This window comes from Carcharodon carcharias, chromosome 14 (assembly GCF_017639515.1).
Source record: "Carcharodon carcharias isolate sCarCar2 chromosome 14, sCarCar2.pri, whole genome shotgun sequence".
In the NCBI taxonomy this organism is placed as follows: domain Eukaryota; kingdom Metazoa; phylum Chordata; class Chondrichthyes; order Lamniformes; family Lamnidae; genus Carcharodon; species Carcharodon carcharias.
Genome location: NC_054480.1, coordinates 15834638 through 16122995, shown reverse-complemented (window position 1 = coordinate 16122995; position 288358 = coordinate 15834638). Strand labels below are relative to the sequence as shown.

Below are 288358 nucleotides of genomic sequence, written 5' to 3'. Positions count from 1 at the left end.
CACCTGCCATGTTTTTGACCACTCACTAAGTCTGTCCAAATCCTCTTGAAGCTGCTTTGTATCTTCCTCACAACTCACATTCCCGCCTAGCTTTGTATCATCCGCGAACTTGGAAATATTACATTTGGTCCCCATATCCAAATCAATGATATAAATTGTAAACAGCTGGGGCCCAAGTACTGATCCTTGCCGTGCCCCACTAGTTACAGCCTTCCAATGCGAGAATGACCTGTTTATTCCTACTTTCTGTTTCCTGTCTGTTGGCTAATCCTTAATCTATGCCAGTATATTACCTCCTGTCCCATGTGCTTTAATTTTGTTAACCAACCTCCTGTGGTGGACTTTATCAAAAGTCTTTCTAGAAGTATAAAAGTATATTGTGTCCACCCAACTCCCTTTTACCAATTCTGTTCGTAACATCCCCAAAAAACTCCAAGTTTGTCAAGCATGATTTCCCATTCATAAATCCATGTTGATAAATCAGTCAGATCATTATTATCCAAATGTCCATTTATCACATCCTTTATAATAGATTTTAGCATTTTCTCTACGACTGGTGTAAGGCCTGTAGTTCCCTGTTTTCTCTTTCTCTCCTTTCTTAAATAGTGGGGTGACATATACTACCTTCCAATTTGCAGGAACCATTCTGGAATCTATAGAATTTTGGAAGATGATCACCAATATGTCCAAAACCTCCATAGCTCTTTCAACACTCTGGGATGGCAACAGGAGGCCCTCCCATTTGACCAAGGAGGCTTGGGGGTAGGTCACAGCAGAGGTTAGCGCCCGTGGGGGTCTACTTCAGGACTAGCCTGTGCTACTGAAAAAGGATGAACGATCTGCTGAGCTTCGCCAGGGTAAGTGGCACCATCTACTGACTGCAAACAGACACTCAAAAGAGCATGAGGCAGCCTAAGTGTGCAAGTGCACAGGGATGTCAGACAGGTGTTTGGGTTGCGGGGTTCAGCAGCCGATGGGACATGTGCACTGAATGTGTGGCAGCCACTGCATATTCTCAATGTTCGATCAGTTGCAGGACATCCTATATGTTAATCACTTACTGGGGAGGGTGCTGAGGCCGGCCTAGGCAAGCCTGGTCCTAAATTGTCTATGCATCCATCGGGACGACATTCAATCTTTCTGGCTGTCTGCAAGATAAGAACGTGCACAACAGGAGAGAGCAGGCTCAGACAGACAGCAGTCTACCAGACATCAGAGGCCTCACCATTTTCGAGGAGGAGACTGCCTAACTAGCTGGGAAGAACCGGGACTGTGGCCTGTGTCGAAGAGGAGTCTGGACTCTCCCAGAAAACCAGTGAGGATGTCTCCAGTCTGCAGTTGTCAGATGCGCTGTTAGAGTGAGACATTGTTTTAATAAGAGAGTCTGCTTGGGCATCCATTGAATCCTTCTCTTCTCCATTCCAGCTAGAAAAGGGGGAAGAAAAGAAACTGGCAAACCCACAGTTTCAGCTGTCCCTCCACCACCATCTCTGAGGAGGATGCCTCAGAAGCTTCAGAAGATGCATAGCCATAGTGTTCACCCGCACCTCCACCAGCGCAGGTACACTCACTTCGGTGGCTGCACGTTCTAGCGTAGGCTTGGGGTTCACAGTCTGGTGAGTACATCACAGACATAGGTCCACAGCAGGCAGGGGAAGTGACAGCCGAAGTCTCTGACACTCATAGAACAGCTGGAGACCAGTCCCCTGCTCAGCCCCATGCAGATGATGAGCCTCTGGATTCGGCCCTAAGAAACATATTGGAGATGCAGAGTCAGGCAAGGGAACATCAGGCAGAGTTGCCAGGGGCCATGTGCAGACTGGATGAGTGTGTCCATGTTCAGTCTGCTGTTGTGGGTCTGGCGTGTGAGCACTTGGCTGCCTACAATAGAAAGGGTGGCAGTTGCCTTGGAGACCCAGGTCCAGCAAAACATGCAGTGACTGCACTCGGACCTGCACTCCATTGCTCTAGCCACACACACAGTGCAGCAGCGGCTAGGCGAGAAGGGGACAGGGCATCTCAGCTGCCCTCCAGGTGCCCCTTCTCCTCAAGGAATCACGGGGGTGCCATCACGCACTGGCAGGGAGGAGGAATGCCAACAAGGCATTTGGGGGAGAGGGGGGTCTCCCAGGGCACTCCTCTGCCAGTGACCCCATTGCCTCCAGCAGGTCAGGCCGAGGAGGGTGCACCTGTACCTGCACAAGAGACGCTTAGTAAGCCTGGGCCCTCTAGGCCTCAGGCCACCAGCGGAGGCCCACCAAAGTCATCACAGTCAACAGAGCATTGTAGTCAGTGGGCTGCCTCCACCTCAGCTGTGGCTGTTGGGGCTGCACCTAGATGTAGTAAAAGGGAAAGAAATGTAATGACATTTTGAAGGTACGTAGATGGCAAAGGCACACAACCATTGTATAGACTTCTGGCACTCGCACATATATGTTCACTTGCACAGTTTTGAAGTTTCCTGGATTCTCATGTTACTCCTAGTTGCTTCAATGGTTGTGGATATTTCAGGGTGTGGAACTTGGGCCCCATCAGAGTTCAATAATGAGTAACTTCTGTCACATTATCAGCGTTGTGATCACTGTATGTTCCAATATGGGGATGCTCAAGCACTGACCATTAATTGTGTGTGCAGCCTGGGCACCCATCATGCAATCCATTACTTGCAGCTCACCAGGTTCTGACCTCTGAGAATGATGTTTGCACAGAGTGTGCACCGAAGTCATTGTATCTCCTGCTGCAGTTGCCCTGCTGTGAAATGTGAGGTGGATGCAAAGAGTCCTCATGGGGAGTTAAACATGCTATTTGAATGGCAAGGAATACCATAGATGCAGTATGAGAGTTAAAAGAGAGAAGCTCTGCACTGTGGTCTGAGCAATAGAAAACCCAATGTTTCCCTAGATGTTAAGAAAATGACGAGGTGTGCACATCCAATCGTTTCTGGCTGTCCTTGTTCAAAAGGAACATTGAGCTAACATGCAGGTGAAGGTTTTATAGGCAACAGGCAAGTTGGCCTTGAATGCCAGAGGGACTGAGTGTAGGATTAAAGAGGTGTGTGTGCAGTTAACTGCCGCATTCGAGAGACCTGACATGGAGAATTTTTTGTTCTGTTTATCTCCTTATCAAGACCTCACATATAGGAATTGCAACCAAAGTGCACCGGACTTCATTAAAGGACAAATGTATTATCCCATGAGGTGAGAGCAATTGGAGTAGGCCTGTGTGCTGGATCATGAGGAGGACTGTGAGGCCATACCTGTGAAGCATGAAGGGGCTCTGTAGGGTCTATGCAGGAAAGATGTTTAACTTGCGTGGGGTATCCAGAATGACAGAAAACAGTTTCACAGTTATACTAAGGCCATCTAGGACTGAGATCTGTCGGACTGTCTGCGATAGGGGGGTGGTGAGCAGTTGGACTGCCACTGTCTCAGAGTGGACTCCAAAGTTACTTCAATACTTTTCGAGATGATAAAGACGCCAAGGGATAGGGAGTTACTGAGGCAATTGGAATTTTGGGACCAGCTACCAGAACTTCCCTGATCAAGGTGCATGGATAAGCCATCTGGAGGGGCCAAATGGTCAATTCACGTTGTTCTTCCCAGTGCACTCATGTTTCTGGTTCTGCCTGAAAGAGCTCTCTTCACGGTCTAGGCCCCATTTGGAGGAGCAAGGGTGAGATGAGTGTATCCCCGCCGAGATAAGAAACTGTGTTGCTTTCAATGTGTCATATGTTATGGACTTTATGAGAGCATGGGAAAAAATTTCAATTTTACTTACAGGTGTCCAAGTTTGTGGGAGAATGAAGTAAGGTGCAGGTTCTGATGCATGCATTTGGTACAAGGGGCCTGTATATCAGCACAGTTTGGCGCACGCAAAGGATCGAACCACCAGCAGGGCGGACGTTAAGCAGTGCAATTTGATGCAGCTGTCATAAATCAAGATACAGAAGAGAAAACTATAACGTGTGTTTCAAATAAGGAGCTTATCAGCCAGCAGAGGATAGAAAACCAAATAGTAAATGATAAGTATCAGCAGCTTACTCTGCCTGGAATCTGTTAGCTATCAGATTGTCACAGGCCTGTCTGCTGTGTCACACCCTTGCAATGGCCTCTGCATGTGTGTCCACGACAATAATAACACATGGGCCCCTGGAAATGGTTCAGAATGTAAGCATTGTGAGAGATCCCTGGGAACCGAACACAAACACGCAGGATTTGTCTTCTGTGATTAATTACCAGCTATTCCAGCACAGCTTTCCTATTGATGAATGCGACTGGCTGATGCCAAGGAGCTCTCAAGGCCACGTGTGTACAGTCAATAGCCCCTTGCACTTATGGGGAGCCTGAGATTGCTACAAAACCCGATGATCTTGTAGCCTGGCTTTTGGGGTCCAGGTGGAATTAGGCATACTTGTGCCCTCTCCTGAAGAGGTCATTTGTCATCTCCTGGATGCACTTGTGTGTCGCTGATTGGAAGATGCCGGAAAAGTCCCCAGTGGAGCCCGGGAAGAGCCATTGGCAAAGAGGTTTAGGGCCTTGTTGACCTCTAATGCCACCAGCATAGGGTTGCCTCCAAGTCCTTGCAAACGCAGGTCTTCATGGAGCAGCCGACATCTGTGATCAATCACATTCCAGGACATTCTAAGATACCTCTGGCATTGCCTTTTGCTTATCTGCAAGTGGTTGCACTGTCTGTGATATACTCACTTTGGCCAATGCCCACCATCGCACTGCCTGCTGGTTGCCAGCATCCTGACCTTCTTTAGATTCCGCTGTCTCTTGCTGCTCAGGCTGTTGCTCCTACTGGCCCTGGCTAAACTGTGCCAGTTCTTCCTCATCTGGACCAGAGTCAGTAGAGAGGCAGTGTTGCCTGCAGCCTGCATCACCTATGCCTGGGTGGATCTGTGAACAAAATCGCAGTGATCCGTCTAATCAGCATATTCTTTGCAGATTTGCCTCTATCTTTGAGCCTTTAAGCCAATGCTAAGCCCTGTGCCTGGCATGCATCTAGGCATGGCCTCCTCACCCCACCCCTTCATGGTGAAGGATATCCTGGAGGACCAGAAATTAGGGTTCCTCCCATTCATACATGACTGTGCAGGGAGACATTGCTCTTTGACTGGGGTGATGGCGGCCATGTGCAAGAACATGCCCTCAGACACTTTTCAGCTTACCTCCATTGCCCTCGAGACTCCACAGAGAGACTATTGCCTTGGCAGCATAGAAAGGCTTACCACATAAGCCCTTGTCAGCCATGACCATTTACCAAGGAGGATGGAGGTTTGGAGTTGGGAGTTTGCCGCTATCCACCACCCATGCTCCTGGGAAGCATCCACCTCCCTCCCTCCCTCCTTTCATACCTGTCTCTGGCAGCAGCAGATGCCAAATGGCACAGAATGAACGGCAGCTCCAGACCTTGATGGGTTTTTGCCGGAATGTGACCCATTAGTCATGGCCCAATGCTGGTTTACTGGGCGTTGGGCCCCTGAGAGCTGAACTCGGCTGAGCTTGGTTCTCCATGGGCTGGGCTTATAATTAACAGGGTGCCATTTCACTCCGCCCAAAAGACAGGGTATTAGCTCATCCCACCCAAAAAGAGACTCCTCCCGTATCAAATGCTTGAGAGGTTTTACAACCTGCACAACTACCTTGCTAAAACCATAAAACCATAGAAAAGTTATGGTGCAGAATGAGGCCATTCAGCCCATCGTGTCTGAGCCGGCTAAAAAGAGAAAAAAGAAACTAGCCGCTCATTTTAACCCCACTTTCCAGCACCTGGTCCATAGTCTTGCAGGTTACAGCACTTCAGATGCAGATCCAAGTAAATGAATTGAGCGTTTCAGCCTCAACCACCAACTTAGGCAGTGAATTCCAGACATCCACCACCCTCTGGGTGAAAAAGGTTTTCCTCATGTCCCCTCTAATCCTTCTGCCAATCACCTTAAATCTATGCCCTCTGGTAATTGACCTCTCTGCTAGGGGAAACAAGTCTTTCCTGGCTACCCTATCTAGGCCCCTCATAATTTCATACACCTCAATTAGGTCACCCCTTAGCCTCCTCTGTTCTAAGCAAAACAACCCTGGCCTATTCAATCTCTCCTTATAGCTGCAATTTTCAAATCCTGGCAACGTTCTTGTCAATCTCCTCTGCATTCTCTCCAGAGCAATTATGTCCTTCCTGTAATGTGGTGGCCAGAACTGTGCACAAAATTCCAGCTGTGGCTTAACCAGCATTTTATACAGTTCCATCATTACATCCCTGCTTTTGTATTCAATACCTCGCCCAATAAAGGAAAGCATTCCATATGCTTTGTTGACCACCTTATCCACCTGTCCTGCCACCTTCAAGAGCCTGTGGACATTCACTCCAAGGTCTCTCTCTTCTTCAGCCCTCTCAATAATTTCCCATTTATTGAGTATTCCCTTGCTGTGTTTGCCTTCCCCAAATTCATTACCTCACACTTTTCTGGATTGAATTCCATTTGCCATTTCTCTGCCCACTCAACCAAACCATTGATACCATCCCAAAGTTGACAGCTATCCTCTTCACTATCAACTACACGGCCAATTGTGTCACCTGCAAATTTCCCAATCATGCCTCCCACATTTAAGTCTAAACCATTAACATATGCAACAAACAGCAAGGGCCCCAACGCTGAGCCCTGTGGAACGCTACCAGAAACTGTTTTCCACTTACAAAAGTGTCCAATGATCACTACCCTTTGTTCCCTGTCACTGAGCCAACTTTCAATCCAACTCGCCACCTTCCCCTGTATCCTATGAGATCTCACTTTCCTGACCAATCTGCCACGTGAGACCTTGTCAAAAGCCTTACTGAAATCCATGTAGACAACATCCACTGCACTACCCTCATCAATCCTCCTTGTTACTTACTCAAAAAATTCTATTAAGTTAGTAAGACATGATCTTCCCCTAACAAACCATGCTGACTGTCCCTGATCAATCTGTACCTTTCTAAGTGGCAGCTTATCCTGTCTCTCAGAATTGTTTCCATCAATTTGCCCACCACCAAAGTCAGACTGACTAGCCTATAATTTTCTGGCCTATCCCTCGCACCCTTTTTAAATAATGGTACAACGTTCACAGACTTCCAATCCTCTGGGACTTCGCCTGTATCTAGTGAGGATTGGAAAATGATCCTCAGAGCATCTGATATTTCCTCTCTGGCTTCCTTCAACAGCCTGGGATACAATCCATTTGGCCCTGGTGATTTATCCATTTTCAAGGATGTCATTCCCTCCAGTGCTTCCTCTCTCACTATGCTTATAGTATCTAATATTTCACAGTCCTCCTCTTTAACTAGAATGTCTGCATCATCCCTCTCCTTAGTGAAGACAGAGACAGAGTACTCATTGGCCTGAATCTTCAGCTTGGTGAGGGGGGTGGCGGGGCCCAAGGTGTAAAGGGGGGGCAGGGCTCACTCACAGGTGTAAAGCGGGGGGGGGCTCACTCACTGAGGTGTAAAGGGGGGGCGAGGCTCACTCACTGAGGTGTAAAGTGGGGGGCGGGGCTCACTCACTGAGGTGTAAAGCGGGGGGGGGCAGGGCTCACTTGCTGAGGTGTAAAGGGGGGCGGGGCTCACTCACTGAGGTGTAAAGTGGGGGGCGGGGCTCACTCACTGAGGTGTAAAGTGGGGGGCGGGGCTCACTCACTGAGGTGTAAAGGGGGGGCGGGGCTCACTCACTGAGGTGTAAAGTGGGGGGCGGGGCTCACTCACTGAGGTGTAAAGCTGGGGGGGGGGCAGGGCTCACTCGCTGAGGTGTAAAATGACACGGGGGGTGACGTTTGGTGTGTGTCCCGACTTCACTGCACTTCATTTAGATTTTCAGTTCGGCTGAACTGTCAAAGGCCTATTAAGGCCATTTAAAAAGGCAATTAAGCAATTACCTGAGCTGCCCGTCCAACCTTAAGGTTGTCGGGCAGGTGAAGAGCCCAGGCGGCCTTCGCATTTTTCAGGGAACCTCATCCATGAGCGGGATGAGGTTTCATGAATGATTTTAAATTTTCACACAAATTTTTATTAAAATTAATGCACGTGTCCCAGCTCATGTGACAGTTTCACATGAGGGGACATGTCATAAAAATTATTTCTCCACTTTATTAACCTTTTAAAACTTAAAACGTATCTCCCTAAGGCACCTCTGTGAGGTTGCCTGAGTCACGAGTGACTCAGGCAACCACCTCCCCCCCCCACCCCCACCCCACAACTCTCCACCCGCATAGGGAGCGCACAGCACTTCTGGGTGCACGTCACGCTGGGCGGGCCTTAATTGGCTCACTCACATAAAATGGTGGCACGAACCCGGTCAGGGGCGCCAATCGGGTCTGCACCCACCCACACCTGCCCCCCCACACAACTCCCCGATGGGGGGGAAATTCCACCCACTGAGAACCCTGGCCACATCTTCTTCTGCATCAACCCACAAGTTATCATAAACATCTCTGATAGGCCCTATTTTTCCCTTAAGTTATTCTCTTGCTCATAACGTGCTGATAAAACATCTTAGGATTTTCTTTCATTTTACCTGCCAATATTTTTTCATATCCTTTATTTGCTTTTCCTATACTTCTCCAGGCTTTCTACAGTATTAAGTCTTCTGGGACTGTCTTAAGCTTTCTTTTTCTACCTTATCTTGGCCTGTATGTTTCTGGATAACCAGGGGGTTCTAGGTTTGGCAGTACCAGCCTTCTTCTCTGTGGGGACGTGTCTACACTGTGCCCGTAGAATCTCGCCTTTGAATGACTCCCACTGATTTGACACAGTTTCCCTTCTAACTGCTTTATCCAGTCCACCCTCACCAGCTCCCCTCTCAGCTTTGTAAAATTTGTCTTCCCCCAATTTAGAACTTTTACTCCTGTTCCATCTTTATCTTTTGTGGGTTGATGCAGAAGATGTGGGCAGGGTTCTCGATGAATACTTTGTCTCTGTCTTCACTAAGGAGAGGGATGATGCAGACATTCTAGTTAAAGAGGAGGAGTGTGAAATATTAGATACAGTAAGCATAGTGAGAGAGGAAGGGCTGAAGGAACTGGCATCCTTGAAGGTGGATAAATCACCAGGGCTAGATGGATTGTATCCCAGGCTGTTGAAGGAAGCCAAGGAGGAAATAGTGGATGCTCTGAGGATCATTTTCCAATCCTCACGAGATAATGATGCTAAATCTAACTATATTATAGTCGCTGTCTCCAAAACGGTCCCTCACTGCTACTTCGTACTCTTGCCCAGCTTCATTTCCTAAGACTAAATCTAGAATTGCGGCCCCTCTCATTGAGCTTGTTACATGCAGGCTAAAAAGGTTTTTTTGAATGTCGTTCAATAATTTTGCACCCTCTGTACCCTTCACACTATTTGTATCCTAATTGATTTTAGGACAGTTGAAGTCCCCAACGATTACTGCCCTATAGTTTTTGCACTCAGAAATCTGTCTACATATTTGGTCTTCTAACTCCCTTCCACTATTTGGGGATCTATAGTACACTCCTAGCAGTGTGGCTGTCTCTTGTTTATTTCTGAGCTCAACCCATATGGCCTCATTTGATGATTCATTTAGTGTATCATCCCTTGTCACAGCTGTATTTGATTCTTAAACCAATAATGCTACACCCCCACCTTTTTTATCCCTCTCCCTATCCTGCTTGAAAACTCCATATCCAGGGATGTTCAGCTATCATTTTTGCCCCTCCTTGATTCAGGTTTCTGTTACAGCTATGATATCATGCTACCATGTGTCCATCTGTGCCCTCAGCTCATCAGCTTTACTTACTATGCTCCTTGCATTTACATATATACCTTTTAACACTGCCAAATTCCAGTGCTGTACACATTTTAACCTCTGCTGCTTCTGTCTTTCAGGGTCACACATGAATTCTCCAGCTCCTGTTCCCTGCTCTGAATTTGCCCTCAGGTTCTCATGCCCCTGCCAGTCTAGTTTAGACACCCACCAACAGCAGTAGCAAATCTCCCCGGGAGGATATTCATCCTAGTCCTGTTCAGGTGTAGACCGTCCGGCATGTACAGATCTCACCTTCCCCAGCACCGGTCCCAATGCCTCAGAAACCTAAAGTCCTCCCTCCTACACCAGCCACGTGTTTATTCACTCAGTTCTCTTACTGTCATGTGAGACTGGGAGTAATCTGAGATTACTGCTTTAGGTATCCTGCTTTTCAATCTCCTTCCTAGCTCCCTAAAGTCTGCTTTCAGGACCTCAACCCCTTTCCTACCTAAGTCATTGGTACCAGCTGTTCCACTGCAGCTACAACACTGACATCTACCCGGCTATGTGGAACATTGCCCAGGTATGTCCTGTACACAAAAAGCAGGACAAATCCAATCCCGCCAATTGCCGCCCCATCAGTCCACTCTCCATCATCAATAAAGTAATAGAAGGGGTCATCAACAGTGCTATCAAGCGGCACATGCCTAGCAATAACTTGCTTACTGTCTCCCAGTTTGGGTTCCACCAGGGTCACTCAGCTCCTGACCTCATTACAGCCTTGGTTCAAATATGGACAAAAGAGCTAACCTCCTGGGTGAGATGAGAGCAATTGCCCTTGACATCAAGGCCCCATTGACTGAGTGTGACATTAAGAAGCCCTAGCAAAACTGGAGTCAATCAGAATCAGGGGGAAAACTCTCCAGTGGGTTGGATTCATACCTAGCACAAAGGAAAATGGTTGTGATTGTTGGAGGTCAGTCATCTCAGTTCCAGGACATCACTGCAGGTGTTCCTCAGGGTATTGCCCTCAGCCAAACCATCTTCAGCTGCTTCATCAATGACCTTCCTTCCATCATACGGTCAGATGTGGGGATGTTCGCTGATGATTGTACAATGTTCAACACCATTCGTGACTCCTCAAATACTGAAGCAGTCCATGTTCAAATGCAGCAAAACCTGGACAATATCCAGGCTTGCGTTGACTAGTAGCAAGTACCATTTATGCCACACGTGCCAAGGAAGAGAGAATCTAACCATCATCCCTTGACATTCGGTGGCATTACCATTACTGAATCCCCCACTATCAACATCTTGGGAGTTACCATTGACCAGAATCTGAACTGGACTAGCCATATACATACTGTGGCTACAAAAGCAGGTCAGAGGCTAGGAATCGTGCAACAAGTAACTCACTTCCTGACTCCCCAAAATCTGTCCACCAGCTACAAGGAACAAGTCAGGAGTGTGATGGAATACTCCCCACTTGCCTGGCTGAGTGCAGCTCCCACAACACTCAAGAAGCTTGACACCATCCAGGACAAAGCAGCCCACTTGATTGGCACCACATCCACAAACATTCACTCCCTCCACCACTGACAAACAGGAGCAGCAGTGTGTACCATCTACAAGATGCACTGCAGCAACTCACCAAGGCTCCTTGCAAACCCACGACCACTACCATCTAGAAGGACAAGGGCAGCAGATAGATGGGAACACCATCACCTGGAAGTTCCCCTCCAAGTCACTCACCATCCTGACTTGGAAATATATCGCTGTTCCTTCACTGTCACTGGGTCAAAATCCTTCCTAACAGCACTGTGGGTGTACCTACACCACATGGACTGCAGCAGTTCAAGAAGGCAGCTCACCACCACCTTCTCAAGGGCAACTAGGGATGGGCAATAAATGCTGGCCCAGCCGGTGAAGCCCATATCTCGTGAATGAATAAAAAAAAATGTGGACCATGACCTCTGGCTGATCACCCTCCCCCAGGAGAATGTACTGCAGCAACTCCATGACATCTTTGACCCTGGCACCAGGGAGGAAACATACCATCCTGGACCCACACCTACAGCTGCAAAAACACCTGTCTGTTCCCCTAACTATTGAATCCCCTATTACTACTGCTCTTCCCCTCTTCTTTCTCCCCTCCTGTACAGCAGAGCTGCCTGTGGTGCCATAAACTTGGCTCTGACTGCAGACCTCGGAGGAATCAATGCCCTTACCAGTATCCAAAACAGAAAACCAATTGGTGAGTGGAACCCCAAGGGACACCTGCACTACCTGCCTAATTTTCTTGGACTGCCTGGCGGTCACCCATTCCCTTTCTGCCTCCAGGCTCCTAAGCTATGGTGTGACAATCTCTCTCAACATGCTATCTACATAGCTCTCAGCCTCGCGGATGCACCACAGTGACTCCAGCCGCCGCCCGAGTTCCGAAACCTGGAGCTCAATGTTCTGCAGGTGGTGACGCTTCCTGCATATATGGTTGTCTAGGACACTGGTAATGTCCCCAACTTCCCACATATTACAAGACACGCATTCCACATGACTGAACTGTTCTGCTATGGCTTCAATTTACTTCTCTTGTGTTAACTTTGTATTACATTGGTTTACTTATGCAACTTTATTTTGCCGGCCTTCACTTAACTGTATTTCCCTATTGCTTGTGTTTTTTATTAAATGTAAGTAGCCCCTTCTTCTAAAAGAGTGTGCTTTTCTAATTCTCAACTACTTGATGACACTTCCTAACAGCAGTTTCTCACCAACCAATGAATTTATGTTTCTCCTGTGATGTTAGGTACTAGGTGCTGCTGACTGCCTGTCCCAGGGTCTTCCTCTCGCACTCTCCTCTAGATGCCACTGACTGTCTGGCTTGGGATCCTCCTTTCACGCTTTCCTCTAGCATAGTGCGTGTGAGAATTACCAGTGTGTCAAGCACCATCGACCCTCCCCTGTTACCCACCAAGATCTCCCCATCCTCCTACACAATCACGGCCTTGTCATTCCTCTCCCTTCTGTAACAATTCAACCTCCTGCTATTACCCTGGACCTTATCATTATCTATGTGGACATTCCTGCCCTCCCCCCTGAGCCCATAACAGTCGACGTACCCATGCTTCTCCTGACCTTGACGTCTCCCGTTCTCAAGGCCAGCTGTACCCTGGCTTTCTGTGACCACCTCCATGAGACTATCCCCTATCCATCCATGAGCCCAGCACTTCCACCCTACCTGACCCAACTGCCACCTCACTGTGACTGTGTACCCTCTGCCTCCCTTTACCCTCATTTAAACACTTGAGAGCAAACTCTTGACATCACCGACCTCGCTCTTTAGACACATATCTCTACGACACTCACTGCCCAGAAAGCCCATACACCACACAACAGCAGGACTAAGGCATGCATGACATGCTTACCCTCTTAAACAGGCAGAACAGCCTGGCTTTCTTCTCCAGACATCCTCCCACCCGACTCCGCTGGTCCTGCCTCCCTTGACCAGACTCCATGCAGCTTGAACCACAGGTACCTGATCTCAATCAATAGGCTGACATTTATGAGTGGTCCCCAAGGACAAAGCAGTGACTACTCAGTCTAACGTCCAGGAAGTAGGCTATATCTGCAAGTGCAGGCCACTTATGCAAGAATTTCTCTGTCGCCAAGAACTTAATTTGGAAGGGGTACTTAATCTTGGTGGGCTGGCCTTTTAATGAGCATGCAAGACATGCAAATGCATGCAAAAGGGCTTCCTGATACTGTTCATCAGGAAGCTCAATTTGACCTCAAAGTTCCAAGAACTTAATCCCAAAAGTTCATCCGGCCATCAGGAAATTGATCATTTTTTGTTTTTTTTGGAAAAATATATTTTATTCATAAAATATCTGAGCGAACATTACAAAACATTTCTAAATCACCATCACAAAAAGTACAATCAGATTCAACTTTTACACATGGATCATGAGATGCTTCAATACAATCATTGAATATTACAGTCATTTCAATATGGCCATTACAGACAGTCAGACAGTGCAATGGTATTGGAGTTATCAACATACATCATGTTGCACTCTGAGGTGCTTCAACACAATTATAGTACAATTAGTGTCCAATGCATACATTCATTGTGAGCTGTACAGCCCGAGGGGTCTATACAGTTCCCAGCCCCTCGTGCCCTATGGCAGAGAGGTCTTAGACAGCGACCTTTCCCCATTGTGCCTTTGCGGCGGCTGCCCCAAGCTTTAGTGCGTCCCTCAGCACGTAGTCCTGGACCTAGGAATGTGCCAATCTGCAACACTCAGTCGGGGACAACTCTTTGCCCTGGAAGACCAACAAGTTTCGGGCAGACTGAAGAGCGTCTTTCACCGAGTTGATGATCCTCCAGCTGCAGTTGATGTTTGTCTCGGTGTGTGTACCTGGGAAGACCGTAGAGCACAGAGTCCTGTGTCACAGATCTGCTCGGGATGAACCTCGACAGAAACCACTGCATCTCTCTCCAGGCTGTCTTTGCAAAGGCACAACCCACAAGGAGATGAACAACGGTCTCGTCCCCACCACAGCCACCTCGAGGGCAACGTGCAGAGGGGGTGAGAATCCTGGCGTGTTGGAAGGATCTGACGGGAAGGGCTTTTCTCATCAACAGCCAAGCTACATCTTGGTGCTTGTTGGAAAGTTCTGGTGATGACGCATTCTGCCAAATGACTGTGACAGTCTGCTCGGGGAACCATTACTAAATTAAGCTCCCCTGCTCACCAAGTTTCCAACTCTAGGCGGGTACAGAAGATTCTGCTCAATGTTATACTTCACATCAATATCATCCTTACATCCAGCCATTGTCTCAGGCTGAACAAGACTATTTACAAACTCCCGCCCAATGGCCAGAATTTCCTGGCCCTGCCAATGGCAGGTGTCCCCAGGGTGGATGTGGTGGGCCATTCCAATCCCTGTTGACTTTGGCGGGACCAGAAGACCCCGCTGGTGGGAGGGGCAGGAAAATCCCGTCCAATGCCTATTCAACCCCTACGGAACTTCAGAACTCATATTCTCGCCATCTCTCAGGTTGTCTAGTTCTGCCATCTAGGGCTTCCCGCTCTTCTTTAAAGTGTCTTTAGACCTTTTTTTTTACATTCACAAAGTGGTTAAACATCTTATCTAAAAGGTGAAGGGGAGATTCAATAGAGCTATTCAAAGTTACAAAGGACTTTGATAGAGTAAATAGGGAGAAACTGTATCCTCTGACACCTGGATCAGTAACCAGTGGTCACAGGTTTAAAATAATTTGCAAAGGAACTGGGGGGAAATGAGAACTTATTTCACAAAGCAGGTTACCAAGATCTGAATCCTAAAAGGTTAGTGGAACCAGTATCCGTAGGATTTCAAAGACAATTGGACATGTGCTTAAAAGAGAACTGATTTGCAGGGATATGGGGAAAATGCTGCGGCGTGGGACTAAATTAGACGGCTCTTTTAAAGAGCAGGCAGAAGCATGATAGGCCAAATGGTTTGTTTCTGTGCTGTAAGATTCTATGAAAAGACAGCAGTCCCAACAATGCAGGTCTTTTTCTTTCCTGATTTATTATTTCTATTGGTTTTCTTGAATATTTCTGGTTTAATTATATCAACTGCCTCTCTTGTAAACCAATTTTTGATTTAATCTTATTGCTCCATGGAACCCGGATATTTTCCACAGCTCATTCCCTCCTGGTTGGAATCCATATCACCCTTAAATATTTCCTGCTGGCGACCTGTTACATCTGCCAACTTTTCTGGCTTATTTACTGTTTAAATGATAACAACATCCGACGGTTATTGTGAATGACTGGAACCAAGGAATCTGAATGTGAATATTAGGCTCATGAACCTGTGATACATCTTCAAGCGCTTGGGTGGAAACTCCAGCTGGAGAGGGAAATGTCAGGGCTTTGCCCAAAAGATCATTAGTTTCCAACATGCTGAGTGCTGAAATGGTAAAAATCCACAGCAGGATTCATATCACCATTTCAGAATTGGAATGTGCAAGAATCCTAAGTATGAACTAGGCAGACAAAATGAAAGTTAGACTTGTAGAGCAATACCACTTTCACCTCTGATGGAAGTGATGGCCGTATAGCCAGGTACACCATATGATTGTTAACATGGAGTTGGACACTGCTTTAAGCATCTGGATATGTCTTTACCGTAGGAGGAAGGGCACAAGCTATTCTCAAGGCTGTGTGGGTTCAGTTAATGTTCATAGGCAATAGTTGCTGAAAGACAGGTTTTAATGCTTCACATTGCATGAGCATCTAAATGGATTTCTCAATGTGAGGAAGTTCCATCCACCTGTGCCTCAACCACAATACCTAAGACACAGATAGCACAACCTCCCCATCAAACAGAAAATGAAGTATTTTGAAATATGTCCCTTTAGAAGTTGCAGCTGAAAGTTACCCACTTAACGAGTCATTGCACTTGAAGAGTAATTCATATAGCTTTGGGGATGGGTTATGGTACTAAATAAATGCAAGCTTTTTCTCTAACCAAGGTGAAGTAATTGTGACATTTTTAAAGTTAAGTTCTAATTGTAATTTTAATTGAGTTCAAGACACAGGTCCAGTCAAACTATGGGTTCCTAGGCAATCCAAGGATTTTATCTCTAAGTACCTCTAGTCAGGGCTATCAGATGCTGAGACCTACTAAATTACCCCCAATTTTTAATTTGCTTCCATGAGCAATAGCACATTGTAGATAAATCTGTGCTTTCATTTTTTGCAAAGCATAGCTTATTGGCAGAGAAAAAGATTCACCCTCAGTGTGGTCCTGACTAGAATCCAGACCAGACATACCATAATGACAGTATTTGGGATGTAATCCAGAGTTGAGTAATCCTTAGTGATTACCAGTGTGATGCATGCAGCTATTGCCTGAGGTATTGGTGTATGGCTTGGTGGGGGATTTGCAGGTGGTAGTGTTCCCATGCTTACTTACTTTACTCACTTTACCAAAACCCCTCATCATTTTTAATTATCCCTTTACACTCTATGGATTAGTTAATGGTTGAAATGGTCCCTGATTTTTGAATCACCTTTTAATTGATGTGACATTAGAGCTTGTTTCTTCATCACAGGCAACTTTTGACTCATGGGTATGGAGATTCCCTGGAATTCATGATTTCATTATTCCCCAGTATTAAATTTCATCTTGGACTTAGACTCAGCACTTTCACTGTCAGTCTTAATATGTTCAGAGAAAAGTCCAGCAACTTCTTTATTCTCTCTCCCCTCCTTTACTGAAGGTGCTGATTCCATCTGGGGACAGGTCAACCAGTCACACCCAGAAACTTCACCCAAGCTATCAAAGAGAACAAATTGTCCAGGAGTCCTTCTAATTGCTAGCCAGTCATGTCTACTGGAAACACACACTTGTGGAATGTTTGGTAAGGACAGAACCTGGCAACAGTCGAGTCATTGAATGGCTGGTGCTCACTGCCAAGTCTTATAACACTGTGATTGAGCAAAGGGAGGAGTGTGAGTGGGCAAGTGTGACCTTGGCTCATGCGTGCAAGTGTGTGCTTCATAATCTCCCCTGAGGCACAGAGAGAAGAGATAGGAAAACAATTTTAAAAATAAAAAATGTAATGAAACCTGTCCCCTCATGTGACTCTGTCACATGAGCAGGGACGTGTTATTAATGAAAAATCAAAGTTTTATTTGCTTTTGGAAACCTCATCCTACCCGTGGATGAGGTTTCCAAAAAAGTGCAAAGGCCACTTGGCCTTTTCGCCTGCCCCGCCAACTGTAAGGCCGGACAGGGAGCAAAAGGTTTCTTTTAGTTAACTTCTTAACAGGGCTATTTAATTGTCAGCAGTGCGCCTGCAGACCGAAATATCACGTGAGTGCGCGATGATGTCGGGACGCTCACGAGACATCATCACGCGTCATTTTACGCTCGGTCGGGTCAGGCTCGAGCGTGCCTGCCCGCCGAACAAAAAATGTTATCCTTAATGTTCCTAACAAGCCGGCCACTGAGTCCGACGTTAGCGTGCCATGCCACTCTCTCCAATTCCCGATACTTACCTCCTGCCTTGCCCCTTGTGGATGGCATGTCACAGTAGTGTGCAATGTGTTAGTACGACATAGGGCAAAAGGGCCATCTGCTGCCTCTAATAATGCTGCACAGACAAGGGGCTCAGGTCTTAAGCCAGCTCATTATCGCACTTGCCAATCTGCTCACCAGCTGAGCCCGAGGCGAAGCTTTAAGATTTGATTTTTAAGAAAATAAACTAAAAGGTTAGAAATACTCGAGGCTACTCACAAAATCCACTATGGTTTCAATTAATTTGAGCAAAATATATTTTCTGTCAAGGGGATCTTGTCTGCCTGCCAGCTCCATCCCTGTCCCCTCTCCGAGCAGCTGTTCCTGATATGTCTGTGTTCCTCATTGTCTACTTAGCACACATAAAGTATTTATATGTAGTAGTTGCAGGTGTCAGACAGCTGGGCAGAATGCTGAGAGGTGAGCTACAAACTGAACTTTTACAACACACAGAACAGGCAAGGTGCAACTAAAGTCAGCATTAACTTTTCTCTTCTGGTTCTTTGGCAGGCTAGTCAAGGCTGGGAGATTGTCAATGATTTATAACAGCTCTATGAATTCTGCTGTACGGCTGGGTGCAGCCACTCAGCTATGGATACTGCTCTATTTGACGCTCGACAGCTGACTTGCGATCCTGTAGAGCACCAGAGAGTCTTCACAGTTCTCAGCCGTGAGAAATCTCCTCCAGTGGTATCATACAGAGAGCAAACTGCCACTGAAATTGTGCTACAAAACTGTGAAACACTCCTCAACAGCGAGAGTGAAAATCGAGAAAGTGTTATAGCCTTTTGAACACGTTCCCAGGCAATTTGTAAGGCATAATTTTTCATCCTTTTGGGAACTTTCCTGGTAGTTTTCTGGTGTGCTTTCTGCTCCTGATACTAACCTTCATTTATATAGTGTTCAGGCATTGCGTGTGACTCTATAACAAGTTATTTTGACACAGAGGTATATTGGTGCCAGCTGACTAGTAGAGAGAAATAACGCCGTAACTTAGAAGTGATCTTATGCAATATTATCTTACAAAAACTTCTGCGTTTATGTCAGATTCTCTCTCTGTTGAAACATTAGAGGCACAAACATGAAGCTTGTGTACACTGTTATCATGCAGTGCGCTTCCATTACATGCATTATTAAAAAGAGGCAGCCAGAACCTCAAACAAACTTTTTGATGAACACAGGCATTTTTGTCCAATCCTGGCCTCTCGTACATTCCTGATCTTCATCGCTCCACCACTGGCAGTCGTGCTTTCAGCTGCTTAGGCTCTATAAGCTCTGGAAATCCCTTCCTAAACCTCATCCTCTCTCTGCCTCACTTCCCTTCTTTAAGATGTTCCTTAAAACCTACTTTTTTGACCAAATTTATGGTCATTTGCCCTAAGGGGGTTGGGGGGGGGGGAGGATGGAGTTTGGTGGTGCTGAGGGGGGTAGGGAAATGCTGGCGCAGTGGTAATGTCACAGAACTAGTCATCCAGAGGCTCAGGCTAATGGTCTGAGGACATAGGTTCAAAACCCACCACAGCAACTGGTGGAATTTAAATTCAATTAATAAATCAGAAATATAAAGCCAGTCTCAGTGATGGTGACTGTGAAACCATCATTGATTGATATAAAGATCCATTTAGTTCACTAAAGCCCTTTGGGGGAGGTAGACTACCATCCTTACCCCAGTTTGGCCTACTCCAGACCCACAGCAACATAGTTGAATCTTAACTATCCTCTGAAATGTTAAGTTAAAGGGCAATTAGGGATGGGCAACAACTGCTGCCTTTGCCAGTGATGCCCACCTCACATGAAAGAATAAAGAGAAAAAAGCTCCTTATGTGACACAATCAATTTTTGTTTGATAATGTTCATGTGAAGCATCTTGGGACAATTTATTATGTTAAAGGCCCTGTATAAATAACCACCAGTTTGTAAAAAGTGTTGTTAGTATATTACCAATCACTCCACTTCTGTATATTTTTATACCTGTCAATAAATCAGGATAGGTAGCTTTAACCTTTATGCAATGATGTGTGGTACTTTTCTGCCTCAAAGGTGATGGAAAGTTGGACTGCCATCCTATGTATTCTCCAGTAAATTACAGTATTTTGTGATTAATTTTTAGACAAAAACTATGGTTTTTAGAGATGCAATATGCATGTGGAAGCTAGACTAGCTAGGGTCAGCTTGACTCATTGTAGCGGGCCTTCCTCGGGATCAAGGACCCTGGCAGTGGAAGCCCCACCCGCTGAGAGCTACCAGTCAATCAGAGGCCAGCAGCTCTACTGAACAGCAGCGCTGCTGGGGTGGAGGTGTCTGCTGCTGGTAGAACATTCATGCAAGGCTAAAGATCACCGCTGGATCCCAGGCCACAGGTGAGTGATGGCTGATGGGGTCATGGGGCAGGGTGGGGTGTCAGCAACAAGGGAAAGGGGCAACTCTCAACAGATGTGCCTCCAACCCCCCACCCCCACCCCGCCCCCACCACCCCCCCTCCCTCTCCTGAGCCCCTGGTCCCTGAACAAGGCACTGCGTGCTTTTGAACGAGGGATCACGCTCAGAGCCTGCAAGCAGCCCCACGGGTTTGCTTGTCATACTCCCCGCATGGCGAGACCACCCCCCTGCCCTCCACTGGGTTAATACCAGCGGTCACAAGATAAGGACCTAAAGTGGGTGTTCCTGCCATGGATTTAACTGAGGAAGGATGAGGCGGAAAGTTGGTGGAATCTCCACCCACCACCCTCCACTCTGATTACATGTCTCCCCTGACACCAAACTTGCCATAGGGGAGGGCATAAGGTTCTGCCCATAATAGACCACGTGAGCATAGTAAGATCCCACAATCAGCAATGTCATAAGAAGCAGATAGGGGAGAATTTTCTCCCCGTCAGTGGGAGTGGGGGGGGGGTGCTGAGCAGAAGTGGGCACAAGTGGGCTCACAGCCGATCGCCGCCTGTGATTGGCTGCGCGCCACCATTTTGCATGGGCGGGCCAATTAAGACCCACCCAGCGTGACGCGCACCCGGAAGCGCTCAGTGCTACCTGTGCAGATGGGGGTGGGGGGGGGTGGTGTGTGTGTGTGGGAGGAGGGAGAGTCAGGGGCCTGTGCTCTTTCGTGCATATATGCATAAGAGTGCAGAAATCTCCCTGAGGCACTGAACTGCCTTAGGGAGATCACTTTGCCAATGAAAAAGTGAATAAAAGGTTTTTACAAATTATTTGGACATGTCCCCTCACATGACACTGTCACATGAGCTGGGACATGTCTATGAATTTTATTAAAAATTTTTATTACAGTTTAAAAGCCTCCATGAACCCTCATCCCGCCTGTGAATAAGGTTCCATGAAAAATGCGAATTGCTATTTAAATGGCCTTAATAGGCTTTTGACAGTTTGGCGGGCGCGCAGCCGACTGTGGTGCGCGCCCATTGAACTGAAGATCTGAATGACACGCGGTGATGTCGGGACACACGCCCAACATCACCATGCATCATTTTACATGTCGGCGAGCGGGCCCCACTCCCACGCGCCGGCCAGGAGTTTCAGGCCATAATCTTCTTTAGCGATGTTGATTTTTATTGGCTAGGACACCAGAAATAACTCAACTGCTCTTCCTCGACATAGTGGGATCGTTGGTATCCGCCTGAGAGGGCAGACAGGGCCTTGGTTTAATATCTCATCCAAAAGACAGCACTTCTGACAGTGCAGCACTCCTGGGGTGGCAACCTAGATACTGCCCTCAAGTTTCGAGACCTGTGCCTGAACTCACAACCCTATGATTCACAGGCACAAGTGTGGTCTGGTGTTCTTTAACTTTGTCCATCTCTTTATTTCAGAAACTTATTTAGTTGAAAACTTGTCCTATTAACCAAATAATTATTCAGGTTTTTTTTATACACACACACACACATATATATATATATAAGAGAATTGTAGTGAAATTTCTTAACAATAAAAAGCTTTGGGGAAATGTGTGATTCTACGAGCAGTATGTCATTGTAGTCTTTGTTCGATAAAGGCAGTTTCTATAACTTCCATCACTACCTTATAAGGCTGGAGTTGGGCACGGTCACTGCTTACTCTGATTCTCCGCCCTGCTCTCCAGCTGGCTGGAGTTTCGGTTCTTGCTGTTTTAACGCGGGCTGCCGCTGGTGATGCAGGAAGCGTTGGGGGTTTTCCAGTAGAAGTGAAATCCGGCCGGATCAACCCGCCTTTTAAAACTGGCCCCAGACTTGGAGGGATCACTGGCAGACACGCGGCGAGCCAGACAGAGACAGAGACACACGGAGAGAGAGAGAGAGAGAGACGCCGTCTATACGGAAGGAGGGGGCCGCCGGTGAACAATGTATTTCAAGGTAACTGGAGTGACAGTGAACTGAGGGGAAGAGTGTGCTAGGCTGTATCGGAACTTGTCTCTCTCCAACCCCCCCTCTCTCTCTCTCTAATGTTTGTGTTTTGCTTCTTTGACAAAGACCCATCTTCATTTTAACCACAACTGCTTCAACATCTGCGTCGCTTCCTTTTTTCTTTACGTCCTTTCTTCCTGTGTCGCTTTCACCAGTTAAAATAGGAAAATAAGGCGTTAGGCACTCCCGAGTTGTGGCAGGCTCTTTCAGTGCGGCTGTAAGCGTGAGGAATACCCGATTGTAGTTTTCCCAACCGGTTCCCCGTTCCCATGACTGCCGTTTCTCAAACAAAATTAGCAGTGTTTTTTTTTGCCTAGGTAAGCGGCTTTCTGTCTCTACCGCCAGGTCGTTGCGGGCACTTATTTACACTTTGGCAGAGATTGGTTGCGGGTCAGGGTTGGTGGAACTCGAAAGGGAGCCTAATGGACAGAGGGCTCCGTAGAGATTTAGTAAGATTCATCAAGCCTTTCTCTCCCTACCCCCTCCCCCCTTCCCAATATTAAATATAATCAGTTAATGAGGGGTATTCCGGATTGGAATCCTATCGTGCCATGTTGTGAGATCTAATTCCGTTGAAACCTGGGGCTGCAAAAAAGTAAAATGGAAATCCGTCATAAAACCCAACGGATATAAAAACAAAAAAACTGCGGAGGCTGGAAATCCAGAACAAAACAGAATTACCTGGAAAAACTCAGCAGGTCTGGCAGCATCGACGGAGAAGAAAAGAGTTGACGCTTCGAGTCCTCATGACCCTTCAACAGAACTAGGTGACCCCTTCCTTGGATTCACCTAATTCTGTTGAAGGGTCATGAGGACTCGAAACGTCAACTCTTTTCTTCTCCGCCGATGCTGCCAGACCTGCTGAGTTTTTCCAGGTAATTCTGTTTTGTTATAAAACCCAACTGGTTCGTAATGCCTTCGAGAGAAGGGAACCTGGCATCCCCTACCTAATGTATTCGACCCCAATATCACAACACTGAATGCCCTGTGAAGCACCTGGCACCAACTTGTTGAGGCAATGGGGGGTGGGTAGTGAAGTGTCATCCACATTCCTGAAAACGAATAAAGCAAACCACCTCATCTGTTGGAGAAAACGTTTATTTTCCTGTAATTCTCTATCGCTTTCTCTCTCTCTCGCTCCTGCATCTCGTCCACTCTCTCACTCCAATCGTGTCTATTTCCAACCCATTTTCTCACTGTTCTCCCTCCTTTCTGCCAGCTGTCCTTTTCCCTCTGTAGATTTTTGTTTGCAAAAATATACTTTATTCATAAAATATTTAAAAGCACATTACAACGCATTTCAAAATGGTCATTACAGAAAGTGCAATGATATTCAAATTCTCCATCTACATAGATCGCATTGCACTCTGAGGCGCTTCAATATGGTTGTGACACACGTAGATAGTCATTAATTTAACTGAGTTTGTGGGATCTTAATATGTGCAACATCTCAGTTTGCCTACAAAATGCCAATCGCTACACTCAAAGTAATTCATTGTATGAGCTTTGAAATCTTCTTTTCTCCAGATGTTATTAAAATGTAAATTATCCTTTTTTGTACATATTTCTGGAAAAAGGAGAGACTTGCACCTGTAAAGTGCTTTTCATGACCATTGGATGTCTCAAAGTGTGTTACAACCAACAAAATACTTTTGAAGTGTAGTCTCTGTTGTAATGTTGAAGACACAGCAGTTAATTTGCACACAGCAGACTTCCACAAACAGAAATTAAAAACAGAAAATGCTGGAAAAAACTCAGCATGCCTGGTGGCATCTGTGGACAGAGAAACAGAGTTAACATTCTGAGTCCGATTCACTCTTCTTCAGAGCTAAAAGCTTTAGCCTCTGGTTGTCCCAAATCACTTTGCAGTCAATTTTGTCATGCAATCACAGTTGTAACACAGATCCTACAAAATTGAAAACTGTTTTAGTAATATTGTTCATGGCTAAATTTTGACCAGGACACCAGGGGATCTCTTCCTTCAAATAGCACAATTGGATTTACACCCACCTGAGAGATTGTTGGCAACTCACTTTATCATCCTCAGAGGTAGCAGCAATTAGTATCGTTATACCTGGGGTCTAAGGTAGATTCAAAATCTGTAATAGTCCTGAAGGAGGAGAGGAAGGGGGATGGACATGAGAATTTGGAACAAGAATTCCAGAGAATGGGATATGAGTGATTGAAAGCATGACTGCCAAGGGTGGGATATACCAGAGTGTAGAGTGTTATAATTGAAAGGAGCTTCACACTGCAAAATTAAAATGGGTGCACTGGCAGTTGGAAAGGCAAAGCATTCAGCAACATGTGACAGAGGACGATACGATGGACGACCAGTTAATTTGGGTTTTCATTGGCATAATTGGTTAAAGGAGGAGTGTTAGTCAGTTCAGGGGACAACTCTCTCCTCTTTGAATAGTGTTGCGTTGGAGGCAACTTGATCAGCGGAAGAGCTGTAGCAGTTACAAGGACAAAGGAGTGGTGAGGACAAAAATGTCGATAGATAAAGGGCTGCTATGAACTGAGCCGCCAAAGGTGCGAAGTATTGGTCACAGTAACCTGAGATACCCAGGAGGAGAATTCAATTAAAGGTAGATTTTCATTGCCCCATTTAAATAGAGGGAGAAGTTTGAGGCCTAATTGATTTGACCATTCCACTGTGAGAGACCTGGAGGCTGTGGTCAATGAAAGCATGTGATCTGCAGAAAGAATCGTCAGCTAAAGAGTGGAGAAGGTTGAATGATGAAGGAGGAACGGATGAGAATGCAGCCTGGGAGGGCACCTGAGGTAGGGGAGAAAGAGCCTGTGGGTTGAGGGATTGAACAGTGTTCTCACCCACACTTCTTCCTAGAATCAAATATTTTACAGAACATAACAATTTGAAATATCACCTGTGACATTGGCCAGGATAGATCTTCAATGTTAAATTTATAGCCCAGATCACAGAACATTAGGAAAGGATCTCACCTAGGTTCAGCATTTTACATGTTTATTCATCATCTTTGTTGGGTCCTGTCTATGACCAGCCAAGCTGTGCAGGATCTGAAGAAGGAATGGGTTTGATGCCACGTTTTTTTTGTATGCTTTCTGTGCATTTCATTTCATGTGTTCATGTTGGTTCTGTGCTCCTTTCAAATCTTAGTGAGGTATTGGTAATACTGCAGGTCATAAATGGGAGTTTTCTTTTTCCATTTCCTCCCCCCCCCCCACCCCCACAACCAGGTGGAATGGGTTGTATGTCTCGTGTTGCTCTTGAAGGTCGATCTATCCAATGGAGCCAGGAAACAATGTGCTGAGCCCTCTGACAAGGAGCTGTCCAGGAAGTTGAACCATTGGGTGCCTGCCTCTGCAGTGACCAGTGCAAGAAATCTAAGGCCTGGGAGAGAATTCAATGAATCTCACATGCACACGTCACAGATCGGGGAAAGGAGCACTTCCCCTTGGTCTTACAGGTAATTATAAATCTCACCTCAGCCATGTATTTGATGCAAACTATTTCTGGCTTCTTCCCTAACAGAGAAACTGTTGGAATTTGTAGTTTTTAAAATTATTCATTCATATGATATGGGCATCACTAACAAGGGTGGCCTTTAATGACCATCTTCAACTGCCCTTAAGAAGATGTTGGTGAGTTGCCTTCTTGAGACCCTAGTGGCTTGCCCATGTCAGAGGACAGTTAAGAGTCAACCACATTGCAGTGGATCTGGAGTCCAAATAGGCCAGACAGGGTAAAAATGATAGATTTCTTCCCATTAAGAATATTGCTGAACCTGATTGTTTTGTTATTGGAAATCTGTCATTACCAATGGTCACCTTTACTGATACTAGCATTTTAGTTAACAATTTAAATCCATCAGGTGCCATGGTGAGATTTGAACTCATGTATCCCAGACCTCTGGATTACTAGTCTAGTAATATAACCACAATGTTACCATTTCTCGATATGATAGTGTGGAGTCATAAAGAGTAGAAAGCTCCTAGTCTAATCTTTGCCCTGTGCTGAATCAGCTGATATCAGTGGTTGGCCATTTGGGAGAGGGGAGGGAGTACAGGCGGCTTCAGTACCCTTTTAATCACTGTCCAGAGATCCCTTCTGCAAAAATACTCAAGTGTGAGTGTAGAGTGAGGAGAGGCCAGCGTACAGAGCAGGGTTATTGAGTTGATGACTTTAGCACAAACATAATCTAGAATAGCTTTTAAAAAGAAAATTGATATAAAGTTTTTTCTTCCAATATATTTTATGTCTGAAGAAAGGGCAGTGGCATTGAACTAAGTAGATAGCTCTTTCAGAGGGCTGGCACAAGCAAAAAGGAATGGACTTCCTTTGTGTTGTAACATTCTACGATTGGACTTCACTCCTCCATTTTTTTAGGGGAAGATAAGTGCCTCACAACAGCTAGGGGGAGATGGAGTTCTCTTTTTTAATTCAATGAGTTGTTTATGATCTGGAACGTTGTGGCTAAAAGGATAGTGGAAACAGATTGAATTGTAACATTCCTCGTTGATGAAGGGAATTTTCAGGGCTGTCAATAAAGAGCAGGGGGAGTGGAACTAATTTTTAAAGAGCTAGCACAGGCATGCTGGGCTGAATAGCCTCCTACGCGGTAAGGTTCTGTGATTCTTGCAGTAACCTGCTAATAAGAGCTGTCTAGTCTCTCACCACTTTCGATGCAATAGCAGACAGGTATTGGCATTCCTGAACCTGTACCCTAGGAAAAGTCCATACTTTCCAGAAGAGGAGGAGAAGCTTCCTACATAATGCACTGTTTACAGCTACACATTCTGATATAATATAGCTTGCTCCCAGCTCCCTTTTATAATGGAGAAGCTGTCTCAAAAAGGGGAAGGCATATCTCAGTGGGGGAGATTCTCTCTTGGGCTACTTCATGAAACCAGTCTTGCCGCTGCTTATGTTCTTCCTCATTACTGACCTTTCAGCCCATGCTCCCTGGGTTCCAATGATTCAGGGACAGGATGAAAATTTGGATAGAGTTTGGGATAGTGATGACTAGATGCGGGTGTAGGGAGCATCCATTGCAACAGCTAGGTCAAAGATATACAAGTTCTGAGGGGAGGAGATAAGAATCCCCTTTTGAATAGATTCCAGTTTTATGTGCTCAATAGCAGTCACCCCACCGAAGGAAGCTATTTGGCCCATCATGTCAATGCTAGCTCTTTACTAGACTAATCCCACTGTTCTCTCCTCACAACTTATCATTATCTGCTTCAATATCTATCTACTTTTCCTTCTTAAGATATGCAATGAGCTCTGTTTCAACTATTCCCTAGTATATTTCACTTTACAATGACCCTCATTGGAAAGAAATTTCTCCTAACTCCTCTCCTGATTCTCTTTATGACAATTTAAAATCTCATCATCTGACATGGCACCTTTGGTAAGCATGCTGGAGTGTTTCATTTTCTCTTTTGGTAAAATCCTTCCTGCCCAGCTTTGCCCATTATGAGACCAGCAAAACTTTTGCAGTGGAAAGGTAGATTCTGGAGTGCGTAGTCAAAACATTCCTCACCATTGTCTCTCTATTGCCTGAATTCTTGGCAAATTACACTGCTGGCATCAGGTACAATGCAGAAGATGTAAATTGTTTCATGGAGAGCTAGTATGGACTCGATGGGCCAAATGGCCTCATTCTGTGCCATCAATTACTTTGAGAAGGTAAGCTGAGATTTAAGAGTAGTTCAAAATAATGAAGGATATTGATAGGGTAAAGGAGAATAAACTGTTTCCATTGGGAGGAGGGTTGGTAACCAGAGGACACAGATTTAACATAATTGGCAAAAGAACCAGAGGGAAGATGAGAATATTAGCACAGTGATTTGCTGTGGTCTGGAGTGCACTGCCTGAAAGGATGGTGGAAGCAGGTTCAATAACTTTCAAAAGGAGAATTGGATAAATGGGGGCAACAATAGCAGGGCTATGGGGAATAAATAGGGCATGTGGGACTAGCTGAATAGAGCTGACACATGCCGATGGGCTGAATGGCCTCCTTCTGCCCTTCATAGAATCAGAGCATAGCCAAAGGTGCAGGACTGTTTTATGAAAGTGGCTAATTATTAACTATACATTTGGGGTATGTGTTGGGTCACATTTTAGTGGTAGAGTTGTACAGTCAGGTTTATCAAGAATTTCTGCTGTTACAACACTGATTCTTAAGGAAGATGAAACAAAATGACAATTATCACGAGTTGTGTCATGCTGCAGGTAGAGTGTGGAGTGTACACCTCCAGTGTTGGGCAATAACTCTTAAAGGGACTCTGTTTTCATCAAAAGCTGTGTGCGTGCATAGAACAGGGGTAGGCCATTCAGTCCATCCAGCATAGCTATGGTTATATAAATGCAAGTTGTTTAAATTTTTAAATTCTGGTATCATGCTGGTGAGCTATGTTTCCTACGTGACATGCAGTATCCAGATCTGAATGCAATAGCCCAGAGAGGGTCTAACCTGAATTCTAACATAACTTCCATTCCTGAGATAAAGGGCAACTTTCCATTAGCCTTTTAATTTTTTTTTAAATCTGTTTTAACTTCTTCTCTTCATGCTGTGTTCATCCATTGTAGGATATATGCCTATCTCTTTCCACCAATGAGAGATTTCTGCTGTATGCTGATGTACTGATGGCCAGGTGTGTTTCAGTAATGGTCGACCAGGAATCTCTCCCACTCTTACTGCCTGCCAGGGGTGAATTGGAAGGATCATTTACCTACTTGCTTGTCCATGTCATGAGCACTCCTTCTACTATGACTAATGAGTGCTGGAATGGGGCTTGAACTCAGAGGGAGGAACACTACCCACTGTGCCACAAGACTTCCCTTCACTAGCTTGGAGTGATTTCTATCTTTGGACCCTGAAATTTCTCTGCTCATCCAGAATTCCCAGCTTTTCTCTATTTTAGAAAATGAGATAATAGGAGAACAGTGAAACCTCTGCTAAATCTCAAAGCAACATTGCAGATTGCTTCAAAGTTGTTCATTGTGTAAGTTGTCCTTAAAGTTGTGAAAGTAGTAACACAAGTAGCTCACCAAAAGATTTAGCGAGTAAAGACACTTCTCATCCACAGAAATCTGAAGGTCTGCAGTTTGATTTGTGTTCCTAGGTGTGGTCTGTGAGACAGTGTTAGAGCTGTTATAATTGGCCACAATGCTTCTGGGCTAGGAAAGGACAAGAAAAGCCATCCAGTTGTTGCATAGAAACATGAAGAGGCCATTCAGCCCCTCAAGCCCATTCTGCAATTCATTTCAATCCTAAAAAGCTTCAATTGACCCAGAACCACAGTCTTTTGGGAAAAGAGATTGTGGTATCCATGATACTTTGGGTGATAATGTTCCTGATTTCACTCCTAAATAACCTAGCTCTAATTTTAAGGCTGTGCCCTCTTGAACTGGATGTTCCCCATCTAAGAAAACAGCTAGTTGCTCTGTGTCTACCTTATTGTGGGCACAGACACAATGGACTGAATGGCCTCCTTCAGTGCTGCATCATTCTAGTCCATGATTTCAAGTACCTCACTTAGATTACCCCTCAGCACCCTAAAGATGTTAAATTCTCAATTTTTTCAAGTTGGGTGGGCATCACTGGAGGTACAAGCTGGTCTTTACCTAATTCTTTGTCCCTTTTCAATCTACAGAATAAATGAAGATGAGGCGCGATATCCAAGGAAGCTAATGGAAGCCTACTGCCTACACAAGGGTTGCCTCGGGCCTGATGGGCGCATTGATGACACTGTAATGAGTGTGCCATATCACACAAAAGTTTTGGTGCTGAGGAGGACCTCGAAGTGCAAACACAAGACCTATATCTACAAATGGGCCGAGGAAGAAATCCCAGTGTTCTGTGTCTGTGTTATGCCATAGTAGTTAAGGCTCAAAAGAAACAGCTGAGATCCCAGTAACAAGAATGTAGCTGTCATTGTAAGATTCACAGAAAAGTATTTCTGTCGGCCAGTAATAAAAATGCAGAATATTTTGATTAGCTCCTGAAATCCAACAGTGTGTCTTGCTCTCTCGCTAGGAGGTTAACCAACTCTTAAGGTAACACATGGTTTTCTAGGGGTGGGGGTGGGGGGGAGGGGATGCGTCACCAGGTTTTTGGGTCCAATATTGGATAACAGCTGAGGTTTTGCCTCGCTGTTTTCTGTCAGTGCAACACGGAGATGTAACATCAATTTAAACGTATAAAAAGACACGCACTGCTCATCTAGTTAATTATTGTGTGGTCCCTGGGTGGCGTGGGGGAAGGGATCCGTTTCCACGCCGCTATCTGATGTATCACTCAACATCAGCAACAACAACTTACATTTATATAATGTCTTTTAACATGGAGGAGTGTTTTACAGGTGGGGGTGGGTGATGGGCTGCTTGCCCCCCCCCCCCCCCCCCCCCCCCCCATCCCCCAGGAGTAAAGTTGAGGTGGAGCTGACCCACTCCACACCAGATTGATTGGCAGCTCAATCAGTCCCGGCAGCGCCAAGAGTGTAGTAATGGCTGCTGCTGGGACTGCAAGGAGAGTTGTAAGAAGTCCCAGCGTTCCACGGAACCGGGTGGGATTAGGAAAAAGTAGGGGTTCAATCTTGGGGAGGTTGGGGGGGGGGGGGGTGTAAATTGCCCCCTACCACCTTCCTTCCTGCCCCTTTGAAAAAGGTCGATAAAAATCGGGCTGACCAGTCACCCACACCAAACATTTTATGGCACAGGCAGCGTATTCACAGGGTCAGTTGGCTGGATAACGAGTCTAATTGACCCCAGATTACTTAGTTGAATATGGTGGGCAGACTGCCAATTTCGGCACCCGCCCACACCCTGTATTATGGGGGTGGGCTTGAGTGGTGGCAGGTCACGTGCCCTCCTTTACATGCCCCACACCCGCCCTCTTGCTGGAAACACGCCTGCTGGGGGCGCACACAATGCAGCCCGTGGTTAGACATCCCATGGTGCTTCACAGGGGGTATTATCAGACAAAATTTGACACCAAGCCACACACAACTTGGTCAAAGAGAAGGTTTTAAGGATCTTCTTAAAGGAGAAGAAAGAGGTTTTGGGGAGGAAATACCAGAGCTTGAGGCAAGGCAGCAGAAGATACAGACATTAGTGAAGAGAGTAAAATCAGGGTACTGCAAAAGGCCAATATTGGAGGGGCACCGATATCCTGGTGGAACATGTTACTGAAATCTTTTGGCTTGCGCTCATCAGGGACACCACAAGAATGCCAAATTTCAAACGACTGTTGTGATTGTTTGAAATTTGACATTCTTGCGTTTTTCCTGACGAGTGCAAGACGAAAACATGCAACATGTCTCTTTCTTGTCGCTAATATTCAAGTCCTGTACTACCAAGTGACTGACTGTATTTCAGAGGACTGTAGGGTACAGGTTGTTTAAATTACAATGAGGGAGCCTTGACTGTTACAGACCATTCCTTCGATGGGGATAATTATTAAAACCTGGACAAATGCACCAACACCAGCTTTACCAATTGTTCAAGGTGGGGGAGAGGGTGAGCAAGGGGACTGGAAGGACAAAAGAAGATTTTTAAAGAACAAGCCCCCCCCCCCCCCACCCATAGGAGAAGCACAGGAGGGCAATGCTTTCTTGTGTTCCTTCAAAACTGATCTGTGCCCTAAATTCTTTAATCAAAGTTCAGAAAAAAATGTAGATGCTGGAAATCCAACATGCACTAAACTGCTACAGTTTGGCACACAGCCAGGCAGGTCTTGTTTACAAAGCGAACTACTGCGGACACTGGAAATCTGGAATAAGTACAGAAAATGCTGGAAATACCCAGCGGGTTGGCAGCATCTGGGGAGAGAGAGAGAGAAACTGGGTTAACGTTTCGGGTCTGAGACGTTTCAACAGAACTGGGAAGAAGTTTGAGGCGTAACAGGTTTTGAGCAAGTATGGAGACAGGGAAAGGATGGAGGAAGGGACGAATAATAGGGAAAGTCTGTAATAGGCTGGAAGGCAGGAGAGATTAAATAACCAAAGGGCTGATGTTGAAAGGCAAAAGGATCTTGTTTACATTGCTTGGTTCCCATCTGACTGGAATTTTAATTGCGTGGGTTAGGAAAGAACTTGGGAAATGCTTAAAACTCCATACACAGATCATACTGGAATGTTTCCGTTTATTGCAAGGGGAATGGAATATAACAGTAGGGATGTTTTGCCACAGTTGTATAGGGTATTGGTGAGACCGCATCTGGAGCACTGTGTACAGTTTTGGTCCCTATTTAAGTAAGAATATGAATGCGTTAGCAGCAGTTCAGAGCAGGTTCACTCCACTGATACCTAGGATTGAAGGAGATGGGATTGGAGGAGTTACCTCATGCGGAAAGGTTGGACAGGCTGGGCTGGTATCCACTGGAACTTAGAAGAATGCGAAGTGATCTTATTGAAACATACAAGATCCAGAGGGGACTGGACAGGGCGGATGCTGGAAGGATGTTTCCCCTTGTGGGACAGACCAGGACGAGGGGACACGGTTTAAAAATAAGGGGTCACCCGTTTAAAATGGAGAAGAGGAGAAATTTTTGTTGAAAGGGTGGAGAGTCTTTGGAACTCTCTTCTCCAGAAAGTGGAGGAGGCAGGGTCATTAAATGTTTTTAAGGCAGAGGTCGATCGATTCTTGACTAACAAGGGAGTCGAAGGGTGTCGGGGGAGTAGGTGGAAATGTGGAGTTGAGGCCACAATCAGATCAGCCATGATCCTATTAAATGGCAGAGCAGGCTTCAATGGGCTGAATGGCCTCCGCCTGCTCCTAGTTTGTATGTCTGTACAAGGCAAATGAAGAGGTGCTTGCAATTACAAGGACAAAGAAGTGACACCCAGGAAAGGAAATTTCAGCCATTTGATCAAAGCCGAAAAGCTACAGGGATCTCTTCTAGAGGGCAAAGTGGGAGGCAGCAGAAAGAGGGATAGATGGATGATGGGCGTCGCCAAGTGGTTGCAGACAAGCTATGGTGGATGTGTGAGGGTGGCGCAAGACAGACAAGTGTTACAGACCATGACAGCAGATGATCTGGTAGGAGTAGCTACAAGCTGCAGCAGGAAAGTATCGTGTCCCTACCTGGATACAAGCTAGGCTATTACTGCTGGAATTTTAACTGTTTAGAGGGGGCGGGGTGGAAGGAGAGGGTTTTTGCTCCCTAAATGTTTAACTTGACATCAAGTACACTTGACATCTTTCCAGTCATGCTGTCAGATCAAAGATTTTGCTCCCCTTTCAGGTCAGGCCTGTCTCTTTAAAGTGACACCAGTTCTACAGCGTCACATAGAAACGGAATGTGCTAGAAAAAAAAAACCTAGCTTCTGACATTAGGTTGTCTTAAGTTGAACTGGCTGGAGAGCAGTCCTGAGTACAAGCTATCCACCTGGAATTTTTGCCCAGGGTTCCTTCCCCTCATTCTCCATTGCCATAACTTTGTCAGAAACATCTCCTGCCATAACCTCGCCGGGATCCTGGGCGGAACTTGGTGATCATTTTAACCAAATCCGCCCGTCGGGGAAGCTGATGGGCATTGGGAGCCACGCTGTTTTCACACCCCACCCCCCACTCCCCCCTCTGCCTGATTTTACATGCTACTGAAGTTAGTGGAGAGAAATAGGCTGCGTATGAAGCTTAAAGTGATCTCCTCCATGACAAACTCCTCACTTCTTACCCAGGTGAGGAGAATCCACGCGGAAAAATGCATCCCCAGCCAACAAAACTTCTGTGAATTTCTGGTGTCTTCAATTTTTTTACCTGAATGATAACATGTCCCAAAATATCCGCTGTTACCGATGTTGGTTGTACAGAGTGATCTGTCACAGCAGATTAATCTCCAGATATCTCAGCACTTTGCTAAAATGTTATTTTTTGACTCAAATGGGCTGTGGAGAAACTTTGGCTCTTCAGTTGATTGATCCAAGTGGGTCACTGAGCAATAGCGTGCCTGAGAATCTCCATGTATCTTCCATTTGAGGTGCCTCTCATACCATGGGATTAACCCATCATTTGTCGAGTTTAAAGTTGCACAGAGATTTGTCTGGTACTCTGCACTCACTGAATTGACTGTTCTTTTTCTTGTAATGCTTTCATCTTGTGTTGTGATGAAGAATCTGCCAATATTGCAGTAATGACACATTGTAGAGATGTTTGTACATAATTCCAAAATTTTAAAAGATACTGAAAAAATCAAAACATTATTTACCTGTTGCTTTCCAATATGTTTTCTTGAAATTTTCTCTTTATTCATTCACGGGATGTGGGCTTCGCTGGCTGGGCCAGCATTTATTGCCCATCCCTAATTGCCTGTGAGAAGGTGGTGGTGAGTTACCTTCTTGAACCGCTGCAGTCCATGTGGCTGGTAGGTACACCCACAGTGCTATTAGGGAGGGAGTTCCAGGATTTTGACCCAGTGACAGTGAAGGAATGGTGATATATTTCCAAGTCAGGAAGGTGAATGGCTTGGAGGGGGACTTCCAGGTGGTGGTGTTCCCATCTATCTGCTGCCCTTGTCCTTCTAGGTGGTAGTGGCTGTGGGTTTGGAAGGTGCTGTCTAAGGAGCCTTGGTGAGTTTCTGCAGATGGTACACACTGCTGCTACTGTGCGTCAGTCGGGGAGTGAGTGAATGTGGATGGGGTGCCAATCAAGTGGGCTGCTTTGTCCTGGATGATGGCAAGCTTCTTCAGTGTTGTTGAAGCTGCACTCATCCAGGCAAGTATTCCATCACACTGACTTGTGCCTTGTAGATTGAGGACAGGCTTCGGGGAGTCAGGAGGTGAATTACTTGCCACAGGATTCCTAGCCTCTGACCTGCTCTTGTAGCCACGGTATTTATATGGCTGGTCCGGTTCAGTTTCTGGTCAATGATAACCCCCAGGTTGTTGACAGTGGGGGATTCAGCAATGGTAATGCCATTGAATGTCATGGGGCAATGATTAGATTCTCTCTTGTTGGAGATAGTCATTGCCTGGCACTTGTGTGGCGTGAATCTTACTTGCTACTTGTCAGCCCAAGTTTGGATGTTGACCAGGTCTTGCTGCATTTGGACAAGGACTGCTTCAGTATCTGAGGAGTCATGAATGATGCTGAACATTGTGCAATCATCAACGAACATCCCCACTTCTGACATTATGATGGAAGGAAGGTCATTGATGAAGCAGCAGAAGATGGTTGGGCTGAGGACACTACCCTGAGGAACTCCTGCAGTGATGTTCTGGAGCTGAGATGATTGATCTCCAACAACCACAATCATCTTCCTTTGTGCTAGGTATGACTCCAACCAGCGAGGAGTTATCCCCCTGATTCTGATTGACTCCAATTTTTCTAGGGCTCCTTGATACCACACTCTGTCAAATGCGGCCTTGATGTCAAGGGCAGTCAGTCTCGCCTTACCTTTAGGAGTTCAGCTCTTTTGTTCATGTTTGAACCAAGGCTGTAATGAGGTCAGGAGCTGAGTGACACTGGCGGAACCCAAACTGAGCTTCAGTGAGCAGTTTATTGCTAAGTAAGTGCTGCTTGACAGCACTGTTGATGACCCCTTCCATCAATTTACTGATGACTGAGAGTAGACTGATGGGACAGTAATTGGCCGGGTTGGATTTGTCCTGCTTTTTGTGTACAGGATATACCTGGGCAATTTTCCACATTGCCAGGTAAATGCCAGTGTTGTAGCCATACTGGAACAGCTTAGCTATGGGCATGGCAAGTTCTGGAGCACAAGTCTTCAGTACAATTGCCACGAATGGTGCTGAACATAATGTAACCATCAGCGAACATCCCCTCTTCTGTCCTTATGATGGAGGGTAGGTCACTGATGAAGCAGCTGAAGATGGTTGGGTCGAGGACACTGTGTGGGTTATATTTATATTTTATATTTATGTTTACTGCCTAATCCAAATCACCTAGAGAGCAACGAGTGTCATTTAATTAGTGTGGCTCTCTCAACCCGCAAATTATCACATATTTTGAATTCAGTTGCACGTTTTGACATTCTAGGATTATGAATTTATGACATGAGTCATCATTCCAGTACCATAAGCGCTAGGTTATTATGCCAGCCCAGAACCTTCACTGGACCAGCCATATAAGCACTGTGGTTACAAGAGCAGGTCAGAGGCTAGGAATTCTGTAGCAAGCAGCTCACCTCCTGACTCCCCAAAGCCTGTCCACCATCTTTAAGATACAAGTCAGGAGTGTGATGAAAAGCTGTCTATTTGCCTGGATGTGTGCAGCTCCAACAACACTCGAAGCTTGATACCATCCAGGACAAAGCAGCCCACTTGATCAACAGCCCTTGCACCACTTTAAACATGCATCCCTTCCATCACTGATGCACACTGGCAGTGGTGTGTATCATCTGTAAGATGCACTATAGAAACTCTCTAAGGCTTCTTCAACAGCACCTACCTAACTTGTGACTTCAACCACCCAAATGGACGAGGGCAGCAGATAGATGGGAACACCACCACCTGGAAATTCCCCTCCAAGACACTTACCATCCTGACTTGGAAATATGTCGTCGTTCCTTCACTGTCGCTGGGTCAAAATCCTGGAACTCCCTCCCTGATATGACTTTAGGTGTTCCTACACCACATGGACTGCAGTAGTTCAAGAAGGTGGCCTTCTCAAGGGCAATTAGAGATGGGCAATAATTGCTGCTCGCATCCTACAAATGAATGAAAGTAACCCACATAAAGCAGCTTCCGATATTTTAGAGTCAATCTTGACTTTGTGCGATGGTGCAGCACCAGAGTGGGAAGCCTGTTTCACATCTCTCCTCAGTTTTCATTAGAAATAAAAATGAAAAATGGAGAGGAATGTAAACTGGGCTGCTGACATACTGTCACTGTTGCCCAAAGAAAAAAATTTAATGTTTATCTGGGAGCTAGGACCTCTCTAGTGGTGACTGTTGTGTACTGAGTAAGACTAATACATGCTTGACTGCAGGCAGCCATTATTGAACTAACTTTATCTATAGCTCCCCAATAGAGAGGCCAGCAGAGAGACCAGTGAAACAAATTGGCTCAGATCTTGCAATATTTTACAGCGATGAATCTAAATCTAATTGGTTACTGACATGCTGCACAAATGACCTTTGGAGCCAATCAGGAGTCTGATCAAGTGAACTTGATTTGAGTGGCATCGTTAGAGGGGCCGAATCAAATTTTTAATTCGCTTTCCATGTCAACTTAAAAAGCCAAAAGTGCTAAACAGATGGGTTATTGCGATCACCAAGGATTAAATAGAGTTAATAATTTGTTGATAGTGGATGACTGCCTAATATGAAGGGGAAACTCGGGATAGACAGGTCATGCAGAACGATTTACTTGCTTTTAGTCTGAACTCTTGCTGCACTCACATATCGCTCTACAGGAGTTTCACTTACACAAGCCAAAAATTATTTCGGATGTGAGTGATATTCTGTCCACCAATGAAATGTATTTTCTACTAGCACAAGCTGTTCTTTAACACAATGCCATGGTAACACAGACTGCAGCGGAACAAGGCGATGGCTCACTACTGCCTTTTCAAGAGAAACTAGGGAGGGACAATAAATTCTGACTTTTTCAGCAACGCCCTGATCCAGAGAATTGACCTTTTAATAAAGCAACCTGCAATACATTGAATTGTTTATTCTAGTGTTTCTTGCTTCAATGAAATTTCCCATAAGGCACCCAAAAGCTGAAACACCAGCCTTTCAGATCAATTATCCCTTGTTTTAGTTCCTACATTATCCTGATCATCATTGTTTTAACACTACTGCCAACCTGCCCATGGATTGGCACAAGATATGATGGAATACTCCCCACTTGCCTGGATGAGTGCAGTTCCAACAACACTCAAGAAGATTCACACCGTCCAGGACACAGCAGCCCGCTTGATTGGGACCACATCCATAAACATTCACTCCCTCCACCACCAATGCATAGTGACAGCAGTGTGTACCATCTACAAGATGCACTGCAGGAATTCACCAAGCCTCCTTAGACAGCACCTTCCAAACTCACGACCTCTACCATCTAGAAGGACAAGGGCAGCAGACACATGGGAACACCACCATCTGGAAGGTCCCCCCAAAGCCACACACCATCCTGATTTGGAAATATATCGCTGTTCCTTCACAGTCGCTGGATCAAAATCCTGGAACACCCTTCCTAACAGCACACCACATGGACTGCAGCAGTTCAAGAAGGCAGCTCACCACCACCTTCTCAAGTGCAATTAGGGATGGGCAATAAATGCTGGCCCAGCCATATCCCATGAATGAATTTTTGAAAATCACGCTTTTCACAACCTCAGGAAGTCCCAAAACTCTTAATATCCATTGGAGTACTTTTGAAATGTAGTCACTGGTGTAATGTAGGAAACGCAGCAGCCAATTTGCACACAGCAGGCTCCCACAAACAGCAATGTGATAATGATCAGATCATCTGTTTCCTGTTGTTTGTTGGCAGGTAAAAATTGGCTCAGGGTTGATGGAAGAGCTCCCCTGCCCTTTGAAAGAGTAACGTAGGTATTATTTGCATTCACTTAAGGGCCTTGATATGATGACTCATCCAACAGACGGCATCTACAACATTATAGCACTTCCTTAGTAACACACTGGGAGTGTCAGCCTAGAATCTATATGTTCAAGCCTCAAGGCTCCTTAGACAGCATCTTCCAAACCCATGACCACTACCATCTAGAAGGACAAGGGCAGCAGACACATGAGAACACCACCACCAGGAAGGTCCCACCCCCAAGCCACTCACCGTCCTGACTTGGAAATATATCACTATTCATTCACTGTCGCTGGGTCAAAATCCTGGAACTCCCTCCCTAACAGCACTGTATACCACATGGACTGCAGCTATTCAAGAGACAGAGGTTGGAACCCGTAACCTTCTGACTCACTGTCCCAATAGTAGAGAAGAAACATTTGTGGAAAAGGGATAACTCCCTATGTAATTTGATAAGGGGACCACTCATCACTGGCGTTTGATATACACCGAGAAGCTTGTTTTCAGAGAGCAAAGAAAGTATATTTATTGTCGTGCCATAAGAGCCATCAGTCATACAAATTAACACACCACAATTTGTTTAGCTGGGCCTAACACAACATCTGCTGCCCAATTGACTTTATTTCAGAGATAAGGAGTCTCAATTGTCAGCCATAAATTCACACAATGGTTGCAAAATATCATTAGAAGCATCAGACATTTGGCTTTTCAAGGAAGTAGCTTGCTCAGCCTGCAGCACCTCACACTGAGTAATATAAAATTATTACCAGAGTGAGACATCGAGGAAGGCCCCACAACCTAATCCTGGTCTGAGGTAGTGGCAGGGAAGCTACAATAAATTTCTGGGCTCCTGGGTAGGGTGGAGTAAATCAGTTAGAGATTTATAGACTGCAAATTGTTTTGACCTTAATTTGCAGATTATCTCTCTGAAGGTGTAGTTATGCAGGTGAACAATGCCACTGGGTTCACTGGGTGGTTACCTTATGCAGCCACTTCCTGCAACAACACATCGAGAAGTTACTCCTGGCAGGAATCCTTTGCACTATTAACCCGTCCCAATCTCCTTCCCTATTATGTACACGATGGTGCCAGATCTGTTGCTCTCTTCAGAAGACAAATGTAGGCATGCCTCCTTTAAACAAGAACCTTAAGGGTGAATGAGCAGCCCTTAAAGAGCTGCTGATCTAACCAATTTTCAAAACTGGCAGCTGGCCAGCGTCTAACCTGACTCCCTGGGTGCAGTCTGCTGAAATAAAGTGGGAAGTGGCTATTCTTACATGGTTGGCGAAGCCTGCCCTGCTAGTTGCCATGGGGCACACACCATGGGCACACAACTTCCACTCGGCTCCTCCACAAATCCCCAACAAATATTGTCAAATTTGGAAAACCAATTTAAAATCCCACACATTGACCGCTTTCCGGTCTTGGAATTAGGAAAGAGCAAGGAGAAGGAGGCAGCACCAGGTGAGGACGTTGCTCAGCTGAGCTGCTGTGCCCTCCTCCGGCACGCTGGTGCTCATTCTCGAGGCTCATGCTTAAAGTGCCTGGGCAAGGTATCTGAGGCTGGTCCATAACCATGTCAGCCGTGGCTCAGTGGGTACCTCTCACACCTCTGACTGCGTTCTAGGGCCATAGTCCAGAGACTTGAGCGCAGAATCTAGCCTGACTCCTCAGTGCAGCACTGAGGGAGTTGCTGCAGTGTCAATCATGTGGCCTTTTGGATGAGATGATAAACTGAGGCAAGGTGGATGTGAAACATTTCACTGTATGGTTTTGAAGAGGAGAAGGGAAGTCCTGGTTAATATTTATCCCTCAACCCAACATTGCAAACAGATTACATGCTCATTGTCACAGTGCCGTGTGTGGGACTTGCTGTGCACAAATTGGGTTGCCATGTTTCCTACATTATAACAGTGATTACACTTCAATGATGTACTTCATTAGTCGTAAAGTGATTCGGGACATCCTGACGTCTTGAAAGGCACACTTTAAGTGCAAGTCTTTCTTTCATTCTGTGCCGCAGAACATGTCACCACATTAAGGAGAAGATGTGGGAAAGGAAGGGATTTTTGAGACACCTTTGCTGTTCCATCAAATGTAGCGAATACTTAGACAGCCACATTGGCAGAGTACTGGATCGGGGTAGCCAGAGGTTTCATAACAAGCACAAAGGACTTCAGGAGAACTTTTAGTTTCTTCATTTATGGGATATGGGCATCGCTGGCAAGGGCAGAATTTCTTACCCATCCCTAACTGAAGGTGGTGGTGAGCCACTTTCTTGAATTGCTGCAGACCATATGGTCTAGGGCGGAAGCTCCAAGATTTTGACCCAACGACAATGAAGGAACAGGGAGATATTGCCACATCATCCTGGTGTGTGACTTGGAGGGGAACTTGCAAATGGTGGTGCTCCCATGGGCCTTCTGCCCTTGTTCTTCTAGACAGTAGATGTGGGTTTGGAAGGGGTCCAAATATTTGGAAGTTAGTAAGGGACAGAAATTATGAACCCAATTACTCCCACTCTGCCCTTTCCACATAGCCCCAAAAATGTTGCCTCTTCAAGTATTTATCCAATTCCCTTTTGAGGGTTACTATTGAATCTGTGTCTATCACCCTTTCAGGCAGCGAATTCCAGATAGTAACAACATGCTGCATTCAAATAATTTCTCCTCACTTTGTCTCTGGCTCTTTTGCCAATTACTTTCAAAAGAAAATGTCAAGGATCAAAATAAATTGCATAAATAAACTTCCTGGAAATTTCTGTTTTTGAGAAAGCAAGTAAGTTAAGGAACGAAAAACATGGGTTTATACAGCGTCATGAATATTCCAAACTTGAAAACTGGTTCTGACATCTAGCCGCTGCAGCAACGTAGGCTGATCAGAACCAACAACTGGGTGACTAATGTCTTCCATCACCTGGAGCTTGTGGGAAACGCTTCAAGAGTCAATTAGAAGGCCTCACTGAAATACTCCCAAGCAAGTCTCCCAAGTCTCTGACTGCAACCTTCCACTCGCCTACCACAGGGGGGCAACACTGTGCCACGTTCTAAAGAAAGCCAGAAAGTTGCAGTCAGCTGCCTTGGATCTACAAACGATAGTCAACTCTGGGGAACTTCGTATGGGCAAATTTCAATGAAATCTCTTCTGCTAATTGGCTTGAATGAGAAAATAATGAACCTCTAAACAATCATGTGAAATGAAGTAAAATGAGCATAATAAATCGTACCACTATATGGATGTAAAGTGCTTAAATTTACACCTGTCTCATTCTTGCCTCGTTTTCTTTAATTTATCCTTGGGATATGAGCGTTGGTGGCAAGGCCAACATTTATTATTCATCCTCTACTTGCCCTCTGGCCTCCAGTCTCCATATATCCCATTCATGAAGCAGTGCAGCCAGGGCTTCAGGTTTCTCCATAACCGCTGTTAACGTGTTGCCATAACAACAACAACAACTTGTATTTGTGTAGTGCCTTTTACATTGTAAAACTTTCAAAGTGCTTCACAAGAACATTATCGGACACAAGGTGATCCTGACACATAGTAGGACAGATGGCCAAAAGCTTGATCTTAAGGTGTGTCTTAAAGAAGAGAACAAAAATGGAGGGCTTTAGGGAGGGAATTCCAGAGTTTAGGGCCTAAATGGCTACTAATGCCTTGTAAATAGAGGAAGCATAAGAGGCCAGAATTGGGGCAACACTGAGACCTGGGGGAATCAGTGGTGTGGTGGTAAAGTCACTGGGCTAGTAATCCAGAGGCCCCTAGGCCAATTCCCTGGGTCCACATCCCACCACGGCAGCTGGTGGAATTTAAATTCAATTAATAAAATCTGGAATTGAAAGCTTGTCTCGATAAATGGTGACCATGACAAATATCATCGAACGTAGTAAAAAACACATCTGGTTCACTGATGTCCTTGAAGGAAGGAGATCTGCCTTACCTGGTCTGGTCTCCAAGTGACTTCAGATCCACAGCAATGATCCTTAACTGTCCTCTGAAGCGGCCTAGCCAGCCACTCAGTTCATGGGTAGATAGGGAGCAGCAGCAAACGCTGGCCCTGCCTAAGATTGCCTAACATCCCATGAAAGAATAAAAACAAATCTTAGAGGCTTGCAACCATCCACATTGTTGGCTGACAGGAGATCACAGGCTAGTTAGAAATCAGGAGACCCATTCAATCATCTTAACTCATTCAACCAGAACAAATTTACAGCTCCCCTCATCGGGGTATTCAACTGTTTCAAGGTTGCTGTATCCATTCAGCCTGCTCTTTGTTGAAGAACTTCCTGACATTAGTCTTAAACTTGTCTTTTGCCAGTTGCAGCCTGACCTCCCCTTGTCTATCACGATTATAACTTGAAGCACCATCTACCAACTTATGCAACTCGATGAGGCTGCCTTTCACTTGTGTCCTTTTCAAACTGCGAGATCCTTTAGCCTTTGCTCACAACTTTGTCCTCTAGGGTTAAGCGGATCTTGCAGTGGGTTTGGATTGCTTATCAGTTTGTCCTTATTTTGCTTGTCCTTCCCCTCTCCACCCACCCGCCCCCCCAACCCCTTTCTCTCCACCTTGAGATGCCACAAAACTCACCTGTGAGAAAGTAGCTAAGTTCAACTGGGTATTTTAAGGCTGAATTTTAAGGTTTCACATGGGGGAACTCCAGTGCCGAGCAGCTGGGAAATCCAGTTACCACATTCTATCCACAAGATTGAAATAACTTACAGGGGAGGATATTGAAGCAAATAGCTTCTGCTTTGGTCATGTCAGCATCACAGACTAACACTCGGACTCCAACAACATTTGCAGCATAAATGATTCTAAGAGTCCAACTCTCTATGGAAACCACAGCAATAAGGAAAGAAAGCACTTGTCTTTATATGGTGCCTTTTGCGACGTCAGGGCAACAAAATGGGGCTTTACAGCCAATTGAAGTGTAACCACTATAGTAATGTGGCAGCCAATTTGCGCACAGCAAGGTCCCGGAAAGAGCAATGACCTGATTAATAATTGACCTGATAAGCTGGTCTAGTGATGTTGACTGAGGGATGAATGGGGATACCCAGGAAGAACTTACTTGCTCTTCTTTGATATAGCAGTAGGGGATCTTTTAAGTCTACTTGGAGGAACAGACCAGGTCTCAGTTTGTCTTATCCGAAACACAGCACCTCTGACAGTGCAGGACACGCTCGGTACTGCGCTGGAATGTCAAGAAGTCCCTGGACTGGGACCTGAACCCATAACGTTCAGGCTCAGAGGTGACAATGCTACCCACTAAGCCCACAGCTGACAATTTCTCTTACTTTTAAATAAAATTCATCCAAAGTGCATCAGGGCCATCATTGGTCCCTTAATTTCCAAATAAGTTAATGACTATTAAAACTAGCTCAAAGTGTTTGAAGCATCTATAAACAAAAGCAGAAAATGAGTTCTGATGAAAAGGTGTGGACCAGAAATGTTGGGATGCATTTGCCAGACCCGGAATATTATTGGCCTTCGGGACATCAGAGGTCAATTTTATGGAAGGTGACCAATTAGCTGGTCACCTCCGGGTTCGCTGCCCAATTAAGGATGGTGGGCGGGCTGGGGAGGAGGGAGGGCCAATCAGCATGACAGCAGCCTCACAGTGGCTGGGAACGTGCTGCTGAGGTGAAAGTCTCAAAGGGGGACGGAGCGAAATGGCTGTGAGAAAAGGCCAAGGGAACTGCCAGGCATCTCTGCCTGTGGGAGCAGTCCCCAGGAGCTGCTCTGGCAATGGTGAGCCTCTGTCACCGGAGACCCTCGGACCTGCCCTTTGCAACATTGAACAGTCAGGTTGCCTATTATTTTCACGCTGCTGTGACCTCCCGCTGTGCAGCCTTCTCTGAGTGTCTGAAGTTTTGACGCGCCCTCACCCCCCCCACACACTCCCTCTGCCCCATCCATGCCAACCCATGCATCCCACCCAATGCCCCCCTTCATAGCTCCCAAATCCCCAACCCAAGTTAGTGCTCCCCACCCACTCCCATGGCCCCCATACCCCCAGGCCAACAGATGCCAGCCAATGCCTCCACCCTTTTCCCTTACCCCATCCATGACAACTCATCTAGTATCCCTGGACAGTTCCTTGACATTTCCTGGACAGCTTTGACACTTCCTGAATAGCTTTAACCCTTTTGACGCTTCCTGGATAGTTTTGACAGGTTTGACAGTTCCTTGACAGCTGGACAGCTGTTTGATAGTTTGACTGTTCCAATGACTTTGTGTGTACAAAGTGCATAATCACATTCGCTTTTAACAATCCAAAAGGGTGTTTTGCCTTACCTCCCCCAGAAGTGTCCTGGGACCCTATCCAAAGGGGTATCCTGGCTATTCAAATGAATCCACCAAGTTTAGACCTCCTCTTAGCTGCGCATTCTGGATTCCACACTCATGTTCTTCCAAAATCCCACTGCAGCGGAGGTAGCCGATTTAAATGGGCAGCTGCCTCCACAAATCGCGTGTGTGCAAACCCTGGCCTGGCTCCAGTTCAACCCCCACGAAGATGGGAAATGCAGGGTTTAGGTGGGAGGGAGCGGCACTTAGAAATTTAACCCATTTCCAGGATTTTTGCCATGACGGACAGCCTCTGGCGAAGATCCGGACCCAAGTGTTTGGCCGCGTGTCCTACTATCTCACGTGGCTTAGTATCAAATTATGTTTGATAACACTCCTGTGAAGCGCCATGGGATGTTTTAGGATGTTAAAAGGCAAGTTCTTAATTTTGCTGTTGATACAATGGACCAAATAGCCTCCCTACTGTGCTCTGCGTCAGCTGAGATTCAAAGGGTATCACTCACAGCTCTGAGTCAGGAGGCTGAGGGTTCAATATTCAATTCCAGCGTATGAGCACAGAAATCAAAGCTGATACTTCAGTGCGGTACTGAGGCAGTGCTGCACTGCCAGAGATGCCACCTTTCAGATGGGGTGCTAAACCAAGGCCCTTGTTGGGTGGATGTAAACGATTTAAGAGAAGAGCACGGGAGTGATCTGCGGTGCTCTGAACAACATCTACGCCTCAACCAATATCACAAAAACAGATTATCAGCTCATTATCACTTTGCTGTTCATGGGAGCTTGCTGTGCGCATATTGGCTGCGATACTTCCTCCATTACAACAGTGACTGCACTTCCAAAGGTACTTCACTGGCTGTTCAAGGCTCCTGGATGCCCTGTGCTTGTGATAGGTGCTATAGAAATGCAAGTCGTTATCTTCAGCTGAGTTCCTGGAACCAAACTCAGCAGCTTCAATCTGCAGTTGAATGCAAACACAGGAGGCCACAGAACACTTCAAATTTTTACAAATATTTATTTACATATACAACAGAGAGAAGGGAAAAAAATACAATACCCGATTCAAAGAAGCATTGCCTCGAAAGTAACAAAGACACAAAGGTCCGTTGCTAATCTTCAATAGTTAGCCACTGCTTTGAAAGAAGCTAGGTACGGAACTGTACTTCCAACATAATGTATTGCCCACTCCCCTTACCCACTTTGCGGCTTGCTTACGCTGGAGTTTTTAATCTCCTCTTTGCCGGCAGGATGAGGCGCTGGTGTTTGAGAATAGCCAGACTCCATGACCGCTCAGTCTTCAGGCACAGCACCCGCCGCAATGGGAGCTTGGGATGGCTCCCTTTTTTCCAGCCCTGTTGATGAGCAGAGCAGGTGACACAGATGATCCCGATGGGCACTGACGTATGAGCCAGACTTTGGCTCCCCTTTATGTTGAAAGTACTTTCCCTACAGGTTATCCACCGTTCCTTCAACTCTGGGAACAGTTCTGATCAAATTAAGTTCTGGTTTCTCAAAAGAGATGAAGGGCAAGAGTAAACTTGCAACTGATATTTCACACGTCTTCCTCGCCAGGAGTCTGAGACTGCAGCTTTTGGATGCTGACAGTCCTGATCCTTACCTTTTATGCAGGCATGCCCTGTACTAACCTGGTATTTATTCCACAATCTGAGATGCAGATCCCATAGGAACTTTCAAAAGGGAATCGGATATAGACTTAAAAGGGGAAAAGTTGCAGGGCGATGGGGAAAGAACAGAGGAGTGGGGCTAATTGGATAGCTCATTCAAAAAGCCAGAACAGGCATGATGGGTGAATGGCCTTCCTCTGCATAGTATTATTCTATGAAGGCCATGTGAAGCTAAGCAGATTTCCTTTCACATCAAAGTATCTCATCTGACCGGTTGCCAGGAATTTAGTTTTATATTTAAGTTGCAGGTCAACATGTTAACAAGGGTGACACGAGGGCATTGGGCACCAACAGGCTGTGCCAGAAAGTGGCAGCACTGAGGTTTTGCAACCCATTTCCTCACAAGCTAAGTCAGATTGAAGACAGGAGTGGGATGAGCTCAAAAGCAGACCAGTGACTTGACCTGTGTACTGGAGCGTGGCACAGGGGGTCTTTAAGAGGCTTGTGGTGGCAATGCATCAAAACCCTGAAGATAGGAGAATTGCCAAAGCGCAACTGTGATATAACTACAGACTGGTTATTATACATCCAGTGGGTTGGATCTTCACTTTGTATGAGTGTATAATGGGCAATGGCAAAAGTTGGCTGCCCATTTTACATCTCTTGCAAATCAATGGAAACGAAAATGGGAAGAGATGTAAAACAGGCTCCTGATTTGTCACTGGATTCCACTACACAGAGTCAAGATCAATGTGAATTAGATGCATGGGTAACAACTTGTTAATATCCATCATCGAACTAATGCCTAATTTTTTTTTAATGTTTCACAATTTGAAAAAAAATGTTTTAGTTTGTGTAATAAATATGTGTATATTGCTCAGCGGTCTAACTCCATTCATCCCAGAGCTGGATAAGGACGGCAACCAGCAGTGAGATTATCAACTTTATCATGTCTCCCACGCGCCCTGGTACAACCCGATCGTTGGGCGCAACTGTCAACTACCAGTTGTGTTAGATCCTTTGATCATATCTCATTAATACCATTTATATTTTGACTCTTTTTAAAGGTGGGAGTTCATCTTTTTAGTCGGCAAGTTGGATATATCCGAAGTATTATAATTAGTATGTGTTCATATAGAGATTCAGGTCAAATGGCAGTTCCAGCACTGATTAAGCTCATGTTAAGATTATTGTATGGGAAGTACAACTTGGCTTGAGAAAAATGGCCAATTGTCCACTCAAATAGAGAGAGGCCATTTTTTTGGATTTTGCCACTGAATTTTTTTTGGTTGTTAACTCTGATAATGTAGATTGTACTGATATTATTTAGGGAGTGGAAAAAGATGCAATCTGAAAAAAAACCTTGAGAAACCAGAAACTAATTTTGTACAACCTGAAATTACATATTGCACAATTTGGGACAGCAAAGTCACCAAACTACAGGCTGATTAATTCTTCACGTTATACCAGCATAAAATTGACACACCTTTGAGGAAAAAGCAGAAACAAAATGCTCTGTAGTTTTCTCTTGGGATAAGATAGCCGTGGTCAGGTTAGAAGGTTCCTGAAACTTCCGTCAGAGTTTTGGGGGAGGGGGAAACACAAAGATTATGGGCTATGTGTCATCATGGAAGAATGGCTCATGGTACAATTGCTCATATTGAACTGGCCTACAAGGGGCGTGGCCATGATTGTTATAATAGCGTTTTCTTTTTACACCCAAGCCCGTGTACTGGAAGCTGGAGAGGTCAACATTTGGGGAACAAAGGAACAGACAGGAACAGAAGCAACGAGAGTAATTTTGGGTGTTGTGTAAAATTACATAGAATATACTGCACAGAAAGAGGCCATTCAGCTCAACTACAATGTGCTGGTGTTTATATCTAACATGAGTGCCCTCTCATTCCATCTGACCCACCTCAGCCCTTCAGCATATTCCGATTTCTCTCATGTACTTGTCTTAGTTTCCTTTTGGAGATAATCTAGTCTATTTGCCTCAACCACTTCCTGTGGAATTCCAAACTCTAAACACACTTTGAGTAAGGAAATCTCTCCTTATTTCCCTGTTGGCTTAAGTAGTGAAAGAGACAATATTGAATTAACCACATTGCTATCCATCTCTAGCACTTCACGTTGATGGAAGTTAGTCAGGGGAGGTGAATAATGAACAGTTGACCCCATGTTGCCTGTTTTACAGAGTTTAGATTAACCTTGATATTTTCACGTCCACCTTATAGCTTTTCTGCCATTGATTAGAACTGAAGACCCATGTAAGGCTGGGAAGAGACAGCCATTACACTGGCTACGAATAACAGCTGACCCACCTCCTCCTTACGATACTTTACCAAGTCTCATTAAAAGCTAGTAGGTGGCCTTCCCTGATAGTAGCACAGAACCTCTGGCATTCATGAACCCTTACCAGTCCAGTTCACTAATCTTCGGGGGAAGAGAAGGGAGAAGCGTAGGAGGGGAAAAGATTAAAGTGGGACTGCCATTTCAAAAATATCAAGCTAGCAGTTCTCGTGGTTTCTTCCAATCATCTCCTCTCCTCTCCTGAAGGCTTTAAAAAGAATTTACAGCAATTGGATTGAGAAATATGGTATGCTAGCATAGTGGTTATATTACTGGACTAATATCCAGAGACATGAGGTCAAATCCCACCACGGCAGCCGTGCAATTTAAATTCAATTGATTTAATTAAAAAATCTCCATAAAATGCTAGTAAGAGTAATCCTGGTGGCCATGAAACTACAGGATTGTTATAAAAATCCATCTGGTTCACTAGGGAAGGAAATCTGCCATCCTTACCTGGTCTGGCCTAAATGCGACTTCTGATTCACAGCAATGTGGTTGACTCTGAAATGGCCTAACAATCACTCGGTTTTATTCAAAATGATGGCCATCACCATATTCTCAAGGGGATTTAGGGATGGGCAATAAAGTTGGCCTTATTAGCAACGCCCACTTCCCATGAATGAATGAAAGGAAATGCACGCCTATGGGTATCAGCAGTGCTGTGGTACCATCAGCAAGCGTGGCCCTTTACCCTATTTATAATGGATAAAAGCATCATCCATCAGAAGCCTAATAATGGACAGGAGGTGACTAGGAGAAATCCAGAGATAATTCAGCACCTCTTTTCCTAAATGGCCACAAGTGAATAATAATAGAATTTCCATTCCCCCCTCCTGGCTCCACCTCAACCTTCTGTGCCTCAGAAAATTCCGGAATAGTAGCTACCTGTACCTCTTTTCTTTGGGGGGGGGGGGGGGGGGGGGGGGGGTGCCAAAGGAAAGAGGAAATAATGAAAGTTTGGGGAAAGATAGACTCCAGTAACCCTGCTCCTTGGAAAAGTTAGGACGTCAAGTTTAAATGGGACAATAGCACGGAGAATATCTTTGGGGAGGGGAGAAAAACTGTTGCAAGAATCTATGGCGACACTTACACGACAAGCCCAGCCCACAGGCCCTGAGTACACAGGAAGACAAGAGTCAATTCAACCTGATTACAATCAGAAAATAGGCAATTAAATCCAACTGCAGCACAAGCCAATGACACAAAACATCAAAAAAAAGTCGCCATTTATCAGTTGCATACACAAATTCTTCTTAAATAAAAATAAAATACTTTAAAAGAACCCAAAAAGTTAAAGAATTCAGTAACCACAACACGACAGCTTCACAGAACAAAAAGGGGCAGACCTCCACAGGGCTGCTTTACACTGACGTCAACACTACAACCCTTCACGTAGACTGTTCACAAGTGAAACACACTGTACTTCTCATTCACTAACAGAGACATACAGCTGAACAGAGGGATTAGATTATTCGGTTTTGTTTTTTTTAAAAATGAATCCTGAACAATGAGGTTTTGGTTGTTGGCCTAGCAAGTTAGGCACCCGCTCCTCGACTTTTGTAAGCCGAAAAGAGAGAGAGAGTTTGGCTTTGACAGTTTGGTTGTAGAGAGTGATAATTTGGTTCAGTTATCATTTTGGTGGACACACACAAGAGCTGTGCAGTGCTAACAGTTCACTTCCAATCCGATCAAAGTTTGGGATACCCAGCTGTGCTTGGTTTCAGCAGAATCTCTGCGGAAGGCAGGCAGCTCGCTTTTAGAAGTCAAAGGATTGCAAAAGGGGTAGGTTGAGCGAAGGCTCCCAAGTGCTGAAAATAAAGCTGTGCCAGGGAAAGGGAAAGAAAACGACTGATCTCACACTCTCTGCTTCACGCAAACAGGAGATTTCACTTCAACCTTAGAGGAAAAGGGTGAATGGAGCTCTGTAGAATAACAGCTGGGAGTAAACAGGAAGGCAGGGGGCAGCAAGAAACTGGGCAGAGGTCATTGGGCACACTTATCTGGAAAAGAGGGGACCCAGCAACATGAAACACAATGGTGGAGCAAATATCTTCACCAGTTCAGCTCAGATATTGGATTAAGGTCTTCAAAGCTGCGATTGCTTTTGATGCAGAGTATGGTGAATTTGATTGTTTTTTATTTTAAATTAATAGATAAATCACAACAGAGTAGTGATCCATGGCACTGTAAAGTCATGGCATCTTCCTTACTTTGCTCACTTGCCAATCAGCCAGGGAAGTGGCAAACAGTTGTCTCTTCATGGATCGAGATAGAGTTGCCCATCATATGACGTGATCTCCAGGGATACATTCAAGCAGAGTGGCAACGCTAGGTTGACGGGAAAGGAAATAGGAGACAGAGCTGTCCCTGGGCTTCTGTTACACTTTTCTGCCCAGCCAGCTCTTGGGGATAACAGACCTGCACGAGTGCCAGGCGAATTTTGACACCGTCGCAATAAGTGGTGCCAGGTCACACTGGACAGCAAAGGGCAACATTTCCCAATACTTGTGAAATACCAGATTAATTTCAACTGTAAGTTGCGGGCAATGTCACTCTCCTCTGCATTACACAGATTCCAGTATGACAATCTTTCTACTGTTCCATGTAAACCTACAACACATGGGTTTGCCAACCCTTCAGAATTCCCCAGGAGTCTCCAGAACCTTCCTGGGAGAAAAATCACAGGGGCATTAATAGAACTGTTTCCTTCCCATTTTCTTTCTAGACTTTATTTGATAGTTATCACGTAAATATTGGAAGATTGGGGGGGGGGGGGGAGAAAAAAATTTGTTTTGTCCGACTGTCAAGGATCATCCAGTCGGCTTGCACATTGGCAGGGGAAGGCAGCAAGCCTTGAGGATGGATGTGCCAGGCTGCCAATAATGGGAGCACGTGAAGGTGGGACTGGGTAGTCGAAGGCAGGTGGTCACGGGGATGAAACCTTCAGGGATACGTGCAACTAAAGTTGGCAACCCTAAGAATGCACCTTGTGGCTCATCTCCATGCTTCAAAAGTGTAATTTCTTCAAAAATGAGATGGTGAAACTTCACCAGTGTGAACCTGTGGAACCACAAGCCCGAGAGATTAACAATAGCCAAACACCCTACACCCTTGCTGGGCTAATCAAAGGGCGACCGCCTGATGCATTGCAGCCAAATTGTGTACCGTGCCACAAACTTTGCAATGGACTGTTCAATTCTGCTGCCTTGTGCTATCTCTGAACTGCAGCATTATATCTTTAAAGGGCATACTTAAGATCGAAGGGGGTGACACCTTGGCCTGAAATAACATTGGAAGAGCTCTATAGCCTCATCCTCGCTGCTTAGGATGTTGCCTGAGCTCTTCAAAGGGTTGTAGCTTTACAATATATGGAGCGGTCTAAAGCCCACACACCCCTACAGGTTATGTTCCTAGAATCAATAATGGGCTCATAAGTACCACAGATTTACAAACATTTCCTATGCATTTTGCAATTGGATAAATAGCAGTCCGTGATTACATGGAGATTTACTTTGTAATAAAGGACTCGGATGTTATCTGAATCTAGTGTCATTCTCTTAAATCATTCCCATTTGCCCATTTTTGAGTGTCATGCACTCCCAGTCATCGCTGGCTTTCCCCCCAACCCCCATGGACCAAGTGTGATAGCTCCAGGGAAGACCCAATGAGCTTTAGTGGGTTGTATTAAATTAAAAAAAAACAATAAAATCCACCAATATTCAGCCTCAACAGTTCCAACAAGTCCTTATCAATGTGGTGCATCTGTCTACAAAGATTAAAAATGTAAAAAAAAAAGTCATCATTTTAGTTGCATTAAGTCAATATCTGATCACCCTTGGAGTTGCTCATATACTGCAGGCCCTAGAGCACATGAGGTGGGCACTGGGTTAGTGACAGTTAGAAACAATGGCAGTGCTTGTAAAGTGTGGAAATAGGAGGGGAAAGGATGGCTGACGGGTTTGCACGGTTCTACTGGGGAGATCAGCGCCTGATGCTGCCACACCAGTCAGCTTATCAGTGAGGTTCCAAGTTTCAGGCAGTGGTGTAGGTACCCGAAACAGTAACTGTCATGGCCGCCATAGGTTTTTGGATTTGCGGTCTGGTGCCGGACTGCTCAGAAAGCAAGTCGGAACTGTGCATCTGTGGAGACACGAAACTTAATTTATAAATAGAAGAGTTCCAGAATTGGACAATTTGAATTATGCAGCATTAACATGGCATTGCAGGAAAAGCAATAGTTTGACCTTAGCGAGCGGGGCTCATGCGTGGCAACAATGGAACCTGGAAAGTCTTCCCAGGACCCCTCAACTCCAAGTGATGGATGAGCTTAGCAACAAAGGGTTGACTCTGGGCAATCTAGAATATTCCATGCGAATGAATTAACAAATCTTGGACCAGCCCTTCTCTCTCCACCCCCCCCCCCCCCCCCCCCGGAAGCAAAAGCAAAAGGCTCCTAGCTTGAGGATGAACATGTAAGTTTATGGTTTCGCATAAACTGAACACTGTCCGTCTCGCTTCATCCCTTCTCCACTGTAAACAGGAACGGGCATCACTATTTTACATGATGTGTGTTTAAATTTGCATTCATCTTTTCATTGCCAGACAGCTACTAGTAGGCCTCAATCTGCGTCACCAAACTCTTTGTTGCAAGAGGTGAGAGTCAGGGATCTGGAGAACTGAAGAGAGTGAAGGGATCCTTTGGCGAACTTGAATAACTGAGGAGTCACCAATTTACGAGCAACAACTGTTTTTAATCTCACGCCTTGTGTTTCCTTCTGATCTTTGGGATCAGCAACTCTCCCTCCACCAATAGCCAGTTGCTCACATGTACCAGAAGGTTGAAGTTATTTTTTTAGTTTAGAAACATTTGCCAAGGGAAACATTCTTTGGCGCAAGACATTAATTTTTGTCAGGTACTTGTCTAACTCCGCCTTCAACCAGAGAGGAGATAACTAGATGCAACGCAGACCTCCAGATATCTGAACCCCAGACAGCGAAGTGTCTAAAAACAACACAGTCTCTCATTTACCACTTCAACTGTTAAGTTTTTTTTTAAAACTGGATTTCGAAGAATAACTGTGTGTCTGGAGCTGGTCATTGTTAGCGCACAACATGAGCCGTTCGCATGCTTTCAGGAGATCACAAGGGAGGTGAAGAATTACTTCTCAAGAAGTCAGTCATTACAAAATGTTGTACAAGGAGCAGTTTTACACACAAAGACCAACCCTTTCCATCCACCTTCGTCCCCTTCAGTACACTGCCAGAGCAGTCACCAGCAATGTCTTGACCCTTCCAGTCGCCCTTGTGAGAGGATTGGAATAGCGTGAGGGAAGAGCAATCAGTGTACAAAACTCTCGTGGGCATCTGGTAGGGGAGAGGAAGACGGGTGATTTCCTTTCATACGCTTGGTACCAACCTGAAGGGGGATGCACAAGTCAAAAAAAAGTTCCTTCACCCCCTTCAAAACCAGCAAGAAACTATGTTCCATCGACATTTTTTTTTTGAAGTAATAAGTTCTAATCTCTTGAAAGAGTTCCGTTTTTATCAAGAGGTAAAGAGTGTTTTGAATATGCAGAACTTGAAGAGATACTCCACATCCATTTTGATTGCACAGGCAAATGTTTACTTTTTTGGGACTGCAGAGCAAGCTAGAGGATCCTTGTGGAACTGTGGGGGGTGGGGAGAGGTGTACAGGAGGCTTTTACTGTCACAGTCTGAAATGTTTCTGGCAGCCAACATCGTTTCTGGTGAATTGATTCAGCAAACGGCTTCCCGCTTTGCCAAGAGTTTGTAGGGTTGTTGTTTTTTTTTGTGTTTTTGCTGGCCTACATTACAATCGAAGGACTCAAGAGGATGCTGTACATCTTAAGTTTTATTTGTCGCCCCCCCCCCCACCGAATTAGATATCGATTTTTTTTTAAAATTAAAAAAATGTATCTTTAAAGGCTGAGGCCTACACCTGATATCAAACTGTGGGCCAGGCCAGGACGGGAATTTTGATTCCAATGTCTCCGTCGATGGTGCAGTCTGGAAGTCATGTTACTGCACACTGGCGTCTGGGGCAGCTGGAGTGACGGATCTGGAAGTGACGGTGGACGGGGGTGCCTTCTCCAGAGCTGGGCTCTTTTCGCCTTTGGCGGCCTTCGGGACCGAGCCCCCCGCGGGCAAGGCCTTGGCCTGGGCCTGCAGGTTCTGCCCGCAGATGCGGTGGTGCTTCTCCCAATCTTTGTGCTGGCAGAAGGAGCCGCAGTAACGGGCTGCATTGCACCCACTGCAGGTCTCGCTGGCTTTGCGTCCACAGTTCCAGCAGCTCTGAGGAAAGAAGAGGGGTCAGGCTTGGGGTTAAAGGTCAGACTTTTCTTTTTCCTAACAAAAATAGGTAAACTTACCTCTAAAACAAATTTTAGTAATATAAATTTATAAGGAGGAACAAAAGTCCTGTTATTCATTTGCTTGCAACAGGCAAGATACAGACTGTACCCAACCAGCCTGTGCTTGCAAAACTCAAAATAGAGTGCCCAACATTAGATGTGATTCCGCGATTGGACAACACTTGCTAAATAATCCTCAGTGCGCTAAGAATTACGCTGACAACCAATTTAAGATTGTCAGTCAGGCTTGCAGTGTGGGGCATTTGCATGTACCGGGAGCTACATATATTAATACACAGGGGTCCTGTTCTTTGCAGACAGAAAGAACGTGAACACACTTTGTACCTGTTTCAGCTAAACAAAATAAGTGACAGCCATTCGCTGATTCATTCTTCAGGGCAATGCCTTGACCAATCAGGGTCAAGCTGCCTGGTTTAAATTTGGAACAATGCTTGGCAGTTAACCGTCAGTCACCATCACTGGTGCATTCTCCATGGCAATGCCTCTACCAATCAATCAGAGTCTGCTTGCCAACCAATCAGCACTCTCTTCACATACACTATAAATTGTTGTTTTTCCCTTATATTGGTATTCTTATGAAGTGTCCTGATGAGTACCAGATGAAAAGCTTTGACATGTCTCTTTTGACAAGAAATACTCATATTATTTATTGGCGGATGCTCACTGGGGATTGGGTGATTCAGTTCCAGCCACAACTCCTCAGATACTGAAGCAGTCTGTGTCCGCATGCAGCAAGACCTGGGCAACATTCAGGCTTGAGCTGATAAGTGGTCAGGCAATGACCACCTCTGACAAGAGGGAATTCAACCATCTACCCTTGACATTCAACAGCATTTCCATTGTTGAATCCTCAACATCCTGGGGGTTACCATTGCCCAGAAACTGAACTGCACCAGCCATATAAATACTGTGCCTACAAGAGCAGGTCAGAAGCTGGGAATTCAGCAGCGAATAACTCACCTCATGACACAGGGCACAAGTCAGGGGTGTGATGGAGTACTCTCCAATTGCCTGGAGCTCCAGCAACTAAGAAGCTCAACACCATCCAGGACACTGCAACTTACTTGATTGGCACCCCACTCATCACTTTAAACAGTCACTCCCTCCACCACCAGCACATAGCCGCAACAGTGCATACCTATACCAGATGCACTGTAGCAACTACCAAGGCTCCTTCGATACACCTGCAAAACCCACAGCCTCCACCACCTAGAACGACAAGGGCAGCAAGCACAAGGAAATACCAGATACCCTCCAACTCACACAGTCCTGACTTGAAAATATATTGCTGTTCCTTCACTGTCACTGGGTCAAAATCCTGGAATTCTCTTCCTAACAGCACTGTGGGTGTGCCTACACCCCATGGACTGCCGCAGTTCAAGAAGATAGCTCACCAGCACCTCCTTAAGGGCAGTCAGGGTTGAACAAAATATGCCACCCTTGCCAGCGATGCTCACATACCATGAATGAATAAAATGAAAAATTTTTAGCCCCCCCCTTACCCAGAAACTGTTTTCTCAGGTTGGCAGCACTGCCCCAAGGCAGCCCTTGGCATTTTACCATGGATGAACCTTTTTTCTAAATCATCCACAGGATGTGGGCTTCGCTGGCTGGGCCAGTATTTATTGCCCATCCCCAGCTGCCCTTGAAAAGGTGGTGGTGAACTGCCTTCTTGAACCGCTGCAGTCCATGTGGTGTAGTTACACCCTCAGTGCTGTTAGGGAGGAGTTCCAGGATTTTGACCCAGTGACAGTGAAGGAACGGTGATATATTTCCAAGTCAGGATGGTGAGCAACTTGGAGGGGAACTTCCAGATAGTGGCGTTCCCATCTATCTGCTGCCCTTGTCCTTCTAGATGGTAGTAGTAGTGGGTTTGGGCTGTGCTGTCTGAGGAGCCTTGGTGAATTCCTGCAGTGCATCTTGTGGATGGTACACACTGCTGCTACTGTGCATCGGTGGTGAAGGGAGTGAATGTTTGTGGATGTGGTGCCAATCAAGTGGGCTGCTTTGCCCTGGGTGGTGTCAAGCTTCTTGAGTGTTGTGGGAGCTGCACTCATCCAGGCAAGTGGGGACTTTTCCATCACACCCCTGACTTGTGCCTTGTAGATGGTGGACAAGCTTTGGGGAGTCAGGAGGTGAGTTACTTGTCGCACTATTCCTACCCTCTAACCTGCTCTTGTAGCCACAGTATTTATATGGCTAGTCCAGTTCAGTTTCTGGTCAATGGTAACCCCCAGGATGTTGATAGTGGGGGATTCAGTGGTGGTAATACCATTGAATGTCAAGGGGCGATGGTTACATTCTCTGTTATTGGAGGTGGTCATTGCCTAATACTTGTGTAGCCATCTGCAGTGAACCTAGTGGATGTTCCTGGGTTAGTCAGCCATGACCATGTCCTCACCCGATGTGTGGCCGTGCACTGGATTGGGATCAGAAGTGGGATCTCTTGCTGCAATTTCCACTTCAGTTGTGGCCTGGAGTTGTAGTGTAATCAAGATCAGGATAGACTGGCCAAGCCAGGGGCACAGAGGTGGGAGTGGTTCAGGTGCTCGCAAGGCTCAGTTCTACATTGGCTAGTGAATGTAGCACCTGAGCCACTGAAGCAGTCAGCATTTGTTAGCAGAGAGGTAATTAATGCTTCAGTGCGCCTGGTCCAAGGATGTGGATGAAAGGAGAGCCTACCTCGCTGGTGTCTTCCTGCTCATTGATGACAGTGAATGCGTCTTCGGCCGCTTGCCGCTTGGCGTCCGCTATCTTCTGCTCCATCTTGGCCCTCTCTGCCGTTATCATCTCATAGGCCTTCTGCTCGGCCTCAGTCACCGCCTTCTGCAACTGCGACACAGCCTGACGCTTGACCTCATTCACTGCCTCCTCTATTCACCGGGAAGAAACAGAAATACAGCTAAGAGATGGCGATAGCAATGCAGGTGCTCAAAATCATGAGGGGTTTTGACAAGAGTAGATGGGGAGAACATAAGAACTAAGAAATAGGAACAGGAGTAGACCATTCGGCCCCTTGAGCCTGCTCTGCCATTCAATAAGATCATGGCTGATCTTCTTGTGTTTCGATTTCCACATTCCCATCTAACCCCGATAACCTTCGATTCCCTTGCCTAACAAGAATCTATCTACCTCTGCCTTAAAAATATTCAATGACCGCGCCCCCACCACCTTCTGAGGCAGAGAGTTCCAAAGTTACACAATCCTCTGAGGGAAAAAAATTCTCCTCATCTCTGTCCTAAAAGGGTGACCCCCAATTTTAAAACAGTGACCCCTAGTTCTGGACTCACCCACAAGAGAAAACATCCTTTCCACATCCACCTTGTCAAGATCATTCAGGATCATGTACACTTCAATCAAATCACCCCTCACTCTTCTAAACTCCAGTGGAAACAAGCCCAGTCCGTCCAACCTTTCCTCATAAGACAACCCACTCATTCCAAGTATCAATCTAGTAAACCTCCTCTGAACCACCTCCAATGCATTTACATCCTTCCTTAAATAAGGGGACCAAAACTGCACACAGTATTCGAGATGTGATCTTATCAATGCCCTGTATAACTGAAGCATAACATCCTTACTTTTATGTTCAATCCCTCTCGTAATAAAGGATAGCATTCCATTAGTCTGTTCCACTGGCAGGAGAGTCAGCAGTCAGAGGATACAGGTGTAAAGTAATTGGCAAAAAAAACGTTCAGGAGGGGGAGATTTAGAGATCTTTACGAACACAGGAGCAGCAATAGACCATTTGGCCCCTCGAGCCATTCATTCAGTTAGACCACGGCTGATCTTCTACTGTAACGCCATTTTCTTGCACTGTCCCCATTCTTTTTTTAAACATAGCAAGTTGTTACAGTCTGGAATCCACTGCTCAAAAGTGGGATGGAAGCAGATTTAATAATAACTTTCAAAAGGGAATTGGATGAATATCTATGGATTAATTCTGTGCATTGCAATGTTCCTCCCACCTTCAAAAGCTTGTGTGAGGTTTTGCCAAGTGTGTTGACACCTTCCACACCAGAGGTTGATAAAATGATTCTCCACTTGACGCAGACAACACCAACAACTTACATTTATATAGCGCCATTAACTTAAACAAAAGCGCCCCAAGATGCTTCAGAGGGGCATCATGAGAGAAGGAATGAGGCAAATTTAAAGGTGACTGACAAAATCTGAATTGTTCTTTGAAAAAGCCAGCACAGATTTGGTGGGCTGAATGGTTCCCTATTCAATGAAAGCAAGCTGTGTTGGGGGGCTGGTGGGGAGCAACCAAAAGTTTGGTCAAAGAGGTGGCACTTGCTCTTGGGTGCAGGGCCATCCTGTGCTTTTAGAGGGAGAGAGGAGCTTCGCTATTCTGAAAGGATGGAATTAAAATGGGCAGCGGTTAACCTTAGGCTAAGTGGACATTTGACCAAACATCCCGAACGTCCCTCAAATGGACACAACTGGCAGGGTACATCCAGAGTATTGAGTTACTCACTTTTATTTAAACTTTAATTCCATTTAAACCTTGCATATATTAGAAACAGACGAGAAATAAATAATTGCTTTTGAGTTGCCACTTGCAGATGACACTGCCACACACAAGCTCGCATAGGCACACGCACACCACACGCAGTGACACGTCACACAAATACACACACACAAACACATGTCACACACACGGACACACACGTCATACAAACACACACATCACACACACGCACATACACATACATACACACACACAGACATATCAAACACACACACACAGACATATCAAACACACACACACAGACATATCAAACACACACACATATATGCACACACAAAATTGAAATGCCTAGAAAGTGCCAGGGCAGAGTCACACTTTAGCGTTAATTCCGCTCTCAGTTGGCAGATGGTGCATCTTCTACGGGTAACATACAGCGTGACAGTTTTCTTCCCTCTATCCTCTACTCATTTTCTCCTCGCCTCTTGCCTCCCCTGCAAAATGGAATGCAGTGCCATGCAGAAAATGCCAAATCCTGCTACCCAAGCTACCAGCTGTCGAGCTTCCCAAACGCAAAAGGAAATATCAAACTGCAAACTTGCTTTAACTTTTGTGGTCTTTTTCCCTCTGCTGCCTTTTACTCCCTTCCTTTGTTTAGTTCCAGGCTCTCGCTTCCTAATACCACATACCTTGCTTGACCTTACACTGCCTCTTTTCCCAGTGGGGGGACTGTATAACAGGCTGCAATTTCCTATCACCCATTCCACATCACCTCCAAACGGTAATTTCACCTCCAATGAACTGAGTGACAGCTATGCATTTGTACCCTGCATGATGATACACTAAAGAAACACAATTCATGTCTCAAACAAACCACTGAAAGCAGTTTATAAAAACAGCACCTTCAGACCAACTCTATATGTTGAAGGTCACAATGCATAGAATTACTTAAAACGTAGGGCAGAATCATCCGTGCCCGCTGGCAGTGGGTGTGCCCACTGGTGCGAGCAGACAACACGGTGAGAAGGCTAAAAATCAGTTTCACAACGGCGTGAAACCAGTTTGCGATTGTACATTCAGCCTGTTGATGTCAGGCCGCATTTCCCACCATTGGACGCCGGGAACCTCATTGTCATTCATCTACATATCGTTATAAGGACCCCCTGCCGGAATCATCCCCCTGCGCTGGATTCTCCGCCGACGTGTTTCACAACAGCATATAGAAGGCTGCACTTTGAGGGGAAGTCGGAGGCAAGTACACAGTAACGTTGCGCATCGCTCGTCGGGGTCACCTGTTGGGACTTCAAGGTGGAGGCACGTTAGAGGCGTGGGGGCCAGAGCTGCCCTGCGGTTGAGGCAACTTGAGGGTGGGGGCAAGGGCTGCCTGGCTGTTGAAGGTAATTCACAAGCACGTGCGGGGTGGGTAGGGGAAGGAAGTGACCATGCTACGCAGAGGCATGGAAGTGCCACAAACCACTCCAGAGCTTTTCACCCCTTGGGCACAGACTGCAAACTAATGAGTGTTTTAACGGGCTGCAGAACAATTGGATGACTGGGCACGTTGTACAATCTCCTTGCTAAAGCTGACCATGGAGCAGTCACTGGTGGAGACGCTCACAGCCCCTTGCAACATTACTATCCCAGTATGGACCAGTCTCCCCCATACTTCAAGCTAACAGTGCAGCCATGCAGATTGGTTAGGAGAATGCCTGTGCCTGAGCTAAGAGCATGGCATGTAGTCCAGTGGGCAAGGCTGCCGCCAATCGGTCAGGTGGAGTGGGGCGGAGTTGAGTGGGGTTTCGGGCAGCATGCAGCACACTAAATTCTGGCCATCCAAGTCGTGGCCAGCACTCTCTGGGATGCGTTAAGGGGCCTTTAGACTTAACCAAGAGAGATTCTTAGTACATCCAAGCTAACCCACGCATCTCTCTCTTTCATCCTGCATGAGGAGTACATCAGGAACATGAAGCCTGGTGAACTGAAGCAGTCTATGTCCAAATGCAGCAAGACCTGGACAATATCCTGGCTTGGGCTGACAAGTGGCAAGTAACATTCATGCCACACAAGTACCAGGCAATGATCATCTCCAACAAAAGAGAATCTAACCATTGCCCCTTGATGAAATCAAAATGCTTGCAGATGCTGAAAATCTTAAACAAAAACAGAAAATGCTAGAAAAACTCAGCAGGTCTGACAGCATCTGTGGAGTGAAAGACAGAGATAACATTTTGAGTCCGAATGACTCTTTCAGAGCTCTTGATGTTCAATGGCATTACCATCAGTTAATCCCCCACTATCAACATCCTGGGGGTTACCATTGACCAGAAACTGAACTGGACTAGCCATATAAATACTGTGGCTACAAGAGCAGGTCAGAGGCTAGGAATCAGACGATGAGTAACTCACCTCCTGACTCCCCAAAGCATGTCCAAGTCGGGGTGTGATGGAAAAGTCCCCACTTGCCTGGATGAGTGCAGCTCCCACAACACTCGAGAAGCTTGACACCATCCAGGACAAAGCAACCTGCTTGTCACCACATGCACAAACATTCACTCACTTCACCACCGATGCACAGTAGCAACAGTGTGTACCATCTACAAGATGCACTGCAGGAACTCACCAAGGCTTCAACAGCACCTTCCAAACCCGCAACCACTACCATCTAGAAGGACAAGGGCAGCAGATAGATGGGAACACCATCACCTGGAAGTTCCCCTCCAAGTCACTCACCATCCTGACTTGGAAATATATCACCGTACCATCACTGTCGCTGGGTCAAAATCCTGGAAATCTCTCCCAAACAGCACTGTGGGTGTAACTACACCACATGGACTGCAGTGGTCCAAGAAGGCAGCTCACCACCACTTTCTCAAGGACAACTAGGGATGAGCAATTAAAATGCTGGCCCAGCCAGCAAAGCCCACATCCTATGAATGAATTAAAAAAGAAACTAGCTCTATGCCTCGTGGCGTACAGAGAGTGGAGATGACAGGAAAGAGAGCAACGGAGGTGTCTGGCTGCACAGAGGGAGGAGCAGCACCCTTAGAAAAAAGGGGTGGCTGGGACTCCCACATACACTGCTGAAGAGCCACAGTGAGCTCTCGTTGGTCGGAGGCTAAGTATACCCACGGTCTATTGATGCTGCCTTTCATTCCTGCAGATGATTGAGAACTAGTGTCGCTGAAGACTGTGCATATCTAGGGAACTGGTCGGTCACATACGCCAGCTACTACAGGATTTGGTGCCACGGGGACATGGAGGGCAGCCACTGCCAGTGGCTGTGAGAGTGACCGTGGTGCTCAATTTTTACACCAGTGGCTCCTTTCAGGGCTCTACATGTGACCTCTGTGGGATATCACCCACAAATGCACCCATGAGGTCACGGGTGTCATCCTCACGAGGTTACACAGCTTCGTGCATCTCGCTTGGGAACAAGACAGCCAGGATGCATGAGCGATTGGATTTGCCCAGATCTCAGGTTTCCCACAGGTGCAGGGTGTGACTGACTGCATTCACATTGCGCTCAGATCTCTATCGAAACAAAGGGTCAACTATGTCAACCGCAAGGGTTTCTATTCGCTGAATGTTCAGCTGGTGTGCGACCACCACAAACGCATCCTGCAGGTCTGCGCACGGTTGCCAGGGAGTGTCCACGGCTCTTTCTCAGTCGGTCACAGATCCCTGAAATCTTCCAGGGTCTACAGAAGCTTCAGGGTTGGTTCCTCGGGGACAAGGGCTACCTGCAGAGGCCGTGGCTGATGACACCCGTGCGGCAGCCTCAGACTGCAGCAGAGCGAAGGTATAATGAGGCTCATGCTGCAACTCGCAGTTTGGGGGAGCAGACCATTGGGATACTGAAAATGAGGTTTGGGTGCCTGCACCGGTCTGGTGGAGCCCTGCAATACAGTCCGCAGTAGGTATCACGCATTGTTGTTGTCTACTGCACCCTTCACAACCTGACACCGATGTAGGGAGAGGTGCTCGCTGAGGAGGAGATGCAGGAGCTGGAGGTCTCCTCTGATGAGGAGGATGTCGATGGGGGATGAGGGTGAGGAGGTCCTCGAAGGCGACGATGACAGGGATGAGTCCCTTGCACTGGCCAGACAAGGCAGGTGCACTCGGGAAACCCTCACAGCTGCTAGATTTGTGGAGGATGATGACGACATGCAGTGAGGACACTCCATAGACATTCACATAGCCTCTGAAAATGTCTGACTCCTGTCTGGCCAAGGGCAGCTCGCTTCTGCTCTGTGATCAGGGTCATTACATAGAGATGCAGCCATGAAACTTTAAAAGAATCTGATACTTTGTCAGCCTTCAGCACCTGACCCCTTCAGGAGCATAGAGTCACTGGCCACAGATGCTGATGAGATGGGGGCCAGCCTCATCTCAAAGGTGCTGGGAACACACAGAGAGAATGACGGAACTCTGTGACACCTGCCCACAACATTCTGGCAGCAATGACAACACCGTCGAGATGCAGGCATCAGTAATGTGTTCAGGGAGTGTGAGGCCGGACCATCACTTTGGTCTGAAGGCTGCACAAAGCACGGGGTAGAGGCCCTGGACTGGGACACCTGCCTTTATCTTGTGCAGAAAGGTTTCATATCTGAGTGACATGAATGCAGCTCATCAGAACAAAGAGCCACAGGCAGGGAAACATTCTTGGGAGTTTATTTACAATAGTGAAAATATGTACAAATGTTTAACACCCATGCCCAGGCTGTGCAACGACATCTTAACTTTCCTAACCCTGCCACCATGTCTTGTGCTCCCTGGACATCCACAGCTGAGGTGGAGGCAGCCTGCTGACTGCTGCCGTGTTGACCTTACCAAATGTCCTCTTGAGGGCTGAGACCTGGAGGTCCCCGGCCTGCTTTCCAGGTTCTGCCCTGTGGCAGTGGCACCCTCCTTAACCTGTGAAGCTGGAGCCGCTGGGGTCACAGGAAAAACGGATTCAGATGGGCCAGACTCTCCCGGAGTCACCTGGATGGGTAGCTCCAAGGTGTGCACCTGCTGATCCTCTTCTCTGTGGGTGCCCGAGGGCCCCTGGCTGACTCCTTGAGGAGAAGGGGTAGCTGGAATGAGCTCGAGCTGTCCTGCACCTCACTCGCATACACACTGTTGGAGGCCAACTATGGCGTTGGCGATAGAGTTCAGCCCTCACAGCAGTGCAGGAATGAAGTCCTGGACCAAGGTCGTCATCTTACCAGTGTTGACTTCAGAGTTTTGGCAAGCCAACACTATCACCTCAGCCTGAAGGTGGACGGACTCCTCCATTGTGCCTTGCAATCTGAGGAGTGCAGCGGACACCCTTTCCTGTCGTTCCCGAGCTTGCCTTTGCAACTCCAGCAACTGCGACATGCCGAGTCCTGAGGTGCCTCATCTGATTCGGACTCAGCAATTTTCTGGCCTCCAGCCAACCTCTCTGAGTGCCAGACAATCTGGGAAGTCTCTGCCTCGGCCTGCTGTGGATCAGAAAGTGCGATGTGCTCACCAGTTTGTGCTCCCGAGGCTACTCTAAAGCTAAGTCCCACCGAGGTGTGTGTCTCTGCGCTGGTGTGGGTGAGTGCTGTGAGGGAACTTCAGGGAGGGTTTCAGCAGATTTCTCTTCGGAGTTTCTCTTGGGGCTTGATTGGAGGCGTTGGGTCATGGACTCTCTTGGCTATTTCCCAGACATGCCTGGCAGTGAATGGCAGTGGCCTGTAAAACAGGACACATCGCTCACAGCCTGGTCGTCTGATGGATGTTGCACTGCTGGGTCTTTACTTGGTAGAGCAACGCCGACCTCACTGTCAGCACAGGAACGGTCCAGATCCTCGCCGGTCAGCTGGATGACTCTGTTTTCAAAGTCTGTGAGGACCTTGATTTCAGGCATTCCTCCACCAGCCTGTGACCTCTCCCTCTTGTTGTGTGCCAGCATGTCCTGCATGAATAGAGATGGAGAGAGTGTAAGCAGGATGCCTGCCAGGCCACATGATAAGTATGCCTGGCACATGTGGATGGTGAGTGGTCCCATAGACGGGATGAGGACAATGAAGGTGTGTGTGAGAGAGTGAATGGTGATGTCCCTTGAACTGGCAGTGAGTGGGGGTTCTGTGGATGTGTGATGGGTTTGTGAGTGTGTGAGTTGAGAGTGATGAATGATGACTTACCCTGGCGGAATGGAGGAGATCATTCATCCTCTTGTGGCACAGGGTGGCTGTCCTCTTCTGACCACCACTGCCACCTGCTCCCAAGCAGGATTAGTGATGTTGCTGCCCCTCCTGTGGCCAGAGCAGGGGTAGAGGACATCACACCACTGCATCCAAAAGGTGCTCGAAGGATGCATCATTGAACCTGGGGGGCTGCAGTCTCTATGCCTTTCAGGGCCATGTCTTCTGCGCAGCAGTCCTGGGCTGGAAGCACTGAGAGGTGTGCATGTGGCTGCACTTTAAATGTGGCGTCCGGTGTGATGAAGCAGTGAGGTGTTGGCGTGGTGGGCTAATGAGAGCCAGGCTTCCATGGAAACGGCGTGTTTCCCAGGAATGCATAATTAACAAAGCGAGATTGGGACGATGCGGCGTGAGAAGCCGCCATTGCGGCAGATGGGTAAAACGTCGGCTACCGCACTTAGTGCGAATCTAGGACGATCCTGCCCGCACAGTGCAGAAACAGGCCGTTTGGCCCAGCTACCGTACGCTGGAGTTTATGCTCTACCTAAGCCTCCTCTCAGCTAACCCTATCAAGTTAACCTATTTCTTCCCCTTGTGTGTTTATCCAGTGTTCCCTTAAATGCATCTATCCTATTTCCCTCAACCACTCCCCATGGTAGTGAGTTCAACATTCAAACCACTCTCTGGATAAAGAAGTTTCTCCTGAATTCCCTGTTGGATTTAATAGTGACTATATGGCATTATTGGCTCTAGTTCTGGTATCCCCTTTAAGAGGAAACATCTTTTCTGTGTCTACCTTACCAAACCTTTTCTGAATTTTAAAAACCTCTTACCAGGCCACTCTTCAGACTTATTTTTTCCTAGAGAAAAGAGCCTTCAATCTTTCCTGGTAAATATAACCTCTCAGTTCTGGTGTCACCTTTATAAATCTTTTCCGCATGTTCTACAGTACTCTATATTCCATTAATAATATAGCATTCAGAATGGCAAAACGTACTCCCACAATGGTCGAAACAACGTTCTAAACAAGCTTAACATAACGTTTTTTGTTTCTCGTTTCTATCTCTTTAGAATAGTGTGATTCTTGCCAAGTTTGGGGCACTTTATAACCATCTTTTGAATTGGAATCACTGTTGTTTTGTAGGCCAACATGGCAGGTAAAGAGCTGTTCAGCAAACCAAGTAATCAGCAACAACAAAAACAAAAATACCTGGAAAAACTCAGCAGGTCTGGCAGCATCTGCGGAGAGGGACACAGTTAACGTTTCGAGTCCGTATGACTCTTCAACAGAACGGCTGACTAGCTTCTTTTCAAGTTGCTGATTAACAGATGATTAACGGCCAGGACACCAGGAAAACTCCCTACACTACTTGTGTCTTTTAATTTTTATTATCCATTCTTGGGATATGTTTATCCCTGGCAAGACCAGCGTTTATTGTCAATCGCTAGGTGCTCTCGAGAAGGCGATGGTGTGCCTTCTGCTTAAAGCTCAGTTGCGCATGTGGTAAAGGTCTTCCTAACAGGACTGGTCTCCAGCCCGGCTCTACTGTGCCAATGGGGTTCTTCTCTGCTGGAGGGTTGGATGGCCTGTCCTTCTGAACTGTAACAACTCTGTAGGTCGCTCATTAGGAAAGAGAATCAGGCACTGTCCCATACATTGTTAAAAGGGAAAAGGAAGTTAAAACAAAGGTCGGGAATAAATAAGTGAATAGTCCATAGATATTAATCTATCATTCCATGACCTTACAGCACGACAAACTGACAATGTGGCGCCAGAGATTCTTTGAGTGCCATTTTATAATATTTTCCTTTAAAATCTCTTTCTTCAAATGGCCATTGCTTCAGTTTGTCCCTCTTCTCCCCCAGGTGGATGGGGTACTTCAGCGTAAACCACAAGCTGCATTAAATTAGCTCCAGTTTGGCTTACCTGCCTTTTTCCAGATCTCATCTGGGACGTAGCCAGCCGATGGCCGATGACTGATCTCTCGCTGAAGCTCTGTGGAGATATAATTAAACTTCAAGTCGATTTGTTATCCTGTTTCTCAGCAACAGACTCAAGCCCTTACAAAAGTGGGATACTCGGTAAAAGGACACTCCCTTTCCAGTGAAGAGGGGTGCTCCAGCAACTTCAGCCCACTCTTCAGGTTCTCACGGCCAACTATTCAGAGCCTAACCTTAGGTGTCAAATAGAGAAAAGGTTGGTGCAGTATTGACCTGTTCCTGGTGAACACATGATGATAGTTTGCCCCATGTACTGCAAAGGTATTAAGGGTTACATGACTAAGGTGGGTACGTGGGATTAAGAGGCAGATGAGCCATGATCTAATTGAATGGTGGAACAGGATCAAAGGCCTCACTGTTCTTATTATCTGAAATTGCACTACACTCCTATTGGAACTCCAGTGGGGAGCCATTCAATAGCAACAGGGGTTTTGTTGCATCAGGAGCCTGATGTTTCCAGGATTTCTGGCCTTTCTGTCTCAACAAGGCCGAAATTGTGGGCAGCCACCCTAACAGCATTGCCAGAATCCTTCCACTGTGAGCTTCTGGTTGCCATGCTGGCCAGGCCCTGCTCTAGGCCTGAAGGTCGGTACATCCAGAGAGGGAGCTCCAGATGGATCACGTGGGCCCCACCAGTAGGGAGGGTGATCCAGGCCAAGGGAGCAGAACCCAGTCTGAAGAGGGCAAAATATCTTATTTAGAAAAAGTGAAACTGCGGATTGATCCCCTCACACACGGGGCCGCAGGGGCCTGGAATTTTCTGGGTGGGGTAGGGCTGTCAGCCCTGGTTGGACATATTCCTGGAGGTATCACATGACTTCCTGCCTCAAACTGCTCCGCCCTTACACTCATGCCATTGGTTGTCCAACATGTCTACTCACCTTCTCTCAGCCAATTGGAAAGCAAGCCTACTCTTCATTATCTGATTGACTAACAACCCAAAGAATTACCAAACAGCCTTTATTTTCCATGTCCAATATTTCTATAACTGGTAAACAAAGTATTCTGAGAAAATGCTCTCTCAGATGGACGTACAAGAACCCGTGGCATAATTTCGAAGCAGAGCAGGGGAGTTCTTTTCAGCATCCTGGTTAACATTTGTCCCTCAACCCAAATCATGAAAAGAACCCTGGATGATCTGGTCATTATCACACTGTTGTTTGTGGCAGCTTGCTGTGCACAAATTGGTTGCCATGTTTCCTACATTACAACAGTGACTACACTTCGAAAAGAACTAACTCTGAAGTGCTCAGGGACATCCTGAGGTCATGAAAAGGCGCTATATAAATGAAAGTTGGTCTTTCTTCCTTTAATTGGAAGCATTGCCATGAGGAGCAGTGTTGAAAGAGACCCGAATTGTACCAAGACCTGGACTATCCCCGGTGACTCAGTTGGTAAAAGCAGTGAATAACTGAGCCAAGCAGACAGCAAGGGTTCCAACTTAGTGCCGAGTTAGCCAATTTCAGCTGGGGTTGGCAATATCAATGCAACAATCGGTCTTAGAGGCTATGGGGTAGCTTGCATGGGCACTGGAAAAATTAGATGGTGAGAAAGCAAGGGCAACGCACCCTGTACCCGACCTTTTTTTACACCTGATCTCGTGCAATCAAAACTACCCGCGTTTGTTTTCAGGTACCTCTCTCTTTTTCTCCCTCACACTAGTATCTTTGCATCAATTTAGTTAAATCCACACTCTCTTTAAATCAGCTACGGAGAACCAACAGAGTGAGCCCTCTGCCCTGCTCACCGGATTGAATGGTGTCTGTATTCCCGGGGCTGAGTTGTCGGAGGTGAGCGCTGCCTCCCTTTCTCACGTCCTCGGTGTCATTGTAACGTCTCATCCAGTAGTTCAGCTCTTCCCGGTCAGCCTCTTGGCAACGGCAGAGGACAGCCAGCGAGCGACGAGTCTTCTCCACCATGTCCATGATGCAGTTCAGGAGCTGAAAGTAAAGCAGACGCTTTTGTTTCCAATGTGACCCAGCTCCACCTGCTTTGCTCTATTTCGGGCAACAAGACACCGGTGAGATTCTGTATAACCCAACTCACGTCAGCTTTCCCCCAGCCTGCTATCAGAAGCCAAAAGCATTGGTGGAGAGAGAAAATCTTGCTGCTGGCAAGTGTGGACTGGGCCGCATTTTTGTCCCGACATCAGCAAGCAGGCCAAAGCCATGCAGGCTGGACTATCCCAGGATTTCACAGCCTCGGGGATTGCTTCCATTAAAACCATGAGCTTTATTGATTTGATACAAGACTTTCACAGTCACAATGGAATCCGAGTTTTAAAAAAGATTGAAGAAAAAGTAAGAATTTTTAAAAACGAAAATGAGTAAGGGTGATCCAAAGTACTCTTCAGACTAGTCACGAGTTGGCTGGTTGGTTGTAGGCAGTATGCAGGGAATGTTCCAGGTGAGAAGATTCTGTTCTTAACCAGCATCTCCATGTCCATTAGGCTGGAATGGAAAACCTACCCATTTATTTTTTTTCTCTCCCTTCCTTTCAAGCCAAGGCCACTAAAGTCAATTGGATCACCTGCACCCGCCAACCATGACTCAGTTGGCAGCGCTCACATCTCTGAGTCCAAAGGTTTAAGTCCCATTCCAGAGGACACTGCACCGCAATCTAAGCTGGCAATACCAGTGCAGTACTGAGGCAGAGCTGCACTGTCAGAGGTACCCGTTTTTTGGATGCGAGGCTAAACCAGTGCTTTGCCTGCCCCCTCCAGCGGACATAAAGTATCCCACGGTGCGACTTTGAAGAGCAGACGGGTTCTCCCTGGTGTTCTGGCCAATGCTCATATCAGCTAACAATGTCCCAAATGTGTGTGTGGGGCAGGGGGGAGGTGACAAGGGGGGTTTGTTCGGTTTCCCAATCTAACTTCAGCTAGTCTCCCATCCCTAGAGATCCCAGGTCACTGTAACACACCTCGGCACAACAACAGAGCAAGTCAGAAGAGGTTTATTTGGTTGTTAAAATCAACCATTTCTAATCTGGTCAACGTATCAAATGGGTATCACAGGATGTGGATGAGTAGAAGAATAAGGAAGAATATTTTGTATTCTTTTCACGGGACTTTCATGTCATTAAATCAAAATGCACCCGCTGCTTTTGCTACCCATTTTGCCATCTCACGAATATCCCCTTGCAGCTTCCTTTGCTCTTGATCTGAACCCCAGGCAGCTTTTTTTTTTCTTTATTCCTTCATAGGGATGGCAAGGCCAGCACTTCTTGCCCATTCTGAATTGCTCCTTGAACTGAGTGACTTGCGAGGCCATTTCAAAGGGCTGTTAAGGGTCAACCACATTGCTGCAGCTCTGGAGCCACACAGGGCAAAGATGGTAGATTTCCTTCCTTAAAAGGCATCAGTGAACCAGTTGGGCTTTTACAACAATCAATGGTAGCTGTCATGGTCACCATTACTGAGATTAACTTTATATTCCACATTTCTTAATTGAATTTACATTCCACCAGCTGCCATGGTGGGATTTGAACCCACATTGTCAAGGCACTAGCCTGGGCCTCTGGATTATTACTGCAGTGACATTACAGCCACCACCTCTCGCCAGTGAGCGGGGGTGCCCATACACAAATCCTTAAAGGTGGCAGGGCAAGTGGTTAAAAAAGCATAGGGGTTTACTTGGGTTCATGAACACAAGGACATAAAGACAAACAGACTGTACTCAACCAACCCATCCTTGCAAAGCTCAGAACGTAATGGTCGGGATTTTCCGGTCCAGCCTGCGGCAGGAATCGTTGCGGGTGGGAAGGAAAATTTGACGGACCAGCAAAAGGTCCGTTGACCTCAGGCGGGAATTTCTGGTCCCGTGGCGTGTGGGACCAGAAAACCCTGGCCAGTGTCTAATGTTAGATGTGATTCTTTGGTTGGGCAACATTTACTGAACAATTCCTAGTGAGCTAAGAATTACACTAACAACCAATTTAAGATCATCAGTCAGGCTTGCAATGTAGCTCACTTATGCTTGCTACAAGCTGCATGTGTTCATATGCAGGGATCTGTCCTATGTAGACAAAAGGAATATGTCCAAACATTGCAACTTTTTTGAATAAACAAAAACAGTGGGGGGGAAGAATAGCTCTCTGGAGCATTTAGCATGGCAACGTCTTGGCCAATCAGACCTGACTTGCCAACCAATCAGCACCCTTTTTCTCATGCGATATAAATTGTTGTCCCCTTTGAAATTTGACACTCATGCTTCTGTCCTGATGAGTGCAAGACAAAAAGCTTCAACAGCATGTCTCTTTTTTTTCAGCAACATTCGAGAACTCTTGGAGTTAAATCAGTGGTTCGGTCTTAGCTGGAGTTTTGGGGGCAATTCTGGGCCCAACACTTCAGGAAGGATGCAAAGGCTTCAGAAAGGGTGCAGAGGTCACTAGACTGTCCAGAAGCCCAGGCTAATGCTCTGGGGACAGGGTTCAAATCCCACCATGGTAGCTGGTGGAATTTGAATTCAATTAATAAATAACTCTGGAGCTGAAAACTAGGCCAGAATTTTTCACTCGTCGGGCGAGTGTGCAACCGACCTGAACAAGTGTAAAATGACCCGTGATGATGTCGGGCGAGCACCCCAACGTCATCACACACTCGCGCAATATTTTGGTCGGCGGGCGAGCGTGGGAGTCGGGCAGGTGAAAAGGCCAAGTCACCCTTTGGATTTTTGGTGAAACCTCATTCACGGGCCGGGTGAGGTTTCAATCAGCCATTAAAAAAAAGGAATAAAAAATTTTTCAAACTAATTTCTAACGTGTTCCTACTCATGTGACAACAGAGTCACACAAGGGGACATGTTATTAACATTTTTATAACACCCCCCACGCCCAGGCAGCGCTGAATGCTGCAGCGCACGTTGGACGCTGGGCAGGCCTTAATAGGCCCAGCAGCGTGAAACCACAGTCGACTGGAAAACCCTGGTCTTAGTCTCAGTGTTAGATTGTTGCAAAGATCCATCTGGTTTTAGGAAATCTGCCATCCTCACTTGGTCTGGCTAATGCCAGACCCTCAACAATGTGGTTGACTCTTTTAACAGCCCTCTGGAATGGCCCAGCAAGCCAGTTAAGGATGGGCAACAAATGCTGGCCTTGCCAGTAATGCCCACATCCCAAAAGAGAATAAAACAGGAGGCTTACCAGGATGTTCCTGGGGATGAGGGACTTCAGTTATTGGCAGAGGTTGGAAAAAAAAACTATTCCGTTCGGAACAGAGAAGGTTAAGTGATGATGTATTAGAAGGTTTCACGATGATGAGAGATTTTTTATAGAGCGCACAGAGAATAATTATTCTATCTGGTGAACGGGTCAACAACCAAAGGGCATAGATTCAAAATCACTGACAAAAGACCTAGGGGTGGGATGAGGAGAATTTTTTTCATTCAGAATTATCAGGATCTGGAACGCTCCTACCTGAAAAGATGGTGGGAGCAGATGTCATGAATAATTTCAAAAGGGAGTTGGAGAGGTATTTGAGGATGAGAGGCTTACAGGGTTATGAACAAAAAGGTGTGTGGGATGAAATATAGCTGCGCTTTCAAAGAGCTAGCAGAGACAATGATGGGCTGAATGGGATCTTTCTATGCTGAGAGTTTCTATGGGCAGGGTTCTTTGGATGGTGGGGTCTCCCACCCTGCCATCCAAGGAGTTAGTGGGGAACACATGGCTGCTGATCACGGTTGCCCCATAAGCCATTAGATTGGCCAGCAGTTCTGTAGTTCCACCAGCAGCAACAGCCAGGACAGGTAGTACCTAGGCTGCAAGTCCCAGAGTCCAGGACTTTTTAAGGCAGGGGTGCTAATGGCGGGGAGTGAAGGTAAAGCCCGGAGGGAGGTGGGGAGAGGGAGGGTGGGAGTCTTGATAGAAAGGCTAGGGGGAGGGTGCGCACCCATGGGGGAGGGGGTGTGGGGGCGGGGTCATGTGGTGTGGGCTGCAGATCTTGGGGGAGGGTGCCTGATATGGAAAGGGGTCCCTTGAGGGAGGTGCCACTCCCCCATTGCTGCCTGAGGCCCAAGCAGGGTGACCTGATGGACATTCCCCCCCCTTGCCCCTGAACTCCTCCTGTCAACCTCAAAATTGAGACCGGGTGGGATGCAGCCCTTATGAATGGCCTTAACTGGGGTGAGGGCAACCCTAGGCCTTGCCAGCCCTATGTAAAATTATGGGGCACCAACAGAACTGCTTGCAAACCCTCCGATGGGGATCCGTAAAATTCTGCCCCATGTTTCAATGAGAAGGACATGGAGTAGGAGGAGTCAGCACCTACATGATCCAAGTGTTTCCATTCTTCAGCCCACTCCCGGTCCGTCAGTCGATGGTCGATCATCTCTTCCTGATACACTCCACGCGATCCTCCTGTGCAAAGAAAGGAAGGAATGTAAATTTAATGGTCTTGAAGTTGCATGTTGTCTTCACTCATGTAAGAAGAGTGTGTCAATCCCTTGAAGACTTGAAAATCTCTTTCCAAAGCTGCAGCCAATCTTTCAAATGTATAATACCAGAAAACTGAGCGGTTAAAAGGTAGCCACCAAAACCCCCAAAAAGTCAACACAAGATGGTACCTATATTCTGTCTGAATTCAGAGTGGACACTTCACCATGCCAGGATAAAGGTTTTAAGTAGGATCCTGCTCTGATGAGAACTCCCTATACTACACTGAAATTTAACCAGTGAAATCCACCTTTGCCCATGGTTACTTACCAAGTCTTGGGTGTCTAAAAAGATGAGCCAACTCTTAACTGGATCCAAAGTCAGATGATGAAGAATGAAACTAGACGTCAATCTTTTTCCTTGATAATAGGCTTATTTACAGAATGCAGCATTGCTACATAGTTCTGCCTTCTACCTACAACCCCTAGTGTCCCAGCAGTATCTATTTATAAGTGCTCTATGTACTTAAACAATACCCTTCATCTGTGCATCCTAACAATATAATTAACATACCATTAACTGCAACAAGATTGTTCTGAGGGGAAAAGCTTGCTCCCCATATGACTCCACTCCTGAGGGTGGTCACTCATGTGCAACTCTCTGGTAGCTTGTCCAGGAGACCATTCTTGGTCACTGATGGTCAACTGATTGATTGTGGGTAGTGGTAGTGGGCATCCCAGCTGGGATGATCCTATTCTTGACCTGTTTACCCATACTCATTTCTCCCCAGGGCCATGGGACAACCTGGCTGATCTATATTTTCTCCCCCTCTTTCAAGCCAAGGGCACTGATGTCAACTGTAGCACCCAAAACTATCAGCCATGACTTCGTTGACAGCATGCTCACCTTGGAGTCAGAAGGTCGAGGATGCTATTTGCAATCCAGAGACTTCAGCACAGATGTCTATCTAAGCCGGCCCTCCTGAGGGACTGCTGCACTATTGGGAGGTATTGTTATTCAGATGAGGCATTGAGCCAAGGCCCTGTCTACAGCCCCCTGCTCCACCCAAATACAATTGCTGTTGCTCAGTGGGTAGCACTCTTGCCTTTGAGTCAGAAGGTTGTGGGTTCAAACTCCCACCCTAGAGATTATCCCACAAGAGTTTAGACTGACATTCCAGGTTGTACTGAGAGAACGCAGTGCTGTCATTCAGATGAAATGATGTGAAAGATCCCATGGCAGAAGAGGAGTTCTCCCCAGCACTGTGGCCAATATTCATCCTTCAACCAACATCACTAAAAAACTGATCATCTCATTGCTGTTTGTGGGGATCTTGCAGTGTGCAAATTAACTGCTGTATTTCTGAAATTTCAACAGTAACTACATTTGAAATGTACTTCATTGGATGTAAAGCACTGATGCAGTGCTGAAGGTCACTATATAAATGCAGGTCTTTCTTTCTAACTGACCCACAAAACCAACCTTGTCTCTCTCTCTCCAAAACCATGCCATTCCTGCCCTCTATGAAGACACAGCTCTTAATAAGAATGGGCATCACCATAGATCAAACTGCGCCCATGCCTGAACTGCTCACCGTGATGCCTATGTCGATCTCTGTATTCAGGAAGTCTCTGGGGGTCTCTGTACAGGTGATTCATGGCCACGTCATCCAGGCTGTAGTGCTGTAGAGGAGGAGGAGTTGGGTGCAGCTGCCCGTTCGGTGGGTGAGGTAAACCAATGTTTGGGCTGTGTCGCTGGGCAGGGCTAATAGTGCACACCCGCTTCGCTGGGGGATCTCGATCAAAGCCATTTTCTTTATTCCTGAGGAGAGGGGGGGATAAGTCCATAGTGAATCAAAGCTTTCAGGAGAAGAATCTCTAGTTCACAGGCTTAAAAATGAAATTTAACATATTGCTGAAAAGAGAGACAGGTTGCCAAAGTTTATTGTCTTGTACTCATCGGGACAAATGCAAGAATGTCAAATTTAAAACAATCACAACGATTTATATTGCAGGAGAAAAGAGTGCTGATTGGTTGGCAACTTGACTCTGATTGGTTGAGCCCTTTCCATGGAGAAAGCACCAGGGATCTATAGGATCCCCAAGTTCCCAGGTAATTTGAAAAGGCGCAAGGTTTGAGCATATTCCTTTTGTTGGAAGAGAACGGGTCCCTGTGTATGTATGAAATTTGAAACATTTGAAATTTGACATTCTTGAGTTTGTCCTGATGAATGCAAGATGAAAATCTTTGGCAGCGCGTCACTCTTTTCAGCAGTGCTCAGGTTCTGTATTACCAAACAACTGTTTAAACTTGTGTAATTTACGTAAGCAAGATAGATATTGGCCGGAACACCGGGGGGGAAAACTCCCTTGATCTTCAAATTCGTGCCATGGGGTCCATCTGAAAGGGCAGTAGAGGCCTAGGTTTAACGTTTTGCCTGAAAGAGTTACCTCAGAGTGCAACACTCAGCATCGCACTGAAGCGACACCCTAGATTCGCTTCTCAATTCTCGAACAGAAACATCGAATGCACGACCTTCTGGCACAAAGGTGAGAGTGCTACCTACCGCTGAGCCATAGTTGATACATAAATATGGTTTTATTTCCATAGTTAGGCACCAGCTTTGGTTCAGTGGGTAGCACCCTCACCTCAGTGCCAGAAGATTGTAGGTTCAAGGGTGGTGAATCGTTGGAATTCTCTACCCCAGAGGGCTGTGGGAGTTCAATCATTGAGCATATTCAAGACAGAAATCGATAGGTTTCTGGAGGCTTAATGACATCAAGCGATAGAGGGATAGTGTGGGAAAGTGGCGTTGAGGTAGATGATCAGCCATGGTCTAATTGAATGGCGGGGCAGGCTTGATGGGCTGAATGGCCTACTAGAATGTTCCAATGTTCAAGCCCCACTCCAGAGATTTCGGCACATATTCTACACTGACACACCAGGTGGAATTTAGTGACAGGGGTCCCGCCCAGGTCGCTTTTGTGGGGTAGGCCCGATGTGATTTAAGTGCATTTGGACATTTGTCCAATGTGAGGCCTGGCACTAGGAGAGGTGGCTGCCACCAGTAATGCTCTAAGGCCCAGCCTAAAGGTCATTGTTGGATCCCTGGGCACAGGTGAGTGGGGCAGGATTGGCATTGTGGGGAAGAGGTTGCAGGGGGTTGGGAGGAGGGGTGGTGCGGGTGCAGGTCGGAGGGGGGGTCAGAGGCAAGGGTGGGGGAGGGACCTTCTCCCAACCCCCATCCTTCCCAATGCCGGGTCCCTCAATCGGGCACTGACTGTTTGACATTGAGGGACTCACCTCAGTGAGGCTGCAGGCAAACCTGACAGAGGCTTGTTGGACGACCTTCAGAAGCCACAAGGCACTCATGTGAGTCCCGTTAAATCCCTGAGCCATGACTAAATTCTAGTGGGCTCAGGGATAATTGGTCTCAAGTGCCTTATTAATGAGCCTAATTGTCATCCCGCCACCTAATTGGATTCCTGAGTTGGGCCCTTTCTGCCACCACCACTTACCACCCCCCCCCCCCCCCCCCCAACCCAAACACCACCACCACCACCACCACCACCACCAATCCCCTCTCTCGATTTAATTAGGGACAGTTTTCCTGACACCATGAATCAGACACGGCTGCTCCCATCTGATTCTCCCAGCCCCCCCACCATCATGCCCACTCTGGTTGGCTCCACTAAGCTCCCCACCCAGTGTATTACTGAGGGAGTGCCGCACTGTTAGAGATGCCATCTTTCAGATGAGGCGTTAAACCAATGTCCCTTTTCTCTCTTAGGTGAGCCCATAAAGATCCCATAGCACTATTTTGACGAGGAATAGGGGAGTTCTCCCTAAGGTCACAAAAGACCCCCCCAGATACAACTTACAGAAATCCAGATATTATGTTCAAGGATTGATAGGGTGGACACCACTGCAGTGTTGATGCGTTTGCAACTTGAGGTCTTTAAATTTTTTTGTAAGTACGATGTGATATTTTACTCCTCAAGCCCAAGATGTACATCAGTATTGCTCCAACAATTATTGTTTTGATAAAGATAGGCTGTCCAATTTCAGCGAGCTTGTATTTCTTTTCGCATTTCTGTTCATACTCTCGTCATTTCTTTGGACTGTCAATCTGTCCCTTATCATCTCCCCTGCCACCAAACCCCATCACAACCGACTCACCCCCCCCCAAACCCCCATCACCCCCTCCCTTGTTGGCGCATGACTAAAGCTGCTTGGATCAGATCCAATTCCACTTAATTCTCTCATCCCTTGAAGCAAAGCAGCAGGAAGTACACTAATAGATCACGCAATGTCTTGCTGCAGTGGTTTCACAAAAAGGATCTTTACAGAACTTGGCAAGTCTGAAAACTAATGAGGCAACAAGTATTAATTTATGCTTTTGTTAAGCACATTCTCGAGCCTTTCCTATTAAGTAATAATCTGCGATAGTGAACGTTTGAGAGAGAGAGAGAGAGAGGTGCCCCCAGCTCATGAAAGGAGCAAGATAAATGCAAAGTCTTCCTTTCTTTTTCATGGCAATGCAACAACAATGATGAGAAACCTCGTCACTTTTACAGAGCCAATCTTACTGTCACGGAATAAAATCACAGAATAGTTACAGCACAGGTGGCTATTCGGCCCATTGAGCCCATGCCGTCTCTCGCATGAACAGTTCAGCTAGCCCCACTTCCCTGTTCTTTCCCCATAGCATCGCTATTTTTCCTTCATGTGCTTACCCAATTCGCTTTTCAAAGTGATAATTGAATCTGCCTCCACCGTGCTCCCAGTCAGTGCATTCCAGACCCTCATCGCTCACTTTTTAATGAAATAAAAGCAAAATGCTGCGGATGCCGGAAATCCGAAACAAAAACAGAAAATGCTGGAAAAACTCAGTGGGTCTGACAGCATCTGTGGAGAGAGAAACAGAGTTGATGTTTTTGGGTCCGTATGATCTTTCTTCAGAGTGGCTTCTTCAACTCTTAGAAAGGGTCATACAGACTTGAAATGTTAACTCAGTTTTTCTCCCTCCACAGACGCTGTCAGACCTGCTGAGTTTTTCTAGCATTTTCTGGCTTTGTTTCACTTCTTAATGAACTTACTTCATGTCGCCTTTGACTCTTTTGCCAATCATCTTAAATCTGTATTCTCTCATTTTGACCCTTCCGCCAATGGGAACAGTTTCTCCCTATTTATTTTGTTTAGGCTCTTCATGATTTTGAACACCTTTATCAAATCTCCCCTCAACTTTCTCTTCCCGAAGGAGAACAACCCCAGCTCCTCTGATCTAACCTCATAATTGAAGCCTCTCAGCCCTTGAACCATTCTTGTAAATCTCTTCCACACCCTCTCTAAAGCCTTCACAACCTTCCTAAAGTGCGGCGCTCAGAATTGGGAATAATACTCCTGTCGGGGTTGAACCATTGTTTTATAAAGTCCGTTGCTGAGGTTTCCTGAACAACTGCACCACAGAGGCAGTTTGGTTACATTGATTGCCCTTTAAAATCTTGCACGTTGTGCCCATTTCCGTCACATTGACTTCCTGTCACATTTTAAACTGTCACGCTTCTGGTGCTGTGCGCAGGAGGATCTGCGGGATGTAATGGTTTTTGTAGATCGGGTTTACCTTTCTGGGCTGCTCCTCTTCCCATTCTCGTTGACCTCCAGCAGGTCTGTTGAGTTGACGGGGGACGTGGCGTTGGCATTCAGCAGCAGGTGCTCATGCTGTGCCAGGTACTGAGCTGGCGTTTGTTTCGCAGAGCGGGCACAGTGCAGTAGCTCCCGCTGCAGCAAGGGCAGGTTGGCCTGGGAAAACAAAAATCAGACAAGGCCTCACCACCATCTCCAAATATTATCCATGGTTTCCACTGTCATCAACTACAGCAGCTTGCATTTATATAACGTCTCCAACATAGCAAAATGTCCCAAGGCGCCTTACAGGAGCATTATCAAACAAAATTTGACACCAAGCCACATAATGAAATATTAGGACAGGTGTTCAAAGGGGTAGGTTTTAACGATCGTCTTAAAGGAGGGAGGACAGAAAGAGAACTGAAGAGGTTTAGGGAAAGAATTCTAGAGCCGAAGACCCTAGGCAACTGAAGGCACAGACATCATTAGCAGCGTTAAGATAAAAGGAAATTCGCAGGTAGTCAGAATTGGAGATCCTAGAAGGTTATTAGGGCTAGAGGAGATTACAGGAATGGAGAGAGATGGGGCCATTGAGGGATTTGAACACAAGGATGAAAATTTTCAAATTTGTCAAACTGGGAGCCAAAGTAGAATCACAATCAGAGGTCATCGTAAATCTAATGAATAAATGGCAAATTTCAATTCAGAGGAAAGCAACATCTTGAGAAAAACAAGGAATGTAACAAAAAAGATGAGTATTTAACATGCTTTCTCCCTACTTTTGTATTTTTCTCATGCTTTATCCCAACCACACAGAATGTGGCCAATATACGTGGTGGGATAGTCTAGTAGTTGTGCTACTGGACAATAAAAGTGGCTTGTACGAATAATTCAAATCCCACTGTGGAAGTCTGCATCATGAAATTGTCAGTAAAAAATCCATCTGATTCACTCATGTCCTTTAGGGAAGGAAACCAGCCATTCTTATCCCAGCTGGGCCCAAAAGTGACTCCAGCTCCACACCAATGTATTTGAATCTTCAATGCCCTTTGACATGGCCTAGAAAGCCACTCAGTCATAGCAAAGTGCCGCCAGAGGTTCAAGAAGGTCCACCACCACATTCTTAAGGGTATCTAGGGACGTGCAATATCTCTGGCTCGGCCACATTCCGAATATTACATCCAGTTCCGGTCACCACGCTTTAGCAAGGACGTGAGGATCCTTGAGAGGCTGCAGAGGAGATTTACCAGAATGGTTCCAAGGCATGGGGAATTTTGGCAACAAGAAATTGGGTTGGAGAAGCTGGGGTTGTTCTCCTTGGAGCAAAGGAGATTGAGGGGAGATTCGATAGAGATGTACAAGATTATGATAGCATTAGGATAGGTAAGTTGGACAAAAGAAAAGTTGCTTCCATTAGCTGGTCATACAAAAACATGGGGACACAGATTTAAAGTTTTGGGTAAGGGGTGCAAGGGAGACATGAGCAAAAACATTTTTATGCAGTGAATGGTAATACTTGCTGCCTACCAGGTTGGTGTAAATGGAGATGATCAATGATTTCAAAAGGAAATGCACTTGAGGGAAATAAACTTGCAGAGCTACAGGGATAAAGCAGAGTAATCTTTCTGAAATTCATTCATGGGATGTGGGCGTCGCTGAATAGGCCAGCATTTGTTCAGAGGGCATTTAAAAGTCAGCCACATTGCTGTGGGTCAGGAGTCATGTGTAGGCCAGGCAAGGACATTAGTGAACCAGATGGGTTTTTATGACAGTCAGCAATGGTTTTGTGGTCACCAGCAGACTTTTAATTCCAGATTTTTATTGAATTCAAATGTTTCACCATCTGCTGTGGTGGGATTTGAACCCAGGTACCCAGAGCATTACCAGTCCAGTAACAATACCATTATGCTACCACCTCCCCTAAAACGGGACTGACTGGACTGATCTACAGAGGGCCGGATATAGACTCAATTGTGTTTTATACGATCCCAGTTTTTGCCTCTAATGCTATATTTGGAAGTTCTTTCCAAGTACTGATCTCTCTCTATATGAAAAATGTCCTGCTTTCACTCCTGAATTTATTCAACTTTGGCTTGATTTTGAAACTAAATGTAATTTATTTTTTGGCAGCTGTAGCTGACTGGGTAGCACTCTTACCTCTTGAGCTGGAAGGTTGTGGGTTCAAGTCCAACTCCAGAGACTTGAACCCCTAATCTAAGCTGACGTTCCAGTGCAGTACTGATGAAATGCAACACTGTCGGAGGTGCTATCTTTCAGATGAAACATTAAACTGAGATCCCAACTGCCCTCTCAGGCGGACTCAAAGGATCCCATAGCACTATTTCGAAGAAGAGCAGGAGAGTGCTCACCAGTGCCCTGGCCAATACTTACTCCTCAACCAACATCAGTAAAACAGATTATCTGCGCATTATCACTTTGCTGTTTGTGGGACCTTGCTGTGTGCAAATTGGCTGCTGCAATTCCTACATTAAAACAGTGGCTACGCTTCAAAGGTACTTCATTGGCTGTGTAGTGTTTTGAGGTCATGAAAGGTGCTACATAATTGCAAGTCTTTCTTTCTTTTAGTGTTCCAAATTAATCTTACCCATAATGTCACCTATCATATATCTCGGTACAATCAGCTCTCTCAGATTGCCTCTTTTGAACAGGCTCACGATAAACACAGCTCACAGACAAAATCTTCCAGCAATGATATTCCCAATCAGTAGAGATAAAATCTCAAAGGTGGGGAGTGGGGGGTGGGAAATGGGTCCTTTAATTACTAACTGCAGCTCTGCCTTGCAAAGTGCTTGATTAGATGAAGCAGAAGTGGATTCTTCACACGTACCTCTTGCAATGTGCTCCGCTTTCCAACAAAACTGAGCTCCAGCTACAAGACAGCCAACACGATAGCGCAACAATGTTTTTTTTGGACAACAGCCTGTGTTGTCAAGGGTAGCCAGAAAAAAATGAAAGATCTGGCTCGGTGTGTCTTGAGATGACAGTGAAATCTGAAACACTAACACACTCCCAGTAACAAACCAGTCGAGTGTGTTAATGTGCAATAAAAATATCTTCATTTCCTAGGCAACGGGGACCTAAGTCCCACTGCTGACTCAATGGGAAGATTTGGACTGGGTTACATAGAATTAAATAGAATGTACAGCACCGAAACAGGCCATTCAGCCCAAATGGTCTATGCCACTGTTATTGGTCACCTGTCCTAATATGTCCTTATGTGGCTTGGCTTTGACCTTTGTTGGTAATGCTCCTATAAAGTGCCTCGGGACATTTTACCACATTTAAAGCGCTATATAAATGCAAGATTTCATAATGGCTCTACCTGAGCCTCCTCCCATCCTTCTTCATCTCACCCTAACAGAATATCCTTCTGTTTCTTTCTCCTTCACGTACTTATCTAGCTTCCCCTTAAATGCATCTATGCTGTTTATCTCAACTACTCCCTAGTGGGAGCAAGTTCCAAATTCTCACCAGTCTCTGGGTAAAGAGGTTTCTCCAGGATTCCCTACTGGATGATTCGGTTTACTCAAGCGACTGCCATTATACCGAGTGACCTTGGACTGCTTGCTCAGTGAGCAACCGCAGCTGTGTCTGAGTTTTGTGCAGCATTGAGCTCCCCGGTGCCTTGTTGGGTAAATGGAGTCATACTGACCAGAAACCTTGACCTCATGGCTGCATTGGGCTCAGCGGGGATGCTGGAACTGATTTCAATGCCCCCAAACCAAAAAAAAAAGGAGGGGGTTAATAACAAACAAACATCTGCCCCAGATGAGAATCCAGTGGCTCTCTGTGCATGTATGGATTCAAGGTGAGGTCAGATTGGACTTGGCTGTGATGGTCTTACTTGGTCAAATTGTCCACTGATGCCCACTGCCCAGAATGGCAATTTGGTAATGCTTAAAGTATGATACCCCACTATAGATCACCAATCATCAAGACAAGGGAGGATTAAAAACAAACTAAAATGAAAGAAAGAGTGTCTATAGTGATATTTATTTTAATTCATCATAAAAGAAATAACACAACAGTAAATGAAGTCAGCAAAGAATCGCATTATAGCAATAATTAAAAATATATAATAATAATTAACCTTGGTGTCAAATTTTCTTTGATAATGCACCTATGAAGTGCCTCAAGACATTTTGCTACATTGAAGGTGCTATATAAATGTAATGGTTTTTCCATATAAACGACAAACATTATCTGGAAGAGGTGCCATTGGAAGGGCAATATTATCCTTTTAAGTTTTTCTTAGTGCTGAAAGTGGATAGTGCGGAGAATGTTGTGGTGGGGCAGGAGAATAAAGGGTATAAAATAATATGCCCTTTATAATAATATTTAAAATACTGTCCATGAAGTTACCAGCAGCACAAAAACTCAGATGTGCCCTGACTGCCTGTAACTTGGTAACCATGGCATTTGACAAACCTCACTAAAAACTTTTTGACAATGTTCATCTCCCAGGGATGAGAGGGGGTGGGGGGGACAGGGAAAGGGGGGGTGGAAAACACACACACACACACACTTGCAAACTTAACTCAAAATCCTATTTCAACAGCTAGACACACAGTTTGATATTATGCAAATAACTGCACTCCAGCGTGTTTTCCTTTCTCTTTGGGTGAGATCAAAGGCAATTAAAGCTGGGCATTGTCGATCAGGATGGGCCGTGAAGTCTTACTGGTGCTAATGTCAGCAGTGGACCCAGTAATTGAAATGGTTTCCATTATCTTTGCAGTGAGCAATTTGCCATACTGCAGATTGGAATGGGAGTCGGAGGGTTACATTAATGTAATGAAAGGCAGGCTGAAGTGAAGGCAGTTACAGCTGCTTCCCCTCATTGAGGATTCAGCTCAAATATCCAAACACATATGGTCCCTGTCATTTGCTTTTCCCTCAGAGGGCGGATGCTATAGAGTTGAGCGAAAAAAAAAATCCTCCCTTTCGAATGATTGCCACTAAGTGATATGGTGCCCATATGGTGTGCGATACTTCCACAAAAAAAAAGGGTTTGCAGCATGGTTTCACACTCATGCTCTGCAACAGACACCACCCCCCTCCTCATCACCACCACCACTACCACCACCCCTCCTCCTCCTCTTCCTCCCACACCCCCCCCTTCTCAAGAGAGCAACTCCCATGATTAATATCACTCAGTCAGGATGGTGTTGAAGAGCTAGACTGCAGGGATAAAAGGACTAACCCCTGCTTTAATAAAAATGAAGGCACTCAAAATTAAGCTTTAAATATAAAAGAATAAAAACTGCAAACTGTGAAATGAGGCAGGAATTGCTGCGAAATATCGGAAAGCTTCTGACGCGAGATTTGCATTTTTCAACTGATGGTGGGTTTTTAAACCAGAGTTTCTTTTCCGACAGATACATATAGAAAATAGCAATGATTGATAATGCATGGCAAAATAAGAAGATAATAGGAACAGGAATGGGCAATATGGCACTCCCCCCCGCCCCCCCCTGCCCCCCCCCCCCCCCCCCGCCCCCCCCCCCTGCCCCCCCCCCCCCCCCCCCAACCCCCCACAACCCCCACCCCAAGCCTGCTCCCCCATTCAATAAGCTCTTGGCTAAACTTCTCCCTCACCTCCATTTTCCGACCCTATCTCCCTATCGCTAGATTCCCTGAGAGTCCAAAAATCTATTGATCTCAGTCTATACGAATATGCTCAATGTCTGAGCAGCTGGACTCGGAGGTAAGGAATTCCAAAGATTCACAAACCCGGGTGACTAATGTTTTTTTCCTCATCTCGGCCCTGGAACGGCTGACCCCCTTATTCCGAGAATGTGATCTTCCCCAGCCACAGGGAGCAGAGTTTCCAAAAATAGAAAACGTTAAAAGGTGGAGGGTTTACCAGCAGTAAGTAAGTGTCATTCAGATGCAAGTAGTTCCAAGCTCGTTTCTGGAAGCAGTGAATTACTGCGAGCTCCCCCTCAGGTTCCAGATCTGTGGTGTATTGCTGAGAGGAGCACACAAGCAGCACAAACGCAATGTCTTAGTGTTTTTTTTTTAAAAAAAAAACGTGCTGCAGAGAATTCCATGCCTGCGTTTACCAGCATTGGAGGGGGTCAACAATTCTGGTTGGACGTGTAGTCCTGGAAGTTTCACTGCCTTCGGCTGCCTCAAGTGGATAACCATGCTGTCTTTATCCACTTCAACACTTTCAATAAACTAAAGTGTTCAAAGAAAAATGAAATAAAAATACACATTGGTGTGGTTTTTCTCCTGGGCGTTGATCGCAGCAGGGTCCCAGGGATTAATCTTCAATTCTTGTAGACTCCAGGCCAAAACCTGAAAGATCGGCAACTCTGAACTCCACAGAGTCAATTAATGTCTCTGAAATAAGGTAAAACTAATTGACACAGTGTGATTTTAAAAAAAGAGGGACTGAGAGGTGGAGGCTTGCGTAGCACAGAAAAGCACAATTAAAGTTTTTTTTTGGGGGGGGGGTGGGGGGGGGTGCGGTGTAATAGCAGAAAATGAAGGTTTTCTTTGCTATTTTTCTATCCACCTTTCCTGCCATGTTTCAGACTGTCGGCTGGGCTACTGATGAAGCGGCCAATTTTTTCCTGTCTGACCCTGGACAACGGGGGCAGTAAAATCAAGGAGGATTCCAATCCTACCCTCAGCCAGCTGGGATAGGTCCTCTCAATCCTAATGTCAATTTGACTGAGATCAGCAAACTTGCGCCTGGTTCAGGTGTCCAGCTTGGGAGCCTCCTGGGAAGAATGGCTCAACGTGGCACTGGCCGGTCCATCTGACCCATTGGACCATGATGACTGTTCAGCCTGTTGCATGGGACAAGGGCATTTAGGCAGCTCTGTGGCATCAGTGCATCATTTTCACCTATCGAGGGACTAATCAGTTATTCTCCAGACAGCTCCATTTATACAGTCATGAGAGTCACTGCCATGTATTCATCTTCCAAGATGAACATATTAGATATGTTAAAGACTTAAGATCACGGAGACCCTATTCCCCCAGTGACTTCATTAAAAAGGAACTCTGACTGCTGCAGTCAAAAGATCTCATACAATTGCCATTCCACATCAACACCTTGCATTAAGCCACTGATTAACAATACGCCTTCCATTATAATAACCTTAATGCGAAATATGAATAACAGCTCTGCAAAGGTGAGGTCATTATTAATTTATATATCTTGCATCCATACATCAGGCATCACACATTCTAGGAGTTGTAACAGGATTTTGCTAAATCAAAAATGAGAAAGAAAGCCAGTGACGAACCTAGAGCAAAACATTTATAGCTGGAATTGTCAGTTGATTAACCTCCACAGTGACCAGGCAGTAAGAATTTCCTGGACTTGCCTACTTAAGACCCGCAGCCTTAAAGGGGTAGTTTGGGTTACCGGTTAAGCATTAAACCCACTGGACAGCTGTGCGATGCTGGATGCTGCAAACCTCTTTGCCCTTCCTTGTTATTCTGCTTTATGCTTTCAAACCGATGGACAGAGACAGCACGGAAAAAGATATTTTGTGTGGAAGCTTCTTTTGCGGGATAGCATGAAGCAGTTGTGAGGCCGGAGACTGTCGACAACACGCAATTCGTGTCCTTGGAGACAGGCTTCGGCACAAGATGCCAGCTCCCACGTTGCTGCTGATCAACAGTTTAAATGCACAAAATACTGAACAACAAAAGAGAGCGGAGTAACAAGGGAGTACTAAGATACCAGTATGTATTAGGTTTCCCGGTATAATTTAGTGAAGCTCAATGTCCCTTTAAAAGAGAGGTCCCCTTCCCAAGGAGATACTAATAATTGGGAAATTACCTTAAGATAGGGTTGTTAACTCTCCAGGATTAATCTAGCATCTCCAGGAATTATACGTCAACTTTGCAGGGGGGGGGGAAAAATCATCGGGCATTTAAAAAATTGAGAGATTTTCTTCCATTTTATTTGGATACCTTCATTCGTTAGTTATAAGAATATTGGCGATGGATTAAGAGGTTTTTTTTTGACAGTCAACAATCATCTGAGCAAGTAGCGGGGATTTGGCAGGCTTTCAAATTGGCACGAGAGTGCAGTGTGTCACTAGGATGGATGTGTGAGGTGCAAGTATGGGGGCAGGGCAGCTAGTGGCAAGAGCTCCCACGACAAGACCTCCCATAGTCACACCCCAAAGATGGCAACCCGACTTCTATCAGCACCACACGCGCTAGCTACCTGTGCATGAGTAGTCCCGTAAAGGGCAGGAAACACAGTAGAAAAGAATCTTTTAATTAACGTGGCCAAAGGGCCAAATCCAGGGTATCCAGTTCAGTGATGACTGTGGAGTTCTTAATGGAGCTTATACTGAGTGATAAACGACAACGGCCATAAAAACAGAAAATTCTGGAAGCACTCAGCAGATTAGGCAGCACCTGTGGAAAGGAACCCAAGGGTCATCAACCTGAAAATGTTGACTCCATTTCTCTTCACAGATGCTGCCTGACCTGCTGAGTATTTCCAGCATTTTCTGTTTTTATTTCAGGTTTCCAGCATCTGCAGTTTTTTTTTTTGCTTAAGTATTAATTACAGCTGCCATGTTGGGTTTCCCCATTTCCTCCCCTCCCCCCACCAAAGAAAAAAAAAATTGGGCCCTCATCAGATAATGGATGTCAAACAGGAGGAGAGTGCATTACCTTTAGGAATGGAATTACAAAGGGACGCAGCGGAAAGTTTGTTGCCTCTTGCAGCTTGGAGTGAAACTCTTCAATGGTCACAGTTGAGTTCTGGAAGGGTAAGTAAAAAAAAAATGACAAAAATGTCAGCCGAGTGTTTGTAAGTGAAGCCATGCCCTCAGCTCAGGGGCTTCATCTTTTGGTAGAATACTCCGATATCACCTCTCCCTCGAAGGACAGTTTTTTTAAGTCCATCAAGAACTGGCGTCCTGGTTGATCTCAACACTTGGGATTCTGAGCTATCAGATAATAGGAGGCATCTGCTATATCCCCACTCTGGGTCTAATCCTACAACCAGCCTCCAAAGCCAACCAGGTTCATATCAATGTCTCTGTAGATTGTTTTTTTTAGGAACTATTGTTAAATCCAAAAAATAAAGAGTTGGGGTATTGTGCCATATCCAGTGACCAAAATACCACAACCCCTAATGCCACTGACTTCACTCATTAGTGTAAAGGCAGATTCACTGGTTTAAGAACAAATTTCCTTGTATAAAGATAATGTGAAACACAATTTTGGCAGGTACACTTACATTTATTTTGAACAATGATGAGCTGGTTAACAATTGGCAAAAAGCATTGGTCATTAAAAAAAACTTGTTTGTATTAACATGGGAGTAGACACTGGCTGGCCAGTTTTCTGGCTGCAACTGTTCCCCAGACATTAGGGAATTCCTGCGTAATTGTTCCTAGATTAGTTAAAAGTTCAAACAACTGAGGAGATCATATCTAAGTCGGTCAACAATAATTCCATCATGTTTAAATCAATTAGATTTGACCTAGTTGTTCAAAAACACTGACGTGGTGTAAATAGGAACAGTGAGAGGATAGTCAATGTGAAGCCTTGCTTGGCAATACATTAGAATCTGTGACAATCATAGCTACAATAATCATTAACGTGTCCAGTGCATTTAGAAGCAACTGGTGAAGCACATGCAGGATTAGCATTGACATACTGTTCCAACATAAAAAACATTTGGATAAATTATACCTTATATAACATTTTATGATTAGTCGTTTTGGCACTACAGAACTTGAGTGTTGCTGAAAAAGAGAGAGATGTCGAAGTTTTCTGTCTTGCACTCATCAGGATTCTTGACAAGATTACTAATATAAGGAGAAAACAATAACTTACACTAAATCAGGTCAAGTTGCCAGGTTTAAATTTCAAACAATGCTTGGCAGTTAACTATCAGTCACCATCACTGGTGCATTCTCCACGGCAATGCCTCTACCAATTAGAGCCCACTTGTCACCCAATCAGCATTCCCAACTCAGAGTATAAATTGTTGTTTTCTCCTTATATTGGCATTCTTGCGAAGTGTCCTGATGAGCGCAAGACGAAAAGCTTCGACCTGTCTTTTATCAGCAATATTTTAGGATTAGATATAAAACGACTCTCTCAAAAACGCAGTAAACAGGACAAAGCCCTATTCTGTTTCCATTGCACTAAAATTTCCCATTTTGAGATGCAAACTGCATTTAAACACAATACAAATCAACACATTTTAAATTTTGTGCTCAACAAAATGGCGTAGCTCGTAATGGAACATTTTCCACAATCTTTGTAGCCAGGGTCACGATCATGCACTCCAAATCTGGTTCAGCAAAGCCTAGAAGCTCCCTCTAACAACGTGCCTCAGTCCCCATCACAGAATGTCTCAGTTTGACCTTTTTTTTTCCCCCCCAATTGCAACATCAATTATCCTTCTTTTTATTCATTCACGGAATGTGGGTGTCACTGGCTGGGCCAACATTTATTTTTCATCCCTAGTTGCCCTTGAGAAGGTGGTGGTGAGCTGCCTTCTTGAACCGCTGCAGTCCCTGTGGTGTAGGTGCACCTGCAGTATTGTTCGGTTGGGAGTTCCAGGATTTTGACCCAGCGACAGTGAAGGAATGGCGATATATTTCCAAGTCAGGGTGGTGGGTGACTTGGAGGGGAATTTGCAGCTGCTGGTGCTCCCATGTGTCTGCTGCCCTTAACCTTTTAGGTAGTAGAGGTCGCGGGTTGGAAGGTGCTGTTGAAGGAGCCGTGGTGATTGCTGCAGTGCATCTTGTAGATGGTTCACCCTGTTGCCACTGCACGTCAGCTGTGGAGGGAGTGAATGTTGAAGGTGGTGGTGGGCTGATTTGAGCTGGATAGTGTCAAGTTTCTGAGTGTCGTTGAAGCTGCACTCATCCAGGCAAGTGGAGCGTATTCCATCATACTCCTAACTTGAACCTTGTAGATGGTGGACAGGCTTTGGGGAGTTAGGAGGTGAGTTACTCTCTGCAGAATTCCTAGCCTCTGATCTGCTCTTGTAGTCACAGTATTTATATGGCTGGTCGAGTTCAGTTTCTGGTCAATGGTAACCCCCAGGATGTCGATATTGGGGGGTTCAATGATGGTAATGCCAAGGGAGGCGATGGCCTAGTGGTTTTGTCATTGGACTAGTAATCCAGAGACCCAGGGTAATGCTCTGGGAACCCAGGTTCGAAAGCCACCATGGCAGATGGTGAAATTTGAATTACAAAAAAAATTCTGGAATTAAAAGTCTAATAATGACCATGAGACCATTGTCGATTGTCATAAAAACCCACCTGGCTCACTAATGTTCTTTGGGGAAGGAAATCTGCTGTCCTCAGCTGGTCTGGCCTACATGTGACTCCAGACCCACGGCAATATGGTTGACTCTTAAATACTCTCTGAAATGGCCGAGCAATAAATACTGGCCTAGCCAGCAAATTGAATGTCAAAGGGAAATGGTCAGATTTTCTCTTGTTGGAGAAGGTCATTGCCTGGCACTTGTGTGGCGTGACCTGCCACTTATCAGCCCAATATTGTCTAGGTCTTGCTGCATATGGAAACGGACTGCCTCAGTCTGAGGAACACAAATGGTGCTGAACATTGTGTAATCATCAGTGAACATTCCCACTTCTGACCTTATGATGAAGCAGCTGAAGATAGTTGGGCTTAGAACACTATCCTGAGGAACTCCTCCAGCAATGTCCTAGGACTGAGATAGTTGACCTCCAATAGTCAACAACCATTCTCCTTTGAGCTAGATATCACTCTAAGCAGTGGAGAGTTCACCCCCTGATTCCCGTTGACTTCAGTTTTGCTGGGGATCCTTGATGCCATACTTGGTTAAATGCTGCCTGGATGTCAAGGGCAGTCACTCTTACCTCACCTCTGGAGTTCAGATCTTTTGTCCATGTTTGAACCAAGGCTGTATGAGTGGTCCTGATGGAATCTGAACTGAACGTCAGTAAGCGGGTTATTGCTGAGTAAGTGCCACTTGTTAGCACTATCAATGACATGTTCCATCACTTTGCTGATGATCAAGATTAGACTGATGGGGCAGTAATTGACTGGATTGGATTTGTCCTGCTTTTTCTGGACAGGACATGGGCAAATTTCCACACAGCTGGCTAAATGCCAGTGTTATGGCTATACTGGAACAGCTTGCCTAGCGGTGCGGCTAATTCTGGAGCACAAGTCTTTAGTACAATTGCCAGAATTTGGCAATAGCCTTTGCAGTATCCAGTGCTTTCAGCCATTGCTTGATATCATGTGGAGTGAATTGAATTTGCTGAAGACTGGCATCTGTGATGCTGGGGACATCCAGAGGAGACTGAGATGGATCATCCACCCAGCACTTCTGGCTAAAGATGGTTGCTTCAGCCTTGTCTTTTGTACTGATGTGCTGGGCTCCCCCATTATTGAGGATGAGGATATTTTTGGAGCCTCCTCCTCGAGTGAGTTGTATAATTGTCCACCACCATTCACAGCTGGATGTTGCAGGACTGTAGAGCTTAGATCTGATCTGTTGGTCGTAGGATCTGTGTTGTAACAATTCTGAGAATCACTTAACTCTGACTGTCACTTGATGCTTCCAGTGTTTGGAACGCAAGTAGTCCTGTGTTGTAGCTTCACCAGGTTGACACCTCATTTTTAGGTATACCTGTTGCTGCTCCAGCATCCTCTCCTGCACTCCTCATTGAACCAGGGTTGATTCGCCGGCTTGGGAGAGTGGGATAGGGTGGGGTAGAGTAAAGCAGAGGAGGGGATATGCCGGGCCATGTGGTTACAGACTGAGGTTGAATACAATTCTGCTGCTGCTGATGGCCCACAGCGCCTCATGGATGCCCAGTTTTGAATTGCTATATCTGTTCAAAATCTATCCCAAAAAGCATGGCGGTAGTGCCAGAACAACATGCAGGTTCGACAGTGCTGGGTGTGCTATTGTTGTTTTCAGTGCCTTGGTTGATGCCGAGAGTTCTGTTCGATTTCATTCCTTTTAGATTTTCCATGGTTTGATACAACTGACTTGCTTGCTAGGCCATTTCAGAGGGCATTTAAGAGTCAACCCACATTTCTGTGGGTCTGGAGTCACATGTAGGCCAGGCCTGGTAAGGATGGCAGATTTCCTTCCCTAAAGGGCTTTAGTGAACCAGATGGGCTTTTACAACAATTGACTCATGGTCACCATTAGACTAATTTTAACTCCAAATTTTAATTAAACTAATTTGAATTTGAATTCCACCGGCTGCTGTGGTGTGCAGGTGGTCATATAGAAATTGAGTCTGGGGAATTGATAATGGGAAATAAGGAGATAGCAGATGAATTGAAGTATTTTGCAATGGTCTTCACTATAGAGGGCACAAGTAACACCCCAGAAATAGCTCCCTTCTTGAGGGAGGAACTCAAGAAAATTACAATTGCCAGGGAATGATACTTAGCAAATTGTTGGAATTGTGGGTTGACAAGTCCCTGGATCCTGATGGATTTCATCCTAGGGTCTTAAAGGAAGTGGCTGTTGAGATAGGAAAATTATAACCAACGCATCAACTAAGTTCCCTAGACTTGGGGAAGGTTCCATTAGATTAAGAAATAGAGAATTAACTCCTTTTTTCAAAAAGGGAGGGAGACAGAAAGCAGGGAGCCTCAGGCCAATTAGCTTAACATCCGTCATAGGGAAAATATTAGAAGCCGTTATTAAAGACATTATAGCAGGGCACTTAGATAAATTCCAGGTAATTCAAGGCGGGGTCAACATAGTTTTGTGAGAGGGAAATCACGGCCTGAATCTTGCGCTTGTCGGTGCATGTGATCGAAGCAGACGCGATGTGTGTTTCCAGCCGAAATCCGCCCCCAGCTGCGATTTCACACCGGCTGGCCAATTAACCGGCAGCCAGTGTAAAAGGCGCGTGGAGAAAGGCTCCAGTGCTGCCCGGGGTGGGTGCCGACATGGAGATAGGCTCAGTGCTGCCCGGGGTGGATGCCGACATGGAGATAGGCTCAGTGCTGCCCGGGGTGGGTGCCGACATGGAGATAGGCTCAGTGCTACCCGGGGTGGGCACTGAGAAAAGCGAGGATGCAGGTGGGCGCTCTCTGAAGGCTGACAGCTGCTGTGGAGCTGCCTCAGGGAGCTGCAAGAACAGTAAAAATGAAATGAGGGCAATAAACTGCTGTGAACTGTGTCAATATTGAAAGTTCAAGCACCTGACAGCAGACTATACAACACCTCGTCCCTCAGAGGTCTTCTTTTATTTTATTTAACACCGGACATTTTATTACCCCCCCCGGATGGAGCTTGTAATGAAAATGTGAAGCCTACGTGGCCGATTGGCCCGTCCACCAATTGTAAATCGCTGACAATTGGCTCCTTAATGGGCTTAATTGTCCGCTTAATCGTTAACAAGCACACCTGCCGACCATAATGTTGCGTGCAAGCATGATGCCATTGGGACGCGCGCCTGAAATCTTCCCGGGCAATTCCGATTCGGGCAGGCACCCGCACATCCAACGTAAATTTCTGGCCCATGTTTGACCAATTTATTGGGCTTCTTTGAGGAGGTAACATATGCTGTGGATAAAGGGGAACCAGTGGATGTGCTGTATTTAAATTTCCAGAAGACATCTGGTAAGGGGTCACATCAAAGGTTATTGTGGAAAATAAAAGTAGGGGTTATCATATTAATATGGATAGAAGATTGGCTAGCTAACAGGAAACAAACATAAATGGGTCATTTTCTGGTTAGCAAGATTCAAAGGGATCAGTGCTGGGGCTTCAACTTTTTACAACATATATAAATGACTTGGATCAAAGGTATGGTTGCTAAATTTGCTGATGACACAAAGATAGGTAGGAATGTAAGTTGTGAAGGGGACATATGGAGGCTACAAAGGGATATAGATAGGTTAAATGAGTGAGCAGAGATCTGGCAAATGGAGTATAATGTGGGAAAATGGGAAGTTGTTCATTTTGGCAGGAAGAATAAAGAAGAAGCATATTGTTTAAATGGTGAGAGATTGCAGAGCTCTGAGATGCAGAAGGATCTGGGTGTCTTAGTGTATGAATCGCAAAAGGTTAGCATGCAGCAACAGTAAGTAGTTAGGAAAACTAATAGAATGCTGTTGTTTATTGCACGGGGAATTGAATACATAACTAGGGAGGTTATGCTTCAGTTATACACAGCATTGGTGAGACCACATATGGAGTATTGTGTATAGTATTGGTCTCCTGATTTAAGGAAGGATGCATTGGATGCAGTTCAGAGAAGGTTTACTAGACTAATACCTGGAATGGGCAGGTTGCCTTATAAGGAAAGGTTGGACAGACTAGGCTTGTATCCGTTGGAAACAAAAACTGAATTACCTGGAAAAACTCAGCAGGTCTGGCAGCATCAGCGGAGAAGAAAAGAGTTGACGTTTCGAGTCTTCATGACCCTTCCACAGAACTGAGTGAATATAAGGAGAGGGGTGAAATATAAGCTAGTTTAAGGTGGGGAGGAGGGGGGGTGTGGGGAAGAGAAGTGGGGGGTGGTGGTGTGGTTTTAGGGACAAGCAAGCAGTGATAGGAGCAGGTAATCAAAAGATGTCACAGACAAAAGAACAAAAGAACACAGAGGTGTTGAAGTTGGTGATATTATCTAAACAAATATGCTAATTAAGAATGGATGGTAGGACACTCAAGGTACAGCTCTAGTGGGGGTGGGGTGGAAAGACTAGCAGGGCATAAAAGATTTAAAAATAATGGAAATAGGTGGGAAAAGAAAAATCTATATAAATTATTGGAAAAAAACAAAAGGAAGGGGGAAGAAACCGAAAGGGGATGGGGATGGAGGAGGGAGTTCAAGATCTAAAGTTGTTGAATTCAATATTCAGTCCGGAAGGCTGTAAAGTGCCTAGTTGGAATATGAGGTGCTGTTCCTCCAGTTTGCATTGGGTTTCACTGGAACAAAGCAGCAAGCCAAGGATAGACATGTGGGCAAGAGAGCAGGGTGGAGTGTTAAAATGGCAAGCGACAGGGAGGTTTGGGTCATTCTTGCGGACAGACCGCAGGTGTTCTGCAAAGCGGTCGCCCAGTTTACGTTTGGTCTCTCCAATGTAGAGGAGACCACATTGGGAGCAACGAATACAGTAGACTAAGTTGGGGGAAATGCAAGTGAAATGCTGCTTCACTTGAAAGGAGTGTTTGGGCCCTTGAACGGTGAGGAGAGGAGAAGAGAAGGGGCAGATGTTGCATCTTTTGCGTGGGCATGGGGTGGTGCCATAGGTGTGGTTTGAGGAGCAGGGTGTGATGGAGGAGTGGACCAGGGTGTCCCGGAGGGAGCGATCCCTACAGAATGCCGGCGGGGTGGGGGGGGGGGGGTGTGGTTTGAAGGGAAGATGTGTTTGGTGGTGGCATCATGCTGGAGTTGGCGGAAATGGCGAAGGATGATCCTTTGAATGCGGAGGCTGGTGGGGTGATAAGTGAGGACAAGGGGGACCCTATCATGTTTCTGGGAGGGAGAAGTTGGTATGAGGGCGGATGCGCAGGAGATGGGCCGGACACGGTTGAGGGCCCTGTCAACCACCGTGGGTGAAAAACCTCAGTTAAGGAAGAAGGAGGACATGTCAGAGGAACTGTTTTTGAAGGTAGCATCGTCAGAACAGATGCGACGGAGGCGAAGGAACTGAGAGAATGGGATGGAGTCCTTACAGGAAGCGGGGTGTGAGGAGCTGTAGTCAAGGTAGCTGTGGGAATCAGCAGGCTTGTAATGGATATTGGTGGACAGTCTATCACCAGAAATTGAGACAGAGAGGTCAAGGAAGGGAAGGGAAGTGTCAGAGATGAACCATGTGAAAATGATGGAGGGGTGGAGATTGAAAGCAAAATTAATAAATTTTTCCAAGTCCAGACGAGAGCATGAAGCAGCACCAAAGTAATCATCGATGTACCGGAAAAAGAGTTGTGGGAGGGCTGGAACAAGGAATGTTCCACATAACCCATAAAGAAACAGGCATAGCTGGGGCCCATGCGGGTACCCATAGCCACACCTTTTATTTGGAGGAAGTGAGAGGAGTTAAAGGAGAAATTGTTCAGTGTGAGAACAAGTTCAGCCAGACGGAGGAGAGTAGTGGTGGATGGGGCTTGTATCCGTTGGACTTTAGAAGTGTAAGAGGTGACTTGATTAAAACATACAAGATCTTGAGGGGTCTTGACAGGGTGGATGTGGAAAGGATGTTTCCTCTTGTGGGAGAATCTAGAACTAGGAATCACTGTTTAAAAATAAGGGGTCATCCATTTAAGACAGAGATGAGGAGAAATTCTCTCTCAAATGATCGCAAGTCTTTGGAATTCTCTTCCTCAAAAGTTTGTGGAGCAGGGTCTTTGAATATTTTTAAGGCAGAGCTAGTTAGATTCTTGATAAGCAAGGGGATGAAAAGTTATCAGGGATCGGCAGGAATGTGGAGTTGAGGTTACAATCAGATCAGCCATGATCTTATTGAATGGCAGAGCAGGCTTGAGGATCTAAGTAGCTTACTCCTGCTCCTAATTCATATGGGATTTGAATCAGTGTGCCCAGGGCCTCTGGATCATGATTCCAGTAACATTAGCACTACACCACCACCTTAACCAGATGGATAAGTTATACTTTATATGCCTCATATCTTAGTGGTCTCTGAGCAGTTTTGTTCATATGTACAAAATTGAGGGTTATGCTTTGTTATCCACAAGGACCACTTGTCTCTTTTCAGATTGGAACTTTGTAGTCAGCACAGAGGGAAGACTTTGGTGTAGTGATTGGTCAGTGTTACACTGGTTTTTCGGACATCAAGACGACAAAAAGCATACCAATTCAGCAGCAGAATCTGCACAGGCATTGGTCTCAAGCCTAAATTTGTGGGGCCCTATTTTTGGCAACTGCAACGGGCATTCTGGGTATCCACCTAAAACAGCTGTTAGGCACCTTGAACATGTTAACGTGGACCTAACACTCGTGGAAGAAAATTGAGCTGCCATTAGCAGAACAAATCCTTTATTACTTGAATGAAGGAGCGCTCCTCCTCCTTTATTATTCGTTCATGGGATGTGGGCACCACTGGCTAGGCCAGCATTGTTCAGAGGGCACTTAAGGGTCAACCACATTGCTGTGGGTCTGGAGTCACATGTAGACCAGGTCAGGTAAGGGACAGCAAGCAGACTTCCTTCCCTAAAGGACATTAGTGAACCAATGGGTTTTTAACAAAAATTGGCAATGGTTTTGTAGTCATCATTAGACTTTTAATTCCAATTTTTGTTTTTACTGAGTTCAAATTCTACCATCTGCCATGAGTACCATCCCCAGAGTATTACCCTGGGTCCTAGGATCTCTGGAATACCAGTTCAGTGACAATACCACAACACCACCTGGTGGATAGCAGGTGTTGCACTGAACATCTGCTAGTTGAGACTTCTTTCCCCTCACCCCAAACCCCACTCTGCTTCTGCTTTAGTTGTGTCAGCTGTCACAGACTAATATTATACGAGTAGCGCTAGCTCCCCTTCCCACTCCCAAGACTCAGCTAAAGGTCACTGAAGTGCAAAGTGCCTGTGGAGGTGCAACAGGTGACAACAGCTCACTAGGAATATTCCTGGACAGCTTTAGGCCTCTCAGTTCCAGCAAATGATGCTTGCACAGCGTTGATTCAGAAAAAAAAAAGGGTCTGGAGTAATTTCTACTCAAGTTTCAAGGTAACTTTTGTGGGGAGCTGGTGGAATAGTGGCAATGTCATGAACTAGTAGTTAGGGGCCCAGGTTAATGTGGGAGTGGGATGTGTTCAAGACCCAGCACAGCAGCTGTAATTGGATTTTGATGGGGAGAAAGTTGTGTGATGTGGAACAACAAAGGGATTTGAGGGGTCACAGTCATAAGCCATTAATAGCAGCACCTGAAATGCGCAAGGCCACAGAATAACTGAGTTTTATGACACAAGGTATAGAGCATAAAAACAGAAAAGATAGTGAGTCTATACTTGGTAAGACCACAGTTTGAGTACAATGTACAGTTTTAGCTACCACACTCAGGACGCAATAGACAGAGTGCAGTGCAGGTTCACTCAGATGCTGTTTGGTATGAGAAAATACAAACACAGAGAATGGCTCGAAAAATGGAGGTTATTCATGTTTGAACAGAGGAGATCAGAGGGTGATTTGATGAGCTGTTTAAAACTATGAAGTGATGGGAGAGGTAGGTAGGAACAGAGGCTTGACTTTCCAACCCCCCACCCCGGGTCGGGAAAATTCCCGGCTCTGCAAACCTGACTCGGGAGGAAGTGCCTCGGATGGTCAGATTTTCATTCTGGGGTGGGGGCAGGTGTTAATGGGATCCATGCCCACAGCCCCTGGAAAGAGTTCGGTGGCATCACAGGGGTTGCTGGGTTGGGCGGAGGCAGGTTGGGTGAAATGCCGGCCCTGGTGATCCGGCACTTTGTCTCAGCTGCAGGAAAGTTAATGAAAACAAAAAAAACAGCACTCTAACACTCACCCCCCACACACTCAATCCATGCCAACCCATGTCACTACATGGCCCCCCACCCGCTCCCATGGCCTCATTCCTTCCATGCCAACCCATGCCCCTCTACCCATGCCCTTTTATATTCCCGTGCCAACCTATCTGCCTCCACCCAGCCCCCATTGTTCTTTATACCCCTACGTCAACTTAGTGCCAAGTCATGCCAACCCATGCTCCTCCATCCGCCACTCTTTGCCCTTACACCCTCCACACCAACTCAACCAGTATCCACCAAGGGTAGACCTCAGGACCCATGCTGAGGGGAAATAAAATAAAGTTCTAAACGTCCATTGGTGAATTCACTATTTAAAAAAAACATGCCCATTGATAAAAACCCATTCACTACCCTTAAATTCCCTCAACCACTTAATCCCTTATGCATTTGTATTCACAATACCACATCAAAAACCTCACAACCACTTGGAGCCATCAATCAAACTGTGAACTGACAGGCACCCCACTGAGATAATGATAGGTTGTGAAATCAGTCAAGCAGCACAAATCCAACAATGATAACCCTCAGGCTTATGTCAAAAGGTAGCGTAAAATAGAAAGCACTGATATTTTTAACCTCCAGAATTTCTTTTTTTAAATTTAAAGGCCAGGAGATTTAAATCTCTTGACAGCTTAACAGTTCCGATGAGCATTCACAATTACCTTGCCAGCTTCTTTGACAGTCCCTTGACAGCTCCAATCAATTTATCCATTTTTTGTGCACACTCACAAGTACTTTTAATAATCCCAAAGGCTACTTGACCTATCCAAAAGGGTAATCTACCTCTCCGAAGAACTCTGCTAACTTTAGACTTTCTCCTGACAGGCCTAAAGTGCCTGTTGTGTTTCTGACATCCCACTAGTAAAAATTGGATCTGACTGAAGGCAAGCTGCACTTTAAACTATGCAGCTACCTCAATGAGCTATGGATGTGCAATCGACAATTTTCCCCCATTCCCCCTGATGAAAATGGCGGGTTCTGTTTTCGGGGGCAGGACTTCCTATAATTGGGCCCCTGGTGTCAATTTGGATAAACCAGGGACCCTCAGGCCAGACTGTTTTCAGTGATTTAAGAGTCTAGAAGATGAAGTCATTGCTATGAGATTATATTTCAAGGATTTAGGAGAGTGAATAAAAGAATCCATTTTATGTGGGAGGGCTGAGAGGCTGTGGAATGCACTGCTGAAATTAGTCATTCAAGCACAGAGCATGCCAACCTGTGAGATCAGGTGAGTGAAGTGATTGAAGGGAAGGGGTGGAGAGCAATATTGAGTTGGAACTGCTGCTTGTATGGAAGGAAAGCTGAATTGAACAGCCTCCTACTGTGTTTCGGTTTCTATTATACCACACCAAGCCGTTTCTCTTTAAAATGAAAGAATTGCAAAAAGCAGGGGAACAAACTTAGATTACAATCATCAGATTCCACCTTTCAAGTAAACCTGTGCCCAACCCAGCTTTTGTCAGGCAAGGGTATTAAGAAGTTGTGGAACCAAGGTGGGAAAACAGAATTAGGACACACCGATCAGTCACACACAACAGGCACAAGAGTGGCCAACTCTCATATTCCCATTGCCCCTCTCCCTCTGCACTTCACCCCACCCATCCCCACACCAGATCTTACTCACCACCAGCGCCAGGACAAGGCTCCGCACGCGCTCCCCAATCTCCGGTGAGATGTCGTTGCCGAACTGCTGCAGGGTGGTCAGGAAGCGCTTCAGCTTGCTGAGCTGGCGGGCACCACAGGTGGCGGGCAGTTGCTGACTGGCGAGTGAGGAGGAGGGGCCATTGCTGAATCGCTGCGGGGGGGATGGCACACCATTCAGGGCAGGTGGAGAGTGGTCAACGCCATTAGGCACTGCAACAAGGGGGGGAAAAGAGAGAAACAAAGGCGTAACCTTGTTAAGATTTGTGCAGAAGAAAGGCATTTAGTGTCTGAACGTTTAACCCTTTAAAAGAATAGCCAAATGGTTTAGCACTTTGGGGGCTCCTCCAATGTCTCAGTCAGTGGAAGAAAGAATTTGCATTTATTTGTCACCTTTCACCATCTCAAGGATTGGAAGCTCCTAGCACAGAATCACACAATGGTTGCAGCATAGAAGGGGGCCATTCAGCTTGTCCTACCTGTATGGGCTAGCTCTCCGAAGGAGCGATTCACCTAGTGCCACTCCCCCCCACCTTCTATTCAACCTGGTTAGCCCCTGTGTTGCCCACCTACCAATCAGGTCGAGAACCATTTGTGGGAGACCTTGGTTTAGGAGGGAGAGAGGTGCCATCTATCTTGAAACTTCACTCCGACTCCAGCTGGGGTGTTGTGTTCCAGTTCTGAGCATCATGCTTTGGGAAAGACCACGAGGCCTTAGAGAGGGAGATTTACTAGAATGGTACCAACGACGAAGGACTTGAGTCATGTGGAAAGACTGGAGAAGCTGGTGTTGTTCTGCTTGAAGGGTTAAGAGGAGATTTGATAGACAGTGTTCAAAATTGTAAACAGAGTAAATAAGGAGAAACTATTTCTAGCGGCAGGAGGGTCGACAACAGAGGACACAGATTTAACGTCAAAAGAACCAGAGGCGACAGCTCGAATATTTTTTTTTAAAAACGCAGCAAGTTGTTGTGATCTAGGAAATATTGCCTTCTAGGATGGTAGAAGCAGATTCAATAGAAACATCTGAGAGGGAATTGGATAGATACGTGAAGGGAAAAGTAACGGAGGCCTATTGGGAAAGAGCAGGGGAGTGGGACTAGTTGATAGCACCTCCAAAGAGCCAGCACAGGCTTGATGGGCCAAATGGCCTTCTTCTGTGCTGTCTCATTCCACGATTACAATTGGTCTCTGTGCTCCTGTGTTAGGTAAGGGGGACAAAATATTTGTCAGGGTTCCCACAATTGACCTTGCAGGAACCTTGTAGATAACATGAGGATACAACCAGGATGCCAGATCTTGCCTGCTCCCACTCAATGGCAAGTCTTCAACGGCCTAACTTCAGGGAAGTTCAGCAATGAGGGAGATAAAATAACAATTTAAAAAGGAGATATTTTGAGGTGAGCCGATTGGAGGTTTTTCAGGATTATTTAAGGGACTAGATAAAATTGATCCAAGCATATTGTTCAGTAACCCAAATACAAAATGGTTAAGTTAAAATTAGGCATAAAAATGCAGTTATTTTCTTTGGGGTTGCCAACCCTCCAGGATTGGCCTGGATACTCCAGGAATTAAAGGTTAATCCCCAAGACACAGCTGTGAACAGCAGAAGCACAGCAAAAGGCCAGTTAGCCCCTCGAGCCGGTTCCTCCACTCAATGAGATCATGGCTGATGTGCGACCTAACTTCATATACCAGCTTTTACCTCGCGTCCCTCAATACCTTTGGTTAAATTTTTTTTTAATCAATTGCAGATTTAAAATTAATAATCGATCCGGTGTTCACAGAAAAGAGTTCCAGATGGAGGGTCACCCTCACTGCTGAACCAAAACATAAGTCAGCAACGGTGAAAAGCAGGGGAGAGAGCCAGAAAGAAAACTGTTCCATAAATCATTTGTGCGTTCTCCTTAAATCAGGAAAACACATAGCTGGAGCGAGTGAAGGGGGATTTTGCCAGATCGTGTTTTAACTGTTGTCTTTTATAGAGACAATTCAGCACAGGGACTACACAATCGCTGCAGGTTATGAAGTTTGCTCTTTCTGCCATTCTGCTCTCACTGCCCTATTGATTTGAACCTGCTCTGTCTCATCCAGTGTTTAAACAAAGCACGCGGGTTGACAATATAACAGTAGACAGATCCCAGGGAAGCTTTCAGGTTGGGTATAACAAATGAAACCTACGTGATGTGGGGGTAAAGGAGGTCGGCCGTGGTCCCCCTTGGTTCCCTGAGGGTGGTGGAGGCATGGTCGGTGGGGTGGCCCTGGATTGCGCCTTCACATCCACTGGTGATCCGGGCATTGCGGAACGCTTCTTTTCTCCGTTGACTGTTTAAAAACACAACACAAGATTGGTTTCCCTTAGCATGCCACTTCAGGCCTCAACATCTTAAATGAGCAAACCACAGAAACACCGGAGATCAGTTTGACTCATCCGGTTATTTTTCTCTCCTGCTCTGGACCTAATTCCATTTCACCTGAAGGCATTCACTTTTGCTGGACTGCAAATCCATGTTATCAGTTGCCTTCGTCCAAGTGGCTATTATTCATGCCGGGGCCTGGTGTGACCGAAGGCCACTTGACTTCAGGAAGCTTCAGAGAGGAGCTGATCCTGTCTTTGGCTAGCAGCCCACACACGCACATCCTGCTCCGCACTGCTGGATAACAATCAGGAGCAGCAGCCCGGGCTGATGTTTCTCTTTCTGGGAGGCTGGGCCCCCATGGGTTACGTCCTTATTGCTTTCTCAACTGAGCTGAGTTAACAGAGTATAGATCACTGGGTGCGCTTGGAACCTTTCCGGAGCTTTGTGGCTCAAGACAGACAAAGCCAGTGGATTGTGTTGAAATCCCACTCCGGGGACTTGAGCACAAAATCTAGGCTGATGCTCCAGTGAAGGGCCTAGGGAGCACTGCACCTGGCGGAAATGCCGTCCTTTGGATGGGTGAGCTTGTAAACCGAGGGCCCCATCTGCCTTCTCACGCGGATGTAAACGATTCCGGCATGCAACTGTTGGGCCAAATGGCCCGCTTCTGTCCCGTGGATGGTAAGTTACGATGCTATTTTGAAATAAAGCACAAAGGGAATTCTCCCTGGTGTCCTAGCCAATATTTATCTCTCAGCCAACAATCACCAAAACAGATCATCTGGTCATCATCACATTGCTGCTTTGGGAGTTACCTGCATACTAATTGGCTGCTGCATTTCCTACATTACGACAGCAAGACAAAAAATCTCACTGATTGCAAAGCTCTTTGGGACTTCCTGAAGTTGTGAAAGGCACTATATAAACGCAAGTCTTATTTTGACCAACGTAACAAAGGGGCAGGATGCAATTGTCCCGGAAAAGCCTTTGAGTAACATGATCACTGGGTTTGGTTGTTACAAATACCATCAATGGGCCCTACATGATGTAGGGGGGGTGGGGGAAGGAGGTAGTTCTTGGTTCTCCATGGCTCCCTGAGGGTGATGGAGAAAGGGACTCAATTACTTACTGCAAAAACTTGGAAGGGTCTTGCTCTGTTTTACTAGGTATAAAAGGTAAGTTTCAAAACTCCGCTTGAAACAAAACTCCAATTTTACTCTGACTAGGACACCAATAACAACTTTCATTTATATAGCACCTTTAATGTAGCAAAATATCCTGCTTTCCAGGGACGTTATGAAACAAAATTTGACACCGAGCCACGTACAGAGATAGATGGACACATGACCAAAGGCTTAGCCAAAGAGGTAACTTCATGGAACGTTTGAAAGGAGGAAGGAGAGGTGGAGAAGCAGAGAGGTTTAGGGGGGGAATTTCAGAGCTTCGGGCCCAGGCAGCTGAAGGGACGGCCACCAAAGATGGCATGATTAAAACTGTGGATGCGCTGGAGGCAGAACGGAAGGGGGACAGAGAGCTCAAGAGGGTTGTAAGGCTGGAGGAGATTCCCGAGATAGGGAGGGGCGAGGCAATGGAGGAGTTTGAAAGCAAGGATGACAATCTTCAAACCAAGGCATCGCCAGGCAGGGAGCCAATGTAGGTCAGTAAGCACAGGGGTGATGGGTGGGGGCCAATGTAGGTCAGTAAGCACAGGGGTGATGGGTGGGGGCCAATGTAGGTCAGTAAGCACAGGGGTGATGGGTGGGGGCCAATGTAGGTCAGTAAGCACAGGGGTGATAGGTGAACAGGACTTGGTACGAGCTACACTATGGCAGCAGAGTTTTGGATGAGATCGAGTTTGCGGTGGGTGGAAGATGACTGGGTGACCAAGAGACTATTGGAATAACCAAGTCTAGCGATAACAATGGAGTTGTGGAGGGTTTCAGCAGCACTTGAGCGGAGTTGGAGGAATGGGGGAAGAGAAGGGTGCAGCAAGTGGCTCCCAACATAGATGGATGCAAATTCAGTTTAATTCACTTTCTTTGATGTTTCAGTATGCAAGTGTAATGGTCAGTGTGGAAATGGCATGGCATTAAATTTTGTTCCAGTGAAGTACCTTGGGATGTTTTACTGCATTAATTGGCACCATATAAATGCAAGTTATTGTTATTACTTCATTCACCAACAAAAATGTTTAAAAAGCTGCAGAAGGTGGGTTGAACGAGGTGTGAGAACCAAGGAAGTTAATCTATCACAGGACTGTATAGACCTGCCCTTCAAATGTCAGATTTTCCCTATTTGAAAATATTAGTATAAAGAGCTTATCTCATCTTTAATGTACGGCAGCTGCTGCCAACTGAAATGAGGACAAGCGTTTTTCTCCCCCTTAACTACAGAAGAGGAATATTGAAAATTTGCTTAATGCAGTTTAAATTTCTCTGTCGGGTTTCTCAGGGCCTCTGAGGCCATTCCTGTGATGGATGACAGCAATCTGCGAGGGACTTATTACTTATTCTGTTTGTGGGCATCGCACGTGAAAACATGTGGAATTAGTTCGGGGAGTCCCCTGACAACAAACCATATCCTCCTGACTGACGGCAGCTCAGGTTCAATCTTTCATTATATTGCCGTGGCAAGGCAGAATCAAATCGATAAAGAGTGAGGGAGACTCCTCCTTTGGCCCTTCAATAGAAAGTTGGGGCGGGGGGAAGATGCATCAGAAACCAGGGGAAATAGGGAGCTTTTCTGTGCTCAAGGTGAGAGACATTAATTTTGAATTAAACTGTTATACTGGGTATTACGGGTGAGTTTGTGAAGTATGTTCTCAAAGCCGAGTCAGGGGACACTCAGGGCAGGAGGAGAACATTTTTTTTAAAAAAAAAACAATCGCTTGGTGGAACAGAAAGTGAATCCTGCTGAAAAGAGAGACATGTTGTTGAAGTTTTACATCTTGCACTCATCAGGACAAACACAAGAATGCCAAATTTCAAACAATCACAACAGTTTATATTACAGGAGAAGAGGTTGCTGATCCCTCTCTCTCTCTTTCTCTCTCTCTCGCTCGCTCTCCCCCTCTCCTTTCATTGCTCTAAACCGGAGCCTATCCAGTCCAAGCAATTCAGTGTGGCCCACCCTTTCACTGGCTCATCAGCTGCCAATTGGCAGAGAATCTGTCAATCAATGGTGGTCCTGGTTGATTGGTCCATCCCCGAGTCCCTGAGTGTGGAGACAGCTGTCCACAAGCAGCCATTAAAAAGGTGGGAGCTTACTGAAATAAAATGGCAGTGAGGGTATTCAGAGATGAGAACCATGAATTGGGGCTTTCTTGGAGACACTGTTTGCTCTGGGACACTTTATCCCATCTGGGTACTGTGTATGGAAAGCGGGGGTGTATGGGCGCTCTAGTGTAGTGGTTATGTTGTTACATTAGTAATCCAGACACCTAGAATAATAATCCAGAGAAAGTGAGTTCAAATCCCACTGTAGAAATTTGAAAATGTGAATTCAATTTAAACAATCTGGTTACAAAAAAAAAGCTAGTAGCAGCAAAAGTGACTATGAAGCTTGTCATAAACACCTGTCCTCTTTGGGGGAAGAAAACTTGTCTTAAACAGTTTGGGTGTATATACCAGTCCAGTCCCACATCAAAATGGTTAACTCATAACTGCCTCAGCAGTGGCTGAGCAAGATACTCAGAAATGTAAATTGGTTCATAAAGATGCCCCACTGCCACCTTCCCAGGGTACCCAAGGATACGCAAAGTGTGCCAGCCTTTCCAGGGACACTAACATCCCAAGGTTTATTCGGAAAAATTCACGAACATCAAATACTTTCAGGTTGAGTTTAAAGTTAAGATTAGATGCGTAAGTGAATAATAACCGTTCTCTCCGTTCTACCTGAATACATTGCCACAGCCTCAACCTCAACAGATTCTCCCTGCTCCCTCCACCGAGTGCACCTCTGGCATTTTTCAATTTCTCTGCCTCGCATTGAGATTGTCAATAATGTGCATTTCCTTTTAAAAGGCAACAGCATGACCAGGTGGGGAAGGAAGGCCAAGGAAGCAAACAAAAAGAGATCATATTGGATTCTTTCAGACAATGCTGGACAAGCAACCCAGAGATCACGGGTTGGATTTTGCCAAGATCATCTGGACCCTGACTTTGAAAGTAGCTGTGGTGGGACGTTGGTTGGGGACCACCCAGATGTGGCCAATTAATAAACTGCCTCCAGAGACCCGTCCACTGAAGCATGATAGTTAGACCAAGGAACTGCAAAGTCCAATCAGAGGGCCCATAGTGAAGCCTAACTGGCAGCCCCACCGGGAGAGGTGGGCACTGCCAATGTAGTTGGAGAACATAAGGAACCTCATGGTAGAGACACCCTCTGAAGAATTATAAAAGTGTAGTAAGCACAGCCACAGCTATCAGGCCTTCATTGTGGTTGGGGGCGGTGGGGGGGGGAGGTTGGCGGTGAAATTAAAGGAGGCCTTGGTGGAACCAGGAAAATTAAGTCTCATGAGTTCAAATCCCACCATAGCAAGTTGTTAAAGTGAATTCTTTTGTGGACTGGCTCTGGACTTTTAAAAACGGTCACAGTAGTTGCTGGATTTCACTGATAACCTGTCTTTCATTGTCTTTCAGGGAAGGGAAGCTGATACTTCTACCCAAACTGGTCTACATGTGACTCTAGCCCCCACGTTCTGTGTTGAAACTTAATGAGTACTCAAGGCAATGGGACATGGGCAATAAATTCTGCCTTGTTCACATCATCCACATACCAAGAACCAACAAATGAAAAATAATGTGTGTGTGTGTGTGTGTGTGTGTGTATGCCTGTGTGAGAGCACACATGTGTATGAGTGCATGCGTGGCAGTACATGTGCAAGAGAACATGTACATGAGAGAACACGTGCATGAGACAGTGCACAGTAAAGCTATAAAAAAAAATGCACAAATTAACCAAATCCTAACCAACAGTGACATTCCAAACTCACCTGGAATACTGGCTGTGCCGCTAGTTGGCATGGTGAAGGAGTGTTGCATTCTTTGCAAGGTGAAAGGGTAAAGATGATAACTAACAGCTAGCTTACAGCCCCACACAAGGATGCCGCTGAGCAACTAATTCATGACACCATCAGCATGAAGGAATCGGTGAGTTGGATCACTCCCCCATCAGTTATGAATCTCTCTGAAGATCAGGGCCAAATCTAAGTGCAACTTCACAAGTCGGCTCTGACTGGTAGGAGTAAATACAGCAGGATTACCAAGCAATAAGAATCAGACAGATTTTAACTTCAATCAATGGCCTATGCTGAACAACTGACCTCAGCTGGGGAAATGGTCTAAGTGGTAATTGGTGTATGTGCTCATGGGCTGAGAGTGGGTGTTAAGCAATTGTATCAATTGGGTGTTAATTATACTCAGGTGGTGGGTATCAATTGGGGACTCACCTGTACCTACGGGAGCAAGCTGAAAGAGGAGCGTTTGGTTGGAGGGGTTCAATATGCCATGTGGATCTCTGCAAATTAAAGCTTATAAGTGAATAAAGACTCAGCTCCAGTTCTATCCATCACTGTTTGGCTATCTGGGTTTTGACATGATGTGGCGGGGGTAGTAGACAGACCAGTCAGGCACCTAAGGTTTGTGATTGGGTCAGGACAAAGGGTTTGGTGTTCTATGTGTTACACACACACATTATGGGGCAGGATTTTGCCTTTTGGTTCAGTACACTGATGTCAGGATCAAATGGGGGTCAATTGGGAGCAGGCTCCTGACAGTGATTGTCCCTGAACTGGCCAATTTAGTGGCCGGACAGCCGCTTCCCATCCAATTAAGGATAGTGGGCAACTTCTTAAGGGGGGGGAGGGCCCCTTCACTTTTGAGGCGGCCTCTCAGCACTTTGAAAACCTCTGCGCTATAAAATGGCCCCAGCTGCGGAACCACCCGCTGTGGATTCTCTCCACAGGGAGGCCTATAGTCGAAGCTATGGCCAGGGCAAATGACGAGGGCCTCAAAGTCAGCCTGGAGCTCCTTGGTCTGCCACCGGGAGGCTGCCCCTAGGCAGTGGGCCTTGTCCCAGACACCTCAGGGGCAGGCAGACCAACTGGAAAATTCCACTCCGCCTGTAATAAGTGGCCTCTTGAGTATCTGAATAAGAGCAGGTAGCCCTTCCGGCCCTAATCCCACACCCAGGAAAAATGACCAGGGGGGGTGGGATAGCACTGGCAAACTGGCATGCAGGGTAGCAAAACTACAGGCCTGCCCACCCGCCTAGCTTCTCCTCCCCATATCGAGGGTAAAATTCAACCCATACACGCACGCACTCACTAAAAACACACTCACACAGACTCTCGTGCACACACTCACAACACTAGCACCGTCACAGACCGACACGAGCGTGCATTCGTTCAAACATATTTGCACAGGCTTAAACACACAGGCTCTCTTGCACGCACACACACACACACACACACACACACACAAACCCAGCTATGAGATGTGCTGGCTCGAGAATTCACTGTCCAACAACCAATCTTTGCTGGCTGTCTATAATCCCTTCCGCACAATTGAATCTAAACCCTCAGAGGGAGTTTCAACTCCTGCACCACAAAGAGAGGCAGCAGGCATCTTAATCACCAGAGCCAGCTGTGACCACAACATTCCAACTGCTTGCTTTCTTAGAATTGCTTCACTATTTCATTACTGGCAGTCAGTGCCTATCACGCAACCGTCTAACCCACATCAGTGCTGGGCACCTCACTCAGCCAGTATGGGTTAAGTGAGTCTTTGCACCAATTACAGATAAGATCGATTGCAGCCCACCTGTAATATTTTCCAGAAACGATTACCCATCCGGCTTTTCTGGTCCGTTGTTTGTAGCTGGCACTATGCCACACGGAAAGGATTGAGTTGGCTGAGCTTGCACACAACCACAGCAGACCTCTCCAGGACCTCTCTGGTCAAGGAAGGCAAATAAAGGCTTATCTTTCACCCCTTTCCTATTTTTACTTAGTTCTGTTGAAGGGTCATGAGGACTCGAAACGTCAACTGTGCTCTTCTCCGCCGATGCTGCCAGACCTGCTGAGTTTTTCCAGGTATTTCTGTTTCTGTTTTTGTTTTGGATTTCCAGCATCTGCAGTTTCTTGCTTTTAAGGCAAATAAAGGGCCAGGACTGACCCTGTTTCCTGATTGCTCTCTCCATGACTGTGGCTGGAGTGAGAGCAAGCGTGGCCATCAATTCAGAAAACGGTTCAGGTGAGCTTCTCCGTGTTGCAATAGTATTGGCTCCCTCGCCTGAACGAGTTCCAAGATCTGACTGCCGGTCTCCGCTGAACTGCCTTCAAGGGCTGGGTTGAAGAAAATGAGAATGGCGGAAGAAAAATCTCACTAATGAGGCTAAAATATGGCCTTCAGGTACATCCACGATGTACTCTAGTGTTAATTGTAAATGGCTTCTCTTCTGGTCTGAAGCTTTAACCGGCCTCGCACACCACAGTAGAGATATGGTACTGCCCTGAAGAAGCTTCGCACTGTGAACTCAGCTTCAAAGTTACCCCACTGGTGTTAAAGTCGGAGGGCAGGCTGCTTAGACTGGGTTTTGAATTCCCTGAAGTACAGGAGATTATGGGGTAATGTAACAGAGGCGCTTAAGATGAAGAAAGGTGGGCGTTAGGGTAGAGAAAGAAAGAAGCTGTTTCCTCTGGTAGGGGGGTGAGGTGGGGGTTGGGATGGGGGTGGGGTGGGGGTGGGGGTGGGAGGGGGGCATTCAGAGCAAGGGAGCATACCTTCAAAATTAGAGCCAAGCTGTTCAGGGGTGATGTCAGGAAGAACTTTCTCTCAGAAATGGTGGTGGAAACCCTGGAACTTTCCACCCCTAAAACTGTTGAGGCTCGGGACCAATTGGAAATTTCAAACTGAGGTCGATAGGTTTTTGGTCGGTAAGGGTATTATGGGTGGCCGAACCCAAGGCAGGCAAATGGAGTTAGGATTCTTATTAGCCGTGACCTGACTGAAAGGTGCAACAGGCTCAAGGAGCTGAGTGGCCTTCTCCAGTTTCAATAAGAGCCCTGCACACAGTATTACTTTCAAATGCACTTTTATAAATGTATTTCAGTGGACACTTGACTTTGCTAAAGGCACTATACAAAGGCGAGTTATTGTGGTTTCTTGTTATCAGTAGAACAGTCTGTTTTGAATTGTCTGCCTGGCTCAGAGGTAATGGGAAATTCAAAACACCACTTGCATCATTACCCCTCTCAGAGACTATGAGCAGATCCTGTGACTGACCACCAATTTTGCTGCATGAGGTCCACCCTGAATTCAATAGAGGGAGGAAGGGAGGAGGGGAGGAGGGGGGAGGGAGGGAGGGAGCGGGGGAGGGAGGGGGAGAGGAGAGGGGGAGATGAGAGGGGGAGGGGGAGGGGGAGTGGGTGTGCTTCTGCCAATTCCACAGCGCTACTGCTGGTTGTAATCGCGCCCACCCCCACCCCACCCCCCATACTCCCCACCCCACCACATCCCCACCCCCCCACATCCCCCCAACCTCACCCCATATCCCACACCCCACACCCCACCACATCAACCCCCTCACCCCCCCACCCCACCACATCTCCCCCACCCCACCCCATCTCCCCCACCCCACCCCATCTCCCCCACCCCACCCCATCCCCACCCCCAACCCCCCACATCCCCCCACCCCACCCCAACCCCCCAACATCCCCCCCACATTCCCCTACCTGCCCCACCTGCCCTCCTTCCCACAGGACCCCGTGGGATCTCAGGGCCACTTTAAACGAGGCAGACAACCCGATCTTCAAGCCAAGGAACAGCCCAATTAGCATAGCTAATTGACTGGGTAATATCCTGGACGAGGGCTGAGGCCTAATTCGGGATTGGCCATGGGCCTCAGGCTCAGGCCAGGAGCATGCCTCCTACTCCAGGCCCTGGAAATGGCCATAACGAGTCTCTAGACATTGCGTATGTCAAAATGGCAGTTCCCAACGTCCGAGAGCAAGGGTAAAACTGCAAACTGTTAGAAATGGTTCCTGTTAATTGTAACGTGTGTGTGTCAGCGTCAAATCGTGGGGAGTTCTGAAGAGTTGAATTATCGAAGATGGCCACTTATAAGCTGGTAGAGAGGACTGGCGAGGGAGATAATGGAATTAAGCCATTAGGATGTGACGACTGAAGAAATATGGGAATTAATTTCAGTTGCAGCCCAGACACATACAGAGATAAGTTCTTTTGCAAACGATTAGCTAAATATACTCAATGAAAGCAGAACGTAGAAGAAGGAAAAATAATAGAGTGCATGCCTATCTGAGAGGGTCATTCCAGGTCAGACTTGAATCCATATGAATGCAAGTCGAAAATTACTTTGCTTCGATGAGCTTTCCAGATGACAGTCAAGGATGAAATGTGGTCCATTAAATAATTCACACTTTAACCGGTTCCAAATTATGAAACACTTCATTATTTATACAGCAGCTTTTGCAAGGAGTGGCTAGTAGGCAAATGATGACAGACAGCAGTAAAGGAACAAGGTTATGGTCACATCAAGTTTATCTATGAGGTGACAAGAATTCTCCCCAAGGATTTCTTTCACTGTCTGAATAGTATGGGCTACTTGGCTGCCATATCACTTCACGAGCAGCACTTCCATTTAGGCCAAGTGGCCACCATTTATACAGTGAGCATCAGTAGAGGCTGTTGGGGTTGATCTAAAAGGGGGTCTTCAAAAGCTTGCCAGGGTCTGAATGGCACGGAGCCCCCGACTCTTAAATCTTGAAGAAGCCCTTGCCTGCCTGTAGTGGACATCTCGCACACCTCCTAAAGCCCAGGAATTAAAATAGTGGCTGGCAGGAGCATGCACCAGATCTGAGTTTGAGAGTTCCTAGGCCCAACCATCTTCACCTGTTTCATCAATGACCTTCCTCCCATCATAAGGTCAAAAATGGAGATGTCCGCTGATGATTGCACAATGTTCAGCACCATTCAGGACTCCTCAGATACTGAAGCAGTCCATGTCCAAATGCAGCAAGACCTGGACAATATCCAGGCTTGGGCTGACAAGTGGCAAGTAACATTTGTACCACACAATTGTCAGGCAATGACTATCTCCAACAAGAGAGAATCCAACTATCACCCTGACACATTCAATGGCATTACCATCGCTGAGTCCCCCGCTATCAAGATCCTGGGGGTTACCAATGACCAGAAACTGAACTAGACTAGCCATATAAATAATGTGACTACAAGAGCAGATCAGAGGCTAGGAACCCTATGACGATTAACTCACCTCCTGACTCCCCAAAACCTGTCCACCATCTACAAGGCACAAGTCAGGAGTGTGTTGGAATACTCCCAACTCGCCTGGGTGAGTGCAGCTCCCACAACACTCAAGAAGCTTGACGTCGTCCAGGACACAGCAGCCCGCTTGATTGCCACCCCTTCCACAAACATTCACTCCCTCCACCACTGACGCACAATGGCAGCAGTGTGTACCATCTACAAGATGCACGGCAGGAACTCTCCAAGGCACCTTCCAAACACACAACCATTACCATGTAGAAGGATAAAGGCAGCAGACACATGGGAACACCATCACCTGGAAGTTCCCCTCCAAGCCACTCACTATCCTGACTTGGAAATAGCCAGTCACTTTTATATATTACCGTTCCTTCACTGTTGCTGGGTCAAAATCCTGGAACTCCCTCCCTAACAGCACTATGGGTGTACCTACACCACATGGACTGCAGCGGTTCAAGAAGGCAGCTCACCACCACCTTCTCAAGGGCAACTAGGGATGGGCAACTAACGCTGGCCTAGCCACATCCCATGAATGAATAAAAAAAATTCCATTCCCATTTTAACCCCATTCTTGTTGGGCATCAGAGATTATGGTCACTGGGTTACTAGTTACAATAACCACTGCACTACCATGGGGTATACCACTTATAAAATCACACAACACAGGAGGACATTCAGCACATCGTGCCTGTGGCAACTCTTGGAAAGAGCTATCCAATTAGTCCCACTCCCATGCTCTACCTCCATGCTCATTCACATTTCTTCCTTTTAAGAATTTATCCAATTCCCTTTTGGAAGTTACCAATGATTCTTCTTCCACCAGCCTTTCAGGCAGTGCATTCCAGATCATAACTCGCTTCAGAAAATAAATTTGCCTCATCACGGCCCCTCACATTTACCTTAAATCTGTGCCCTTTGGTCAACCAACCTTCCAGTCCATTACAAACAGTTTCTCTCTATCTACTTGTCAAAACCCCTCATGGTTTTGAACACCTCGATTAAATCTCTCCTTAACTTTCTCTGTGGTAAGAACAATCCCAGCTTCTCCAATCTCTCTGTATAATGAAAATCTCTTATTTCTGGTCTTTACTGTTTGTACACAATGCGGTAAATGCTTACCTTCATAGGAGCAGAAGGAGGCCATTCGGCCCCTTGAACCTGCTCTGCCAATTTTCTGGATCGTGGCTGATCTTCCACCTCAATTGCCATCTTCCTGCACTATCCCCGTATCCCTTGATGCTGTTGGTATCTAGAAATCTATCGACCTCTGCTTTGCACGTGCTCAATGATGGAGCTTCCTCTGGGGTAGAGAATTCCAAAGATCCACCACCCTCTGACTGCCATGCCTGGATTTTAATCCATGGAATGAGGGTTGAGTGTATCCTACACCCAGGGTCTGACCCAATCAGCCAGGTGAAGGTCCGGCCTAGTCCCCAAGCTCTGGAATTCTCCCCTAGACCTTGCCAACTCTCTATCTCTCCTCTTTTAAGATGCTCCTTAAAATCTATCGGCTGGTCACCTGTCCTAACATCTCCTTCTTTGGCTCTGTATTAAGATTTTTTTTGTGTGGTAACACCCTTTCCTGTGAAGCACTTTGTTTTACTCTGTAAAAGGTGCTACATAAATGCAAGTGATTGTGGAAGATGAAAGCTTACACCTGTGGCTTTACTCACAGCCACTTTGAGAAGTATGCTCACATTCTTTAACTAAGTTTTGCTTAGTTTTCCTGGCCTGGTTTGCATTAAAATAGGGCCATGCCTTGAAACATGTGTTCTACTCCTCCCACACTCCCACAGAGGATCCTGAATGGTGTGGAAATTATGACCCAAAATAAAATCATGAAGGAAAGGCAGAACCAAATGCCAACCCAAGCGAGCCACTAAGGCACCCATTAATCCGTGAACAGCATCTGTATTTCAGCTGATTTTCCCTGGGGGCACAGCATGTGTACCAGGTGGTTTGAATCGAATCCGTTTCCTGTGTAGGAGGGTGCCAGCACACAGCTGTGGGCCATTACAGGTGACTCACACAATAACCTGTCATTGCCAAATTCCACATTTACCCACACATGTTTCAAAACATTCCCTGCATCATAAGCCTTTCTCTAATCATGAAAATAACAACTGGTGGTGACTCTTCCCCGCTCCCCCCCTCTCCGCTCCATCCTATTGCACTAACCTTGCCTGTAGGCCTATAGCCTGGATCTAAATTTTATTTTGAGAGACCTGTGCCATCTTGCCCACTTGCAGTAGAATTACACACACGTCTGTCATGACTTAGTTAAACTGTTAGCCAAAACCATCTTCTGTATATACTTGTGTTAGTAGCCCTTCTGGGGGTCTTGTGGCGCAGTGGATAGCATCCTTGAGCCAGGAACTCCTGGTTCAAATCCCACTCCAGGACTTGATGGCCAAGGAAGGTGTGTTCATAACACAGCCAAACAGGTTGGGTACCAATCCACAAATCCTTCCAACACACCAACGGCAGCCAGTAAGGGTGGGAGAGTTTCCTGGTCAGCCATATGATGGAAAGAAAGTTGGAGCCTCTACCATCACCACCCATAGCTCCAGACTATTACATGCGTCTAAAAGTGAATGGCACCACAGCAACTTAGACCGCCAGAGTTAACTGTAACAACACCACCACTGTATAACCTTTACCACACAGCATGCAGTTGAAAACCTTAAAAGGTGTCATGTGATCAAAGGTATGCAAGGTTCCTTTTCCCCTCAGTAGACTGGGGAGTTCACTTCGAGTTGGTACACTTGGTCATAGGTTTTGACCCTCCTGACAGCTACCCTGGGCACCAGCCGGTGCAGAAGGTGCTGGCTCTCCCTGGAGGAGTTGCTGGAGCCACGGTGACTGTACTTCATCGCCTCACGCCTTGGTGTTACCCAGGTGGGCTTCAATGATTCCAAGGTGCTATTTTGAAGAAGATTAGGGAAGTTTGCCCCAGTATCCTGGCCAATATGTATCCCTCAATAAATATTAGTTTAAGAAAAAGATTCCCTTTCATTATGTTGCTGATGCGATATGCTTTTTTTTCTTGCCCACCCTTAATCCGAGTGGCTTGCTAGGCCATTTCAGAGGGCAGTTACGAATTGACCACATTGCTGTGGGTCTGGAGTCACATGTAGGCCTGGCCAGGTAAGGGTGGCAGATTTCCTTCCCGAAAGGGCATTAGTGAACCAGATGGGTTTTTACAACAATCAGTGACAGTTGCCACGGAGACTAGCTCAATGTTCCAGATTTATTCGTTGAATTTAAACTCCACCAGCTGCTGTGGTGGGATTTGAACCTGTGTCACCAGGGCTTTGGCCTCTGGATTACTAGTCCAGTGACATTACCATCTCCCCAAAACTAGACAGATAAATCTTGCTGAGTGTGAATTGGTTGCTGCATTTCCTGAGGTTGTAAAAGGTGCTATAGCATCCTTTTTTTTAAATGCCCGTGGGATGTGGGTGTCACTGGCTGACCAGATTTACAGCCCATCCCTAATGGCCCTTGAAACATTGGAGGTGGGCCATCTTCTTGAACCGCTGCAGCCTATGTGGCATGGGGAACACCCACAGTGCTGTTAGGGAGAAATTTCCAGGATTCTGACCCAGTGACAGTGAAGGAACAGTAATATAGTTCCAAGTCGGGATGGTGCGGTACTTATAGAGGGGAACTTGAAGGCGAGTGTGTTCCCACGCCCCCGTTGCCCTTGTCCTTCTAGGTGGTAAAGGGCGTGGGTTTGAAAGGTGCTGTCAAAAGGAGCCTTGGTGAGTTGTGCAGTACATCTTATGGATGGTACACACTGCTGCCACTCTGTGCAGGTGCTGGAGCAAGTGAATGCTTTAAGGTGGTGGATGTGGTGCCTAACAACTGGGCTGCTTTGTCCTGGATAGTGTCGAGCTTCTTGGATGTTGTTGCAGCTTCACCCGTCCAGGCAAGTGGGGAGTATTCCATCACATTCCTGACTTGTACCTTGTAGATGGTGGACAGGCTTTGGGGAGTCAGGAAGTGAGTTACTCTCTACAGAATTGCCAGCCTCTGACCTGCTCTTGTAGCCACAGTATTTGTATGGCTGGTCCAGTTCAGTTTCTGGTCAATGATAACCTCCAGGATGTTGATAGTGGGGGATTCAGTGATGGTAATGCCACTGAATGTCATGGGGAGATGGTTAAATTCTCTCTTGTTGGAGATGGTCATAGCCTGGCACTTGTGTGGCACGAATGTTACTTGCCATTTGTCAGCCCAAGCCTGAAATCCCAGTCTTTCTCTTTTTTAGGATTGTATTGGAGGTGAGATTCCAAATACACAGGCAGCTCTCTCCTTCCCAAACTAAGGTCCTGCACAAATGGTCCCCGCACTGATCTAAAACATGGCCAGAATGTTTTAGGGGGGGGGGGGGAACCAGGTCAACAAGGCTGAGTCCATTTCTCTGGACTTTTGGGCCTGTGAAGTTGGCGAATGCAGAAATGTGAAGGTGGAATAGTGATAGCCGCCCTTCAGCTTGAAGGAAGTGGATGAACTGGTTTCGCCACTGCCCCACCGAGAAGGTGGGCAGGTGACTTTGGACAGGGACTCTGCTGGTGCTGTGCTGCAATCAGCCACAAGGAGGGGCACTAGACTGGTCAAGGATGACTTTCCCATGGGATTTCCCTTGAAGGAACGGCCTGAGCTCCCAATTCAACCCTGTCAAAAATCCAGGCCCAAAAACGTGCGCTTGCCTCGCGGGCAGATAAGAACCAAGGGACTGATTTGAACTGAAATGAATTGGGGAGCCCTTGTCGTAAGTGTTGGCCGTGGATCAGTGGGTAGCACTCAGCCTCTCGGTCAGGTTGTGGGTCTTAACCCACTCCAGGGACTTGAGAAGATAATCCAGGCTAACACTCCAGCGCAGGACTAGGGGAACGCTGCATTTTCAGAAGTGCCATCTTTAGGATGTTAAACTGAGGCCCCCTCTCCATTCTCAGGTGAAGGCGAAATAACACACATTTCAGAAAAAAAAAAGCAAGTGTCCCGGCGAAGATTCACCTCTCAAGCAACATGGCTGTAGGAAAGCACAGATGATCTGATCGTTATCTCCTTGAGGTTTATGGGATCTTGCTGTGCCCAAATCTGCTGCTGTATTTCCAACATTCCAACAGCGGCGACGCTTCAAAAACACTTCACTGGGTGTGAAGTGTTTTAGGACATTCCAAGATGGTGAAAGGCGTTACATAAATGCAATGTTTTTTTCTTACTTGTACTGCTGTCTGACTGCCAGCATGGACATGGCATCAGTTCAAAGCATTTGTCCCCATTTTCTTCCCGAATGCAAGACATTCTCGATGAAGTGTAAGAATCAATAGCAAAAAGATGTGCTGAAATCTTGTGTTTCTCATTGCTGGAGGGGAGCGTTTTACCCTCTCCCCTCGAATAGAACCTCGAGAACCAACGAGAAAGCAGAAGAGAAAGCTTCAAGGGTTCAAACTAAGACAACTGGTACACCACAGAGACACCGCAGGAATGGTTATGCAACTGGTGCAGGTGTGTCCTCTGCCAAAAACGAGCATCTCCCTACCCCCACCTCTCTCACACACACAAACACAGGCTGCAGTTCACATACTGGCACGCTTCCAGGATACAACAGCTGTGAGTAAGGTTGGCACCGGCATTCAATAAAATAACAACTTGCCTGGATAAAAACTCCCTCTCATCTCGCTCTCTCTCTCTCTCTCTCTCTCTCGCACACACACACACACACACATACACACGCAGGCTGCCGTTTACCAACAGCTGGCGCATGTCCAAGTCAGGGCATCTGCGACTTAATATTGGCACAGGAACCTGCCCTGCGTCTCCCCCACACCTCACCCCCACTAATAAAATAGGTCCAATAAAAGCCTCTCATTAACTTAATAGATTACAAAACCCAAACACTAATGTGCAATACAAACACACTGATGGATTCCATGCATGCAAGTTACGAGCAACGATCAAATATAATATTAAGCCGGGGGGAGGTGTACGCCTTTCACCATCTTGGAATGTCCTAAAACACTTCACACCCAGTGAAGTGTTTTTGAAGCGTCGCCGCTGTTGTAATGTTGGAAATACAGCAACAGATTTATGCACAGCAAGATCCCATAAACCTCAAGGAGATAATGATCAGATCATCTGTGCTTTCCTTGTCAATTTATACTCACTCAGGTCACGCTATCGCAGAAAGTCAAAATTACCCCCAGTGAATTAGATTGTTGAGGGAGTGCAACGATGCTGTTATTTTGGCAAATGCAGCAACTGTTCTGCACGATCCACCTCACAATGGAATGAATGACGGGTTAATCTGGTGGGTTTTCTGGGTGGTATTTAGCTGAAGGAGGAATGTTGGGGAAGGACAATTTCCTTCTCTTCTTTGAGAAGTGTCATTAGGTCTTTAATGTTTATCAGGATTACTGGCACAGGCAGACTGGGGCTTTGGTGTCTGGAACCACGATCCAAGAGAATGATGCCACACTCAGTCAAATACTGCCTTGAGGCCAAGGGCAGTCACTCTCGCCTCGCCTCTGGAATTCAGCTCTTTTGCTTATGGTTGGACCAAGACTGTAATGAAGATTGGTGTGGTCCTCGTGGAACCCAAAGAGAGAGACTGAGCCTTGATGTAACCTCATGTTTAACTGGAGAACCATCCTGAATACCCTGTGCTCCAAGTACATGGGAGTGGGATGTCTATTTACATACAGGCCAGAAAATCTTCTCCAAATTCTTACCTCCTCAGTTAAAAGGTGGCAGAGAGAAAAAGTGCTGCAAGTAGTCAGGCTTCATTTTGAGTGTCAGCTGTGGCTCAATGGGTAACTTGCTCACCTCTGAGTCAGAAAGTTCCAGGATCATGTCGCACTCCAGGACTTGAGTGCAAAATCAAGACTAACACTTCAGTGCAGTCCCGAGGGAGTGCTGCACTGTTGACAATGCTGTCTCTTGGGTGGGATGCTAAACTGAGGCCCTGTCTGCCCTCTCAGGTGGGTGTGAAATTATCCCATGGCCCTATTTCAAAAGGGGAATTATCTCTGGGGTCCTGGCCAATATTTATCCCTCATTCGTTATCACAGAAACAGATTATCTGGTCATTATCACATTGCTACGAGTGGGAGTTTGATGTACACAAACTGGATGCTGTGTTTCCTATGTTACAATGACTACACTAAAGTACTTCACTGGCTGTAAAGCACTTTGGAACATCGGTAGTATATAAGTGCAAGTCTTTCTCTCACTCATCTCCAGATGTCTGTCTCACCAATTTATCTCACTCTCGCTGTTTGCCACTCAAGCAAGGGACTGGTTAGCCTTGATAGCAAGTCACTGCCAGCTGGGATTTACTAAGATAAAAGCAAAAAACTGCAGATGCTGGAAATCCAAAACACAAACAAATATACCTGGAAAAACTCAGCAGGTCTGGCAGCATCTGCGGAGAGGAATACAGTTAACGTTTCGAGTCCGTATGACTCTTCAACAGAATTAAGTAAAAATAGAAAAGAGGTGAAATATAAGCTGGTTTAAGAGGCCCGAACAATCCCCATCCACCACTATTCTCCTCCGTCTGGCTGAACTTGTTCTCACACTGAACAATTTCTCCTTAAACTCCTCTCACTTCCTCCAAATAAAAGGTGTGGCTATGGGTACCTACATGGGCCCCAGCTATGCCTGTCTCTTTAGGGGGTATGTGAAACATTCCTTGTTCCAGTCCTACTCCGGCCCCCTCCCACAACTCTTTCTCCAGTACATCGATGATTACTTCGGTGCTGCTTCATGCTCTCTTCTGGACCTGGAAAAATTTATTAATTTTGCTTCCAATTTCTACCCCTCCATCATTTTCACATGGACCATCTCTGACAATTCCCTTCCCTTTCTTGACCTCTCTGTCTCAATTTCTGGTGATAGATCGTCCACCAATATCCATTACAAGCCTACCGACTCCCACAGCTACCTCGACTACAGCTCCTCACACCCCGCTTCCTGTAAGGACTCCATCCCATTCTCTCAGTTCCTTCGCCTCCATTGCATCTGTTCTGATGATGCTACTTTCCAAAACAGTTTCTCTGACATGTCTTCCTTCTTCCTTAACTGAGGTTTTCCACCCACGGTGGTTGACAGGGCCCTCAACCTTGTCTGGCCCATCTCCTGCGCATCCGCCCTCATACCAACTTCTCCCTCCCAGAACCATGATAGGGTCCCCCTTGTCCTCACTTATCACCCCACCAGCCTCCGCATTCAAAGGATCGTCCTCTGCCATTTCCGCCAACTTCAGCATGATGCCACCACCAAACATATCTTCCCTTCAACCCCCCTGGCGGCATTCCGCAGGGGTCGTTCCCTCCGGGACACCCTGGTCCACTCCTCCATCACCCCCTACATCTCAACCCCCTCCCACGGCACCTTCCCACACAACCGCAGAAGGGGCAACACCTGCCCCTTTACTTCCCCTCTCCTCACCGTCCAAGGGCCCAAACACTCCTTTCAAGTGAAGCAGCATTTCACTAGTACTTCCCTCAATTTAGTCTACCACATTCGTTGATCCCAAAGCGGTTTCCTCTACATTGGAGAGACCAAACGCAGACTGGGTGACCGCTTTGTGGAACACCTTCGGTCTGTCCGCAAGCATGACCCAGACCTCCCTGGCGCTTGCCATTTCAACACTCCACCCTGCTCTCATGCCCACATGTCCATCCTTGGCCTGCTGCAATGTTCCAGTGAAGCTCAACGCAAACTGAAGGAACAGCACCTCATCTTCCGACTAGGCACTTTACAGCCTTCCGGACCGAATATTGAGTTCAACAATTTTAGATCATGAACTCTCTCCTCCATCCCCACCCCCTTTCCAATCCCCTGTTTTTTCCCAATAACTTATATAGATTTTTCTTTTCCCACCTATTTCCATTATTTTTAAATGTATTTCCATCCATTGTTTTATCTCTACCTTTTAGCCTATTTCGATCCCTTCCCTTCACCCCACCCCACCCCCACTAGGACTATCTGTACCTTGCTTGTCCTGCTTTCTACCCTTAATTAGCACATTCCTTAGATAATATCACCACCTTCAACACCTCTTTGTCCTTTTGTCTGTGACATCTTTTGGTTATCTCCACCTATCACTGGCCCTCTATCCAGCTCTACTTGTCCCACCCCCCTTAAACCAGCTTATATTTCACCTCTCTTCTATTTTTCCTTAGTTCTGTTGAAGAGTCACATGGACTCGAAACGTTAACTGTGTTCCTCTCCGCAGATGCTGTCAGACCTGCTGAGTTTTTCCAGGTATTTTTGTTTTTGTTTGGGATTTACTAAGGTTGACTGCAACCAGGGAGTGGGCTTCTAATAGTTAACTGCAGAGAAAATGAGCGGGCAAAGGTACACATAACTACATCACAGAGACCAGAGATGACAACCTGTGTCTGTACAGCACCTTCAGTGTAGTACAGGCATTTCAACAGGAATGACTGTCAAACAAAATTTTGATGCTGAGCCATGCAAGGAGATTTTAGGGCAGGTAACCAAATGCTTGGGTCAAAGCAAAGTTTGAAAGACAACTGGCAAGTGCGCAACACATATGCTCACTGGCAGAGAAAGAAGCAAAGGAAAGCAGAGGGCAGGCACCCGCTTTGTGGTGGCGGGGGGGGGGGGGGGCAAGAAACAAACGATGGTACAGGTCGCACAGCTAAGACCCATAGCTGTCCCTAACCTCAGCTAACCCTACAGGTAAAAGCAAAACACTGCAGCTGCTGGAAACCTGAAATAAAAACAGAAAATGCTGGGAAAATCTCAGCAGGTCTGGCAGCATCTGCGGAGAGAGAAACAGAGTTAACGTTTCGAGTCCGTATGACTCTTGTTCAGAGCTCAGCGAACTCGCCCGAGTTTAACGTCCACACAATGACAACTTGGGGTACCAGTGGATAGTTTTATAGAAAGGGTATTGTGATTTCCAACTCTATTTGGTAAGCATTTGAGTGGCATACCTGTGGGAGCGATGCCACGCAGTAGTGAGTCAGGGGGTTAAGACACCCCGACTTGCACTCCCTGCCAACCATTCCCATGTCACCGAGTTGCTGATAACTCCTCACTGTGGAAGAGTGGGGTGAGAGTGGCAGAAGCAAATATATATGAAAGAAGGTGGTAAAGTTTTTAATAAAATTTGCTCATAAAGATTGACATTAGGCCCTCATTCCTCTGTTCTGTGTCAAAATAATTGCAATCTGGGCAGGTGGGTAAGAAGTTTGGAGACGTACCCAGTCTGCAGGTCTCCAGCCTCTTTGCTTCTGTGAGCATTTTAAAATTCTCTGAAAGTGGTGCTGGCTTCTTTCATAAGGTGTGATGCCAAAACATCAAAGCTCCCACCAGTTCCATCTCAGACTGACCCAGGAAGTGACAGAAGGGTCAGCCATTGAAGCCAGTACACTCAAGGCACAGGTACCTGTATTTTAGCACGTCACACCGTTTTTTTTATTTTTGGCCCATTTATTCTCGGGACATGGGCATCACTGGCATGTCCAGCTTTAATTGCCCGCCCCTGGTTACCCCTTGAGAAGGTGGTGGTGGTGAGCCAGCTTCTTGAACTGCTACGTCCATGTGGCAAAGGTACATCCACAGTGCTGTTGTTAGGTAGTGACTTCCGAGATTTTGACCTAGTGGCTATAAAGGCACAGCTGAGACGTATCCCAATTCAGGATGGCGTTTGTGACTTGGTGATGATGGTGACTGCTCACATCAGACTGCTATCGCCCTATTGTGTGGTGGAGGTCGTAGTCTTTGACTGGGGAGGTACATTGTATGGTTGCAATGATGAAGGGAAGAGAGGAACTGAGAGGAGGGAAGCAAGCCAGGGTGATAGTCATTCAAAGATCTGCATGTTGTGCCTTCAAGGTATGCTCTCCTGAGTTTTGGTGTGGACTATAAAAAGCTTTACCTGTTGATAAAGCTGATTTGGGAGTGCTTGATTCTGAAATAGGAAAAGATTGCACTCTCCAGCACCAATGCTCCACACTTTGAAGGTGGAGCATGGAGATCCTTTAATCTAGAATACAACCTCATCTTCCTCGTAACCCACCCTGCCCTTCATTTTCCGATTCTTCACCAAAGTAGTCAAATCTTCACGTGCGACATCTGCATGTTCAGAGCGGCAGGAGGGACATCGCACAGCCAAACCCAACCTCCTTCTCTCTCAAAGTCCAAATACATGCACCATCCAACTTACTGAACGGAGAACAGCAACAGCAACAAAAGAATCTCCACCCAGCTGTTCAACTGAAGATTAATGAACATCTGGGGGGAGAAATGAAGAGACTGGAGGGGGGTGTCGGTCATGGCAAAAGGACTGGGAAGCATCAGGGCAGATAATACACACATCAGCGCTTTACAAACCATTCCCCCACCTCACAACCCTTACCAATTTTCTTCCTTCCTCTCCCTGGGCCCCCCTCCTGAAGGTGTTGCCTCCTTGCTGTGTTATAATCCCAAAGATAATCAGTCTCTTGCTGGTGTGCTGATTCTTCATGCACGAACACAGACGATGAGCCTAGTCTTCGCCTTGACATCCGCTTCACAGCAGGAACCAGAAGCACATATCCTTTGCTGATAATTCCCCTCCTGGATTCAGCCACTGGAGCTAATTCTAACACTTCCACACATTCAGTGGAGATGATAAAAATCAGCACAGATTAGCTACATAGCATTATACAAACATAGGAGGCAATTGGACCCATTTTGCCTATGCCAGCTCTTTGAATGAGCTACCGTGTTAAACCCACGCCTCCTGCTCTTTCCCCACGGATCTGCAAAAAATATTTTTAAGTATGTGTACGCTTTACTTTAGAAAGTTTCTGTTGAATATGTTTCCGCCACTCATTCTGACAATGCATTCCGGACCATAACTCGCTTTGTAGAAAGCAGTTCTAATTTCCCCTTGGCATTTGTGCCCACTATCATAAATCTATGCCCTTAACCCTCCTTATGTACCTTATCAAAATACCTCACAAATTTTGAATTAAATCTCGCCTTAACCTGCTGCCTCTCTAAGGAGAACAAACCCAGCTTCTCTAGTCTCTCTACATAACTGAACTGAAGTTCCTCATCGCCAGTGCCATTTTGGTAAAGCTTCCCTACCCCCGTTCCAGGGCCTTGACATTCTTCCTAAAGTGCGGTGCCCAGAATTAGACACAGTACACCAGCTGAGGCCTAACCAATGATTTATGAAGCTTTTGCATAACTTCCTAGCTTTTGTACTCTATTTATAAAGCCACAAGTTTTTAAGCTTTATTAACAGCTTTATTGTATCAAACAAATGAAAGGTACACCCCTGGAGGAAATTTGTATAAGAGTTGTTCTTCCATAATGCTAACTTTGATAGCCCTCCTCTCTCTAGATAGAAGTGGGCCAACATAATAGTTACCTATGTACCTTTCCAATGTACATGCTTACTTTCACTTAGTTGCCAGTCTCTTGCACATGTTGTGGCTTCAATACATAAGTAAATTTCCCTGTGCTGTTGCCCAAAACCAGTTGATGAATATATTTCTTAGATAAACAAGATAGTGACAGAGCTGGTAAAGAGAATTCAGGAGATTGACCCCACAGAGACCTCTATTGATCAGAGCCTGCAATTACATGACAGTTGACATGGAACAATTTAATGGGAAATGTTGGCATAGCGATAGGAAATGTTGGCATAGTGATGGGGAAAGAACAACAAAAAAATTTTACTAACAGGAAGTAAAGGTTTGTGGACAATTTCTACAAGATTTTTAATAACTCAGGCTAATTGTCACTGTTCATTTACAGCTACATGTGGCAGTAGTTAATCATTTTGCAAAATAGTGTCATGATTGCACTGTCTCAATGCATTTTATGACTGCAGGGCAAGTCACACAGAAAAATATTTACTGCTTCACAGGAATATTCTGATTTACAAAAAAAAAAGACAATCAGCAGCTGGCAGCCCTGAACATGTCACATCCCTGCTCAGGATGGCATTAAGAGGTGGCTCTGTGGGACATTGAAAAATCATACTGGTACAGTATGAGTAACTTACAGGAAGCTTTACCCAGGATTTCACCCCTCCCTATCTGAATATTCTCCTCCAGTCCTAGAATCCTCCGAAATCTCTGCACTCCTCCAATTTTGTACTCAGCCAACCCCCATTTTAATCGCTGCAGCATTGGCATCAGCTGCCTTGCACCTAAGGTCTGGAATTCCCTCCCTAAGCCTCTCCACATCTCTATCTCTCTCTCCTCCTTTAACACATTCCTTAAAACCTATGTCTTTGACCAAGTTTTTGGCTACCTGTCCTAATAGCTCCTTATGTGGCTTGGTGTCAGACTTTGTTTGATAATCGCTCCTGTGAAGTGCCTTTAGACATTTTACAACATTAAAGGCACTATATAAATGCAGGTTGTCATTGTTGGCATGCTGACCTGGTGCTGCTTAATGGTAAAGTGAGAAAATTCAGCAGCACCGAGACTTGGAAGCGATAGATCACAAAAAGGGAAGTAGGGGGGAGGAAAAAAAGATTCCAACAACATCTAGGAGACTTGAGGGTTAATACTTCAGTGTCTTTTTTTTAATACAAAATCCAGCCCAGGTGGCTCACCAGAATGTTTGTGTTGTCAACAGACGAGTCAGACGGGAGTCTCAGCAGACCTTTCAATTCTCGCTTGTCTCACGTGTACATCTCGTTCCCTTTTTTTTCACACCATTCTCACTCTCTCTCTCTCTCTCCCTCCCTGAGGGCTTCTGTTGCGTCCAAACTGTCACTGAGCTGTAGCGACCTTCACCTTGCCAACTGACTAACTCTTGCACACACACAGCTGTCAAACGCCCTGGCGGGCAGGGCAAAGGTAAGAGCCTGTGCCCAATAAGACTGCCCAACAGATTCGTCACAGCATCGTGTTCCAGCTAAATCCGTGCCAACAGCTTTGACGGCAAAAAATGTTTGCCTTCTATGTGAGGGGAAGGTCTGTGGGTGGGGGTTGGGGGGGGTGGTGGTGCTGCTGGGGGTTGGTTGGGGGGGGGGGTGGTGGAAGACGACAGGAATGACTGCAGATGTCACTGTTGGCAATATGCCCATGAAATTAGTGTTGCTAATTCTTTTATATTTCAATTACCCAAACTGCTAAGATTATTTCAAACGAGCAAGCTTCAGTCAATGAACAGCTTCTTTGCATAATGAGCTCTGTTTGCACGAAGAGGTTTTTAATTTTTCTTCTTAAAAAGGGAGAGAGGAAGTGATGGCAGAAAATAAAAGAGCAAAAGCTGTTTTCGTCAATCAGCTCTTACCTAAGTGTTCTTACTCAAAGCGAATACAGTTCCCCAGCCAGGTTGTGGACGTACTAGCATTGGAGACAGTTCGAAAGAGATTCACTAGGCTGATACCTGGGATGAAAGGGTTGACTTATCAAGAACAGCTAAACAGGTTAGGCCTTTACTCATTAGGGTTTAGGAGAATGAGGGGTGATCTTATTGAAACGTACACTATTCGGAGGGGTCTTGACAGGGCAGATGTTGAGAAGATGTTTCCACTAGTGGGGGAATCTCAAACTAGGGGACATAGTTACAGAATAAGGGGACACTCATTTAAAACTGAGATGCGAAGGAATTTCTTCTCTCAAGAGGGTAGTGAATGTCTGGAATTCTCTGCCCCAGAGAGTTGTGGAGGCTAGATCACTGAAAGTATTTAAAGAAGAGGTAGATAGATTTTTGAAATATCGGGGAGTTGAGGGCCATGAGGAGCTGGCACGAAAGAGGAGTTGAGGCCTGGGGCAGATCAGCCCATGATCTTATTGAATGGCGGGGCAGGCTTCAGGGGCTGAATGGCCTACTCCTGCTCCTTTTTCTTATGTTCTTATTGCATTGCCCCAATCAGAGTCAACCTCAGAAATGCAATGCAGCATTCACCCTTCCCACATCAGCTACTGTTCAGGCCATGTGAACGGAATGGCCAATTTGATGCTAAATATTGGGCAGTTTAATGCCGTCAACTCACATCCATGGGCAACAGGATTCAAATCTGTCTAAAATTGTCTTTGCTTATTGGAATAACAGCAAAATACTGCAGATGCTGGAAAATCTGAAATAAAAACAGAGTTAACATTTCAAGTCCATATACTTTTCTTCAGAGTTGCGGCTCCAGCTCTGAAGAAGAGTCATACGGACGTGAAACATTAACTCTTTCTCTCCCCGCAGATGCTGCCAGACCTGCTGAGTTTTTCTAGCATTTTCTGTTTTTATTTCGCTTATTGGAACTTGTGAGATGGCAGCAACAGCAGATTCAATAGTGTGGGCTCAGTCCAAAACTGAAAAGAACAATGCACATATCAGCTGGACTGCCCCCAATAGTCAATTCTTCGAGGCAGAACTTGCTTACTTACCAGTAAGTTCAATCCCTATCAGTGGAAATTGAGATTGCAGCAGAAAAGATTTATCCTAAATCGACGAGACCAGAGCTTACAGCTTTCACTGCAGTCAGGAGTACATTACGGAGAATGTACAGAAGTGGGCCCTTCAGCCCATCTGGTCCATGCTGGCGTTAACGCCCCATATGCGCCTCCTCCTACCCCCTTAATTTCACCATATCAGTTTAACCTTCAATTCCTTTCTCCCCTTTATCTAACTTCCCGTTAAATACATCTATACTATCTGCCTCAGCTGCTCCCTACAGTAGTGAGTTCCACGTTCTCACCAGTCTCTGGGTAAAGAGCTTTTCCCTGAATTCCTTACTGGATTTATTCGTGATCATCTTACATTTATGGTCCCTACTGTTGTCTTCCCCCCTTACGCATCAGTTTCCCTCAAAATATGGTGAGCAGAATAAGGAAGATGAGAACAATGTCCACCTCAGGGCAGCCATCAGAGAGCAGTTGCATTAGATAAATCTGTAAATTTGAGGCCATCCAAAACTCTGCTGCCCATGTCCTTATTTGCACCGAGCCCAGTTCACCCATTACACCTGTGCTCACTGACCTACAGTGGCACCTAGTCAAGCAACGTCTTGACTGTAAAATTCTCATCCTTGTTTACAAATCCCTCCGTGGCCTCACAGCCACCCCCCCACCTTCCTATCTCTGTAACCTCCTCCAGCTCCTCCTGTGCTCGTCCAATTCTGACCTCTTGAGCATCCCTGAATTTAATCACCCACCACTGGTGGATGTGTTTTCAGGTTGTGGAGCCGGAGGAGGTTACAGAGATTGGAAGGGGGGTGGGGGTGAGGCCACGGAGGGATTTGTAAACAAGGATGAGAATTTTATAGTCAAGACGTTGCTTGACTAGGTGCCACTGTAGGTCAGTGAGCACAGGTGTAATAGGCCCTAAGCTTTAGAGTACCCTGTCTACATCCCCAGACCTCTCTACCTCACCTTCCTCCTTTAGGGCACTCCTTTTTCAACATTTAGTTTTGCTGTATAACACACCTGTGAAGTGAATTGGGGCATTTTATTACATTAAAGGTACTATATAAACATAAGTTGTTGTTGTTATAACTTTGAAATAGTTACCTAGTGTCCATTTTTATAAGTGGTATAATTCAACAGGCATTTCACATCTGGACTATCTTGTATCAGGTATGGGGCATTCATATTAAGGCATTGGAGCAGGAAGGAGAGTGACTGAGCTGTCTTCAGCTGACAAGATGCCTACTTAAAACATAGGGACCCGGCCTTCCCACCAATAAGATCCAGGTATTGGACTTTTTCTTGCAGCTTCCCCCTCAACTTTCCTAATGTCCAGCCAGAATGTCAAAGTTTCCACCTTAAATGCCTGCAGTCATCAACTTGACAGTAATACCACATCCAGAGCACACAAGCAAATTGGAGACAATGTAAGTTCACTTAGATTCACTGGCCAATATTTTCCTCATCTCTGTCGAGGCCATTTTTCTCCAAGTATCAGCTTTCCTCAGTTGCTCGCATGATAACCTGGGTCAGGGGGCCATGGAACCAAACCCCACTCCATCTACTTGAACCCATTACCTAGATGGACAGTGAAAATGAAGACTCGCATTGATATAGCACTTTTCACAAGCTCAGGGTGTCCCAAAGCCCCTTCTGGCTAGTGAAGTGCTTTTGAGGTGCCCTCACTGTTCTAATGTAGAAAACGCAGCGGCCAATTTGTGCACAGCAAGCTCCCACAAACTGCAGTCTGATAATGGCCAAACATATAGTCGTTTAGTGATGTTGGTTGAGGGGTAAATATCGGCCAGGATACCAGGAAGAACTCCCTTAACTGCTTCCCATGGTGTATTCCACGGTCACCTGAGAGGGCAGGCGGAGAGTATCGATTTAAGGCCTCATTCAAAAGGCGGCACCTTGGATAGTGCTGCATTCCCCCAATACTGCACTGCAGGCTGCTGAAGGAGAGCTGCTGGTTTTCAGAAGAGATAGGAAAGATCCCGTGACACTATTTGCAGAGCAAGAGTTCTCTCAGTTGTCACTGCCTCTCCTTTGGCTACCATTTTTGATAGAGAGTGCCAATGAGGCATGAAAAGATTCTTCTACTGACGGGTGACCAGGCAAAGTCCGGTCTTTATGCACTTTGAGGGAAGATGTCCATCACATATTGGTGATTCATTCCCAGGTGCTTATGCTCTCAGTCAGCAGCTCAAACGTTCCAGACCTAGCATCATCACTGCTCGGCTACGACTGAGATAAGCCACACACACATCTCTCCCCTCACACAGTATTCCAGTTGCCACATCGTAATCAATCACAACGCAAGAACACAAGAAATAGGAGCAGAAGTAGACCGTATGGCCAGTTGAACCTGCTCAATAGATTTAAATTACTGAAAGGGTAAATAAAAAGCTATTCGGGTGGGGATGTGAACTAATTTTGAAAGGAGTTTGCTAGATTTCTATTAACCGCAGCTATTAAGGAGTTGGGGCAAAGGCGGGTGTATGGAGTGAGAGCGCAGAACTGCCATGATCTCAAGAGGCTAAACGGCCGACTCCTTTCTTCCCAACTTCCCTGCTCAAACAGGAAGGAAGGTATAACCTTAAAATTAGAGCGAGGCCACTCAGGGGCAATGTCAGGAAGCTCAGCGTCACAGGAAGGGTAGTAGAAATTTGAAACTCTCTCCTTCAAAAAAGCTGCTGCTGGGGTCAAATGAAAAAATTCAAAACAGCGATTGGTACATTTTTGTTAAGCAAAAGCGCTAAGGTTTATGTGGGAGCTTGCTATGCACAAATTGGTTGCTGTGTTTCCTACATTGCAACAGTGGCTACACTTAAAATTAAACTACTTCATTGGCTGTAAAGCACTTTGCGATGTCCTGAGGCTGTCAAAAGCACTATACAGATGCAAGTTAATTCATTTTTGTGTTTTCGTATCTTTATGTCTGTAAACTTGAGGTCACCCAAAACCGCTTGTGTTCTTACTTGCACCTAGTCCTGTTCCCCTATCACCCCTGTGCTCGCTGACACACAGTGGCACCTGATTGTGCAGTGACTTGATTTTAAAATTGTCATCCTTGTTTTCAAATTTTTCTATGGCCTCACACCCCCAATCTCTGTGATCAACTCCCCACAACCCTCTGGGGTATCTGCACTCTACTCCTCCAATCTTGTCCTCCTGTGCATCCCTGACTCTACTCCCTCTAACACTGGTGGTCGTGCTTTCAGTCGCCCAGGCCCCAAACTTTGGAGTCCCCTCTCTACACCTCCGCCTTGAAGATACTCCATAAAACCCACCTCTTTTGCCAAGCCTCTGGTCATCTGGCCTAATATCTCCTTGTGTGGCTCAGTGTCAAATTTTGTTTTAGACTGCAGCTGTTTAAGAAGGCAGCTCACCACCATCTTCTCAAGGGCAATTAGGGATGAGCAACAAAATGCTGGCCTAGCCAGCGACACTCACATCCTGTGAAGGAATAAGAAAAATACTCCCCTAAAGCACCTTGGGATGTTATAAATATACTGTTGTTGTTGTTTTGGTGACTACCCCGCCCCCAACCCAGCCCTCCCACCACCCCTGATACCCCCTCCACCCCGTCCCATTTGTGCATCGGATCCTGCTTCAGTGTAGTAATTAACCCTATAATTAGCTCTGCTTTCAACATTGCTAGGAGAAATCCTCAGTCACTGTGGAGGATGCCATTTGGCTCCTTGCCCAGTTCAGTCTCTGTTCCTGGGAACAATGCCAGAGGATGTTAACATTGCAACTGCACGCTGTGGATGTGGGTTCCAGCAAGTGACGTTGGCATGACTGAGAGCAATCCAACAAATGAAGGCTCAGTAAAGTACAACGTGAGAGAGAGAGAGAGAGAGAGCTCCTGAGGATTTTGCAGATCCACCTATCTTTTTTTCCACCTCGTTTCTCAAGAGATCTTCAGTCGGTGTCAGTCCGAGGCTGTGTGATGCTGTCGGTGTCCAGGCACCCCAAGGAAAGGGGAGGGAAAGCATTGCACTGCTGGAAAATGCCTGTGCAGACATCAGGTGAGAACAGGATTGGGCGTGAACAGGATGGTCCCCAGTGATTGATCAGTCTGCCGCCACTCACCATAGCACATGAAAATTAGCCATGTGGACACATCACCAGAGGGTGCCTGAGACAGATCCTAGATTTTTCACAGATAATACTTGGTCCCTGTGCTTCCCTGGACTGACTTTCATTGCCTGAGGGGTGGGAAACGGGAGGTGGATCGGGGTGGAACTTTCCGGGGAATATTTTGTCTCTTATTGCACCCCACCCCCCCCCCAAAGTTCCCCCCAGCCCGCAGGGGTATTTTTTGCATTTCCCAGGAGATTACATGACGGTGAGTGTAAGGAAGTTTAGTCACACTGCAACAGCCATCATGAATGTGTGGCAGGCTTTAATGGAGCAGCTGGGTTTTTCCTGTTTGTCAGTTTTGTATTTTCCTTCCTTGGCTCCAGAGGACTAGGTTTAAGTGAGTGAAAAATAAGTTAGACAGATACTAGGGGAGAACATCTTTGCTTGAAGCATTTGGGATCATTGGTCAGCTTATATATGAGGGAACACACAAATAAGAGGGGGAAAAAGACCAGCGCACATTACAACACACTGATATGTTGTAATGTGTGCACGCTATCCATGCTCCACATCACCCCCCGCAACCACACCCGCCCCCCCCCCCCCACCCCCACCCCCTGCCATTGGCACTCAGGCAATCTGCTGGGGGGAGACGGAAATAATGGGAGGATTTATACATAGGGCAGTATGGAAGAGATACGCTGGAAAATTGCTCTCCCTTGGCCAGTTAAGCTGCAGGAGACCACGGTGACAGCGTGACATAAACCTCAACGACAACAAGAACAATAACATGCGTTTGTGTAGAGCCATTTCTGTAGTAAAATGTCCCAATATGCTTCACAGAAGCTTTATTAAGCAGAATTTGTCAGGAGGTATGTTTTAAAAAGCATTGTAAAAGAGGGGAGAGAAGTGGAGAGAACTCTAGCTGATGTAGCAAAACGATGAAAACTGGGGATACACAAGAAAACCATAATTGGAGGAGCACAGATATTTTGGAGGGCTGTATGACTGGAGGGGTTTACAGAGATAGGGAGGGGTGAGGCTGTGAAGGGAACTGAAAACAAGGGTGAGAATTTTAAAATTGTGGCTTTGCCGGACCAAAAGCCAATGCAGGTCAGTAAGCACTGGGGTGAATGGTGGATGGGACTTGGTTTGAGTTAGGACACAAGACAGGAGACCAACCTAACATCTATTTGTAGAATATATTGGTTAGCCTCAGGAACTCTGCCAATCTATGGGAACTGCTGGACAGGAAAAAAAAAAAAATGAAGTGCATCTCGTTCATCTTCTGCCAGTCTCCAAGTCACATGGATACAATAATAATGGAGTTGTTGATTTATCACAGCAATGGATCTCTGCCAATTGAGTCTACAACAGACCTGGACGGGAATTGAGGACAACTGCAGTTGCAGGAGAGCTTTGGCAAACTGAGGTTCGAAGCTGTCAGTTCTCCCTCAAGGGTGCCACACTTAATGTATGTCATGGATGAAATTACTCAAATGCTACGTCCCAAAAATGTTACTTTGAATGGTTGTTAGAGACTAGATCTTCGAGACACTCAAGTTTGAATGCTAAGGTGGGAGAATTAGAGCACTAGAGAGAGAGCTGGGACACCAGACCTGGTCTGACCCTCCACTATTCTCTGGCCAGGCCAATGAGACGCCATGCCTTCAGGACAGGAAGCAGACACTTGGGTTGGAGTTGAACATATAGAATACATTCTTCGTGAAGTGGTGCACCGAAATATTTTAGCACAGGTGTGGGCAGCTGCTCAGCTTTATTGTCCCTGATGAACTCACTCACACACAAACAAACCAGTCTCTTACTTTACACCATGACAACATTTCCACCGCTGTCACTGCGAGCTGAAACACTGGAAGTGAAGGCAGAAAGACTTAATCCGGTCAGGAGTTTTAATGAAAAACATGTTTGTTTTGAACTTTACATGTATCTCCTAGGCAACGTACAGCAACCAGGACTCATCAACCAGGACTGGTGTTGCAGTATTAGGTAGTCTTGAGTTCTTTTTTATAAAATGCATTCTTGGTGTATGGGCGTTGAAGAGTAGTTTTTTTTATTCACTCATGTGATGTGGGCATCGCTGGCTGGGCCAGCATTTATTGCCCATCCCTAATTGCCCTTGAGGAGGTGGTGGTGAGCTGCCTTCTTGAACCGCTGCAGTCCATGTGGTGTAGGTACACCCACAGTGCAGTTAGGGAAGGAGTTCCAGGATTTTGATCCAGCGACAGTGAAGGAACGGCGATATATTCCAAGTCAGGATGGTCTGTGGCTTGGAGGGAAACTTCCAGGTGGTGGTGTTCCCATGCGTCTGCTGCCTTTGTCCTTCTAGATGGCAGTGGTTGTGTGTTTGGAAGGTGCTGTGGAATGAGCCTTGGTGAATTCCTGAAGTGCATCTTGTAGATGTTACACACTGCTGCTACTATGCATCGGTAGTGGGGGAGGTGAATTTTTTGTGGATGTAATGCCAATCAAGCGGGCTGCTTTGTCCTGGATGGTGTCGAGCTTCTTGAGTGTTATTGGAGCTGCACTCATTCAGGCAAGTGGGGAATATTCCATTACACTCCTGACTTCTGCCTTGTAGATGCAGGACAGGCTTTGGGGGGTCAGGAGGTCAGTTACTCACCGCAGGATTCCTAGCTTCTGATCTGTTCTTGTAGCCACTATATTTATTTGGCTAGTCCAGTTCAGTTTCTGATCTATGGTAACCCTAGGATGTTGATACTGGGGGATTCAGTGATGGTAATGTCATTGAATGTCAAGGATTGATGGTTAGAGTCTCTTTTTATGGAGATGGTCATTGCCTAGCATTTGTGCAGCTCAAATGTTACTGCCAATGTGTGCACTGCAAGATCTCACATACAGCAATGGGACAATGACCACATAATGTTCTTTTAGTAATGTTGGCGGGGGGATAAATATTGGTCAGAGCTCTAGAAAGCCTCTTTCAAATAGTGCCATGGGATCTTTCACATCCATTTGAGAAGACGGACTTGGCCTCAGCTGAACATCTTATCTGAAAGACGGCATCTCTGACGGCGCAGCACTCCCTCAGCACTGGCACTGGGGTGTCAACTTGAGTTATGGACTGAAGAATCTGGAGAGGGCCTTAAAGCTTCAACCTTAACATACGAATGCTTTGTGCAGTTGTATCAAATGCTACTCTACATTCTTTTGGAGGAGATGTGAGCATCGTATAATCTTGACATCAAGTTAGCGAGCGAATAGATTTGATCTGAACAGATCCAGCACTTGTGCGATACAGATTGAGCATCCTTTATCCGTAAATCTGAAGCCCAAATACATCCAAAAACCGCGCTTTTTTTGAACCTCATCAACCTTTAGCATGGGAAGTCTAGTTGTTTGTCTGCATGGTTTACCTTGCAATTTTTGTGGTGACTATGTCAAAAAGAATTTTTTCCAGGTGCCCTGTATTTATTATTCAGTGATACATCTAACTTTTCTAGCCATTTTGTTTACCTTAGACTATAGCTAGCCTAGGCTTAGGCCATCGTAATATAAGTTTACATGCGGTATCCAAAAACTGAAGTAATCTGAAATCCAAAATGCAATCGGGCCGGAGGGTTTTGATAAAGGATACTTGACCTGTAATATTCCCACAGTGACTTTCCCTGGCTTGTTACTTTGGGTTTGAGTCATGTTGCTTGTGCATATCTTATTCCCTTTTATTACTGTTTAGCTCAACTATTGGCACCGTATGCAGTTTTGGGGCTAGTTCTCCTTTGCAGTTTTCAAATTACTATAAGAATTAGGGAGCAGGAGTAGGTCATTTGGCCCCTTGAGCCTGCGCCACCATTCAGTAAGGTCACGGCTGATCTTTGACCTTAACCTCACCTTCCCTGTCCCTTGGTTCCCTTAGAGCCCAAAAATCTGTTAATCTCAGTCTTGAATATATTCAATACTGAACATCCACAGCCCTGAGGGATAGAGAATTCCAAAGGTTCATAACCTTCCGATGAAAGAGGCTTCTCCTCATGTGAGTTCTAAACGACTGACCCTGTATTCTAAGACCTCTAAGATCTCTAGCTCTGGACTCCCAGCTAGGGGAACATACTCCCCTGTCAAGCCCTTCCAAGAATTTTATATATTTCAAATGAGATCAATGAAATCTCATTCTCCTAAACTCTAGGGGATATAGGCCTAGGCTTCGCTGTCTCTCCTCATTTCTCCTTCAATAGGATAAAGGTTTAGCTTTGTTTTCTGGGCAGTCCACACAGAGGAACAGCAGCAACAGTGAACATCATCATGAGGGCAATTTTCACCAGTCACTGAGTGTGGAAACTTTGGAAGCAGAAATAGAAAAAGCTTCATCCACTTAGGGCTTCAGTCTGTTTTGAACTCTAGGTAATTTGGATTACCATTTTTTAAAAAAAAAATCACTCTTGAAGTATGGGATTGAAGTCAGTGAACATTCAAGTTTCCTTCAGTTCTGCATGTGCCGGCTGCCCTCAAGCCCTCACCCTGGGCCACTTGTGACGCATGAAGAGTGCGAGCTTGCCATCGCACCAAAGCTTGGTTTTGTCATCACCTGCACACGTAAACTCATTGGTAGAGATCACATTTGGGATCAGGAAGGAATCCTATCGGTGTTTCCTCTCCATGGTTGAGGCCAGTGGTGGTGTGGCTTTCCCTCTGCTGACTAACTCTACACAGGCAGTGGAAAAAAAAAAAATCTCTGACCCTCGTGATTCAGTTGCACACCACTGTTATCAACAGAGTCACTGAGGGCGTTTTAGTAAAATATGGAATCATAGAATGGTACAACACAGAAGGAGGCCATTCAGCCCTCCTGCCAGTGTCAGCTCTTTTCAGAAGAGCTATCAAGTTAGTCCCACTTCCCTGCCCTTTCCCCACAACCCTGCGAATCTCTCCTTTTCAAATCTATATCAATTCGCTTTTGCAAGTTACTAATGAATCTGCTTCCAACCCCCCTTCCAGGCAGTGCATTCCAGATCACAACTCACAGTGTTAGTAAAATCTTTTCATTTCCCCTTGGCCTTTTTGTCAATTATCTGAGATCTGTGTTCACTGGTTCCCAGCCTCCTACCAGTGGAAGCAATTCCTCCCTGTCTACTCTATCAAATGCTGCACAGTTTATTTGAATATCTTATTAATAATAAATTAAAATATGGTCTTGAAATGATGTGGTGAGATACTAGGCGCAAATGCGTAATGTTTCTGTCTGAAATCCCACTCCATTATTTTAGCTACAGAGTGAAAACATAACAGCTTAAACGTCTGGCTAAAACAAGAGAGAGCAATTCCTGATGAATGCATTAGGTACTTGCATCAATCATCAGACAGCATCATCCCAAGGCCCATAAATAATAAAGACCAAATATCCAAGGGTGGTCTTGTGGGTTAAATATTCAGAAACCAATTCAAGTGCCACTCTCGTCTGAAACTCCCTTCCCCGATGCATTACTGCTTTGCTTTGCAATGAGTCTCCAGTGGCTGGTGTTTCGATGCAGAACACCAAACCAGATGCTCCTGCTCTTGGGGATTCATTTCTGCTCTCTTCACCTCCATCTAGGGAAGGTAGTGGGGATGAAGTGGCCTTTCAACAGTCCACAAACAGCACCTCCTCGTGGCCAAGCCAACAATGGTCGAGACAACAACTATCCCCTTCTACAGCCTCCCCCAGCCCCAAGTTGCACCTTCCATTCTTTTCTTCTCTGGCTGTGATCTACTCCTGGAGACCCCCTTCCTCCTGTCCGTGATCTCCTGGAGATCCTGTTTTCTCCTGCCCCTGATCTACTGGAGATCCTGCTTCCTCCTGCCTGTGATCTACTGAGGATCCCCCTTCCTTGTGCCCCTGATCCACTGAAGATCCTGTTTCCTCCTGCTCCTGAACCACTGGAGATGCTTCCTCCTGCTTATGATCTACTGGAGATCCTCTTCCTCCTGATCTACTGAAGACGCTTCCTCATGCTCCTGATCTACTGGAATCCCCCTGCCACTGATCTACTTGGATCCCCCTTCCTTCTGCCCTGAACCACGAGGATCCCCCTTCCTCTTGCAGCAGATCCTTTAGCCCTCACAATTCTAACTCGCTTCACAATCCTGTCTTGTTACACCTCTCCTCAATTTCAAAAACCACCTCCAAAAATGACCTCGATACATGCATGCACCCACAATAATCACACGCAAATAAAAAAATGTAAGCACGACAAATAATTAGTATAGTAAAGTCATTTTCCCAAACAGCGAGCTCCCAGATATTGCATTTGAGTTGAATGTTGATTGCTGTAAGAACCCTTCCACAATAATAACACCCCCTTTACTAACCTCTCTTCATCCCCACCCTCCCCTTCCCTGTTCCATATTGCTCAGAAAATTCAGCATTAATATGGGATGCGTGACAATTAAAAAATAAAACATTTCTGAGTGGCCCTGCAGCCTGGGATCAGAGCGAGCGACAGATGGTAAACAGGACCACACTTTACATTGAAAATGCAAATAGCAGCTCAACGCCTAAACAAAAACAGGACATCCTCACTCACAATCTGTTGTGCTGCAATCACATTCAATGCAGCAGCACACCTTCTGTCAATCGGCATGGCCTCATTTCACAGACACTACCATAAAATTAATATATTAGACAATATTCTATTCTGCACAGCCGGGTCTGCCCAAATATTCCTTGTGATGTTTCCCCAACCACCCCCACCCCCTCCCATCTCCTGAAGCCATCCACTGCCTTTATGTGGTGCAGTTCCTCCCCAGTACCTCCTCCAAATGGTCATTTGTCACCAAGCACTGCCAGGTGGTCCAACCACAGGGAGATACCATGGTCGAAAACTATTGGGTTTATCCTGGTCTCCATAACAGTCACTTACTTGCGCACAATACCTAGGGTGACACTCCCTGTAACAGTACTGAGGGAGGACTGAGCATTGACACATACAAACTTATGAATTAGGAGCAGGAGTAGGCCACTCAGCCCCTCGAGCCTGGTCTGCCATGCAATAAGATCAGGGCTGACCTGAATGTAACCTCAACCCCACATTCCTACCAACACTCGATAACCTTTCACCCCCTTGTGAAACAAGAATCTATCTAGCTCTGCCTTAAAAATAGTCAAAGGCTCTGCTTCCACTGCCTTTCGAGGAAGAGAGTTCCAAAAACTCACAGCCCTCAGACTAAAAAATTCTCCCCATTTCTGTCTTAAATGAGCGACCCCTTATTTTTAAACTGTGACCCTGGATATGAATCTAGAACTAGGGGGCACTGTTTAAAAATAAGGGGTCGCTCATTTAAGACAGAGATGAGGAGAATTCTTTTTCTCTCAGAGGTCTGAGAGTCTTTGGAACTCTTCCTCAAAAGGCAGTGGAATCAAAGTCTTTGAATATTTTAAGGCAGAGCTCGATAGATTCTTGTTTCATAAGGGGGTGAAAGGTTACTGAGGATAGGCGGGAATGTGGGGTTGAGGTTACAATCAGGTCAGCCATGATCTTATTAAATGACACAGCAGGCTCGAGCAGTGGAGTGGCCTACCCCTGCTCTTAAATCGCTTGTTCCTTATAGAACAAAGAGTGACACCGAGCCAGACAGGATAGTATTAGGACAGGTGACCAAAAATTTAATCAAAGTGGTAGGTTTTAAGGAGTGTCTTAAAGGAGGGAAGTGAGGAAGAGAGGTGGTGAGGTGTAGAAAGAGAATTCCAGAGCTTCAGCCCTAGGCAACTGACAGTGCGGCCACCAATGGTGGAGAGATTAAAATTGGGGATACCCAAGAGGCCAGAATTAGAGGAGCACAGATGTCTTGGGAGGGGTTGTGCAGCTGGAGATTATAGAGATAGGGAGGGGTGAGGCGATAGAGGGAATTGAAAACAAGGGTGAGAATTTTAAAATTTAGATGTTGCTTGACTGGGAGCCAAAGTAAGTCAGTGATCAGGGAACAGAACTTGCTGTGAGTTAAGACAGGGACAGCAGTGTTTTGAATGACCTCCAGTTTACAGACGGTAATTCTAGAGGTGATAACGTCACGAATGAGGGGGTTCTGTAGCAGATGAGTTGAGATGGGGTGAAGTTAGACAATGTTACAGAGGTGTAAATAGGTGGTCTTAATGATGTCACGGAAGCTCATCTCGGGGTGGGTCAAGTCTGACGCCATGAATGGAATGTTTAAACTGAGACTCCTCTGGTGGATAGAAATCAGGAAGGAAGTGTCGGTTGATGTTCTTCTTTCCGGGAGGCCAGGGCCCACAACTACATCTTTACTGCTTTCTCAACTGAGATGTGCTAAAAGAGCACAGATCATTGAGGGCACTCGGAAGCTTTTCTGAGTATATGACTCGGACAAACAAAACCAATGTATTATGTGCTGACATCTCACTCAAGAGACTTAAGCACAAAAATTAGGCTGATGTTCCAGTGCAGTGCCAAAGGAATACTGCACTCTCGGAGAGGCTGTCTTTCAGATGTTACTTTGAGACCCTCCTTGCCCTCTAGGTGGAGGTAAAAGATCCCATTACACTATTTCAGAGGGAAACTGGAGGGGTCTTCATGGTATCTTGGCCAATATTTATCTCTCAACAAATATCATTAAAGTGGATTATCCCATCGTCATCACATTGCTGTTTGTGGGAGCTTGCTGTGTAAAAACTGGTTGCCTCAATTCGTACATTACAACAGTGACTGTGCTTGAAAAGTACTTCATTGGCTGTAAAGTGCTTTACGACTTCCTGAGATTGTGAAAAGTGCTGTTTAAATGCAGGTTCCTTCTTTGTGTTAGGGGTCACAAAACCTCAATAAATTTTCTCTCACTAATTCAGTGAAACGTAGCCTAAAGTAGCTTCCCTATGCTGCGTATCACACCCCCCAACCCTTCCCAACAAACTCCACCTCCCCATTGGGGTCAGCTAACCCAACCCTGGCTAGTAAGCTAATCTTTAACCTGCCAGTTCCACGTTTATGATGCCAGCCATGGCTCAGTTGGTAGCACTCTCACCTTTGAGTCACAGGTTCAAGTCCCCACTCCAGCTCTTAAGCGCATAAGTCAATCTCATACTCCAGTGCAGTACTGAGGGAGCAGTGCATGGTCGGAGGTGCCATGCTTCAGATGCGATGTTAAACCGAAGCCCCATTTACCTGCTTGGGCGGATGTATCAGATCCTATGGTACTATTTCAAAAGAGGGCAGGTCAACCTTGGTGTCCCAGTCAATATTTATCCCTCAATCACCATCAGAAGAACAGGTTACCTGGTTATTATCACATTGCTGTTTGTGGGAGCTTGCTGTGCACAAGGTTGGTGCTGCATTTCCTACCTTACAACAGTGACTACACTTCAAAAAAAAAAACTCAATTGGTTGTAAAGCACTTTGAGGTAGCTGGTGGTCATGTAAAGCGCGATAGAAAACACTATTGGAGGCGGGTGGAGGTAACCTATCGCTCCTGTTTGTTTCTCAAACACTTGGTACGCAGACAGGGTTTGGCCCAAGGAAGAACCGATCAGTTTGTGGCGAAGATGTAGATCCAGATTTGGATCCTGGGGCAGGATTTTCCGGTGGTTGGGCGGGCGCAGCGGGAGTGCCGGGAAGCGGCTGAGAAACAGCCCCCGCCACCCGCAAATCGGCCCCCCCTCCCCCCCCCACCCCCGACTGCGATTTCACGCTGACTGGCCAATTAACGGCTAGCCAGCGTGGAGGGCTCGCTGGGACCCTCAGCATTGCCCTGGGGGTGGGGTCAGGAGGAGTGTGAGCTCAAAAGTCTACACATGTGTGGGGGGGTGGTGGGTGGGGAAAGAGCATGCACTGAAAGCACCCTGAAGGCAGGGGGGCCACCTCAGAGAGCTGAACAATTTTAAAATCAAAAATAAAGATCTTTAAAATCTGAAAATAACGTCCCAACATGGGACTCACTCACAGTAACATCAGCAGAACAAAAATTCTGCCCAAAGATTTGTGCTTTATTTTTTATTTAATTGTGGAACCCTCATCCTGCCCGCGGATGAGGTTTGCTAAAATATCAAGGGGCCGCCTGGCCGATTTGCCCAAAAAATAGGTTTGCGTTAATTGATTAAGGGCCTTAATAGGCCTCTCAATTGTCAGCGGGGGCGCTGCTGACTCTCACGTGCGCTCGCCGACCGAAATAGCGCACGAGTGCGCGGTGACTTTGGGATGCTCGCCCGACATCATCGCACGCTATTTCACACCCAATCGGGCCAGGCATGCGCCCACCCTCGGGGTGTAAAATCCTGCCCCTGGAAATTTTTTTTAGAGGGTGTTGTTAACTTTGGGAGATGGGGCAAAATGACATTTAATTTTAAGATTTTGTGGAGCTGTATTGGATTTAGAACGTTGTTGGTTGTTTTAGGACGTTGGGGATTGGCTCAGCTGCTGTGGTGCAATTTGTCACAGCTGTCAAAATGTGAGCAGAGTTTTCAGAGCAGCTTGCTGGATGCGGATTAGCCTGAAGCCTCCTCATTGAGATGGAAATAAAAAGATTTATATTTTCAGCTTTCTAGTTACAGAGCATCAACCAGGCAGGGAAAAGCCTCAAGGAAGAGCTGCATAATGGTAATAACATTGAGCTAGCACAGCATGGTGGAGGTCTGCGCTCTACTAAGTGCCCTCTTCACTTGTTTTCTTTCTGTCACTTATAGCAAAAGCAACAGGTATGAGCTGGTTGTTGGCCAAGGTTTTGTTGTATAGAGCTCTTGTCGGACCCCATCAGAGAATGTTGCATTTCGTTTTAGGAAACGCACCTCAGTAAGGATGTATTGGCCTAGGAGTAGGAACAGCACAGATCCACCAGAATGATACTGGGTCCCAAAGGACTGAATTATCTGGGCAGGTTACACGAACTTGGCTTGTACTCCCTTGAGTATGGAAGACTGAGGGCTGAGCTAATTTAAGGGTTTAAAATGATAAAGGGATTTGATTGAGTAAATACAGGGTAAGTATTTCCTCTTAATACAGGAAACCCAGTATAGGAAGTCACGGTTTTAAAATTAGAACTAGGGCATTTTGCAGTGTAATCCAAAGGGTAGCAAAAATTGGGAACTCTCTCCAAAAAACATTGCAGACGCTGCTTCAATTTAAATTTTCAAGACTGAGATAAACTCTTCTTCAGTAAAGCTAATCAGAGAACATGGAACAAAAGCGAGCAACAGGAGTTGAGGTACAAATCATCCATGATCTGACTGAATGGAAGAACAGGCTTGAGGGGCTAAATGGCCATCTACTCTTATCATCTTAAATGCAGCCATCTCACCAGTGATCCTACACAGTGTCGTTAGAATGAGGAACCCACTATCACAGGTGGTAGTTGAGGCGAATAGCACAGATGGCTTTAAGGGGGAAGCTAGATAAACATATGGTGGAGGGAGAGATGGAAGGATATGCCGACAGGGTTAGATGAAGGGAGTGGGAGGAGGCTCGTGTGGAGCATAAACTCATGGACCTTTAGGAACCATGTCGGCTGAATGACCTGCTTCTATGCTGTACATCCTGTGTAACTGCGACACAACACCAGCAATCAGACAATCTGTTGGGTTCGTCTCCTTGTCCTTTTTTTCCCTTCACTCAATGCTGTCCTTCACCCAAGAATACTCTGACTCATGGAGCACTCAGGACTCAGACATCGTATTCTCCCAAAGTCGGAGAGATACTGAATAAGCAGAGAGTGTCCCCCAGCTAGACCGTGGTGGGGAGCGAACTATTTACAAAGAATGGTTATTATAAATTTGCTTGAGCCCAGATATAACAGCTTCTGATTTGTTTTAAACAAAACAAAAGAGAGAAAATATTGAAATATTATGGAAAGTAAACAGTGCAGTTGTACAGGGCCTTGGTGAGACCACACCTGGAGTATTGTGTGCAGTTTTGGTCTCCTTGCCTAAGAAAGGATACACTTGCCATAGAGGGAGTGCAGTGAAGGTTCACCAGTTTGATTTCTAGGATGGCAGGATTGTCGTATGAGGGGAGATTGGGTCGACTGGGCCTGTATTCACTGGAGTTTAGAAGAATGAGAGGGGATTTCATTGAAGCGTATAAAATTCTGACAGGGCTGGACAGACTGGATACAGGGAGGATGATTTCTCTGGCTGGGGGGGTATCTAGAACAAGGGGTCACAGTCTCAGGACACGGGATAGGCCATTTAGGACTGAGATGAGGAGAAACGTCTTCACTCGGCGGGGGGGTGAACCTGTGGAATTCTCTACCACAGAAGGTTGTGGAGGTCAAGTCACTGAATATATTTAAGAAGGAAATAGATAGATTCTTGGACTCTAAAGGCATCAAGGGGTATGGGGGAGAGAGCAGGAGTACGGTGTTGAGATAGAGGATCAGCCATGATCATACTGAATGGCGGAGCAGGCTCGAAGGGCCGAATGGCCTACTCCTGCTCCTTTTTTCTATGTTTCAATGAAAAGAGATAAAGTAAAGTGGCATCATCTGGGAAAAGTAAATAGGTTTTAGTAGAAGTACACTTGTGATTCTAGTATCCTGCCCAGTGATTTTGCAATCATGGCTGGCATGTTCTCTGCTGGACAATCAAACTCCAGAAAAATATTTCATGCCTTCCATTAAACCTGCTTAATTCCCCAACGCGACAGGGCAATAGAAGGCAAAATGCAACGAGGAGGGAGCTTCCTTGCACTCTTTCATCTATCACTCACGGCGGAGCACTTTTACTCCTTCATTTGGCGGTCATGCCTATCATTAGTCTTTTCCAGAGTGACACACTGGACAGATATGGGCTTGGACTTGGAAGGAAAGACTTGCCTTTTTTAGAGCCATCCCAGCTCACGGTAAATCAATCATTCCTGAAAGGCAATTATTTAGGCAAATCAGAGAATTCCACAGCGTAGAAGGAGGCCATTCAGCCCATCATGCCCTTGGGTTTTTTTTGAAAGAATTATTCAGTTAGTTCCGCTCCCTTACCCTTTCACCACAGCCCTACAAATTTCTCCTTTTAAAATATTCCAAATATTCCCCTTGATCTTTTTGTCAATTATCTTAAATCTTTGTCCTTCTGCCAATTGAAACAGTTTCTCCTACTCTAACAGAATACCTCATAATTTTGAACTCTTCCATCTTTGCTACAAGAATGATCCCAGCTTCGCCAGGCTCCCTACCTGATAAATTCATCAGCCAATTTGCGCACAGCAAGGTCCCACAAAAAAACCATGGTGGGAACGATCAGCTGATCTGTTTTAGTGCTGTTGATTGGGGAATATATATATATTGGGCAGGACACCAGGAGCGATCATAAAATAGTGCCACAAGATCTTCTACATCCACCTGAGGGACCAGATGAGGGCTCGGTTTAACAGTTTAACACACTCTTGGTATTGCACTGGAGTGCCAGCCTCGATTTCTGTGCTCAAGTCTCTGAAGTGGGCCTTTTGACTCACGAGTTAAGAGTGCTACACACAGAGCCAAAGCTGACATTGGAAACGGAAAGCCAGCCAGAAACTTCCGATTCCCCTCATTATCCCTACTGGAACAGAGACAGCTCGAATACCTTTCATAGCCCTACACAGCGAGGTACATGGAACAAGCTGCTGAGGAAGGGCAAGCTGGACAGACAATGTCAAGAGCGATTTGTCACAGAAAGGGTTTGAATGGCTGCAGTTGGCCGAGGCTAGTTTAGAATGACAGTGGAGTGAATTCATTCGACACCATCATCACCGCCGAGCTGACAGACAACAATTTAGTAGTAGGAACTCTACTGGAACCTGGAGTGGGATACATTTTTTTTTAAAAACTCATTCATGGGGATGTGAGCTTTGCTGGCAAGGCCACCGTTTGTTGCCCAACCCTAACTGCCCTTGAGCTACCTTGTTGAACCGCTGCAGTCCATATGGTGTTTTAAACATTCACAGTGCTTTCAGGAAGGGAGTTCCAAGAATTTGACCCAGCAACAGTAAGTCAGCATAGTGTGCCATTTAGGGAGGTTTAGGGAGAGAATTCCAGAGCTCGGGGCCTAGGCAGCTGAAGATATGGCTGACAGTAGTGGAGCAATAAAGCTCAGGATGCACAAAAGGCCAGAATTCGAGGAGAGCTGATATCTCAGAGGGGTTGTGGGGCTGTAGGAGATTACAGAGGTAGAGAGGGACAAGGCCATGGAGGGAGTCGAAAACAATGATGAGAATTTTGAGATCAAGGTGCTGCTGGACTGGGAGCCAATGTCGGTCAGTGAGCACAGGGGAGATGAGGGAATGGGAATTGGTGCCATTTAGAAAACAGCAGCAGAGCTTTGGATGACCTTAAGTTTACAGAAGGAGGATAGAGTGTTCGAGGCCGGCCAGGAGTCCATTGTAATAGTCAAGTCTCGAGGTAACAAAGACATAAATGAGAATTTCAGCAACAGGTGAGCAGAGGGAAGGGCAGAGTGGGAGGTGGGAGGTGGAAACAGGTGGTCTTAGTGATGGCACTGATACGTGAGCAGAAGCTCATCTCTGTGTCATGGGTTGTGAACAGTCCAGTTCAGCCTCAAACTGGTGTCGGGGGAGGAATGGAAAGGGGAGGCCCAGCAGCTTCTTGGTCACTTTAATTGGATTTTCAAACTGATTTCATAGCAGCTTTAGAATTTAAATATTTCATCCATCATGGGTGGGACTTGAACTCATGCACGTGACATCATTAGTCCAGATTGCTAATTCAGTTACATTACTTCACCCAAGCACCAAACTGACAGGGAAAGGAAGAAAACAAACTTTAGTTAACTATGTAAACTATGCGTATTACCTTCTTTTGACATGGGAGCTGTGTTGGCACATTATTCAGTTTCATTTGTTGGAATTTGGAGAAGCCTTTATTTATCTGAATCCCTGTAAGATCTCAACCTACTATCAGGGCAAAGGACAGAATGCTTTCTATCAATAAATTATCAGAAAAATAATCATATTTGGTTTTTAAATATTCATGGATGTTCTACAAAGATCATGATACATACAGCAACTTGCATTTAGATCATCACCATTAAGATTTTTTCTTAAAACATCCCAAGGCTTCACAGATAGTCATGAGGCAAATGGGCACCAAGTCAGGAAGAGCTTCGGAGAAGTAACTAAAACCCTGATCAAAGAAAGAAGCTTTATAAAGGAAGAGAGAGAGAGAGCGAGACAGAGGGAGAGAGAGAGAGAGAGCGAGACAGAGAGAGAGAGAGCGAGACAGAGATAGAGAGAGCGAGACAGAGAGAGAGAGAGTGAGACAGAGATAGAGAGAGTGCGAGACAGAGATAGAGAGAGCGCGAGACAGAGATAGAGAGAGCAAGACAGAGATAGAGAGAGCAAGCCAGAGATAGAGAGAGCAAGCCAGAGAGGAAGACAGAGAGAGGAAGACAGAGAGAGAGAGAGAGAGGGAGACAGAGAGAGAGAGAGAGAGGGAGACAGAGAGAGAGAGGGAGACAGAGAGAGAGAGAGAGAGGGAGACAGAGAGAGAGAGAGAGGGAGACAGAGAGAGAGAGACAGAGAGAGAGAGAGACAGAGAGAAAGAGAGGGAGACAGAGAGAGAGGGACAGAGATAGAGAGAGAGAGCGAGACAGAGAGAGAGAGGGGGAGACAGATAGAGGGAGACAGAGAGAGAGGGAGACAGAGAGAGAGGGAGAGGGAGGCAGAGAGAGAGAAGGAGACAGACAGAGAGGAGACAGAGACAGAGACAAAGAGAGGAGACAGAGAGAGAGAGAGAGAAAAAGAGACAGAGAGAGGGAGACAGAGAAGGAGAGAGGGAGACAGAGAGGGAGAGAGGGAGACAGAGAGGGAGAGAGAGAGAGAGAAATAGAGAGAGAGACAGAGAGAGAGACAGAGAGAGAGACAGAGAGAGAGACAGAGAGAGAGACAGAGAGAGAGACAGAGAGAGAGACAGAGAGAGAGAGAGACAGACACAGAGAGGTTCAAGGAAGGAGTTCCAGTTGGCAGCAACCAGGTATCTGGAAGCTTTACCTCCAATCTTGGGGGCGGGAGGAACATGATGTTGCACAAAGGGTCAAATGTCAGTGGGATGAGGTTGTCAGGAGGGGGGGCTAGAGGAGAATGCAGACACTGGTTAGGGAGTGACCATGGTGGGTATGGGGGCGCTGCGAGGGGGTATTAAAGATAAGAATTTTAAATTTAACAGTCGAATTACAAGGCGCCAATCAGTGAGAACAGAGTTAACGGGCGAGAGAGAGGGGGCATGGTATGTATGATGGACTTTAGGACAAGCTGGAGTTTCTGGAGGAGGGAGGATGAAGGGGCCAGCAAAGAAAGGGCTAGAATGGGTAAATCTACCTGTGGTGAAGGGTCAAGGAGTACAAACGGACAATGTTACAGAGGTGGAAGTGAGAGAGAAGTTTAAAAGTGCAATGGCTAACAAAACAATAGTTATTGCAATGGAAACTTCCTGAGATCAATAACATTTCACAAGATGCTTTCATAGTCTCGTCCAGTTTTCAGGAGAATGGCGTAAAGACCTTGTATAATTAGATCCGTACCAAATGTTGACCTGTTTCCACATCTAAAACCAAATGGATTCCAGCAGGTGTGAGTGGTACATTACCTCTCACATATGCTCAAAGTGACAACATTGGCAATGCTGAGGAATCTGGGCCACGCTATCAGGCAATAGGGTTGCTGAGTTCACCATACCTAGGTCCCCACAGTCTCGGCGTTTACCAAAGCAGATCCATTCACCAGTGATTGTGCCGCCAACCAAATGGCACATTTGGGAGCCGACCCGCACCAACATAAAGTCGGCAGAAGACAAAGGCCTCAGGGATCCGCTGGTGCCAAATTTGCCACCCCTGAGCTGGCTGTAAAAGGCAGGGTCACCCCCGTCTGACAGTTCAGAAATGCAATTCAACAACAAGCTGCATTTGTACAACACCTTTATTGTCGTAAAACATCCCAAGGCACCTCATAGGAGCGATTAGCGAACAAAAATAACACCAAGTCACATAAGGGAGTATTATGTCAGATGGCTAAAAGCATAGCCAAAGAGGTGGGTTTTAAGGAGTGTCCTGAAGGGGCAAAGAATAGAGAGATGTAGGGAGGGAGTTCCAAAGCTTAAGACCTAAGCAACTGAAGACACAGCCACCAATGATGGCCAATATTTATCCCACAATTAACACCATGAAAAGAGATTATTTCTTCACTATCACATTACTGCAAATTGGCTGCTGTGTTTTCTACATTACAACAGTGATTTCACTCCAAAAGTGCTCCATTGGCTGTAAAGTATTTTTGGGTGCTCTGTAATCATGAATGGTGCCATATAAATACAAGTCTTTCTTTCTTTTAATAGTCAGCGGAAGCAGCACAGTCTGAGTAACTATAAAATGGCAACTGCAAACGGACTTCAATGGAAATAAAACTAGCAGAGTTGGCAAACAGGCTCCCTATTCATTATCGCCCATATTACACTATTGCCCAAAGTCAAGATCACTGGGAGGAAAGGGTAGCTTGGTTTATGTCCGTTGTGAAAATAGAAAGCTGGTACCACGAAAAATGCCCATGAAGCAGTCAGATCACAGAATCGGAATCACACAGTGCAGAAGAGGCCCTTCGGCCCATCGAGTCTGCACCGACACATGAGAAACACTCGCTGAAAACACAGATCGTCGAAGAAAAAAAAACTAACATCCTTTAGGGAGGGAAATCTGCCATTATGTGACTCCAGTCCCACACCAAGGTCGTCGACACTTAACTGCCTCTGAAGTGGCAATTGCTGTGAGGTAGTCCAAAACTGGGGGCCATCGATAGGCATTAATAAGTCCAGTTGCAAAATTCAGAAGGTACTTTTTAGTTTACTTTGAGAATGGGTAAAGTGTGGAACTCACTACCAGAGTGGGTAGTTGATGTTAGCAGTATATAGCTGCCTTCAGAGGGGGAACTATATAAGCACACGAAGGAGAATGGGATAGAATCTAACCTGATAGGGGTTAAAAGAAGAAAAAGTGGGAGGAGACTCATGTGGAGCCTAAATACCAGCATGGACCAGTTGGGTCGAATGGCCTCTTCCTGTGCTGTAAATTCAGTGTATCTCCATGCACCAGTGTTACAAGAAGGGCAGCTCTCCTCTCAGGGTAAGCATTGGATAGGCAGTAAATGCCAGCCTTGCCAGTGATGCCCACATCCTGAGAATGAATTAAACAAAAACTTTGGAGTTTATTGCACAAATGGAGATTATTCTATCTTGCTAGTCATGAAGATTATAGTCATACAGGAAAGGGTGCACTTAATTCATGCTGACTCATTTAATTAGAAGGTTGTTAAGACTTGCATGGTCATGCAAGGCTCCAAGACGTCTGATGAAGTTTAAGGATGGGTTTGGACTGAAGGTGGGGGACAAGGAGTTATGGTAATGGTAACAGAGGACCATTTAAACAGGTATTACTTCACTGATCAGTTCTACTTGATGTTCCTTGCAACACGGGAGTGCTAGTCTTCCCGCTGCTCTCCTCCAAGGCATCCTCACCAGCAATGTCCACGTGGGTTGAAAATTGTACAGGCTACAACTACAGTGAGACACATGATATGCAGTATATTGGAGAGCCCCTCCTGACTTAAACAAGGCAGCATGCAAATGACCCTTTAAGTCCCCAATGGTCCTCCCAATGCCAACTCTGTTGGGGAACTTGCCCCAATGTAACACTTTTCTGCTGCCCTCTGAGAGGCATGGTACCCCTGGCACCAAGCCTCGTCATCCACTTGTCAGCTCTTTCTTGGCTGAATTATGAAGAATGGGAGAATCATGGCAATTGCCAACAAATCTGGCGTTGGCTTTGGAGGACTATTTTCCCTTTGTCACACGCACGTGAGGGAGGATTTTCATTGGTTCATGCAAGAAGTTGAAGGCAAGAGCTTGCAAAGCAGCATGACAATGACCTATTGTCCTCTGCCTATTGGGAATGCCTCACAACATCAGAAAACCTTCTGGCCATAACTCACTGCTGCATTGTTGTAATAAAAACTCCAGCTCAATAGTAAAAAGTATGTCAGCTGCTTGACAAGTACATGGCTGGACAGTACCCTAACTGCTACTCCAGAGAGTTGCGTATGAAGAAAATCCAGGGTGACATTCCAATGCAGTACTGAGGCAGTCCTGCACTATCAGAGGTGCTGTCTTTCAAATAAGACCCTCAAACGGCATCAATAAAATCAGATTAACTGAGTATTATCACATTGCTGTTTGTGGAAGCTTGCTGTGCACAATAAGGATTCGCATTTCCTATATGATAATAATGACTACACTTCAAAAAGTACTTAATTGTAAAGTGCTTTGGTGCTTCCTGAAGTCATGAAAGCTGCTTTGTGGTTGTTACATTAAGGATTCTCCCTTTTGCCCACTGCACATCCCAACCCAGAATCAACAGCCTTGGAATGCACGAAACCAAGGCTTTCGAAATACCTCTTTGGGTTAAGATTGGGTTCTAGGTGAGGAGATGAGGAGAAATTTTTCCATTCCAAAAGTTGTCAGGATCTCAAATGCTGTACTTGAACAGCTAGTGGAAGATAACACGGTAAATAGTCTTAAAAGGGGGTTGGACAGGCAGTGACGATGGGGAACTTCAGGGTTACAGACAAAAAGCGTGGATATGAGGCCAAACACGACTGCTCCTTCAAAAAGCCAGCAAAGGCACAATGGAACGAATGGCCTCTTTCGCTGCTGCAAGTTTCTAATGAAGCTAGTTACAGTTGGGTGTCCACATAGCACAGCGAGTTCCTGAAGCCAGCACCCATCCCAAAGTGAAAGGGGAGTGGAGTGCGGCGCTGCAGGAGGATCTCAGGCAAGAGCAGAAAAATTAAGCAGCAGAGAAAAAAAAAATCACTTTAAGCCCACCGCCTCAGAGTAATCCCACCACGATCAGTGTCAGTGACCGACCTGTAGCTGCCCTAATGTCACACAGCTCAAAACATGTTCTCTGAACAAGGCCCAACTTTGGAAAGGGGTTCTCATAGCAATTCGAGTGGACAATTAACACCGCCGCCCCTCACCGACATGTCAATGTCAGATCTGCAACAATTTAAAAAGAAATTCAAATCCGTGAGTTGCAATGCATTCCGCGCGCTGGAACATCGCTCTATAAGCAGAGCGGCCACCCAGCACACTTATGATTCCTCATAGCCCCCGATAATCTCTTACTGTCGACAGAGGCAAAAGATGCGCAGCCCAGTTCTATAAGAAGAGAAACTGTTTGGCTATCCGAAAGGCTGCGGAGATAGTGGGAGTGGGGAGGTGGTGGGGGGGGGGTGGGTTTATACATGCAGAAGGCAGCTCCATCCACCACGCATGGTTCTGCACAAATCACCTGGAGTTCAGCTCCTTCAGGCAGGGAGCTGCAGAAAAAAAAAATCAAATCCTCACTAGGATTAAGCTTTCTTCTCCCCCTCCCCCTTTGCATCTACCAAGTGATTAGAATACAGAGAGATTTAATTAGCATCCACAATACAGAACTACACACATAGACACACACAAAAAAAACAGCCTGGCAACAATGAATAATTTTGAGTACTTTTTCTGCCAACCCTCCCCTCCACCTTACACACAAATTTGAGACAACTCCTTCAAATTTGCACCATTATTATTTACGAGCACTGGTAGATTTATGCAATTTTTCTTGTGTATAAAATTATTTCCAAATAGCCATAAGGTAGTGCAGGTTCCCGCAGGAAGCCTGCAGAGTTGAAGGCTTACCTTTTCCCAGTCGGTTCCCCAAAGGCAGAATTAGCTGCCTTAAAATGTCAAGATATTCCCCTGAATATCTAGAGGTCTACAGGAGAGAGATAGTCTTGTTCCTCATCGCCTGCTTTCATTCCTCACTGCAGTCTTGTTACCAGCTTCTCTCCTTTCTCCCTTACATATGCTGAGCATGTGTTCAGACTCACATCTGTGAGTCATTGAGAAGCAAACAGCAGCCTTTTTAAAAAAAAAATTCCTCTTTTCTTTTCCCCCTCCTCCTTCCCTGTAAATATTAGGAAGCTTGGACCATGCAGTGCAGATGGAGCCCAGATGGATCCTGTGTGTAGTCGGAGTGACCAGTTTCATATGCTCCAGTCTGCCTCGTCACAAATACATATCATTCCAAGCCCTCGTTGATAAGTGATGTCACTAAACACATGCCCCCTTCCATAATACCTCGGCCAATCAGCCCTGGAGTCTAGACGTTGATCCCTTTAACATATTAACCTCATTTGCAGACAGCATCTTTCTTCTGGCTGCTTGTGAAACTGGCTCAGCAACAAAAAAATGAATGAACTGCTCAAGTACTTTCTATTCTCTCTTGATCATTAGAGTTTCATTTGAAAAGCTACAATCGACCCAGTCCAGCCGACTGTTTTAAGAGAGGGCTCTTGGTTTTTGTAAGTATTTAGGCTTTGCAGATTTTCACTCTTCCTTTAAAATATTAGTAACGATTCACAGACACTCCTGTTGGACAAGCAACTAAATGCACCCTGTGTTTATGAGTAGTGAGCCTGAAAGACTAAGACAGACTCAGGCTATATCCTGGTCTGCACTGAGTCAATGATCTCAGCCAGGGTGGTGAGGCAGGTACCATGCTTGACCTCGATAAACCCCTGGACAACGACAGGAAGGGGCATGGGAAACCAAAATAAACTGGTCAAGCTTTCTGCACCCCTTCACAGCTTTGAAATTGGATCTCCTGAAGGACATGTTTCACATGGCCCTGCCTACAGCCCAGAAACAGGCCATTCAGCCTAACCAGCCCACACTGGTGTTCATGCTGTACTCGAGCTGCCTCCTGCCTTTCCTCATCCAACTCTATCAGCATTACCTTTTATTCCCTTCTCCCTCGTGTGTTTGGTTCAGTTGGTATCACTCTTGCCTCTGAATCGCAAAGGTCTGGGTTCGAGTCTCACTAGGAGGGCGGGATTTTCTGCACCACCACGCCCCCCCCCTCCACCGCCAGGATCTTCCGGTCCCGCCACAAGTCAATGGTCTTCTGGCTGGGGGGGCCGCCTCACCCACGGGGGGTCCCACCCGCAATGGGGCCGGAAAACCCCGGCCTGTGACTTATCCCAAAAAACTAGGTTGAGACTCCATGCAGTGCTGAGGGAGCATTCAACTAAATGTGCTATCCAATGGATGCAACCATGGAGCTATCTAGTTTCCTGGCCAATTTTCATCCCTCAATCAACATCACAAAGACAGATCATCCGCACATTGTCATGTTTCTGTTTGTGGGAGTTTACAGTATGAAGATTGGCTGCTGCATTGTCTACATTACAACGGTGACTATACTTCAAAAATATTTCATTAGCTGTAAAGTGCCTTGCAATGTCTGGTCGTTGTGAAAAGCACTATATAAACACATGTCTTTTTTTCTAGCCTCCCCTTCAATCCATCTATGCCATTTGCTTCACCTGCTCCCAGTAGTTGTGTGTTCCACATTTTCACCATTCTCTGGGTAAAGAAGTTTCTTCTGAATCCCCTGCTTGATTCCTTGGTGCTTATCTTATTTTATGGATTCCAGTTTTGATGCTCTGATGGAGACAATGCATTGGCTTACTCCAGCTCCTGTTTCTTATGTTCTTATGGCGGGATGGATGACATGAGGGAATCAGGCTCAACTGTTGCAGACTCAGAAGTGAATAATCTGTCAACAATTCCTTTAGGAATATAAGAAGGTTAGGAACAATAATAGATCATTCAATCCCTTTATCCTGCCCCACCATTCGATTAGTACATAGCTGACCTGCACCTCACCCTGCTATTGCTCAATAACCCTAGAAACCCTTACCTAACAAAAACCTATCAATCTCAGCCTTGAAAACTCCAACAGTTCCCTCCATATGTACAGTCTTTTGAGGGTAAGAGAGTTCTAGATTTCTACTGGTCCTTGTATGGCTGAAAAAGGAGACATCCTATCATTTCTTTCATTTTGCACTCATCTGGACAGATGCAAGAATGCCAGATTTCAAACGGCATTCTAGCATCTGTACTGATGAGTGCAAGACAAAAAGCTTCCACAGCATGTCTCTTCTTTCAGCAATACTCAGGTTCTGTACTATCAAGCGACCATTAGCCTCTGTGTGAACTGCTTCACTCTAGGGCTGCCAACTCTCTCAGGATTGGTCTGGAGTCTCCAGGAATTGAAGATCAATCTTCAGGACACTGCTCTGTGCAGCCATGGAGAAAAATCACAGGGACATTAAAAAATACTCCAGGCAATTCGGCCTAGGCCGCGAAAGCATGCCTCAGCATCAGGCAGTGGGCGGAAGAGGCAGCCAACGGCTCGGAGCACTGCTGCGCAACCACAGCTCCTGCATGGCAAGGTGACGGGACATTGAGATGTGCCTGTGAAATATCACACCGCTGAGTTACTTAGCGAGCAGCTTGCACTGTGTTCACTGCTTAATTTTACACATGAAAATCAGACCCTTGGGGGAGTTACAGTGAGCTAGCACAGTGGTTTTTAACCTTTTTATTTGGTTAAGGAACTCTACGATACATTGTGAAATTTTTTGGAACCCCAACCTTCTCTCCCTCCTCCCCTCCCACCTAATATACAAAGCAAAAATGAAAAAAAATGAAAGCACTTTTGAACAAGTGAATGAAAATACCTGTTTTTTTAAAGATTATTTTTCATCAAATGTACAACCGATGTACTTTGAAACATTGAAAAGTTCGGCCAAATTTTCCAATGATCTGAAAATTGAGCAGAGCCCTTTAGGAACACTCGTGGGACCCTTGGTTTCCAGCGAACCCTGGGTGAAAAGCACTGAGCCAGCAGCATAGGTGGAATTGAACAGCAATTCAAGCCTGCGCCTTAGAGGGAGAGAAAGGGGGAACACTCGGGGAAGAGGGTCTGGGGAGGGCAGCTCCCAGAACAGACCAATTCCAATTCCAGCCTGAGATTCCATGAAGCCCTCTGCCAACACATGTCTGCACTTCAATTCAAAGTCTCCCTGCTCCCTAAGTTTAATTGAGGTGCTCAAAATTACAAGGAATTTTGACAGACAGGAAAAAATTTCCTGCGGGCCGAACAGTCAGTAACCGGAGGGTACAGAGGGTACAGATTTAAGATAATTAACAAAAGAACCAGGGGGGAGGTGAGGAGAGTTTTTTTTAATATATAAACAACTACCTGTTTTGATCTGGAATACTACCTGAAAGGATGATGGAAGCAGATTCAATAATAACTTACAACAGATAATTAGTTACAAATGAGAAATTGGAACGTTTACAGGGTTGTGTGGAAAAAAATCGGGGGAGCGGGGCTAATTTAATTGCCCTTTCAAAGAGCTGGCAGAAGCACAAAGGGCTGAATGGCTTCCTTCTGAACTGTAAGCTACAATGTACCACCAGTTAGGCTCCTACAATACTGCTGCCTGAGGCAACTCTTTAGCATAAACTCAACACTTATGCTGTCTGAGGCAGCAAATTCCTCCTTGAATAGAGCTATTCACTCCTATTATGTACTGGAAGTGCCAGAGCAGCACAGGAACAAAAGGAGCAGGAGTAGGCCATTCAGCCCATCGAGCCTGCTTTGCCATTCAATATGATCATGGCTGATCATGCACTTCAATGTCTTTTTCCCACACTATCCCCGTATCCCTTTATGTCATTGGTATTTAGAAATCTGTCAATCTCTACTTTAAACATACTCAACGATTGAGCTTCCACAGTCCTCAGGGGTAGAGAATTCCAAAGATTCACAACCTTCTGAATAGAAAAGTTGATCCTCATCTCGGTCTTAAGTGGCTTCCCCCTTATTTTTTTTTTGTATTTGTTCATGGGATGTGGGCATCCCTGGCTAGGCCAGTGTTTATTGCCCATCCCTAACTGCCCTTGTTCACAGGGCACTTAAGACCCACATTGCTGTGGGTCTGGAGTCACATGCAGGCCAAACCAGGAAATGGCAGCAGATTTCCTTCCCTAAAGGACAATCCTGGACCAGACGGGTTTTTGTAACAATCAACAATGGTTTCATGGTCATCACCAGATTTTTATTGAGTTCACCATCTGCCATAGTAAGATTTGAACCCAGGTCCCCAGAACATTACCCTGGGTCTCCAGAACACCAGTCCAGTGACAATACCACTATGCCACCACCTCCCAATTTTGCAATTGTGCCCCCCTGGTTCTCGGCTTCCTAACCTGGGGAAACATCTTACCTGCATCTACCCTGTCTACCCCTTTAAGTATTTTGTAGGTTTCAATGAGGTCACCTCTCATTCTTTGAAACTCAAGCCTAGTTTCCCCAATCTCTCTTCATAGGATAGTCCTGCCATCCCGGAAACAAGTCCGGTGAACCTTTGTTACACTCCTTCTATGGCAATAATATCCATCCTAATGTAAGGGGACCAAAACTGCACACAGTACTCCAGGTGTGGTCTAACCAAGGTCCTATACAATTGAAGCAAGATTTTGCTACTCCTGTACTCAAACCCTCTTGTGATAAAGGCCAACATACCATTAACCTTCCTAATTGCTTGCTGCACCTGCATGTTAGCCTTCAGTGACTTACTGATGAGGACAAAACAAAAACAGAATTACCTGGAAAAACTCAGCAGGTCTGGCAGCATTGGCAGAGAAGAAAAGAGTTGACGTTTCGAGTCCTCAGAAGGGTCATGATGCTGTCAGACCTGCTGAGTTTTTCCAGGTAATTCTGTTTTTGTTTTGGATTTCCAGCATCCGCAGTTTTTTGTTTTTATAATTATATTGATGAGGACACCCAGGTCCTTTTACACATCTACACTTTCCAATCTCTTAACATTTAAGAAATACTCTGTACATCTGTTCCTCCTACCAAAGTGGATAACTTCACATTTTTCCACATTATGTTCCATCTGTCACGTTCTTGCCCACTCACTAAGTCTGTCCAAATCCCGTTGAAGCCGCTTTGTATCTTCCTCACAACTCACATTCCCGCCTAGCTTTGTGTCATCCGCGAACTTGGAAATATTACATTTGGTCCCCACGTCCAAATCATTGACATATATTGCGAACAGCTAACCATGGGTGGTCAACTTTTCACCCCCTGAGTATAGACCAACAATGTCTTTACAGCATTGGGAAAGGTGGTGACTGGACTGGCAACGATGTGAAAAGCTCACATTCAGTCAAGTCTTCAGGGCAACTGCACGTCTTGCACACACATTGGTTTCTGCAGTCATGCGATATATATTGCAATATAAATGAGACAGATTTCTCCCAATGACTATTTTTAGCAGAAAAGATTCAGTAGAACTAAAGATTTCACTCTCACTTTAGGGTGAAGGTTATGGGTTTCAAGCTCCTCTATAGGATGTAAGCAAGTGTCTAGACTGAGACTCCAGGGTGGTACTGAAGGAGTGCTCCACTGTAGGAGGTGCCTCCAGACCTCTCAGCAGCACTTGCAAGAGCTAATGGTACTACCTGAAGCAGAGTGGGGGAGGTCTCCCTGATGTCTTGGCCAACAGTTATCCCTCAATTATTGCTGAAAAGCGATATATTGCCGAAGCTTTTCGCCTTCCATCAGGACAAATGCAAGTTTTAAACATGCTTAACATTTACAGGAGAAAAGGTGCTGACTGGCTAGCAGGTCGACTCTGATTGGCCAAGGCATTGCCATGGAGAAAGCAATGGGGAACTAAAGGCTTCCCAAGCTCCCGGGTAATTCAAAAAAGGCACAAGGCTTGAACATAACCCTTCTGTTTGCAGAGAATGCGTCCCTGCGTATGAATGTACATCACTTCTAGCAAGTGTAAATGGGCAACATTACGAACTTGATTATCTTAAATTAATTGTTAGTGTAGCTATTAGCACATCCAGAATTGTTCAGCAAGTGTCGCCCAATCGTGAAATCACATCGAACAGTAGACGTTTTGTTTTGGGTTTTACAAGCGCAGACTGGTTGAGTATGGTCTGTACTCTGCCTATTATGAACAACCGAAGGAACAAGCTGTTCAATATCTCATAAACCAACAATTAAAGCAGATTTGATTGATGATTGTGGGAGCTTGCTGTGCAGGTGAAGCTGCTGGGTTTCCTACGTTATAACACTGATAGCTGCTTCATTGGCTGTAAAACATTGGAATGTTAAGGTCACCTAAGGTGCTGTATAAATGCAAATCTTTCTTTTGTTTTGATGGAGGTATTAATCCATGAATAGGTTCAACTCTGGTTAAAACAGCATCCAAAGGAATCTGAGATGCTTGCGATATGGTAATAGCAATCATTTACATTTCTATACCGCATCTCACAGATTGAGGCACATCTCAGGGTGGAGATAAACAGGGTGAACAATGAGCAGTAAAAACTGGGTGTGTGCAGCAGCGGGTGAGGGGAGAAAAGAGCCCAAGGGACAGGAAGAATTTGTGGGTGCCTTTGGTACTCTCTTAATATTCACAGCATCATTTGAAGACCAGCATTCTTTTCAAAATGCAAACAAAAATTAAACAGCGCTAAGCAGGACCTGCTTTAAACTTTGCCCAGAGACAGAGACAGTCACGCTTTTTCAAATTCCAATCACTATGACATGGATTGCATTTCATCTCAAAGATTTTCTCTTGCTATCATTTGCCCTGTACTGCAAGTCCATGACCCGGCGGCTGTGGTACGAAGATCATTCTCTAACTTTCCGGCACTCCTGATCCAAGTGCAACATGTTAGGTCAGCCCATTTCTATCTTCATCTGGGCTGAGCTGGGTCAATACATTTACGGTCACTCATAGTTGTTATCGGTATTAACAAAGGGTTGTCTTTTGCTTATTCCCCCACCCAAATAATTTTAAAAGAAATGAATTGATTGTTTATAAAAACGATTAACTATATATGGAGCATCAAACCTCCTCAATACCAATGCGCGAGAAAATTATCCAACAATTGCATATGACCCGAGCTAAATATTTCATAGAATTCCATAGAATATACGGCATTGAAACAGACCTCGGCCTCACTGGTCCATACTGATGTCGATGCTCCTTTGTCACCCTCCTTCATCTAACTATAGCAGCATAACCTTCTACTCCTTTCTCCCCCACGTGTTTACTTAGTTTTCTCTTAAATGCGTCAATGCTACTCGCCTCAACCATTCCTGTGGCCGCGAGTTCCGCGCTCTCACCATTCTCTGGGTCAAGGTGTTTCTCCAGATTCCCGGTTGGATTTATCGGCCGCCACCTTCTTTTTATGGCCTTCAGTTTTGCCGTCCCCGACAGGTGGGAACCGCCTCCTCTACATCTACCTTGTGAAGCTCCCCCATTATCTTGAAAGGTTTCAGTGGGTCACGCACCCCACCCCCCAACCCCTAGAGTTCTCTTTTCAGGAGTAATGAGCCCCAGCCTGTTCCCTCTTTCTTGAGAGGAATTAGCTCTCCGTTCCTTATCCTCATTCACCCTGAGTGCAGCTATGCGCAGTTGGTCGTGAATGGATCGGGGCAGTCCCAACCTCATGTGGAGGGGGTGGTGCTTGATTCGAAGCACAGCACAAAGCAGGGGAACTTCAGCTCTCCTTTTGTTAGATTTTAAATTCGCCTCCTACAGCCAGGGAGCCCATTATATTTCATTTGAAACACAAGCAAATGTCTAATTTCAGATATTCCTCGACGCCATGAATTTTCAGTTACCTAGTGTCCGTAAACACTTGCTGTGAATCGTGTCACAGCAAGCGTGAGAAAAGGTGTATGATTTCAGTATTGGAACCACAGGCTGTAGCAGGGGTTGTGGTTTATCAGAGGCTTCTTCCTCTGAGGGTTACGCTACATGGTTTCTCCGTTAGCTAACAACACGTGTTTGTAAGTAGTGATGTACCATTAGGAGCGCTACCTCAAGAGACTGGTTTATCAGATTTGGTGGGACAACAAAGCTGATGGTATATTAGAATTGGTGAGTTGCCATGCTTCCCACATAACAACTGTGACTACACTTCAAATGTACTTCATTGGCTGTAAGACGCTTGGGAACATCCTGTGGTCGTGAAGGACGCTATACAAATGCAACTCTTTCTTTTTACGGTGGGACACAGACAGATGCCGGTGGCATTTTCGCATTCCAGGCTCAAGGCCCTTGATTTTCAAATCGGGCTTGGCAACCCAGTGCCCAGATAACTCCGGTTACCGACGCCTCACTGCAACTGTGCCGCTCACGCGATGTTATATTTAAATATAGGCGCCCTAATTGGGCCAAAGACAGGCTTGGCAAACCAGTTAGTGGCTCAGGGTGCAATCATGAGATGGGAGCGGCCTTTAGAGAGTGAGCTGCAAAGGCAGACTGCAGCTATGATGGGGCCTGTCGCTGTGTTTGTGTTGGTCAGAAATGTTCATCTGTGAGGCTGCCCGATAACCAATAAGCAGGATGAAGCTGCTCCCTCCCTCAGTGCCATAGTTGCTTGTGCAGGGACTGAAGCATGCCAGGGACAAAGCAATGTGTGTCGTTGTGGAAAATGGGGTACATTTTAATAACAATCTACATTGACTGCTGCACTCCGCTTTAATGCAGAACCTTGGGGTGAAGGTGACTTGCCTGTATTCCAATAATTAGGCCCGCCCCCCCCCCCCGCCCCTTACAGTTTTTACACCATTGGGTTTCCTGCACCAGCTACCCAAAGCAACGCGGATCAGAAAAAAAACTAGACTTGCATTTACATAGCACCTTTCACAACCACAGGACATCGCAAAGTGCTTTACAGCCAATGAATTACTTTCAAATGTCATCACTATTGTAATGTAGAAATGCAGCAGCCATTTTGCACACAGCAAGCTCTCACAAACAGCAATATAATCACGACCAGATAATCTGTTCTTGTGATGTTGATTGAGGGATAAATATTGGCCAGGACAACACAGGGAACTCCTCTGCAATTCTTCAAAACAGTACCTTGGGATATTTTACACCCACCTGAGGGAGCAGATGGAACCTAAATTTAAGGTTTCATCCGAAAGACCACACCTCCAACAGTGCAGCACTTCCTCAGTAACACACTGGGGAATCAGTGGTGACTTTTAAGTTCGAGGTCTAGAGAGGGACTTGAGCCCACAGCCTTGGGGATCAGAAACAAGAGTGCCACCAAACGAGCCGCAGCTGATAGACAACTTGACAATTCTGGTCATCTGGTAACAGACCTCAAACTGAACGTGAGTCCTTCCAGATCTCTATGGCTTAGCGTGCCACACCAAGCGCCACATTCATCTATTGGAGAATCCACCAAAGCCTTTTACTAAAGGAAATTGGAAGTGCAGTGCAGTGCCTTGACTTAGCTGGGCTGTAAGTGGACACTCCTACCCAGGCTACTTGCAATGATATTGGAAACAGCTCAGAGACACCTCCTTAGCATCCTCCATCTCCGCAGATGCGATCCTCGGCCATGTCTTTGTTACCTCCGCTCGCAACTTACTCCAACGCCCTCCTTGCCGACATCTGTTCTCCGTAACTGTCATCTCATCCCAAATGTAGCTGTCGGAATCCTAAACTGCGTCAGATCCTATTCACCCAATAACCTTCCGTTCACTGACCTCCATCAGCATCTCAGTCCTGGCAATGCCCCAATTTTAAAAGTTCTCATCCTTGTTTTTGAAACCGTTCATGGCCTCAACCTCTCCCTAATTGTGTAACCTCCTCCAGCGTCTCTGTGTCCCTCCCGACTCTGGCTTCTGATACATCGCCCTTTCCTTCCTCGCACCACTGACTGCCATACTTTCAGCTGCTTAAACCCCGAACCCTCCCCTAAACCTCTCCTCTTGTAAGAAGCTCTTTGACCAAGCTTTTGGTCACCTATCCTTAAATCTCTATTTTTGGCTTGGGGGGGCGGGGGGGGGGCAGGATTTTCAGCTCGGCGTGTGGGCGAGTGTCCCGACACCATATTTCGGTTGGTGGGCGGGCGCGAGAGTCAGCAGCGCGCCCGCCGACAATTAAACTGGTAATGAAGTCGGATCTTTCTGCTGCCTGTCCGGCCTTAAGGTTGGCGGGCGGGCAAACAGGCCGGTGGGGGGTGGGGCCTTTGCCTTTTTTGGCGAAACCTCCTCCACAGGCGGGGTGAGGTTTCCAATAGCGAACAATAAAAAATAAATAAAAAGCTTTTAAACTCATTTTTTAACATGACCCTCTTCATGCGACAGAGGGGGGCACGTCTCCCTTATTTTTCAAGTCGTTATTTTTCTTTTCATTTCTAAACCCTTCAGCTCCCTGGAGGTGACTCCCTGCCTTCGGGGGAGGGGGGGGGGGGGCTTTTGCTAAGCGCACTCCCCTCCCCCACCACGCTTACTCTTCCCCCACCCCAGCCCCCTCAATTCTTGTCTGTCCACTTGGCACCTCAGGATGTTTTAAAAGCCACGATATACGTACAAGTTGCTGCATTTACTATAGGCACTTTTATATTGTTGCCCCAGTTGGGAGGGGGGGGCAACCCAAATCTGGATTCCTGGCACCACGCTTCCCTCCGTTCACACCCTCACTGTGCTGGTTATTGTTGCCCAGGACTGTGTAACCCAGAGGTCACGAGTTCAAATCCCAACAGGGAAAGTTGTAAAATTGAATTTAATCAATCTAATTTAAACTGGTGCATTAAAGTCTTTGCAGGACAGGGGACCTCTCACCCCTGCCAGGTTTGGTCCACACGTGACTCTAAATAAGAGCTTCACATCAAAGGCTTCAGGCATGTCGCAACACATGGTTGCCGCTTAATGGTCTTGGGTCAGCAAGGAATGCATAATAAATACCGTCTTGCTAGCGCTGCCCACATCTGAGGAACAAATAAATCCAGGAAAGCTCTCCCACCATAATCTGATAGTATCTCACAGAAGTCATGGTCATAAATGGTACAGGGGAGGCCATTTGGCCCAATCCATCAATGCTGGCTCTCTGCGGAGCAATCCAGTCAGCTCCGTTCCCCCCGCTTTGTCAGGGGAGATGATGGCCGAGTAAAAATGTCACTGGACTAGTAAACGCAGTAAGATCCCAGGCTAATGCCCTGGGGACTTGGTTTCGAATCCCCACCGCGGCAGCTGGTGGAGTTTGAGTTTAATTAACAAATTCAATTTTTTTAGCAAAAAGAATCTGGAATACAAAGCTCGTCTCTGTGATGGTGGCCATGAAACCATCATTGATTGTTGTAACAACCCACCTGGTTCACTAATTCCCTTTAGGGAAGGAAACCTTACCTGGTCCGGCCTACACGTGACTCCAGGCCCACAACAAATGTGGTTGACTCTTATCTACCCTCTGAAGCAAGCTGCTCTACTCAGTTCAAGGGCAATTAGGGAATGGCCAATAAATGCTGGCCTTGCCAACTGATGCCCACATCGCACAAAAGAATCTTTTAAAAACCCCATAGCCTTGCAAGTTTAATTCCCTCAAGTGGCTATCCAATTGCCTTTTGAAATCATTCAACATCTCTGATTCCACTGCCCTTGGTAGGCAGACATTTCCAGATTATTACCGCTTGCTGCATAAAAAGTTCTCCTTCACATCCCCTCTGTAACTCATGCCCAACACCATGGGCTGCATTTTATGGGGGGGATAGGGGGCTGCGGGGGTAAGTGGCGGGCAGCCTCCTCACACCTCCCCTCCGGCCCCATTCCCGAAGTGAAGTCAGTGTGGAGCCTACTCGCTCCACACTTGCCCACCTGCGGCCATAACCCCTGCGGGCGGGCTAGGTGGCCAGCCAGAGGGACCTTCCACCCCGCCGCACCCCTCAGGAGCCCACTAGCCAATCCAACTGGCTGGCAGCTCCACCCATCCCGGCAGCGCCAAGAGCTCATTAGTGGGCACTGCTGGAACTGCAAGCAGGCCTCAGAGAAAGGCCCAGTGGATCCCGCAGCAAGGTCAGTCCTGGGTATTGGGTGGCGAGGTTCTGGGCAGTTTGGATGTTGAGATTGGACGAGCTGGCGGGTAGGAAGAAAAGGGGGAGTACCATCTTATGGGGGGGGGGGGTGGTGCTGCCACCCATATGCAAAGGTCACCCTCCGAAGACAGTACACCCCTCCTTTCTGTCCTTTTAAAAAGTTATTAGAAAATGGCCTGCCCACTCTCACCCAACTGCCCATGCCAACCCTGTTGTGGCACGGGCAGCGTATTATTGGGGTCAATTGGCTTGCTATCAATTGACCCTTGCTTATTTACTTAAACATGGCAGGGGTCTGCCGAGTTCGGTGCCCACCCAGCTACGGTGTTATGGGGGTGAGCTCGGGGGATGGGTGAGAATATGCGGTGGGGTGCTAAGACCCATACTATTAGTTTTGCTTTACCTGAGCCGCTCATAATTTTGTCACTGTCAGTGGTCCCTCGATTCGAGAACGGCGTTCGCTGAGGGGCGCGAGTTTCTTCCATGGGTCTTCGTGCGCCTGAGCACGCTGATTCTTGACCAACAGATCTTTGGGCACATGGGGCAGGGCGTCCCTCGAGGCAGTGGGATCTGGAGCGCAGGGTTCACTTTCTTTCTCTTTCCTTCTCTGCCGCCGCTCAGCCTCATCGTCAGGTCGTTGTGACTCAAAGTGTGGTGCCGTTTGATGGACAAATTGTTGCCATCCTGAACGATTGGTAGCAAACTCCTCGCCGTCATTAATGTCAACGATGCCGCGCTTCAAGGGGAGTCTCAGAGGTTTTTTTTTTTGGAAGCGTTTTCTTTGCCCTCTCCTGGAACGCTGGTTATCTGAGAGTTGAGAAAACAGCGCCTGGCAGGGGAGACAGTTTTCAGCCAGCCAGACACAGTGTCCAGTCCATCGAAGTTGATTTTGTAGGAGTTTTGTCTGAACAGTGACGATTTACCTCATCAAAAGATCAACTGCCCTCTGGTGTCATTATTAAATACGGCCTAGATGGAAAACTCTTTGAACTCGGTCACGTCTGTGCCAAAACCAAACTGACCTCCATGGTTGACAGCTTGGTGGATGACTGGAGTGTTGCTGCCCACTCTGCACCAGATTTGCATGACTCTCAGTCTCTTCAATTCTGCGCACAAGCAACTCGGCCTGTCCTTGAATGTTGCCAAAACAAAACCCATATTCAACCCACAAACAACGAACATAATCTTGCACACCTCCATCAGATCTCTCCTCTATTTCCTCTGCTCCAAGGAGAACAGCCCCAGCTTCTCCAACCTAACCTTGCAGCTAAAATCACTCATCCCTGGAACCATTCTGGTGAATCTCCTCTGCAGCCTCTCAAAGACGCTCACATCCTTCTTAAAGCATGGTGATCAGAACTAGACACAATATTTCAGCTGTGGCCTAACCAGAGTTTTATAAAGGTCCAGCATAACTTCCCTGCTGTTGTACTCATGCCTCTATTTATGAAGCCCAAGATCGCATATGCTTTGCTAACCAGTCTCTCAATATGCCTTGCCACCATCAAAGATCTGTTCACATGAAGCCTCAGGTCTCCCCGTCTCTGTACAATCTTTAGAGCTGTGCTACAAAGTCTCTATACCTCTCCCAAAATGTAATCACAGGGAATCACAGGGCAGGTGGATAGCAGAAAAAAGAAAGTCAAGCCATTGATATTTCTGAGCACAGAAAACCTCATTTTTGTAGTTGATTCATTGGATATGGACATCGCTGGTAGGGCTGGAATTTATTGCCCATCCCAATTTGTTTTTGGGAAGGCTGTGGTAGTGAGCTGTCACCTTAACCAGCTGTAGTCCATATGGTGAAGGTGAACACACCGTGCTGTTAGGAAGGGACTTCCAGGACTTTGACCCAGCGACAGCGCTATAATTCCAAGTCACTTGTGTATCATTTGTAGGGGAGCTTGCAGACAGTGGTGTTCCCATATATGGGCTTCCCTTGTCTATCTAGGCCGCCCATTTTCAAACTGCCCATCTTCCATCTATCCAATTTTACCCTGACTGTACTCCTTTGTAGCGGTTTGACACAACTACGTGCGTGGCTTACTGGGCCATTTCAGAGACAGTCACATTGCTGCAGGAATGGAGTCACATGTAGTGCAGAACAAATGAGGGGAACAGGTTTCTTTCCCGAAAGGGCGTTAACGAATGACACAGGTTTTATGCCAGTCTGACAGCTTCATGGTCATCGTGACTGATACTAGATTTTAATTCCAGATTCATCGAATTAACTGAATTTAAATGTGGCGAGGCTTGAATTTACAGCTCTCCATTACTGGGTCCAGGGCAATGTGCCCTGTAACTCTTTCGAGTACAAACCCGTTTCCATCTGTTTCAGATGAAGTTACATTGTTTCATAGTTTTGCCATTATGAGATTTGAACTCTTGATCTTGGGGTTACAAACCCAGTACCATAACCACTTGGCTATTTAGGCCCTGTAAACTGCACATTCTAGAGGCTGGGCAGCAAACTGGAAGGAACCAGGCAGGCAACTGACAAGTTATCCCCTTTAAGTAAACACAAAAAATGTAAAGGCACCACACTTTCAAATGAATAGGCCGTCCACAATGGGGGAAAAAATTGGGGAAAAGAGGACTTGTATTTATCTTGGGCTTTTCACCACCACCAGATGTCTCAATGCACTTTACAGCCAATGAAGTAGTTTTTTTTTGAAGACTAATCATCTGTCGTAATCTAGGAAACACAGCAACCAATAAGCACACAACACACTCACACAAGCAATGGTCAGATTTTCTGGCCCCGCCCACAGCCACGATATTTCTAGCCCCGCCCACAGCCGTGATTTTTTTATGGCCCCGCCCGGCGCCGCGATTTTTCTGGCCCCGCCCACAGCCGCGATTGTTTGCTGGCCCCACCCACAGCCGCAATTTTTTCTGGCCCCGCCCACAGCCGCGATTTTTTTCTGGCCCCGCCCACAGCCGCGATTTTTCTGTTGCTGCCGGAAGTCAATGGGCTTTTGGCTGGCTCTCTAAATTTCCCATTCCCGCCTGCGACAGGCCCCACCATGGGCAGGACCGGAACATCCCAGACAATGTGATAATGACCAGATAATTTGTTCTTGTGATGTCGATTGAGGGTTAAATAATAGCCAGGGGACCAGGGGTAACTCTACAGCTCTTCTTCAAAATAGTACCGTGGGATCTTCACATCCACCCGGGCAGGCAGATGGGGCCTCAATTTAACATCCCGTCAAAAAGACGGCACCTCTAACAGTGCAGCACGCCCTCAGTTATGCACTGGAGTGTCAGCCTTGATTCTCTTGCTTAAATCCTGCAGTAGGACTTGAATTTAGAGGAGACATTGGTCCAGGGCTCTGGATTACTAGTCCAGTAACATAACCCAGACTTAAAAAGATCCTCAAAATCGGGAATTGAATTCAAATATAACAGCGAGGAACTGCAAAAATCATTTTGGGTCATCGCTAATGACAGAAATTGGGGAGAGACTGATATTTTTTCCTTGCAGTTTTCACTTCATTTTGCCAACATTAGTTTTGTTTCCAGGCTCCTGTAATCCAGGAAACGTGGAATTTCTTGATCTCTTTCCCATCCCTCCAGTTTAAAATTCTATTGCAATCTCCCTCCTTCTGATAAAGTAATTTAAAGAGATTTATATACACAAAAATCTGCCCCCCACCCCCCACCCCCCCCAACCCCATTCCTTCAGTCTTGGCCATCAGCCCTCTGATGAAACCATCACTTGGAGAACAAATGGCTGGCAGGCAGGAAGAGAGGAAGGCACGGAGCAAGCTTCGGCATTCCAATAACTTAGCCCTTGGCTCCGCAAAGTCTGGCTTCCCAGCACTGCTGGGAGCTATTAGTGTTTCACCAGTGTTGACCCTCCCCCCCTTTCCCAGGCTGTATTGAAAACTGTTCCAGGATCTGGACACGCACTGAGCCCCGTTCTTTCTGCACTCTGTGAGCATCCTCTAGACTACGCTGTTCACAGCTCCCCTAAAAAAAAGTGGGCACATTACTGACATTGTTCACATTATAAGCATTGCCTTCGGAGGCTGCCTTACTCACTGTGTCGTAAACGTAAAATAAAAAGAGACTTGCATTGATACGCTGCATTTCATGATTTAAGGACATCCCAAAGCTTTTTACAGCTAACAAACTATTAATGAAGTGTAGCTACTTATGGGATACAAGAAAAGCGGCAATCTGTGCACAGCAAGGTTCCACAAATAGCAATGAGATACATGATCAAATCATGTTTTTTTTAAAAAAAGTGATGTTGGCTAATAAATATTGTCAAAACATGAGGGAGCATTCCCCTGCTTTTCGGCAGAGTGCCATGGGATCTTTCACATTCCCCTGAGGGGTCAGGCAGAGACTCAGATTAACACCTTGTCCAAAAAGACACATCTCTGACAGTGCAGCACTCCCTCGGGTACTGCGCTGGAGCGTAGGCCTAGATTATGTGCTGAAGACTCTGGAGTGGGGCTTGAACCCCAAGCCGAGTGCTACTAATTGAGCCAAAGCTGACAGCTACTGGTAACTATGGGAATTTGTAAGTGTCAGCAATAGGGCCACTGGCAACCGTGTACCACATCGGTAGCGGCACTGAACTGCAATGGTGGCAGCACACACAGGCCCGATTAACCATTATTTTGTTCGCGAGCTCTTCAATGTGAGCTGTGACTCAGCGGGTCACTTGAGACAGAAGGCTGTGCGTTCAAATCCTGCAACAACATGCACAAAAATCTAGCTGACACTCCTGTGGAGTGCAGCAATGCCTAATGTGCTGCCTTTTAGAGGAGATGTTAAACCGAGGCACCGTCTGCGTGAAGGATTCCATGGCACTGTTTTGAAGACAAGCAGGGGAGGTACCCCCCCCCACCCCCCCCCCCCCCCCCCCCCCAGTGTCCTGCCCAATATTATCCCCCAGCCAAAATCATAAAAACAGATTACCTGATCGTTGCTGTTTGTGGGAGCTTGCTGTGCGTAAATTGTCTGTTGCATTTCCTACATTACAACAGTGATTCCACTTCAGAAAGCACTTCATTGGATATAAAGATCAGAGGGACATCCTGAGGTTTTGAAAGGTGCTATATAAATGCATGTCTTTATTTTTACACTCACTGCTGACTATTCTACGCACAGTATAGTAAATATTTATTTTAAAGTAAAAAGCCATCTGGAACTACTATTCTGTTGCTGTTGGCAATTACGAATCACGGCATTCAGAAATGCTGCGGCCAGCAATTCAAGCAGGGAAGTCAAGACCATAAGACCATAAAGACGTAGGAGAGGACTGCTTGGAGTGGTCACTGAAATTTTGGAAGGGGACAATTCTGCCTTTCATGACCTCAGGATGTCCCTAACTATTTCACAGCCGACAAAATACTTTTAAAACTTTGTTCTGGATGAGCAGAAATTTCCTCCAATTTAATATTGGGAAGACCAAAGCCGTTACCTTCAACAACTGCTTCAAACTCCACTCCCAATCTACCGACTCCAACCCTCTCAAAAACAAAAACAGAATTACCTGGAAAAACTCAGCAGGTCTGGCAGCATCGGCGGAGAAGAAAAGAGTTGACGTTTCGAGTCCTCATGACCTTCTCCCTGGCACTGAGGCAGAACCAGTCTGTTTGTAACCTCGGTGTCATATTTGACCCTGATGAGCTTCTGATCACATATTCGTGGCGTCACTCAGATCACCCGTTTCCAGCTCTGTAACATTGCCTGATTCTTCCCCGGCCTTAGCTCATCGGCTACTGAAACCCTCAGCATTCTTTTGTTCCCTCGGACCATTCCTGTCCGGCCTCCCACATTCTACTCTCCGTCACTTTCGCTCATCCAAAACTCTGTCGGTCCATGTCCTTACTCTCACCTGATCACCCATCACCCCTGTGATCACTGGCTCCCAGTCAGGCAATGCCTCCTTTTAAAACTCTCATCCTTGTTTTCAAATCCGTCCAGATCTCCGCTCCCCCTTAGCTCTGTAATCTCCTCCAGTCCCACAACCCCTCGAGATACCTGCGCTCATCTAATTCTGTGCTTTTGACTGTATTCACTTCACCAGCTGGGGGAGGTGGTGATATAGTAGTATTTTCACTGGACTAGTAATCCAGATACCCAGAGTAATGCTCTGGGGACCTGGGTTCAAATCCCACCATGGTAGACAGTGAAATTTGAATTCACTAATTTAAAAAAAAAAATCTGGCATTAAAAGCCTGAACATGAAACCATTATCCTAAAAACCCATTAGATTCAGTAATGTCCTTTAAGCAAGGAAATCTGCTGTCCTTACCTGGTCTGGCTTGTATGTGACTCCAGACCCACAGCAATGTGGTTGACTCTTAAATATGCTCTGAAATGGCCTAACCAGCTACTCAGTTCTCAAGGGCAATTCGGGTTGGGCAATAAATGCTGGCCTAACCAGTGATGCCCACGTTCCATTGGCCTTCAGCTGCCTAAGCTCTAGCATTGCCTCCTTAAACATCTCTGCCCCAGCTTTTGGTCATCAGTCTTAAAATTACCTTATGCGGCCTGGTTTCAAATGTAGCTTTATCATGCTCCTGTGGAAAACCATGGAATGTTCAATTAGGTGCTACATAAATACAAGTTGTTGTTGTGATATAGGGAACACAGCAGCCAACTCAGGCAAAGCTCACAACCAGCAATGGCATAATGGCCAGTTAATCTGTTTGTTATTTAGTGATGGTTTCGAGGTAAATATTGGTTGGGACACTGAGGAAGAGACCCCCGCTCTTCTTCAAAATAGTCCCACTGATCTTTCACTTCTCCCAAATCGGCCAGATGGTTTAACATCTACCATCGCCTTCATTCAAAAGGTAGCACCTCCAACTGTGCAGCACTCCCTTGGTACTGAGCTAAAGTGTCAGCCCAGACTCTGTGCTCAAGTCTCTGGAGTGAGACTTGAACCCACAAGCTTCTGACTCAAAGGCAACAGTGACACCACAGAGCCACCGGCCTGCAAGCTTGGTGCAAACAAGGTTCAGCATTTCAACATTGTCCTGAATCGTTTTGAATGGATATATTGGGATGAAGAGCTTCAAAATCTGAACCGATTTTTTTGAAATTTTTCATTTGGCCGAGGTCTTAAGTGATGTGATTTGTTTATGAAATGGGAGACAATGGGGATTCTATAACCATCAGTGAATTACTGTGTTTCTCAGTTGATAGGTTTTGAGGAGCTCTAAATCAAAAGAGTGAAATTCAAACACTTAACAAATATCAGTAGAGCACTGAAAATGAATTACAGTTGTAAACTCATGGCTGCCTATTTGTTACTGCATGTAATGTGCACCAAATACTTTAGCCTTTTTTTTAAAAACACAGAAGAACCATCTCTTCCTGTTTCTGTGTGACCTGATGGAGAGCCCTACGCAGCCCTTCAGATCTTCAGTGCTGAACACCTACAATGAGGACACTGAGGTTTGATGCCAGGTTTCTGCGATGCATTAGCACAGCTACAACTTACTTTCCAACAGTGATTCTACAGCAAAAGTACTTCATTGGCTGTAAAGTGCTTTTGGAACATCCTGAGGTTGCGAAAGGCATTGCAAATATGCAGATTTTTTTCCTTCCTTTCCTGACATTCAGCTTCCCCGTGCATTTGAAGGTTCAAATACCCCTCCAGACATTTGAGCACCTAATCTAAGCTGACGCTCCAGTGCAGTACTGAGGGAGTGCCGCACCGTGGAGGTGCTGTCTTTTTGGGTGAGACTATCTCGGTACTGCACGTGTGGTGTCAGCCTGGGGTTTGTGCTCAAGTGTTGCGGAGTTGAGAGTGCTACCCACTGAGTCACGTCTGAACACCCGTGAATGTGGGGAACTGGTTTTCTGGGTCCACTATTCTGCAAGTGGGAAATGGCTATTCCACTTGGTGGGAGTCCGGCCTTAACTTAAACATGGGCGCCCTGTGGTACAACCTGAGTGGAAGCAAGATTGCACGAAGGTCACCATGGGTAAGAAATAAAATACATTAACAGACAAATGATAACAGAAGATGTTTGATGTGATGCCAACGTCAGAAGCAGGGTAGAGAGGGGAGGTGGTGGCACGGTGGTATTGTCACTGGGCTTGTATTCCAGAGACCCACGGTAATGTTTTAGGGACCCAGGTTTGAATCCCCTCATGACAGGTGGTGAAATTTGAATTCAATAAAAAAAATCAATTCCCACAATTCAAAGATGACCATGAAGCCATTGGTGTTAAAAACTCATCTGGTTCACTAATGTCCTTTAGGGAAAGAAATCTTGAGGATTGTTAAAATGTGTTTTTGTTTCTAAACGTTAGGTTCCTGCTACCCCTTGCCCCCACTCAGTGGATGTTAAGGGACCGTTGCATCCTGAATTGTTATACACACACACACACACACACACACACACACACACACACACACACACACACACACACACACACACACACACACACACACACACACACACACACACACACACACACACACACACACACACACACACACACACACACACACACACACACACACACACACACACACCAGAAACAAATACCAACAGCTGGCTGATGTCAACTGCTTATAGTTACAAGCCCAAGGGCCAACTGTGGTCTCAGCATCTACCACGCACCCTCCTGATACCCACCAATCAACTGGCAAAACCAGAGGCTCTGATTTGTATCTCAAAAGCAAAATAGTGCAGATGCTGGAAATCTGAAATAAGAACGGGAAATGCTGGTCAGTTCTGATGAAAGGTCACAGGCCTGAAACGTTAGCTCTGTTTGTCCCTCCATGGATGCTGCCTGACCGGAGTATTTCCAGCATTTTCACTCTTTGTTCTGTGGCTGTTGTAACAACTCACAATGCTACAACACCATTCACCATCAGGAATCTATCTATACGTGGTGGGGGATGAGGAGGAGAGCTGGGGGGCGGATTTCAGATATTACTGCGAAACATTTAATTATAAAAAAAATTTGTATTTTCTTTTACATGGATGGCCTGTTCAAATATACCTTTCCCTCCTACAGCACAAACACCTGTCAGGGTTGCTGGTGATTTCAAAGTCGCTCTTTCTGGAAGCTCAGTGCAGATTTTCCCAACAGCGCCACACAGTTTCACACCTGTTTTTGCAGATGTCACAGCTGCACAGTCGAGCGTCAACACCTGGTTCATCCCGACTACTGTTTTTACCTTCCCTCTTTCCGTGGTGGAATAATAATAAGCAGCAGCTTTGACGGAGCCCTTTCAGACATCCAGGACAAGTCACAATCTGCCTTTCATACTCATCACGCCAACAGAGAGCAGGAAAGGAATCTCAAAAGTTCAACCTTTCCTTCCCTCCTCCTCCTCTGCTCAGGGGATATTTGACTCCGACAACGAAAACACAAGGAGTTTTGCTTAAAGGATAACAGAGCTGTGCACAAGTGAGTTATGCATTGAGTTACAACATTATTCTATTGCTTCTGGGACCTGGGCTTTGAATTGAAACTCAGGCTGCTGGAGTAAGACTTCTCTCTCCATCTCTCTTTCCCTCTCTCCTGGCAGTAAGAGTTCCAGAGGCACCAGTTCCCCTGGGTTGTTTCTATCTGACTTTGAGAGACCTGCTGAGCTGGTGTCGATCGTGTCCCCGTGGGTGCCTCTGAGGCAGAAGGCTGCAGGTTCAAGTCCCACTCCAGAGATTTGAACACTTAACCCAGGCTGTCCCTCCAGTGCAATGCTGAGAGAGTGCTGTCCTACAGATCAGACATAAAACTGAGGCCCCCGTGTGCCCTCTTGTAAAGGATCCCACGACACTATTTTGAACAGGAGCAGATGTTGTTCTTGCCCTGGGCAACAATAAACCCCTCAACAAACCTCACCGGAAAACAGATTATCTGGTCATTGTCACGCTGCTGTTCGCTGTGGGATCTTGTTGTGTACAAAGTTGGCTGTTGCGCTTGCTATAGTGCAACACTTCAACAAAAAAGAAAGGTATTTCCTCAACTGTAGAGCACTTTGGGACGTCCAAGTCTTTCTTTTCTCTCTCCACTACACTTCACAGGCTCCAGACAGAAAATGAAAAAAGGAATAAAGAGAAAGAAGCGAGGGTGGCATAAGGGAAATCTTTTTTGATGCAGGGAGTCATTAGGATCTGGAATGCTGTTGTCTGAGAGTGTGGTGGAGGCAGATTCAATCGTGGCTTTCAAAAGAGAATTGGATCACTGTCTGAAGAAGAAACAATTGCAGGGCTGCCAAGAGCAGGCAGGAGAATGGCACTAGGTGAATGGCTCTTGTGGAGAACCAGCACAGACATGAAGGGCCAGATGGCTCTATAAATTAAATGGTCTTTACGTCTGGTAAAGGGAAGCTTCCAAAGCTGTAAGAACACAGTGCACAGTTGGTTTCGGTGTTCAGCCGGTCCTGGATGATGAGTTGGGCCCGGCTTGAAACGTTCAGCGTAACAAGCAGCAGATCGCCAAAGTGAACAGGCCAGTCTACACCGTCGGACAGCAGCGCAGACCCAGCTTCCTAGAATCACGCAGCACAGCAGGAGGCCATTCAGCACAACATGCCTGCGCCGGCTCTTGGGTAGAGTTGTCAAGTCAGTCTTCACCCCATCCCACCCCTGCTCCTTCCCCCGAAGCCCTGCGAATCTTTGGCTTTTTAAATTCTACGTCCAATTCCCTTCAGGAATTGAATCTGCTGCTGCCTCCCCTGGGCATTCCAGGTCATGGGCAAGATCTTCTGGCCCTGCCTGACCCCCAGGTTCGTCCGGTCCTGCCGAAGGTCAATGGGCCTTTGGCTGGGCGGCCGAATCTCCTGCGGTGGGTCCCAACACGAGGTAGGTGGAAAATCCCGGCCCATGTATCACTGCATTAAAATAAAAAATTGAAGAGGAAATCTTGCAGGGTCATGGGGAAAGATCAGGCGAGTGGCACTAACAGTACAGCTCTTTCAATGCGGGCTGAATGGCCTCCTTCTATGCTGCATGATTCTGGGGATCCACTGGTTCGTGGATCTTCTCGCAGCGGAAACAATTTCTCCCGATTCCCACAATCCCTCCTGTTCCGGGGATCGAGTGGGATTTCACTAACACTGCCTGAGATTCAGTTAATTCTCTCTGTCTCTATTATTTATTTTCATTGCACTGTGACGTCAACCTAGCTAACGTTTGCCTTTATTGTAAAGTTGCTTGCTTTGTGAGGCCCTGCCACCAATAACCCCCACCGCCACCACCTCCCCAGCCCCCCACTCCCTTCACCCCCACCCTCCCCCCAACCCCCGCCCCCCCAGTAAGTGACTTGATAGAAAAGGCAGTTGTGAAAGTTCCCAGGTTTGAGTCTCCAGTCTGTGCTGAGGAAGGGGAACTCCCACATTTTTAGTGAGTGAGTAAAACCATATGCTTACTGTCAGCTGCGCTACCAGTCAAACGTAAGCCAAATGAGTCTGGAGTGGCCTCAGCCCTGCTGCAGCTCGGCAAACCTCACCACCATATATCTCCTCTTCCTCCTCCTCCTCCTCCTCTCCCCACCCCCCCACCCCCCCACCCCCGTCTCCCCTCCCCCACCCCCGAACCATCACATAACGGCCTGCAACATGGCACAAATTGGCACTCTTACTCAGAAAGACACAATACAGATGACTGAGCGGGGATCCCTCAATGGTTTAGTGTGAATGCTTGGCATGGCCCTTGGCTATAAGCCCGGGAAGGATCTCAGGCCTGATATCTGCAGAGCAAGCTCATCTCCACAGAGGGGGGCGGATATTGGAAGCAGCAGGGGCTGGGACATTCGTGCTGTCCCTGGCTAATTGTGCCCCCCCCCCCCCCCACCCCCCACACCACCCACAGCACTGCAGTATCCCAGGAGCGCTGTTAACGGCCAATCCTAACTCCGCACATGCTGAGAGAATCAAACCAGGGAACTTCCACAACAAAAATAAAAATACCTGGAAAAACTCAGCAGGTCTGGCAGCATTTGCGGAGAGGAACACAGTTAACGTTTTGAGTCCGAATGACTCTTCAACAGAACTAAGTAAGAATAGAAAAGAGGAACTTCCACATCTGCCTTTATCAGGAAGGCCTCTCGAACCAGATGTGGGCCTGAATAGTAACATCACCTGGATTACATTACAAGAAATAGCAGATAGCAGCTGATAACAACCTTGGTGGCTTATGAGTCTCAAAGCTCTTAGTTTTCATTCCCAGCTTGTAACTTGCTGCCAACAACCTGCTACCTGATAACTTCAGGCCGAGCGAGGCAGCTGGGACACCTGAAGGAACGGCACGTGTTATTCAAGGTTTCTCATTGCTGATTCTGTGCAAAGTTTCTTGAGCAAAGGGGGAGCTGGTGGCGTAGTGGTATCGTCAGTAGACCAGAGACCCAGGGTAATGCTCCGGGAAACTGGATTTGAATCCCACAGCAGATGGTGGAATTTGAATTCAATTTAAAAAAAAATCTGGAATTAAAAGTCTGACAATGACCATGAAACCATTACCAATTGTTGTAAAAACCCATCTGGTTCACTAATTCCCCTCTAGGGAAGGAAATCTACTGTCCTGGCCTGGCCTACATGTGACTCCAGACCCACAGCAATGTGATTGATTCTTAAAATGGCCTCTGAACAAGGGCAATTTGGGATGGGCAATAAATGCTGGCCTAGCCAGTGATGTCCACGTCCAATGAATACAAAAAACATCCATTTCATTTGGCAATGGAGAACTAATTATTCATTTGACATGAACATGAGCTTTGCAACAGTGAAGGCCCTGGCTTGGAGCTCAGGAGAGAGAAGATGCAAATATCGTTTAGACTTGACTGTGTTTTTTCACAGAGGATGGCAAATGTGGCTAACAAATTACTTGCAGTACCGAGGGGGTACTGTACTGCTACAGATTCCATGTTTCAGATGAGACATTAAACAGACTCCTCGCCTGATCTTTCAAGCAGTGGGACATAAAAGACTCTATGGTGCTATTTTGTAGAAAAGCTGGGGAGTTCTTCCCAGTGTCTTGGTCAGTGGTTGTTTCTTAACCATCGCTAAAACAGATTTTCTGGTTATCTGTTGTGCGCAAATTGGCTACCACATTTCCAGAATGATAACAGTGACTACACCTCAAAACTACTTAATGGGCTGTAGGGTAAAGCACATTGGGGCATCCCGAGGTCATGAAAGGTGCTATATAATGCAACCATTTCTCTCTTCTACTTGGGTGACATAGGAGAGTACCATCAAATCCAAGAGGAAGCTGAATAGATATCTGGGTAAAGATTAAATCCATATCGTGACTGTGATTTACATTCTCTCTTCTTCAGCCTTCCTTGAAGTTGCAGGGGAGGTGTGTAAAAGGGCAGCAGCGGGAAAACTGATTATCTTCCCTCTTTACTACATTCCAGAAAGGGCAGACATTCTGGGTTGGTTTCATGGCAACAGAGAGTTTTCCACTACGACTTTCTCCAACTCAGCTCTGTACTGTAGAATTTTTAAAAATATATTCATTCAGGGGGAATGCGGGCAACACTAACATGGCCAGAATTTGTTGCCCATTCCTAACTGCTTTTAACGGAGTGGCTTGTTCCATCATTTCAGAGGGCAGTTAAGAATAACAACGTTGGCATTTCAGGGGGCAGTTAAGAGTAACAACGTTGGCATTTCAGGGGCCAGTTAAGAGTAACAACGTTGGCATTTCAGAGGGCAGTTAAGAGTAACAATGTTGGCATTTCAGGAGGCAGTTAAGAGTAACAACATAGCTATGGGTCTGGAGTCACATGTAGGCTGGACCAGATAAAGATAATGTCCTGAATGGACATTAATAAACCAGATGGGTTTTTATTAAACATCACCATCACTGATACTAGTGTGTTAGTTGTGGCTCAGTTGGTATCAATCTTGCCTCTGAAGCATAAGGTTCTGGGTTCAAGTCCCACTGCGGTGTGTGAGCACTAAAATCTATACTGATTTTCCAGTGTGTTATTGAGGGACTACTGCACTGTCAGTGATTTAAAATCCAAAAGACAGCACCTAAGTCCCATCTACCTGTTCAGATAGATGTGAAAGATTTTTATGGTACTATTTTGAAGCAGAGTAGGGGAGTTCTTCCTGATGTCCTGGCCAATATTTATTCCTCAGTCAACAACACACACAAAAAAAAAAAATTATCTGGTCATTATCTCATTTCTGGTTGTGGGAGCTTGCTGTGCACAAATTGGTTGCTGCACTTCCTATATTACAACAATGACACTTCACAAGTGCCTCATTGACAATTTGAGATGCCCAGTGGTCGTGAAAAGCACTAAATAAATGTAAGTCTTTCCAATTTTCCCCAGATTTAGTTATTAATTGAATTTAAATTTCCTCAGTTGCTGTGATGGGAATTGAACTCATGGCTCTTGATCATTGGTCAGAGCCTCTGAATTACTAGTCTAGTAACAGAACCCCTTTGATAAGAACCCATTAATGTTGGGCTTTAAACTGGGCAAAAAAGACACCATTTTCACAGGCCTATGCTCCACCCATGGCCTCAGAGTGGTTTCTGAAATATATCCAACACCATGTTGGCTCGGCTGATATGTAGGAGTCCCTGGCAACTGAAGCCAAGAATTAGGTCCTGTGCATCCACTAATGACAGGCTTAATGCCTGCTTCATGATTCCCATCCAAAATTCATCAGGGCTGGGCAGATCATGCTCCAGGCACACACTGTTTCGATTCCCCCAGTTCTTCGACACAGAAACCAGATGGCAGAATCAAAGTGCAAGTATCTGAATTTTAACTGACCCTTAAAAAGTTGAAGCAAGAGTTCTTCCCCACAGGACAGACTACAGGCAACTGTTAGCGATGCTCAGCCCCCTTCCTGTCCTCCTATTCCCCCTCCAGAATCCCCCTCCAGGAAAACAAAGGTTCGTATTTATATCGCACTTTTCACAACACACCGCATGGCTCAAAGTGCTTTATAGGCAGTGAAGTACTTTTGAAGTGTAGTTCGTCATTGTAACGTAGAAAATGCGTTGTAACGTAGCAACCAATCTGCACCCAGCACTCACTCACAAACATTAATATGATAACAATCAGATCATCTGTTTTTGGAACATTGATTGAGGGATGAGTGCTGGCCAGGATAACTCCCCACTCTCTCTTCAAACTAGTGTCGTGGGGTCTTTTACATGCATCAAGCAGGCAGCTGGGGCCTCAGCTTAACGTCTCATCCAAAGGACTGCACCTCCAGCAGTGCAGCACCCCCTCAGCCCAGCACTGGAGTGTCAGCCTGGATTTTGTGCTTAAGGTCTCAAGAGTGGGCCCTGAACCAAGAGGAGAATCTTGCAGCGAGCACTACACACTCCCCTGAGGGCTGGTGCCTGCCCTGCCCCCCACCCCCCCCAATCCCAGACACTGGCCCCCTCAAAATCGGTGAGCTGACTCCAAATGCATGACTGGCCGACTGTAGCTTCCCAGAATGACGCTGGCTGACCTGACCTTACTGTCCTTCCCCTCCCATCCTGCTTCACGGAGGATATGACAGGCCTGGGATTGCCCATGTTTGAAGACATTTGCCTGCCGCAAGTGCATTTATTGGTGCAGACAACGGGGTTTGGGTGGGGTGGGGGAGAAGGTGAGCAGGATTGTGCTGTGATGGCTCCTGTGGGTGAACAGCCACCAGGCAGGCAGGGAACTGGGGGGGAGGGGGGGGGGGGGGGGGGGGGGCGGGTTTGGAGGGGCCTGGTGCGGGGTAGGTTGACCACTTGCTGTGGAATCGTATCCAAGCAACCAAGAACGGGGAGAAAAAATTAATAAAAAGACAGACCAAAAAAAAAGAACAGTAAGAAGAGAAAGATAAGACACACCTTAAATGGCTTGTGATGTATGGAAAAGCCTTTCAATGAACGCCTAGCACAACATCTTGACAATGTGAAGAGGAAGTTGCTACCATATCAGAGTTGCTCAAGAGTCTTTTTAAAGTGTTTCACGGCAGACAGTTTTCTGTGAGATACCACTCTCGTGCAGCTGTGAGATAAACTAGATTAGGGAGCAGCGCAGAACCAAAACAAGAACTGCAGCTTCCTCCACCTGAAAGCAGTCTGGCCACGACACACGCTGAAGTTCTCTCACGTCTAGAGAGAGTACAGTATTCGCCAACTGCACTCAGGCTGGGGCCAAACCACTCTGCTGTTAAAAAAAAAGTAAATAGGAACGACTGACATCTTCATTAACAAGTGGGCAAAGGGTGGATGGTGGGGAAGGGAAGGGAGTTGGGGGAGGGGGGGGGCGCGAAGGCGGGGGCAATTAAATCTCCATCCAAGAGGGCTTGCAGAGAAAGCGCTGCAAACAAATAATCCCAGATAAAGCTGACACCAGCAGCTGTGGGAAGTGCCAGACACAAATGTGTCAGTTCTGCAGGAAGTGAACATCTTCAAGTGTGTTTCGTTGAAACCAGGCTGGGGGGGGGGTGAAGGGAAGTTGAGCGGTGGTTTGGGGCGGTTTTCGAGGTGAACATAGACGATGAACTCAGTTTGGATATCAAGCTTTAATAGGATTATGCCCGAGCACATGTTCGAATGAATCATATAGCACAGAAGGAGGCCATTCGGCCCATTTGAGCCTGAGCTGGCTTGTTGCTGGAGCTATCCAACTGATCCCACCCCCGCTGCTCTTTCCCCGTAGCACTAACAATTTTCCCCCTTTGAGTATTTATCCAATTCTTTTTTGGAAGCTACTTTTGAATCAGGTTTCACCAACCTTTCAGGTACCAAATTCCAGATCATAATAACCCGACTCTGTAAAAAAAAAAAAATGATTCCTCATATCACCTCTGGTTCTGTTGCCAATTACCTTAAATCTGTATCCTCTGCCACTGGGAACAGTTTCTTATTTACTTTTTCAAAATCACTCATTATTTTGAACACCTCTATCAAACCTCAACTTAACCTTTCTACCCAAAGAAGGACAATACTAGCTTCTCCAGCCTCTCTACATAACTGAACCCTTAATAACTGAATACCATTCTAGTACACCCTCTCTAAGACCTTGACATATTATTGATGGCGTTTCACGTATACTGACAAATTAAAGAACCAATTTGCATTTATATAGCGCCTTTCACAACTTCAGGATGCCCTAAAGCGCCTTACGGCCAATTAATTACTTACTTTGGGTATCGCAGTAGCCAATCTGTGGACAGCAAGATCCCACAAACAGCAATGTGCTAATAACCAGATTAAGTGCTTCTTTCGTGATGCTGGTTAAGGGATAAATATTGGGCCGGACATCAGGGATTACTCCCCCCAATTCTTCTTCGAAATAGCACTCTGGGATCTTATACGCCCACCCCAAGAAGGTAGACAGGGGCCTCAAGTTTAACCTCTAATCTGAAAGACAGCACCCTCAATGGTGCGACACTGCATCAGAATGTCAGCCTAGATTATGTGCTCAAGTCTCTGGAGCAGGACTTGAACCCACGACCTTCTGATTCCAAGGCGAGCGCATCTGTTTTTTCTGCTTAATTTGCATTCGTTCTCAGGAGGTGATCGATGTTGGCAAACTGCATCTATTACACGTCCCCCAGGTGGGGCTGCCCTCCTGAAATACAGGACCTATAGCAATGCTGCACCCCATGATGGTGTATCCAATGAAAGAGGCACTAGGAACGTCTTAAAGTGCAACACGGGTGTTGCAGTGGGATCCAAGCCCAGCATTGGATGACCAATAAACTGCGGGATAGAATGCAATTTCACCCAATTTCCACGGTGGAATTTGAATTCAACAACTTACATTGATATAGCGCCTTTAAAAGTGGTCATAATGCACCATGACGCTTCACAGGAGCGTCAGCAGACACAGTCTGGATTAGCAGCCCAGTACCATAATTCAGGAGCACACCCTATACAGTTACTGGCTGTCAGTGCCAGACACATGTCTAACAGCAGGGTAGAGGCCACTTGCCCAACTGAAATCAGTGCCAATTCCCTCAATTCAGCATCCGGGATTGGGAAATCATTTTTCACACGGCATTGACGCGATGTCCCCTCGTCCATGAGTCCCAGCAACACGAAACCTCAGCACATTTGCCCCCTCTGAAGGAAGAATGTGCAGGGTTGCAGGAGGCAGGTGGGGGAATGGCCCTAAGGTGCATCCTCATTCGGAGAGCTAGTGCAGACACGATGGGCCAAATGGCCTCTCTCTGCGCTGTAACAATTCTGTGATTATTCCCCCCTTTAAAAACACTTCGGGGGTGGGGTCGGACAAGAGGCAAGTCGCAGGCTCTGTGATCTGCCCAGCTCTTCTAAGTTAATTAACCCTGGGTTTAGCCACAGGAGCATTGCACCAAGGCACCTGGATTTTCACTTCTGCTATGTTGCAGTGGGCGATGCAGGCTCCTCTCTCAGCTGAGGCAGATGGGAACTCGATTTAATCTCTTATGCAGGGAACAGGTGGGATGTGCTTCAACTCAATTCCCTAAGCTGTTCCAGACCTCCCAACCTTCTGGTACAGAGAAGACAGTGCAACTGCATAACAAAAGCCAGCTGACAGCTCACACGATTTCAGGAGTGAAAGAGAGAGAGAGAGAGAGAGAGAGAGCGCTCAGTCATCGGCTGGTCTGGGCTGCCAAAAAAATCTTTTTTTTAACTAAAGGGAAGGAGGGAAAGACCAGCATTTATACAGCACCTCTCTCCAGATCAGGAAGTGCTCTTTTGAAGTGTTGCCACTGCTGTAATGTAGGAAATGCGGCAGCCAATCCACGCACAGCAAGATTCCACCGACAGCGATATGATGGTAACCAGACTGCCTGTTTTTACTGATGTCGTTTGAGGGAGAAGCGTTGGCCACGATGCCAGGGATAACTCCCCTGCTCCCCTTTACACAGTGCCATGGGACTTCTTACCTGAGAGGACGGAAAGGGCTTGTCCCCAGGGTTTAATGTCTCACCAAAAGGTGGCACATCTGACAGTGTCGCACTCCCTCAGTATCACAGCATGGAAGGGTGAGACATCTTAACACCCTGAGATTTTCCCTGCGACATTCACTGAGCTCCCAATCATTCCTGTACCCATTAGGGAAACTCCATGGAAACCACAGAACCATAGAAAAGTTACAGCACAGAAGGAGGCCATTCGGCCCATCTTGTCCATGCCAGCCTGAGGACACCCAGGTGCCCTTTCTAATCCCACCTTCCTGCACCCGGCCCATAGCCCTGCAGCTTACAACACTTAAGGTGCAGATCCAGGTACTTTTTAAAAGGGTTTCTGCCTCTACCACCAACTTGGGCAGTGAATTCCAGACACCCACTACCCTCTGCGTAAAAAAGTTCTTCCTCTTGATCCCCCCCTACACCTTCTGCCACTTATCTTGAATCTACGTCCCCTGGTTCTAGAATTCTCCTTTAATTTTTTTCTCCATTCTTTTCCCTCGAGGTACTGTTGTGCAACAAGCACAGCCTGCACCTTCCGAGTGCTTTGCATAGATGGTCAACACGTTTATTTTCCCCCCCACTGCGCTATAAGGCTCATGCTGATGGCCAGTCCATAGGTCCTGGTCAGGCAACTGCATTCAGAAAGCTCTCCCCTCAACGCTACAGAGTTCCATGTGCCAGGACACAAACACGTGGCCGGAGTGGTTTTAAGAAGACAAACTGACCAGGCGGAAAAAGCAGCACAACCCGAGCATGATCTGGCCCTCACCCCTTCACCCACACCTTCCAGCAGAGATCACTCAGGAGCGGAAATCATGCCCATTTTTATTTCCAAAACCACACCCAGCTCCCCCACCCACCCCCCCAACACCCCCTACCCCTGACAACACCCTTAGCCCATGACAGCGCTGGAGTGTTCTCAGTGCTGCCCCAGCTTACTACACACAGAGCGGGGACTGAACCCGAGTCCCTCCTTCATAACATGGCGCAACACATAGGGGTCAGACTGTCCAGGTTGAATGGACGGTGGCATCTCCGAACAATGTCTTTCGGGTGACTGGTTAAGCCAAGGCCTCATCTGGCCCCCCTCGGCTGGACATAAAAGATCCCATGGCACTGTATTCGAAGAGGAGCGGGGGGAGGTGGAGGGGGGGGTCATCCTCTGTGCCCTGGTCAATATTTATGCCTCAATCAACATCACAAATAAAGGTTAGTCGCAAAGCAGGTGAGTGCAGATGCTGGAAACCTGAAATGAGAACAAAAAGTGCTGCGGGTCAGACAGTATTTGTGGAAAGAGAAACAGAGTACACAATTCAGGTCAATGACCTTTCATCATGTCTTCTGATGACAAGTCATTGACCTGAAGTATTAACGCTGTTTCTCTCTCCGCAGACGCTGTCTGACCTGCTGAGTGTTTCCATCACAAAAGATGTTACCTGGCCATTACACCCTGTTTCCTACATTACAACTGCAACAACACTTCAAAAAAAAAGTACCTTATTAGCTGCAAAGCACTTTGGGGTGGCTGGTGGTCGTGAAAAGCGCTAAATAAATGCAAGTCTCTCTTTCTCAGCGCAAAGTGAGAGATTACTGGAACTTCGGATTGACAATGACAGGAGTCTCTTTAGTTCTCTTCAGAAACATAGATTTAATACTCTACAGTTTCCAAGTGTACATGACTAATACATTAATAAAAGCAAAATACTGCAGAAATCTGAAATAAAAATAGAAAATGCTGGAAAAGCTCAGCAGCATCTGTGGAGACAGAAACAGAGTTAACGTTTCAGAGCTCTGAAGAGTCATACGGACTCGAAACATTAACTCTGTTTCCCCCTCCACAGATGCTGCCGGACCTGCTGAACTTTTCCAGCATTTTCTATGATTAATACTTATATTTGTGAACATAATGGCACAGAAATGTTTATTTGACTTTTGCGCACCTTGTCACTGGACCCTTCCCCATTCACCCTTTGATTCTGCTCTCATCCATCATCCACATCTGTCGGAAGCATTGGGTGGTGATCAGGAATGAGAATCATCATTGGTTTTTTTACCCCTGGCCAGGCAAAGCTCACACTGAGTGAGTGTGGTATTCCTACTCTCACCTCTGGGAGATCAATTAATGCAATACACAATACATCAACTCCCACAATCTCCTTCAAAAGCACTTCCCAATCCTACAACCTCTACCACCTAGAAGGGGAAGACAGCAGGTGCAAGGGAACATCACCATCTGAAAGCTTCCTTCCAAGTCACACACTATCCTGACTTGGAAATATAACCGCCGTTTTCTTCATCACAACTGGCTCAAAGTCCTCATACTGCCTCCCTCACAGCACTGTGGGTGTACCTTCGTCTGGAGGGCTGCAGAGACTGAAGGTGGTGGCTTACCACCACCTTCTCAAGGGCAACCAGGGACCTGGGGTAAATGCTGGCCTTGCCAGAGAGGGCCACAACCCTGGAGTGAATTTTTAAAAACACAAACCAGAAATCAGACATTGCTGCTCTGTGAGGCTGTCTGTCAAACTGAGCCATTAATTCTTTCAACTGACCACAGCAATCAAAACATCACAGAGAAAAACGAAGGTATCACACGGCATCGAATGTTCTGACTTCTTTACATAAAGGTTCTCCGTTGAAAGATAAGGATGTGTGTTGAAAGACAGCTGCAGCTGGATTATGGGTCAATGCAAAAGGGTAACAGTTTCTTGTCATAGACAATTCTTACTGTCAGAGAGAAAAATAAAAGCACGGTGTAAGTGACAGTTTCTGTCTCTGAAACAGTATAGGAACTGATGGAGTAATATCGTGTCAGAAGATGATTTTTTTTTTGGGGAGGGCGTGTTTGACCAGAACAAATTCTCTTTTGGTCGGAACCCTTTTTAAAGAACTTGTCGTGAGAAAAGAAAATGATCACAGATCGTGCCGAATAAGCCAACACAGTGTATAAGTTGACCCCATTTTTCTGGTCCCAAAAATCGTCTTTTTGCATAAACTTGACATACAAGTTGACCCACCCCCACCACCCCACTTTTTAGCCCCTTTTTCATTCTATACTCACATTAATGGCTACCCTTAATTTTCCTTCCCACAGATGCATGTCTTACTTACCTTATAGCTGGGCACAAGCCATCGACAAGCAACATGGCCCCCACCCACCCCCCCACCCCGTGGTGAACGACAAAGAGAAGTGAGTTTTCCAACAGCGCAAATGTTGTACGATGCTGGTTTCGAGCTAAAAGTCTTTAACATTTGCGGACTCATCGAATAACTGTGCGCTGCAGCGAGGGAATTTAGTACTGGTGCAAGAATGGAAGAAGGAGGAATCCATCCTGAAGAAGATGGCCAAGACCAAATACGTCATGAGAGCAGCGAACCAGCCACTGGCCTGATCTTGAGAAGTATATATCGGGGTGGGTCCTCGAAATTGCCAGGATTATCAGCAGAAATGCAACGTGCATACATGCACTTAAATGGACCAAAACCACACCCCCCCACCCCCCGAGCTTAGCAATGATTTCAGAGCTAGTTGGCATGGCTGCTTTATGGAAGAAAGATGTCTAGTGTTGTGACAGAAGACCAAGATCGCTCAGAGACCATTAAAAGATGGTATGGGGAGGGAGCAGGAAAGTGTGCAGAATTGGACAGATCTTTCAAAGACCTGGCACAAGAATGATGGGCTGAATGGCCTCCTAGTGTGCTGTATGATTCTATGACCTGTTTTATTTTTAAAGGGGGGGGTGTAGAGAGAGGTGTGACTGTGTCATTATGTCGCTGATCGCATTTTCAACTCCTGCAAATATCTAGCGTTCAGCTTCGAACTGAGAATTAAAAGGATCTTTGCCGATCTTCAGTGTGTGTGTGCTGTAAACATCTGCTGCTTACAGAACCTGTGCTAGTCCCAAATCCCAAAGGAGTGACAACCTCACGGCAGAGCCATGTAGTTGCGTTTTTCTGTTCCCCCATCCCCACCCTGCACGAGGCCAATCATGCTGGATTATGATGGCCCCCATTCCCAGCCCAGAACAACTCTCCCAGAAGCACTGTGAGGGAAATGGGAGGCTGCACAGCCTGAGTTTTCCAACAGTTTAAGTTTCCACGGGGTGGGTGAATCATGAGGGCCTATCTCCCAAGCTTTAGCGACTCCTCCTTCGGCCACCCTTCGATACTACCCAGTAGGTGCTACTAAATCGCAACATTAATGCTTGCATTTATCTAGTGCCTTTAACAAGCATTAGGGTAGGTGACTAAATTAGAGAGGCGTGGCATTGTCACTGGACTCATATTCCAGGGACTCAGGGTAATGTTCTGGGGACCTGGGTTCAAATCCCACCAATAAAAATCTGGAATTAAAAAAGTCTAATGATGACCATGAAACCATTGCCAATTGTCGTAAAAACCCGTCTGGTTCACTAATGTCCTTTAGGGAAGGGAATCTGCTATCCTTAGCTGGTCTGGCCTACGTGTGACTCCAGACCCACAGCAACGTGGTTGACCCCTAACTGCCCTCTGAGCAAGGGCAATTAGGGATGGGCAATAAATGCTGTGTGATGTCAGTGATGCCCACATCCCATGAATGAATTTTTTTTTTTAAATCACAGGCGCATAATCAGAAAAAAATCTGACAGTCAGGCATTAGGTGATTAAACATTTAGTCAAAGATGTGGATTTTAAGAAATGTCTTGAAATGGAGACAGAGGCAGAAAGACTTAGGGAGAGAATTCCTGAGCGTGGGGCCCAGGCAGCTGAAGGCTATTTCCCAACTACCTCCTCAACAGCTTGGGCAAGTCTGCACAGGCCGGTGGAAACTAAGCCATGTCTCTGGCCTCTACAGAATGAATCCGGGTGATTTTAAAATCGATCTTGCCAATGTCTAAAAGAAATACAATGGTGGTAGCAATTTGAGCCAAACTTGAGTGTCTCTCACTAGTCCCACCATAACCTGTATCCTGCTGTCAGTTATGGCTCAGTAGGTCATGGTTCTATTCGGAAGAGGAGCCTGGGGAGTTCTCCCTGGCACCCTGGTCAACACTTAATCCCTCTATCAACATCACTACAAAACAGATTATCTAGTCATTATCACATAACTGTTTTTGGAAGCGTGCTGTGTGCAAATTGACTGCCGGTGTTTTTTACATTCCAACAGTGACTACACTTTAAAAGTACTTCATTGGGTGTAAAGCATTTTGGAAAGTCCTGATGTCGTCAATGATCACTATATGAATACAAGTTTATTCTAGCCTTCCATTTAAGCTTGCCAGTTTACTGCTGACTTTGGAGATCGCTACGGGGATGGATGAAGTATTTGCAGTATCAATCTTCACATAGCTAAAAAGCGTTAGAGGAAAATAGCCTCTTGTTCATTATACCACCAGTCAGAAAACATCTGCAAATGTTGCACTCTTGCTGCTGCTCACTGTGTGTGTGTGTCGGGTCAGTCTGTAAGGCAGCTTTCATTGGGCCACCCAGCAGTCCAGGAAACTGAAGTACAGTAGAATCCTGTTAAACATGGACAGCAACAGGAATTTCTGCTGGGGGGGGGGGGGGGTGCATGCAAGGGCACACTCATTCACAAACGTGGTCAGCATGGGGCCCATTGCTGTCGTATCAAGTGCCTGGGGGAGGGAATAGAGAGTTCAACCCCCCCCCACCCCTTAGCGGCAACCAGTTGGGCAAGTTATTATTACAGGGCTGACTGCAGCAAGGCTATAAGCAACACTGCTTATAAGAGGATGTGACACCATTAATGTATCCACCTACCAGTGAGAGATAAATCAAGAGGAATTTCTAAATGCTGAAGAACAAGGGACTGTGGAGGAGCAATGAGGTTTGGGCATCCAAGCACACAAATCATTTAAAGCTAGTAGCCAGATACAAAAAAAAAAGCAATCAAAAAGGCTAATGGAATGTTGGCCTTTATCTCAAGGGGGCTGAAATACAAGGGGGAGGAATATGCTTCAGCTGTATAGCGCTCTGTTCATACCCCAACCGAGGTACTGCCATCAATTCTAAACACCACATTGCAGGAAGGGTGTATTGGCCTTGGCCTTGGAGGGGGTGGAACACACATATTTACCAGAATGATACTGGGGCTAAAAGGATTAAATTGGAGGACAAATTGCACAAACTTGCCTTGTATTCCCCTGAATTTTTAAGATTGAGGGGTGATTCGATCTAACTGCTTTAAATACGAACATATGAATTAAGGGCAGGAGTGGGCCACTCTGCCCTTCAAGTCTGCTCTGCCCTTCAACAAGATCAAGGTTGATCTGATTGTAACCTCAACTCCACATTCCCGCCTATACCCCTGATAGCCTTTCATCCCCTTGTTAATCAAGAATCCATCTCCCTCTGCCTTAAAAATATTCAAAGACTCTTCTTCCACCGCCTTTTGATTAAGAGGGTTCCAAAGACTCACATCTCTCTCGGAGAAAATATTTCTCCTCATCTCTGTCCTAAAAAAAGTGGCCCTTAGTACTAGATTCTCCCACAAGAGGAAACATCTTCTCCACATCAACCCTGCCAAGGCTCCTCAGGATCTTATAACTTTAATATTAATATTAAAAGGGATTTGATAGGGTAGATATGGTGAAACTATTTTTTCTGGTGGGGGGAGGGGAAGGGGGAGGGGGAGGAGGAAGGTGAAGGAGGGGGGAGGAGAGGGCGGGAGGAGGGGGGGGGAGGACGGGGGGTGGGGGAGGACAGCGGGGGGGACATAATCTAATATCAGACCTAGGCCATTTTTCACACAAAGGGTGGTAAAAATCTGTAAGTTTCTGCCCCGAAAGGCTTGAACAGTGAAGCATCTTAAAGGGGCTGAATGGCCTTTGCCTACTCCTAGATTCTTCTATGTATCATTGGGATACGTATATAAAACAATCCATACGTTTACTGAGATAAAGGCAAAAAACTGCAGATGCTGGAAATCCAAAACAAAAACAAAAATACCTGGAAAAACTCAGCAGGTCTGGCAGCATCTGCGGAGAGGGACACAGTTAACATTTCGAGTCCGTATGACTCTTCAACAGAACTAAGTAAAAATAGAAGAGAGGTGAAATATAAGCTGGTTTAAGGGGTGGGGGAGACAAGTAGAGCTGGATAGAGGGCCAGTGATAGGTGAAGATAACCAAAAGATGTCATAGACAAAAGGACAAAGAGGTGTTGATGGTGGTGATATTAGCTAAGGAATGTGCTAATGGTGACATTAAGGGTAGAAAGCAGGACAAGCAAGATACAGATAGCCCTAGTGGGGGTGGGGTGGAGGGAAGGGATCGAAATAGGCTAAAATGTAGAGATAAAGCAATGGATGGAAATACATTTAAAAATAATGGAAAAAGGTGGGAAAAGAAAAATCTATATAAATTATTGGAAAAAGGGAGATCGGAAAGGGGGTCGGGATGGAGGAGAGAGTTCATGATCTAAAGTTGTTACTGACTGTGTATATAACTGTGTCTTCATCAGATACCACACTGGTCCTGACTCACTGGAAACAGTCAAATCTATTGCCTTTGCCTGCTGGCATTAGCTCGGTACTTGACTTGTCACAGACTTCATCCCCCTCCCTGGTTGCTGTTTCTAATGGAACCTAACTGTTTGCAGGCTCGAGAGTCCCGTTCAACCTGGAGTTGAGTTTTGCAATCCTGCATCCTCTCGGTCAGAAAGACCACTTACTTTCACCTCCTTCACACTGCCTCTCTCAAGTCACCATGTCAGCTCATCTGCTGTTCAAACCCTCCATTTGTGCCCTTGTCAAGTGTCTACATCAGAAAGCTGAGTTCAAGCCCCTCTCCAGGGGCCTGGGCACATAATCTAGGCCAGGGGGTGGCAACCTTTCTGACCTGATTGTCCCTTTTAAAAAAAAATTGCATAAAATAAAAACCAATTGGGAGCTGCAAGATGAAAATTCAGCATTTCTAAACCAAATGTGTGGAATGTTGCCAAGTGTCTCTGGTAGAATGCATAAATTTGTGCATGCAATAAATAAAATACTGAATTTATGTATCAATAGAAAAAAAGACTTAACTCTGAATTTTCATGTTTTTTGACTTTCTTTTCCAAAATAATTTTGGCAGAAAAGTCAACTTTAAAACAAACTTTAACTTAGGATAACTAAGAGAACTTTTTTGTCTATTGATCCTTGTGATTAAGAAAAAGCTTCTAAAGGCACATTCAGAATAATTCATCATCTCAGCTATACTGGAAATGATAATGTTCGCAACCAAACCTGTTCCTCGAAGTAAAGGCATTACCTATACCACTCAAATAGGTTTATTTAGAGCACAATGATGCTCAGAGAGCCAGTGCAGACACGATGGGCCAAATGGCCTCCTTCTTCACCATAACAATTCTGTGATTCTAGTTAAAATGATCATTTGAAACCATAAGGAGCAGCATAATGATTCGTCTTTTATCCCCACAATAACAACACTGCTCTCACTTTTCTGGACTTAATTTAACTTGACTTAAATGTGATCCAACTGGAAAAGGTTGAGAGTTGCAAACGAAATGTCAAAGAGCTGCATATGATTCCAGAGCCAGATCGCAGACCCCTGGTCTAAGCTGATACTCCAGTGCAGTACTGAGGAAGCACTGTACAATCAAAGCTGCTATCTATCAACAGGACCATTAAACTGGCATCCCATCTGCCCTCTCACGGGGAGCTAAAATATTTCAAGCTACTATTTGAAGAGCAAGGGAGTTCAAGGTCTTGGTCAACATTTGATCCTCAACCAACACCACCAAAACATATCGAGCTATTTATTTTTAATTTACTGTTTGTAAATTGGCTGCCATGTTTGCCCACATTACAACAGTTGACTACACCTCAAAAGTACTTCAACGGCAGTGCAGTGTCTTGGGACATCTGGAAGTCAGCCAAGGTGCGATGTAAATGTAAGTTCTTTCCTTCTTTTGCTTCGGTGCTTTCCTGGTTGGGCTCCTGTCCTTCAGCTTCTGAACTTCAGCTCATAAAAGGAAGAAAGACCTGCAATTCTACAGCACTTCTCATGATCATCGGAGGTCTCAAAGTGCTTTGCAGACAACGAAATGCTTTTGAAGTGCAGTCACTGTAGTAATGTAGGAAACACAGCAACCAATTTGTGCACAGTAAACTCCCACAAACAGCAAAGTGACAATTGCCCGATAAAATCTGTTTTGTTTGATGCTGATTGAAGGTAAATATTGTCCAGGACACCGGGGGTAACTCCTCTGCTCTTCTTTGAAATAGTGTCATGGGATCTTTTACACCCACCAGAGCAGGCAGATGGGACCTTGGCTTAATGTCTCATCTGAAAGACGGCACCTCTGACAGTACAGCACTCCTTCAGTCCTGCACTGGAGTGTCAGCCTTGATTTTTTTGGTGCTCAAGCCCTGGAGTGAGGACTTGTACCTGAAACCTTATGATTCAGAGGTGAGAGTGCTACCAACTGAGGCATGGCTGACACACCTAAAACTTTACTGTACCAAGTCCCATTGCCTCATCTCACCTTCTCTCAGTAACCTCTTGCTGCCCCATAACCCCAGCTCCTCTTACCTGGCCACACTGCGCCTTATTCCTTTCACAAGTGTGCAACTGCAGCAAGTCGTTAGCAAAGCTGCTAGAATGTTATCATTTATCGCAAGGGGAATTGAATACAAGAGTAGGGAGGTTATGTCTCAGTTATATAGGGCATTGGCGAGACTACATCTGGAATACTGCATTGGTCTCCTTATTCAAGGAAGGATGTAAATGCATTAGAAGCAGTTCAGAGAAAGTTTACTAGATTAATATCTGGAATGGGAGGGTTGTCTTATGAGGAAAGGTTGGACAGGCTGGGCTTGTATCGGCTGGAGTTTAGAAGAGTAAGAGGCGACTTGAATGAATCATATAAGATCCTGAGGCGTCTTGACAGGGTGAATGTCGAGAGGCTGTTTCCTCTTGTGGGAAAATCTAGAACTCGGTGTGACTGTTTTAAAATAAGGGCTTGTCCATTTAGGACAGAGATGATGAAAATTGTTTTTTCCCAGAGGGTTGAGAGACTTTGGAATTCTCTTCATCAAAGGATGGTTGAAGCAGAGTCCTTGAATATCTTTAAGGCAGAGGTAGATGGATTCTTGATAAGCAAAGGGGTGAAAGGTTATCGGGGGTAGGCTGGAATGTGGGGTTAAAATCAGATCAGCCATGATCTTATTGAATGGCGAAGCAGGCCAGAGGGGTAGAGCAGCCTACTCCTGCTCCTAATTCGTATGTTTGTACGTACATACCTACTATTGGCAGCTGTGCTTTCACCCACCTAAGCCCCACACTCATGATTTGCCTCTGTAAACCTCTCCAACATCCAACACCCCCCCCACCTTAAAAGCCTCCTTAAAACATTCATTTTTACCAAACCTTTGTTCACTTTTCCTCACCTGATTTAGTGTCTGTTATTCCCTCATGCCTCCACCAAGTGCCTTGTGAGGTTTCTCCATGTTATTAGGTGCCAACAAAAATGCAAGTTACACATAAAACAGATACCCGTGGGAAGCAGCCTTGGCAGAAGCACATCATGTTGTAAAGTAATCACAACTTAATAACTGGGCGAAGAATCTAGTTTCATAGGAGCACGATTCTCCAACATTAAGATGCACAGGTGAAGAAGGACAATCCTACTGGATTCCCCAATAAAACCAGGTAAGAAGCTGATCCTGGAAAAGTCTGGAACTGATGAAGGAGCCATGTGCCTGGAGTTGTGTTGGGCCAAGTAAATAAAGACAGGAAAAGGAAGCAAGACATTTGTCCACTTATGCCTGGTGGCTCTTAAAAATAGGGCTAAAAATTTAGAGAGTAAATGACGGAGCAGAAATGCCAGAATGAATGCAAGAACAGAGAACGGCAGCAGTAAATTGAGAGTTGTCACTTGTGAATCACTGAGTTAGACGTTAGATTAGAATTGAGAGGGTACTTGTTGAGAGACTATTTCCCAAGGCTGAGTGTCCAGAACCAGGGGTCACAGCATCAAGATAACATGTTGCATATTTACGAATGAGATGAGGAGATTTTTCATCCTTCAGAGGGTTGTGGATCTTTGGAACCCTTTATCCTAGAGATTTGTGGTTGTTCAGTCATTGAGCATATTCAGGACAGGGATCAATAGATTTTTGGATAATAAAGGGATGTGGGTTAATGTAAGAAGGTGGAGTTGAAGTAGAAGATTAGCCATGATATAATTGAATGGCAGAGCAGGGTCAAAGTGCAGAATGGCCTATTCTGCTTCTCTTTCTTATTTTATCACTGCCTGAAAAACTGCACCATTATTTACTGAGTATCTAATAGATATGGCAAAATGAAAGACCATATACAACCCATTACGCAGTGCATTGCCATGACCATGCAACAAACATTGTACCACAACTGGATATTTCCTTAACAAATATCAGACCGTTCCTGATCGTGTATACGACAGGTACAGGACAGTTCCTGATCGTGTATACGACAGGTAAGGACTGTCCCTGACTCCGTACATCAGACCATTCCTGACTGTGGATACAACAGATAGAGACCATTCCTGACTGTGGATACAACAGATAGAGACCATTCCTGACTGTGGATACAACAGATAGAGACCATTCCTGACTGTGGATACAACAGATAGAGACCATTCCTGACTGTGGATACAACAGATAGAGACCATTCCTGACTGTGGATACAACAGTTAGAGACCATTCCTGACTGTGGATATAACAGATATATACACAGTCAGGAATGGTCTGTATTTGTTGTATACACAGTCAGGAATGGTCTCTATCTGTTATATACACAGTCAGGAATGGTCTCTATCTGTTATACACACAGTCAGGAATGGTCTGTAGCTGTTATATACACAGTCAGGAATGGTCTGTAGCTGTTATATACACAGTCAGGAATGGTCTCTAACAGCTACAGACCATTCCTGACTATGTATATAACAGATAGAGACCATTCCTGACTGTGTGTATAACAGATAGAGACCATTCCTGACTGTGTATATAACAGATAGAGACCATTCCTGACTGTGTGTATAACAGATACAGACCATTCCTGACTGTGTGTATAACAGATAGAGACCATTCCTGACTGTGTGTATAACAGATACAGACCATTCCTGACTGTGTGTATAACAGATACAGACCATTCCTGACTGTGTGTATAACAGATACAGACCATTCCTGACTGTGTGTATAACAGATACAGACCATTCCTGACTGTGTGTATAACAGATACAGACCATTCCTGACTGTGTGTATAACAGATACAGACCATTCCTGACTGTGTATATAACAGATACAGACCATTCCTGACAGTGTGTATAACAGATAGAGACCATTCCTGACAGTGTGTATAACAGATAGAGACCATTCCTGACAGTGTGTATAACAGATAGAGACCATTTCTGACTGTGTGTATAACAGATAGAGACCATTTCTGACAGTGTGTATAACAGATAGAGACCATTCCTGACTGTGTGTATAACAGATAGAGACCATTCCTGACTGTGTGTATAACAGATACAGACCATTCCTGACTGTGTGTATAACAGATACAGACCATTCCTGACTGTGTGTATAACAGATACAGACCATTCCTGACTGTGTGTATAACAGATACAGACCATTCCTGACTGTGTGTATAACAGATACAGACCATTCCTGACTGTGTGTATAACAGATACAGACCATTCCTGACTGTGTGTATAACAGATACAGACCATTCCTGACTGTGTGTGTAACAGATACAGACCATTCCTGACTGTGTGTATAACAGATACAGACCATTCCTGACTGTGTGTATAACAGATACAGACCATTCCTGACTGTGTGTATAACAGATACAGACCATTCCTGACTGTGTGTATAACAGATACAGACCATTCCTGACTGTGTGTATAACAGATACAGACCATTCCTGACTGTGTGTATAACAGATACAGACCATTCCTGACTGTGTGTGTAACAGATACAGACCATTCCTGACTGTGTGTGTAACAGATACAGACCATTCCTGACTGTGTGTATAACAGATACAGACCATTCCTGACTGTGTGTATAACAGATACAGACCATTCCTGACTGTGTGTATAACAGATACAGACCATTCCTGACTGTGTGTATAACAGATACAGACCATTCCTGACTGTGTGTATAACAGATACAGACCATTCCTGACTGTGTGTATAACAGATACAGACCATTCCTGACTGTGTGTATAACAGATACAGACCATTCCTGACTGTGTGTATAACAGATACAGACCATTCCTGACTGTGTGTATAACAGCTACAGACCATTCCTGACTGTGTGTATAACAGCTACAGACCATTCCTGACTGTGTGTATAACAGCTACAGACCATTCCTGACTGTGTGTATAACAGCTACAGACCATTCCTGACTGTGTGTATAACAGCTACAGACCATTCCTGACTGTGTGTATAACAGATACAGACCATTCCTGACTGTGTGTATAACAGATACAGACCATTCCTGACTGTGTGTATAACAGATACAGACCATTCCTGACTGTGTGTACAACAGATACAGACCATTCCTGACTGTGTGTACAACAGATACAGACCATTCCTGACTGTGTATATAACAGATACAGACCATTCCTGACTGTGTATATAACAGATAGAGACCATTCCTGACTGTGTATATAACAGATAGAGACCATTCCTGACTGTGTGTATAACAGATAGAGACCATTCCTGACTGTGTATATAACAGATAGAGACCATTCCTGACAGCGTGTATAACAGATAGAGACCATTCCTGACTGTGTATATAACAGATAGAGACCATTCCTGACTGTGTATATAACAGATAGAGACCATTCCTGACTGTGTATATAACAGATAGAGACCATTCCTGACTGTGTATATAACAGATACAGACCATTCCTGACTGTGTATATAACAGATAGAGACCATTCCTGACTGTGTATATAACAGATAGAGACCATTCCTGACTGTGTATATAACAGATAGAGACCATTCCTGACTGTGTGTATAACAGATAGAGACCATTCCTGACTGTGTATATAACAGATAGAGACCATTCCTGACTGTGTATATAACAAATAGAGACCATTCCTGACTGTGTATATAACAGATAGAGACCATTTCTGACTGTGTATATAACAGATAGAGAGCACTGTTCTGAACAGTTATGCAACTACAGTTTGGTGCAAGGTAAAATGCGAGGAACGCAAAATACATTTACAAGTCAAAAACAAGTTCAAGATCAACTGTTACGGAGTAAACAATTAAATGGTGCAGATTAAACAGATATCCTGTGTTGTGCGTTATTGATAGGCAAATACAAGAAAAATGAATCTATAAGGGAATTGTGCTCGACTCAGTTTTTTAAGAATCAAATTGAAATATAACTGCAAGCAGTTGCACGTTCTATTGTTTTAATTTGCACTCTACATATTAAAAAAAAGGACAAGGATTATAACCCGGTCCTCAGAAAGACATGGCCAGCTCAGCGCACTGAGTGCATACCCCCATCTGTCACATTGCCCAAGGACAGGAGAACACAATGACCACGTTTAGCATCAACACACGGCACGTACTCAAACCCTCGGAAAAAAGTTGTGCAGAGTCCCAGAGCAACATGTCACACACTGACTATTTCTCTCTTTTTGATCAATTATCTTTAAGGAGTTTTTTTTTAAAGTTGGTCGGTGGGGGGAGGGGGGGACCTTCAACCTCTCCGGTGAACATTTTTGGAAATAGAAAGTTTACGATCTTGCCCCCATCGCGCTCCATTCCCATCAGAACCGAACAAAGACAAGTCCCACTTCAGCAGTTTAACAAAGTGAAAGAGCAGAGTTTACTCACCCTGGTAAGAGCCAGAAATTCCCACCATTTCCAATGATCTCTCAGAGTGGGGGAAAGTTTCGCAGTGAGAGGGGTGACCGACAGTTCCGACCAGGAATAAAAGATCCACTTTGCCTTGCAGTGACTGTATGAAGTTGTGTGTGTGAGTGAGTGTGTCTTTTTGCCCTGTGTGTGTGTGTGTGTGTGTCTCTCTCTCTCTGACTGTGACTTCACCGCTGAAGGAGCTCCTAGTGTCTGATTGATTCTCCAGCCCTCGGATAGAAACGAGCAAGAGACCTGACTTCAAAGACACAGACTCCACCAATGTCTGCAGCAAGGGGGCTGGAACCTCCAAGCGACACAGAGATTTCCCCCTTCACGCGCCAGTTGAAGAAAGGGCCGAGTTAGCAGGCAGGGCGGACTTTCTATTCCAAAACCCCCAACGCCCCATTTTCTGCATGTCCTCTGGCATTTCCCAGAACACTTGAAAATTTCGTTCGTATCTAAACAAGTACTTCCCCCCCCCCCCCCCCGCTTCTCTTGTGGAAATTATTTTCTAAAAACCCAGAAGTAACTAACTCGAAAGAGCAAAGGGAACAGCACCACTGCACACTCTGCTCCCTGTGCTACCCAGCGGTCCTCAAAGCTAAACTGGTCCTCACAGCACACTGCATTAATGCTGTTTCTCTCGCACACTCACATTTTTCTAACGCTCAGACCCATTACAAAGGCCAGAGACGCCTTTCATGGACACTGCCGCGACAGCTAGCAACACCCTAGCAAAAGTTCAACCGAGAGCTTGCATTTATATAGCGCCTTTCACAGCTTCAGTGGGGCCCCAAAGCGCTTTATGTAGCCAATGAAGTAATTCTGGAGCCTAGTCACTGTTGGAATGTAGGGGATATGGCCGTTCAGTTTGGACATAGTAAGCTCCCACAACAGCAATGTGGTCATGGGTGGATGATCTACTTCTGCGGGGCTGAATTTTACAAGGGAGCCCTGGTCACCAGCTGTAGGTTTGGGGGAGCCTGAACTTAGGGGGAACAGCGTTGAGGCAAGACCTCCACCTCTTTCTCAGGAGAAAGGGGTGGGGGGGGGGGGTCTCGCCTGAGAGGCATTGCCCAGTTGGATGTCCAACAGCTCCGTCGTCCCAGCAACGCCAGCCAGGAGCGGTGGCCACTGCTGGGATTATAGGCAATCCCATCACTCCGAGCAGCCCGGGTACACCTCGCCAGGGCATCCTGGCCTGTCCTGATGAGGGGGGTGGGGGTGGCGGGTTCAAGAGGCCAGGGAGGAGGATAAAAGGGGGAATGACCTTTGGGGGAGTAACTCCAATGAGCCTCATGAACCCGCAAAGGAGGACCCTCCTCACTCAACCGACACCAGCCCGCGCTGCTAAAGCTGCCTGGCTTGCCTCATGGTGTGGACCTACCCTGCCGTAAAATGGCCCTTAAGCGGCCATTAAAGCCTCCCTACCCACTATATAACTTCAGACAGGTCGCGGGAGTGTGGGTAGAAGGCAGGGAGGCCGCCCGCTGGATTTTACATGTCCCCAGTCTTCAAACCCACCTACAGGGTATGCGTGAAATCCAGCCCATGGTGTTGAAAGATGAATTAACATTAGGCAGGACACCAGGGCACTCTGAGGAAGAGCCATATGGACTCGGAACATTAACTCTGTTTCTATCTCCACAGATGCTGCCAGACCTGCTGAGTTTTTCCAGCATTTTTTTTTGTTTTGATTCCAGGAAAAGCTTCCCTGCTCTTCTTCATAATTATGCCATGGGGTCTTTTATGGCGAATTGGGGCCTTGGTTTAAACCTGCCATCTATTTGATGGCACCTCTGACAGTGCAGCACTCCCTTAGCACTGTACCGGAAACAGTTCATCTGTTTTTCATTGGCTGAGGGAGGGGAGGAGCTTAACAACAAGGGCAGCTCACTCAGCCCTCAAATCTGTTCCACCATTCCGTTAGATCATGGCTGATCTGTACCTCAACTCCATTATTTATTTTATTATTCATTTAGCATGTGCGAAGTTGCAGAGCCGAGCAAAAAGCCTTGTCAGTGGCTAGATGGAGTTCTTGAATCCCGCCTTCAAGTTTAGTCAGCGGACACTCCTCGACAATGTGAGTCATTGTTTGGACCGCACCGCAGCTGCAGCCTGGATGGTCTTGCCGACCCCACTGATGTTGGGTAGCTGCCTTGGCCAGCCTGGGAACACTTTAAAAGGGCCCACTGTTGCCAAGAAAGATCAAAGCCTAGTGGGTGAGAAGTGGAGTCTATGATGAGAAAGTGGCTTCTGATGGATGTTTTCCTCTGGCAATCCTGCCATTGGCCTTCATTTAAACTCCATTTACCCGCCCTTTCTCCTCATCCGTTGATGCCCTCACTCAACAAAAATCTACCAATCTCAACCTTGAAGATTTCATTTGGTTCAACAAACCATATCTTTAGGGGGAGAGAATTCCAAATTTCCACTACCCTTTCTGTGAAAAGAATGCTTCCTGATTTCACTCCTGAATGGCTGATTTTAAGATTATGCCCACTTATCCTGGTTTTGCCAACCAGGCAAAATTGTTCCTCAATACCGACCCTATTGAAACCCTTTACCGCTTTTATTAGATTACACTCCCAGTCTTGTCAGCTCAAGGAAATATAAGCCAAGTTTATGCAATCCACTCTTTGTAATTTAACTCTTTAAGCCCTGGTGTTGCCCTGTCCAAGGCCAATATATCTTTCATGAGGATCGGTACCTAAATTTGAACACAGTACTCGAGATGCAGTATTGGGTGTAACTGAAGGCTTTGTATAGTCTGAAACATCGTTTGCTCACCTTTGTATTCCAACCTTCTTGAAGTAAAGACAACCATTCTATTAGCTATTTGATTACTTTTTGTCCCATTTAATTGATTTGAAAGCATGGTCTTGTGCAAGGAAATCCACTGTTCCTAGTCTCTCTGCCGGAAAATGTTGCAATTTGTTTCTCTCCATTGCCAAGTGGATGACCTCACACATGAACTCATGGTGACCACATTGAACTCCATCTGCCATTGTTTTGCTCACTCACTTAGTCCATGACCCCCTTGTAACTCCTTGCTCCCATCTACACCACTTACTATGCCTCTTAGTGCCGTCTGCAAACTTGGAGATACTTTCATTCCAGTTATTCATATGTATTGCCAAAAGATGAGACCACAGTAAAGGTCACTGGGGTACACTACTTGCTACATCCTGCCAATCAAAACCTTGGTCAAAGAGGTAGGTTTTAAGGAGGGACTTAAAGAAGAGAGAGAGAGGTAGAGAAGCAGGAGGGAGTTCCAGAGCTTAGGGAATAGGCAGCTGAAGGTATAGCCATCAGTGATTGGGCAATTAACAATTGGCCAATATTGGAGCAGTGCAGAGATCTCAAAGGGTTGTAGGGCTAGAGGAGGTTACAAAGATAGAGAGGGGTGAGGCTGACTGAGTTATGGGCTTGTTGTGGGAGGGCAGAAGCCCAGAGAAGAAATGTAAAAAGAATTTGCATTTAAACAGCGCCTTTCACAACCCCAAAATGCCTTATAGCTAACTGTGTACCTTTGAATTGCAGTCATATACAGACATATACGTATACAGACATATACGTATACAGACATATACAGTTATATACAGACATTCAGTTGCTTTCTTTTCACTTTTCACTTAAAACTGCAAGCAGAAATATTGGATTAAGAATGCTATTTTCACTACAGGTTTAATTTTGTGTTTGAGGTTATGTGACTAACTGAATTCTTGGGCGTCGATACTGACATCTTAGAGTGTGGATTAGTAATTCACTGTGTGAAGCATTTTTAGATCTTTTGGCAGATTTTTATAAATTGCAAGAATTTCACCTACCTCTTTTTAAAAGGATTCTCTCTTTCCTCAATCTCAACATTTTCCCTCCCTCTAACATTCATTTTTTAAATATATGAATAAGTGCTTTATTTATTTAGTTTACACGCATAACATCTCACCTTCTCCATGGAACAAATAATTGAATTACATAGATTTTCCTCTTTTTTTCCCATTTTTGTTTTTATTAAACCAGCTCAGACCCTTTTCACTCGCTTTAATTTTTTGGCCAGACTTCTGGGACTGGAGTAAGTGCCATCTGTCATCCAGCAAATCCTTGTCCCATCTGGGCACAACTCCGCATTACAGAAGAGTGTGGATAAAACACAGCTTGCCCTGGAAAACAGGTCCTTTTACCTGTTGTGGTTAAGGTCCACGATAATACGCCCTCTCACCGCTGAGTCACAGCATCATGGTTTAAACCTCTCTCCAGACTTTGAGCGCACAATCTAGACTGACATTCCCAGTGTAGCACTGAGGGAGTGCTAAGCTGCTGGATGAGACATTAAACCAAGGCACCATCCACCCTCACAGACAGATGTAAAAAATCCCAAGGCGCTGTTCCAAAGAAGTGCAGAGCAACTCCTCCCGGTGTCCTGGCCAATATTTATTCTTTAACCAACATCAATAAATGGTCTAGTCACTAGCATATTGGTTATTTGAGACCAGTCTTTGCACAAATTGGCTGCCACATTTCCTACATGACAACAGAGACTGTATAAAGTTATTAACTGGCTGTCAAATATGTTGAGAGTAAGGTTGTGAAAGGTGCTATATAAATGCAATTTTTTTTCTTGCCATTGGCACATATCTGTGCCCACGTTTGGCTTGACTAGTATTGTAGAATTTGGCAATAGTTTGATCCAGCTTGAATAACCACAGTAAATCAGGGTGGCATCTTTGCCTTGAAGATGGTGTAAACACATTTTCTGAAAGCGTTAATAGAGAGCACACACTTCTATAGAGCCTTTCACACCCTCAGGACATCCCTAGGCTCCCTGCAACCAATGAAGTACTTTGAAAGTGTAGTCAATGCTGTAGTGCAGGAATCATAGGGTTCTTGTTAGGTTAGGGACTCCCAGCCAGTGGCTAATTTTCACATGTGGGCCTTGGCTAACTTTTGTCAGATTAACTCACCATTCCAAGTCCAATCCTGCCATCTCTATTAACAAAGAAAGGCTTTTGCTGTCATCCTTCAAGCAAGGTGGGGAGTGAGATAAAATTAGAATAAATACATATTTCCTTTCTTTTTTTAAAAAAAGAACTTTCCTTGTGGACAGGAGACGCAATCTGGGATCCTGTAGTGAGAGTATGGTTGTGTATTTTGGCAAACCTAACAAACTGCCTTGTGAGAAACATTTATCAAATGCCCTTCTAAAACAACTCAGAAGCTGGAACATTCTCCTAAAAGCTGTTGCAATACTAGTGAGACAGAGCTTCCTTTGACACCAGGCATTAAGAAGTCATGAGGTCTATAAGTACATTGATCTTATGACTACAGGGGCTGCCCCTCCCCCACTCCTGCACCCACCCTTCCACAAGGTTGCCACCTGTTATCACCCCCCCCAAACAGTAGTGCAAGCTGGCTCGGCACACAGATGTTCACTAACAATAATAAATTAACACCCAGTTATAGAGAGCTATTACCTCAAGGCAGGACAAAAGTAAGCCTATTAACAAAGTTTACCTATTGACACCTGGCCTATGAATCTATCATGAGATCAAGGGTGAGCTAAGAGCTGAATTAAACCTTAGATAAAAACAAAAAAACTGCGGATGCTGGAAATCCAAAACAAAAACAAAAACAGAATTACCTGGAAAAACTCAGCAGGTCTGGCAGCATCGGCGGAGAAGAAAAGAGATGACGTTTCGAGTCCTCATGACCCGAGGGTCATGAGGACTCGAAACGTCATCTCTTTTCTTCTCCGCCGATGCTGCCAGACCTGCTGAGTTTTTCCAGGTAATTCTGTTTTTGTTTTTGTTTTGAATTAAACCTTAGGCAACTGGGAGTGAAGGGAAAAACCTGAGCACTTGAACTCATTGAGAATTAATTTCTTCTATGTTTTCCCATCTCTCCCATTTCCTAGCCTTTTCTTTAGGACTTCTGCTGCCTTAGATATTCACTCATCTTTTAATTCTTTCATTTCTTCAATGCTTCTTTCCAATGCTTGACTGAGGCAAAGAGTGGACCTGTTGAATCGTTCAACAATAATTCCTCTACTACCTTCTCATTGCCCCAGCAGCAGCCTTTTCCCCTGCCCCTCCTCTTTTTTACTCATTCCATTACTAAGATTATTTATCTCTCGCTCTTCAGTTCTGGAGAAACGTTGAATCTGGTCAGTCTGCAGGGGCTAAGTAATCTGCCTTGTGTTTCTGGTTCAATAATGCTTTTTTTAAAAAATGGTTATCTTCTGTATATTGATGGCAATTGACTCCATCATCACTTGTCACTAGACATTAGTAATGGTGCACTCAAACTGATGTCAAGGCTCAGGAATAACCTGTTATCATTGTTTAAATGCAAATTTTAGTCATTCACAAGAGATGGCGGTGCAGTGGTCATGTCACTGGACTAGTAATTCAGGGTTAAGGGTTCAAATTCTGCCATAGTAGCTGTTGCAATTTTGAATTCAATTAAAAAGAAATCTGGAATTGAAAGCTGCTGTCAGTAATAGTGACCACTAAACCCATCTGGTCCACTAATGTCCTTTAGGGAAGGAAATCATACCTGGGGCAGAATTTTCCCATCCTGCCCGAGGTGGGTTTTGCGATAGGCAGGAGCGGAGAATCTACTGGGAGCCAAAAAATCGGAAACTCGCCAGCGTAATAATAGTTTGCGATTCTCCAGATGGCGGCTTAATGGTGGGTCAGGTATCCTGCTGAGCAGTGGTGTGAGTGCCACTGGCATTTATTACCATCTCATGAAAGCTCATTAAATTAGCCGCTCATCGGAATCCCTTCCAACCCTTCCAATCTTGCATCATGCCAGTGGGAAATCAGATCAGTCTGAATCTCATTTGATTGCTACCTGAAAAGAGAGAATGTGCAAGGTTGCGGGGGATAAGGCAGGGGAGTGGGACTAAGTGGAATGCTCTCTCAGGGAGCCAGTGCCGACTCGATGGGCTGAATGGCCTCCTTCTGCATTGTAAAGATACTGTGATCCTGTGAAAAAGGGTGCCGAGATCGGACCTCACTTCGCGCGAGGCTTCAAGGTGAGTGAAACATATATAGCTTGCTTTCAATAGCACTGTGCCAGTCGCATTGCGATGCCAGTGAAATGCCACACGGCAGGGGCTTTTGAGTTGGTCAGTTTCCGGTAATTGACTCCAGAGTCACAAGGACAGAACTGTGCGGCGGTACTCAGGCAGGGCTCAACTTTCACACACTGACCAGTATTGTGCCCAGGTTGGAGGTGCAGGGGTGGTCTGCTCCCGGTGGGTAATACCATTGTCCAGAACGGCAGCACTGTGCACCAGTACCAAGACAGGGCCGAGCATTCAGAAACCAGCCTTCCGACCTGGGAAAGGGTTGGGGGAGGTGGAGGTGGTGGTGGGTGGGGAAGGGTCAACACACGGGGGGGGCAAAGGCGAAGGGTGGTTTTGCAAAGGGTTGTGTGGGGAAGGTGGAAGGCAGAGGGGCAGGAAGGTTTTGCAAAGAGGTGGAAGAGGAGGGGGAACGATGGGAGGCAGAGGGTAGACCGAGAGGTGGGAAGCTGGAGCTCGAGAAGGGTAACTGAAACGCTGACAAACAAGGGAGTGAGAGGGATATCACATGTATGAATGGGAGGGGATGCTCACAGACTCTTGAATAGGAAAGGTATGTTACTGTGGCACAAGAGGGATAGGTCACACGGAGACTCATAAGGGTGGGGTGGGGGGGTGGGGGGGGGGGGGGGGTGCAATGGGGTTTGGAAGGGAGACAGTGTAGTCTTCAGTCCTGAGGGCAATGGCGAACTCAGTGAAAGAAAAAGTCATTGGGCTGAGGCTTGCAGTCAGGGGTCAGAGCAGAGACAGCCCTGGGACTCTCTGGACCTCACAGTCAACAGTCAGAGAGTAGAGGTAATGATGGGGTGCAGCGGACATGTTGCAGGAGTAATCAGTGGGAGCACAGTGTACTCAGCATAGTGTCCTCGGCCAAACCAACTTCAGCTGCTTATCAATGACCTTGCTTCCATCATAAGGTCAGAAGTGGGGATGTTCGCTGATTATTGCACAATGTTCAGCACCATTCATGACTCCTCAGATACTGAAGCAGTTCATGTCCAAATGCAGCAAGACCTGGACAATATCCAGGCTTGGGCTGACAAGTAGCAAGTAACATTCGCGCCACACAAGTGCCAGGCAATGACCATCTCCAACAAGAGAGAATCCAACCATCACCTCTTGAGGTTCAATGACATTACCATCACTGAATCCCCCGCTATCAAAATTCTGGGGGTTACCATTGACCAGAAACTGAACTAGATGAGCCATATAAATACTGTGGCTACAAGAACTGGTCAGAGGCTGGGAATCTTGTGACGAGCAACTCACCTCCTGATTCCCCAAGGCCTGTCCACCATCTACAGGGCACAAGTCAGGAGCGTGATGGAATACTCTCCACTTGCCTGGATGAGTGCAGCTCCCACAACACTCAAGAAGCTTGACACCATCCAGGACAAAGCAGCCCACTTGATTGGTGCCACATCCACAAACATTCACTCCCTCCACCACCAACAACAGTGTGCACCATTTACAAGATGCATTGCAGGAATTCACCAAGCCTCCTTAGACAGCACCTTCCAAACTCATGACCACTGCCATTTAGAAGGGCAAGGGCAGTAGATAGATGAGAACACCACTACCTGCAAATTCTCCTCCAAGTCACTCACCATCCTGACTGGGAAATATATCGCTGTTCCTTCACTGTCGCTGAGTCAAAATCCTGGAACTCCCTCCCTAACAGCACTGTGGGTGTACCTACACCACATGGACTGCAGTGGTTCAAGAAGGCAGCTCACCACCACCTTCTCAAGGGCAACTAGGGATGGGCAATAACTGGCCGAGCCAGTGAAGCCCACATCCCATGAATGAATAAAAATGAATTCTAGGGAGGGGCAAGGGCTGTGTGCTGAATAGGAATAATGCACAGCTTGCAGGGCTGTCTCCCAGTCATTGGCCATGGGCTGTAGTGGGCTCTAGGTAATATGGTGATGGCAATCTGCAGCTTGTAATTGGGGAGCGCATAATAAAAGTGGGGGGTGGGTGTGGGTATGTGAAGTTTATCTGGGAGAGTTCACCTCAATAGGTGACAGTGCACACAGCCTCTAGTTGGGGAGGGTAAAGGCCCACATGGGCCATGGGCCCTTCAGTAGTGATGGGTTTGGGGGGAGGGTAGGAATGTCCACCACAACAGCTATGGGATCCTGTATTATTTGGGGAGGCTGGAGAATAACAGGAGGGAGCTCTACCTTCACATTGTGAGGTTCCAGGTAGATTTCTGGGACACGGACAGTGAGAGGTGGAGGATCGAAGCTCCTTTTGAAATAATAGTAACAGAACCACCATCTTGCCCTACCCGAGTTATGGTGCAGTTATAAATTGAAAGTGGAAGCAATCCTGAATGGGAGGGGTCTGAGGCTGTGTGGGAGGAGCACATCACTGCACTAAGGGGACCTTTCTGTGGGGGGGGTGGTGTGGGCTCTAACTAGCTGGTACTGCAAGAGTGAACTGGAGTCTGATTGGAGAGAAAGGAGGAAGAGCTCTTTGGGAAGAAAGCCATTGGAAGCCATTGCCTTTATCAGCGCTGTAACAGGGATACTCAGAAGTCAATGGCTTAACATTACATTCACTGCATCTCAACATTAACACGTCGGAATATATAATTTGGGAATGCAGGAAATTGGGGAGGAGGCACAGGTGCAGCAAATATGGCATTCCGTTAATAGAATTGGCATTCCTAATGGGCCAAAGGACCTCCAGTCATTAATCATCAGCAACTTATTGTTCATTAGAATGTCGGATCAGAGATTGGGGCACTGACCAGGGTTAGGTAGCGCTTGTCATTCAAACCTTCTCATAGCAATCAGGGATTCAGATGTCACGTTTCTGGGGTGGCACCTTGGTCACCTCGGTGTGGGTGGTGATGCCTCAAAGACAAGACAGCATCAACGACAATGCAAGTAGGGCAGGAACTGCCAAAGACCATTACAGTCGCCAAAGGTGACAGGTTGTGAGCTTCAATATTTTGATTATCTCCATTAATCATTAATGTCTTCAATCTTTCATTTCAGAGAGACGGTAAAAGCAAAAATGGATCCAGGGCTCAATTTTGCCTTTTTGAGGGTCCTAGTGAAAGGCAGGAGGTGAAAGTGGGGGAGGTGATGCAGAGTGCAGCTCCAGGAGGAGGTCGGGCCTGAGGTCCAGGGTCAAGGGGGTCCAGGGAATGAACAAGAGCGTCAGGAGGAGAGACCCAGACAATGGAGGTGAGTTGCCAGACCACGGGTGTACCGAAGAGGACTCTTCTATCTACAAATAAGTGAGAGACAATGCCAGGCATATCTGCGCTTGTCCCGAGCTCTGGTAGATCACATCTGCCACATTCTTCGTGAAGACCTGATGTCCCGTGAAGTTGGAGGATATCCCCTGCCTGTGGCTTTAAAGGTGACCACGTGCTCAATTTCTTTTCCTGTGGGTCGTTCCAGGGATCAACAGGGGACCTCTGCAGCATCTCGCAGTCCACAACACATAGATGCATAAGGTCACAGGTGCCCTTTACAGGAAGGGACATCACTATGTGAGGTTTGGTCTGGATTACGATAGCCAAGCTGTGAGATTCAGGCTTTGCAGCCATCCAGGCTTCCCAAGGGTGCAGGACGCAATCAACTGTATCATTGTGGCTTTAGGGGTTCCATGGCAGCAGCCCCTAAAGTTTATAAACCCCAAAGGCTACCATTCCATCAATGTACAATTGGTGTGTGATCACCAGATAACATGATGCAGGTTTGTGCAGCCCTGGGAGTTGCCATGATTCATACATTCTGAGTCACTCCCAGGTGTCTGAGGTTTTTGAAGAGCCTGAATATCTGCAGGGATTGCTGCTTGGGGATAAGGGCTACCCATTAAAACACTGGCTGATGACATTGGTGCGTCACCCTCAGAGTCATTCCGAGGAGAGGTGCAATGCTGCTCACAGCTGCACACGCTCCCTAATACAACAGAGCATTGGGATTCTGAAGATGCACTTCAGATGTTTGCACCGTTCAGGTGGTGCACTACAGTACACCCTCAATAGAGTTTCACACATCATCACTGTGTGTTATGCCCTTCACAATCTGGCACTGCAAAGAGGTGATCCCTTGCCAGAGGGTGAAATGGGGGAGGATGAGAGCTCTTTGGACGATGGAGGGCAGGAGGCCCAGGAATCTCAAGAGTGTGATGAGGGTCAGTTTGAATGCGACAATGCCATAGAGGAAGCAAGACATGGGAGACGTACCCGTGACACTTTAATCGGTACCAGGTTCCAGAAGGAGTAAAGTGAAGGCAGGGGGAGATGGCTACAGTTCTCCTGGCCCTCAATGTCATTCCCTTTCATCTCAATTGATTCGAGAACGAGTCCAGCATTGACACTTGTACCTTCTGGCCTCATGATTCACCAGGCCATGATGTCTGCAAAGGTCTGTGGTGCTCTCTATATGCACTTGTTCTGGGAAGTGAGAATATGCTCAACAACAAGAGCAATGAAGAAGAAGGTTTAGAAGTGCATACATTACACACTTCTAGTAAAGATTTCATCATGCAAGGGTGTGGAGACTATCTTCAGTGATGTAGACATCATATGAATGTGAATCTCACAGAGGGAGACTGTCAACGAGTGGGGGGATGGATTAACCTCGAAATAAGAGGATTCAAATGTACATAATCACAACACCTTCAGTTGACCAGGTCACTCAGAGGAACATCAAATGTAATTACAAAAGTGCAATTTTTTTTTAGTGGTAACACACCCGTGAGCCAAAAGAGACATCAACATTTCTTAATTTTCCTAACCCTGCCACTAAGCCTGGTTGTAGCCCCGACATCCACAGCAGAGGTGGAGGCAGCCTGCTGCCTGCTATGTCTTGATGCCTGTGATGACTTTGGCGGAAATCTTCTGGTGGCCCAAGGCCTGGGGACCCTTATAAGGGTCTCCTGCTCAGGGGCAGATGCACCCGCCTCGGCCTGAGCAGCTGGAGTGGAGGGGGTCACAGGCAGAGGGGACTGAATGGCTGGACACCCTTGGAATGTCCTGAGAGGAGATCCTCGGGGTGTCAGGCTGACGCTCAACCCCCTGACCTTGAGCCTGATCAAGAGCTATGCCCCACCGAGGTTTGTGTATGTGCGCTGGTGGTGTGTGCGGGTGAACGCTGTGACGGTTCTTCCTTAGCTTCCTCTTCGGACGTGGTGTGGGGGCGGGAATTATGATGGGCTGTCTCGTCGGCCTCAACCTCCTGGTGCCTATAAGATAGAGAAGAGAGTTTTAGTTGATGAGCAAGAGGAATATAAGGCTGCGTGTCACTCACTGTGATTGTCGGGATGTGATGAGCTCATGAAGGTGTGATCCATACGGGGTTGCTAAGGCAATCTGATATCCGCTCCCCCACAGGAGCGATCCCTATCCTCCTCAGTGACTTTGGCAGCATCCTCCTTGAATCCCGTGAGGGTTATGATGTCCGCCCTCCCTCCCCTGGTCTGGGATCTTTCCCGTCTGTTGTGGGCTAGCTTGGTCCGGATGAAGACAAAAGAAAGGTGTATGATGAGAAGGGATGGAGCAGAGTTTGGGAAAGATACATGGCCCCTGTGTGTGTTGAGCCCTCCCTAGAAGGGGCTGAGGGTGGAGTGTGAGCAGCACGATAGATGGGATGGTGGGAATTGAAAGTTTCCGTGAGACAATCAGTAGTGATGTGTCCCCTGCTAATGGTTGTGTGAGATCCCTGAAGAGATTGGCCCTCTGGGTACATGATGCTATGATAAGAGTTTGATATTGGAGGGAGCTGAAGGGTGACTTACCCGAGCAGAGTGGATGAGACCATTCATCCTCTTCCTGCACTGGATAGTGTTTCGCCTGCACTCGCCAGCTGTGCTGACGTCCTCTGCGAAGACATTGCAGGCTGGAGAGGTGAGGCTGGTGTGCTCTTTGGAGCCATCCCAGGGATAAAGCAGATCCCTACCCACCCTCTCTCCTCTTATCAAGTCCTAGAGGATATTATGGCTGAAGTGGGGTGCTGCCTGCTACTTTTGGCTTGACAACACCTCTAACGGTCTCCTGGAGACAGGTGGACTGGAGAGAGTGAGATGTGTGTGCTCCGGTGGCCTTCAAATATGGCACCCGGACCTTTGACCCCGTCAGCTAATGGCAGTGCAAATGAATCAGCTCCTGACCCGTCGGGTGATTAGGTGAGATACTCGGCTGTGCCTAATAAATGAGCATCCAAACGTGGCATGAACCCCCACCGTTCCTAGCAGTGGGACGCGCACCGTGGGACCCGCCCGCTGCCGCACTTAGTTTGGAAACCGGAAAATTCCGGCCCTGGTTTGGCCTACGTGTGACTCCAGACCCACAGCAGTGTGGTTGGCTCTGAAATGGCCAAGTTTTCCACACAGTTCAAGAGCAATTCGGGAAGATGGCCTTATCAGCAATGCCCACGTCTCAGCAAAGGAGAAAATTGAAAAAGGATAGCTCCACCAGCACGTCAACAACACCAACTTGCATTTATATAGTAAAACATACCTTTAGAAAGTAATAGTTTACATCAACATTGTGTATGTTTGTGTGTGAGGGAGAGAGAGGAAGTGACACAGACTCAATGTTATTGGGAATTCAAATATTTGAACATGATATTTCACTAACTGCTCCCACTTTACTCTGCTTGCTGCCCAGTGCTCTTTGCCTGAAGGTGAATATTGAGGGAAAGTTAGACTAGAGTTGGTTATTCTCCTTCCCAGAGCCAAACAGCCTTCCAAATCTCAATTTCTTTTACTGGTTCACGGGATGTGGGCTTTGCTGGCTGGGCCAGCATTTATTGCCCATCTTTAATTGCCCTTGAGAAGGTGGTGGTGAGCTGCCTTTTTGAGCTGCTGCAGTCCATGTGGTGCAGGTACACGCACAGCGCTGTTAGGAAGGGTGTTCCAGGATTTTGACCCAGTGACAGTGAAGGAGCGGTGATATAGTTCCAAGTCAAAATGGTGTGTGACTTGGTGGGGAACTTGCAAGTGGTGGTGTTCCCATCTATCTGCTGTCCTTGTCCTTCTAGATGGTGGAGGCTGTGGATTGATGCCTTGATGAGTTCCTGCAGTGCATCTTGTAGATGGTACACACTGCTGCTACTGTGCATCAGTGGTGGAGGGAGTGAATGTTTTTGGATGGGGTACTAACCAAGTGGGCTGTTTTGTCCTGGATGGTGCCAAGCTTCTTGAATGATGTGGGAGCTGCACTCATCCAGGCAAGTGGAGAGAGTACTCAATCACACTCTGGATTTGTGCCTTGTGGCTTTGGGGAGCCAGGAGGTGAGTTACTCGCCACAGGATTCCCAGCCTCTGACCTGCTCTTGTAGCCATAGTATTTATATGGCATATTGAATGGCAGAGCAGACTCAAGGGGCCATATGGTTTACTCCTGCTCTGATTTTTTATCTTCTTATGTTCTCACTGTAGGTACATGTATGAAAGAAAAAGACTGCTGATGGATTTACAGAACCCATGACATCAGCATGAAGCATTGCCTTTAGGAGAGGACTGAGGGGGAGTAGATGTAAAGTGCATTTATTAGCACCATTTGCAAACTCAGGACATCCTAAAGCACTTTGCAACCAATTAAGTACTTTTGAAATCTAGTTACTATTGTAATGTAGGAAACCCAGCACAGCAAGATCCCACAAAAAAAACAATGAGATAATGATCAGGTAATCTGTTTCATTGGCACTGGTTGAGAGATAAATATTGATCAGGACAGGGATAATTTTCCTGCTCTTCTTCAAAATAGTGCCATGGGTTTCTTTGACACGAGGGGACAGTTTCTTTCCAAAGATGGCACCTCCAACACTACAGCATTCCCTCCACAGCGTACTGGGGGTTTCAGCTTAGATTCAGAGCTCAAGTCTCTGGAGTGACAAAATTGGGATCAGCAGGATGGGGGAGCTGGAGAGACCTAGAAATCTCAAACAGTTATAAGGCTGGAGAAGGTTACAGAAATTGTAATGGAGCAGGTCATTGAGGGCTTTGAAACAAGGTTAAGATTGGTGACGCCACAGCTCTAGAGGGCACAATCCTGCACATAAGATATCTTCCCCAAGCAGCCACAATTCCTGTTGGAAACTCAAATGTGCGTTGCCAGGATATTCAACCACAGGCAAGCCCGATTAGGTCACAGGATGGTGTTCAGAGACCAGAGACCTGGCCTCTTTTACACTCCCTTACCGAGAAGCTTTGAGACCCATTATAGTGGCCACCCAACATTACTCCCGCTGAGTTCAGTTAACCCTGGAGATGGAACCTGGAACTTCACTGGTCCGCACAGTTCAATCAGTACTCAGAATACCCCAGAGAGATGAATAATCATTGCTTTCAAATAGCCTATTCATTTAAACAGACTTCAGTGCAATGAGACACTAACAAGAGTTCTGCAGTTTTAAGCATATCAATGGTGTGATAATCCCTAAATAAAGAGCATTGCTTGAAGGAACAGAATGGTGCAGAGTCTTAAACATTGTTCTCTTCGCTCCATGGGCCCAGTTTGATATTTCTGCTGCCTTTTGGCTGTCGGGACTCGACGTTAATGAGTTGGTGGTACTAGCCAAATGTATGATTTAACCGACCCCATGGACACAGGCACTAATCACTAAAGTCACTTTGGGAGACACAATGACGATCGGTTTGGAAAATGGAAAAACCTGCCACATTGGGTGAAGCAGGTGCCCACTTCCCAGGGTGAGGCTGGGGTAGAGGAGTGGGTACTTTGGTCTGCATTGTGCTGTGGGACACCTCGCCGAGGAGGCCTTGATACTCACACAGTCAAAACGAAAAGTGTTCCATCCCTCAGAACTAAAAGGCGTCACTTTGACGAGCACGGCTAAAGGAGTGACGGGTCTCCGATTGCTCTGAAGCCTGGTGGGTTGTGACTCCAATAGAGCTCTCTAAAAGTTTGAGAAGGTTTGACAGGATAGACTTTGACAAGGTGTTTCCACGTGTGAGGGAGGCCAAAACCAAAGGCCTTAAGAATATGATGATCACTAATAAATCCAATAGGGGATTCAGGAGAAACATCGTTACCCCGGTTAGAACGTGCAATGTTCTATCACAGAGAGTCGTTGGGGTGAATAGAAGGGTATGATTTAAGTGGAATCCAGATAAACATTTGAGGCAAACAGGAACAGAAGGGCAATGCTGATCGGGTTAGACAAAGTCGGGTAGCAGGAGGCTCATGTGAAGCATTAAACAGTTGGGCCAAATGGCCTGTTTCTGTGCTGTGGATGCAATGTAAATCCCGAAGAGGATGACAGAACAAAATTTATATGTACACACAAATAGTCCAAAGGATTATAAAGATGAGATCTGAATACAGTTAAAGGAAAAGCAAGAGCAAAATACTGCAGATGCTGGAAATCTGAAATAAAAACAGAAAGAGCTGGGAAAAGCTCAGCAGGTCTGGCAGGGTCTGTGGAGAGAGAAACAGAGTTAACGTTTCGAGACTAAAATGAAAAGTCGTATTGGACTCAAAACTCTGTTTCTCTCTCCACAGATGCTGCCAGACCTGCTGAGATTTTCCCAGCACTTTTTGTTTTTATTACAGAGGTTAAAAGACTCTTCTCCCTGAATTCCATCACGTGATGTGCTATTAACATGAGTTAATTGATCTCACCCAGAGCAGCTGTAGTAGTCCTCAGTGAGGACAGGAATCATTAACAATGGCTCCCATTTCAGATCATTAACCAGTGACCCTCGCCAGCTAAGCTCATGTGTAACACCATGCTTGAAGAACCCATTGGCTCTCTGGGCTGAATTTTAACTTCTAGACTCTCTCACTGCCGGAGGCTGCCAGCACTTTGGGAACACTGACGTTTCAGCAGGAAGTGTCCTTTTAACTCACCCACGGTGTTCGTACCTGACTTCCAAGCTTCCTGACCAAATGGAGTGAGCGGGAATAATGATGACCCACAGCATGCTTATTGGCTTCACAGTTTAAAGGGAGCCTGCGACCCTCAGAATGGAAGCATTGTCAAAGTGTCAAAACAGAGCCAGCAGCTTGAGAGATCGAGGGTCAACATGGAAAGGCAGCAGTACACATTTCAGATGTGTCCTTGGGCATCATGCTGTGAGCTGCAAAGGCCTGCAAGCAGCTTCTGTTCCCCACAGATGGCAGGAGCCTAATCAAGATCCATGCCCCGTCGAGGTATGTGTCTCTGCACTGGTGTTGGGTGCAGGTGAGTGCAGTGACAGTTCCTCCTTAGCTTCCTCTTCTGACATGGTTTGGGGGCTCGGAGTTATAATGGGCTGCCTTGTGAACCTCGATCTGCTGGTGCCTATAAGAGAGAGAAGAGAGTTTTAGTTGATGAGCAAGAGGAATATAAGACTGCATGTCACTCACTGTGATTGTCAGGATGTGATGAACTGATGGAGGTGTGATCCGTCCTGGGTTGCTAAGACAATCCAATCTCCCCTCCCCCAAAGGAGTGATCCCTGCCCTCCCCAGCAATCTCAGTGGCATCCTCCTCGAATTCACTGAAGGCAATGATGTTGGCCCTCCCTCCACTGGTCTGGGAAAGCTAGCCTTGGATGAAGACAAACGAAAGGCATGTGATGAGAAGGGATCGATCAGAGGTTGGGAAAGATACATGTCCCCTCTGTGTGTTGAGATCCCCTCAGAAGGGGCAGCAGAGTTCTAGTGCTTTGCTAGAAGTCTAATGATTCGACTGAGGCAAGAAAGGTGAGTGGCACAAATACATTTGAATACAGACCCCACACACTCTGCCATCAGTGACAACCCACCTTCCATCCTCTCAAAACATTCATAGCTCATGCTTCTAGCTCCCTTCTTTCTCTCCTTGCAAAAGTGAGCACAGAACAGCAGGGAGATGTAGAAGAACAGCAGGGTGAGGTAGAGGAACAGCAGGGAGAGGTAGAGGAACAGCAAGGAGAGATAAAGAACCAGAGGTGGCTCTCCAATCAACAGCTTTGGAAGAAGAGGAGGAGTTGGAAGTAAGTTGGGGCTTGGCATGCCCGGCCAATGGAGCTAGAGAGATGGGGCTCTCCCAGATACCTGGTGACAGAATTACATGTAACACAGCTGCATATAACACTCATGCTGATTTGGTGTCAGCAACTACTGAAATATGATGGTCTGTACAATGATGATTTAGAATCCTCTTGCCTTGTCAGCTCTGATTCTTGTCTCTCATCCCCCACAAGCTTCCCTGAGGAGGTGGAGCCAGAGAAAGATCACATGAAAGCTGGGACCTCTGCTCAAAGTGTTTCCTTTCCTGACCCCTCTCTCTGCACCACCCCATCTCCCCTACTCCCAGTCAGAGCCCCACATACTTAGCTTTGTTTATTCATTGGATAGGCCAGCAATTTTTTTCCCCATCCCTAATTGCCCTTATTCATTTAAGAGTCAACCATATCACTGTGGGTCTGGAGTCACATGTAGGCCAGACCAGGTAAGGACAGCAGATTTCCTTCCCTAAAGGGCATGAGTGAACCAGATGGGTTTTTATGAGCAATGGTTTCATGGTGATCATCAGACTTTTATTCCGGATTTTTTATTGGATTCAAATTTGACCATCTGTTGTGATGGGATTCGAACCCAGGTCCCCGGAGCATTACCCTGGATCTCTGGAATACTCATCAGCAACAATACCACTGTGCCACCATCTCCCACTCCTGTCTCCTCCACCATCTCCGCTCCCTGTCCCGATGGCTGAGTTTTGCCACTTGTCCCTGCTCAGGGCAATCTTTTGCTGGCCCCTCATTGACACCAAAACCCACGGGACGTTGGCTGAGGGCATTTGAGCAGTCAGAACAGTGACATGAGCAGGCTGCCTCCAGCTCTGCTGAAGCTTCAGGAGGTGTAGCACATAAAAAAGGAAGAGTAAAGGTTTGTAGTTGCACAAGACCTTTCACTTGGGTGTTTAACAGAGGGCAAAAGTGCCACATTTTGGTTTGTATTGTAAACTTTATTTCAAAACTCCATTGTCCAAACTTGCCCAATTGTTACCAAGTGGCATTTCTGCCTAGTGAAGAAGGTTATGACAGGAGCAAAAGTGGATGACCGTGAGAAGGGTGAATTTTTGTTTGTGGGACTGCTTCAAGCTAGGAGCTCAGCCAGGGTGAGGGGGCAGGGGGTGGTGCAGGGTTCAATGGGTTCAGATTTGGCATGTTAGATGGTTTGCACTGCCTCAGATTAACTGAAATGTGCCTGAATCAATCCACCCTTGGCATCTTTAGCACCGAAGTTAAGAGGCTGCAAGTGTCTTCATCATATCAAGCTCCTCCTCCTCCCCTTGCATGATGTTGTGTAAGACACAGTAGACGGATACCATTCAGGAAGCCCTTGCTGGTGCATAATGAAGGACCACTCAGACCTGTCCAGGCATCTGAATTCCATCTTCAGCATTCCGATGGCTTGTTCGGTCACAACTCTTCTGTTCCATTCGTGAGAATGCTTCCAGGGGTAAGGACCTTCAGTTACATAGATAGATTGGTGAAATTGGGACTATTTTCCTTGGAGAAGAGAAGGTTGAGAGGAGATTTGATAGAGGTGTTCAAAATCACTAAGGGTCTGGACAGAGCAGATAGGGAAACACTGTCCCCATTGGTGGAGGGATTGAGAACAAGGGGGCACAGAATTAAGGTCATTGTTAAAAGAACCAATAGAGATATGAGGGGAAATATTTTCAGTGAACAATTGGTTAAGGTGTGTACTGCCTGAGAGTGTGGTGGAAGCAGGTTCAATCGAGGCATTCAAGAGGGAATTGGATTATTATCTGAAAAGAAAAAATGTGTGGGGTTACAGGGAGAAGGCAGGGGAGGAGCAGTAGGTGAATCACTCATTTGGAGAGCTGGTACAGACACGATAGTCAAATGGCATCCTCTATGCTGTAATAACTCTGTGATTCCTGTGGCTTCAGTTGTACCATTCCTGGATTGTGTGGTAGGGCTTCTCAACAGGTGTCATCAGCCACATCTTTAGAGGATAGCCCTTGTCTTCAACGCTGTTTGGAGATGCAAATAACTGTGGCAGGATGAAGACATCATGTTAGTTCCCTGGGCATCTTGCACAGACATGCATGACAATCTTTCGGTGGTTGCATACCAGCTGAACATTAATGGAGTGGAATCCCTTTCAATTGATGAATACTCCTGGGTGATCTGAGGGTGCCTTGATTCCCTGATGTGTACAATCTATGACTCACTGTCCTGTGGGAATCCAGCCAGAGCAGCAAATCTGAGGGCCCTCTCATCCTGTCCGGATGTAAAAGCTGACCCAGGCGAACATGGTAATGGCCACCCAGGAGCTGTTTTTGTGGTCAGCAGATTGAGGAGATCTACAAATGCCACCAGCAGATCCCTGGAAGGAGCTAGAGGTGAGGCCACTGGCAATGACTGCCCACTTGGACTGTGACAACTTATTAGGAAGGTCATCTTCCAGGAGGCTGCAAATGTCAGCAACCCCTTTATGGGAAAGTCCGAGCCTCTTGAAGCACTGGTGCTTACTGTGTCGAGAAAGTTGATTCTCTGCCTGTGTACCTGTGTTGAGGGTATCACCTCCTGTGAACTGGACCTCTAAGCTCATCCCCTCTGCCTTATGTTGCAGTTGGTTAGAGGAGAAGGTTGCTGCTGCTCCTGCTATTGTTGATGCCACTCCACTTGTTCTTCATCAGAGGTCGAAGATAGAGGTGCATAAGCAGATCCCACACTGCTGAAGAAGCTCACAGTTGTGAGGTGTAGATCAAAGGCAAGAAAACCAAAGCATTATAAATGATCTCCAACATATAGGAAATCAACTCCAAAGCAGTGAAAGCACACCCTTAGAACAAACCCTGTGACCAAAAGCCTTTCACTTCGGCAAGGCAGCAGCCGTTGTGTCTCGGCATTTAAACATATTCTTGCCTCATCAAATCCTGCTGCCCTCTCACCTTGGTGTCCTTGGCGAGCTTCAGGAAGCCCAAGTTAAGGGCAGAATCCAGGGTTAGAACAGCACTTGACATACTTAAGCTTCAGACTTTCCTGTCCCGTGGGAGAGCCGGTGTGCTAATGACTGCGCTCGGGTTAAATGTGGAAGTCGGTAAATTCCTGCCAGATTCTTGACGTGGCTGGAGTTTCTTGCCTCTTACCCTGCTCGCTGCATAGAAACCAGCCCACACTGGCAGGTTAAAATAAACCCCTCACTGGCCAGCCTAACGCACAGAGAATTATTAATTGAGTGAGGTGTCAGCAAAGTACAGTTGTAATATTGTATAGAGCTCTGGTCAGACTGCATCTGGTGTACAGCAATTATTTCTGGGCACCCACACTTCAGGAAGAATAACCTGTTTCCATCTGTTTCAGATGAAGTTACATTGTTTCATAGTTTGCCATTATGAGACTTGAACTCTTGATCTTGGGGTTACAAACCCAGTACCATAACCACTTGGCTATTTAGGCCAAGCGGTCCACAGTGTAGATTCACTAGAAAGTTACTGGGGATAAAAGGGTTAAATAATGATGTGAGGTTGCATTGACTAAGCTTGTATTCCCTCCAGTATAAAAGATTAAGGTGTGATCTAATTAAGTTGTTAAGATGATTAAAGGAATTGATAGGGTAGATAGAGAATTATTTCCTCTGAAGGTGGAGTCCAGAACAAGGGGCCTAATCTTACAATGAGAGCAAGGCCATTCTGGGGTGATGACGGGAAGTACTATCTCACAAAGGATAGTGGAAATCTGGAGCTCTCTCCCCCGAAAAGCTGTTGTGGCCGGAGAGTTTAATGCAAAATTTCAAAGCTGAGATTGATGGATTTTTGTTAGGCAAGGGTATCTAGGGTTAGAAAACCAAGAAGGTGAATCGTGTTAAGATACAGGTCACCCATAATCTAATTAAAAAGCGGAGCAACTTTGTGGGGCTGAATGGCCTCCTCCTGTGACATTAATTTTCAATCATGTAAGATTATACATTGCAGAAATGGCCCGAGGTTAACTCTTGACCAGGCAGCACTGTGTTTGACAAACTCTGCTCAGGAGCCAGTTCAAGGGCCTCAACAAAGGTTAGGGAGGGAGAAAGTTAGCCAGGCCGCCAGGTCCTGAATGTTATCAGTAACTCACGGAACTGAGAAAAAATGTGGCAAAATAAACAAAACTTATGGGTTTCCAATGTTATCCTTCATTTATAGACATACGAAAGGCTCCACGTATACCACAACTGTCACAGTGCATCCTGAATGCTGAAATGTGTGGCAAAAACAGATTGCACTCTGGAACATTGGCTGTTATTGCCTGTGACATCTCTGGAGGTAATGACACCAGGTATTGTCTTGTCCACTGCTGCAATAATATCATGTGTTTAATGCCACTGTTTACTGAGCTCCTTCTCTGGGCCAGGTGTATTTAATAGAGTAAATATGATAATTAACAAATGAAATGAAACACCCTTTCCAGATGGACTGCCATATGTCAGCTTTTGTGTCCTATTATCAGCCCAGATACAGCAGGTTCATCTGCCGGCACAGATCAGTATCTTGACAGATCTTTTCCCAGCCTCACCCCAACAGCCTGCAGTGCTTCTTCCCCTCTCTTCTCCTGACGGTCTAAGGGTACAAGAGTAGAGTTCAATGAATGTTCATCACCCTCCCATATTTCGTGGAATGTTCATGATTATATCCTGGGTGAACATTACAGCTGAAGTTACAGCTTGAGCTTGCCTTCACATGACATCCACATGCAGACATACACACAGATCCCCATGCACATAAGTGCACACAGGCAGGCACAATCTCATGCTCAAATATACATGTGCATGTTCACACATGCACACAGGCGCATGCAAAGCCTTGCAGACACATGTGCATGCATATGTGCGTAATCCCGCCTGCACACACACACGCACACACACACAGACGTGTGGTAGCATAGTAGTTATGTTACCAAACTTAATGAACTGGAGAAGTGAGCTATAATCCTACCATGGCAGTTTGTGAATTGAATTGTGTTAATTAAATAAATGTGGAATTAAAAGTTAGTAATAAAAACAAAAAAACTGCGGATGCTGGAAATCCAAAACAAAAACAGAATTACCTGGAAAAACTCAGCAGGTCTGGCAGCATCGGCGGAGAAGAAGAGAGTTGACGTTTCGAGTCCTCATGACCCTTCGACAGAACTAGTTCTGTCGAAGGGTCATGAGGACTCGAAACGTCAACTCTTTTCTTCTCCGCCGATGCTGCCAGACCTGCTGAGTTTTTCCAGGTAATTCTGTTTCTGTATTAAAAGTTAGTGCCCATCATTAATGGTGACCATGAAGCTGTAGGGTTTGGTAAAAACTCAATTGGTTCACAAATGTCCTTTAGGGAAGGAAGCTCTTGCATACACATTGACATCCTTCTGTGCTGTAACCATTCTATGGTAAACTTGCTGTGCTTACCCGGTATGGCCTATATTTGATTCTAAACCATAGCAATGTGGTTGATCTTTAACTGTCCTCTGAACTGGCCTGGCAAGCCACCAAGGCAGCTTGCTGCCACTATCTCAAGGGCAATTAGTCACGGGCAATAAACGTTAGCATTTACAGCAACACCCACACCCCATGAATGAATAAAAAATGCACACACTGCCTAGTAGAGCTCGCTAGATATTTATCTCCCCTTAACCTGGGAGCTCTTAGGCCAAACGTTTTCCAATGTCAGTGTTACATCTCATGTGAAAGATAGCACCTTCAACAGTGCAGCATTCCATCGGTGGTGGTGGTATGTGATGGATCGTTTAGGGAGTCCGAGTTGCTGTGGCAACGTGCACTTTTACATGCATGTTGCAGTCTGGAGCTATGGACGGTGATGGTGGATGTTCCCACTTTCTTTCCATCACATGGTTGACCAGGAATCTCTCCCGCTCTAACCGCCTGCCATTGGCATGTGTTGGAGGGGTTTGATAATCAACCTGCTTGGCCACATTTTGAAAACATCTTCCTTGGCCATCAAATCCTGGGGTGACGCTCAAACCTGGAGCTTCTGACTGAGAAACAGAGACGCCACCCACTGCACCACAAGGTCTCCTTTACTCCAGCACTACGACACCCAAATATCAGCCTGGGTTATGTGATCAATTCTCTGACATGGGGCTTGAACCCACATTCTTCCAAGATGCTACCCATTGAGGCACAGCTGACTCTGAACCAGGATCCAGCTTCCTCAAGTAAGGCTCAGTTACACCTTGGACAATGCATTTACTCATTGGAGTTATTAAGACGTACTTCTGGGACAAAACCCCAGTGGCTGAATTCTCCCCATGATTTTCTGTCCTTCCCAACTCCCCATATGCACCCCCAGCAGTGAGTCTTTGTGCCAGAAGTGCAAATTCATCAAGTTATCCAAAAGGCTCTCTGAGTGCTCAACGAATGCCAATCTAAGTGAGCTTCATGACATAATGCATCCACGTTTCTCATCTTGCCCAGCACTGGAGACCTGGCCCACTTAATCCATTTGGAGCTGAGATGAACAAATGCATAGCCCAAGCTGGCATAATAATTTCTTCCTTTTTCTGGTCTGCTCTTGGCCTTTATATCTCTTGATGTGTCATTTTTATCAAACCCAAGACCCAGCAGAAGACATTGTATACTGATAGGAGCAGCAAGTGCATAATATAGAGAACTGGAACACATGAAAAGGAGGGATATACTTGCACTGGAGACAATTCAGAGAAGGTGCACTGGGTTGATCCCTGGGATGAAGGGGTTTGCCTTATGAAGAAAAATTGAACAGGTTGGGCCTATACTCATTAGAGCTTAGAGGAACAAGAGGTGATCCTATCGAAACATATACGATCCTGACGGGGTTTGACAGGGTAAATGCTGAGAAGAAATTTCCCCACGTGAGAGAATCTAGAACCAGGGGGCATATTTCAGAATACGGGATCACCTATTTATTAGGGAAATGAAGAGGAATTTCTTCCCTCAGAGGATCAGGAATCTTTGGAATTCCCTGCCTCAGGGAACAGTGGAGGCTGGAGTATGGAATAGGTTCGAGGCTGAGTTAGATCGATTTTTGAACTATAGTAGAGTCCAGGGTTATGTGGAATGGCCAGGAAAGTGATGCTGAGGCCACGATCAGAGATTTGAATGGTGGAGCAGGTTTGTGGGTTGTGGCCTACTCCTCCCCCTATTTCTTAAATTCATATGCTCTCACCACAAGTAAGAAATGGTGGGAACTGTAGTTTCTGATATGCTTCATTGTCATCTCTTTGAAATCTGGATCATGTTCCCTTGTTGCTCCTCTCTGTCTCATTCACCCTCTCCTCCTCTATGCCTTACATTCCGTTCAAATCTTACAATCCATCTTTCCTTTCTGCTCTCTCGTTCTCCACTCCCACAATCACTTTCACATTCTTCTGCTCAAGTTCCCTCGATTTCTCCTTCACTTTCTCTATCTGTCCTTCGGCATTTTCACAGGCTCCCCCTTTGTCTCATTCCCTCATTACCCTTTCCCTCATTCTCTTTCACTCACTCTTTAATTTTCTCATTCCCTTCTAAATTTTCTCATTTCTTCCCGCTTCCTTCTCCATTTCTACTCTTTACCTTCTCCTTCCCTTTCATAATTTTAATCCCAATGGCCTTCCTTCCCCACTCCCACTTTCTTTGGCTCACTCATTTCCTCTCTACTTTTCCTCATTCTTTCCATCCTCCTTCTTTCACCCTTCTCTTTCATCCCCTTTCTCTGAACCCCTTTCTCCCTTGATTTCTAATCCTTCCCATCCTTGCCTTTCAGTCCCACTGTCTCCTTCCCTTTTATTCCACCTCTCTCAAGTAGCTGTTAGCAGTTCCTTGTCTCTTACGCCCACTTCATATAACACCATCTGCCTTCTTTGCTTCTGCGGAGGCTGGTGGCATGTTGAATGTTTCTCTTTGTGGCAGTCATGGTCAAATCACACCCATTTGTTGCTTTGCAGTGCTCCCAAGATGATGTTTACTGCTAGCTCTGGCTGTCTCCGGCATGTCCTGACTAAACAATTAATTCAAAATATACTGGCACAACCAAGTCAGAACTCAAGGACATCTGACCATTCCACTGTGGCTTACTGTGTCTGCCGAGCTATTCTATGCAATTCTCATGTTGTGATTAAATGCATCAACGAACACTGAAACATCTACACATCAGCCGCAGACGAGACGGAAAGTTGTATATGTTAGCCACAGCTCAGCTGGTAGCACCCGTGTCTCTGGGCTAGCAGGTTGTGGCTGTTTCTCCCTCCAGGGACTTCAACAGCAACTATTTATATAGCGCCTTTATCATAATAAAAAGCCCCAGGAGTGTTCTAGAGCAAAATTTGACACCGAGCTATATAAGAAGATATTAGGTCAGGTGATCGAAAGCTTGGTCAAAGAGGTAGGTTTTTAAGGAGTATCTTAATGTAGGAAAGTAGGAAAATAAGGTGGAGCGATGGAAAGGTGTAGGGAGGGTATTCCGGAGCTTGGGGCTTAGGCAACTGAAGGCATGGCCACCAATGGTGAAGCAATTATAATTGGATACGCACAAGAGGCCAGATTTAGAGGAACACAGGTATCTCGGAGGGTTGTGGGGCTGGAGGAGATTACAGACACAGGGAGGGGTGAGGCAATGAGGGATTTGATAACAAGAATGAGAATTTTATAATCAAGACATAGCTTAATGGGGAGCCAATGTAGGTCAGCAAGGACAGAGGTGATAGATGAACAGGACGGGGCTTGAGCTCAGACATGAGCAGCAGTGTTTTGGATGACCTCAAATTTTCAGAGGTAGATTGTAGGAGACCAGCATTGGCATAGTCATGTAGATTCTACAACACTGGCATCTATCCTGCTATGTGGAAAACTGACAAGTATGTCCTGTGCACAAAAAGCAGGACAAATCCAACCTGGTCAATTGCCACCCCATCAGTCTACTCTCGATCATCAGTAAAGTGCTGGAAGGGGTCATCAACAGTGCTATCAAACAGCACTTGCTTAGCAATAACCTGCTCACTGCTGTTCAGTTTGGATTCTGCCAGGGCCACTCAGCTCCCGACCTCATTATAGCCTTGGTTCAAACATGGACAAAAGAGCTGAACTCCTGAGGTGAGGCGACAGTGACTGCCCTTGACATCAAGGCAGCATTTGATCGAGTGTGGCATCAAGGAGCCCTAGCAAAACTGGAGTCAATGGGAATTGGGGGAAAACTCTCCACTGGTTGGAGTCATACCTAACACAAAAGAGGATGGTTGTTGTGGTTGTTGGAAGTCAGTCATCTCAGCTCCAGGACATCACTGCAGGAGTTCCTCAGGATAGTGTCCTAGGTCAAACCATCTTCAGCTGTTTCATCAATGACCTTCTTTCCATCATAACGTCAGAAATGGGAATGTTTGCTGATCATTGCACAATGTTCAGCACCATTCGTGATTCCTCAGATACTGAAGAAGTCCATATCCAAAGTGGCAAGTAACATTCGCACCATACAAGTGCTGAGCAATGATCATCTCCAACAAGAGAAAATCTAACCATTGCCCCTTGACATTCAATGGCATTACCATCACTGAATCCCTCACTCTCAACATCCTGGTGGTTACCATTGACCAAAAACTGAACTGGACGAGCCATATAAATGCTGTGACTACAAGAGCAAGTCAGAGGTTGCATCGAGTATCTCACCTCCTTACTCCCCAAAGCCTGTCCACCTCCTACAAGGCACAAGTCAAGAGTGTGATGTGATGAAATACTCTCCACTTGCCTGGATGAGTGCAGCTCCAATGACATTCAAGAAGCTGAACACTGTCCAGGACTAAGCAGCCACTTGATTGTCACCCCATCCACAAACATTCACTCCCTCCACCACTGACACACAGTGGTAGCATTGCAGGAATTCACCAAGTCTCCTTGGACACCACCTTCCAAACCCACGACCACTACCATCCAGAAGAACAAGGGCAGCAGATACGTGGGAACACCACCACCTGCAAGTTCCACTCCAAGCCACTCACCATCCTGACTTGGAAATATATCGCCGTTCCTTCACTGTCGCGGGGTCAAAATCCTGGAACTCCCTCCCTAACAGCACTGTGGGTATATCTACACTACAAGGACAGCAGCGGTTTAAGAAGGCAGCTCACCACCAACTCCTGAAGGGAAATTAGGAATGGGAAATAAATGCTGGCCCAGCCAGTGACACCCACATTCCATGAATGGATAAAAAAAAAATGTCTAGAGGTAGCACAGGCATGGCTGAGTGTTTCAGCAACAAATGAGCTGAAGCAGTACAGAGTCAGGAGATGTTATGGAGGTGGAAATAGTGGCTATTTCTGATAGTGAATATGTTCTGGAGCTTGTCTCAGGATGAAATATGACACCAAGGTTGCAAACATATTGTTTCAGCCTCACTCAAAATTCCAGGGAGAGGGATGGAGTCAGTAGCTAGAGAATGGGGTTTGTAATAAGAACCAAAGATTTTCCGGTCCCTTTGTGGGTGGAACCTGCTGTAGGTGAGGTAGCGCCCCAGCCAGAAGCCCACTGACTTGCGAAGGGACCGGAATATCCCGGCAGTGGGAGGGTGAGGAAAATCCCGCCCAATGCTTTGGTCTTCCCAATATTCAATTGGAGAGAATTTCCGTTCACCTAGCGCTGGGTCAGACAAGCAACCTGGGTTGTTTAGAGACTGGGATCGAGAGAGGTGGTGGTGAGGTGGAGCTGGATGTCATCAGTGTGCATGTGAAAACGAACTCTGTGTTTTCAGACCAGGTTGCTGATGTGCAGGGCGCAGGTGAGAAATGGGAGGGGGGGTGGGGGGGGCCAAGGACAGATCCTTGGGGGACACCAGAGGCAATGATGCTGAAGTGGGAAGAGAAGTCATTGCAAGTCTTTGACTATGGTTTAGATAGATAAGAGTGTGTGCACTCCCACCCAGCTGGACAACATTGGAGAGGTATTGGAAGAGGATGATGCGGTCAACTGCGTCAAAGGCTACAGACAGGTCAAGAAGGATAAGGTGGGATAGTTTATGCTTGTCACAGTCTCGGAGGATGTAATTTGTAATTTTGATAAAGGACGTTTTAGTACTGTGGCCAGTGCAGAAGACATCAAGCAGGGGTTAAGAGTTATTAGAGGAGGTGACTTGGAGAAGTTGCTTTGAGGCAGTTTAGACACTGGATAGGAAAGAGGAAGCGTTTGAAAAAAGGATTTCAAGAGTGCAAAACGTGCTGCAGGGACTCACCAGCAGTGAAGCAGAGGAAATAGAGGATACAGCAGTTGGAAGACTACAGAAGAAATGGGATTATGGGCTGGAAGAGATTACACGAAGGATGACGTCTTGGAGAAGGAAGTCCCTTTCCTCATGTGTTCTTTCAATTAGGATCACCTTTAGGTGTCTCCATTTTCATCATATCTAATGGCAGTAACTTTCTTGTGGGTGCTGATTGAATGAGAAAATTGATCAGAGCAAAGGGTGACTTGAAGTTCATTATATAAAACTGCTGGAGCAGGAGAGGGAGCCGCAGGCCAGCATGTGGAGACATCTTGGAAACTGACCCCCTGCAGTTTCCCATATTGCATTTTCAATAGGAACTGTTTAATTGACCATGGCACCAAATGACTCTTCACTTAAAAACCCTAAGGCAGAAACATTAAGGGGTGCTTAAAACTAATTAAATGCCACATTCTGTAGATTAAGATAATCCATGTATGAACTTTGCCATTACTCCCTCCCCCTCTCTAAAGATATTAGTTTCAAGACACCACTTAAAGAGGCACTATCGTCCTTTTCACACAATTCCAAAATCACCAAGTTTACAGGGGATAGGATAGTGTCAATGGGCTTGTTTGCACAGCCCTCATTAAACCTGTATGTTCACATTTTTTAAAAAAAGATGTGGTACAGATGTGATGTTGAGTCTGTGGCTTAATGGGTAACACTTGCACCTCTGAAGCCAGATGGTTGAGGCTTTAAATCCCACTCTCCACTCCAAAAAAACCAAGCTAACACCCCAGTGCCATAGTGAAAATGTACCGCATTGTTGGAGGTGCATCTTTCAGGTAAGACATCAAACTGAAGTCAGACCTGCTCCCTCAGGTGAACATGAAAGATCCCACGGTCCTATTTTGAAGAAGAGCGGTAGAATTTTCATCGGTATCTTGACCAACATTTATCCCTCAAAGAACAACCCAAAAAAAAACAGATTTCCTGATTATTATCTCATTGCTGTTTGTGGGGGATTGCTGTAGCTGCCCCATTTCATTAACTGCCTTTCAAATAAGATAAAAGCAAAATACTGCGGCTGTTGCAAATTTGAAATAAAAACAGAAATTGCTGGAAAAACACAGCAGGTCTGACAGCATCTGTGGAGAGAGAAACAGAGTTGACGTTTCAAGTCCGTATGACTCTCCTTCAGAGCTAAAGAGAAGCAGAAATATGATGGAATTTATACTGTTTAAGGGGGTGGAGCAGGATAGAAGGCCAGCGATAGGTGGGGGCTAAGGAGAGATTGACAAAGATGTCATAGACACAAGCCAAAGGGAGTATTAATGGCAGTGTTAAAGACTAAAGAAGGTGTTGATAGTGGATTAAAGGTAAGGAAGCAGAATGTATTAATAGCAGAACAAGGGTCAGCACTCTCAGAAAGAACAACATGGAACAAGTGGCAGATGGCCCAGTGTGGGGGTGGGGTGGGGGGACGGGTCAGTGATTCGGGGAAAAAGGATAGAAAAAGAGGTTTAGAAAAGGGATAAAACAAGGAGTTAACACATAAAAATAAAAATAAGTACATTTAAAAAAATTAAAAAGGGATGGGGATGGAGGCGAGGGTTCATGATCTGAAGTTGTTGAACTCAATATTCAGTTTGGAAGGCTGTAAAGTGCCTAATCGGAAGATGAGGTGCTGTTCCTCCAGTTTGCGTTGGGCTTCACTGGAACAATGCAGCAAGCCAAGGACGGACATGTGGGCATGAGAGCAGGGTGGAGTGTTGAAATGGCAAGCGACAGGGAGGTCTGGGTCACGCTTGCGGACAGACCGAAGGTGTTCCACAAAGTGGTCACCCAGTCTGCGTTTGGTCTCTCCAGTGTAGAGGAAACCGCATTGGGAGCAGCGAATGTGGTAGACTAAATTGGGGGAAGTGCAAGTGAAATGCTGCTTCACTTGAAAGGAATATTTGGGCCCTTGGATGGTGAGGAGGGAGAAGGTAATGGGGCAGGTGTTGCACCTTCTGTGATTGCATGGGAAGGTGTTGTGGGAAGGGGGTGAGGTGTTGGGGGTGAAGGAGGAGTGGACCAGGGTGTGCCAGAGGGAATAATCCCTACGGAATGCTGACTGCTATCTTTCAAAAGTGTTTTAGATGTCCTTAATTTGTGAAAGGTTCTATATGAATACAATTTTTTCTTAATTGCTTCCTTAAATGACAGCTTGCACAGATATTGCCTGCAACATAGCAAAATATCCCAACTGACTAAATGTCAAAAGTCTGCCTTTGGCTTTAAAATACTTAGAGGCATCCTGAGGTTGTGAAAGACGCTATATAAATGCAATTTCTTTCTTTTTTCCTCTAGTTAGATATTCTCAGTTCTGCAAGGCCCTTGTATTTAGGATAGGCGAAATCAGCCTCTGTTCTAAGTAAAACAACCTTAACTGGTGATGCGCATAAGAGAGAATGATGTGTGAGGACAGGGTCAAGATGGGCTACAATAACCCCTCAGTCAAATAACACTCACTGTCATAGCTCACAAAGAACGGCTGTTTGCCTGAGGTACTGAAGAGGCTTCCCCTCCCCTCCCCCACACCCCCCATCCATGAACTATTCTGCTCTGAGTGAGTTAATGCCTTCAAGGGGGGACGAGAGTGGGGAGAAAACTGACAGGCTCCTTCCTCTTTTGGCTTCTCTCATTTTACTCAGGGTGTTCAAAATGCTGGTTGATCACCCTTCTCCATCTCCTCCTGCCAGTCACACATCCCTCTTCTAATCCCAATGTGTTTACAAGCCAGGTAAAGAATCACAAATGCAAAACTGATGCACTCCCTTTGGTTGGGTTTGTCACTCACCAGTTAACATTATATATGGTCAAAGAAAAGGGAAATACTGCAGATGCTGGAAATCTGAAACAAAAACAGAAAATACTGCAAATGCTCAGCAGGTCAGGAAAGCCTCTATCGAGAGAGAAACAGAGTTAACATCTCAGGGTGATGGCCTTTCATCAGAACCCCTTCATCCTATACGCCCTACATGTGTGCACATTTCTCTCTCTTTTTCTCTCTCTCATATGTGTGTATTTGTGTGTGTGTGTGTGTGTGTTTTTGTGTCTCTGTGTTTTTGTGGTCTGTGAGTTTGTGTTTTTGTGTCTGTGTGCAGGTGTGTGTGTGTTTGTGTGTATGTGTGTTTTTGTGTGTATGTGTGTCTTTGTGTGTCTGTGCAGGTGCGTGTGTCTTTGTGTGTCTGTCTATGCATGTGTTTGTGTGTGTATGTGTTTGCCTATCTGTGTGTGGGTGTGTTTGTGTGTGTCTGCGTGTCACCATTCTTAATGAACAAACAGAGACATTGAGTATTGTTCAGCTATTGTACTGCAGAGGCTTCACAGTTCAGCCAATTGTGTAATCATCGATATTCAATTTCACAGAAGGAGGCTGTGGGCAGAATCTTCTGTTCTCACTGGTGCTCGAGCTTGGAGGCAGGAAAGGCATTAATTTAGGTGTGGGGGTGGGGGGGGGTGGTGGGGTGTGGTGTAGCTGAACCTCGCTGCCTCTCCGCCTTCATCAGAATTAAGTTCGGGGCAGGAAGGCCCATGGTCGACCTTCCTGCCCCACTGCCAACTAAGGCCATACGTGGCTAATTAATGACCGCTTAAGGGCCTCATCCCACCACCACTGGGATTAACCCAGATATAAGTGGGCCTGTCACCATGCAGCATTCATGACGGGTAAACCAGTGTGGGACACATGCCACCTGGGGGAGTGAGGGGGGGAGGGGGGTGTAAACACCTTGATCAAAGGCATTAAATGCTTGATCGAGGGACTGGACATTGGGAGGGTACCTGCTGAGGGCCTTGCCCCTGCCCTTGTTTCTGACCTCCGTGCCCCCCCCACTCTTCACGTGACCCACACCCCACACAACACGTCCACCCCACCATACCTGCGGCCTGGGGTTCTCCATGATCCTTGGACTCTGGTGCCTGGGCCTTCCGGCAGCGGCCATGGCCTCCTCAGTGGCGCTGCTGAGCCCAAGAGCTGCCGGCTTCTGATTGGCTGGCAGCTCTCGCTAGGCGGTCCTTCCATACCCTGGATCTTGATTCCGGGGAAGGTTCGGCACTGTCTGATTGGCCCTCCAGCTGGCAGGCGAGACCCCGATGCCTCAACAAGATTCCACCTGATGTCTACCAATCAGGGAATTGGCTAATTTTCCCTTTACTAGTCTAGGGTAGGGAGGATTGACCTCTCTCATAGGGACTTCAATGGCCCCTAAGATGCACTAACTCAGCATTGAGGAGTGATCTACAACAACAACAACATTCATACAGCATTCATATAGCGCAGGGTCAATTTGTGGCTTAGCTGGTACCGTTCAAGTTCCACTCCAGAAACCTGAGCACTATCCCCAGCTGACATTCCCAGTGCAGTACTGAGTGAGTGTCACCCTGTCAGACGTGTCGTCTTTCAGGCGAAATATTAAACCGAGGCTCCGTCTGCCCCTTCAGGTGGGAGTCAAAAGTCTCATTCTGAAGAAGAACAGGGGAGTTCTCCCCAGCATTGTGACCCTCAACCAACATAACTAAAAATGGATTACCTGGCCATTATCTTCTTACTGTTCGTGGGAACTTGCTGTGCGCAGATTAGCTGCTGCGTTTCCTACGGTACAACAGTGGCTACACTTCAGAAGCTCCTCATTGACTGTAAAGTGCTTGGAGTAGTACTAGGCTAAACCTTTCGTACGCTTATGTGGATCACGTGACTGTACAGACGAATCAGCCCTAAGCGTGGGTAATCTTAGGGGTGGAGCTTTTTAGCCTTGGTCTCGAAACAAGCATGTTGCTTCAGCAGGAGCTCGGTAAATAAAGTTTACTGTTTCTTACAAGAAACCTGCCCAGCACTCCCAAGTTTATTGCAGTGCTTTGGGCCTTCAGGTTGTAAGAGGCTTGATAGGAATGCAAGCTCCTTCTTTAATGTACTGAAACATCCCAGGTCATTTCAGTAGAGGCAGTAATCAATGTTTGGGATCTTTCTGATCTGTGGGGCCAGGGCTGGCAACCTCCAGGAATGGCTCATGGAGTCCACCGGAATCGACATCAATCTCCCAGTGGCCAAAGAAAGCATTTCCGGGAGAATTTGAAACAACATTTTAAACAAATCAGAGCTGTCGTTTGTCATCAGCGACCCACCAGGAAGGGGAAGAAACTACTGCCTCCATCATGAGGCATTGCCGTGAGGTTACATCACATCTGGCGCAGCGCTGCCCCATCAGACTCCTTAAACCACACAAGAGAAAACAGCCAAGAGGACTCTGAGTGGCTGGGATTTCGACAAACCATGGGCTTGGTTTGAATTTCACTGAGGGATCAGGCCTGAGCAGCGAGTGATACTCCGAGTGCAATCGCGCAACTCGGGTTCAATTACTTCATTTCATTAAAAATAGAGATGGAGACTCCTGGTAATGTTCATGAAATGTCAAAATGTTGTACAGGTAATACATAGAAACATAGAAACTAGGAGCAGGAGTAGGCCATTCAGCCCTTCGAGTCTGCTCCGCCATCCATTATGATCATGGCTGATTATCCAACTCAATAGCCTGCTCCTGCTTTCTCCCCATACCCTTTATAGAAACATACATAGAAAATAGGAGCAGGAGTAGGCCATTCAGCCCTTCGAGCCTGCTCCGAAATACTGACTCCTTCAATATCTCTGTTTAGATGGCTGACCAAAGATTCTCTGAGATGCAGAGGGACCTGGGTGTCCTAACGCATGAATCACAAAAGGTTAGTAAGCAGATTCAGCAAGTAACTAGCAAAGCTAGTAGAATGTTATTGTTTTATCGCAAGGAGAATTGAATACAAGAGTAGGGGCAAAAATAGAAAATGCTGGAAAAGCTCAGCGGGTCTAACAGCATCTGTGGAGAAACAGAGTGAACACTTCGAGGCTGTATGACTCTTCTTCTGCCGGAATAGAAACGTTCACTCTGTTTTTCTCTCCACAGATGCTGTTAGAACTGCTGAGCTTTTCCAGCATTTTCTGTTTTTGTTTCAGAATTCCAGCGTCTGCAGTCTTTTGCTTTTACCACAAGAATAGAAGGGTTATGCTTCAGTTATACAGGGCATTGGTGAGACGACACCTGGAGTATTGTGTACAATGTTGGTCTCTTTATTTAACGGTTCAGAGAAGGTTTCCTAGATTAACACCTGGAATGGGCAGATTGTCTTATGAGGAAAGGTTGGACAGGTTAGGCTTGTATCCATTGGAGTTTAGAAGAGTAAGAGACGACTTGATTGAAACATATAAGATCCTGAGGGGTCTTGACTGGGTGGATGTGGAGAGGTTATTTCCTCTTGTGGGAGAACCTAGAACTAGGGGTCACTGTTCCAAAATAAGGGGTCGCCCATTTAGGACAGAGATGAAGAGAAATTTTCCTCCCAGAGGGTTGTGAGACTTTTGAATTCTCTTCCTCAGAAGGTGGTTGAGGCACAGTCCTTGAACACCTTTAAGGCAGATGTAGATAGATTCTTGATAAGGAAGGGAGTGAAAGGTTATCGGGGTGGGGGGGGGCGGGGGTAGACAGGAATGTGGGGTTAAAATCAGATCAGCCATGATCTTATTGAACGGCAGAGCAGGCCTGAGGGGCTGAGTGGCCTACTCCTAATTCATATGTTCACATTCTTATGCAACTCTACCTTCAAAAGCCATCAGGCAAGCTGCCCTAATTCAGCTGACTGAAGAATTGCTCAGTGTACGAATGAGGTCAACAGGAAAGGAAGGCCCCAGGCTATAGCTAAGATCCTGTAGTAAGTTAACTGACTTCATCTGGGGTAGCAGAAGAGGCGGTAGTGATGGATTTATTACTCCAAGGCTAGGGGTATGTTCAGCCAGCATTCGCATGACTCTTGCTGGTAACCTTGTGGACATGTGGACAGCTGGTGAGGAGGTCACGGTTGGATTTAATTGTGATGCCTCCCCTCCCTGCCTATCAGGGGAATTTTAATCCCCTCCTGCCTGGCGCAGGCGGACTATTCGAGGGGTTAAAATCAGACCAGTATATTTACCGGCCCATTGCGCACGCAGCCTGCCCAGTGCCCACTACGGCATACATTTCACAGTCGATTGAGGCTCCCATTACAGGCAGGCAGGGACCTCGGTAATGTTATGCAAATTGGGGCTCTTGCAGTGAGGACCCAGAGGGATCTTAATTGAAAAGCATGGGTGTCACATCCATCGCCCAGCCTGCTAGACGACACCTATCCAGATCGATTCCAGGCAGCAGTGGAGGGAGAAAAAATATTTATGTTCTCCTCAGTTTTAGCAGCTCTTAATATCCGTTTGAAACCACGGTGTCCGATCTTGCATCCAACCTCTCAAGACTGAGTAGAGCTTTTTCATTCGCGATTCACCCTCGCTGCTGTTTTGTCCCGGTCACCTAATTAAAATTGGATTGTTTTGCTCTCTCGCGCTCCCTTAGAACCCGCTCGCACCCCACCCCCAGCTTTCTGTGATGTCACTTCCACCGACGTCCTCCTGGAACATGTCCGGCCAGAGTTGGCAACCCCATGTGGGGCTCATTTCTGCACGTGGGTGATGCATTTCAGGGGGATGAATGAGAGAGGGGGAAGCTTTAAACTGTTTATTTAAGGAACAATGTCGAAGTCACTACCTGAGGACTCAGTGGTTGGATGTGGGAACACTTGACCAGATGGGCTGAATTGTCTGCTTGACCATGTGACCTCCACCCCCGTTTCCCCCCACCCCCCACCCAAACCTGTCATTTATCATTTCTAAAGCAGGCTTCCCTGCAGACAGCTGTAGATGAACACACAGACACACACAGACACAGACACACACAGACACAGACACAGACACACACAGACACAGGCACACACAGACAGACACACACAGACACAGACACACACAGACACAGACACACACAGACACACACATTGACACACATACACACACACACACTCACACAGACATATACACATACACAGACACACACAGACTCACACACACATGCACACACACACAGACACACACACACAGACAGATACACACACAAACAGACACACACACACGCGCACACATACACACATAGACACATACACAGACAGATACACACATGGGTGCACACACACACAGACACACATGCACACACACATACAGACACAAATACATACACATACACACATGCGTGCACACACATGCACACACACACACGTACACACCCACAGACAGACACATGCACACACACACAGATAGACAGACAGACACACAGACAGACACACACACACACACACATGCACACAGACAAACACACAGACACACACAGACACATACATACACACACACAGATACACATGCGCGCACACACACACAGACACACGTGCACACACACATGCATACACACACACATGTGCGCACACACATACACACACACAGACACACATGCACACACACACATACAGACACACATGCATACACACATACACACATACACATACACACACACAGATACACACATGGGCGCACACACACACAGACACACATGCACACAGACACATACAGACACAAATACATACACATACACACACACAGATACACACATGGGTGCACACACACAGACACACATGCACACACACACATACAGACACACATGCATACACACACACACACACACATGCACACACACACACACACACACACATGCACACACACACGTACACACCCACAGACAAACACACGCACACACACACATACACACCCACAGACAGATACATGCACACATAGACAGACAGACACACACACAGACACACACACAGGCACACACACAGACAGAGAGAGACACAGGGAAGAGACAAGTCAGGTCATGTGGGGGGGTCTTCCCTGCAGACAGACAGCCCATCTTCCATCTGACCATGTGGGACAGGTGGGGACAGAGGAATGAAAAAAATATAATCATTGCAACATGTTGCCTGGATTGGAACAGGTGCCGCACACAAAAGGGAAATCTCGTGTAGATGCAGACTAGTAAAACCTGATGTTCCAACTCCGTGGAGAATTAGCAGACTGCTGGGATCTTTTCATTGTACAGAAGCTCAGGCTGGGCATGTGTGTGCAGACGACAATAAGATCGACAGAAGGAAGTGAGATGAAAATATCTGTATCTATCTCGGGCTCCATTTGAATTGGAGCCGTGACAGGAAAGGTGAAAGGTCACTCGGCCTGCTGCCAGGCTGAAACTGATATCTGACTTTTGTGATTGAGGAAAACATTTTTATCTTTTTTAATAAATGTTTTGATAGGGCAGACGACACCCGTGCGCCAGTGTCTTTTCAAAGCGTGGTTTGTTCCTTCTCATATAATATTACGAAAATTCTGACTGGGTTATTTTACATTGAACCTCCAACATATAGAAACTGTTGGCCATTTGGCCTGCATCTCTGTGTTGCAGTTTCTGCTCCACTTGAGCCTCCTTCAGCTAACTCTACCAGCACATCTTCCTGCACAACTATTTACTCAAGGAGCTGCCAGGCCGAGTTCAGCCTGACTGAATTTGAGTGGGAGTCCATGCCTTTAGGTCAAGTTTTTATTTTCTTGTTCCCCTCCCCCCCCCACCACCACCGTTTCCAAGCTCCTCCTCTGCCCCCCCCGCCCCCCCACACCCCCCACCCCCTCATGCAGAACTGTGACTCTATTTGGGTATAATTCCGACCAATTCTTTCACCCCAGCCAAGTGAGGCTTTATTAGGCATAGAATATAACAGCAGGGCGGTGTTCTGCAGGAACTGTGAAAAACAATAATTAAGCCACGGCTGGAGTACAACATGCAGTTCTGGTCGTCTCACTACAGGAAAGGTGCAAACCCACCGGCGAGGGTACAGAGGAGGTTTACGAGGATGTGGCCTGCACTGGACAGTTTTAGTTACGAGGAAGGATTGGCTTGGCTGGGTTTGTTCCCCTTGGAACCGAGGAGGTTAAGGGGGGGGGGGGGAGTGAAGTGAGTAAAATTATGAGGGGCCTGGATAGAGAGGATCCCCGCTATGCTGACCATCAACAGGTCCAGGAAGCGGGCAATCAGGAGGGTCGTCCGGTCTGCCCCTCTTCCGCAGCTATGTTGGTGGCCAGGTGTCCCTGGAGAGGGAGCATGCGGTGCCTGCCAGTGTACTTGAGGCCTTCTGTGACCAGTGGGCACTGTGGGGGGGCTGGGGTGCATCATTGACCCCCCCCCCCCACCCCCCTCAACAGAGCCACATTTTGATTTAAAGTTTTGTAAGTTTCCTTTGTGATTTTGTTTCGTCTGCGAGTCCCTTTCAGGGACGATCCCCTTATTTGTCTTGTTAATTTGTTTCGTCCGTGATTCGTTTGCATTGGTCTGCTCAACAGAGTAGAGCGGACCCCTATTACCCTGGGTTGAGGGATCTAGACCAGGGGCATAGATTTAGAGTAAAAGGGGAGGACTCCTAGAGGAGGTTTGAGGGGACATTTTGTCATCCGGTGGGTGGCGGGGGTCTGGAGCCCACTGCCTGAAAGGGCGGTGGAGGCAAAGACCCACTCTGCATTTAAAAAAAATACTTGGGGCAGAATTTTGCCCTCGTCGGGCGGGAGGGTGGGTCTGGGAGTGGCCTCAAAACCGGCCACCGCCCGCGACTGGGCTCTGGCCGCGATTTTGCGCTGGCTGGCCAATTAACGGTCAGCCGGTCCGGAACGGGCGCGGCCGGGGTGGGGAGACCGGGGAGGGGCGCGGGTGCTGAGGTGTGGGGATGCGCTGGGGGGGGGAGAAGGGAGGGTGGGGGGTGGAGAGCGCGCACTGACAGCTCCCCTGAGGGCACAGAGCTGCCTCAGGGAGCTGAAGGACTTTTAAAACACGAAAATAAACTCTTGACGTACGTGGTAAACATGTCCCCACACGTAACTCAGTCGCTTGGAGGGACGTGTGAAAAAAGCACGTGAAAAATTTTTATCGTGTTTTTTTTTTAGTGAGCACCGGAAACCTCATCCCGAGGCTTTGTTAAAAATGCAAAGGCCTCCAGGCCTATTCGCAGGCCCACCGAACAGCTGAGCGGGCAGCGAAAAAATGCAGCTTAATTAATTACTTAGAGCCCTTAATGGGCCTCTTGATTGTCGGTGGACGCACTGCCGTCTCTCACATGCACGCCCGCCGACCAGATCGCAAACTATTTCACTCCCATTCGGATTGGACGCGATCGTCCACAGGCCGAGAAATTCTGCCCTTGGATAAGCACGTGAAGTGCCGGAACCTACAAGGCTACGGACCAAGATCTGGAAATTCTCTGGCTCCTTGTTGGCTGGCTTGGACTGGAGGGGCCAAATGGCCTCCTACTGTGCTGTAAATGTCTATGACTCTCCATGATTCTTTCTGTGATTCCATGTGAGTGTTGACAGGCTATCTGGGTATATCAGATCCAGCACTGATTGCTATATAGAGATGTTTATGTTTACCCCTCCCTAATTCCCCTAGCCCAGTCTGGGGATGAATGATAGGATATATGTAGAGAATGAAACTTGGCAGTGTATGGTCGATGTGGCTTAGCATTATACTGGCTGGTGCTGTTACTACGTCTTAGTTTTAATAGTCCTCCACTCATTGCATTCCCCCTTCCCCACATGCTGGCTCAAACAGTTAAGGAAGAGTTACCGGACAGGTAAGTGGAATAACCCACTGCCATATCAGGACATAAAGGAGTGAGCAGAACTGCTGGGAAAGAGTAGGGGAGTGGAATTTATTGGATAGCTCTTTCAAAGAGCTGGTACAGGCATGATGGGCTGAATGGCCTTCTCCTATGTTTTTCATATTCATTCACAGGATGTGGGTATCTTATTGCCTAAAGCTGTTGAGAAGGTGGTGCTGAGCTGCCTTCTTGAACTGCTGCAGTCCATGTGGGGTAGGTACACCCACAGTGCTGTTAGGGAGGGAGTTCCAGTGACAGTGAAGGAACGGCGATATATTTCCAAGTCAGGATAGTGTATGACTTGGAGGGGAACTTGCAAGTGATGGTGTTCCCATGAATCTGTTGTTCTTATCCTTCCAGGTGGTAGAGGTCATGGGTTTAGAAGGTGCTGTTGAAGGAACCTTGGTGAATTGCTGTAGTGCAGCTTTCCACTGTGCATCAGCAATGGGGAGTGTGAATGCTTGTGAATGGGGTACCAATCAAGCAGGCTGCTTTGTCCTGGATGGTGTCAAGCTTCTCAAGTGTTGTTGGAGCTGCACTCATCCAGGCAAGTCGAGAGTATTCCATCACACTCCTGACTTGTGCCTTGTAGATGGTGGATAGACTTTGGGCAGACAGGAGGTGAGTTACTCGTTGCAGGATTCCCAGCCTCTTACCTGCTCTTGTAGCCACAGTATTTATATGGCGAGTCCAGTTCAGTTTCTGGTCAATGGTGACCCCTAGGATGTTGATAGTGTTGGTGGTGATATGTTGTATCATTCTATGACTTGGGACAGTTGATTTGAGAGTGGCTTATTTTTGGATGGTTTTTTCAGCTCTCCTGAAATAGCTCTGCTTTATGCACAAGGCATTACTAATGGGAGGAAAATGAAGACAGTGTGTAAGAGCAGGGAGGGAGTGATATAAGGCACGCCATGGCTCTGGATTGACTGCCACTACTTTCACAGTTGGCCTTATAGAACAGCTTGCACTGTTGGTTCCTGACAGCTGGTATGAGCAGCTAAGACAGACAACCCTCACGTTGGGTCTTAGTGTATCCGTCAGGTTCCACATGTCCACTGGCGACAACCAGCTCTACCCCTCCACTGCCTCTGTGCTGCTAAACGTACAACAAGGATACAATGGCACTGGCCACTGCTTGTCCAACATCCAGTGCTGGATGAACAGAAATTTCCTCCAATCGAATATTGGGAAGACTGTTTTCATTCCCTGCCCCAAACTCCATTCCCTAGCTACCAACTCCATCCCTTTTCCTGGCAACAGTCTGAGACTAAACCAGTCTGTTCACAACCTCGGTTTCATAATTGAAGCTAAAAAAAACATTTCCAACCACATATTCCTGCGCTAAGACCACCTATTTACCTCTGTAGCGTCACCCGGCTCCAACCCTGTCTCAGCTCACCTGATGCCAAAACCCTCATTCCTGCCTTTGTTACCTCTAGATTTGGCTATTTCAACGGACTCCTGGCTGCTCTACCCTCTATATATTTGAGGCCATCCAAAACTCTGCAGTCTGTGTCTTAACTTGCACCAAGTTCTTGTTCTCCTATTACCCCTGTGCTCGCTGACCTACACCAGCTCCCAGTTCAATGACGTCTCAGTTTTAAAGTTGACATCCTTGTGTTCAAATCCCTCCACGACCTCGTCTTTCCCGATCTCTGTAACCTCCTCCAGCCTCACAAACCTCTGAGGTGTCTGTACTCCTCTAATTGTGGCTTCTCGAGCATTTCTAACTTTAATCGCTCCACCATTGGTGGTCCTGCCACCAGTTGCCTGAGCCCCAAGCTCTGAAATTCCTTCCCTAAACCTCTTTGCCTTTCTACCTCTCTTTCCTTCTTTAGGATGCTCTTTACAACCTACCTTTTTGACCAGGCTTTTGGTCGTCTGATCTAACGTCTCCGCACGTGGTTCAATGTCATATTTTCTTTTAAATGCTCCTGTGAAGCACCTTGGGACGTTTCATTATATCAGAGGTGCTATATAAATATAAGTGGTTGTTGTTGGTTTGCAGTGGGATGACTCACTCTCCAAGCTCATTTTGCAAAGGTAATCGCAGCTTCATACACTAGCAACACCTTCAGGAGTGGGAACGACAAAACCTGCAGGGGAAAAACAAACAATAATGTTTAAAATGGAAAGCCTGCCTGAAGTATCCTGTTTTATACTCAAATACCTCAAGAAAACAGCAGCTCGCTAACAGTCAAATGCTGAAAGCGAAGATGACCACAATCTAGGATTCTAGATTGAACAATGATATCCTGTACACATACAAATACGAAACAAATACATAGCAGATCTAAGTCAGCAACCATTGAAAGATCTTGTGCTCACATCTGGCCCATGGGGTGGGGGGTTAGTTATTGCAGATGGTGGCAGAAACCACAGTCCCACCATACCGATTCAACCAATCCCTCTCTCATTCTTTGCTTCAGAACTGCCTATTGTAAATCAATTGAAAGATCGGCTGCCTGTGTTTTAACTCACACCAAGCCCCATTCACCCATAAACCTGTTACTCGCTGACCTACCTTTGTTCCCCATCAAGTAACGTCTTGATTTTAAAATTCTCATCCTTGTTTGCCAACCCCTCCAATGGCCTTGCCCCTCCCTATAATCTCCTCCATCCCCACAACAATCCAAGATATCTGCGTTCCTCTAATTCTGGATTCTTGGGCATCCCAATTTTAATTGCTCCACTATTGGTGGCTATGTCTTCAGCTGTCTGGGCCCTAAACTCTGAAATTCCCTCCCTACACCTCTCCGCCTCGCTTTCCTACATTAAGATACTCCTTAAAACCTACCTCCCAGACCAGCTTTCGGTCATTGGCCCTAACATGTCTTCCAGTGGCTTGGTGTCATATTTTGTTTCATAATTCTCCCGTGAAGCACCTTGGGACGTTTCCTTCATGTAAAAGTGCTCCCTAACTACAAATGCTCATTATTATTGTTAGAGCAAATGTAAACTAAGAAGCAGCTCTGTCAGTGGCTCACTTGTTGCATTCACCACAAGACTCTGGATCCCACCTGTGCATATGGATGTTATAACAGTGAGATAACAGTAAGGCCAAAGTAGAGGCAACCTTGAGAGCGGCAGCTTAAAGCACTTAGGAGGAGGAAAAGTAGCGCTGACAAAGCCTGCAGTTGTCCGGTGGACCTGTGTCATGGATACTGCAGCCCCCCAAAGGCCACGGAGGTGTGGGGGGTGGGGGGGGTGAAGTTCACTGTAAGGTTGCTATTCCCAATTATTATCCAATCAGTCAATCCGAAAATTAGACTAGCAGAGTGCAGCCAGGCAGGATTGGGGGTTGGCTGTCGAGCTCTAATCATTGATTAGCCTGCCAAGATCCGCAGCCTCGGCTCACACACACACACACACACACACACACACACGCAGCTGGCATGGTACCCTGGCATGGGTGAAAAAGACGGAGGGGGAGGTGAGGGGCAAAAGGGAGCGGGGGAGCATAAATGAAAGCCTTACGCCAATGTCGATAAAATTAATTATAATTCAGCTAACAATAACGTACTCCTTTATATTCACAGTCAGCAGCTATCCTGGCAGTGAAGTGTCTCCTCAGATGAATCTCAGCTAATACCTGGGAGAGATGCCATCTGATTTGGCGCTAATTAATTGTGGTGCATGCTAAGCACCTTCCTTCTCCTCTGTTACCTAAACAATGCTGCATCTTAAATGCTATCACCTGCAACTGTCTGGTTTCCATAGCAATTGCAGATCTGTGAGGTCTCACTTCAGTATGAGGCCAGCTGCCAGTTATTTTGGAATTCACATACATGAGAGGATCCCATGCTATCTTAAAGGGATTTTTACCCCTTAAAATAAAAGGTTTTTTTTATTATTATTCTTGTTATTTGAAATGAAAGTCTCACTTACCGAGCCCTGAATTCTTGTATTGCTAATATAGGAGGCATGCAGCACACTATGCTTTTTGTACCAGGCATGGTTCAATTGTAATTTGTTGATTATAATGAAGGTGGTACTCTCTCTTGGTGTCAGCTGTGACTCTGTGAATCAGAAAGTTGTGGGTTCAAGTCCCACTCCAGAGGTTTGAGCATCGTAATCTGGACTGACACTGCAGTATAGCACCGAGGGAGTGCTGTACTGTTGGAGATGTCACCTTTCGGATGAGACATTAAACCGAGGTCCCGTCCACCCTCTCAGTCGATGCGCACGTGATCATATTGTGATTGTGGGAGCTTGCTGTGCGCCGATTTGCTGCTGTATTCCCTACATTACAAAAGCGGTCATACTTCAAAAATAAAAAGTTGCTTGGTGGTACTGAACTTGAATATTGCTGAAAAGAGAGATATGTTGCCCAAAATTTTCATCTTGAACTCATCCGGACAAATGCAAGAATGCCAAATTTTAAACACTCACAATAATCCTGTGATATAAATTGTTGTGGTCATTTGAAAGTTGGCATTCATGTGTTTGTTCTAATGAGTGCAAGATGAAAATTTTGAGTAACATGTCACTCTTTTCAGCAAGATTCAAAAATACTTTGTTAGCTGTAAAGCGCTTTGGGATGTCCTGAGATTGTGAAATGTGTTATATAATACAAGGCTTTCTTTGGCTTGATTGACTTCTGGACCAAGGCTTGATTCTGTAGCCTCTGAGACAACCATTTTGACAAGGTTATGGGGAGAAGGCGGGAGAATGGGGTTGAGAAACTTATCAGCCATGATTGAATGGTGGAGCAGACTTGATGGCCCGAATGGCCTAATTTCTGCTCCTATGTCTTATGGTCTTGACACTACAACATTCTGCTCAATCCAATTCTAACTCTGGAGCATTAGGCAGCTCTTGCCTGAAGCTGCTGCTTCCTACCCTTGGCATGACACTGGCTAACCTTTATCCTTATTACCCCCCCCCGCCCCTTTTCTCCTGCCCTGATTCATTCCCTGCTGGGTCACCACCCTCTTTATATCACCACAGATTTCTTTTGTGAGTTTGGGGAGAATTCCGTGTGAGGTTGGTGAGGGGGCCAAGGTTGCTAGGGTTAATGAAACAGGAGAAGGTGTTCCCAAATTCCTGCTGCTATTTCCTACAGTAACGTGAGTGAGCATTAAACAAAATTCTCTGTGAGCGTGCGCGGGTGCATAGTGCCCAAAAGATGTCGCGTTCTTCTGTTTATCCCAAACTTACCAATCATACAACAAGGATTCTTAAAACAATAATGTGGGTTCTTTATTTGAAGATAAGATTATATACAGACAATGTTAACTGGGAGACTATGTAGATATGTCTGACTTGTAGGACCGCTGCTATATTCTGTCTACAAAATCAGGGGATCATACATCACATCCTGCCTCACAGTGGCAGTGATGGACAGCAGTTTAAGATACTCCCTCTTAAAAATATATGTACATCACATCACAACAGAAGAGACCGTGCAGGCTACTCAGAAATTGCTCCCTTTTAAGATACAGCATTTGCATAGCTGCACCCGAAAAGGTACCAGGGGCTGAATTTTACAGCTTTCCAGCGCCCACCACCCACCTCCACCCCCCCTCCAAACATCCCTCCGCCTCTGAGTAAAAGTTAGTCCCAAACCGACAACTTTAATCAAGGCTGCCCTGCTGTCATAACGCGCTCCGGGTGGCCTTAATGAGGCGAGTGTTGGATTTCTGCACTGCAGCGGGAGGAAGTCCCGCCCTCGAGAGCTGCCAGCCAATCTGATGGAGTGCCAGCAGCACCAGAAGCCACCAGCGGGCACGAGCAACTTGACATAGGGGAAATAAGAATAGACAGTAGAGAGAAAACAAGGCAAGAGAGTAAGGCAGGAATAGGGGAAATGATGATCAGAGCATGACAGGAAGGAACAGAGGGTACAAACTTAAGAGTCAGCCAGCAGATAAGGTTAGAGAATGCAAAGCCAGTAAAAGGACAGAACTAAATGCACATAGCATTCATGACAAAACAGATGAATTGGCAGCTCAAATGGAAATAAATGTGTACAATCTGCTAGCCATTACAGAGACATGGCTCCAAGATGACAAAGGCTGGGACCGGAATATTCAAGTGTACATAACATTTCAGAAGAACAGGAAACTAGGAAAAGGTGGTGAGGTAGCTCTGTTAATTGAGGATGACTTTAGTACAATAGAGAGAGATGACCTTAGTTGTAAAAGACAAGACGTAGAATCAGTTTACATGGAGATCAGAAATAGTAAAGGCAGGAAGCCACTGATGGGAGTAGTTTATAGGCCCCTTAAGAGTACCCACACTGTAGGACAGGGTATACAGGGGGAAATAATGGGGGCTTGTGACAAAGGTGTGGCAATAAGAATTGGTGATTTTAATCTACATATAGATTGGATGAATCAGATTAGAGAAGGTGCCCTGGAAGAGTTCATAGATTATTTTCGGGATAGTTTCTTGGAACAACGCATATAGCCAACCAGAGAGCAGGATGTTCCAGATCTAGTAATGTGAAACAAGACAGGATTAATTAATGACCTTATAGTAAAGGTGCCCCTAGGTAGCAGTGATAATAAAATGATTGAATTTGGCATTCAGTTTGAGGGAGACAAAGTGGTTCTAAGACTAGTGTTTGAAACTTAAATAAGGATAATTATGAGGGTATGAAGACAGCTGGCAGAAGTGAACTGGGAAATTAGGTTAAGGAATAGGTCAGTAAAAGTACAGTGGCAGGTATTTAAGGAGTAATTTCATAACACTCAGCAAAGATACATTCCAGTGAGAAAGAAAGATTCTAAGGGAAGGATGCACCATCCATGGCTAACTAAGGAAGTTAATGATAGGACCAAATGGAATAAATAAGCATACAATTCCACAAAGATTAGTGGCAGCTCAGAAGACTGGACAGAATATAAAAAACTGCAAAAATGACTTAAGGAATGAAGGAAGGAGAAATTAGAGTACATGAGAAACCTAGTTAGAAATATAAATACAGGTACTAAGTGGAGAATTTTCACCCCGTTGGGGGGTTTGTGTGGGGCTGGGCCGGGCGCGGACCCCATCAGCGCCCCCAATTGGTTCTGCGCCGCCATTTTATGTGGGCAGGCCAATTAGGGCCCGCCTAATGTGACGTGCGCCCAGAAGCGCTGAGCGCTCCCTGTGCGGGCAGACGGTGATGGGGGGGTGGGGTTCCCTGAGTCGGGACCCGCGCTCTTTCACGCATGCATGCGAAAGAGTGCAGAAACCCCCCGGAGGCACCTCTGTGCCTCAGGGAGATTAGTTGAAGTTCCCAAAATTTTAATAAAGAAAAGAAAAAATTTTAAGACATGTCCCCTCATTTGACAGTGTCACATGAGCTGAGACATTTCAATGAATTTTTATTAAAAATTTTATTCAATTTATAAACACATGAAACATCATCCCGCCCGTGGATGAGGTTCCATGAAAAATGTGAAGGCCGCCTGGACTCCTCGCCTGCCCACCAACCTTAAGGTTGGACGGGTAGCTCCGCTTATTAGTTTAATTGATATTTAAATGGCCTTAATAGGCCTTTGACAGTTTGGGCTGTGTGCCTGCTGAATTGAAAACCTAAACGACGTGCAGTGACATTGGGCCACCCGCCCGACATCACCGCGCGTCATTTTACGCCTCAGCGAGCAGGCCCCACACCCGCTCGCCAAGCCGAAAATTCAGGCCAAAGAGTTCCTACAGGTATTTTAAAAAGAAAAGGGTAAGTAAAGTGAGCGTTGGTCCTCTAGAGAGTGAGTCTGCGGAATTAATGATGGGAAATAAGGAAATGGTGGATGAATTGAAGTGATATTTCGCATCTGTCTTCACTGTTAGATGATACAAATAACACCCCAGGAACAATTGTGAATCAAGAGGTGAAATGGAGGGAGGAACTGAAAACAGTTACAATCACCAGGGAAAGGGTACTGAGAAAACTATTAAAACTAAAGTCCTGCAAACACCCAGATCCTGATGGACTTCATTCTAGGGTCTTAAAAGAAGTGGCTGCTGAATTCGTAGATACATTAATTTTGATTTTCGAAAATTCCCTAAATTCTGGAACAGTTCCATCAGACTGGAAAATAGCATATGTGACTCCTCTATTCAAGAAAGGAGGGAGACAAAAGCAGGAATGTACAGGCCAGTTAGCTTAACATCCATCATGAAGAAAATGCTGGAATCTATTATTAAGGAGATTTTAGAGAAGCACTTAGAAAATCTCGATGCTATCAGACAAAGTCAGCATAGTTTTGTGAAAGGGAAGTTATGTTTGATTAATTTATTAGAGTTCTTTGAGGAAATAGCAACCAGCATGGATAAAGGGGAACCTGTGGATATGGTGTACTTAGATTTCCAGATTTGATAAAGTGCCACATCAGATGTTACTGTACAAAATGAAAGCTCATGACGTAGGGTGTTAACATATCAGCATGAATAAAGAATTTGTTAGCTGACAGGAAACAGAGAGTAGGCATAAATGGATCGTTTTCAGGTTGGCAAGATGTAATGAGTGGAGTGCCACAGGGATCAGCGCTGGATCCTCAACTACTTACAATCTATATCAATGACTTGGGTGAAGGGATGGAATGCATAGTTGCTAAATTTACCGATTACATACAAATAGGTAGGAGAGTAATTTGAGAAAGAGGACTTAAGGAGTCTGGAAGGGATATAGACAGGTTAAGTGAGTGGGCAAAAAATTTGGCAGACAGAGTATAATGTGGGAAAATGTGAACTTGTCCACTTTGTCAGGAAAGAATAGAAAAGAAATATACAATTTAAATGGAGAGAGATTGCAGAATTGTGAGGTACGGAGGGATCTGGGTGTCTTAGTACATGAATCACAAAAAGTTAGTGTGCAGTTAGAGCAAGTAATTAAGAAGGCAAATGGAATGTTCTTGTTCACTGCAAGGGGGAATAATTTGCACAGGGCATTGATGAAACCACATCTAGAGTACTGTGAGCAGTTTTGGCCTCCATATTTGAAAAAAGATATAATTGCATTAGAAGCAATTCAGGGAAGGCTCACTCGACTCATTCCTGGGATGATGGGGTTATCTTATGAAGAAAGGTTGGATAGGTTGGGGCCTGTATACATTGGAGTTTAGAAGAATGAGGGGTGACCTTACTGAAATATATAAGATCCTGAGGGGACTTGACAGAGTGTATGCTGAAAAGTTGTTTCTCCTTGTGGGAGGGACCGGAACTACAGGGCACAATATAAAAATAAGGGGTGTCCCATATAAGATAGAGATGAGGAATTTTTTTTCTCTCAGAGGATCATGACCCTGTGGAACTCACTTCTATAGAAAGCAGTAGAGGCAGGGTCATTGAATGTTTTTGAAGGCAGAGGTAGGCGAATTCTTGACTAACAAGGGAGTCAAAGCATACAGGGAGTAGGTGGAATGTGGAGTTGAGGTTACAATCAGATCAGTCATCATCTTATTGAATGGCGGCACTGGCTTGAGGGGGCTGAATGGCCTACTCCTGCTCTATGCTTGTGTGTAGGAAAGATGGAGCAGGCTGGGCTCTTTACTCTAGAAAAAAGATTTGAGAGGGGACATGATTGTCCATGTAATTGTGCAGGGTTTTGATAGAATTGAAATAGAGAAGACATGTCGACCTGTGGGGAATCCAAAACTAGGGCCCGAAATGCATGATAGTCACTAATTAATCCAAGAGGGACTTCAGGAAGAGGTTCTTTACTCAGAGAGTTGTGAGAATGTGGAACTCACCACAAGGAGTGTTTGAGGTGAATAGAAAAGATTGATTTAAAAGGAATCTAGATAATTACATGGAAGGAAAAAGGAATAGAAGGATATGTTGATGGGATGAGATGAATTAAATAGATTGGGATGAGGGTCGTGTGGAGCATTAACAAAGCATAGGTGGTGGGGCTGAATGGCCTTTTTCTGTGTGTAAACTCCGTGTAGTCACTTTACACATTGTACAAACAGCAATGAGATAATGAGCAGATAATTGCTTCAGTGATGTTAATTGAGGGATAAAGATTGGACACGACACCAGGGATAACTCTCCTGCTCTCCTTCAACGTAGTGTCATGGGATCTATTACATACACCTGGGAGGGCCGACAAGGCCACAGTTTAACATCTCATCTGAAAAGCTGCTGACAGTCCAGCACCTCTCCAGTGCTGCACTGCAGTGTCAGCCTAAATTTGTGCTCTAGCCTCTGGAGTGGGACTGGATCTGACTAAACCAAGGCTGGATTGGAAACATTTGTCCAGCTCCCAGAAGATCTTCGGGTCTGAGGGGCTGGGATTCTATTAAAACTTCCTTCAGTATGAACTGAAGGCTCAGAATAAATTTAAGGCCTCATCCACGCTGGCAGGGCAGTTTTTCTGTTTACTTTCATTCAAATGTTTACAGAGATATAATTGTGTGCAGAGAGCCACAGTTTTATTGAGTGGGGTGCTTTGGTGTGTGGAAAGTCATCCTTCAATAAAAAAAGCTCTGTTTGAGGTTGCATTTAAGCTCATAAATTAGCAGCGCCCAATTAAGCTTTCACGAAATGATAGGCACGTTTACAGTTTTGCGTTAAGGCTGCTTAAGATATGTTTTCCTGGAAGATTAGTTTAATATTGTGAATAACACAGGGCATTGCCATGGTTATGGCGGCTGGTGGTGATTGTGACGATATAATCATCGTTCTTCATCGCATATGTGACCATGGTAACAAAAGGTTTTTAGAATCAGTGTGCGGGCAGGGTTGGCGGGGAGTGGGGTGGTGAGGGGGAAGCACTGATCTGTTACTGAGGCCTCAAAACTTCGGACTCGGCCCCTATCAAGTACGCAGGGAAGGCCACGAACTTGTCCTGACCAGGCCCAGAGGTAGTCCCCGACCAGTTTAAGCAATTCTGGCTTGAACATTTCGCTCGTCGGGCCTGCACAATCGGTGGGCCCGGGAGTGGATGGGAAATGCGCCCCTGACTGCGATCGCCCCCACCACCACCACCCCCCCACCCCCAACCTCACCCCGCGATTTCACGCTGGCTGGCCAAAGAAAGGCTCAGCACTGCCAATGGGGGCGGGAATAGGGCGAGTGCCGACGCCACTGGGGATGCTGGTGAGCGCTCCCACTGAGCCCCCTGAAGGCAGGCGGCTGCCCCGGCGGGGGGGGGGGGGGGGGGGGGGGGGGGGGGGGGGGAGCTGCAGACCTTCGCAGAATAAACGGAACACGGCGAAAAATGCTGCAAAATATGTCCATGCAGCGCAATCAAGCACCTGAAAGCATAACCTCATGAAAAAAAAAAGTCGCCAGATATCTCTTACTATTTTAATTCCCCGCAGAGATTTCATTCCACCCACCACCACCACCACCCCACCGCCCCCACCCACCACCACCACCACCACCCCACCGCCCCCACCCCCACCCACCACCACCACCACCACCCCACCGCCCCCACCCCACCACCACCACCCCACCGCCCCCACCCCCACCCACCACCACCACCACCACCCCACCGCCCCCACCCACCACCACCACCACCACCACCACCCCACCGCCCCCACCCCCACCCACCACCACCACCAACCCACCGCCCCCACCCCCACCCACCACCACCACCACCCCACCGCCCCCACCCACCACCACCACCACCACCACCCCACCGCCCCCACCCCCCACCACCACCACCCCACCGCCCCCACCCCCACCACCACCACCACCCCACCGCCCCCACCCCCACCCACCACCACCACCACCCCACCGCCCCCACCCACCACCACCACCACCACCACCCCACCGCCCCCACCCCCACCCACCACCAACCCACCGCCCCCACCCCCACCCACCACCAACCCACCGCCCCCACCCCCACCCACCACCACCACCAACCCCACCGCCCCCCGCCCCCACCACCCAACCCCCGGATCGAGGTTTGAGCACAAAAAGGTAAAGGCCGCCAGGCCGATTGGCTCATCCGCCAACTGTAAAAATGGACGGGGCCCCGCCCCCGCCCCCCCCGCCCCCCCATGAAAAATCTCCTTAAGGGGCTTATTTGCCCGCTTAATTGTCAGCGGGCGCACTTGCGACCGCCAGGCGTGAGCGCCAAGCGAGCTATCGCGCAGATGCGCAATGACATCAGAACGCTCGCCCGACGTCATCTCGCGACATTTTGTAGGCCGGGCGGGTCAGGTGCGCGCCTGCCTAGGCGGGGCGTCAAACGTTGGCCTCTGCTTTGAGCAATCGGAGGCGGGGGGCGCGCACGGGCGGGAGTGGGCCCACGAAGTAAGGTGAAAGAGGCGTGAACGGCATGACCGAGGGTAGTTGGCCAAAGAACCCGAGGCCATGAGAGAAAAAAGTGTTGTGATGATAATTGTGATAGGGTGGTTGAGGCCGGTTTAATAATGAAAAGAAAATTGGATCAATAGCTGAAGAGGAAAAATTTGGAAAGAGCCGGAAAGTGGGACCAGTTGATTAGCTCTTCCGAAGCGCAGGATGGGACAATCGGCTTTTCTCCGTGCGGTATCCATTTCTGTTTCCCCGGCTTCTGTTTGTTATATTAAATTACACATGTACACCGCGGGAGACAAATTCTGTTCTAATCAGAGAGATTAGGGATCTCAGCAATGACTATCCCTCTTCAGTAGGTTAGTGTAAAGAATAAAGCAGGGATTTATTCTCACTGGGACCCCTATTTGTTCGACAACGTTAGGTAGTTTGAAATTCTTGCTGATGTCATGGCTGCACAGTGCTCAACAACCGTTAAGAGCTATGAATTCCATAATTTCAGGAATAATTACTCCTTAGTTACATTTAGCTTGTTCCCTCTTTAACTGAGAAGTATTTCTGCTAGTTTTCCCTTATTGGCTCTGTGCAATATACCTTATCTTCAGTATGCGCTGTATTAACCATCTCTGTGATGGTTATCTCCCTTAATTGCCTATTTTTACCCAGTGAGAAAACACATACATTTATATAGCATCTTTCATATCCACAGGATGCCCCAAAGTGCTTCAGAGCCAACGAGTCGCTTTTCTGTCGGCAAATATGGCAACAATTTGTGCACAACAAGCTCCCATAAAACACCAGTGACCAATTACATGCTCTTTGGATGGGTGTTGAGTGAGGGATAAACGTTGGCCAGGAGATCTGGAGAGCTCCCCTGCTCTTCTTCAAAATTTTAGCAGCTGCCTGAGAAAGCAAACAAGATCTTGGTTTAGCATCTTGCCCAGACTGTGCAGCATCAAGGGGAGGCAGTGGCAAAGCGATATTGTCTCCAGGCTAGTAATCCAGAGACCCAGGGACCTGGGTTTGAATCCCACTATGGCAGATGAAACAAAAAGTCCAATGAGGACCATGAAACCATTGTTGACTGTTGTGAAAACCCATCTGGTTCACTAAAGCCCTTTAGGGAAGGAAATCTGCTGGCCTCACCTGGTCTGTCCTACATGTGACTCCAGACCCACAGCAATGGGGTTGACTCTTAAATGCTCTCTGAAATTTGCCTAGTAAGGCACTCACTTCTCAAGGGGGATTAGCGATGCCCCCACCCCATGAATGAATTTTAAAAAACTCCCCTCATCACTGCATTGAAGAGGCAACCTAGAGATTCTGGAGTGCCGTTTCAATCCACAGCTATCTGACACAAAAGCAAGAATGTTATTGTTGAGACAAGTGACCTTAAACAGATAAAAGCAAAATACTGCGGATGCTGGAAATCTGAAACAAAAACAAAAACAAAAATACCTGGAAAAATTCAGCAGGTCTGCCAGCATCTGCGGTTGACTTTTTGAGTCTGTATGGCCCTTCATCAGAACTAAGGGAATAGAGAAATGAGGTGAAATATAAACTGGTTGAGGGGGTGGGGCAGGTAGAACTGGATAGGGGGCCAGTGATAGGTGGAGGCAAAGAAAAGATTGCTAAAGATGTCATAGACAAAAGAACAAAGGGGTGTTGACGGTGGTGATATTAGCTAAGGAATGTGCTAATGGGGACATTAAGGGTAGAAAGCGGGACGAGCAAGTGACAGATAGCCCTAGTGGGGGTGGGGTGAAGGGATCAAAATGGGCTAAAAGGTGGAGATAAAACAATAGATCAAAATAAATTTAAAAATAGGTGGGAAAAGAAAAATATATTTTTAAAAAATTTTTAATTATTGGAAAAAGGGGGATCGGAAAGGCGGTGGGGATGGAGGAGAGAGTTCATGATCTGAAATTGTTGAACTCAATATTAGGTCCGGCAGGCTGTAAAGTGCCTAGTCGGAAGATGAGGGGCTGTTCCTCCAGTTTGCGATGAGCTTCACTGGAACAATGCAGCAGGCCAAGGATGGACATGTGGGCATGAGAGCAGGGTGATGTGTTGAAATGGCAAGCGACAGGGAGGTTTGGGTCATGCTTGTGGACAGACCGAAGGTGTTCCGCAAAGCTGTCACCCAGTCTGCGTTTGGTCTCTCCAATGTGGAGGAGACCACATTGGGAGCAGTGAATGCAGTAGACTAAATTGAGGGAAGTGCAAGTGAAACGCTGCTTCACATGAAAGGAGTGTTTGGGCCCTTGGACGGTGAGGAGGGGGGAAATAAAGGGGCAGGTGTTGCACCTTCTGCGGTTGCATTGGAAGGTGCCGTGGGAGTCAGTTGAGGTGTAGGGGGTGATGGAGGAGTGGACCAGGGTGTCTATTTGGAGTTCCAAGAGCCAAAATCATCTTGTGCAGGAAGGGTAGAGGTTTCACAATTTCTTGGCTTTGCATGTGGCGTCCAGATCAAGGTCCAATGAACGTCTATGAAAAAATTTAATGATTCTCAAGGAGAATTATAAATTATTATGATAATGTCATGCCACATGTTTGAAAATGGGCAGGTCAATGGTGCAGAAACCTTAGGCTAGCCTGTGAAATAGAAGGATCTGGAAGGGTACAATGTAACTAGTTGTGAAGAATAAGGTTAATATGTAAGAGATTCTGGTTTATCAATATTATTGGTCAACTTGAACTTGTCCAAAGCTCTGCTGCTCAAATCCTAACTCACATCAAGTGCCGCCCATCTATCACCCCTGTGTTTGCTGATGTCCATTGACTCACATGGGGGCAATTTTACAGCCACCACACCCCCCCCCCACCACCGCCAGCGCATTTTCTGGCAGGGGGGCATGTAAAACTAATGGGTGGCTAGTGCACTGCCCTCCTGCCCACTCATGAGTTGCCCCCCCATATTATGGTGGGCAGGTAAACCATCAGCCAGCCCTTAGGGCTATTGAGGCCCTTAAGTTGCCAATTAAAGGCCAGGTAAGGGCCTATTTCCACCTCCATCACCATTACACGGTGGGTGGTGGAAGAAACAAGGAAAGTGGCCAACCCTCTTCCTTACCAGCTTGGGGTTAAAGAAAGGAAGGGTAGGGGGATACCTTCTTTGGGAAGACTGTGCCCATCAGGAGCACTCCCTCCAAGGTGCTACCTCTCTGTCATTGTGCTCCCTTGGCCTCTTGAACCTGACCCCCCCCCCCCAGCCCCCTTTCTAGGGTCCCTGATTCCTCCCTGACCAAAAACCCTGGAGTTACCTTTGAGTCCAGCATCCATCAATCTTCATTTCGGGACTGCTTGTAGTCCCAGCAGCGGCCACTACTGCGTTCTGGCACTGCTGGGACTACTCTCCGGCACCTCTTGTGGGTGGAACTTCCTTTCCTTGAGGGGCTGAAGTCCCACCCTTACCTTGTTAAGGCTGCCCCCAGCAAGCTATCATTGCGGGGCAGCCCTTTGTAAAGTCAGCGAGCTCCAACTGACGTTCCTACTGCACAGGCACCCATAAAATTCATGCCAAGGTCTAGCAACACCTTGGTATTTAGATTCTCATCCTTGTTTTGGAATGCCTCCATGGTGTCATCCCTCCCTATCTCCTTACACCTCCACTGTACAGCCTGCCGAGAAATTTGTGCTCCCCTAATTCTACTACAACAATAATAACTTGTATTTATATAGCACCTTTAAAGTAGTAAAACACCTCAATTTTCCAATCCAGGCATCTGGCGTAGTGCTGATTTTAATCGCTCAGCCGTTGGTGGCTATATCTTCAACCACCTAGGCTCTGAGTTCTAGAATTCTCTCCCTAAACCTCTCCGCCTCTATACCTCTCTCCTTTACTTTAAGATGTTCCTTAAAACCCACCTCTTTGAAAAAGCTTTAGGTCACCTGTACTAATATCTCCTTATGTGGCTTGGTGTCAAGTTTTGTCTGATAACTGCTCCTGTAAAGCACCTTCGGGATGTTTTACCACATTGCAGGTGCCATAAAAATGCAGGTTGTTTTTGTAGTTTGGGATAACATCCATGGAGACTGAGACTAAAACACTGCCTTTCTAAATGCCACGTAGACTCTGGTCCAGTGCAGTTTTACAATAAGCTATAAAGACCAGGAAGCTTTCCAGCTTTGCTGATATGTCTAAGTACCTCGTGCTTAGGGTGCAGTTGGGGTTCAGCCAATCTAAGCTGAGGTCTGATTTGGGTTTACATTCCTGACTGCTCTCCCTCGATCCTCGAAGAGTTTGGATTGGGCAAGGGCCCATCGTCCTGGTAGATTTAATCCTAACAGGACTGCCCAATGCTGCCTTTTTCTCAGTACATCAGTAGGTTGTACCACAAATGAAATCATTGTCCTCACCCCTCAACCATGTGTATCAGGGAGGGCTAGTTAGCAGTTAAATCAGAAAATGCTGGAAAATCTCAACAGGTCTGATAGCATCTGCTGAGAGTGAAACAGAGTTAACGTTTCGAGACCAATATGACTCTTCTTCAGGACTATCGTTGATATATATAGAAAGCTGTCGGAAGTTGGTCTGTGAGACATCTCCTATTCTGAATAGCTCACACTGCTGAGTGGCTCTTTCAGGGGAACTGATCCAACATGGGCACAAAATCGGATGAGGTTAGATTGGAAATTTCTGTGCGATCGCCAACAGTTGTTGATATCCTTACCCCCTCTGGTGGCGCAGTAGACTGGTTACAAGTAGCACTGTTTTTCTCAACTCTCTTGTGTACTCTCCCCAATTTGCTCTGCTTTCTGGGGAATGGTTTCGTGGCCACGTTCAATCAGCTCACTAACCCAGATGGCCATTATCTGCGAATGAACCTACACAGTGACTGTCAGCTAGCTATGTAACCATGGGAACTTCACAGCCAAGCCTTCTCCTGCCCTGACCCTAAGAGCCACAGCTGACCACTTCCAACAGGGGCCAGTATGTAGTGTTTTTCTATGAGGGTGGTGGAAGCAGGGACGATCAATGATTTGAAAAGGAGGTTGGATGGGTACTTGAGGAAAATAAACTTGCAGGGCTATGGGGTTAGAGCAGGGGGATGACTGACTGGATTGCTCTCCAGGGAGTGAGTATGGACTCAATGAACCGAATGGACTCCTCCTGTGCTGTAATAACCCTACGGCCAGGATTTTCCAGTCCTGCCTGGGGCAGGGATTGTCGGAAAATTTAACGGACCCGCCAAAGGTCCGTTGACTTCAGGCAGTTCTTTCCGGGGGGGGGAACGAGAAAATCCGGGGCCTATGATGCTCCTCTGGCCTAGGACTTCTGAGGTCAGTTTGAACTAACCCAGCACAGACTAGGAATCATACCCAGCCTTTTCTGTTCTGTATTGTCCTGCTGCTCAACAACAACTTGTGTTTAAATGTTAAAATAAAAGCTAACCACTGCGGATGTTGGAAATCTAAAATAAAAACAGAAAATGTTGGAAAAACTCAGCAGCATCCGTGGGGAGAGAAACAGGGTTAACGTTTCGAGAGCTCTGAAGAAGAGTCATACGGACTCGAAACATTAACCCTGTTCCTCTCCCCACAGATGCTGTCAGATCTGCTGAGTTTTTCCAGCATTTCCTGTTTTTATTTTTGTTTGTACACACAACTGGTTGAGCTACTGGGGGCCACATGTAAAGCTGCTAACAACTGCACAAATAGGTATTGTGTAAGGAAAATTCCACTCCTGTACCATCCCGACACGTCCCTCTCTCTCTCACAATTCCCCTCCACCGCTTCCCCGCACTTTTCTCCTTAAAGGTCCTGGCTCTTGCTGGAGTTTGGGTCATGGGGGCAGTCAATGGTTGGCATCTAGCTATTCAATCATGAGAGCCATCAGTGGCTGAGCCTGTTCTCACATGGTCCTGTCCACAAATGCCGTGTTACTCATGGCACCAGGAAGGGGGTCACTGGATAGTTATTAGAATGTCATTTTATTTTGTTCCTTCATGCAGGGACATCAAAGTCCGTTACCATTTTAAAAAAGATTTACATTTATATAGCGCTTTTCACGATCACCTGATGTCTCAAAGCGCTTTATAGCCAATGAAGTATTTTTTGAAGTGCAGCCACCGTTGCAATGGCCAATTTGCACACAGCAAGATCCCACAAACAGCAATGTGATAATGATCAGTTAATCTGTTTTTGTGATGCTGTTTGAGGAATAAATATTGACCAGGACACGGTGGAGAACTCTCCTGCTCTTCTTCAAAATAGTGTCATGGGATCTTTTACCATCTGCCAAGCAGGGAGCCGGGGGCCTCAATTTGACATCTCGTCCAAGAGACAGCACCTCCAACAGTGCAGCACTCCCTCAGCACTGCACTGGAGTTGTCAGCCTGGATTTTGGTGCTCAAGCCCTGGAGTGGGACTTGAACCAAAGGGTGAGGCACAAAGTGATATGCTGCCTAACATCAGCTAATTCCCAGCGCTGATCAAATCTAGGAGCTTGCCTGCTCTGTATAGATAAGTACCGGGCACAGAACAGTGAAACCATCAAAGGTATCAACACTCTTTGCATTTTACCAAAATTAACAATCAGGGTCATTAACAAGAAGAGATGCAAGAGAATGAAGGCTTCGCCCAACTGACCCCTGCCATCTGCTGCTTGCTGTCAAAGTTTTTCCGTTTTTTTTTGTTAATTATTGAGGGGCTTTGAAACAGCTGCCTGTCAGCTCTTGTACAACTGGGATAGTGGGGCGGTTTCCAGCCTCTTGCTTCAAATCTTCAGTGTTGTCCTCTAATGATGAAGATAGAATTCTGATTGACTAATGAAATATTCAGCTCACTACTTGCGCAGAAAAGGTCATGAAATTTCCAGCTTGCTGCAGCAGGCTTTAACCCTTTCAGTTTCTTTGTCAAACAACGATGACAGGCTGGCACCCATCTTGTGGGGTAAAGAGGCTGGTTTCGAACAGGGAATCACCGAGCCACTCAAAGTAAACTGCCCCCTTTCGACTTGCCGCTGAGCCAGAGGGTTGCGGGTCCAAGTCCCCCTCCAGAGACTTGAGCAGGTTATCTAGGCCGACACTCCAGTGTGGCACCCAAGGGGTCCTCATCTTAGGCAGCCCCTCAGGGTCGAGGATGACTTGCTTCCGCTCCGGTTGGATAGGTACTGAGATGGCTGATGAGTCCAATGCATGATGTGCTGACTCTGCCACATGGCACATGGTGCCTGAAGAATATAAAAGCATAAGAAATAGGAGCAGGAGTAGGCCATTTGGCCCCTCAAGCCTGCCCTGCCATTCAATAAGATCATGGGCTGATCTGCCCCAGGCCTCAACTCCTCTTTCGTGCCAGCTCCTCATAGTCCTCAACTCCCTGATATTTCAAAAATCTATCAGCCTTCCCTTTAAATACTTTCAGTGATCTAGCCTCCACAACTCTCTGGGGTAGAGAATTCCTGATATTCACTACCCTCTGAGAGAAGAAATTCCCTTCGCATCTCAGTTTTAAATGAGTGTCCCCTTATTCTGTAACTAGGTCCCCTAGTTTGAGATTCCCCCACTAGTGGAATCATCTTTTCAACATCTACCCTGTCAAGCCCCCTCAGAACCTTGATCATTTCAATAAGATCACCCCTCATTCTTCTATACTCTGATGAATAAAGGTCTAATTTCGCCTAGTCATTCTTGATAAGTCAACCCCTTCATCCCAGGAATCAGGGTTGGGCGGGTGATTTGTTGGGAGGATTGTGCGCCCTCTCTAATGCCTGCATTTTGCCTCTGCACGTTTCTGACACAGTCTCTCGATGTGTTTGGTGTCTTCCCAAATAGTCCTTTGCCATTTTGGTCGGTCACAAGTCAGGGACTCCCAGGAGTCGGAGGGGATACTTTGAGGATATCCCTAAAGCACTTCCATTATCCTCCTGGGAATCTCCTGCTATGACCGAATTCCAAGTGCTGCGTTATTGAAGGTGAGATGTATTCGGATGAGGTGTTAGGCTGAGGCCCTATCTGCCCTCTCAGGTGGATGTATAAGATCCCATGGCACTATTTTGAAGAGGAACATTGGTTTTCTCCCTGGAGTCCCGACAAAAATCTGGAGCCTTGGCCAAAATTTTTCCCTCAACCAACATCATTAAGACAGATTATTTAGTCAAGTATCTTGTTGCAGTTTGTGGGATGTTGCTGTGCACAAATTGGCTGCTGTGTTTCCTATATTACAGGAGTGAACACACTGCAAAAATACTTCATTGGCTGTAAAGCACCTTGAATTGGCCTGTGGTCGTAAATGGTCCCATAGAGGCATCAGTTTTTCTTCTTTCTAGTCTCACCTTGGCTAACTTTCACCAGGAAAACGCTCAATGGAGCTAATTATGCCAGTTGGATGTGACTTGTGCTCCATCATACAGAGAGACTGTGATCTGGTTTCATGGAGGTTGGCAGGTGGCAAAATCATTGCTGGCTCACTTTAATTATGAATGCCATAGCTTAAAGGGGTGAAGTAGTCATCAGTGAATGCTGATGGCTGATCTGAGCCAAGGTTCCAGTAGGAGAGCCTCCTCTGCCCTGGGCTAGGAGCAAATAAAGCAATTCAAAGACCCTGGTCTTGATTACTATTCAGTGACCTCTCCTGGAATGTGTGCGGGTGAGGGCAGAAGTGGTGGTCCTGCCAGCTCCCACAGCCTAGGCTCACACACTAAGAGTGGGAGGAGACGAGAGGACACCAGTAGGTCTGTGACGCTGCACCAGTCAAGTGTTTAATCTATAAATGGAGCTCCCAGTTGCCATGCTCTGGTTCCCTCCCTCTAAGGAGATGCCTACCCGTTCTCTAGCCCATGTTGGTCAAGATGAAGAGGGGACATGTTCCAGGGAAATGTTGCTATGCAGAGGGATTTAGATGTCCTCATACACCAATGACAGAAAGTTACCATGCAAGTATTGCAAACAATCAGTAAGACGATTAGTATGTTAGTCTTTATTGAAGCAGTTGGAGTTTTACATAAGGAAGTCTTGCTGCTATTATATAGGACCTTGGTGAGACCACATCTGAGTCCTGTGTACAATTTTGGTCTCCTTACCAAAGGAAGGATAAACTTGCCTTGGAGGGTGTGCAATCAAGGGAAAGGTTTACGGGATTGATTCCTGGGAAGAGAGGCTTGTCCTGTGAGGAGACATCAAGTAGATTGGGCCTTAATATTCTCTGGAGTTTAAAAGAACAAGAGGGGATCTCATTGAAGCATTAATAAAGGTGACAAGAACAGAATGTATTTGCTCTCCTACTGCCCATATTCAGTATATTTTGATTGGAAGTGTGTATTCCAATGAAATGATTCAGCGGCAAGCTTTCCTGAGTTTGAAATAAAGAAGGTTACTTATTCTCACACACTTATTCTGAATTAATGCAATGTTGGACATTCGGTCAAACACACACACACACACACACACACACACACACACACAAAGATTGGATACAGATAAAGATTGTGCACTTTTACAGATTACAGTTAATTCAGTCTCTGATTCATGATTCCTGGTCTCCCATGTTGCAGGCCTTTGGTTTCTTGAATGAGTTCGATGATTTAAAGTTGAAATGAGGGTCTTTTAAAGTAAATTCACGGCAGGTTGCGAGATTTCTTGTAGTTGAATATCTATGAGGATGGTTCTCAGGTGAACTTTGGAATTGGAACAGGTTAAGTACCTTGGCTGCTGGATGACTTGCAGCTGATTTCAGTGTCTGCTTCTCAGACTGGCTGATGACTGATGGTTCTGATGGATCTGGTGGGTTCTGGGGTAATAAGGGTGCAGTCCCTGAAACCAGTTTGGGTCACATGACCTCTGGGTTAACCCAGTCAATGTTGCATGGGGGAGGCCATGGTGATAGAATGGGAAGTTGATAGTGGCTATTGGTTTTGATCTCCCCTTTAGTCCAGTATGAAACATGGAGACAGGCAGCCTGGAAACTCCACAGTCTTTAGTTGTTGGCCCATCCTTAAACAATGAGATGTATGAATTTCACAAGTTGCTGTGAAGCACCCTTACCTGCATTCATATTTAATTAAGTATTCACTGGAGACTTGATACTGTTTGTGGTCCAAAAGTCACATGATTTGTGACAGCCATCTTAACAGTTTGTGTCCAATTTTTGGAAGTATTGACTGAAAGTTCAAAATATGACATACCTGTATTGGGCATGATGGAGGCATGAAAATGTTGATGCTAAGAGGCCGATTCCTCTGCTGGAGAGTTTAGAATCAGATGTCATTGGCCTCAGGATAAGGCTTAGCCATTTAGAACTGATATGAAGAGAATGCGGATCTTTGGAATTACCCCAGAGAGTATTTGATGTTCAGTTGTTAAATATATTCAAGACGGAGGCCAATAGATGTCTGGACACTAAGGGAACCAAGGGATGAGGGATTAGAATGGGAAAGTGAAGTTGAAGTCAAAGGTCGCCTATGCTCTTACTGAATGGTGAAGCATACTTGGGGAACTGTACGGCCTACTCTTGCTCCTAATTCTTATGTTCCTTTGTTTGCCTATTGGTAGTCAAGGCAAACAGGCGACATCTTCCAGGCTGCTGATTTTTGGTATCAGCCCCTTGAATGTGGGCAAGATTAAGCCGGAGCGAAATTCCTCACGAGCATTTCTCCTTCACTGGTGTGGAGGCGGGGCCGGGGGTTGGTGGGTAACATCAAGCCTCATGTTCAATACTTACCCTTAACAAGGGCAGGTTAAAATTCATCAACCTCAGACCACCGCCCTCCCCCCAACCACCACCTGCACGCCCCCCCCCCCCCCCCCCCCCCCCCCCCCCCCCACCCCGCTTCAAGTGACATTGCATTTTCAGTGATTTTTCAGTAACTGCCTAAGTATCAGAAGACAGAATGGAAAAAGTACCTGGGCTTCACAATCCTGTAAAGGGCATCCAATCAGTTAATGTGTGCACAAGGCATTGGCACTGGTTCAGGTGCCCTGCCTGCCTTTTCCTAACACACTCTGTCAAGCAACTGGCCTACAGCTGCAAGTGCCATCTGCTAGGGATTGCGCTGGACAGTAAGACACCGTACAGATCACACACCAAAGCTGCTTTGATTAAGTACCAGATGCAATCTGTCCAATATGTGCGTCAATCAATACCAGGCTCCAGGAGGTTACATACACACAATGTTTGAATTGCTCAATAATTACTCCATTTCCGACGCGTGTTTTGCATCTGGATACAGGTGATGCCAAACATAACAGTAAAAGAAACTGTCACCCTTAGATGAATGTGAATCTTCTCTCCATGTGCTTGGGTTACAGTTTTGAGAAGCCTTCTATTCAATCCCTTCCCATTGGGACCCAGAATTCCTCACTCCTTGTGTTTTATCCGTTTGTCCCTTTATCGCCTAAAAGCAGCAATCCACAACAAGTCAGGGTCTGCATGGCCTCTGACTTACTCAAGTGTGCGAGTTTAGACAGTCTGGGTAGGCAATGAGACTGGAGCGCACCATAGCTGATGACAGTTCTGCACTTGCCCAGGACGGTGTGCAGAAAGTCATCGGCAGCGGAATTGTAGCTTTCTTTTCATTCATCCCTGGGAAGGTGGAGTCGCTGGCTGGGCCAGCATTCGTTGTCCATCTCTAGTTACCCCTGAGAAGGTGGTGGTGAGCATCCTTCTTGAACCACTGCAGTCCACGTGGTGTAGGCCAAGCCACAGGGCTGCCTTTCCTGTCCCAGTTTGATACAACTGCGTGTCTTGCTGGGCCATTTTAATGGGCAGTTAAGAGTCAGCCAAATTGCTGTGAGTCTGGAGTCACATGTAGGCCAGACCGGGTAAGGATGGCAGATTTCCATCCCTAAAAGGCATTAGTGAACCAGGTACCACAATCTATTAAATTTCAAACTTACAGAGATGAGGTTTTTTTTATATTCCAAATTTATTAATTAATTGCCTTTAAATTCCATCACCTGCAATGATGGGACTTGAATTCTTGTCTCCAGGATGTTAGTCCAAGCCTCTGGATTACTGGTCCAGTCACATTATCATTACATTATCACTCCCACATGATGTTCTCCTCTACAGACCCACAGTAGTGCTGTATCAGTTATGTGGGCAAAATCATCACAGACAGATTCAAACCTGAAACTTTCTGGCCTGCAGATCTCAGTTGCATGTTGTTTTCAGCAAAAGATGTTAGGATCAGTGTGGGACGGAGAGACAGAGGGGGAGGGGGAGGAATGGAGAAAGCTCCAAAGATCCTAGTTTGAAGAAGAGAAACCATAAACGGACCATTTTCTCTGGATCCAGCAGCACCACCAGCCAATCAGCATGGCCGCAGGATCATGGGGAGGTGGTGCTGTAGTGGTATTGTCACTGGACTAGTCATCCAGAGGTCCAAGGTAATGCTCTGGGGACCAGGGTTTAAATCCCACCACAGCTGGTGGTGAAATTTGAATTCAATAAAAATCTGGGAATTAAAAGTCTAATGAAACCATGAAACCATTGCTGTAAAAGCCCATCTGGTTCACTAGTGCCAGTTAGGGAAGGAAATCTGCTGGTCTGGACTACATGGTTGACTCTTAACTGCCCTCTGAATGTGGGCAATAAATGTTGGCCTAGCCAGTGACACCCACATCCAATAAATGAATTTTTAAAAAAATACTCAAAACCCTGGTCTTGTTGACTTGGTTGCAGTGGTTAAAGGGAGGCTGTAATTCACCTCAGGAGCCAGGACTAAGGAATGAAAGTAAACGAGGAAGAATTTTCTTTGTGCAAACCATCAGGCTAAATAACATAAAACCTGTAGGTGAATTTGAAAACCTGGGAGAAGTGAAAGCAGCTATTTACCACAGGTTCATCTCCCTCCTCCCAAAATAAGGAGAGGGCAGAAATCCACAGTCCAAACTTGCTCCAACTGAATGGCTCTTCCGGATGGGGGGGCAAGTGTGAAGGACAGATCAGGACATGATCCAGCTCCGCTGTAACACTGCCCCCACAACTGAACAGGGTTCAAGTTACTGGCTCGGAGCGTGAGGAGTGAGTGCATTGCCTGGGTACCAGATGCCTGGGGAGCTGCAATTCAGTATGAGTCAGCATGTGTGAGTGAGGACATAAGAAAACCTTTTTAAAGTTTTAAGGTGCCTTTTTACAGTAGCTGGCAAGCAAAGGCTTTGGTAGCATAATGGTTAGGGCTAGTGATCCAAAGGACCTGCACTAATGATGCAATGGCAAGTTCAAATTCACACACACCAACTAGGGAATTTAAATTCAGCCTATTCATTAAATAAAATCTGGAATTAAAATGATCCTATCAGTAATGGTGACCATCAAACTACTGGATTGTCACAAAAACCCACTTGATTCAATAAAAAGTGAAAGGAAATCTGTATTTCATCTGACCTGCATGTGACCCACAGCAATGTGGTTGATCCTTAGTAGAAGTAGCCTCACAAGCCTCTCAGCTGTATCAAGACAACTGCAACCTGCACCACACAATGGTTCAAGAGGGTGGTTTAGCACCACCTTCTCCAAGGCTTTGCCCGTGATATCCACATCCACTGAATAAAAATGTTGGGAGGGGAGAAGATTGGTTTTTAAAAGCAGTGAGTTGTTATGACCTGGAATGTGCTACCTGAAAGGGTGTTGGAAGAAAATTTAATAATAATTTTGAAAGGGCAATTGGTTATATACTTCAAAAGGAAAAAAAAATTGCAGTGTTCTGGCAATAGACCTGGGACTGGTGCTAATTGGATAGCTCTTTCAAAGAGCTGGCACAGGCATGGAGGGCTGAATGGCCTCCTTCCATCTATGATTCTGTGAACTGTAAGGAGGCACAAGAGACAAGAATGTCTGAAGCTACTGTCGGATGTTTGCCAAACTAACCTCACATTTCCAATCCAGCTCACTTTGGGTTCATAGCTTTCCTCTGTGACTCAAGAGAGTTTAGCCGTGATTAGCTCAGTGAGGTTCAAGGTTCATCCTCAATCTGTGCTGCATTGGTTTGAGATCCCCTGCCCCAAAATACAATAAGAATTGCGACGACAACAACTTTTAGCATTATGTCATGGAGATTGACAGCGCAGAAGGAGGCCATTCAGCCCCTCGTGTCTGCGTCGGTCTAAAGAGAGCCATCCAGCCTAATCCCACTTTCCAGCTCTTGGTGCTTGTAGGTTACAGCATCTAAAGTGAGTAACCAAGCTTTTTTTTTATAAATGTGAAGACAGTTCCTGCTTCTACCATCTTTTCAGGCAGTGAGTTCCAGATCGCAACCACCCTCTGGCTGAAACAAGTTCCTCCTCAATGCCCTTCTAATCCTTCCAGCAATTACTCAAAATCTGGTTACTGACCTCACCAAATAAGGGAAATTGGTCCTCCCTATCCACTCTATCTAGATTCCTCAAAATGTTATACACCTCAATTAAATCTCCCCCTATCCCAGAGAAAACAAACCCATTCTATTCAATCTTTCTTCATGACTAAAATTTTCCAGTCCTGGCAACATTCTCACAAATATTAATATAGTGCCTTTAATATATTAAAATGTCCAAAGGTGCTTCACAGGAGCGAAACTCAAGCAAGATTGGACACCAATCTACTCAGTGAGATATCAGCGCCAGTGACCGAACGCTTGGTGAGAAAGAAAGATTGTAAGTTCTGTTGAAGAGTCATACAGACTCGAAACATTAACTATTCCTCTCCGCAGATGCTGTCAGACCTGCTGAGTTTTTCCAGGTATTTTTATTTTTGTTTTGGATTTCCAGCATCCTTGCTTTTATCTTAAGGTTGTAAGGAGCCTCTTAAAGGAGGACAGAGGCAGAGAGCTCATGGCCTCGGCAGCTGCCAAAGTCTGGTGGTTTCTTCCATAAAGTAAAAGACGAATCTGCATTTCTAAAGCGTCTTTTCGTGACAAGAAGATGTCCCAAAGGGCTTTTCAGCCAATAAAGCACTTTTGAAGTGTAGTATTGTGTAAAGTATTGTAACATAGGCAAACGCAGCAGCCAGTTTGCAAGTTATTATTTTACATAACCTGTGATCAGTAAAGATCCGTAAAAATAGCCTCATCACGTTTCACACCTCCTTGTAGAACCGGTTGCTGGAAGTACAAGTCTGTCAGTGTGAGACGGACCAAGCTAGCATTTTGGAGAGAAACTCTTTGTTAGAACTGGGTGCAGTTCCAGTGGAGGAGATCCACCCTAAACATTAACCTATTTATTCTGACATCAGGCACTGACGGCAATGTTCATGTCCCAGCAGCCTTTCCTGTGCATTTTCTTCAAACACCAACCTCTGCAACTGATCCCTCAAGAAGGTGTGAAACATGATGAGGCTACTCAGAGGATGGGGGTCACCCATTTAAGACAGAGATGAGAAGGAATTTCTTCTCAGAGGGTAGAGAATCTGTGGAATTCTTTACCACAGAGGGGCTGTAGAGGCTGGGTTGTTAAGTATATTCAAAGCTGAGATAGACAGATTTTTAATCAGTAATGGAATCAAGGGCTATGGGGAAAAGGCAGGAAAGTGGAATGAGGATTATCAGATCAGCCATGATCTCATTGAATGGTGGAGCAGACTTGATGGGCCAAATGGCCTACTTCTAGCCCTACGTTTTATGGTCTTACACTTTCGCTGATCGAGCTCATTCCTTCCCCAGGTTGTGCACAACAACAACAACAACAACAATTTACATTCATAAAGCCCCTTCAACATGGTAAAACTGCTGCCAGGTGCTTCGCAGAAAAAAATTGACACTGGGCCACGTTAGGTATTAGGACAAAGCCTTGGTAGAAGAGGTGGGCTTTAAGGAGCTTCTTAAAGAGGGAGAGAGAGGCAGAGTGGTTTAGTGGGGGAGCTTCAGAGTTTAGGGCCCAGACAGCTGAAGTCATGGCCATCAATGGTGGAGGAATGAAAATCCAAGATGCGTAAGAGGCCAGAATTGGAGGATAGCAGAGGCCTCAGATGGCTGAATGAGCTTGGAAAGGGTTGTATAGGAATGTAGATTGTAGTGAGAGACAAGCATACCAGAGGTTTGCGTGATTTACCTTTGCAAGGAGAGGAGGGGAATGGGAGAAAGTGCTGGTTGTACTCCACACTATAGTTGTTATGATCTGGAATGCGCTGCCTGAAAGGATAATGGAAGCAGATTCAATGGCAGCTTCCCAAAGAGAATTGGACATAACCTTCAAAAAAGGAAAAATTCGCAGCTGGGGAAGAGCAGGCAGTGGGATTTGTTGGATAACTCTTTTAAAGAGGCAGCACAGACACAATTGGCTGAATGGCCTCCTTCAGTACTGTATGATATGCAGATTCTAAAAGAGATAAAAGACAAAAAAACCTTGAGCGCTATTCCCTGCGGAAGATATGCAAACAAATTGCAAGTGTGCTGGAGGTTTTAAAATGTTCTCTTGCGTGAATCCTTTACCTGCTTTGTGTCTGGGGATTTAACACGATCTTGCTTTTATCAGTGGCGCGTTTGGGAAGAAAACGTTGGGGATTCTATTGACACACACTAAGGAAAACCTGTCAGAAAGCAGCGGCAGGAGACACTGGCAGATGGATGTTTTAACACTTCGACTTGCCAGAACAGAGGCCCCTTTTGGTGAAGATTGCACTCGTTCCCTCCGCATGAAACCCCGAGTTACAGTCTTTATTGAGAATTCCAATTCCTTGAGAAATAGGTTCATGGACGAAAAGAATGCAGGAGGAGGCCATTCAGCCCATTGTGGCTGTGCTGTCCCTTTGAAAGAGCTATCCAATTAATGCTACTCCCCTGCTCTTTTCCCATTGCCCTTTAATGATTTTTTAAAAAACTTTTATCTAATTCCCTTCTTTAAGGTCACTAATGATCTGCTTGTACCGCCCATTCAGTCAGTCCAGGTCATTACAACTGGCTGCATAAAAAAATTCTCCCAATTTCCCTTAACTTTTTGCTCACTCACTTTTCCAGAACTGCTTCATCCAATTCAGGATCATGGGGAGCCAGAGCCTATCCTGACAGGTAATGGGCTAGGCACACACAGAACAGGATGCCAGTCTGTCACAGAGCACAAGTTATCATTGCCAACCCATCTTTAGTCAGTGGGGGGAAACCAGAGCACCCAGCCAGAAACCCACATAGACAACATGCAAACTCCACACAGATAAACACCCAAGGTCAGGATTGAACCCAGGTCTCTGGTGCTGTGAGGTAGCAGTGCTACCTCAAGTAATTGGAATTCTCAATAAAGACTCCAGTTCAAGGTTTCATGCAGAGGAAATGAGTGTGATCCTTTCCAAAAGGGGCCTCTGTTCTGGCATGTTGAAGTGTTGAAGCATCCACCCAGCGTTTTTTGCTAATTATGGTAAATCTGTGTCCTTTGGCTACCACCCAGTAAAACGAATTTCCCCCTATTTATTTTTATCAAAGTCCTTGATTATTTTGAACACCTCTATTAACTAACCCCTTGAATCTCCTCTGTCCCAAGCTTCCCTAGTCTCAGAACATAACTGAATTCCTTCATCGCGCCTACCATCAGAGGGCCATGAGGGGAATATAAACATCCCTTAGACTAAAGTACCAGAGTTGGGCAACTAAGAATGAAAGAACTTATACTTATGTAGCACACTTAATGATGTCAGGATGTCCCAAAGCGTTTTCCAGTCAATGAAGTTCTTTTGTAGGAAATGCAGCAGCCAATTTGCGCACAGCAAGCTCCCACAAACAACAATGATCATCTGTTTAACTAATATTGCTCAAGGAATAAATATTCACCAAGAAACCAAATGGAACTCCCTCTGCGTTCAAAATAGTGCACTGGGACCTTTCACATTCACCTGATGGAAGAAGCAGAGTCTCAGTCTGCCATCTCATCCCAAAGGCAGCATCTTCAACTATGCAGCACTACCTCAGTCATTTTTTTGCTCAAGTCTCTGAGCTGGGAATTGAACACATGACCTTCTGACTCAGAGATGAGAATGCCAACTGCACCACAGCAGATGTCTGATCGAATGCCATCTGAGGTTAGTATGCTGCTCAAAGCCACGGATGCCTCCATTCAGGACAATGCCTCAGTATTCTCCAGCCTCAATGTGTTTGAAGGACGAGGGGCTGAATTTCATGTGCCTCCGGCGGAGGCGTGTTTCCTGCAGTGGGTAGTGGACATGTAAAATAGTTGGGGGGGTGGGGGGAGTCATGTAAACTGGGGTGGGTGCCTGTCCCACCATCTTCCTGCCCAACCCCGAGCTCTCCCCGGTAATATTGGGGGTTGGGGTGGGGTGGTGGTTGGCGTCGAAATCGGCAGCCTGTCCACCATAGTTAAATGAATAATTAAAGGTCACTTAGGCTTGTTGCCAAGACTGATGCTGCTGCTCACGCCATAAAGTGTTTGGTGTCGGCAGCAGGGGGTTAGTGGGAAGCTTGATTTTTTTTTTACCTTAAGTGGTTAAAAGGCGGGAAGGAAGTGGGGGTTTGCTCTTCTTGGGGTGCCCTTTGCCAATTACGGTGCGCCTCCCACCCCCTTAGGTTGAAGCCCTCCCTTCCTTTCTACCCCGCCTCCCCCACCCTCAATGCCCCTCTCCCTCACCTACCCAAACCCCGGACTTACCTGCTTCAGGGATCCAAGGCCTTGGGGTCCATTCTTCTCCAGTGGTCCTGGCATTGCCTGGACTGATGGAGCCAACTGTTGGCAATCTGATTGGCCGGCAGCTCCAGAGGGTGGGACTTCCACCTCAGTGAGAGGCAGAGGTCCCATTTGGCCCTCATTAGTCCGCCTAGCGGCACTTACTGGCTACGGGGTGGGTTGGTGTGGAGCGTATCGGATCCGTGGCAACGTGGTTTCCAGGGGGGGTTGTGGCGGCGGTGCTTGCCATCTGCCCACCCTGGCCCCCACCGGCTATTATTATTTAGCCCAATGTGTGGAGTGTCTGATACGATAAGGCTCTCTCTAGTACAGAAGCATGGGCTTCCAACATGGAATAGAATGTCCTCCTCCTGTCCCTGTTGCTGATTTGCGCTGGGGGAGAGCAGGCTCAGTCTCTTCCATGCTCAGTCCCTAGGCTGGCAGATGAGCGTTTCTGGTGAGGTTGTCAAATCGGGATTTTTGAATTGAATGTGTCAGGGAACAGGGGACCAGGGGGCATGGGGTGATGGGTGAAACGGGTTTAATGTGGCATAGGATCTGTGTAGGATCAGATACTTGTGGTACGGGCTTTATGGAGAGTGGGGGATGGGAGGACAGCAAGCAGGCCTATCGAGCAGTCACCTCTCACGAGGATGAAGGATTCCGTAAGGGTTTCAGCAGTGAAGTGGCTGTGGTAGAGTTGGTGGTGAAAGCAGGCAGAATGTGGGGTTTAAAGCTCACCTAAGGGTCACACAGGAGGACAAAATAATAGCCAGCCTAGGTCATCCTGAGGGAGTGATAAACACTTTAATCTTCCTGATGTTGAAGAAAGTTGTGGCTCATCCAGTATGGAGGCCGTTATAGTCTGAGAGATGTGGGAGAGAGGTAGAGGTCGGATTCTTTAGTGCGCAGGTGGATCTGAGCCCCCTGCCTGCAGATAATATCACCAAGGGGGTCACATACAGTTCAAGAAGAGAAGGACAAAAATTGGTTGGCACCCCATCCACCACCTTCAACATTCTCTCCCTCCACCACCAACACAGTGGCAGCAGTGTGTACCATCTACAAGATGCGCTGCAGCAACTCGCCAAGGCTCCTTTGACAGCGCCGCCCAAACTCTCAGCCTCTACCACCTAGAAGGACAAGGGCAGCAGGCACATGGGAACACCAACATGTGCAAGTTCCCCTCCAAGTCACTCACCATCCTGACTTGGAAATATATCGCCATTCCTTCGCTGTCGCTGGATCAAAATCCTGGAGCTCCCTCCCTAACAGCACTGTGGGTGTACCTACACCACATGGGTAGCAGTGGCAGCTTCTCAAGGGCAATGAGGGATGGGCAATAAATTCCGGCCTAGGCAGAGACTCCCACATCCCATGAACAAATATATTAAAAAAAGAGGCCCTAAGGCAAATCTTTGATGGACTTCAGAAGTGACAGTGCCAAGGAGGCAACAGACACAATTGCTTTAAATGTGCTTTGGGACAAAGGAGGAGACTTAAGCCTGGGCAGGAGTGAAGAATGTTAGAGGAGGGACATTGGAGGAACTTGGTGCGACCAACTGTGTCGAATACGGCCGACGTGTTGAGAAGGACACAGGAGATTGTGCAGTACAGTCGCAGTCATTGAGGATCCAACCATCTTCAGCTAGGATTGTTTCAGCCTTGTGGGAAAATTGGCGGCTCAGCTGAACAGGGAGCCCTGGGGCTGGAGCTGATGAGACCTTGGAGAAGAAATGGAGTTTGGTGGGGGGGGTGCTCAGAAGGGAAGAGGCACAAACTGGAGAGAATTAAGATAAAGCACCAACTGTAGTCTGAGTAACAATATTATCTCTTTAACAGAAAGGTTGACACATTAGTTGGTGGTCAGATTCCTTTAGGTCTGGAAAAACCTGCCTTTTCAGGAAATGCTGTTAAAGGAGTGACGCCTTCTGATCAAGTGTGTCACAAAACATTTCATTGTCTTCACAAACAGAGGTGCCAGACGGGCTGACAGTGTGACAATGTTTTGTTCTATGCCAGCTAAAGAAGCAAGACAGGCAAAACATTATTAAGAAAAAGGTCCAGTGACGCAACATGCATAGGGTTACCAACCCTTCTGGATTTTCCTGGAATCTTCTGGGCCAGAATTTTATACTCCCCCAACATCCCCCCCCTCCCCTTCCCCCTCTCCCCCTCTCCATCCCCCCACCCAGTGGGTTCAGGAGTCGGGTGTGTGGGGGTAACAGTGAAATTGCATGGATAGGTTTCTCTCCGGTCTCCCGCCCACCCCAACCTGGTTTGTGATTTACGCTGGGGCAGACAGGGCCTCAGACGGGACCTCCTTGCCCCAGTGAAGGCCCTTAAATGGCCACCTAAGGGTCCTTTCCTACCCAACCTCAATTTTTAGGCTGGTTGGCAGATAACAGCTCGGGGTGCGGGGGGGGGGGGGGGGGGGGGGGGTGTGTTGGGGTGGCGGTGGGCATTGCAAAAATAAAGTAATTTCGATCTCAGGTGGGAAGGGGGTGGGCGCCTCCAGCAGAAGCCCCCTTCTGGCCTGGGGCACTCTCCCTTTAAGGCCCGGTGACCTCCGGACCTCCCTCCAGCCTATTCCCCGAGACCACGATCACCTCTCTCGCGAACCCCCCCCCAGGTTTTTGCTGTCCTCCCCGCCCTGGGACTCCTGCCACTGCATCACTGTGCCCGGAGAGACCGGGGAGCTGTCGGCCAATCTGATTGGCCAGCAGCTCTCCAAGGTGGGACATCCCCCCACCCCGAGTGAGGGGCAGAGGTCCTGCCTGATGCCAATCAATGCTTGTCAGAGCATCGGGGATGTGTTTGCCGTTGAATCTTCAGGTATCGGGGGCCAAGACCCCACCATCCTGAAAACTCAGGCCCTGGAATTGAAGGTTAGGTTCCAGGACACTGCTGTAAGCTTTTTCTTATTGTTTATTATTTATAAAGTATTGGAGGTGGGAAAACAGGCCATTTGACCACCAGTCAGGAGTCATTCAATTGGATAATGAAGAGTGTGTTCGTTTTCCAGTTGGTGTGGGTAGGAGAGTTACCGCAGTGAGGGATTTGTCAGGTGACCAATGATGGGAGCATGGGGGAAGGGCAATGGGAGGCAGGAGGTCATGTGATGAAACCTCCAGGGATATATTCAACCACAGTTGGCACCCTGACAAGCGTTCCTTCAGGTTCAATGCCCCGTATTTGCATGTACCTGTTCTGGGAATGATAGACACTTCTGCAATAATGCACTGTCAGTGAGACAGCCATGTCACTCTTCCACCCTCTGTGCTGCTCTCTAACATAAAGCTGGTAAATGCCATGTCACTAATTGTGCCAAACATCGCACAAGAGAGCAGAAGAACAGGAGAAGTGGCCACTTCAAGAGAACCCGGAGGGATAGTAAAAGGTGGAGCTCAGAATTTGGGGTCACAGGTCTCATGTGGAGAGCACTGTAAAAAGTGCCTGCAGTCTACCTCAGTACTCCCTTAATTATTATTAATCCTGGTCCACGATGGCCTAATTTAACCTCAGTTACAGGTCTCTGGGGAGAGGTCTTGTGGTGCAGTGGGTAGAGTCCCTGCCTCCGAGCCAGAACCTCTAGGTTTGAGTCCCACCCCACGACTTGATGGCCAAGGTAAGTTTTTTTTTATTCATTCATGGGATGTGGGCTTCACTGGCAGGGCCAGCATTTATTGCTCATCCCTAGTTTCCCTTGAGAAGGTGGGTAGCTGACAGCTCGGGTTGGGGGGGACTTGCAAAAATAAAGTAAGTTCGATCTCGGGTGGGGAGCTGCCTTCTTGAATTGCTGCAGCCCATAAGGTGTAGGTACACCCACAGTGCTGTTAGGGAGGGAGTTCCAGGAGTTTGACCCAGCGACAGTGAAGGAACGGTAATATATAAAAGTGACTGGCTTGAAGGGGAAATTCCAGGTGGTGGTGTTCCCATCTATCTGCTGCCCTTGTCCTTCTAGATGGTAGTGGTCATGGGTTTGGAATGTGCTGCTGAAGGAGCCTTGGTGAATTCCTGCAGTGCATCATGTAGATGGTACACACTGCTGCTCCTGTGCATCAGTGGTGGAGGGAGTGAACGTTTTTGCATGTGGTGTCAATCATGCGGGCTTCTTTGTCCTGGATATTGTCAAGCTTCTTGAGTATTGTGGGAGTTGCACTCATCCAGGCAAGTGGGGAGTATTCCATCACACTCCTGACTTGTGCCTTATAGATGGTGGACAGGCTTTGGGGAGTCAGGAGGTGAATTACTCGTCGCAAGATTCCTAGCCTCTGACCTGCTCTTGTAGTATGTATATGGCTAGTCCAGTTCAGTTTCTGGTCAATGGTAACTCCCAAGATGTTGAGTGTGGGGGATTCAGCAATGGTAATGTCACTGAATGTCAAGGGGCGATGGTTAGATTCTCTCTTGTTGGAGATGGTCATTGCCTGACACTTGTGTGGCATGAATGTTACTTGCCACTTGTCAGCCCAAGCCTGGGTATTGTCCAGGCCTTGCTGCATTTGAACATGGACTGCTTCAGTATCTGAGGAGTCACGAATGGTGCCGAACATTGTGCAATCAGCAGTGAATATCCCCACTTCTGACCTTATGATGGAAGGAAGATTATTGATGAAGCAGCTGAAGATGGTTGGGCCTAGGACACTACCCTGAGGAACGCCTGCAATGATGACCTGGAGCTGAGATGATTGACCTCAAACAACCACAATCATCTTCCTTTGTGTTAGGTATGACTCCAACCAGTGCAGAATTTTCCCCCTGATTCCCATTGACTCCAGTTTTGCTAGGGCTCCTTGATGCCACACTTGGTCACATGTGGCCTTGATGTCAAGGGCAGTCACTCTCACCTCACCTCGGGAGTTCAGCTCTTTTGTCTATGAACAAAGGCTGTAATGAGGTCAGGGGCTGAGTGGCCCTGGTGATTCCCCCCTGTGGCTGGTGGGAGTAGCAGGATGGAGGTTGCAGAAGTTACCCAGTAAGTGAATTATATCTCCCTTTGTGTGAGGCTGACAAATTAGTGACAGTTTTGCTGATTTATTTTTTAATGTTGATTTGGTGCATGTCAAAACTGGGCACCCTACTAAATGCTGGCATTAACCATTCCCAGCTCAGTGACAAGAAGCCATAAGGTCATTGTAGCACAGGAGGAGGCCATTTGGCCCATCATGTCCATGCTGGCTCTCTGTCGGCCAATTCAGGCACTCCTATTTCCCCAGCTCTATATCTGAAACTCTGCCAATTCATTTTCCCCAATTTCCCATTGAAATCATTCATCATCTCCACTTCCACCACCTCTTAAGCAACAAATTCCAGGTCCATTACCAGTCACTATGTAAAAAAGTTCCTCCTCACATCCCCTCACATCTCTTGTCCGAAACCTTAAATCTGTGTCCCCTAGGTCTGGTACCACCAGCTAATGGGAACAACTTTCCTTTGTCTATCTTATCTAGGCCTGCCTTATAGTCTTGTACACCTCTATCAAATCTCTCCTCAATCTCCTTTGCTCCAAAGGAGAACAACCCCAGCTCCTCCAACCTAACCTTGTAGCTAAAAGCCTCACCCTTGGGAACTATTCTGATAAATCTCCTCTATACTCTCTCAAGGATCCTCACGTCCTTCCTAAAAGGCAGTGATCAAAACTGGATGCACCGCTCCATTATTGACAATGTACACCTGACATAGAGGCATACATACATACATACATACATACATATATGCATACATACATATATGCATACATACATATATGCATACATACATACATACATATATGCATACATACATACATACATATATGCATACATACATACATATATACATACATACATATATGCATACATATATACATACATACATATATGCATACATATATACATACATACATATATGCATACATATATACATACATACATACATACAAAGCCACCTCTTCTGCTCCAACAACACATCTAAACTCCAGTCTCACCAAAGCACTTGCAGCCTTGTCTGATCAAGACTACTGATTTAATGGCAGCATATGGGCAGTTTATGCAAAGCACTAAGAACTAGTGATTGACAGTGAAGGCACTTATTTCAAGTGCTGTAGGACATTAACAGCATGATGGAGAGACAAAGCGTTTGACCCTTATTATGGGTTAGGATTTGAAATCAGGCCTCTTAAGTGAAGGGTCAATTTGTTGGTCCAAATTTATTCAAGGACACTCCGCAGTATAAATATAGGTGAGGAGGGCCTTAAGTGCATCAATGCCATCTGCTTCAAACACTTCACATTCTCACCACTCTCTGTGTAAAGAAACTCCTCCTAAACTCCTGATTCAATATGTTGGGAGTTATCTTTTAATCCTGTCCCCTTGTTCTGGTCTCACCTACAAGTGGAAACAATTTTTCCAATCAACCCTATCTAACCCCTTTATCATTTAGCAGGAAGTCATAGAGTTATTATGGCTCAGAAGGAGGCCACTCAGCCCATCGACTCCATGCCAGCTCTCTGTGCAGCAATCCAGTCAGTCCCACTACCCTGCTCTATCCCCATAGCCCTGCAAGTTTATTTCCCTCAAGTTTCAATATTTCCTATTGAAAGCATTCATCATCTCTGCTTCCACCACGTTCACAGGCAACAAATTCCAGGTCATTACCATTAGCTGCGTAAAGATGTTCTTCCTCACATTCCCCTGCATCTCTTGCCCAAAACCTTCAATCCGTGTCCCCTAGTCCTTGCATCATTAGCTAATGGGAACAGCTTATGTTTATTTATGTTTGTTTATCTTATCTAAGCCTATTTTATTATCTTGTACACCTCTATCAAATATCCCCTCAATCTCTTATGCTCCAAGGAGAACAACACCCACTTCTCCAAGCTAACTCTGTCACCAAGATCCCTCGTCCCTTGAACCATTCTGGTAAATACCCTTTGCACCGTCTCAAGGACCCTTGCATCCTCCCTAAAAGTGTGGTGACCGGAACTGAACACAATACACTATTGCAACTCATTCAGGAGGCTGTGTGTTCAAGTCCCACTTCAGCACCTAATCCAGTCTGATACACCCAGTGCGGGACTCAGGAAGTGTTTGCATTCACCATCTGAGGTGCTGTATTTCAGATGAGATGTGGAACGAAGACCCTCTCCGCTCTCACAGGTTTAAAACATTCCACTGCCCCCATTTCAAAGAGAGTAGGGGAGCTTTCCTCAGTGTCCAAGCCAATAATTATTTGTCAACCAACGTCACCAAAATAAAAGATTATATGGTCATTCTGCTGTTTGTGGGATCTCATTGTGATTAAATTAGCTGCCCTGTTTCCTACATTTTTAGAGTGATTGCCCTTCCAAAGTCTTTCATTGGCTGTAAAGCTCTTTGAGATGACCTGCTGTTACGAAAAGACCTGTAGAAACGCAGGCCCATTCTTTCTTAAACTGATTATCACAGCAGCCAAAGAAGGCAGCCTTCTGTCTCCTAAGATGATGGCTTGTGCCGAGTTGGCCAACTCGGTTTAAGCAACGTCCCGTGTCACAACGGAAGCAGAAAGTGGTGCCTGGCTGCGTTTGTACCTGGGGGGGGGGGTAAACACACACCTTACCTGCTGTGTTAATGTATCCGTTCATCTAGAAAATGTCAGCTCTGGAAAAATGTTAGTGTTTTAAAGGTAGAAATGCTCAAATGACCCCATGCCCAACAAGTGCACAAACCTTCCAGGCTTTTATCAAGCAGTTTAAAAACTCGTGTTCAGAAACTGTAATGACTTGACGGAGCGGAAAGGTTTCAACAAGAAACAAGTAAACTTTATTGCAGAGAACTTTTCAGGCGCTACACACGCGATCAGAACATCATGTGACCCCCGATAGACAGCAGGAGAGGCTATACCCAAAGTTACTACAGAAACATTTAACTTCAGCAGAGGATTACCAGAAGCGAATTTGAATTTTTGCTAGTTTCAGTTCTGTTGAAGGGTCATGAGGACTCAAAACGTCAACTCTTTTCTTCTCCGCCAATGCTGCCAGATCTGCTGAGTTTTTCCAGGTAATTCTGTTTTTGTTTTGAATTTTTGCTAGTTTAGCCCTCTAAAATGGCCTCACTTTGTCCACAATCCTTCTCCTCCTTCCTAGGCAGCCCCTCAGGATCGAGGATGACTTGATTCCACTCCAGTATGACAGGTTCTTGAATGGCTGATGTCCAACGCATGATCTGCAGACTCTGTCACAAGCTGGGCAGGTGGTGTTTGAAGGGTTGGGTTTTTGGGAAGGTTTGTGCGCTCTCTCTCTCTCTGATGCCTTGACTTAGCCTCAGCGTGCTCTTGACTAAGTCTCTCATAGTGTTGGCGACTTTAGGAATGTACCTTTTCCATTTTGGTCAGTAACAAGCCAGAGTCTCCCATGAGCTGACAGGGATATTTGACCTCTTCATGGATGCTTTGAGGACATCCCTAAAGCTTTTCTGTTGTCCACCTGGGAGGCTCCGGCTTCGGCTGAGTTACAAGTGGAGCAGTTGCTCTGGGAGTCAGACATATGAATGACATTTCATGCCCAGTGGATCTGATTTTGAGTAATTAGCACCTCGATGCTAGATTTGTAATCTAATGTATTATTCTTCAACTACTTTGCATGGCTTGCATATACAGCCATCCCTGTAGCCTCACAGTAACAACGGACTTACTTGTCATCTTACGAAACAGAAGGCTGCCTTCTTCGGCTGCTGTGATAATCGGTTTAAGAAAGGATGGGCCTGCATTTCTACAGGTCTTTTCGTAACAGCAGGTCATCTCAAAGTGCTTTACAGCCAATGGAAGACTTTGGAAGGGCAATCACTCTAAAAATGTAGGAAACAGGGCAACCAATTTAATCACAATGAGATCTCACAAACAGCAGAATGACTATATAATCTTTTATTTTAGTGACACTGGTTGAGGAGTAATTATTGGCTTGGACACTGAGGAAAGCTCCCCTACTCTTCTTTGAAACAGGGACAGTGGAATGTTTTAAACCTGTGAGAGCGGAGAGGGTCTTTGTTCCACATCTCATCTGAAATACAGCAGCTCAGACAGTGAATGCAAACACTTCCTGAGTCCCGCACTGGGTGTATCAGACTGGATTAGGTGCTGAAGTGGGACTTGAACCCACAGCCTCCTGAATGAGTTGCAATAGTGTATTGTGTTCAGTTCCGGTCACCACACTTTTAGGGAGGATGAGAGGGTCCTTGTTTAGAGTCGACTTCTGCTACAAGGGGGCAAAGTTAAAGCTGCTATCACTCAAAACGTGACGACTGTCATGTCTGTCTAATACCCTGCACAAGTACCTAGAGATCATGTGCTCCCTCTGCTGGCAGTGCCCTGAATGCAGAATTAAGCAACCGAAGAACTAATACGGAGATTAAGTGGAAAAGATAATTCAGATCCAACTGATTTTTAAAATGGAGAGAATTTCTTTTAATCTTCTTGATTTTTGCAAGGGTGGCACAATTTTTCAGTGCGTGTTGAATTCTGGGCTGAATTCAATTCCAACAAGATTGAAAGAACTTGCATTTATATAGCACCTGTCGTGACTTCAGGATGTCCCAAAGTGCTTTACGGCCAACAAAGTACTTTTGACGTATAGTGATTACTGTAATGGAGGGAAATGCAGGAGCCAATTTGCACACAGCAAGCTCCCACAAACAGCAATGAGATAAATTCATCTGTTCATCTGGTTTCTTCAGTGACGTTGGTTAAGGCCAGGCCAACAGGGGTAACTATCCTGCTGTTCTTTGAAACAGGCTCGAGGGGTCTTTTACATCCACCTGAGAGGGCAGACAAGGTCTCATTTTAATATCTCACCCAAAAGATAGTGCAGCACCCCCTCACCGCTCCCTCAGCATCAAAAAGGAAGACCCTTGGAAATACATGGGCCTGAATTTTTGGGTCATTGGCCGCGTGCAATCGCCGGGCCCGGGAGTGGATGGGAAATGGGCCACTGGACCTCGACCGCGATTTCGTGCCGGCCGGCCAATCAACGGCCAGCTGGTGTGAAACGCGCTCTGAAATGCTCAGCGCTGCCGAGGCGGGTTGGGGGGGGTGGGTGCAGGAAGAGGGATGGGGCCGACGTCACCTAGGGAAATGGGGTGAGCGCTTCGAGTGAGCTCCCTGAAGGCCGACAGCTGCCCCGGGGAGGCTGCGGATCCCCCACCCACAGGATGAAAGGACACGACAACCAAGCACCTGAAATCATAACCTCATAACAAAAAACAGTCCCCAGATAGATCTTTTTATTTTATTCCCCCCCCCGCCCACGGGAGATTTCCAGCCGGCCCTGGATCGAGGTTTGAGCAAAAAGTGTGAAGGCCGCCAGGGAGAACGGCCCGTCCGCCGACCGTAAATGTAAAATGGCGCCGTTCGTTGCATCGTTAACGGGCGTAATCGCCCCCGCTTGATTGAGCTAAGTGTGCCCACTGGGTGAAATATGGCACGAGTGCGCGGTGATGTCGGGACGCTTGCTCGGCGTCACCTCGCGCTATTTCACGTCCGTTTGGGTCAGACGCGGCCCCGCCCGCTGGACGTAAAATTCTGGCCGTGGTGTCTTTCACAACCACCGGACCTCTCAGAGTGCTTTACTGCCAATGAAGTGCTTCTGAAGTTTAGTCACTGTTGTAACGCAGGAAATACCAGATTGCGCACAGCAAGCTCCCGCAAGCAGCAACGTGACAACGACCAGATAATCTGCTTCTGTGGTGTTGCTTGAGGGATAAACATGGGCTGGGACACCAGAGGTAACTCCCTTCCTTCGAAACACTGCCGTGGGCTCTTTTGCATCGACCCAAGAGGGCAGATGGCACCTTGGTTTTAACACCTCATCAGAAGACAGCAACTGCCAGCAATGCAGCACTCCCTCAGTAAGGCACTAGAGTGCCTGCCTCGATTTTTGTGCTCAAGCCCTCGAGTGTGACTTGAAGCCACAACCTTCAGACTCTGAGGAGTCTAACCAGTGAGTCATGGCTGACATCCCCAGTCTCAGCCTGTTCTAACTCACTGATTCAAATAACTCTTTAAAAAAAATGAATCAGCTAGTACCAACTAGTGGATTGAATCTAAGCCGATTCTCTCACTCTTAATGTGCAAGAGTGTATGGAATTAATGCTGGAGTTCGAGGCTGTACTTCTGTTCACTGTGAAAGTCACCCATTTAAGCATGCTTTTGGAGCCAGCAGATCTAATGAAAATACTCCTCTCACCCAAATGCTCTTAGTCGACAGTAACACAAATGCAGACGCTGGTTTAAGAAATCCTGAGTTTACGGAGATAGTAGAGGCATTGGTTATAATCTTCCAGCATTCAACATGGTTTTATGAAAGGGAAATCACATTTAACTAATTTATTAGAATCTCTTGAGGATGTATCAAGCAAGGTGGATAAAGGGGAATCTGTGGATGTGGTGTAATTGGATTTACAGAAGGCATTTGATAAAGTTACGACACAAGCTAAGAGCTCATGGTGTAGGGGGCGAAATATTAGCATGGATGAAGGATCGGTTAGCTAACAGGAAGCAGAGAGCAGGGATGAATGGATTGTTTCAGGATGACAAACTGTAACTAGTGCAGTGTCACAGGGATCAGTGCTGGGGCCTCAACTATTTGCAACCTATATCCAGTTCATGGTTCATTGTAATATTTTAGAGGTAATTTTTAGTTCTGGGAAGATTAAGGTTTAACTGTAGAAAATGGGATAAATGCAACTGAAGCAGCTTGAAGACTATTACACTTAAAATGCTGGGGCCATGTTGAATTAAGTGGTTAACATGAAACAGCAAGTGTGCTTATGTAGCGGGAGAATTGGAGACGAGGTGTCCACACTGTTTGCAAAGAGATGCAGCTCAGGGTGTTGTTTTGTTTTGGGAGTTAGAGCTACAATTAGTTTAAAAGCATTTAGTGAGCCCGGGAAGGGCTCTTCTGAAGCTTGGGGAAAGACCACACTGAAAAGGTGCTGCTGTTAGCAGGCTCCAGGCTGCAAAAGTGTTGCTGTTAGCTGGCTCTGTGTAGTTGGGGCTCAGGAGAAGACCCAGGAGCTGTCTGATAGCTCCGTGGAGTTGAGCCATTTAATATCTCTATGCAGTTAAGGCTCAGGAGAAGACCTGGGACACTGAGAAGGTGGAAGAAGGCCACAGGCTCCATGCTGGAAAGGGTTAGGGGCTCCAAAGAAGTCCTGGGAGCTATTTACAACTTGGTGTAGCTGGGGAGGTGACAATCATTGAGGCATTCCACGTTGGTGTGGCTTTGAGGGAATTCAGAGGCTTGTTACTCGAAAGTGAAAAGTTTGGAGTCCCTCATTTGGGAGACAGAGTTTCAATGAGATTGGTTGACTCAGTGTTTACTGATGTCTGGGTGGGTATCTGAGAAATCCAGGGGATGTGTCTTGGTAGCATGTACCATTTATTTTGCTGCGTCCACAGATTGCCTGTTAATTCACATGTACCTCATAGTAACCCTGAATGTTGGAGCGTAAGATAGATATTGTATTGTTTAATGTTTCTGACCTTGTAAAGTTTATTTATGTTTGTTCAAAACCCATGGAATCTGGTGGCCTTATTGTCTTAGCAAGTGCCTTGAATATTAAACTTTGTCTATTTTAAACAAGACGTTCTTGGTCCCTAACCAGGTCTTACCAAAAACCTGGGCATCTGATCTAGGACCATAACGCTTAGATGAAGGGACGAAATGCATGGTAGCTAAATTTGCTGATGACACCATGATAAGGTAGGAAAGTAATTTGTCACAAGGTGGTGGAGAGACAGCAAAGGGATAGAGATGGGCTAAATGAATGGGCAAAAATTTGGTGTGAGAAAATGTGAACTTGTCCACTTTGGCTGGAAGAATAGAAAGGCAGCATCTTATTTAAATGGAGAGAGACTGGAGAGAACAGAGGGATCTGGGTGTCCTGGTACATGAATGACAAAGTTAGTATGTAAGGTATAGCAAGTGATTAGGAAGGCAAATGGAGTGTTGGTGTTTGTTACAAAGAGAATGGAGTATAAAAGGGGAGTTTTACTGCAACTGTACAGAACTTTGCTGAGACCACATCTGGAGTACTGTGTACAGTTTTGGTCTCCTTATTTGAAAAAGTATATAACTGTGTTGGAAGCAGTTCAGAGAAGGTTCACTTGATTCATTCCTGGGATGAATTTCTTATCTTACAAAGAAAGATTGAACAAGTTGGGCCTATACCCACTGGAGTTCAGATGAACGAGATGTGACCTTACTGAAACACACAAGGTCCTGAGGGGACTTGATAGGGTGGATATTGGGAGGATGTTTCCTTTTGTGGGGGAGACTAGAATTAGGGGGACACTGTATAAGAATAAACAGTCTCCCTTTTTAGATTGAGATGAGGAGAATTATTTTCTCTGATGTGGAAGTCACTTCTCCAGAAAGCAGTGGAGGCTGGGGCTTTGAATTTATTCAAGGCAGAGTTAGACAGAATTTTGATAGACAAGGGGGTCAAGGGTTATGGGGAGCAGACAGGAAAGTGGAGTTGAGACCACAACCAGATCAGTCATGGTCTTATTGAATAGCGGAGCAGGCTAGAAGGGCCCCTAAGTCCTATGTTCCTAGTTAGTCAGTGTTCCCATTCACAATCTCTGTCTAGCAGAATCGGACTTTGCTCTGATGCGCCTTAGGGTAAGTTCACACATGGGAAAGGGTCTCTTAGCTGAGGCAGTGGAGGGCTGTGACTGACTGTGAAAGGGTGGCAGGAGAAGCAAAAAAGGTGGGTATGAAGGAAAGAGAAGGAAGAAACTTTCAGTTAAAGTCCTGCTTGCTTGGTGGAACCTGCTGCACCAAATCCACTGGTTCTGACGTGTTTGTGTGAGCACATTGAGGTGACTCTTGTTGAGTTGACATCAGAGCCGCCTCACTTTCCGCACTCTGGGACAGCAATGTGCATTGCTTTAACGTCCCTCGCCTGCACAGAGGCCCCTCAAAGTGCGACTGATTATGAAGAGAGGAGAAATCGGCGAGGGAAAAGGCACAGAAGAGTTGCAGGGAGGCCAGCTCAGCAATGTGTATTTAAGACCGAGACAGATAAGTTCTTGATTGGTAAGGGGATCAAAGGTTATGGGGAGAAGGCGGGAGAATGGGGTTGAGAAACTTCTCAGCCATGATTGAATGGCGGAGCAGACTCGATGGGATGAATGGCCTAATTTCTGCTCCTATGTCTTATGGTTTTATGATGCCTCAAGTTTACCATTCTTACGTGGCAAATCCTTCTGTGGCCTCGCACCACTGCACCCGCTCCCCATCTCTGTAACCCCCTCCAGCTCTACAACCCACCCCCACCGAGATCTCTGCGCTCCTCTAACTTTGGCCTCTTAGAACCAAAGAAAAGTTGCAGCACAGACGGAAGCCATTCGGCCCATCTTGTCCATGCCAGCCCGAGGACACCCAGGTGCCCTTTCTAATCCCACCTTCCTGCACCCGGCCCATAGCCCTGCAGCTTACAGCGCTTAAGGTGCAGGTCCAGGTACTTTTTTTAAAGAGTTTCAAGTTTCTGCCTCTACCACCAACTTGGGCAGCGAATTCCAGACACCCACTACCCTCTGTGTAAAAAAGTCCTTCCTCATGTCCCCCCTACACCTTCTGCTACTTATCTTGAATCTACATCCCCTGGTTCTAGAATTCTCCATCACGGGAAACAATCTTATCCTGTCCACTCTATCTATTCCCCTCATAATTTTGTACACCTCAATCAAGTCACCACTCAGCCTTCTTCTAAGGAAAATAACTCCAACCGATCCAATCTCTCCTCGTAGCTACACTTTTCTAACCCTGGCAACATTCTTGTAAACCTCCTCTGCACTCTCTCCAGAGCTATTACGTCTTTCCTGTAATACGATAATCAGAACTGCACACAATACTCCAGTTGTGGCTTCACCAGTGTTTTATACAATTCCAACATTATATCCTTACTTTTATATTCTACCCCAATTTCCTTTGCCCTTCTATTGATAGCTATGCCTTCAGCTGCTTAGACCTGTACTCTGGAATTCCCTCACCAAGTATCTCTACCTCTCTCTGCTCCTTGGAGACACTCCTTAAAATCTACCTCTTTGACCTAGCTTTTGATCAGCTGTCCACATCTAACATGGCTTAATGTCAAACTTAGTCCAATTCTGCTCCTGTGAGGTGCTGTGGGTCGTTTTTCTATGCTAAAGGTGCTATATAAATGCAAGTTGCTATTGTTTTGAAGGCAGCGAGGGAGGGAGGTGGGAAGTCAGAGATGCTGAAAAGAAGTATCCCAGCAGGTAAATACAAGGCAGCTGAACGAGTGGCTCTGAAGGGAGTGGAAAGCAAAGAGTAACAGGGATATCAGCTGTAATAAGACCATAAGATGTAGGAGCAGAAGTAGGCCATTCAGCCCATCAAGTCTGCTCCGCCAGAGGACATAGGTTGCAGTGTCTTGTACAGTTCCGATTAATGGAGGCAGGAGATTAACATAGAATTGTTACAGTGTAAGAGGTGGCCATTCGGCCCATCATATCTGCACCAGCTCTCTTGAGCATTTTAACTTAGGGCCAATCTCCTGCCTTTTCCCCACAACCCTGCACACTGTTTCTACTTAGATAATCAACCAATGCCCTTGATCTAAGGGAGAAATAGGGGCAGAGATGGACGATGTTTTGGAGGTAAGAGGGACAACTCTTGGTCAATACTGGGCTGTGGGGGGTGGGGATGAAGGGAAGGAGGGGATGGGAGGAACTGGAATTTTCAACCCCAGGGTACACCTAGGCTCTGCACCTTTAAACTTAGCTGAAGAGATTGATGAGAGTCGAGGCCAGTGGTATGGAAGCATTTTACAGAAGGGCAGGTTCCAGTTTTGCCAAGGCTTCAATTGAAGTTCTGCTTTATCCAAGTCTTAAGACCTTGAGGTCAAGGGAGAAGCAGACAGGAGATTGTGCACAGCGTGATCTGAGTGCTGTGAGCTAGGTATTAGCCAGCATGGATGGTCTGGAACATGGAGTGGTGAGGGAGGTTACAAATAAAAAAAAAGGATTTGCATTTACATGGCACCTTTCATGACCTCAGGATGCCCGAAAGTGCTTCAACAGCAAATGAAATACTTTTTGAAACGTAGTCACTGTTATGATGTGGGAAGCATGGCAGCCAAATGGTGCACAGCAAGATCCCACAAACAGCAGCCTGACAGTGGCAAGATGATCCGTTTTAGTGGTGCTCATCGAGGGATAAATATTGGTCGGGACGCCGGGGATAACTGCCCAGAACTTTTACATCAGTGCTTCCAAAACTGTTTTCCGCTGTGACCCTATTTTAATGCTACACGCTTGCTGTGATTCCAGTGAAGATTGGGAGGTGCTGGATGAGGGTGGTGCAAAAGAGTTGTTGAGTGCGGTGAACATTCAAACAACAGCGATATAGGCACAAAAAAATCAACAAAGACACCTACCACTTTGCAGGCTCTGTTGGTGTCAGCGATCAGGCCTCAGAGCTCATTGGATTAGGCCACATTTGAAAGGAAATACAAATGTTAGAAAATAATGGGATATATTGATTTATGTTGCTCTTGTGGGATGACAGTGTTCATGGAATAAAATAACTTCACAACCACGGCAACTTTAAGCTGCGCACCCATTCCTTTCGTCAGCCTTTCCACGGTTACGCAAAATCCTCGCAGGCTAAAAAAAACCTCGCAAATTGTTTAAGAGGACCTTGCAGCCGATCCCGGGACTGGCATATCCGAGTCTCCGCTCCACAGCTACCAACGGACTCGCAACCCCAAATGCTCCTCCCATGAGCCCATTGGGGGTCACAACCCACAGTTTGAAGACCCTCGTTTTACATCCACTCAAGCGGAAAGACGGGGGGTGAGGTTTACCGTCACATTTGAAAAACAGCACTTTCAACAGTGTGGCACTCGCTCAGTGCTGCTCTGGAATGTCAGTCTAGGTCTTTGGGAGTAACTGAGGCTTCAATACACTCAGGGCTTGAGAGAAAAGCCAAAGG

General features: G+C 46.3%; 2 protein-coding genes and 1 long non-coding RNA gene across 4 annotated transcripts; 1 reads left to right on the top strand and 2 right to left on the bottom strand.

The window, feature by feature from the left end:
- Positions 1-21901: 21901 nt before the first annotated feature.
- LOC121287206 (interleukin-17D-like) lies at positions 21902-30185 on the top strand. Its single transcript, XM_041204866.1, has 3 exons — positions 21902-22146; positions 25420-25649; positions 29842-30185. Exons 1-3 carry the CDS (start codon positions 22135-22137, stop codon positions 30065-30067), a joined length of 468 nt encoding a protein of 155 aa, XP_041060800.1. The 5' UTR covers positions 21902-22134; the 3' UTR covers positions 30068-30185.
- A 23252-nt stretch (positions 30186-53437) lies between these two features.
- LOC121287455 (protein CBFA2T1-like) lies at positions 53438-200036 on the bottom strand. Of its 2 annotated transcripts, none has more exons than XM_041205353.1 (11): positions 199751-200036; positions 103335-103478; positions 101137-101366; positions 88677-88766; positions 79996-80174; positions 75967-76193; positions 74269-74357; positions 69748-69940; positions 67927-67995; positions 58056-58246; positions 53438-55293 (listed from the first exon to the last, which is right to left on the bottom strand). In XM_041205353.1, the coding sequence occupies exons 1-11, from the start codon at positions 199776-199778 to the stop codon at positions 55021-55023; spliced, it is 1713 nt and encodes a 570-aa protein (XP_041061287.1). In that variant the 5' UTR covers positions 199779-200036; the 3' UTR covers positions 53438-55020. The 2 variants fall into 2 exon arrangements, with proteins under 2 accessions (XP_041061287.1, XP_041061288.1); XM_041205354.1 differs by lacking the exon at positions 199751-200036 and adding an exon at positions 103628-103760.
- Positions 200037-211803: 11767 nt separating this feature from the next.
- On the bottom strand, positions 211804-254374 carry LOC121286754. Its single transcript, XR_005945046.1, has 4 exons — positions 254321-254374; positions 242522-242760; positions 216718-217135; positions 211804-212075 (listed from the first exon to the last, which is right to left on the bottom strand). It is a non-coding gene; the product is annotated as an uncharacterized LOC121286754 (long non-coding RNA).
- Positions 254375-288358: the final 33984 nt, after the last annotated feature.

Bases quoted from the DNA above. Each gene is read 5' to 3' on its own strand.
- LOC121287206 (XM_041204866.1), top strand. The intron at 25,650-29,841 runs GTAATTATAAAT...TTCAATCTACAG, and splicing joins ACTTCCCCTTGGTCTTACAG to AATAAATGAAGATGAGGCGC.
- LOC121287455 (XM_041205353.1), bottom strand. From the start codon at position 199,778: ATGGTGGGAATTTCTGGCTCTTACCAGG. The intron at 80,175-88,676 runs GTAATGCACTCT...TTGTTTTCCCAG, and splicing joins TTGTAATTCCATTCCTAAAG to GCCAACCTGCCCTTGCTGCA. The intron at 69,941-74,268 runs GTAGGTGCTGAC...CTTTACTTTCAG, and splicing joins AATGGAAACACTTGGATCAT to CTCCTGAACTGCATCATGGA.